General features: G+C 40.9%; 3 protein-coding genes and 1 non-coding gene across 5 annotated transcripts; all 4 read right to left on the reverse strand.

Moving 5' to 3' along the window:
- Positions 1-37,120: 37,120 nt before the first annotated feature.
- On the reverse strand, positions 37,121-37,263 carry LOC122903768. Its single transcript, XR_006384001.1, has one exon. It is a non-coding gene; the product is annotated as a U4 spliceosomal RNA (small nuclear RNA).
- Positions 37,264-60,898: 23,635 nt separating this feature from the next.
- Positions 60,899-83,921, reverse strand: LOC122902755 (cytochrome P450 27C1). Of its 2 annotated transcripts, XM_044242692.1 has the most exons (9): positions 83,640-83,921; positions 77,725-77,915; positions 76,130-76,329; positions 74,633-74,842; positions 72,735-72,898; positions 67,862-68,028; positions 66,590-66,668; positions 66,101-66,304; positions 60,899-62,220 (listed from the first exon to the last, which is right to left on the reverse strand). In XM_044242692.1, the coding sequence occupies exons 1-9, from the start codon at positions 83,919-83,921 to the stop codon at positions 62,104-62,106; spliced, it is 1,614 nt and encodes a 537-aa protein (XP_044098627.1). In that variant the 3' UTR covers positions 60,899-62,103. The 2 variants fall into 2 exon arrangements, with proteins under 2 accessions (XP_044098627.1, XP_044098626.1); XM_044242691.1 differs by lacking the exon at positions 83,640-83,921 and having other exon boundaries at positions 77,721-77,734.
- A 26,882-nt stretch (positions 83,922-110,803) lies between these two features.
- Positions 110,804-134,053, reverse strand: ERCC3 (ERCC excision repair 3, TFIIH core complex helicase subunit). The gene is made up of 15 exons (XM_044242694.1): positions 133,963-134,053; positions 133,395-133,600; positions 132,532-132,768; positions 130,774-130,823; positions 130,217-130,352; positions 129,797-129,961; positions 129,321-129,525; positions 127,733-128,047; positions 122,322-122,506; positions 120,564-120,766; positions 119,688-119,784; positions 118,286-118,403; positions 114,919-115,037; positions 112,838-112,990; positions 110,804-111,265 (listed from the first exon to the last, which is right to left on the reverse strand). Exons 1-15 carry the CDS (start codon positions 133,988-133,990, stop codon positions 111,134-111,136), a joined length of 2,349 nt encoding a protein of 782 aa, XP_044098629.1. The 5' UTR covers positions 133,991-134,053; the 3' UTR covers positions 110,804-111,133.
- Positions 134,054-141,708: 7,655 nt separating this feature from the next.
- On the reverse strand, positions 141,709-228,137 carry MAP3K2 (mitogen-activated protein kinase kinase kinase 2). The gene is made up of 17 exons (XM_044242695.1): positions 227,677-228,137; positions 181,696-181,764; positions 180,104-180,222; positions 179,416-179,456; positions 178,013-178,112; positions 172,010-172,123; positions 171,538-171,625; positions 167,681-167,811; positions 166,797-166,876; positions 165,218-165,285; positions 164,751-164,843; positions 163,601-163,807; positions 161,520-161,668; positions 161,011-161,142; positions 157,396-157,525; positions 151,598-151,775; positions 141,709-150,772 (listed from the first exon to the last, which is right to left on the reverse strand). The coding sequence occupies exons 2-17, from the start codon at positions 181,697-181,699 to the stop codon at positions 150,547-150,549; spliced, it is 1,860 nt and encodes a 619-aa protein (XP_044098630.1). The 5' UTR covers positions 181,700-181,764; positions 227,677-228,137; the 3' UTR covers positions 141,709-150,546.
- Between the last annotated feature and the right edge of the window lie 25,799 nt (positions 228,138-253,936).

Genomic DNA, 253,936 nt, shown 5'->3' on the forward strand with positions numbered 1-253,936 from the left:
TTCTGGGATCAAGCCACACATCGGGCTCCCTGCTCAGAGGGTAGCTTGCTTCTCCCTCTCCCACTCCCCCTGCATGTGTTCCCTCTCTCACTATGTCTCTGTCAAATAAATAAATTAAATCTTTAAAAATAAACAAAACCCAGACCCTGACATTGGTAGAACATATGTGAGAAGCTCTTTGTCATTTTGTCACATGTGTAGATTCATATAAACCACCACCATGGCCACACGTGTCGGTCTGTTCTGGGTTTCTCTATTTTTTTCCATTGATCTATGTGTCTCTCTCTTCACCAATACCAGATAGTCTTAATAACAGTAGCTATATAATAAGCCTTGAAAGCAGATAAAGTGGTTCTTCCCCCTTTATTCTTCTTTTTCAAAACTGTTTTAGCTATTACTAAATAATATATATAAAGAAATTTATACTATATTAGCTATTATATAATAACATATACAGAGAAATGTATACAAGGAACAAGGGACAGATTCCAGTAAAATTCTTTAAATTTATACTATAAATTTATACTATAATATACTAAATATATATATTTATACTATAATATATTAAAGAATTTTACTGGAATCTGTCCCTTGTTCCTTGTATATATAGTATATATAGTTTAAATATATATATATTATATATAGTATAAATATATATATTTATACTATAATATACTAAAGAATTTTACTGGAATCTGTCTCTTGTTCCTAGACAAGAAAGTAGATCCTTGGAATTTCCAAAGTAGTAAGAATGTCTGTTATTCATGAACCCTTTGGATCTTGTCTGAGTTTATGCTAAGAGATAAAATGACTCTTGGATAAAGGCTGATCACCGAAAAGACTAATCATGTGATTGCAGGCCTAGGGCCTTGGGCCAAATGATATCAGCCCAAACTCTGCTCTCAGGGAAAGCAAGGGAACCAGAGATTGAGCTCATTGACATGGCCAGTGATTCAATATATAATGATACACCAATAAAAACAATGGATACTGAAGCTTAATGGAGTTTCCTGAATGGTGAGCACATCGATGTGCCAAGAGAGCGATGTCTGTCCCCTGATTCCACAGGGAGATAGCACAGAGGCTCTGCATTCCCTCCCAGACCATGTCCTACTTTTCTTTTCATTTGACTGTCCCTAATTTGTATAATAAAATTATAATCTTAAGTATCATACTTTCCTGAGTTCTTTGTGTCATTCTAGTGAATCAATGAACCTAAGGAGGCTATGGGAACCCCCCAGTTTGCATCCAGTTGATCAGACATGCAAGTTTTTTGGGACCCCACTTGTGGCCAGCATCTGCAGTGAGAACAGTCTTGTTGGGGACCATGACCTTTAATTTGTGGAGTCCATCTCTGCATAGGTAGTCTCAGAATTGCATCGAACATCCACTGGTGTAGAATAGATGGAATTGAAATGGAATAGCAACTCTAGCTCCTTTGTCTTTTCACATAAATTTTAGGATAATCTTGCTTATATCTACAAAATTTCTTGCTGTGATTTTGATAGGAATTGCACTATATGTCGATCTGGGGAGAGCTGACATCTTTTTGGTGTTTTCCAACCCATGACCACTGCAATGTCTCTCCATTTACTTAGATCATCTTTGACTTCTTTCATCAGGATTGTCTATGTAGAAAATCATGTCGATTGCAAATAGGGATACTTTTATTTCTACCTTTCTCATCGGTATGCTTTTAACTTCCTTTTCTTGATTTATTGCCCTGGCTAGATCTTAGTACTATGTTGAACAGCAGTAGTGAGAGTGGGGAAAGCATCCAGTCTTTCATTATTAGGTATGATGTTGGTTGTAGGTTTTTTAAAGATATTCTTTATCAAAGTGAGAAAGTTCCCTCTATTCTTAGTTATCTGAGTTTTTATTATAAGTATTGAATTTTTCAAATGACTTTTCTGTATCAATGGAAATTAAATAATTTTTCTTCTTTAGACTGTTAATGTAATAGATACATTGACTGATTTTTTTAATATTGAGCCAAACTTGCATCACTGGAATAAATCCCACTTTGTCATGGTGTATATTTTCTTTTATATATTGATAAATTCCATTTGCTAATATTTTGTTAAGAATTTTTGCATCTACATTCATGTCATATATATGGTAACCTAAACATCTAACATTAGTATATTCAGAATGAATCATACAGAGATATATTTATTTGCAAGTTAAGCCAGTAAACACCAGCTTAAAAACATGAGCATATATTTTTTATGTAGAAAGAAGTCTGGAGAAAAGCAGTCTAGGGCAGATGCAACTATTCAAAGATGTTATCAAGGACATAGGATTCCTTCCATCTTCTTTTCTTTTCTTTTCTTCCATCTGCTGGCTAAGATACTCTAGTTAGTTTATGGGACATTTATGCTCACAGCAGCAATATGGCTACTGCACCTCCAATTTTAGCCAGGGAGAAATGGAGGAGCAAAGAGTAAAAGACTGAAGCCTCGTGCCCTCTAAGTGTGTCCCTGGTACAGAGATTCTTCAGCAGCCTCACCCCATGAATGACTTGCTTCATCCATTGGCTAGAACTGGGTCACATGTCATGCTTTGCAACAAGAGAGTTTGGGAACATGAGCATTAAAGCTGGCACCATGGGGCGTCTGGCGGCTCAGTTGGTTAAGCCTCTGCCTTCAGCTCAGGTCATGATCCCAGCATCCTGGAATCAAGTCCCATGTCAGGCTCTCTGCTCAGCGGGAGCCTGTTTCTCCCTCTCCTGCTCCCCCTACTTGTACTCTCTCTCTCTCTCTCTCTCTCTCTCTCTGTGTGTGTCAAATAAACAAATAAGATCTTTGGGGGGATAAAAAGGGGTGACACTGTGCTAGGGGCACCTGAGTGCTCAGTCAGTTAAGCATCCTACTCTTGATTTCAGCTCAGGTAATGATCTCAGGGTCATGAATTGAAGCCCCACCTCGGGCTCCGTGCTCACTATGGAGTCTGCTAGAGATTCTTTCTCTCTCTCCCTCTCCCTCTGCCTTTACTAAATAAATGAATAAATAAATAATTTGTCTTTTAAAAAACTAGCACTGTGCTGTCATCAATGTGCTGTTAAAAGGGAGCCAGGCAGGCAAAAACCAGTGTCGGCACCTGGATTATCTGCATGACCATCTCATAACTGAGTGCTGTCAGCCACACCAGGCTAGAAGCTCTGGAATCTGTTTCCATTTAGAATCATGCTGGCCCCAAGTAAATTACTGTGTCTAATGATAAATGGAAGAAAAAAAAGCCAGCAGATTTAACATGTCAATGTTGACATTAAGTTGAGAGAAGGCCAAACACTGTCATACTGCCCCATGAAAAGTTTGACAATAGTTGGAAGGGAGAAAGTGGTTGGAGAATTGGGTCTTCCCCCAGAACTACTTTCTATGGGCATGCTGCACGTGAGAATTAAAACAGCAGCAAGAGCTAGCATCCAGCTAGCCACTCTGGAGAGCATGACTTCTTTTTTATAAGGCAAGGTCCTTTATGATGTTTGATTTTTGTTGTTATTTTGATTTTTTTGCTTCTACAGGGTTTTTTTTCCCAAATTTCCCTAATGGAAAATTTCAAGCATAAAGAAATATAGAAAAACTAACACAACCACTCCAGATTTCAAGCTATAGTACAAAGCTATAGTAGTGCCAGTAATTATGGCACTGGCTCCAAAATAGGCACATAGATCAACAGAACAAGATAGAGAGCCTGAAAATAAATCCTCGCTTATATGGAGGCCAGAATACACAGTGAGGAAAAAGAAAGTCTCTTCAAAGAATGGTGCTAGGAAGGGCACCTGGGTGGCTCAGTGGGTTAAAGCCTCTGCCTTCGGCTCAGGTCATGATCTCAGGGTCCTGGGATCGAGTCCCGCATCGGGCTCTTTGCTCAGCAGGGAGCCTGCTTCCCCCTCTCTCTCTGCTTGCCTCTCTGCCTACTTGTGATCTCTGTCGGCCCAATAAATAAATAAAATCTTTAAAAAAAAAAAAAAAAGAATGGTGCTAGGAAAACTGGCCAGCTACATGTAAAAAAATGAAACTGGGCCATTTCCTTACACCACACACAAAAGTATACTAAGATTGGATTAAAGACCTAAATGTGAGGTCTGAAACCATAGAATTCCTAAAAGAAAACATAGGCAATAATCTCTTAGACAATCACCTCGGTAGCTTTTTTCCAGATCTGTCTCCTCACTTACTGCAGGCAAGGGAAACAAAAACAAAAATAAGCTGTTAGAATTACATTAAACTAAAAAACTTTTGCACAGTGGGATGCCTGGTGGCTCAGGCTCCGTTAACTGCCTCCCTTTGACTCAGGTCATGATCCCAGGGTCCTGGAATCCAGTCCCACATCAGACTCCCTGCTCAGCAAGGGAGCCTGCTTCTCCCCCTGCCGTGGCCTGTTGCTTCCCCTGCTTGTGCTCTCTCTCTCTGTGACAGATAAATAAATAAAATATTTTTTTCAAAAAGCTTTTGCACAGAAAAATGAAACCATTCACAGAATGAAAGGACAGCCTACTGAAAGCGAAAAATATTTGCAAGTGATATAGCCAATAAGGGGTTAATATCCGAAATATATAAAGAAATCCTACAACTCAACACCAAATAAATAAATAAATAATAAAACAAATCCACAAGTAATCCTATTTAAATTAGGAAAGGACCTGAATGGACATTTTTCTAAAGAAGACATCCAGATAGCCAATAGACACATGCAAAAATGTGCAACATCCTTCATCATCAGAGAAATACAAATCATAGCCACATTGGGATATAACTTCACACCTGTCAGAATGGCTAATATCAAAAAGACAAGAAATAACAAGTGTTGGTGAGAATGTGGAGAAGGAACCCCTGTGTAGTGTTGGTGGGAATGTAAATTGGCGCAGCTGTGGAAAACAGTATGAAGGTTCCTCAAAAAACTAAAAATAGTTAATTCTACTGCCAGGTACTTACCCTAAGGAAATGAAAACATAATTTGAAAAGATGGACTCCTATGTTTATTGCAGCAGTATTCTTAAAAGCCAAGATATGGAAGGAACCCAAGTGTCCATGATAGATGAATGGATAAAGATGTGGTATATACACAAGGGAATATTACTCAGGCATAACTAATATGGAATCTTACCATTCAAGACAACATGGATGGACCCTGAAATTATTATGCTAAGTGAAATAAGTCAGACAGAGAAAGCCAGGCATCATATGATTTCACTTACAGGTGGAGTCTAAAAAAATAAATCAAATACACACACACACACACACACACACACACAGTGTCATAAATACAGAGAACACCTGGTGGTTGCCAGAGGGAAGGAACAGAGGAATGGGCAAAATAGGCAAAGGGGATTAAGTAGTACAAACTTCCAGTTATAAAATAAATAAATCACAGGGATAAAAAATACAGCATAGAGAATATAGTCAATAATATTGTGATAACTTGTATGGCGCCAGATGGTGCAGTGAGCACTGCATAATGTATACAGTTGCCAAATCACTATGTTGTACACCAGAAACTAATACAAGGTATCTTAACTAAACTTCAGTTTTTTAAAAAACATGTTTTATTAGCATCAGTCTTACATTTATCAATAAATACTAGAATTTCTTTTGAAAAAAATAACACAACACTCATATACCCATCTCCTCAGTGCAACAGGTGTGAACACTTGGACACATTATATATGTAGTAAAACATTACATATACATGATGTTCATATAACATATATAATATATATAACTTACATATAGTATACATAATTTCTACATTATATATAATGTATACACAATTTACATATTATATATAATTTAAATAAATATATAATATATATATGACCTATTTGAAGTATAGCTGTGAGTATCATGACATTTCACTTATAGAGGCTTCTGTGTGCACCTCATAAATTAATGACCATTATCATGCCTAAGAAATTCAACAATAATATGTCTATAGCATCTTACATCTAATCCATATTAAATTTAATTTAATTCTACCAGTTTTACCAATTTAATTTTACTCTTACTGGGTTTTTTTCCTTTTCTCCCCCCTTTTTTTTTTTTTTGGAAACAGGAGTCAGTTAAGTTTCACATACTGCATTTATTCCTGGGACATTTTAGTCCATCTCAAACCGTCCTCCTTTGGGGGTTGAGGGTATGATATTACCTGTTTGAAGAAACCAGGTCAGTTGTCCTATAGACTGTTCCATATTCTGAACTATGTTTCCTCAAGGTTTGTTTGACTTGTTCCCTTGAACTTACTAGCAACGGGAAGTTCAGTCTAACCACTCGTCAGCAGGCTCACTTGACCCCTGAGGCTGTGTACCTCACACCATATCACAACAGGAAGTACATGATGTAGGCTCATGCCGTTATTAGTGATACTTCATTTGGTCACTTGGCTAAGGTGGTGACAGCCTACTCTTTCCATTGTGGAGCTCTGCTTTTGCTTTGCAATCAGCAGATGAACTGAGAAATGTTATGTAAGTATCCTGATCCTAACACACTTTCAACTAAATGGTTTTAACATCTACTGATGAGCTAAGTCAGTTATTTCACTGGGGATTGCAAAATAATTTTTCATTCTAACATTCCTTCTATACTTTCTGCTAAAAAGATAGTTTGAATACTTAATTCTTTCTCTTTATTTCTAGGTTAGGAATTGGTGCAATGACCATCTAAAGTAATAAGTGAAATGGAGTTTTCCTCTTCTTCTTTCTCTCTTTCTTTTTTTTTCTTTTTTTTAAGGGTTTTTTTTTGTTTATTTTATTTTATTTAAGATTTTATTCATTTATTTGACAGACAAAGATCACAAGTAGGCAGAGGCAGACAGAGAGAGAAAGGGAATATGGCTCCGTGCTGAGTAGAGAGCCAGACATGGGGCTCCATCCCAGGACCCTGGGATCATGACCCAAGCCAAGACAGAGGCTTAACCCACTGAGCCACCCAGGCACCCCTGTTTATTTATTTTAGAGAGAGAGTGAGAGCATAAGATAGGGGAGGGTCGGAGGGAGAAGGAGACTTCTCTCTGAGCAGGGAGCCTGTCATAGGGCTTGATCCCAGAACTCCAGGATCATGACCTTAGCTGAAGGCAGACATTTAATCAACTGAGCCTCCCAGATGCCCCTCTCTTTCTTTTTAAACATTACTATGGACTCATGGGTTTTTCCTTATTGAGTGTTTTCAGTCACTTCAGTCCTTTTATTTGATACTCGTTGTCCCAAATTTGATACTCAAATTGTCCCATCTACCTGGCCCCTTTTTCTTTTGCTATGCTCCTATTAGTCTTTTTTTTTTTTAAGATCTTAATCATTTATTTGAGAGAGAGAGAAAGGGAAATAGAGAGCATGAGCAGAGGGGGAGGGGAGCGAGAGAGGGAGCAGCAGACTCCCTGCCAAGCAGGGAGCTCAATGCGATGTGGGAGCTCAATCCCAGGACCTTGGGACCATGAAGTGAATGAAAGCAGATGCTTAAAGGACTGAGCCATCCAGGTGCCCATCTCCTTACTAGTCTTTAAAAGGGTATCAGTCAGGGTTCCGAGAGAAACCAAACCAATAATTTATAATACTGTTATAATTATTATAATTATTTATATATTATTTAAATATAGAAATGTATTTAATGTGTTAATATATAGTACTGTTTATTAATTTAATATGTAATTATATATTTATATATAAATGTATGCAAATATTTTGGTGTTACATATTTGTTACATAATCGTAATATAATTCACACAATTGGACAAACTTGAAATCTGTGGGATAGGCCAGTAGGCTAGAAACACAGGCAGGATTTTTATGTTATAGTCAGGCAGAATCTCTTCTGTTCCAGGAAACCTCCATTTTTGCTCGTAAGGCTTTCAACTGATGGGATGAGGCTTACTCACATTATCAAGGGTGAGCTCCCCTACCCACAGTCAATTGATTCTAGATGTTAACCACATCCAAAGAACACCTTCGCAACAGTGCTAGATTAGTGTTTGATCCAACAGCTGGGCACCATAACCTTGCCTAAGCTAATACATAAAATTCACCATTCTTGTGTAAGTATTGAAAGCTTACCTTATATTTTCTCTCTCCTTTCCTACAATGAGCCAATTCTCCAAAAGTTCTAATTTGTTGCAGTGGAAAATGGCAGTAAAAAGCAAAATCTGGGGGCGCCTGGGTGGCTCAGTGGGTTAAGCCTCTGCCTTCGGCTTGGGTCATGATCTCAGGGTCCTGGGATCAAGTCCCACATCAGGCTCTCTACTCAGCGGGGAACCTGCTTCCCTCTCTCTCTCTCTGCCTACTTGTGATCTCGGTCTGTCAAATAAACAAATAAAATCTTAAAAAACAAACAAACAAACAAAATCTGGATGGTCAGTTTGCCCATTGCCCATCGAGATATGATTGCTCTTTGGGCCTCTTTGTGGATGGAGCTAGAAAATTCACATTTAAGAAAATCATGCTTTCTTCATAATATTTCAAATTCAAATTTAATATTGTAAATATTACATATCTTCATCAACTTCTTTGATTTTGTATTTATATCTTTTTTCCCCTTAGGCTGAAAATCTTGGTTTTAATTAGCACATTTACTTATTCACTCTCTCCTATACCATGCATCAAATAAGTCCAAAATTACATTACTAATATTACCTGGAGGACTAAAACTCTTAAGTAAAAAGTTTAAGATTTTTCGGGGCGCCTGGGTGGCTCAGTGGGTTAAGCCGCTGCCTTCGGCTCAGGTCATGATCTCAGGGTCCTGGGATCGAGTCCCGCATCGGGCTCTCTGCTCGGCAGGGAGCCTGCTTCCTCCTCTCTCTCTCTCTGCCTGCCTCTCTGCCTACTTGTGATCTCTCTCTGTCAAATAAATAAATAAAAAATCTTAAAAAAAAAAAAAAAAGTTTAAGATTTTTTTTTTCAACTCTTTTGAAGTGTAGGCATGTTGAACAAAGAATAAAACAAAACAAAACAAAAAACAAAAGTAAAGCATTTTGTGTCTCCCAGTCATATAAGTTACTCATTTTCAGTAAAATATGAACACCCTTCGTGTTAAATTAATATTATTTTAAATCTTACTGGTTTTGTCATTGTGTTTATTTATGGTTTCTTTTTTTTTTTTTTAAGATTTCTCTTTATTTATTTATGAGAGACAGAGAGAACAAGCATGAACGGGAGAAGGGGCAGAGAAGAGGCAGGGGAGTAGCAGGTTCTCCGTTGAACAGGGGAGTCCTATGAGGGGCTCAATCCGAGGACCCTGAGATCATGACCTGAGCTGAAGGCAGATGCTGAACTGACTGAGCCACCCAGGTACCCCCTTTATATATGGTTTCTAAATTTGCTTTGGTTTTATAGCAGTATAAGATCCATATGCATAAGGAGTTTATGCTTAATTTTATATTTTATATATGTAAGAAACATAATCAAAACCATTTAGGTCATAGTTTCAAGTAAAGATCTCACAACAAAACCTGTTATAGGCTCTTCTTTCTTAAGCAACAAGAAAACATACAAAGTTAGTAAAAAAAAAAAAAAACAACAAAAACTTACAAATTCAGTTTTTGTATTTTTCTACAGTGAATGATTTCTTTATAATTGGCCTAGAGCATTGTCACAAACTAAAAAATAATAATTAAAGAAACAAAGCTATTTTAAAAATGTAATTTAAGCCCACCCTTGAGGTAAGGGAGAATTTCTTCCTTTAAGAGATGTCAAACATTGCTATAAGCCCAGACCTGGCTTTTAGAAAAGGTGGAAAGCACAGACAAGCTCAAGAAAGAGATTGCTCTTGGAGCTAATACTAAAGAAGTGCTTTCCTGGAAGGAAGAAGGAGGAGAAAGGAGTCCAAGATACCCTGACTCATTCTTTTATGATGGGGGCCCATGCGGCCCTCTTCCCCACCAGGCTAGATCAGCGTGGCTGGAGCCCTCTCTGAGGCCCAGGACAGCCTGCCGGGTTGATACTGTCACAGGTAGAAACCCATAGCTTTCTCACTTCTGCCTCAGTTGACCAAGCGTGGGGAATGCTTCAGACCAGCATTTCTGTTCCTGTTGTCTACAAATGCATCTATACCTATGTGCACATAATCATACATAGTATTGTTTTTAACTCTTTGCCTTCCAGCCTAGTCTTCCTTCCTCTCTGGACTCATACAGTGATTTCATGAAGCTAGACCATAATAAGCTGCAGGGGCTCTCAGGCACCATCTTGTCCAGTTAGGCTCTTTAAGGAGCCTCGAAGTCAAAATCGAGATGGCCACACCTTCTAGTGAGACAAACCTCTGGACCCATCCTGAATCCCACACTTGACTTGCTGTTTTATGTACTGTAGGCATTAACCTGATAAGCTCACAAAATGCCTCTATCCCACAATTCCATCAGAAAGCGGAGGGCAGGAGCACCACAAACTGGGGCAGAATGCAGTTGTCTAAACCAGTAGGATTTCTCCCCTGTCTCTTGCCACCTCTCTTAAAGTGCTTGGGAAAATTAAATACTTTCCAGCCTCCCCTGAAACCAAGTGGACATTTGACATTAGGTCTGGGAAATGAGGCTTAAGTGAAAATTCTCTGGGATTGGGAAAGTTTTCTGCTTTTCTTGATTGAAAGGAAATTGCAGGGCGTCTGGGTGGCTCAGTGGGTTAAAGCCTCTGCCTTCGGCTCAGGTCATGGTCCCAGAGTTCTGGGATGGAGCCCTGAATTGGGCTGTCTGCTCAGCAGGGAGCCTGCTTCCCTTCTTCTCTCTCTCTCTCTGCCTGCCTCTCTGCCTACTTGTGATTTCTATCTGTTAAACAAGTAAATAAAATCTTCTAAATAAATAAATAAATAAATAAAAGAAAATTGCAGCTCTTCTTCCTTCACGCTGCCTTTGAACACAATGAAATGTCTGGAGCACCAGCAGTTATTTTGTTATCACAAGACCACAAGCAAGAGATTTACACATAAGCTTATACTGATGCTGTGAGTTACAGAACCAATGCAAGCAGTTGCATGATTTGGAGAATCTTTTTATGTGACTAGGGCTCTACAGAGAGCATTTTCCATTTCTTGTAGCAAAAAGTATTCGTGTGTGTGTGTGTATGTGTTTGAATATTTTATGCAGAAAGCACAAGTTACAATGATACTTCTATGAATCACAATTCGATAAATATATTTAAATATTATCATTTTAATCAGAATATCTTTTTATGTCTTATTTTTATCTATTTACTTTTTAATTTTGAATTGTATTGAATACAATATTATACTAGTTTCAGGTGTGCAACATAGTGATTCAACATTTTATATACATTGTCAAGTGATTACCATGATAAATCTAGCTGCCATCTGTCACCATATGAAGTTGTTACATATTATCAACTACATCCTCTATGCTGTGCTTTGTATTCCCAAATCTAATTTATGTTATAATAGGAAGTTTGTGTCTTTTAATTCGCTTATCCTATTTTGCCCTTCCCCCAACCCCAGAAAGTATTCTTAACTGATATATACATATATACCACCTAGAAACAAGTTAATTCAACAGCCAAGTATTGAGCACTTACATGAACCTGAATCTAAGGATTCAGACATAAATAAGACATTGTCCCTCGTCTCAAGGAATTCCCAGCACCTGGATTATATTTGCATTCTTCACATCATTCTGTAAGATAAATATCATTGTCCCATTTGGCAGATTGGATAAATGGAGGCTCAGAGAGGTGAAGGAATTTGCTCAAGATCACCCAGTACTTAGAACTGACACCTGAGCCACATAGGGCAATCAGTCCAAGAACAGACAGCAACCAAAGACAGGAGCCAAATCAACCAGAAACTTTCTCAGACCTCCACCCCCCAGGTGTCTTCTTCTTTGAACTGGGAACCTGGAGAAGCTTCTTCAGTGCGGGGTAGATGGGTAGAAGGGTGCTGAGAGGAGGAGGGAGGTGGTGGGGAGAGGGGAAGAAAGGAAAGGGGAGGAGAAGGGAAGGAGGAGAGGGAAGCAGGAGCAGTGCCAAGGACCCAGGCATGCCCAGGCCCCAACTCTGACCACTGGCCCCAGTTAGAGGGATTTGGAGCTGGACCTACAGCAGTCACAGGAGAGGCAGAAGCTATAGTGACATCACAGGAAACAAGCAGAGCTCTGGGGTGCCCAACCCCAGAGCAGAGCTGCTGGGGATCCACAGTGAACCCCTCCTCAGTCTAAAAGAATGTGGGCAGATCACTGCTCCCTGAAACCAAAACCACTCATCTGGGATTGAAATAACAGAAACTAACTGAAATCAACTCAAGCAACCAGGAAGATGTTTGACATGGACACAGAGGGAAACCAAGGGAAACATGTCCCTTGCTATGAAGTATATGACAGCCCCTGCCTGCTTGTTGCAGCACCTCTTGCCCCACAACACTCACTGAGCAGATACGTGGAAGAGGAAAGGCCTCTGAGCATAAAGGTTCCCAGTACCCTAGGCTCTGACCCCCCATAAAAACAAGCTCTTCTATTCCCTGCACTTACCCCATGATCTTTGCTGACTTTTCGGGAAACCGGGATTTTAAATACGCTTAAAAAGCAAACAAGAAATAAAACCAAAACCTCTGTTCTGCTTTTTAAAAATTGCCTTTCCCCTTTTCATTTTCAGCAGAAGGAACCAAAAAAGATTAGGGGCGGATGCCAAGGGAAGGTGGAAGGAGAGAAGGGGAAGTCTGGGTACAGATTGGGAGGCCCGTCATCCTTGTCCATGTCCTTGGAGCTTGCTGGGCACCAGCCCCACTGAAGTCAGCACCACCAAGCCTGTGAGGGTCCTCACTGCCCATGTCTGCCTCTGTGCCAGGCCCAGAGCAGATACTCGCTATTTAAAAAAAAAAAAAAAAAAAAAAAAAACCAAAAAAAACCCAGTAACAACAGCCACCCATTTGAGCATGTGTTCTAAGTATGCACTGTGCAGAGCTTTTCATGCGTTGTTCACTTCAGCCCTCACACAACCCTGTAGGTCTTACCCCGTTTTACAGATGAGGAAACTGAGGTTCAAAGTGAGTGAATGATTCGCCCTGAATCTCTCAGCTAGCCAGTGCTAGAACATTTCCAAAGTCGGTGTTTTGGATCTCATGCCAGAAGGGGTCCCGGGGCTGATTCCAACCCGTACAAGTTTTGCTTGACTTGCATAACTGGAGCCTGCCCAAAGTTTTAAATTTGATTAGTCATTAACATTTAACATTGGGAGAGTTTACATAAAAGCTCACATTTCTGGATTTTCTAGAAAAATCAGGATATCAGGTCTCGTTGGGCCCATATCTCCTCTTGCCAATAGTTGACTGAGCTGATCCTTTTATATCAGACTCTTCTCCCTACTTTTCCCCCAGTCCTCACTGCTCTCTATTGCACCTCCAGCAAGTATCAAAAGCTAGTGACCATCCTCCTCCTGGTCTGCTCCACTCAGTCATGGTACCCACATGGTCCTGTACACAAGACAGTTTGGAAGCCTGCACTAAGTTGCACTGTTTTATGGATGGACGGATGGATGGGAAGGGCTCAGAGGATCTCAGCTGCCTGTCCAAGAAGTATCTATGGGCAATGACCCAGCATACTGTTAGCCAACCTACCAACTCCAGGGTATCTATCCCAACAAGCCAGGCTGGCTACTTATCCCCTTACCCCTGAAGCCCAAACCTTGAGTCCCTAATACCATGAGATGATTTGACCCTACTCTCAGAGAATCACTCTGTCAAATCCTGAAGCCAGCAGGCCCTGGAGCAGCCCTCACCTAGAAGAAGGGCAGGCATTCACATGATCATCCTCACTGTGCAGGCCTGAAAATGGTGCCTCAACATGGTTCTGTTGTGAGAAGGCTGTGAGGTGAGTGGGCAAGGTCTGGCCCCTACCCATACCCAGTATAACTTGGCCATAATAACAGATAGGAAGTCCAGGAATGGTGAGGCTGGTTAGACATGCCATGGAGCAGATGCCCCATTGGCCCCAGTGCTGGCAAGAGTTGAAAGGGGAGAAGCAGAGCTTCAGTGAATAGAGAGGGCTCAGGTTTGGGGAATGGGGAAAGATGTAGAGAAGCTGGAATGTGCAATGGAGAAGAAGAGGTATGAGGAAGCAAAGGCCTGAAAATGGCCATGAAAGAAGCTGAGAGTCTGCTGGCCCCATCTCCCCACCCCCAAGATGGAACGGGACAAAGGAAAGAGTGACCAAGTGAATTGTATGGTCTAGAGACCATTCACATCCATTATGAGAGGAAAAGGTTGGAAGTTTACACAAAGATTTGTGATACAGGCACGTCTTGGTTGTGGAACTGGAACTCCAGGTGGTGGGAGAGAGAAGGAATGGGGTGGGGAGGATGGACAGAGAGGTGCCTTGCAGGGGTGGGCACTACCCTGGCAGTATGGAGGGGTGAGGGAGGCAGAGGGCTGAGAGGAGAGCTCTCCTGTGGGGGTTGGGGGCATGATTAACTCCAAGGATGAGCTTGGAAGCACTCTTAGTCCAATATCCATGACAGTGTTGATGGTGTCAGAAAGCCTCAAGCCTGAGTCTCCCAAGTGCCAGGTCACCCAAGAGGTCTAATTTAGAGGGGAAGTTGGTCATGAGGCTCATGACAATTTTCCCTTCAGTCTTCGAAGTCACTGACACACTAATAGTCTCTTTGTGGGGAATCTGACTAAAGCTGCTCTCCATCTAGAAAGACAGGAGGCAGTTTAGGGAGGACTTGACCCTCCAATCAACGGCCAAAGCATGCTATTCTCTCAGAGCTCCTGCAGAACTAAGGTCTGGTGCCCAGTGTTGCTGCCCATGAGAGCTGGAAGAGATGGAGTGGCCTTGGGGAGCTGGTGGACATTCTGTGCAGAGGTGGGTGGTCTCAGTCAGGCAGGCTCAGAGGCCACCTGATATCATCCAGTTCCAAGGACTAGAGGAGGAAAATCTAAAACGTTTTATACCAAACTCTGACCCAGACAGCCTGAAACCATAAGGGCGTTTATCATCACCTATGACAAGATCCCTGGAAGTAACACAGACCCCAGGGCGTGCCGATCCAGCAGCCCAACCCTGTCATATGTGACCAGATTTGCCCCCATTTTTCTGCTCTGTGTTTCTTACTCTTGGCTTCTTCCTCAGGCTGCTCTTCTCACTGTGACACAAAGGAGAAGTGCCATCTTCTTTAGTAAAACACACGTAATGAAACTTACTAATAACAGCATTTAGTATATTCCCAGTGTTGTGCAATCACCAGCCCTGTCTAGTTCCAGAACATTTTCGTCACCCGGGAAGGAGCCCTCATAACCAGTGAGTGATAACTCACCATCCCATGCATTCATGTTGTAGCATGCATCAGTATTTCATTCCTTTTTACAACTGAATGATCTTCCAGAACTGCTAGATTTTCAGAAGCCTCACCCCCAAGACTTCTCAGGTCTCATTGAGCAGAATCGGGTCACATGCCCATTTCTGAGCCCATCACTGGCAAGGGCAATGGGGTTACCCTTCAGTAATGACTGTCTTCACTGCACATAGGATCACATGGGGACCTTCAAAAAACCATGAGCTTGGGAACCTACCCCAAGAAATATGTATTGAATTGGTGTGGAGCACTGGTAAGGGCATTGGGATTTTTTTTTTTTACAGATTTTATTTATTTATTCGACAAAAAGATCACAAGTAGGCAGAAAAGCAGGCAGAGAGAGAGGTAGAGAGGAGGAAGGAGGCTCCCTGCCGAGCAGACTCGATTCCAGGACCCTGAGATCGTGACCTGAGCCGAAGGCAGAGGCTTAACCCACTGAGCCACCCAGGTGCCTGGGATTTTTTTTTAATTGGTTGTTGCCATCATTAATGGTGGAGATGAAGAGATGATGAAAAAATGAGTAAGTCAGAAGGTGAAGAGAGCAGGTGATGGGACCCCAGGAGTGAGGAGATGTCAAAGAGAGGACAACCAACACACTTCCAGCAGCTGGACCTCCTGGGGGCCACCATGGTAGAAGAGGTCCCCACCCCTGCTTATGCATGAGTTTGGGGGCTGGGTTTCCCTGCTTTGTTGCATACCAGACCCCATCAGGACTGCTCAAGGAGGGCTCCTGGGGGTGGATGGTGAGGAGGAGCCCTGGTAACTGCATTCTGCAGCACCTCCCCACTCAGTGGTTCTGGGGGTACAAAAGGCTGGGAAGCACTGGCTTAGGCATTAACCCTTCTTTTGGAACATATCCTCCATTTCTTGGACTTTGCCCTGCACTCAGAGGCTCCTGATGAGTTCCAGCCAGGAAAGGCAGAGGCGTGGAGGAGGGCCGTTTCCACCGGAGAGCCAGTCCATTGCGACCCTGGCTGCTGTCCCATCAGAGATTACTTAACCTCCTCTCTCTCCCTGCGTTGCTTTCCCCGCCCTCTTGCTGCTGGCTGAAGGCTCCTCAATGCTGCCAGCTTGCATCCTGCCTAAACCCGCAGCTCTTCCAGGGTAAGAAGATTCGTCCCCTTGTTGCCTGCACCCTTTGACTCCCCATGTCAGCTGGGCGGGCCTCTTCCCAGCTGCTGCTCCCTGCACTCTAGAGAAGAGCCATTCAACCTGGGACATTAGGAGAGTAAAGATGGCTGTCCTGGAGCTTCATTTTAGAGGGCAGTCCAGAAGAAAATGCTTTTGTGGCATTTTCAACCTGATTGTCACTGGGACCTAAGAAAGCGCTTCATTCACTTCATATAACCTGACCAGCATGCTACATCCCCTTATTCACTTTAACCATTGCCAAAACAACGCTCCTGGTGAACCAGGTAGAAGGCTGTACTATCCACCATCGAGAACAGTTTGTCTCTTCCTTTCCAGTACCCTCACATTTTATTTCCTCTTTGGGTCACAGGAATGTGTACTACAAGAGGTACTAAAATGGAAGGGCAGTGTCTCTCCTTCCATCCCCTTATCACCCAGGTCCCCTCCCTGGGAAGTAGCCACTGTAGCTAGTTTTTTGTGGGCCCTTCAGAGATAGTTCATGTGGGTACAAACCCCTCCACGTGTTCGTCCCCTACTCCCCACAAAAAAGTGTCTTCCAGGTACTTATAGTCAGGTAACAAAATACTCCAAACTTGGCATAAAATAACAACCATTGTAGAAAGCCACAGATTCTGGGTGAGGAGTTTTGCAGGATTCTAGGGAATTGGTTTTCCTCTGCTCCAACCATATCTAGGATCTCACTGAAAAGCCCCCAGTGGCTGCAAGCTGGAATTGCTTGGAAGTTTCTTCCCTCACACGTCTGTCTGGTCCCTCTGTGCAGTCAGTATTCGAGTGTTGTTGAGGACGTGAAATTGGAGCCTTTGTGCACTGTTGGTGGGAATGTAAGACAATACCATAGCTGAAACGATGGTAGGGTGGTTTCCCCAAAACTTTGGAAAAATAGACTTGCCATATTTCATCCAGCATTTCCATGTCTGGATATATAGCCAAAAGAATGTAAAGATTGATTGATTGATTGAATCGAAAGGGGGGTAAGGCAGAGCAAGAGAGAGAATCTCAAGCACACTCCCTGCAGAGTGCAGAGTCAGGCTTCAGGGGCTTGACCACAAGACCACCAGTTCATAACCTGAGCTGAAATCAAGGGTAGGACACAACGGACTGACTGACCCAGGGGCCTCCATTTGCCTATTTTTTTAAGTCAGGTTGTTTTGTTTTTGTTAAGTTGTAAAAGTTAAATATATACATATTCTGGATGTTTTATGTGTATATATATTCTGGATGTTAACCCTTTATCAGATATATGATTTGTAAATATTTTCCCCTCTTCACCTTTTCACGCTGTTGATTGTGTCCTTTGATTCACAAAAGTTTTTTAAGGTTGATGTAATCCAATTCATCTGTTTTCACTTTCATTGACTGTGTTCTTCATGTCATATTAAGATATCATTGCCAAATCATTGTCAAAAGGCTTTTTCCCTATGCTTTCTTCTAAATTTTAGCTCTTACTTTTAGGTTTTTATTGATTTTGAGTTAATTTTGGTGTATAGTATAAGATAAGGGCCCAGCATCATTATTTTGCATGTGGATATCCAGTTTTACCAATACCTTTGTTTAAATGGTTATCTTTTTTCCTATTCAAGTCTTGGCACCATATATGCAAGGGTTTATTTCTAGGCTTTCTAGTCTATTCTATTGATCTGTATGTGTGTCTTTGTGTCAGTACCACATTGTTTTGATTACAGTAGTTTTATAGTAAGTTTTGAAATCAAGATATGTGAGTCTTCTAACTTTGTTCTTTTTCAAGATTGTTTTGGCTACTCAGGGTCCCCTAAGATTCCATACAAATTTTAGTTGTGGATTTTTCTATTTCTGCAAAAATCATAGTTAGGATGTTGATAGGAACTGCATTAAATCTGTAGATCACTTTGGGTAATAGTGATATCTTAATAAAATTAAGTTTTCCAGTCCAGGACCAAGGGATTTTAATTTATGTGTTCATTTATTTATCTGTGTTTTCTTTAATTCTTTCAGCAATTTTTTGTAGCTTTCAGGGCACAAGTATTTTTTTTATGCTATTGTAAATGGAATTGTTTTCTTAATTTCCTTTTTAGATTATTCATCAGCATATAGAAATGCAACTCGGTTTTGTGTGTTGACTTTGTATCCTGGAACTTTGCTGAATTTATTAGCTCCAACCAGGGCTTTTTATGGACTGTTTTAAGGTTTTCTACCCTAAAAGAATTAAAATAAAACTTACATCTCCAGTGTGTCTCTTCTACTCTTAATTTGCTACTACCACACTACCTCACGTCTGACGCCAGATACAGGTTTTCCACACACCACACAATCCTCCATGCAACACCAGCTGTGAGTCTGTCCCACAATTTAACCCATTATGACACCATCAACCTTAGCATTTCATCTCTTTTATTGCTGTTGTAAGTTAAGTAATTTCTTCCATTATAACTTTTGATTGTTGTTTATATATATGTAGTTTATTGTGTTCTGTATATTAATTTTACACACACCAAACTTATTGAATTCTCTATCATGTGTTAACATTTTCCAATAAATTATCTTGAGTTTCCCCAGTAATCAATAATGTTTACAGGTAAAAATAATATTACTTTTTCCCCATTTTTAGTGCTCTTATTTTATTTTCCAGTTCAATTATGTTAGCTGATAAATCCAGAACAATATTAAATAATATTACTGATATGGGGCAGCCTCTCTTCTTCCTAACTGTAGCAAGAACATTTCTAAGCTTCCCCTTCTTGGTGGCAATATGTACATATTTTATCATGTTAAGTAGGAATCCATCTATTCTTAGTTCGTTAAATTATTCTATTAACAACATTGGATTTTATCAAATACTCTTCCAGCATCAACAGGAAATATAGTCTTCTGAACTTTGAATTTATTAACACATTATATTTATTAAACAAACCCCATTTGGTTGTGGCTTCCATTTTTTTAAAGTATGCTTTCTTTTCTATATATTAATGTTAGGTAGTTAGGTGAATAAAAGTTCATAATTGTTATATCATTATGTATGAACTTTTTTATTCCTTGTAACATTCGTGTTGCCTTATATTCCATTTTTTTCTGATGTTAATATGATTAGACACTCTTCCTTTTTTGTCAGCATATATTCATCATATCTTCTACCCCTTCATTTTCAATGTCTCTGTCATTTCGTTTTAGCTAGCTCTCTTAGAAACACTCTGAAGCTACATCTTGAAGACTTCTTTTTCTCCTGATCTGCTATTTTTTTATAAGTCAATTTAACCTACTCACATTTATTAGAATTACTGATATACGCAGGCCTATTGTTGCCGTCTTATTTTATATTTGTGCTCATCATGTTTTCTATTTTTTCCCCACTTTTTTCCTTTTTGTCAATGGATTGGGTTTTCTTAATTTCTGATGTTCAAGTGCTTCCTTTTAAATTTTAACTCCATCATCTGGTCATTATTTTTTGTCCTTTTTGGCTTATATAAGTGTAGTGCCTCTCATGAGCAGCCACTACACACCTCAGAGAACTTTCTCCTCTCATACTCCTTTCCTCCTCCTCTCTCCCCACCTACAATGGTACATTTTAGGATTTCAATTCCAGATGGTGATGTTTTGTTTTTTTCAGTTAACACTTATTTAGACATCTACTATTCCTACTAATTTTTTTACTCATCACTGCTGCTTGAATCCTATAGCTTTCTCTTGGATTTATTTTCATTGTGTTGGAGTACATCCTCTTGCAGAAAAAACTGAAGGTAATTTATTTAATCATCCTTGGATGCCTGAAATTGTCTTTCTATATTTTGCCCTACATTTGAGAGATGGCTAGGCTGGCTCAAGTCATTTTTTTCTCTGAAGATATTCCAGTGTGCAGTGTTGTAGTTGAATCTGACATTTATCTGCTTCCCTTTATGAGTAATCTGTTTTCCTTTTCTCTATCCTTCATGTTCCAAATTTCACCATAGCATAACTATTCGTCATATTAAGATTTCTGTTCTGGGGACGCCTGGGTGGCGCAGTTGGTTGGACGACTGCCTTCGGCTCAGGGCGTGATCCTGGAGTCCCGGGATCGAGTCCCACATCAGGCTCCCAGCTCCATGGGGAGTCTGCTTCGCTCTCTGACCTTCTCCTCGCTCATGCTCTCTCTCACTGTCTCTCTCAAATAAATAAATAAAATCTTTAAAAAAAAAAAAAGATTTCTGTTCTGTTTGTCATGTGGTGGACCCTTTCAGGATGAGGACTTTTGTTTTTCATCAACTTGAGAAACTTCCTCCTGTACTTACTTCAGTCTTCCTCGCTTCTAGTCTCTATTTTTCTTTCTGGAACCTCTATCTGATGGATATTGAAACTTCTGGATCAACTTTTCATATATCCTAACTTGTATTTCATGCTTTCTCCCTTTTTTTTTTTTGCAGTATATTGTAAAAGAATTCCTCAATTTGATCACTTATATGCTATTGTTATCTATGTCTAACCTGTTCATAGCCCATTTACTGAGGATGCCTTTGAGAATTTTATTATCTTCTTATTTCTGAGATCTCAGACTTTCTCTAATAATTCTCTGAGGATATTTTTGCTCATTCTAAATGTTTAATCTGTCTGTTCTGCTAGTTCTGTTTCTTTGGGAACTAGTGTTTCTGTTTATTATACCCTGTGCCTGTGTCATTGTAGTGGTTTTTCTCAGTGGCCAGTGGTTCTAGGTTGTGCACTCACCTTGGATTTGAGATTCTTCGTTACCTAATCTATGGGTGATGTCTCCAGTCATCACACGGGACAGATGATAGAGTGTAAGAAACAAACTGATTAAAAAAAAAAAAAACTGATGTCTGTTCTTCCTAGATGTTGCCTTGCCTCCCCAGTTCGAGTGCCCACATTTGTATGATGGAGGCAAATATCCCTGATGCTGCTGTTTGGCTAAGGGGGAAAGATGGGGTGGGAGGAGTAAGTAGCTGGTTGGCTTGACTGTTCCTACCGCAACATCTGAGTGCATTACCCTGTCAGCTACCACCACCCCCCGCCCCATCCACTGTCTTCAAGCTTGAAGCACCATCAAAACCACTTCCACCTTCCATAGGTCTTTCCTGCACATATTTAAGACACTGCTTTCATTCCTCCAAATCCGGCATCTTTTTTTGCTTTCATCAATCCCTCACAATTTCAGTTCCACTGAGATTGCCCTTTCTTGTTTGCCAGAACATTATGGATTATATAAATTTCTTTTTTCTAATGCTTCTAAATATTTGGAATAGGAAAAAGTAGCTAGAGTTTAGTCTACCATTCTGAACTAATTTCTAAACAGAGTGTTTAAATGCTCAGAACAACCCTGAGCTAAGTGTTAATTATTACTCTCATTCTACAGATGAGAAAACGAGCTCAGAAAAAGATATATAATTTCAAGATTTCACAGCTGGTAAACAGCAGTATAGGAACTGGAACCCAAGTCCATTCAATACTAAGCCCAGAGCTGAACCAACTTCCCAAACTGCCAAACTGAACATAACAGAGACCAGTCTCATGATTATTTCATGGTGTGCACAAAAAATCCCACAATCTCCAAGTCTTCTGCCTCTGGATCGCATTTGAGGACCATTGCTGCATGCCATGTCTCTGAAACTCTCCCACCACATAGCCCCGAATTTTTAAATCTCTTATCATTCGTTCATTAATTCACTACTTAGTAAAGCCTGCATTACAAACATTTCTAGGACAAAATAGACATGGTCTTTACTCTCATGGGTTTTCCTGTCTACTAAGCAATCACTCATGTTACAAATGAAGATGCCAAAACTCATAAGGAAAAGGACTTGCTCAAAATAAGTCAGAGGCAGAGCTGGCATTAGAACACAGAATTTCCTTATTTCCAGACCGGTACCCCTTTTCCTCTGTCTTTTTTATTTTTTTTTTAATGTTCAATTAGCCAGCACATAGTACATCACTAGTTTTTGATATAGTGTTCAATGATTCATTAGTTGTGTATAACACCCAGTGCTCATCACCTCTGTCTTTTTATAAGCAATACACAGATACTTTGGAAGACAAGAAAATAGAAATGAACAATGAAGAAGGAAATAAAAATCACCCACAATCCCACTTTGCAAAGGTCTAAGACTAATATTTTGGCATTTATACTTCTAAATATCTTTCTTTCCATACTTTTTTTTAACCTAACAATATTTGTAAGGTCTTAGAACACTTGTTTTATCTTTCAGAAATAGAATCATACTATATATTTGTCCTTGAAAATATACTGTGAGGGGCACCTGGGTGGCTCAGTGGGTTAAAGCCTCTGCCATCGGCTCACATCATGATCCCAGGGTCCTGGGATCAAACCCCGAGCCCTGCATCGGGCTCTCTGCTCAGCAGGGATCCTGCTTCCCCCTCTCTCTCTGCCTGCCTCTCTGCCGTGATCTCTCTGTCAAATAAAAGAAAGAAAGAAAGAAAGGAAGAAAGAAAATATACTGTGAAAACATCCCATGTCAGTAAATATCACACTGCCAATCTTACTCATTGTACAATACTCCATTGTATGGATGTATTACACATTATGTAATCAATATGCTATTGTTGGAAATTAAGGCCAATTTCCAATTTTTTGTGATTATACATCAATCTTGCAAATAGTATTCTCAGATTTCATAATACTAATCTCCAAGACAAACAAACTGTGACTGATACTAGCTTTGCCATCTGTGTGAACTTGGGACAAATTTTAACCTCTTTGGTTGTCAGTTTCCTCACCTGCAAAATGAGATAAAAGACATATATTGTACATGGTATTTATCATTATTAAATGGGATAAGGTACATAAAAGGTATCGCTCTTGGTTCATTGTAGGTGTTAAATTAACAGCTGTTGTGTGATGGTGATGATTAGATTTGTCACTTTATCTCCTATGAGTCCTGCCTGGTGTAAATGGGAACCCGAGGTCCACTTCAAGCATTCTCCCAAAGGAATTAGCTTATTTAATCCTTATGCCCAAGGGATGTTAGAAATTGAGCCAGATCAAAGCTAAGGAGAATCCGCTGTCACTAGCTTTCCTCTGCTACGATCCCCTGGCCTGTCTCAACACTAAGGAGCAGCTGGACTGGTGGACTTCAGGGAGTCTGGGCACTGCAAGGAAGTGGGCAATCAGAGGCCTCCATTACAGAATGAGTAAGGCATGCCAGGACCAAGATCTTACAAGAGTTAGTTCAAGCCTTAAGCATACTCTCCAGAGAATTCTACACAGAACACACAGGAAGTCCTGTAGGCTGCCCTCAAAGAGCCCATATCCAAGATCAGGGTGGATGGGAGCCCACTCAATCAGGAGACATCCTTACCCTACAAGAAAAGGTCCTTTTCCTTTTTGTCTTTCATTAGTTTCACTTCCTGTTCCTCTTTGTGGGAAAAGCAGGATGGTGGGAGAGAATGTAAAGAGGGACATGAGGTAAGGAGGAGCCAAGGGAATGTAAGGAGTCTGCCCACCTGGGGGCAAAGGTGGGGGGCGGAGGCTCCTGAGACAGCCCAGAGCTCAGAAGATACCCACGGGCGCCCTCTCTCATTCCTCCTGTGAACTACATGTTGGAAACATGGTTCTAAATGACTTGCCACTTATCAAATGCCAGGATGCTGTCAAACTCATTTAATTTTATGAGATAAATATCATAATTATTCCTGTTTTGCTGGTGCTTTAACTGAACCTGTGCAAGAGAATCTGAAATAGTGTTGACCTCTAAGTTGTTAGGACATAAATACTTAAGTTGTTTGGACATAATTACTTAATAAATGGAACTATTACGTGCTTCCTTGGCCTAGGAGATGTGAAAAAATTTCTGAGACCCTGAAGACACCAAGAACCAGAAAGTTTGGGAAGCTGTGCTCTAGTATACATTCCTACAATTCATTTGCTGCCTCAAGTGGTATACAGGATTGTTTTTTTCAATACATAACACCAAATTGCCTTCCAGAAAGTTCTTATTTATAATTTAACCAACAGACTATGAAAGTTAAAGACAGTTTTAAAGTAACATTGATGTAGAGACTCTCAATATCTGATTTCTTCCCTCTAGGAGACTGTCTTGGATAAAGAGTCCAAAGACTTTCTTGGGCTTACAATTTATGCAACTTATGCCTTTTTATTTTTTTTAAGTGTGTGGAATTTGAGGACTTGTTAAAAAAACATTAGGAAGACTTGCACCAACATGACAGCGATTATTTATCTCTGGATGACAAATTTCCAATAATTATTACTTTCTTCTTTAGAACTTTCTGTATTATCTGATTTTTTACAATGATGGTATACAACTATTTTAATTGAAAAAATAACTTTAAAAAAATCTCTGAGTATTTTGGATTAAATTTGTACCTTAATTCCATTAATAAGAACTAAGGACATGGTACTAAAATATCTACTGCCTGTCATCCCCCTTTTGAGAAATGAAACTCCTGGACATAAAAATAGCCTTTGCTTTCAATTGGAAGGGAAAGAATTTTAAAAGAAAAGAAGAGAAAAAGCAGAAGGAAAACTGTCTGTTAGCAAGTTTAAATTCAGACAAATGTCTGAGGGGCTGAAAAATGGAGATAGTCCAGTCCCAGCTCCCCCATGTTCCCAAATCCTCCATGGGCAAGGAGGGAGCTGGTGATTTTGTGTGAGGTGCTGATTTTAGATGTGGCTGCAGATTAATTTTAGAAGGTCCTGACATTCAAACTGAGTCATCCTGGCCTGATTGGAACTAACCCGGCAAGCCCATTTCAAGCTTGGCTGTCTCCTCAAGTGTCCCAGACCTCTGGGGTTCTGCCAGCTCCTGCAATTGGGAGACCTTGTTTCCATCAGCAAGTGGCATGTCACCAAAAAGGAGGACCTAGATCATTAGCTGAAAGTAGCAGGAGCACCTCAAAACACATCAAGGGAGTCCTGGCAGCTCTACTCCCACAGGCAATTCAAAGACAGGTAGTATGATCACATCTGGAAAACTGACCCCAAGCTCTTCCAGTATACCAGCAATCCTAAATTACCTATTGTATACAAACATGGTGGAGCAATGATACCCAAACCCAAACATCCCTATTCACTAGGAAGCTTATTAAAAATACAGATGCCCAGGAAAAAAAAGAAAAAAACCACGATGATAGCTAGATAGATAGATAGATAGATGCATGCCAAGGACCAACCCCGCATTTATAGATTCTTTACATCTGGGAAGGAGTCCCTAAGTGTTTGTGAGGTCATCCAGGTCTGGGAACCACTGCTGTGGAAGACCCAGCACTGAGTGACACACAGTTCCAGCCCCGAAGACACTCATAGGAACCATCAGGGTAGCTGGCCATAGGGCTTGTTCTATGCTAACTGACCAGCCCAGGTTATGGATCGCACTCCTCACTGGGCTGGAGTCCCATATCAACACATTGGCTGGAAATAGGAGTAGAGTAGTTGCTCAGAGGAAACTGCAGTGGTTGTTATGGAAAAGGTGAATGAGTACTGTGTAGACAAAAAATAGTAAATATCATTCTTGGCCTGCTATACCAGGAGTTTATCAACCTGACCAGCGTCAACATCAAAGAATCCAGTCAGCATCATGTAACAGAGGTCTGTTGTCTTTCTGCCTCTCGTGCTCCCATTCCTCTAACAACAGCACTTCTTTCCTTGGGGATTTTTCCCTCCCCATATCAGTGTAGTCTGACCCACCTCCCAGCCATAGTTAATAAACTCACAGGTGAGCACCTGACTCAGACTGAGCTAATCCGAGCCCTTCCCAGGGATTTTCTGAACTAGGACTCAGAAGGACTCCTAGAGTCAGAAGGACTGCCCACTCCTCTCAGGTGGCAAATACATGAGAAGGCAATCCTGGAAGTTTCTAGGGCCATGCTCTAGAAGAAATACCGTGTGCCATAGAAGAGAATGAAGGCAATGCTAAAAGAGAGCAGAAGCCACAAAGGAGACAGTGTCATTGTAGCACTGCGTCCCTAGATCCATCAGCCCAGCTACTGCTCAAGTTTGGGTTGGATTTTTGTCACTTGCAACCAGAGAGTTATAACTAATATTCATGTCATATATTATTTTACCCAAATAAGGCATAACTAGGTTAAGAAATGTTGGGGCCAGCGTCCTCCCTCATATAGCCTAGCAGACCTAGTTTACAAGCAGCCCTGGCTTATTCTTATTCTTATTCATCAGCCAAATTCAGGTTTCACCATTCCAGAAATTTAATTAGAACGCTGTGGTAAAATCAGGATATGATTCCTGGAGGACAGGAATTTAAGGTTGTGTTCTGAAGAGAGAGACCACTCAGAGCAGTACTGCAGGCTGAGGATCTCTTTATCCCAGGAAAGCTTGTAAATATTCATGACTCCATGGGAAGATCTTCAGAGACACATATACTGTACTTTCACTATTCTTAGCAGCATGAGATGGTTCAGGAAGGGATCAGGATCCCTGTGGCTGCACGTCCTGGGGGAAAGATGAGCTGGTCCTTCAGCTGTGGTCCTTCATGTGCTTAGCTCATGAGCTTAGCAGAATGAACTTGACTCACATTGCAGCTGGGGATTAAAGCTTAGGGGCTCCAGGAGGCCTTTCTTGAGCATGCCTGAGTTGGATGTGTGTCCTATTGGCATACCTCTTAAAGCCTGAAAGATGGAGCTGATGCATCCTGACAACTTGGAAGGAACACTGCCCCATAGTCTATACAACATTAGCAAGTGAATCTTCATCACAGTAACTTTGCCTGAGATCCTGGACTCACCTCCACTTATCAGTGTAGTCTGGGTTACAACATGGGTTATAAGATTACTTGCCCACTTTTAATTGGGTTATTAGTCATTTTATTATTGAGTTGTAAGTGTTCTTTTTATATTGTAGATACAAGTTTCTTGTTAAATATATGACTTACAAATATTTCTTCTCATTCTGTGGGTTGGCTTTTACTTTTTTTTTTTTTTTTTAAGTTGTCTCTACACTCAACATGCGGCTCAAACTCACACAACCCTGAGATCAAGAGTCACATGCTCTACCAACTGAGCCAGCCAGGGGCCCCAGCTTTTACTTTCTCCATGGTGCTCTTTGAAGCACAGGAATGTTTAATTTTTATGAAGTTTAATTTATTTACTTTTTATTTTGTTTTCTGTGCTTTTGATGTCATATTTAAGAAACCATTTCCAAATCCAAAGTTATAAAAGTTATGCTTTCGCCTAAAATTTTTAAAGCTTTCACATTTACTTTAGGTCTTTACTCCACTTTGAGTTAACTTGTACATGTGGTATGAGGTAGAGGTCCAATTTCTTTCATTTGCACGTGAATATCCAGTTGTCTTAGCACATTTGTGGAAAGGACTGGTTTTTGCTCATTGAATTAGTTTGATCCTTTTGTATCAACTAATTAGTTGTTTTTGTTTGTTTTGTTTATATCAACTAATTAGTAATCAACTAATGTAAATGTGAGAGTTTATTTCCAGACTTTCGTCTATTCCATTGATCTATATGTCTTTCCTTATGCCCACACCACACTGTCTTAATACAGCTGTGTAGTAAGTTTTGAAATTGGGAAATGTGAGTTGTCTGACACTGTTTTTCCTTTAAAGATTATTTTGGCTATTCTGGGTCCCTTGGGCTTCCACATGAGTTTTAGGATCAGCTTGTTAATTTCCATGAAAAATCCAGCTCAAACTCTGGGAAGGACGGTGTTGAATTTGTAAATCTATTTGAGGAGTATTGTCTTCTGATCCATGAATATGGAATGTGTTTCCATTTAAGTTTTATGTAATTTCTTTCAATGATATTTTGTGGTTTTCCATGTGCAAGGCTTATACTCTTTTTGTTAAATTTATCCTAGAGTATTTTATTCCTCTTAATACTGTTTTCTTAATTTTGTTTTTGTATTTTTCACTCCAATGTATGGAAATACCCTTGGTTTGGTTTTGATTTTGGTTTTTGTATATTGTGCCAGTATTCTGCAGCCTTGGTGAACTCATACATCAGTTCCAACAATTTTTTTGTGGACTCCTTAGAATTTGCTTTTTATAAGATATGTCAGCTATAAACTGAGAAACTTTTATTTCTTCCTTTCCAATCTGGATTCCATTTATTTCTTTTTCTTGCCTAATTTCCCTGGCTAGAATCTGCATTACAATATTGAATAGAAATAGTGAAAGCAGACATCTGTGTCTTGTTCCTGATCCTGGGGAAAATGTATTCAATCTTTCACTATTAAGTATGATTTAGCTGTAGATTTAGGTTTGTTTGTTTTGTAACTGCCTTTACTAAGCTGAGGAAGCTCCCTTCTACTCCTAGTTTGTTAAATGCCTTATAATGAAAGGGGGTTGTATTTTATTAAATGGTTTTCCTGCTGTCTAATCTATTAACAGTTGATAAATAAACATGTGGTGGTTGTTTTCAGTGTATTGATATGATGTATTACATTAATTATTTTTTGGATGTTAAACCAATCTTGCATTCTGGGGACAAATCTCACTTGGTCTAAGTGTATAAATATTTTCATGTGTTGCTCAATTTGGTTTGCTAATATTTTGTTGAGGAATTTTGCATTTATAATCATAAGAAATATTGTCTGTAGTTTTCTTTTTTTGTGATGTCCATGTCTTATTTTAATATCCAAATAATACTAACTTTATTGGAGCACCAGGGTGGCTCAGTCAGTTAAGCATCTGACTCTTGATTTCAGCTCAGGTCATGATCTCAGGGTTAGGAGATCAAGCCCTGCATGGGGCTCCACATTGGCATGGAGTCTCCTTATGATTCTCTCTCTCCCTCTCCCTCTGTCCTCTCTCTGACCCGCTTCCCCTCTCTAAAAAAAAATATATATATATATATATATATATATATATATATATATATATATATAGACTTTACAAAGGTTTTGTTCCTTCCCATGCCATTTTTTGGAAGGGTTTGTAAAGAATTGATATTAATTCTTCTTTAAATGTTTGGTGGGATTAAACCATTAATGCGCCTGGGTTTTCTATGTATATGGTTTGGGGTTTTATTATGAATTCAGTCTCTTTTCTTGTTTTAAGTCTATTTAGATTTTCTATTTCTTTTTGAGTCAGTTTTGGTGGTTTGTATCTTTGCAAAAATTTATCCATTTCATCTGTTATCTAATTTATTAACATACAATTGTTCATAATATTCCTCTAACATCTTTTTTATTTCTGTCAGTAATAATATCCCCTATTTCTTTCATGATTTTAGTTATTTGAATTTTTTCTCTTTTTTCTTGACCAAAGTAGGAAGATTTGTCCATTTTGATGATCTTTCTAAAGGACTAACTTTTGGTTGTATTGATTTTTCTCTATTATTTTTCTGTTCCCTGCATCATTTATAGTCACTCTGTTCTTTGTTAATCACCGTCCTTTGCTCGCTTTAGGTTTGATTTGTTCTTTTTCTATTGTCTTAAAGTGGAAGATTAGGTTATTCGGTTTTAGGTCTTGTTTTTTTAACATCAGTCTTTACAGCTATAAATTTCCCCCTAAGTTCTGTTTTAGCTGCATCTTATAAGTTTGGTATGTTATATCTTCATTTATCTCAAAGTATTTTCTAATTTCATTTGTGATTTCTTCTTAGATCCATTGGGTATTTAGAAGTATATTGTTAATTTCTACATATTTGTGAGTTTCTCAAATTTCTTTCAGTTATTGATTTGCAATTGCATACCATTGTGGTGAGAGGATATATTTTGTATTATTTCAATCTTTAAAAATTTATTTCAGTTTGTTTTATGGCCCAGCATATGATCTATTCTTCAGAATGTTGCATGTGCAACTAAAAAGATTGTATATTTTACTGTTGTTGGGTGGGAAGTTCTTTAGATGTCTGTTAGTTCTACTTGGTTTATAATGATATTCAGGTCTTTTATTTGTTGATTTATGGCATTGTCCTATCTATTACTGAGCATGACATATGAAGTTTCCCAATTATTACTGTTGAATTGCCTATTCCTTCCTTCAATTATGTCTTGCTTCATGTATTTTGTGGCTTTGCTGTCAGCTGCTTATATGTTTACAATTGTTACACCTTACTGATGATTTGACTCTTTATCATTATAAAATCACCCTCCTTATCTCTAGTAATATTTTTAAAGTATATTTTGTCCAGTGACTAACCACTTCATCTTTCTTATCATTGCAGATGTTTTCATCACATATCTTTTTTCCCATTCTTTTACTTTTTTCTTTTTTTATAATTTTTTTAAAAAATTTTATAAACATATAATGTATTATTAGCCCCAGGGGTACAGGTCTGTGAATAGCCAGGTTTACACACTTCATAGCACTCACCATAGCACATACCTTCCCCAATGTCTATAAACCTACCACCCTCTTCCTCCCCCCTCCCCCCAGCAACCCTCAGTTGTTTTGTGAGATTGAGAGTCTCTTATGGTTTGTCTCCCTCCTGATCCCATTTTGTTTCATTTATTCTTTTCCTACCCCCCACCCCCCCCACGTTGCGTCTCCACTTCCTCACATCAGGGAGATCACATGATTGTTGTCTTTCTCTGACTGACTTACTTCGCTAAGCATAATACCCTCTAGTTCCATCCACATCGTCGCAAATGGCAAGATTTCATTTCTTTTGATGGCTACATTATATATATATATATATATATAAAATCACCCTCCTTATCTCTAGTAATATTTTTAAAGTATATCCAAATACATATATATATATATCCAAATCCATATATATATATATGTAATATATATATATATATTACATCTTCTTTATCCATTCATCTGTTGATGGACATCTAGGTTCTTTCCATAGTTTGGCTATTGTGGACATTGCTGCTATAAACATTCGGGTGCACGTGCCCCTTTGGATCACTACGTTTGTATCTTTAGGTCTTTCACTCTTTTCTTTAAAGATTTATTTATACATTTGAGAGAGAGAGAGAGCATGAATGAGAGGAAGGGCAAACAGAGAGTGAGAGAGAGAGAATCTCATGCAGACTTCACCCTGAGCACAGAGCCCTACACAGGGTTTGATCTCACAACCCTAAAGTAATGACCTGAGCCAATATCAAAAGTCAGATGCTTGAACAGTCACCCCATCCATTCTTTTACTTCTAATCAATTTGTATCTTTGGATCTTAAGTATGTCTCCTGTAGAAAGCATATAGTTGAATCTTGTGTTTTGTTTTGTTGATCCAGTGTGAAAATCTATGCTTTTCGATTGGATTGCTTAATTCATTTACATTTAATGTGATCACTAATATGATTGGAATTGTGTCTGCCCTTTTTTTTTTTTTGCTTTCTATATTTTTTGTATGTTTTTGTTCCTCTATTCCTCTGATACTACCTTCTTTTGTATTAAATAGATATTTCCTAATGTATCATTTCTATTTTCTTAGTATTTCTTTTACTATATACTTTTCAAGTTCTTTCTTAGTGGTTACTCAGGGGATTACAATTAGCATATTAATTTATATCAATCTAATTTGGATTAATACCAAGGTTAGTTTCAATAGTATATAAAACTTTGTTTCTATAAAGCTCCATTCTCTTCCCTCTGCTTTGTGGCTTTATTGTCATTTATTGTCACAAAATGTATAAAGATATAATTTGTATTTGTATTGTATATGACAATAATTTCCATTATCATACAAATTATATCTTTATACATTTTGTGATCATTGACACAGATTTCTAATTAGTGCTTTATTTTTTTTTTTAAGATTTTATTTATTTATTTGACAGACAGAGATCACAAGTAGGTAGAGAGGCAGGCAGAGAGAGAGAGAGGAGGAAGCAGGCTCCCTGCTGAGCAGAGAGCCCGATGTGGGGCTCGATCCCAGGACCCTGGGATCATGACCTGAGCCAAAGGCAGAGGCTTTAACCCACTGAGCCACCCAGGCACCACCACTAATTAGTGCTTTATGCAGTTGTCTTTTAGGTCAGATTAAATAAAGACATTTATAATCTTTTCATATGTACCTATTAGTTACCTTACCAGTGATTTTTATTTCTTCATACAGATTCAAGTTGCTGTCTGGTGTTTTTTTTTTTATTTCAGCCTAAAGGAACCCCATTAGCCTATCTTATAAGGCAGATCTCCTAGTGATGAATTCTTTCAGTGTTTGTTTATATGGAAATATCTAAATTTTTTCATCTTCAAAGGACAGCTTTGCTGGATATGAAATCTTTGACATTTTTTCTTTCACAACTTCAAATATATCATCACACAGTTTCCTGGCCTTCATTATTTCTAATGAGAAATCAGTTTGAATCTTATTGGGGATCACTTGTACATGATGAGTCACTTCTCTCTTACTGCTTTCAAGATTTTCTTTTTTGCCTTTGTCTTTTGACAGTTTAATTATGATGTTTATAGGTGTGGGTCTCTCTCTCTTTGAATTCACCATACTTGAAGTTTATTGACCACTTAGAAGTTTGTTGAGCACTCATCAACCTAGATCTATATTATTTATATATATTTCATGCAAAATATGAAATGATTTTTTTCACCAAAGTTTGGATCATTCACCCAATATATCTTCAAGTATTTTTTTCTGCCCCCTTTTCTCTCTCCTCTCCTGCTGAGATTCCCATTATGCATATGCTGGTATGTTTGATGGTGCCCACAGGACTCTGATAATCTGTTAATGTTTCTTCATTCTTTTTTCTTTCTGTTTCTCAGACTAAATAACCTCAATTGAGTTCTCTTCAAATTCATTGGCTTTTACTTCTGTCTGCTCAAATGTGTTGAGGACTTCTGGTGAAGTTTTTATTTGAGTTATTGCACTTTTCAACTGCAGAATTTATAATACATATACATGGCTGTGTCATATTAAAAGAAAAAAGAGAATGCTGATGGCACAATGAGTATAGAACACCAATAAAGTGGTGGAAATTAAGTATATGTTTCCTTTTAGTATAACATGTTTTCTAATACTTTGAACATATTTAAAATAACTAATTCAAAGTCTTTGACTAGTAAGTCCAACCTCTGGACTACTTTTCTTTTTCCTGTGACTAGGTCGTGCTTTCTTATTTCTTTTCATGTCTCACAATTTTTTGTTGAAAACTGAATATGTCAAATAATATGCGATGGCAATTCTGAAAAGCAGATTCTCCCTCTCCCCAGAGTTTGTTGTTTTTGCTGTTTGTTGTAGTTGGTTTTTTTGTTTTGTTTTAATGCCTTTTTTTTTTTTTTTAACTAATCCTTCATACAATGTATTCTTTGTCATATATGGACACTGAAGTTTCTGTTCAGTAAGTCTGGTGGTCTGGAGAGAAAGTTCCTTAAAGACTTGGAACCAATAAGTTCCCCAGACTTTGTTGAGGGGCTCTGTATGTATTCAGCATGCCTTCAATACTCCACTAGACAGTTTACAACTAAGCCAGGAAATTGTACAACTCAGTTCTTAAAGCTTTTACTTCCTGCTTGCAGAGTCTCAAGATCAGCCAGAGGTGAGAGCTTAAAGACTTTTCAAGTCTTTCTTGAGTGTGCATACAGCTTTTAATATGCTCACAGCCCTACACATAAGCATGGCTTTCTAGATTCCCAAGAATATTTTAGAGCTTTTCGGTATCCCATGGACATTGCACTCCCCATAATTCCTCTTAAACCTCTACTATTTGACCCAACTGTAATCAATTTGCCTATAATTGTTTTCTTTTAAGATTTATTTATTTATTTGAGACAGAGCAGGTGTGAGTGGGGGGAGGGGCAAGAGGAAATAGAAAGAAAGCATCCCAAGCAGACTTCCCACTGAAGCAGGGGTCAATCCCACAACCCATGAGATCATGACCTAAGCCAAATGAGTCTGGTGCTTAACCCACTGAGCCACCCAGATGCCCTGCCCTGTATTTTAAAAATGCTCCCTAGGAAAAGGCTTTTCACACTGTGTGTGCTTAGAGGTCAAATACAGACAGCCTAGTAAATGAGGTCTTCCAAGGAACCATCAGCATGTCAAATTATGACAGTTTTCTGATGATGGGGCTTTGGAAGTGTTCCAGGTCAGTTCTGCTCTATTAGATGGCTGCCAGCCTGATGATTTTCACTGCAAATGTGGGCTGTTATTTTTCAAGGCTATCCAGAGGGTGGGATTAGGGCATAATAAAATGCCACAAAGCTTACGATTCTTACCAAGATTCAGGCATTTGTCTTAAACAGATGTTCCCCAAATTTCTGCAAGCTTGTAGTTAATTCCCAGAGTTCTAAAAAAGCTGATTCTGATCATTTTTGCTGTATTTCTCATTGCTTTTATAGAAAGAAATGTCAGAGGTCTTTATTTCACCATTTTTGCCAACATCCACTTCATATTTTACATTCAACTCCACAGTATAGCTGAGTGTTTTTTTCCAAGTGTCTTAATATAACATTATCGGATTTTAAATTATTTAACATGGAATGAAATCAACTCTCTAGAAAGATACTCTGAGTAGTCTATTCTGGGACTTCACACCCACCAGCATACTGTTAAGAAGTATAATGCATTATAACGTTCTAATTATGCGTTGTCTGCTGTACCCAACTGTAACCTTCCTGTGTGCAGAACCAAGTAGCCTTCATTTCTGTCAACAATGCTTGGCACAATAACTTGAAATAAGGTGATTAGACAAGGAGCACCTGGGTGGCTCAGTTGGTTAAGCGTCCAACTCTTGATTTTGGCTGAGGTCATGATCTCAGTATTGTGAAATCCATCCCCACATAAGGCTTCATGCTTAGCATGAAGTCTGCTTAGAATTCTCTTTCTCCCTCTCCCTTTGCCCCTCCTCTTGTTTGCTCATGTGCTCTCTCTCTCTCAAATAAATAAATAAAATCGTTTTTTTAAAAAAAGAATATAAATAAAAATGAAAATAAATGTGGAGCCAAAACTAATAGTCCATGTTCTTATTTATCTGGCGATACCAACATTGGGCAGGATAGCCCAATAACCTCTGGGGGAAATGACCTGTTAACCCTAAAAGACTGAGTTCAATACTTACTTCAAGCTCCGACATAAACGTGGTCATTCCCAAACTGTATGTCCTCTGCCACAGGTTCCAAAATGTTTCCTGGTGGAAATTGCCATCTTGAAGTTTTAGGTTAGAAGCCTCTGACGCCACTAAAAGAGAGACATTTCTTTCAAAATGAATAAAATCAAGTAGTATATATGATGTTATATTTGCTATATGTAATTATAATATATAGTATATATAATATTATATATACATATAATATTCAACTACATATACATGTATATATATGCAATTCTTTTCCTAGTCATTTCAACTGCATGACTAAATAACCACAATCTCTTGGCTATTGTGCTGGACATTTGATATTTGGGGATACTCAGCCAGGAGAGCGATCTTCTTATCTGTCTGGTGGAAGCCAGGTTTGCCACCCACTGTGCGGCTGGAGGAGGCCAAGCCCTCTCCCTCCACACTCCCTAGTAGCCAGGAAAGGTTACACAACTCAGGCTCAGCTGACTGGATGCTTCTGCCAGGGTCACGGAGCCAGCGAGGCCATCTATTCCAGCAGAAGAGCTGAGGGTCCAGGGAGGGTGGCACCATCTCCAGATGGCTTCTGGGATGAAGCTTGGGTAGTGATCAGGCCATCCATTGTTCCTGACCACGTTGCCACTGCCTCCCTGTCTGCCTCCACAATCCTCAGTGCTCTCCAAACACTCAGTGCTCTCCAAACACTCAGTGCTCTCCCTGCTCTACTTCAGCAGCCAGTGCACTACATTCCCCTCTTGGACCTTTGGCCAGTCCCCATTTTTATTATTAACAGTCTTGTACATTTCCTTAACAATCAAGAATCAAGAATCCACTGCATAGGATTTGTGATCCTGAGTCTAGGCAGTAGCATTTCGAGTCTTAGAGAAGGTGGGCTCGTGACTAGTTTCTGTTTATGAACTCCAGAGCACACACATATCCTCTGGATCCCAAAAGCTTTTTGAGGACCCCCGATGCTGGAATAACCAGTCCCTGCATATGGGGATTCTTCCCAATCCTCCGTCGGAGCTCAAGTCTTAAAGTCAGCCTCATGGAGGCCTCACAGACGCAACTATACTCATGCGCACCTGACATTCTTTGTGCTACTAAGATACTAGGACCCTGGGGGACCCTCAGGGGAACCACACTGCTTTCTTGGATACATGAAGAAGCACCTCCCTCTGGGCTGGCCAGAGGATTCCCCAGAGGGGAAAAGGAGCTGATGATGGAAAAAATGAGCTCCTTCATAGTCCTGCCCCCACTGCCAACTGGGGTCTAGGTTGAGGGCAGATCAGCCCATCAAGGACTAGGAAGGGTGGTCCAGGAGTCGAGCCCCTCGAGGCCTTGCTAGGAACTTGGAGGTGTTCTCAGGAGCTTCTCCTGTGGGTGGAAGTCCAAAGCCCTTGGTCCCTGAAGGGGGAGGGAAGGAGCAGAGGCCGGGAGAGCCCTGGTGACTAAGATCCCAGGTAAAGGGTACTGCTTCTGCATGGCTAGCTTCTGGGTTTCCATATCGTGGCTCTTCTGTTTTGTTCTCAGCTTTTGCCTTAATGCAAAGTCCAAGCCACAGTCCCCCCACCCTGCGCCACCATGCCTTATTATGCAGATCACTAATGAAGACACTCACTGCCAAGAAATTGTGTAACAGCTTCTCCAGCCCCTACTGTGACTGATTCCAAACACACAAGGAGCTCTGCCAAGAAGACCTAGCACTGCAACACAAGCCTCCAGCCCTTGTGAGAGCTGGATTAACACAAGCATGTTGAGGCTGCAGGGCTGGCGTGAGGAGCCCTCGGGAAGATGGGGAACACGGTCACACTGACACATTCTAGAAATCGTAGGCAAAACCCCAAAATAGAACAGAAAAGAACCACAAGGCACTCAAACATATTTCATGAGTTAGGAAAAGTTTTCAATTAACAATAATGGCACCTCGGATAAATGTCTTTGGCTACGATACTGCCACTGCGCAAAGCTCATATTTCATGAATTAATGTGATTTTCTTTATAAGTTCAATACTGAAATACTTACCTGTTGTGTTGCTAAGGTGGTGGGGCTCTGGGGCCCCCGGTGGGAGGCCTGGAATGGGGCTGCCAGGGAACCCAGTTTAGCAAGGCCCAGACTCCTGACCACAGGCACTGGGGGATAATCAAGGTGTGTTGTTCTCCTATTAAGTTGGACTTAATTTGTAATGCAGCAATGGATAACTAAGACAGAGATCCTCTCTATTATGATCCTTATGCAAAAAAAAATTTCTTTTTAATTCTTTCCATTGTCAAATTGATATATACTCTTTAAGAACATTTTAGGAGGAAAGATAAATTAAAATCACCACATTCGTCACCATGCAATTGTCATCATATTAATCATTTGATTCTGTATCTTTTTATTTTTTTTTCCTACTTAGAAGGTATTTTGCCTAGTTATCAACGTCAGTATAAATTACTTACCACTTTGGGGTTATTAACATTCATCTTTATTAATTTTATTTTAAATGAATATATGAGGTATTCTGAATCGGAGACAGATTTCTCACTAATGATCTTACAGGAAATAACAACAAGCTGGTGGACCCTCCCTGTTCCAGCTGGGTGACACAAGGAAAGCCATATGGAAGATCTCCAGGGAGCAGATGACATCCTTTGGCTGATGGGTGGAGAGTGATGCATCATCTATAGGCCCTCTTTTCCTACGAGGAGGGAAAACACCCTTGCCCCTTAGAGATTGTATGGCAGGTAACCTGGAGTGTAAATATAGCTGACCTTTGCACAACACCAGCGTTAGGGGCACTAACTCAGACAGACAGTTAACAATCACCATATAATTTTTGACTCCCCCAGAATTTAACTACTAACAGCCTACTGTTGGTTGGAAGTATATTTTATATACTGTATTCTTAAAGGATATAGTAAATACACAGTAAATACTCCACGTACAGTATATTATAAATAAAGTAAGTTAGAGAAGAGAAAATGTTACTAAGAAAATCATAAGGAAGAGAAAATACATTTATAGAACTGTACTGCTTTTCTTGGAAGAAAATGCACACATTAATGGACTTATGCAGTTCACACCTATTTTGTTCAAGGGCCAGCTGTTTACCCCTCCAGGGCAGATAACCTGGAGTCAGTTGTCTCCAAGCCCAGGCCTCATTTCTGGCTGAAATGTAAACACATGCCCCCAGCCTAGAGAGGTAAGCCTCTCTAAAGTCTTCTCACTACCTTCACAATTATAAATTAACTTCTAAGGCTTGTCTTATAGAGAGACTGCTTGCCTACCCTCCAAATTCCTGTGTTAAAGTCCTAACTCACAGTGCCATATTTGGAGATTGGGCTGTTTAGGGCCAGATCAGCTTGCTCGGATATGGCCCCAGGATAGCATTAGCACCTGGATAAGGAGTCACCAGCGAGCTTCCTCACTCGCTCGGCCCTTGGAGGACACAACAAGATGGCAGCCATCTGCAAGGAGGAAGGGAACCCTGGCCAGAGACCAAATCAGCCACCACCTGGATCTCTGACTCCCAGCCTCCAGAACGGTGAGAAATACATTCCTATTGTTTAAACCACCCAGCCTGTGGTAGTCTGTTACAACAGCCTGAGCCCACTAAGACAACCAATTCCAAGTTTCAGCAAAATTTGTTCAGAAAGCCTACTGAAACACAAAAATGTTTTCTCTACATGCCACAACATTATAAAATAATGCTAGTTTTCTTACAAGCCCATTCTGCTATTGAGAAACTTGGTCCTCAAGATTTCATATACTTCTTTGGCATTGATCACAGAAAGACAAACATAATCAATGAAACTGTTAACCAAATTTTAACTACAGTTCTGGCTTACTGATCTGTATAGGTAAACTGCATAGAAACACACTTGTTTGTTTGTTTGTTTGTTTGTTTTGTTTTATTGCATGACCACATGTGGGGTACATATCTCTGGTTTCCACCTGGATCTCAAAATAGCTTCCCTAGTCTTCCTACTGAATAATCAATATTGAAGAATGAACAAACACACACACACAAAACCAGGGTCTCCTCCTGGCCACGCATTAGAACCTGGGAAGGTTTTAGACATGCAGCCCCCAGTTGCTCTCTGAAGGGCACAAGACACTTGCAAAAAAAGAAATTATAAGCATCACCACGAACAAAAACAGCCACAGAAATGCGCTCAGGAGGGAGGCTCAGAGATGCATGGTGGAGCCTGCAGGGCTCTAGGCTTGTGCTTGGACAGAGAGTGCCCAGGGCTAGAGAGCAGGGATGCTGCGCTGACATGGGATAAGGACACAGAATTAGAATCACTCCCACTTGGGTGACTTGCTAAGAGTCCCTTGGGAAGAAGTAAGGCCAAAGAGATGGTTCTTGGACTTTTGGGGAGAACTTTTTCAGAATGAGAAGAGCAGACAGACCCCAGTGGCTGACTAGAGGACAGAGCTGCATAAATAGCACCTTGCCCGGTGTGGCTCCAAAATCTGTGGCAGAGCCAAGACATCTGCCCTGGGGCCCCATCCACTCCTAGTATAAGATTCCATCTGCCTATGATTCCAATAGTACCCGGAGGAGCCAGCACCCCAGTCCCTCCAGGGCCTCTGGGAGCCCACCTCCCTCTTACCCCTCTCCACCCATTCTGCAGGAAGGCCCTGAAGTCACCTGACAATGTCCAAGACTGCATGATCCAAGGTCAAGATGCTCTGTCTTGATTGTGTTAAGCAGAAGCAAAGAAAGGAGAGAGATGCCTATGGGTTTCCACTCCTTATAGTTAGGTTGCCTTTCTGCTCTTGGCCTGACAGTCCTGGAGTTAGTTCTCTTGTTGCAGGATTTTTCAGTGTTTTAAATATTTTAAAAATACCAATGCCTGGGGTGCTTGGGTGGCTCGGTGGATTAAACCTCTGCCTTCAGCTCAGGTCATGATCTCAGGGTCCTGGGATCAAGCCCTGCAGCGGGCTCTCCGCTCAGCGGGGTGCCTGCTTACTCCTCTGTCTCTCTGCCTGCCTCTCTGCCTGTGGAGGCCAAGAAAATTAAGGCCATCCCACCTCAAGTTTAGCTGATGTGGGAAACAGAGGAAGAAGAAAAAGAAAATCATTAAAATTCCTCACCTATTGACAAGCCCTTGTAACAGACAGAGTGGCTCTCCCCTGGGGACTTAACTACCCTCACCTTGAGGTTTTGCTAAGGACAATCCTAGCCTGACCAACCCCCTACCCCGACAGGTCCAACCAGAATCCTGTAAGTCTACTTTAACAATTCCTTTAGGAAACTTTATCTCTAAACCTCCAAGATAGTGTCGAGAATCATTCCCAAGTATATGACCCACTGATATACATCTAAAGGATCTCACAAGAAGATTTTTATTATTGGTAATGAATAACCTTTTCCTCAGACAACAGCTAGCCCCTCAAGGTCCCGGAGACCTCGCTTCCAAAATTCCTTAGAGACTTACATCATCATCCATAATCCCCTTTGTCCTCACCCACCGCTGAGTCCACCCCTCCTCTGCCTTTAAAAACTCTTACTGTAATCTGGCTCGGGGTCCAAGTCCCTACTCTGCGGGGGTCCAAGTCCCTAATCTGCTGTGTGGGGTATACTTGGGCCCAAGCTTAAGCTTGTCAAATAAACCCTCGTGCGATTGCATCAGTGCTTGGCTCCTTGGTGGTCTCTCAGATGAGAAAACTCAGGCATAACACTGCCTACTTGTGATCTCTGTCAAATAAGTAAATAAAATCTTTAAAAATACATATATATCAATGCCTAGGCACTGTCCCAAACCAACCAGTCTCCAGGGAGACTATCTCAGGCTCTGGGCATGAATGACATGTACCCCCATAACAAGTACCTTTATCCAGACTCTATTCCCTAACCTTGCATCACAGAAATGCCAAACATTCAGCCAGCAAGCATTAGTGGAACTTCTGCTGGGTGCCCAGGCCACGGGGACTTGGAGCCAGGGTTAGAGAGATGGAGAGAGCATACCCATCGCTGGCATGAAGTTGATTCCATCTACAGGTGTTCAAAGTATAGTCCAGGCAGACTGGAAAGCCCATGAGGCCTTTATGAGAGTGCAAGAGGTCAAGATTATTTTATCAGCATTGGTGTTGATGATCACAAACACCGGTGGGTAAAGCCGCAGGGCCTTAGCATGACTCACCCAGTGGTTCCAAACTATAGTCATGTCCTTCTCCACCACTCACACTCACAAATTTTTAAAAGTGCCCATTCTCCTTAAGATTGTCCTTCATAAAGCAGTAAAATATATCGGTTGTATTAGATTCAGTTTGGCACAGAAAACTTGTGGCACAAACACAAGGGTGATGGTTGTCCTGAGGAAAGCACCTGTGGGTTTGTGTGCCTTGCAAGTCTATTCAGCCTCTTTTTTTGCAGAGAATACCATTTTTCCTTGAGAGAATGAAATCTCATTTTACTTGAAAGAATGACAAACAAACAATGGTTATTCAGAGTTGGGCATTTGACAGACATTTCTTGGAAAATGAACAAAGTAAGCCTGTCATTTCCAGGGAAACAATGACAGTATTTGTTGCCAATGATAAAATTTGAGCATTCAAGCAAAAATTAGAATTTTGCAAAACTGTAACTGTCATCCTATGCTTGTCAGCCTCCAAATATAGGAAGACTTTTCTGATGCGATCAGTGGCCGTGTTATCTATTTTGATTTTTTGATATTGCATGACGGTAAAAAAGGTCAACAGTGGGGAAGCACACTGTGTAGCTCCATGAATGCTCCCAAGGACTCGTGCTTGACGGTGCACGCCTGGGTAAAAGATCCTTTCACAGAGCCAGTTAGACCAGTGGGTTAAAAGCAAACAGAGGATAAATGGTTTCAGATTCCATGTAGAAATTAACCTTTAAGAAACCACTACGTGTCACGTTTTGGCGCAGTAGCAAGGAAGCAGATCTATAACTACCTGGAAAGTCTATGAAAGAAAATCCACCCCCGACTCCAGCGGCACATTTTTCTTGACACCTTCAACCAGAACAACGTACCACACCGTATTGCCTGCAGAGGCTGCTGGGAGAACCCAGCTGTTTCCCATTAAGCCAAATATTAAAGAGACTTGGCAAAACTATTTTTAAAAATGCCACTAAATTTATTTTTGAGACGTGTAGTTATTTTTCACAAAAATGTGTTTTTTATTGTTTATATGCAAAGGCTTTGTTTTTTTATGAATTAGTAAGTAAATATTTGAAACTTGCTCAGGTTCAAATGGGAAAAATACAGATGTAGTCCACACAAAAAAATTTCATTGGAGTCTTGAATCATTTTGAAGATTAAAAAGGAACCTAGGACCAAAAAGTGTGAGCCCTGCAGCTTTAATGCAAACTGAAACCCATGAGGCAAGAGGTGAAGCCCGCTGTGCCCTCCTGGGTGTCCTGACTTGCGACAGGCACTTGGTTCGTCAGCATCCTGGCTTAGGTGTTGGCATGGTGCCTACGGCAGCACCTCCATTCATGACTAGACACACTGGGGGCTCCAGGCCCCAGTGGGGAAAATCGTTTTAAAAGGGCTTAAAGTGGAAAAGTAGAAACAGCTCTGAAAAGCAGAAAGGGTCTAGGAAAGTGGAGTCTGTAGATGCCCACAGAGGTGGGTAGAATGTTCATTCCATTGTCCTGTTGTTGGAAGAGCCAAAGAAGGAGAGAATTATTTGTATTAACCTGACCCATTTTCTGATCAGGTTCTTCCTAGAAGGTTTGGGGGCTGGCGGTCACGTACACCTTCATAAGACTTACTGAGGAAAATCATAGCTTTCCGACCCTGAGACCAGCCGCACTGGCCACTGGCCGAGGGAGACTTTTGCTGCAGGGGCGCGCGCGGTAAAGGGGCGGATCGTCCCGCAGCCTTCAGCCTTGGAGGACGGGGGAGTCAAGGTACCAAGCGCCAGAGAATAAAAGCACTCGATGGAGGGATTCATATTTCTAAACGTTCTCTTTTCATTTCTAATATGCTAAATACTATAAATACAATCAAGAGGAGCTGCCGCTATTCGGGTCTTTTATAACTTTTAAGAGTTGAATGAGTTCCTGAGACCAAACAGCTGGAGGACCGCTCCTTTACAGCGGAGCCAGGCACCCCTAGGTCTCACTTTGGTGCCATGACCAGCTCGCTCATGAGCTTCTGGACGAGCATCCAAGGGGGAAGACTACCCTTCCCAGCAGTCAGTCCTCCACCGGCCCCGAAATTCCATCACGGCCAGGCTCACCAACACATGGATGCAGGAAAGCTTGCTCGTGAGCTCCCTGCTGGTCGGCCCATCCCACATGGAGGGCAAGAGTGAACTGCGGTGTGTTTCCAAAGAAGTTAGGGCCGATCTGCAAAGAAAAGGGGAGACACCAGCTGCTCTGTGTCCCCGGGGCTATTTCTTAGATAAAGGACCCAGGAAACAACCCTGCATCCAGAGCACATGGGGACTCTGCTCAAATGGCACATACCAAAAGACTCAGGCCTGTGTCCTTACAGGGCATCCCGCAGGAGAATACCAGGGTGGAGAGGAGACCAGCAAAGGCAGGCTGGGGCATCAAAGCAAAAGGACCAGGTACCCCAGGGCACTGAGAGTCTAGTGAGGCCCATGAGCTGGGCACACAGGCCCCTCGGTGCTGTGCACTCTGGAGCTGAGACACCTCCTAGGCCCCTCCCCACCTCTGAGGTGTGGGATCTTTGCCAAATGTCTATGCCCTATTAGTCTGAAATAATTCTTGACAGTTTTATAATACCTGGGTGTTGGGCTGAGAGTATCTATGTGTTCTTTTCTTTATTTTGAGAACAGTTTCAGTGTGTGTGTTTTCCTTCCCGGTATGGCAGGGCCAGAAGGAGCATGGTAGGCGTTCAGATGTCAAGACAGCTGAAAACCAAGCTTGGCCTCATAGTGTGAAGTCAAGCACTGCCCAAGATAGCTTGAGGGGTATGTACAGAAACTCAGAGATACTTCCAAAGGCCACTGAACATGCAAGCAGCAACCTAGAGAGGGTTCCTGACCTCCCAAAGTTCTGCCTGTCCTCCAACAAGGACCAGCTTTCTGTAATAGACAGTCTTCTTGGCAGGGCTTAGGGCAGTGGCCCCTAGAAGCTTCCACACAAGCTGGGGTCTATGTGTTCTAAATGGAAGTTTTCCTTCCGAACAAACAAACACGCAGCTCTTCCCTGCCCTTCATGTGCAGGCCAGCAAGAGCTGGGTCTGGAACAGTGGGCCCTCAGCCCAGCTCTGCAACCTGCCTTCTCCCCCATCCTCTCCACAGAGAAATGTGGTGACAAGCCACCTCTCCAGAGCTCCCACTCCCTTTAAGGAGAAGTAGTGCTTGGCATGCCATGACCCCAGTTCTCTGCTTTGGAAAAAGACGTTTCCTCAGTGCTCTGCCCCAGCCACCACTTCTCTGAGAATCACCCTTCCAGGTGCTTTTTCTGGAATCCTGGGACAGCTGAGCTGCTTCCTGCTTCCTGTGCCTCTGCATTCAGACCTCCTGAGCCCTGGCCTCTGGGCCTATTGGCAATGTGGTAAGCCAAGGCTGGGTGGCCGCCATATCGACCATGCACAGAGCTCCAGCTTTCAAGGCCCCAGCAGCTGTGTCTTTTATAAATCCACCTTTTGGTTTGGGTGGGGGGTGGTCAGGCATAAGTCTGTCCTCGGGAACTCCCAGTCTAATCCATAGCCAAGCCTAAAAGTTTCTCTCAAAGCACGTGAGGGAAGGCTGAATCTTTAAACTGGCTTCCTAATGTACTCATTCTTGGCAACCAGATCTCACTGGGGATTATTCAAGTTCTTAAGCCAAGTACATTTTCCCTTCTTAAAAAGTAATACCACCAAGAACAGCATCAGGGTCGTGTCAGAGAATGTCCTTGTCTTTGGGGGAGGCAGGTTAAAATGTTCAGAGTAGAAGTCCCATTTTGGCAACTGACTGTTGTGTGGTACACACACACACACACACACACACACACAATATAAGAAAGAGACCAGCCAGGCGTGGCCACATGTTACCAAGTAGTGAATCTTGATGAGACAGAAATGGGTGTTCACTGTACTCCTCTTTCAACTTTTTTTATAGCTTGAAATTTTTCAAAATTAAGTTTGCAGGAAAAATAAATAAATACTAAAAAAGTAATCCCACAGTTCCAGGGTCATCTCTGTTGACCTCCTGTCAGTAGAAGTGTAGCTCGAGGTCTATCCTCCAGCGTCTTCTTGGGCTCACCCACCTTCCGGAGTCTTCTGGAAACTTCTAGAGCTGCAATTTATGAGAAATCAAAATGCATGTCCTGAGACAGGGGACTCCAAGGCCCTCAGCCTCCAGCTTTTCAGATGCAGTAAGTCTATTGGTGGCTTCCTGGACGCTTGAAAGTGCTCTCCTGGCATGACTAGAGTGTCCCTGCTTCCAAGAACAAGGAGGGCCTAGGGAGGAGTTGAGCATGGATCACAGTTTAGCCATCCGTAGCCTCGGCCGGTTGGGCCAGCAGCTCCACCTAGTGGTGAGACCGGGCGAGCGCCTCCTTGAGGGCGGGGTTCCCTCCCCCCAGGCCTCCCTTCCCCAAGGGTCCTGCTGTGCAGCACACTGCAGACAAAGAACGTGGGCTTTGGAAGTAGCCTGCTTAGGTGCCCAATAAATATCTGTTGACTAGACCCTGGACTTACCGTCTGTATAATTTTTGAGCAAGCTATTTAATATCCCTGCACTTCTGTTTTCTTATCTGAAGAGTGGGGATTATATAAACGCATTCCAGGTGGCAGTGGTGAAGACTAAGAGAAAGATGGAAGCCCCGGAAAAGGCAGTCATTTTTCAGCCATGATTGTCCAAACGAAATACAGCCAGAGAAGCCCCCAGACAGTGAAGGAGAAAGCTTTGTGCAGCGTCCCTGGGGACAGAGGCAGGGGAGGTATGAGCCCGGTGTCTGTGCACCATCTGCAAAGGCTCAGGGTGAGGGGCCAAGACAGGCTCTGAGTGGGGGAGAGGAGCCTTCTCCCCAAGTCCACGCTTATCCTGGTAGAGCTCTGCACAAAGGGACAGCTAGAATGCAGGGTGGGGGCTCAAAGCTCAGGCAGCCAAGGGAGATGACGTTTGAGGCAGATGGGGCTCTCTGTGCAGGCCAGCAGCCCCCTGCGCCTGGAAGCATCCAGAGGGCAGGGAACCTAAACCGAGGTTGGAGAGAGCAGTAACCCCAAAGAATTGGAGACAGAGGAGAGGTGCAGACGCTCACGGCATCTCCAAGCACTGAAGTGTGGGGAGCCATGCACTAGAGCCAATTCCCACCCAGAGGCTGAGGATGTCTACAACAAGCAGTTCCATGTGTTTTTGTCAGTGACTTGCAGGAACACAGGGTTTGTGGTGGCCAAGATTGTGACCCACACAATGCCAGCCGAGCCATTAAACATTTCAGTTAACAAAACCAGGATATAAAAGTGATCCAATAAGCTAAACAGATTAAAACCAACAAAGATCAAGTCTGGCAGGGACAGAATAGTAAGGGGTGAGGGGCGGACCCCTGGTGAAGGGTGGTTCCTATGGGAAGACAGACTGGGCTACATCTTTCTCAGGCTCCCAGAGGGCTGACAGGAACAGGGTACGGAGGAGGCTAACCACATTCTGGCTGGATCAGTGGGTGTACCATACTCCAAACAAGGTAGGTATTGGCCATCCTGATCTTGGAGTTGGCCAAGCTTCCCCTGGGCCCCGGGCCCAGCTCTGAAAACCACGCTTTATGATGGACAGGCACGCATCATATGGAACATATATGAAGGAAGAAGAAAAGGGCCATGGTGGCAAAGGGGCTGAAAGCCACAGCATGTGTCATGGACAAGAAAAGACCTGGAGAGGAAAAGACTTCTCAGAGACAGAAGTGACAGCATCCACACATGTTGAAAAATAGGCAGAAGACATGAACAGACATTTCTCTGAAGAAAACATATAGATGGCTAATAGACACATGAAAAGATGTTCAACATCTCTCATCATCAGGGAAATGCAAATCAAAACCCCAATAAGATATCATACCTCACATCTGTCAAAATGGCTAAAATCAGAATTTCAAGAAATAAGCAATGTTGGCAAGGATGTGGAGAAAAAGGAATCTTCTTGCACTCTTGGTGGGAAGCAAGTTAGTGCAGCCACTGTGGAAAACAGTATGGAGATTTCTCAAAAAATTAAAAATAGAACTACTTATGACCCAATAATTACAACTACTGGGTATTTAACCCCAAAATATAAGAACACTAATTCAAAGGGATACACATGCCCCTGTGTTTATTGCAGCATTATCTATAATAACAAAACTACTGAAGCAGCCCAAGTGTCTGTCTACTGATAAGTGGATAAAGTGTATGAAGAAGATGTGGGATATATATATAGATATAGATATACATATACATATAGATATATATTACTCAGCCATAAAGAAGAATGAAATCTTGCTATTTGCAATAACATGGATGGAGCTAGAGAGAATAATGTTAAGCAAAATAAGTCAGTCAGAGAAAGATAAATATCATATGATTTCACTCATATGTGGAGTGAAAACAAACAAATGAGCAGAGGAAAAAAGAAAGTGAGAGACAAACCAAGAAACGGACTTGTTTTTTTCCCCAGGGCGTGTAGGGCAGAAGGAGAGGGAGAGAGAAAATCTTAAGCAGGCTTCACACCCAGCATGGAGCCCAACTCTGGGCTCAATCTCATGACCCTGAGATCATGACCTGAGACAGAATCAAAAGTCAGATGCTTACCAGACTGAGTCACCCAGGTGCCCCACAGCAGATTCTTAACTATAGAGAACACACTGGTGGTTAATAGAGGGAAGCTGGAGAGGGGGTATGTAGAGTAGGTAATGGGGATTAAGGAGTGCACTTGTCATGATTAAAAAAAAAAAAAACAAGTTCCCAGGAATGCTGGTGCTGCTGGTCTGTGGAACCCTACCTTGAGTAAACATGGCTCCGTTGTGGAGTGCTAAATAAATATTTAATGAATAACGTAAGAAATAAAGTAAAAAAAAAATGTGGAGAAACAGGAACTCTCGTACATTACTGATGGGAGTGCAAAATGGTTCAGCCATTCTGGAAACAGTTTGGTAGTTTCTTATAAAGTTAAAATTACAATTACCATATGACCCCGGAATCCCACTTTTAAGCATTCACCTAAGAGGAATTAAACTTCTGTTAACATACACACACTATATATAGAGACATTATATATACGTGGGTGTGGCAGGAATCCTAGAAAGGTGTTTCCCATCTCTCCTTTAGATGTTCTGTAAAAAAAGATTACATGGTCAAGTACATTTGGACATACCCCACTTTTAGAGATTCATGAAGCCTAATATGCTTACATATTAAGGTCCTGAGAAGTCCTGCAGTAAAGAAACCTGATTGTTCCCAAAATATATTTGATCGCCGATAATTCTGATACATTAACAAGCTTATACAGACAGTCCATGAAGTGAGATACCTTCATGGGAGCTAACACACTGGGAAGCCTTAGCCCATACAACAGACACTGGTCTTTGTCAGCTGGATACAAACTTATGATATCCTCACTAGAATTCTGGTCAAGCCGGGTCAGGAGCCAACTTACCATCTTCATCTGTATCACTGCTTCAGGTTTCTGAGAACAGAGAATAAGCTATTTATTAATCACCTGCTCCATGCCATGTAGAATCTCACTTAACCCTCCCAACCACTCTGTGTAGGTATTTTTATCTATGTGCCACTGAGGAAGAAACAGTAGCTCTGGAAGACTGGTAACTTGCCAGGAACAGTGGAGCATATACACACATGTACAATATATGAAATATAATATAAACACATTAAATATATTAGGATATGTAATATATTATATATTTATAATATATATGATACATACTATATATAATATATATCTTATAGATATATATAAAAAATAAACATGTAGTTGTGTTTCTAGTATGGCAGCCACTGACCACAGAAGTTTGAGCATTTGAATTGGGGCTAGTCTGCACTGATAGAAACATTACTAATGTGGTATTTCACAATTCTTTTCAACAAAAAATTTTTTTCAGTAAAAATTGTAAAATACGGGTGCCTCAGGTGGCTCAGTCAGTTAAGTGTCTACCTTCAGCTCAGATCATGATCTCAGGGACCTGGGATTAAGCCCCACGTCAGGATCCCTGCTCAGTTGAAAGACTGCTTCTCTCTCTGCCCCTCGCCACCCCCCCACCCACTGCTCTCCTTCAAAAAAATCAATCAATAAAATCTTTAAAAAATTGTAAAATACCAGATTAGTAATGTTGATATCAATGACATTATATTGTTAAAAAGACAATATTCGGAAATTAGCATGTTCATATTAATGTTCTTATCAATGACATGTTGAAAAGATAATATTTTGGGTATATTGGGTTAAATAAAACACATTATTAAAATTAATTTTGCCTGTATCTTTGTACTTTTTTAGCATGGTTGTAGAAAATTTTGAATTGCTCGTAAGTTTTACCAAAACATCTACTTAAACTTCTTTCATTTGTACTATTCCTTCAAATGTAAATGGTGCCAAACAAAAAAAATCCAAGATTGCACACGTGGTTCACATGTCCTTTCTCTCAAACAGCACCATTCTGGAGTTTTATACACCTCTTCTCCGTGTGACCTGCTGCATAGCAGGTAGTTCATAATATTTGCCATTTTTGAGACCAATGTTGATTGATGTCTTGATTTCTGAAAATACACTTGGTCAAGTCTCCTTGGCCCGGGCCTCAGAAGAGTGAACGGCAAGTAGGAAGGAGGCATCACAGACCGGGCTGTGTGCAGTGTGCCGCAGACTGGGAATACTCATTAAGAAATTTTTAAAAGGACATGTGTACACACTCACACACACACACACACACACACACACGCAGGATCAGCCTCCCCTGGGAGAAGAGTGTGATGTCATAGCCCTTTAAGAAGCCAAAATGAAAACCACCCCCACCTGATCCCTTATCTGACATTTCTTCCCTAAAGCAGCAAATACACCAATCAGGGAACTCTAGTGATGGGGAACCAGCCACTCCATAGCTGAAGCTGAAGACAAGGGCCAGGTGGTCACGGTTTATCCTCTATGACAGTCCTCCCCTCTCCCCCACCTCGCCCTCCTGATTGAACCAGTGATACCTGATCAGAGGCTTGCTGCCAACTTGAGACATTGCCTGGTGGGGAAAGATGAGTCTGGTCCATCCAGCGCTTGCTCTTAGAAACACAGGTGAAGAACCATGGAAAGGGGCAGTGGTTGAAGGGACAGGGGGCACTAACTGGGAGTGTATTATATGTAATCAAGAAATGGGCTGGCCTTTGCCTCCAGTCCCCAAGAGGCAGCCCCTAAACCCTTGGAATTTCCCAAGCATTATTCATGGCGGATCCCTTGGACCACACCTGATGGTTTATGCTAACAAGGTGGCTCAGGAAGGAGGCTGGTCACCTTGGAAAGACCAAGCACATGGTTACAGAATTGGGACTTTGAGCAATATGATATCAACCTCGCCTTGGGGCTAAAGGAGTAGGAGACGGAGTCACATGGGCCCCAGTTAAATCAGTCATGACTACATAATAAAATCCCAATAAAAACTGACACCAGTGCTCAGGTGAGCTTCCTCAGTTGGCAGAGCTCTGCATATGGTCACATTTCTGATTAGCATCCCTGTGTCCTAATAAAACTGTAGCGGGAGCACAGCACTTTCCTGGGTTCTGTGAGTCTTCTAGTAAATTACTAACACGAGGGGGTTGATGAGCGACCCCAAATCTGTAGCCAGCTAATCAGAAGTGAGGGTGGCCTGGGGACCTTCGAACTTGCGGCTGGTGTCTGAAGGAAGGGCAGTCTTGTGAAGGACAGTGCTCTTAACCTGTGAAGTCTGGCCCATCTCCGGGTGGCCGGATGAGACTCAGGGACAGAAGCCATGAAGAGCAACAGGGCCATGCGGGAAAGCCAAGGTGCTGTGTCCTCAGGAGCTGCAGGTCAGCCGAGGCTCTGGTAGGGACAGGACGTGCAGGGAGGGGAAGGGAGGAGAGAAGCAGACTCTGAGAGAGTCATGATAATACAAACCTTCTTCCCATGGCCAGGCAGCCACAGAGGAAGCTCCTAGGGGTCAACACTGTCACCAGAGGGGAGCCCACAGGGAGCCGGGGCACAGGGCAGTGCGGGGAGATGGGGTCACTTCACAAACTCTGTGGCGTCGGCAGGGAGCCCCGGACTCAAGCCCAGGCAGCCCACACTCCGTGCTGTGCACTTCAATGCTACCGGGCCTTCACCTCAGCCATTGTGCCCTTTTCCATCTGGGCCGTGACTTTGTAATGGCTCAGTCCCCAAGGACCAACCCTAATGGAACACACAGTTCCTGTCGTCAAAGCCAGCTTGCTAACCTGCGGCTCAGAACTCAGACTGAGTCCCACTCCCCGCAGCAGGCAGTGCTGAGTGGTTGCCCCGGGAGGCCTGCTTCCGGAAACCTCATGGGAGAAACCACGCCGTCACCCTTTCCTGAGTCCCAGCTATGTGCCAGGGGCTTCATGTACATGACCTAACAAATCCTCACCCAGCAAAATAGCCATGACATCCCTCACGTCTACGTGAAGGCCTCAAGATCCCTGAGTGCTTGCCAAGGTCAAGTGCCAGACAGACCTGAGGTCTAGACAGACCCTACCCGCCTTGTGTCTACATCAAAGCTCAGAGGTGTTTCCAGCGTCCAGCTACTCATCTCAGAAGCTTGAGGGCGGGGTTAGGATGGCAAGCATTTGGGGAAGCCTCCCCTGGCAGTGGTGTTCATGACAAGAGCAAGGAGACAGAACTCTGGGACCGAGCAGAGGTCTACCTGCCAAGATGGATCACATTCACGGCACTCTGTCCCCTGACCTCCTTTGAAGCAGGGCTCACCAAAAGTCATTTGTTCAGGGAGCCCCATGCTGCTTTTTCGGAAGAATCTATTTATGGAACTGTTTCCACACCCTGGAGGAGGGTGTTACTTATCTCTCTCTGTCTCTACCAAAAGCCAAAATGCGTTGTTTGTTTTCATTTTATAAAAACTTAGTTTTAAGAGAAATATGTTCTGGCCCTATTTTCTGTCATACAGAAGGCAATTTCACACATTCCTGGGGGTCCCTGAGAGCTGTCTTAACATCCTGTTCCAGGAGCAGCCCACTCGCTCTGGCCCCTCTGCGGGATCCAGGAGGGCCTCTGCAAAGAATGCAGTAATCCTGTTTTTCACTGAGACTGTAATTTAAAACCCATATGGGTGGTAATATTAACACAACCACCTACCACATGTCTGACATTTAAAAGCCCACGCTGGGCACCCAGGGAGCACTCATGGTTTTACCACGCCCACAAACGCAGACCTACCGTGGCAGCCAGCATTCACTCACAACAACAGGCTCGCTCTCTGGGGGGGGCCTTCCACTCCTGCTGCCCAGCCCATCCAACAGCCAAAGCAGGACCAGCTCCTCAGCAAACAGCCAAAGGACGAAACAAGACAACAAAGTCCTAGAGAAGGTTTGGGTTTTTTTGTTTGTTTGTTTGTTTGTTTATTATCCAAAAGCTAAATTTGAGCCCTTTAGAGAAAACAAAGCATTTGTCAGTGGCTAAAATCTGCCTCTTCTATAGGTCAGCCTGAGAGATGCGCATGATGGAACCCATCAAGACCGTTCTTATTCAAGGCCTCACTTCCTACATTTGGTGTTTGTTCCAAAATGTGCCCTGTATGGAGAACTGAGCCATGCTTCTTGCTCTTAAGGTCCAGGAGCATGAACAAGACACACCGGATTGAGAAGGAGGAGTACAAGGAAGGGAGTCCTCCTGTGGTGAAGGCTTCTGTCCTGAGCACAGAGTTAGAACTGAGCCCCCCACTCCCAAAACCAGGGGCCCTGAAGGGCTATGCTTTCAGAGATAAATAAAAATCCTCCCAGTGGCAAAATGACACAGAAGATTGTCCAGACTGTCTCATAATGTTCCCATCAGAATAACACAGCATGGGGCTGCGCTCACGCATTGTTCAGGAACCCCATGGCTGAGAAATAATAGCTGTGCCAAGCTGTTAATACCCTGGATGTGTCTTGCAAACACAAATGTAAAGCTCCTTTGGAGGAACACACCCTCATCTGGGCCGCATGTGCTCTACAGATGAGACACAATCAATGGGAAAGCATGATCCAAAGCCAAGAAGCAAGTGAGGAAACTAGCCATGGTGAGCAACGGTCAAAGGAAACAGGGAGCCACTGAACTGGGCTCCTAAGAACTCCAGATAGTAGGACAAGCTGGTCTGATTATAAAATAATTATCTTGGTATTTATTTAAGAATTACAGAAGGAATCAAAGCATGACAACGAGCAACATATTATTAAAATATGTTATGAGGGGACACCTGGGTGGCTTGGTCAGTAAACCTGCCTTCAGCTCAGGTCATGATCTCACAGCCCTGGGATCAAGCCTTCAGGCTCCCTGCTCAGCAGAGAGTCTGCTTCTTCCTCTCCTGCTGCACCCTCCTCCTGTTTGTGCTCTTTCTCTCTCGTGCAAATAAATCAATAAAATCTTTAAAAATAATGTTATCAGGCATGCAAGAAAATGAACTAAACAGTGTAACAGAATGGTTATTGAACTGGAATAGTCCATGGGTGTGTTCAGTAGCAGATATACAGCTGAAGGAACAATGGTAAGCTGAAAAAATAAGTCTGAAGAGATCCCCAAGAATGCCGCTCAGGAGAAACAGAGACGTAGAGACGTAAATCCTGAAAGAAAAGATAAGAGATGTGGGAGGCAGCATGAGAAAAGCCAACTTACATTTAATAGAAACTCCTGAAGGAGCGTACAGAGAGAATGGGGAAAAGAAAATTTTCTAAAAAAGTAATCACTGAGAATTTTCCAGATTTGATGAGGGACACAAACCTTCTAGTTCAGGGACTATAATGAGCTGAAGATCAATAAAAATAATGAAATTGGAGGACTCAAAGGCCAAGGCCAATGCCAGCTGGACAGAAGAGATAAACGGCCTACAAAGTAGGAAGAGACTGACCACAGACTCCTTAACAGCAATAACCAAAGCCTGATGACACCATGATAATGTCTCCACAGTGTCAAGAAAGAATAATCCCCAGTGCAGAGTTTCATATGCAGCTGAGTTCTCCAAGGAGGAGGGTGGCTCTAGATCTAACCACAAATACATAGGAATAGGAGAGGACAGAAGAACATGCTAAATGATACCAAAAGGATGAGATCAGCCACAGTCACATCGGGGCCAGGGGGGGCAGCGAATTTCACAGGACAAACGACTTGGTTACTTCAACATACAAACCATAAGGAAATTTAAGGAAGAAAGAAAAAGAGGAAGAGGAGAACCCTAAAAAGACAGAAGAGACAAATCACCCAATCTCAATGAATGGATCTTATTCGAATTGATTCAACATCATCTTCAGTAATGTTAAACATTATATTCATGAGACAATTGGAAGCTTGAACTCCGAGTAGATATGTCATAATAATAACAAATCATTGTGAACATTTTAGGTGTTATTATGGTATTATGGCTATCTGTTTTAAATAATCTTTATGTTTGAGAGATGTACATTGAACTATTAATGCATGTAATGATATGAAATGTAGTGTTTGCTCCAAAATAACTTAGTAAGTGGAGATACACATAAAACCAGACTGGCTGTGAGTTGATGATTGTTGAGGCTGTTACAAGGGGACTCATTACTCTATATGTGTGGCTGCTTGAAATTTTTCATAATAAAAATATAATAGTAATAGTGGTAACAAAATAAATCATTAGTTGAAAAAGCATCTTTCAAGTATATGGATAAGTACATTACACTATATTAATATAATGAAATATTATGGAGAGTTAAAATTAAAGGAACAGAGGGTGCCTGGGTGGCTCAGTGGGTTAAGCCGCTGCCTTCGGCTCAGGTCATGATCTCAGGGTCCTGGGATCGAGTCCCGCATTGGGCTCTCTGCTCAGCAGGGAGCCTGCTTCCTCCTCTCTCTCTCTCTGTCTGCCTCTCTGCCTATTTGTGATCTCTCTCTGTCAAATAAATAAATAAAATCTTTAAAAAAAAAAGAAGAGAAAAATTAAAGGAACAGAGACATGTAACAAGATGTGTACATAACATAATGTTGAGAGACTAAAACAGACTGTGGAGTATGACACTATTTATATAAAATTTGAAAACATAAAACAAGTGAGCATGAAACAAAGACCTCTCCAGACAAAACTGAGTTTACTACCAATAGATTTGTTTTGTTTTGTTTTATGTGGGGTTTTCTTGGATTTTTTCCAGTTTTTATTGAGATACAATTGAAAGACAACATTGTATGAGTTTAGATGTACAGAATAACAATTTGACTTATATATATAGTGAAATGATTTCCACAATACGTTAACATCCTCATCTCTTATACATACAAAAAAAAAAGAAAAAGAGATGTTTTCTCCTTGTGATGAGGACTCTTAGGATCTACTCTCTAACAATTTTTGAATATACCAGATGGCAGTGTTAACGGCAGTCATCATCCTGACTGACATCCTTACGTTATCACTAACGGATTTTTCTGGCTACAACTTCTAAATGATGTACTTCAGGAAGAAAGAAATTAAAACCAGAGGAAGATCTGAGATGCAAGGAATAAATAGATGGCAGAGAGGTAAATATGTGGGTAAATCTAAATGATTATTTATACTATAAAACTATAATTACAATAGTGGTAATATGGAGGGTAGAAAAGGTGAACCTCAAAGACATGGCAGGAGAGATACGTAAGACAGAGCAGAGGGGCAGGGGCGTCTGGATGACTTAGTTGGTTAAGCCTCCGCCTTTGGCCCAGATTGTGATCCCAGGGTCCTGAGATCGCCCCAGTCGGGCTCCCTGCTCAGTGGGGAGTCTGCTTCACCCTTTCCCTCTGCCTGCCACTCCCCCTGCTTGTGCACACATTCTATAAATAAAGAAACAAATAAATAAATAAAATCTTTAAAAATTTAAATTAAATTTTTAAAAATGACAGAGTAGGAAAAGAATGCATCATTGCCAAACCAGTGGGCTGGGGAAGGGGCAACTCAATTGAATCAGAAAGAAGTCAGGAAAGGAGAATCGAAGAAGACAGAGGGAGAGAAGATAAAAAGAAAACTCATAATAAAATGTAAGACAAATTCAAATGTATCAGCGGTCACAATAAATGTTAAGATGTAAATGGCAGAGATCACCAGATGAGATTTTTTTTCAATCCAGCTATGTTCTGTTTACAAGAGATACATCTGGGACATAAGAACACAGCAAGATTGAAAATAAAGAACTGGGGCAGGGGTGATAAAATGTGAATAGAAATGCCAGGCAAATAAAATAAAGCTGCAGGAGCTAAAGAAATGGCCGATGAAAACGGACTTTGAGGCATAAGCACCTGCAGGGGATCAATGATAATGACAACGGTAATGACAAATGGGATAGCTCCCCAGGACGATAAAGCAACACTTTACTTGGATGCACCTAATAACACAAACTAAGAATATATGAAGCAAAAACTGATAAATCCACAATTACAGGGGGGATTTTTAACACGGCACTTTCAATAATTGGCAGGCAAACGTTAGTAAGCAGACCGATGTTCCCGACAACACACCACCAAGCCTGGCCTAATAAGACACATGTTGAGCCCTGCACTCAACAGCACACATGCAACATTTTAAAAAAATTAACCCTGTGTGAGACCACAAAGCAAGTCTCAGCAAAGTCATGCAGATCACAATACAATCAAATTAGCAATTTAAATCAAAAGAAGGTCATAGCGGGGCAGCAGGCTAGCTCAGTCAGGAGAGCATGTGACTCTTGATCTCGGGGTTATGAGTTCAAGCCCCATGTTGGAGGTAGAGATGACTTAAAACAAAATCTTTAAGAAGAAAAAGGAGGTTTAAAATTAGCAGACATGACAACAGGTGGGGCTCTAATGGCCCCCTTTCCACCCTGAACGGAATCATATGGCCCATTCCAGGCAACAACTCTGACCCTTGTCTAAAAAAGTAAGAAAGCCCTAGTGCAGACTTCATGCCTACACTTTGTCCAGTGTGGGCCTGTCGTGTCCCTGGGGTCAACTGGGACCAGGCCCTCTGGCTTCCTGGAGGCCAGAAGGAGGAGCCTCCCAAGGCGTCCCCGCACAGCACTTATGGCCAAGGCAATGGGACTCTGTCTCTCCCAGCTGAGGCAGCATGTGGTGCGTACCCAGCCTGGCGTTAATTCCTCAGCCCAGGCTGAGTGAGCCACTCAGAGGGAGCCTGACCCTCTTTGCCTGCAGGCTGTGGGGCACAGGCACTGGTGTCAAGCTCACACCTGAAAGAGGCCCCGCACAAGCCTCAGCCCACAGGGAAGCAACTAGAATCACTAAAAGTGGGGACAACATAGTCGGACAGGGGTTTAGAGTCTGCCCAAGGGGAGAGCTTGGATGGGCCATGGGACCCAGACAGAAGTGGACCCTGGGTGCCCCATGGCTGGGGGACAGTCATAAGAAACCACTTGGAGGAAAGGCACTGCCTGTTTCTTGGAGGTACAGCTGGAGGTTTCTCATTTAGAAAAACTCCAAAGGAGGGAGAGTCAGCTTTGCATGTCTGCTCTGGCCAAAGAGCCTGAAGCCAGATCTCCTGCAGCCATCAGAAGCCACCCTTCCCCTTCCTGCCACGTCCTCTTCCTCTGCCAGCGCCAAACCCAGGGAGGGCGGAGGAGGGCAGAAAAGAGATACCAACCTGTCCCTCCCTCCATGGGCTTCCCTGAACTGCCCAGAGCTGAGGGGGCTGAGTGGCTTGTCTGGGAGAGAGGCTCAGGGAGGTTTTATTTATAGAACACTGGATATCTTCATCATTAAATAAGATGGCTAAGGGTAACTGGAGACCTTTCCAGCAGTGACCTTGGATCAGGATGACTGTTACAAGCCAAGCCTGTCAAACACCTGATGGAAGAGGAACCCGGGGCTGGGAGGGAGTCCCCTAAAGATCCTGCAGCCCAGGGCCTTGGCCTTCCTGGTGTCTGGCAGTCCTGCTGTCGTTCACCATAGAGGACAGTCAGCGTCCCCCCAAGTTGTCTGCACCGCTGGCCCTGCTACCTTGGAGGAGGAGCCTCGAGCTGATTCTCGCCACACTTGCGGCACCTCTGTCCGCTCTCAGACCTGCCATATGTGGACCCCTTGCTCTGGACTGGCACATTTTTAGAAATGGAGTTTGGGGGCACCTGGGTGGCTCAGCTGGTTAAACATCTGCCTTCAGCTCAGGGTACTGGGATCGAGCCCCATGTCAGGCTCCCTGATCAGTGGGGAGACTGCTTCTCCTGCTCCCTCTGCTACTCCCCCTTTTTGTGTTCTCTATCTCTCTCTCTCTCTCGGTGTCAAATAAATAAATAAAATCGAAAGAAAGAAAGAATTAGGAAGGAAGGAAAGGAGGAAGGAAGGAAGGAGGGAAGGAGGGAAGGAAGGAAGGAAGGGAGGGAGGGAGGGAGGGAGGGAGGAGAAAGAAAAGAGAATGGAGTTGGGAGTTTGAGAACCCTGAGGCAGGGAAGAGACTGCGCAGGGCCTGAGGCTCTGCCGTCCCACACCCAGGGCTCTGTCCTGGTTCCAGCTTGCCTGCAGTGCCCGCCTGGCTCCTCCCTTCCTCACTCCTGCTTTGGATCTGTTCTCAGCTCTGAAGGCTGGCTGAACACGTTGGCAGGTCCCCTGCATCCAGGTACCCCACATCCTCCGAGGATGTCCCATAGTCAAATTGATCATTGCTAACAATTACTGAAAGTAAAGGTGTAGCTCCCAAAAGAACCTAATTTATAGTCAGTTTGGCTGGTTAATGAATAGTAATGAAAAAGGAAATGAATAATGAGGTTATTAATCAATCCTGTCTTTGGCTTTTGAAGACACGTTTTATTATGGAAATGCACACACGCGTACACAAGGCGGAGAGAATGGCAGGAGTCCTCCCTGCACCCTCCACCCAGCTCCAGCAGTTCTCAGCACCGGGCCAGTCTCCTTCACCTCATCCTCCCCACACCCTCCAGCACCCACACATCCCCCACCCCCCACAGCAACGCTCTTTTAAGGCAAATCCAAAATGTTTAAAGCAAATCCAAGATGCCCTAGCAGCTTATCAGCAAACATGGCTCAATGGTATCTCTAAGAGCTGTCTCCAAGAGATAAGATCTCTCCCTTTTTAATTTAATAACTACCACTAGCACACACACACACAAAAGCCAAGAATTCCTTAATACCATTCAAATACAGTGTCCAAATTTCCCTAATTACCTCTTGAATGTCTCTTTACAAGTGGTTTATTTAAATCTGGATTCAAACCAAGTCCAGCATTACAGTCAATTCTTCTCCTTCTCCTTCCTCTTTTTCTTTTCCCTTGTCACTTACTTGCTGAAAAAAATTGAGTTATTTGTCATGTAGACTTCACTATATTCTGGATTCTACTGACGGCTTCTGCATAGAGTTGTTTTGCTTTTGTTTCTGTTTTGGTTTTGGGTTTTTGTTTTTGTTTTTTAAAGCTGTTGTGTATTTTGTAATTTTTCCATTTAGGGGCACCTGGGCGGCTCAGATGGTTAAGCTTCTGCCTTCAGCTCAGGTCATGATCCCAGGGTCCTGTGATGGAGCCCCGCATCGGGCTCCCTGCTCAGCTGGGTGTCTGATTCTTTGTCTCTCTCTGCCTCTCCCCCTGCTTGTGCTCTGTCTCTGTCTTTCTCAAATGAATAAACAATATCTATAAAAACAATAATATTTTTTCCATTTAAAGACCACTTTATTTTTTTTTTCATTTCAAAACCATTTTTTTTATGAGTATAGTTGACACAATATTACCTAGGATTGGACAATTTGACACATTATGTTACACTCAGCACACATGTAGCTACCCTCATTATGCCTTGCACTACAATACCACTGACTGTATTCCCTGTGCTGTGCCTTTCATTCCCACAACTTATTCATCCCAGAACTGGAAGCCTGTGCCTCCCAGGCCCCTTCACCCATTTTTCCCAACCCCCAATTCCCTTAGTCATCCATCACTTTTTTCTCTGTATTTATAGTTCTGGTTCTGCTTTTTGTTTAGTCATTTTTTTTGTTTGTTTTTAGATTCCACTTACGAGAGAGATCATACGGTATCTGTCTTGGAGTTTTTAACAAGTCCCTCTTTAACCTGTGTTTCCTACAAACTGGTAGTAGATCTACAGACCTATCCGATACAATTTCCATGTCTTCCGTAAGAACAACGTAGTTGGTGCCACATGCTTCCTGTTGCATCACATCAGGAGGCTCCTAAAGTCCGTCTGTCCCTCTGTCCAGTAAGACAGAACAGCAGGCTCGGGTGTTACCACCGTCTTCACCACAGACCCATCACCAGGCGGGGACACGCTGCCCAAGAGGGTTGCATTGTAGAGCAAGAGGTGGCTTCAAGTCGCTTCATTTGTCTCAGTACTTTTTAATTTCAGTTACAAACAGAAGAAAATTGTAGCGAGCTTATAAAAGTTTATAGATCTCAAAGTAATCCAACATCTTGTCAGTTATTATGACATAATTTCATATTTAACTATACATGTTTCCATAGCGCTCAGCCTAGAATTGTGCTGTCTTCACACAGAGATTTAACGTTGTTACGTACTTTAACAAAGACGAGATGTGAAATGGCTATTATTTCTATTTTATTTAAGGGTTATTTTGCGACATGACTAACTAAAGTGCAGGGGGAGCTGTGTGGTATGTATGAGTAGGAAAGTGATTTGGGGGAAGGAGTGTGTGAAAAGATTTGTGGGATTGAGAAGAAGCCATTTCAAGCATGACTATGCAGGGAGAATGTTACAAAATGGTGCTTTTTCTTATTAACGATCAGCAAGTAGCGTGAAAGGCAACAGAGCTTGGCATGAACGAACACTCCTGAGGCCCTAAGCATCCGGTTGGAGCCTTACATAAGCACCAACAGCTGGATCACATCTCCAGTTCAGATATTTAAAACAACACCATGAAGATCAAAATATTATTTTATCTATAGCATGTCCACTTACATACTTATTTTTCCTTAAAATAAAAATGTTCTAAAGTTATACAGTTCTCCACGCTGCTTGTCTAATTCATTTTTCTCAACTGAGGCAATAAAATTCCACAGTCAGATTTTCTTATACATCTTTTTAGTGTTTATACTTGGTCATAAAACCCAATTATTCTGGATTCCACCAGGAGTTCTATTTTTTATTGATTATTTCTTTCAAACAAAAGCTAATCTTCAACTTCTTCAGGAGCTCTTACTGGGAAAGGAAGCACCAGTTTGGAGAGAAAAATAAGAATATGGTCCTGTTAATTTTGAGCCCTTCTGCAGGATCTAAAACTGGTACTCAGGATAAAATGTTGATTCTGGTGCTTTCCTCTCATACTTACAGTATTATAGAGACACTCGTATGTTCCCTCTTCAAATTAGAAACAGTTGCATTGGCCTCCTGACATAGAGTCCCGGTGCAGTATAACAGGACATATGTTCAAGCACAGAATTTATAAGTAAACCAACACTTCCTTGCACAAATGCATAGGAGACTATAATTAAGTGAATATCAAGTACAACACAAGGGTAAGACCACGGAGGAGACACAAGGATTCAGTGCCCCTCCTTTTTAAACAGTCGTTTCTCCAAAGAAAAGGCTACACTGGTTTGCCAAAGTCCAATAATCCTTTCAAATTACTTTGCATAAAGATGTACAAGTCTCCCAGAACCTGGGGAGAGGGGGGCAATTTATCACGAAGACAGCCTGTAAAAGTGATGGTTTCTCTCCATTGCTGTCATCAGGGACACTGGAACACCGGTGTGTGTCAGGCAGCTGGCTGGGTTTAAAAATCCGGGCTCACTTTCTGTTAACAAAACGCACATGGATGGGCCCCCCTGGCATCAGCAGCCCATGGGTTTTTGCAGGAACAGCTTTAGTCCAAGAGGATGTTTTGATCTCAAAATGTTGAAGCAACTAAAAAGAGAAAGAGAGAGGGGGGATTCAAAATGGAGTCAGCAGAGGACTCATAGTGCTCTGAATGAGAGCCCCTCCTCTTCCTGTGGTGGCCACGGGCTGAGAACAGCACTAGGTCCTGCACAGGATCCCAGCCTGTCCACTGAGCAACTGGGAAGCTCACATGACAAAGATATGCAGACACAATGTTCAAATGACTTCCATTTTCTCAGCCATTTCAAAACTCCAACGCCTCTGCTTCCTCTTTAGGTCAAGGTAAAGAAGGAATCAAAGGAGGAAGGAGGGCAGAGGGACAAGGTGAAAGTTCCAGGTTTTCCACCGGCTGGGAGCCCAGGATGATAGAGGCCTGGGGGAGCCCACTGCTGTTGGCAAGTGAATCATCCAAACAGCCTTCAGTGATGTCCTCAATTTAAATATTCTCAATCTGTACCTTTGATTGCATTTCTCATTTCTGCTGCTCAAAAAGAGAACCAGCTCTACCATTCAGGGTCAGCCTGGAAGTACCTCAACAATGAGTTTTAGAGAGCACCAAAGTATCCATCAGCTTAAAGCAATAACATTCGCCACCTACCCGCCCTGGCCTGATGTTCAAGGTCATGTTGCCTTAGGGAACTCAAGGCAACCTGCTCTAAAGGCCTGTGTCAGAGCACACATGGGTTCCTGGAGGGGAGGAAGGGCCATGCTCACCAGCACACTAGCTACTGCCCTTACCCTGCTGCCCACTAGGTCCAGAATAAAGTCCAGCCCAACAAAGTGTCAGTTTGGGAGAACATAAAATGTCACATGGGATCCAGGCTGCCCACCCCTGCCCAGCCCCGATTCCCTCTCCAGCCTCATCTCCCAAGCAAAGAACCAGGACCCCTTGACAGGTTCTCAGGTGGGCTGGGGCCCCAGGGGAAGTCTGGCAGTGGGAAGGGGCAGGGCTGACTGGGAACATATGTTGGACCTTCTCCATTGTCACATTTCAAGAGCCAAGTTGAATGACTGTATTTAGGCAGCTCCAACATGTTATGGCATCGAGATAGCTTCAGCAAAACACCTAACCTCTGACCTTTGGTTTTGACTTCACAGAACTGCTTGCACATCCCATATAGCAAAAGAACTCATGTGTAGGTCTCCTCACGTTCAGGCCAACGTGCCACATGGCCTTCTTCCCTTTCTGAGTGGGCAACACTATGCTCACTAAAAGAAAATCCAAACTACACAGGAAATGTATAAGCAAAAAACAAAGCCCCTCTTGCAGCTCAGGTCGCAAGGAGCTAAAGTGTATCTTCTAAAAGTTCTCTGCATGAGACAAAGATCTTGCTCCCATTTGACAGTGCACCACTAAAGTCCTTTCCCTTCCTGAAGCCACAGGCATGTTCCCCGTCCTACTGGGGGAGACGCCACTTATCTTGTTAAGGAAAGCCCTTCTGTTACTGCTAAGAGATTTTCTTCACGAATGTGTGTGGCACGTTATCATTCTTTTGGGGGGAGGGGTCATTTAATTTTTCTCCTTCAATTAGCTACTGTGGCAAGTGATATCAACAGATGTCCCTAAGGTGGGCCATCCTTGCATTTCTGAATAAACCTGATGTGCTGGGGATGCATCTCTGTTGCCTACACAGCAGGGTTCCATTTGCCAAGTTTTAAACCGTCTAGGTCTGGAATATTTGGGAGGGGCAAATCTTCTTACCGCTGACTCCATGCATTTGGTATCTGAGGTCTGTTCTCTTTCGAGTCAATTTGGGCAACTTACGTTTTCTAGTACATTGTACATTTTATCTAAGTCTTCAAACCTATTAGCAAAAAAAGTCATTTGTGGTATTTTCTTGATTTAAAAAAACCAGCGACTGCATTTTTAGCTGTATCTCTTTTCTCATTCTTAGCATGGCTTATTTGTGCCTCCTCTCTCTCTTTTTTTTTTTTACCCCCTTGACAATTACAGATAATGATGCTCCCTTTCTCTATTTGCACAAGTAGAAATGAGGACTCTAAGGAAAACTCCAGCAGGTACAGTTGTATGTTAATAGCACCAAGAAACAGAACTCCATCGCAGCCACCAAACACCCTGTTCCTGACCCTCTTCCAAGGAAGCGCCAGGCAGGGATAGAAACCCCATGGCCGACTCAGTAGAAAGCCTCTTCCTGTCCTGGATGTGGCTGTAGAATCTATTGGCAGCACTTTATAGCGTGAGAAATTCCCAAAACCCAAGGGCAGACACTCAGAGTGCATGGCCAACAGTAGCTTCCACTTCTCCAGCACAGACTGTGTCCTCACACACGCAAGAAGTAGGTATTTGGCTCATTTCATGAATAAGGAAATAGGCTCCTCATGGCTGAGAAACCTGCCCAGAGTGTCAGAACCAGCAAACAGCAGAGCTGGGATTTGAGTCCACTTGCCCCAGAACTCCCATCTCCACCATACTGAGCTGCTTCTCACCCCAGATGCAGCAAGATGGGTCAATGTCCACAGGGCCGACTGTCCCCAGGAATGGCTGCACTGGTGACAACCCCACTGAGCCTGGCCAGCAGTCACTGCATCCCAACCGAGTTGGGGATGACTGTTTGACACAGCGGTCACCGGGCTTTCTCCACCTGAGCCGCCCAGCTCAAGAGGTGCTCTACTCCCACACCTCCGGCTGCCCACTCCCCAGCTGAGCAGAAGCCTCTCAGATTCTCCAGCTCTCAGAGCTGTCCCCAAGTGCTGACCATCCAGAATCCCTCTCCACCCTCCCAGGCTGGCCTGGCTTCCATAGCACCTTGCACTCACTCATGCCATCTTTCAAGGTCCTAACCTCTCAGTGTTCTGCTCTAAGCTCTGTGAGGCTGCAGGAAAGCACCTCCATGACATGGTAGAAATGTAGAAAGAAGTCAAGACACCTGGATCATGCCCTGTACCTGCCACTCTGTGACCGGGGCAAGTGGCTCCAACTCTCTGAGCCTCAGTTGCCTCCTCAATAAAATGGGGAGCCTGGGTCATGAGGTAATCTCTACATTCTTCCAATGCAATGTCAATGGCAGTAGCCCCCAAACCTTGGGCCAAGGTCTTCCATGGCTAAGACATGTTAACAGTAGTCTTCCTAAATTTGCAGGGAAACCTAACAAGTAGAATTTTCTCTACTAAAGTCCCTTCTTCTTCTGCCTGCTCTTCCCCTTGTTTATGCTGTCAAATAAATAAAGTCCTTAACAAAAAAAATTTTTTAAGTCTTTCATTTTATAAAATTTCCTTCAAACACAATTTAGCTCATGCTATGGCACAAACTCAAAACAGTAGAAGCAGAAAAGCATCTATTTTAACAGTAAGAGATTAAATGTAAGGTATTCTCCAACAAAAACCAAGCCTTCCTGCTGTTTCACAACCTAAACAAGTATGAGAACCACTGCACTGTGTAAGTGGCTGGTTCACACGTCTCTCAGAGTGTGCCCAGTGACCACCAGCATCAGAACCCTCCACTGAAGCCCCACCCCGGATCCACCAAATTACTATCTCTGTGGAGGCCCAGGAACCTGCATTTTAAGGAGCCTCCTAATGCCTTTGCTGCTCTGAAACCTTTTAACAAGCGTATCACCTTCCCATTCACTTCTGTCGAGAGCTCCTCAAGAGCTGAGTTCTTGGGTCCCTGTAGACCCAGCACAACATGGCCACTTCCCAGTCCTTCAGGCCTCCAAGGTCCCAAACTGCTGCTCCATGGTTCCAAGGAGAAAAGAGGCTCAGTGGGTGGTCAGGGGACCCAAGGGGGTGGCATTTTAAAATGTAAAAAGGATTTAACATGAAGCTCGTACTTTTGAGTTTTCCAAATGTTCCAAATGCATCTCCTTTCCTACTCAAGTCTTGGTCTGATGGAGCCCAGGAAACAAGGCCAAGGCAGAAGGCTGATGTCTGGCCCCCACCCGCCTACCTGGATCACGAGGAGATGGATCTCCAGCTCTGCGATTCTCCGCCCGATGCAGCTCCGAACCCCATACCCAAAGGGGATGGACCCAAAGTTGTCAACTCGGTCCAGCCTTCCCTTCCGCAGCCAGCGCTCGGGCTGGAACTCCTTGGCCCGAGGGAAGTTCTCATCTGCATAAGACGTGGCATAGTGGCAGAGGGCCAGCTGGGTCTGAAGGCACCATTTGCAACAGAAAAGGAATGAAGAATAGGATCACACAAAAGCAGGGCAGAGGCAAGAACCCTGTTGGCCGGTCCCTCCCGAGATGCTTCTGGCTAGGAGGAGACACATAAGGGTCCTTGCTTCCAAAGCCCCATCTTCGTCATAAAATACGTGCAGAAGGAAAGGAACCTAGTGATATTGCTAGGGTGCAAGGACTTCCTAAACATACCAGCAGACTTCCTGCTCAGCCACATGGCAGAGCCCAAGTCCCCACACCCTGGCAACCATACTCACGCCTTTGGGAATCAGGTACCCGCCAATGACCAGGTCTTCCTGGGTCACTCGGCCATTACCCGGCAACACTGGAAACAGCCTGGTAAAGAACCAACAGGAGCAGGATTGGGTAGTCACTTTTTAAGTATTTTACTTCACTTTCAAAAATCTGGACATCTTGTCATTTTCATTTTTCTAAAACGTAACACAAGGTCCAGTTTCACCTAAAAAAATCTTGTGAGGACCTGCGTGGTTCCTTAGCTTTGGCCGGCGAGTACCCTGAGGAAAGGGAAAGCAGGTCCCCTGGTCAAAAATGTTCACGAAACACAAAGCAGAGCTTTGAACGTGCTATTGTGTTCCCAGGAGGAATAATCCCGAGTCTGGGAAACTTACGTGCACATGGGACTCCCTTCCTCAAGGAACAGGCCACAGGGCTCAGGGACCCAGGAAACACATGTTGAGAAAAGCTCTACTTCAGCGTTTGGATTGTCTCTGAGAGGCAATCTGGAGAAAACTCTGAACAAAATTGCAATTGACAAATACCAGTAAACACACAGCTAGCTTTTTCCCCCAAGCTTAAACAACATGCTATGGGTTGAGGAGGTACAACTTGAAATACCATGATCAAGTCAAGTTTAAAAGAATCACTGTAGGGCATACCATGAATCCATCTCAGCTCTTCTGCATGGCGGTCCTCCACAGAGGAACGCGGGGTTCAGAATCCCTGAACCTCCAAGGAGGAAGAAATTTCACTGGCCGCCTGATCCTACCTCCCACCCAAACCCACTCAAGGCCACCCACGTCCCTCACGTCCAGCCTTTTCTGAGTGTCGGTAAAGCCTTGTCATGGAGTGAGTGAGTCCACTTGGTGTAGCCAGTTCGACTAGCATATCCACACAAGAACAGTAAGCAGGTTTGGTAATCAGCCAAACAGCCCCAAATATTTTCCTGATCAATCCCTATTGCTCTGCTTTACATTCAGAGGAACGGGAACCACGGAGTACTGCTCCAGGAGCACGCTGGGGAACTTGGTGAAACAAATGACTAAAGCAGGCACGATGTCGTGGGGTGATGGTTCCAAAGAGCTTTATGAAGTACAATGAACAGTTCAGACCATAAAACAGAGCAGTCTTTCTGTTATTCTGACAAGAGCAGAGAGGAAACAAAGATCGTTAAAACTCTCTCCTTTGGCCACTGCAGGTTGTTGGTGCATTTGGACCCAATTAAATGATGATGATAAAGCATCAGAGACTCACAAGACAGTTTTTGACATGAATTTTGGGGATCCTTTTACCTCAGTGTTTCTTTCAGCAGAGCTCTGACCAGTGGGACTTTAGGGACGTCGGCTGCCGTTGGGACGTGCCTATCGCCCAGATTCTTAAGGATCTCCTGGTACACCGTCTGCTGCACTTCTGGGTGCCTCGCCAGGAGATACACTGCCCAGGATAACGTGAAGGATGTCTAATAAAGAAACCAGCAGACACAGGCATATGGGTAAAACCAAGGATTTAAGCAACAGGCAACATCGGCCAGGAAGTCAAGTGAGCATAAGCACATGTGCAAAGTCATGTTCATTCATAGGCCTTACCAAAGCAAAAGCTGATTTTCCCTAAATCATGCTAGAAAAAAAAAATTTTTTTTTTTTTGGAAAGTAACATCAACTGTGTGATTCAGATGCTTTTTCAATGAAGGGCTGCAGAAGACATTATTTTGGAACTTTTTTGGATCACGTAAGAACGGTCCCCTTCAATGGCATCTGAGAGGACCTAAGGATGCTGGTCAAGCCTGGAAGTTGTGCCTGGAATTTTCTGTGACCTTCTTTGCAAATGTCATCTGGTTTTTGCTAGCAAGGGCCAGGGCCTGCTGGTCAGCCTGGGAACTGTTCAGTCTGGCAATGCCAGGGCCACAGTGACTGGGTGGAACTTGCTCATAGGGGGCAGGGGGTAATTTGTTCACTGTTTCCATGACCTTCTCAAGTAAAGCAACCTATAAAGATTTAATAGATCATTTATTCAAAACAGTACCATTTTTTTAAATACCATGTCTCAGACTGAAGAATCACATTTCTGGTCATTGAAAATAATTCTGTCTTATTCTCCGAGGTTCCAAGACTTTCACTACATTTTCCCTATTATCTATGTGACTATATTTCACTCCCATAAACAAGTGAAGTCCACAATATAAATGCCTTTACTTTTACCTAAAAAAAAATCTAAAGTCAGTAGGCCATACTGATATCATTTCCCTGTGATAGATATCATATGTTTTTAGAGGGCAAGCTCACCTATAATATATATAATGTGCAAGTTCTTCCTTATAAATGATAAGGAAAAAATTTAGAAATTTCTATTACAGTCATGTTTCTGTGGAAAAACCAAATGTGGTATATGCATCCAATGGAATACTATAGGCATACCTTGGAGATAATCTGGGTTGGGTTCCAGACTACCACAATAAAACGAGTATCACAATAAAGTGAGTCAAATGAACTGTTTGCTTTCCTAGTGCAAATAAAAGCCATGCTTATACTTTACTGTAATCTCTTAAGTATGCAATAGCATTATGTCTAAAACAAAAACTTACCCACCTTAATTTAAAAATACTTTATTGGTAAAAACTGCAAACAATCACCTGAGCTTTCAGCAAGTCCTAATCACCCACTGAGCACAGACCAGTGATTCTACTATTATATATTATCATGTATAATATATATTTATATTATATATAACAATATCTAATACAAATTATGTATATAATATTGTGTTGTGTATTGTTATAATGAATATAATAAAAATGAAAATGAAATATCATGAGAATTAGCAAAATATGACTTGGAGACAAAAAATGAGCAGATGCTGTTGGAAAAATGGAGACAACAGTCTTGCTACAATGCAGGGTGGCCACAAACATTTAATTTGCAAAAAAAAAAAAAATCTATCTGTGAAGTGCAATAAAACGATGAATAAACTACTTTCATATGCAACTATCAGGGGCACCTGGGTGGCTGAGTGGGTTAGAGCCTCTGCCTTCGGCTCAGGTCATGATCCCAGGGTCCTGGGATAGAGCCCCGCCTCAGGCTCTCTGCTCAGCAGGGAGCCTGCTTCCTCCCCTCTCTCTCTGCCTACTTGTGATCTGTCAAATAAATAAATAAAATCTTAAAAAAAGTATTAAAAAAAAAAGGTAGATATATGCAACTATCAGTGAATCCTGAAATCATTCGCTGACTGCAAAATACACACTGTATGATTCTATTTCTAAAAATTTCTAGAAAAGTGAGATCTGATGTTGAGCATCAGAAAGCAGATCAGTGGTTACCTGGGGCAGGCGGGTCAGGAGAGATGGAATGAAATGGGAGTAAGGAAATTTCAGGATCTTGATTAGGGTGGTGGTTTCATAAATGATCACATTTGTGTTTATCCTGTATCTGCCAACAAGTTCTAATAAATTGTACAGTTTAAAAGCGTGCCATTTCTTTTGCATAAGTTATACTGCAATAAAATTTTTTTAAGAAATATTTTAGAAAATGAATATGAATTATAAGAACGTGTCTCCTGATGTTCCTTTCAGGAGCCTCTGGTAGGAATGGTCCTTTCTGTGCTCCACCTCCTGTGATGCTCTTAATTACCACCAGGGAGCAGGAGGGACAACACACCCAAATCCTCTCAGAGGCAAGGCCAACCATTCACTCCGCTCATCCCCTCCCCATTCAAGCAAACCCACACCACTCTTCACATTTACATGGCTGATTAGAATTTTCATTGATCACATTGACTTCATTGGTTAGTTTTATACATGTCTTGTTTTATTGTTGTAGAAGATCCATAAAAATAAGGAATTTATACTAAGTTTTTTGCTTTTACAAGTTTTTGTGACATTATAATAAAAACAATGTCAACCCTGGGGTGGGGCCTAAACATGGAGCCTTACTGCTGCAGGGAATCCCTGAATTCCCTCAGACCGGAATGTTTTATCTATGATTTATCTGCTGTAGTAATGCACCATGGGAAAGGATCTGGCTCAGGACACTACACTGCCTACTGCTATAATTCTGAAGGAGGGTTCTGGGTACACTGCAATGATTCCAAGCTAAGCATGTGCACCTTGGATGAAGTCTGCAAGGCCCAAGCTTATATCTTGTTTTTAGATTTCATCAAAATCCAACTGCTGGTAACTATTCACTAACCTCTATAGATCAGCTAATTTAACATCTTAGCTCAGGGTTATCCACTGGAAGATCATTTTTTCCTTTTTTAAGGGGGTTTCCCTACCATTCCCAACCATTAAGGTTGAAATCTTAATGAAAGATAATATCCTGTGGAATGCTGTTCTCGGCTACTGGTCATCTATTAAGTATAAGCTTACAAAGGACCTCTATCAGCAAATTTTACTTAAATTTCAGAGAACAATCATTGGGGCAGCTGATCATGAAGTGCAATGAGAATTTATCTCTGAACAGACAAATCATGTATGCCAAAAATACAGCTTCAGTATTAAATGGCTAAAGTTTAAAATCGTTCATTTAAATACCTATGCAAGTTGTTACCTCAACTGTTAATGTAATTATACCTCATTAAAAATTTATGTGGTCAAGAAAACAAAAACAAAAACAAAAACAAAAAGACCTCCTTTAAAGAGGAGGTCTGTGCCTTATTCAAGTTCAAGAAGCACTCCTGTAAAGGAAAAGCTTAGTTGTTTAGTTTTTTGTTTTTTTTTTCTTTTCAGCGTACCAGTATTCATTGTTTTTGCACCACACCCAGTGCTCCATGCAATCCGTGCCCTCCCCTATACCTACCACCTGGTTCCCCAAACCTCCCACCCCCCACCCCCGCCCCTTCAAAACCCTCAGGTTGTTTTTCAGGATCCATAGTCTCTCAGGGTTCACCTCCCCTTCCAATTTCCCTCAACTCCCTTCTCCTCTCCATCTCCCCATGTCCTAGTTGTTTAGTTTTGAAGGGCTTTGGAAATAGTGAAGCATCAGGCAAATCTTAATTATTTCACTCAACTAACTTTTCCTCCACCAAATACTAAAAGCCTAGCCCTGCTTTTTCCTGTTTCACTACTTCTTTTTTAGCAAATTTTAAAATTTCTCTGTATATATACCCACATGTATATCATTTTTCATACATGAATGAATGTATCCCATTACACATATGTTTTGGAGGGAAACTTGGCTCCCGTTTCCCCAGGAAGGTAACCCATGTTAACAACCCAGTGTGCTCCCTCCATACTTTCCTCCACACTCTTAAAATCATGTACAGATATGGACATGCACACAGATAAGCAGGGGCCAGGCCATTGTTTGTTTTACCAATAGGAGCACAACATACACAGTTTTCAGCGTCTTCATTTCTCACTTAACAACATGGGATGCAATTCCCACCCAATCTCTTGGCTGTGCTTTGTTCATTCTGATAGTCACCCTTCCTTGGTCATAGTAGATTACTCATCTGCCACTATACATCTATTCATCAAAATCTTATTTAAGACCTATAGACACACATATTCATAAGTCAAACTGTTAATTAAACTTTTCCTTATGCTCTCCTTAGCACATTTGGGTTTAAAAGGGATGGTGGCTTTATAAAATGAATTGGGGGGGTGCCTGGGTGGCTCAGTGGGTTAAAGCCTCTGCCTTTGGCTTGGGTCACGGTCCCAGGGTCCTGGGATCGAGCCCCACATCAGGCTCTCTGTTCAGCGGGGAGCCTGCTTCCTCCTCTCGCTCTGCTTGCTTCTCTGCCTACTTGTGATCTCTGTCTATCAAATAAATAAATAAAATCTAAAAAAAAAAAAAAAAAAGAATTGGGGAGTTCTCCGTGACCTGTAATACTTTAAATGATAAATAATAATGTTTCTAATGTCTGTGGCCTCTTCATTTTTTGTATTATGAAGCAATAACCAAGATTTGTCAATCGGGAATGATTTTTAAGCTTTAAAACATATTGTTACTTTGTGTGCATGATAACTTACATTTTTTGCAGAATTATGGTTTTTAAGTTTTAAAATACATGTATATTATTTAAAAGTTGGAGTTTTCTCCTGGAAACTTGCAGCAGTGAAGCAGAAGTTGTTAGCACCAACACGTTATGCACGTATGAGATTACTCAGGAAGGTTCCTGGCTTTAGCTGTGCTTTGCTTATCGAGAAGAGACAAAGGTCAAGACACTCACCGTGTCCACGCCAGCCAGCAGCATCTCCGTCATGTTGGCGTAGATCTCCTCCAGCGTCAGCTCCTGACTGAGGAAGAGGCATGTGAGCAGCCCCCCTCTCACGCTCTCCCCGCTGTCCATGTGGGACTGTATGTCCTTCAGCTTGTTGTCAACATGGATTTGGCCTGTTTGAAAACAGTTATTTCTTTTGAAAGAAGTTTTGTTGAGAACAACCTCTTCATCTTCCCAGTAACTTAATCTGTGGCAGATTCCAAAGCTAAACGAAACCCAGGTCGATTTGCTGTCAACCTAGGAAGCTCATCCACATGCTTGTTTGTATAAATGAATGAAGAGTTAAAAACAGGGGGTGCCTGCACAGCTCAGTCAGTTACCTTCTGCTCGGGTCACGATCCCAGAGTCCTGGGATAGGGTCCGGAGTCAGGCTCCCTGCTCAGCAGGGAGTCTGCTTGTTCCTCTCCCCCACCTCATGCTCATTCTCTCTCTCTCAAATAAATAAAACCTTTTAAAAAAAAATTAAAGACAAGCTAAATATCTCTTCCTCTCTGAAAATAATGCAGAAGATACTTGCAAATGTTTGCTTTACTCACCAAAGAACCAAGAAAGCTTTGGAGTAATAAGACTACAGATCCTTTCTTTTTTTTTCTTTTCTTTTTTTTTTTTTTTCTACCATGTTTCCAGAAGGGAGAATGGAGTGAGAGTAAAGGCTATGTTACCCTAAAAAGATAGTGCCACATTCAATCCATCAGAACTTACATATTCAAATGAATGTTGGTCTTCAAAAGACACTATAGGACACTTCTTTCAACGTTAGTGTTGTTCTAAAAACATCGTTCTAACAAACATTTTGCAAATCTTTTCTTTTTGGAAATCCTTGGTTAGCTATGTAGAAAAACTAATCTTGCTTTGCTGGGTTTGAACAAAGTGTATTTTCCTTGTTTGCTTCACCAGGTAAGAAACAGAGGAATTTGTCTCTTTCCAAAAAGATGCAAGTGAGAAGGTTCGAGTGAAAGTGCACAGGCCTACACCTGAATGTTCATAGCAGCAATGTCCACAATAGCCAAACTATGGAAAGAACAGATGAATGGATGAAGAAGATGTAGTATATATATATACACTGGAATACTCTGCAGCCATCAAAAGAAACAAAATCTTGCCATTTGCAACGATGTAGATGGAACTAGAGGGTATCCTGCTGAGCGAAGTAAGTCAACCAGAGAAAGACCATTATCATATGATCTCCCTGATAAGAGGAAATTGAGAGGTGGTGAGGGGGTTGTGGGGGTTAGGGAAAGAAAAAATGAAACGATGGGATTGGGAGGGAGACAAACTATAATAGACTCTTAATCTCAGGAAACAAACTGAGGGTTCCTGGGTTCCATGGATGGAGAGAGATGGGGTGGCTGGGTTATGGACATTGGGGAGGGTATGGGCTATGGTGAGTGCTGTGAAATGTGTAAGCCCGATGATTCACAGACTGTACCCCTGGGGCAAATAATACATTATATGTTAGCAAAAATAATTTTTTTAAAAAAGGAAAAAAGAAAGAAAGTACACGGGCCCAAAACGCTGTCTGCACTTCAAGCCCTGACAGAATCATTGGACCAAAGACATCATCTCCCTTAGACGACATTGACTCGCATATATCACCGCTAGCATGTTTGTCACAATGAAAAGAATTCAAAAATGGGAAATCGGTCGTGTTGCTGATAGTAGCAACCCACATGCGTCTTGTCATCTGAGAGGTTGAACCAGATAACAGGTCTAAGTAACAGCACACAACCACACCAGGCCACCCTCCACAGCGTCACCCCTCCAGCGGCAGAAGCCTCAGATACGCCGCAAGCCGCACAGTTGGGTCAACCCGTGAGACAACAGGGGCCCCTCGATTCTTCTCTTACTGAATCTGAAGAGTCCGTCCCAGGACCTGCAGAACTCCTGCCAGGGTTTCGGGATGAACGGGCGGAGCCACCTGGGGATGGCGCCCGCGTACATGGAGGTCTTGAACATGCCGAACATGAGCCCCAGGGCCTCGATGTAGTCCACGGTGGCCTGCGGGATGCTGTCCTCCAGGCATCCCAGGCGGCTCTCATAAAGAATGGTGGCCACTCCTGCACAGAAAAGTGAGTTGGAAGACCCTCTCCTTTTTTGTTACGCACAGTATCAACAGGCAACATCTAGCCATAAAAGTTGCAAAAGCAATCAAGGGGCCTTCCTCCAGTGAGGTTCTGCTGTATCACCAGAAGTTTTCTCTTCCAGGTCCTGAGCTCCAGGGCTGGAGTATTCAGGGCTGATAGGAAGCAGGTTGGCGGGTCATTCCTTTTGTCTGGCAGGGTTCAGCCGTAGAGCAGCCCCCACCGCCTCCTCCCCTGGGTTTGTTCAAGACCCAGGATGCAAAGGCCCCAACCTTTTGGCCACTTGCAACGCTAGGGAATTGAAAGGTGGCTCCTCTGGGCCAGGAAGGGGGGAGCCCCAGGCCCAGAGAGTCACAGGAGCAGAGGAAACAGTCTCAATGAATCAGGAAAAAGCAAGATTTTCCACTGTGTTTACAACTCTCTGTTGACTTTGTTACTCTGCTCAGGGAGCATTAACAGAACTTTAAAAAGTTAACTTAAAAATTAAATTTGAACTAAGGTAAACTCACTTTTAAAAAAGGAGAATGCTAATAGAGTACAAAAGTACAAAACAAGAAGTTTGGTTCTCTACTGTTACGTTTTTGTTTTATTTTGTTTAAGTGAAAATTCGAGAAATCTGGGTGATTCAGAGTGTTAAGCATCTGCCTTCAGCTCAGGTCATGATTCCAGGGTCCTGGGATAGAGTCCTGCATCCTGTCTCCTTGCTCAGCAGGGAGCCTGCTTCTCCCTCTGCCTGCCCCTCCCCCTGCTTGTGCTTTCTCTCTCCCTCTGAGCAAAAAAAGAAAAAAGAGTATTCACATGTATCCTTTAAAGAAACTGGTGACCTCCCCAGGTCAGGAGAGAGAGGGCAGGGACTTTTCAATAACTACATTTGGGGTTTGATTTTTTATTTTAGGACATGGATGGGAATACCCTACCCATCCCACATGAATTTTAAAAGCTAGAATGACTGCAGTATACGCCCTCTAAACTCCTACTATTTTCTACAAACTGTGCTAAAGCAAAATATGCAGGAATTAGGAGCATGATTCTTGGGTTAAAAAGACCTGGATTCGAAATTAAGCTTCTGCCACTAAAAATGAGGACGGGTTTTCAATTTCCCCACTTGTAAACCAGCAGTAACAGTACCCCTGGCTAAGTCAGCACCATGAGGGATATGGGTGTGTACGTGCGGGGATCAGCCCAGAGCCTGCCAGGGACATAGGGCATGCCCAGTGGATGAGAACTACCATTTCTGCCATCTACCCTCTGACTTCGCCTCACCTTCCATTGAATATTTGAAGAAAAGGTCATTGACATTGGTCACCGTTTCTCCATCTTCTGCCTGGCTCTTGAGGACGTAGATTCTTTTAATTAAATCAGCAATAACTTGGTTGATTTCGCTTGAAAAAATGGCCACATCTCTTGGTTTCAGAATTCTTTGTCTCAATACACGTCTCATCTTGAGCCACTGTTCACCCTCCCTAGAAGAGTAAAGTGAGTTTCAAATCATCTTACTTCCACTGACATCCTGGAAAAGAACTCAGGGAACCTCTGAGAGTTTTCCCAGCAATAAAAATCCTACAAGATCTGCCGATCCGAATAGAATTAAGATACTGCACAAGAGGAGGGGAGAACTTCAGCCTTGCAGTCTGTTCCCCTCGAAGCAAACTTGGAAGGGGAAAAATCCCACTGGGAATCATCTTTATGAAAGTGAGATGAGGGGTACCTGGGTGGCTCAGTGGGTTAAAGCCTCTGCCTTCGCCTCAGCTCATGATCCCAGGGTCCTGGGATCAAGCCCTACATCAGGCTCTTTGTTTAGCAGGGAACCTGCTTCCCCATCTCTCTCTCTCTGCCTGCCTCTCTGCCTACTTGTGATCTCTGTCTGTCAAATATATAAATAAAATCTTAAAAAAAAAATCTAAAAGATAAATAAATAAATAATTAAAAAAAGAAAGTGAGATGGTTTCCTTTGAAAAAAAACCCTGCAGAAATATTATAATAATGAGACACGAGGCTGTTGGGATTAGCAAAAGAGAAAAAGGTTTATGTGTATGAACTCCTGAACCCTGAACTGAGCTCCTGGGAGGAGAGTGGATAGTGGATGCCTCAATGCGTGGCACAGAGAGTGAGAGCTTTTGCAGCATTTGGCCACTCCCCTCTGGGGCTGGATCAATGGGGAGAAGGTGTTTGGTTATTTCCCTCAGAGCCCAAGTTGAGGGGCTCTGGCGATACCCAGTCCCAGCTTTTATTTACCTCATTTGAGAAACCTATGGTTGTACTTCTCTTCAATTCATGTATAGGGCATATATATGAAAAAGAATCACAAATGGAATTTCTAAACCAAAGGGATTTGGACCACGGGATCCACAGGTGCGCTGTGTTCTCCTTCCTGCATGGAATCGTGCTGATTAGCTCTTAGGGGCACAGAGGTGTTGGTAAGCCTTGTTTACAAACAATAATCATAGCCTGTTGCGAGATGGGAACAGCATCACAGAGCGATCCACACAGGAAGGCTCTTAGCCCCTCTTCGGTGTCTCCTAAAGCAGCTGCTCCTTCCCCCTCTGCCCACAGATCTGCTCTGCGAACCTCCCTCCCTTCGTTGTCACAGAGACGACACTGACAGCCTGGGAGCACTGCTTGAGAAACAGTTCTTCCCTTCTCCCAGGCTAGTGCAACCCGACCTTGTCCCTGCCATCAAACCTCTTCCTAGAGGAGAAGGGACGGGCCCTCTGGCACCAGTATTTAGGAGATCACGCAAAGAGGCCATTTTGCCACTATGCCACTGGGAGGTGTGCAATTTATTAAAGACTGGTTTTCAAAGCCAAGTATCCAAGCAGGGGCCTCCCAACCACGGCCCACCGGGGCCACATACTCACGCGGAGATGAGCCCGGTGGATCTCCCTCGCAAGTGTCGGTACTCCTGCCAGGACTCCATGTTGGCTCTCTGGGGCGCAGCCCCCTCTGCCCGGAGCACCTGAGCCACCATGTCTCGGTCTGCAATAGATACTACAAACTGAGGACCAAAGTGAGACTTGAAGATTTTTCCATATTCCCGTGTGTGCTTCTGCTGCAATACCATGGAGAAACCAAAAAAGGAAAAAATACAGATATGATATACCTTTGATATAAACATTTCTGGGTGTTAGGGGAGTAGAAAATTGGGGCAGAGGAAAGCTCTACATTATACAAAGCTGAATCAGAGTTGTAAATGTACATATTCCTAAGATAAATGTACTTTCACGTCATTAACCAGATTCACATAAGTTTTCTTATTCTTTAGAGCATGATTTTAACAATACTTAGCTATGTGGAGCAACAAGAGAGAAATGTCATTATGGATGGAGATGAACTGCAGAGCCTTCAATGGCCTGAGCCAAAAAGACTGTGCTAGCCTGTCCCAGACACTCAGCAACTCTGTCACCCTGTTCTGCAGAGAGAGAGCCCTCTGCAGGCAATCTCTAATGAACCTATAAAAATGGCCCCCATCAAGAAAATGAAAGAAAGGGCATCTAGATTAGAAAGAGAGAACTAAAGCTACATTTAATCACAAATGACATCATCTCCCATACAGAAAATTCTAAGGAGTCCACTAAAAAACTATCAGAACTAATAAACAAGTTCAGCAACCTTGCAGGATATAAGATCAATATACAAAAGTCAGTTGCATTGAACAATCCAAAAAGAAAATTAAGAAAACAATTCCATTTACAACAGCATCAAAAACAATAAAATGCTTAGATAACAAAAGAAGTACAAAACTTATACTTTGAAAGCCATTGAAAGAAATTAAAGAAGACCTAAATAAATGGAAAGCTTTCCCATGTTCCTGGATTGGAAGACTTAATATTATTAAGATGGGAATACTCCCCATATTGACCCAAAGTTTCAACACAATCTCTATCAGAATTTCTTTTGACTTCTTTGTAGAAAATTGACAAGCTTAAAATTCATATGGAAATGCAAGGGACCAATATAAAAACAACCCTGAAAAAAAGAGCAAAGTTGAAGGCTTCCCATTTCCCTATTTCAAAACTTGCTACAAAAGCAACATTAATCAAGACAGCATAGTACTGGCATGAGGATGAACATCTAAACCACTGGAGTAGAATTGAGAATTCAGAAATAAACCCACACATCTCTGGTCAACTGATTTTTCACAAGGGTGCCAGTGCCAAGACAATTAATTTGGGGAAGAATAGTCTCTTCAACAAATGGGGGTGCAGGGACAAGTGGATATCTAAGGCAAAGAATGAATTTATACCCTTCTTTCATACCAGATATAAGAAATATAGGAGATATGTGAGAAATTTCCTCAAAAGCGTTCAAGTCCTAAATGTAAGAGCCAAAACTATAAAATTCTTATAAGAAAAGATAGGGGTGAATCTTCATGACCTTGAATTTGGCAATGGCATCTTAAGATATAAAACCAGAACCATGAACAACAAAAGAAAAAGTAAATAATTGGGGGTGCCTGGGTGGCTCAGTGGGTTAAGCCTCTGCCTTTGGTTCGGGTCATGATCTCAGGGTCCTGGGATCGAGACCCACCCCACGTTGGGCTCTCTGGGCAGCAGGGAGCCTGCTTCCTCCTCTCTCTCTGCCTGCCTCTCTGTCTACTTGTGACCTCTGTCAAATAAATAAATAAAATCTTTAAAAAAAAGTAGATAATTGGACTTCATCATGATTTAAAACTTTGGGTTTCAAAGGACACTATAAAGAAAGTAAAAGATAATCCCCAGAATTGAGAAAATATTGGCAAAGCACATATCTGATAAGGGACTTGTATGTAAAACATATAAAGAACTATTACAACTCAATAAAACAATGAACCAATTAAAGAATGGGCAATTATTTGAATGGACATTTCTCCAAAGAAGATATACAAATGGATAATAAGCAGATGAAAAGAAGCTCAACATTATTAGTCATCAGGGAAATGCAAATCCTAATCACAATGAAATGCCACTTCACACCTACTACAGTGGTTATAATCAAAAGAATAAAAAAAAAAAAAAAAAAAGAATAGGTAGGAACAAGCCCTAGCAAGGATGTGGAGAAATCACAACCTCTTATACTTGTTGGTTGGAATGTACATAGTGCAGCCACTTTGAGAAATAGTCTGGCAGTTCCTCAAAGTTTCAACTAGAGTTGCTATCTGACCCTGCAATTCCATTCCTAGATCTATATCCAAAGAAATGAAAACATATATCTATACAAAAATAAACTTATACTGAATGTTCACAGCTGCATTTTTCACAATTAGCAAAAAGGTAGAAATGATCCATGTTCTGTCAACTGATGAATGGACAAGGAAAATGTAGTATGCCCCTACACTGGATTATTATTTCTCCATAAAAAGAAATGATGTACTGGTACACACCACAACATAGATGAACCTTGAAAACGTGATGCTAAGTGAAAGAAGCCAGACACAAAAGACCACATGTTATGATTCCAGTTATATGAAATGTCCAGAATAGGCCAGTCTACAAAGACAGAAAGTAAGTTAATGGTTGCTTATGGCTGGAGGAATAGAGAGTTGGAAACAATATGGGGTTTCTTTTTAAGGTTATGAACATGTTCTAAGATTGACTGTGGTGACTGTTGTATGGTATATGAATTATATCTCAATAGCACTAGTACCAAAATACAAAGAGAAATCACAATAAATGTAAATGGGTTAAATAAATAAATAAAAGAGACAGACAGAGAGAAAGAGAGAGAGAGTGCCTCTTGCCTTAGGTCAGCATGGCAGAGCCAGGGCTGAGCATATGGAGAAAATGACTAAGTCTCTCTTTCACATCTGCCAACATTTCTTATCACCCTCTTCTTAACCTCAAAAATAGCAGACCAGAGGGGCTGTTGTCTCTCCGTTCTTCTACTCTTCAGATAGAAGATACTCACTTCCTTATCAACCTGGGTGAAGTCCTCCCACCCAGATATGAAGAAACTCAGACTCCGTTGAAAGGTGTTCCGCTGTGTCTCTGAATGGGAACCATGGATGAGATGACTGTACTACTGGGAAATGGGATTGAAACTACTGGGAAACGGGTCACTCCCCAAACAAATTCAGCTATTGAACGGGTACCCTCAGCCCAAGGAAGCAATTGACCAGGCACAAGAAAGAATAAGATGGATGACCCAGATACTGTACAGCACTTTTTTGCTAGCAGACCACAAAACCATACAGTCAGTCTCAGTACTTAGAATTTGTCTGGATATTAGAAGCACAGACACTGGAGTTTGAATCTTAGCTCAATGTGCATTAGCTAGGCAACTTTACACACTGTACTTCAGTTTCCTCACCTGAGAAATGGACAAATAATAGAACTTGCCTCATGTGTAGGACTTTGAAAAGAGTTCTAGAAGTGTTCATTATTAGTATTTACATGTTATGATTATAGCTTACAAAGCCCTTCCACAGCCCTAATCTCATTTGACCTCACCATAACTTGTGAGATGGATGAGGACTGTCAGGACCCATAAATGATGGGTCAAGACTCCACAGGTGCCTGTGGAGGGCTAACATTTGAACACAGGGCCCTCTTGCTCCGTCACATCTGAAACCAGTCTTTGGCAACACAGGTGGGGATGTCTGCTCTGCCACTGTGTGACCTCGGGCAAGTCACTCAACCAACACCTGGGTCTTTTCCACCTGTGCGGGAAAGACTTGAACCATACAGATGACCCATGAGCTAACACTGTGTTATCACAAATGGAATAAAGTATACTGGAGGTAATGGTAGCAGAGTAACTGTCTTCCACCTACAAGTGCCACAGGAGCAAGCTGAAGAACAGGGCAGATGGGCTTGCTAAAACCTTATTCAGTCTAGCGCAATCTGAGCACTCCTGCAGTGGGGTAACCCAAGGCCATCAAGCACTCCCTGGGGTCCTCAGAGGGGTTTCAGGAGGATTCCAGCTCTTGCAAATGAGTGCCATTTGGAGAATAAAGGAAAAGAGCAGCCCAGAAGGACAACAGAGCTGGAAACAGTTGGGGCTTGTCTACCCTGTTTCAGGAAAGCTCAGGTGAGTTGTTCCATGACTGTCCTCTGGCAGGTGGTGCTACCACTCAGGACTGATCACGGTGATAGGCGCGGTCTGAGCCTTGGGCAGGAGGGCTGCCTGTAGGGTGATAGCCGGGAGCAGGCCAGATGCAGAGAAAACATCCCTCTGAACTGAGATACTTTGTAGTTGTGGAGAGGTGGTTCCCTAGGTGGCTCCTGCTAGAGAGGCAGGTTTTAAACGTGGTCAGCTTCTCAAAGAAACCTGTGCTGAGGAACCAACTGTGGGCTTTTACTGTGAGGACAAAACCAGATGGACCAGAGGCAGGTGAGAAAAAGAAAAGAAAAAAAGAAAAAGAAAAGAAAAGAAACAAAAAAATCCAGCTGCAATGCCTTGCCCACAATCAATAGCAAAACATGTTTTATCCCATTTGAAAACTACCATCCTGATAGCTTATGTTCAAATTCCACAGGGAAAAGAGAGAAAATCATTTCTGACTCCTAGAAGCATGTCAGGCAGAACACTGTGTAGGGCTGGTGTGGGGGATGGAGAGGAGGGGCTGGAATTTCAATCAAAATTAAACTTGCTCCTGAGTTCTACTGTTGTTTTCTCCCAATGAAGTTTCTGCTTCTCCAGCCCAGTCAGGGCCTCTGCACCACCATGTATGCTTCTCGGTTGAGGGAACGAATGAATGACCATGACAGCAGGCCGGGTGGGTGGTCACAGATTTCCCCCGGAGAACTGCTTTGAAGGATGACAGAAGGAAGTGGGACTGTGGGGAGTGGGGGTGGGGGGAGGGTGGCCATAAGGCCCAGGTCCCAGAAATAAGTGTGCGCTGGGGTGGGAGCCCTGAGAAAATGAAGAAGTCCCGCGTGGAAGCAGCTGCCAGAGCGAACGAGAGAAAGGTGGAGGGTCGCCTTGCAATGAAGGGCGCAATGTGCGATGAGGGAAGAAAGGCAAAACTCAGGGTCAAGATAAGAAACTGTAGACTGAGCCGGTCCCAAAACTCCCACAGGTTGTTGGAACGACTGGGTTCTTCCTAGGTCCCTGCCTCTGTCCTGGCTTGCAGCCAAGATTCATTTACATTCGTGTGGCGACCCCATCACTTAGAGGCTAACCAACCTGTGGCCTCCGGACCTCGGCTCTTTGGGGGAGGGGGAGCGTGTTTGTTTTCCATTTACAAAACACAAGCAAAAGGAACCAGAAACGGACTCAACAAGACTTCGACCGCGTAGACGCGGTGCTCTGAGAGCTCAGAGTTGCTCGCAGCCCTCCGGGGCCGGGACCCGACACCCCCGCGGGAAAAGGAGCTCTTCTGGGTCCCCCTCGGGGCCATCCCGAGGCGGGACGGCGACTCCCTCAGCTGGGCTCCACACGTCCCAACCCCGCGCGAGGTCTCCTACCCGGGGACTGCTCCCCGGCACCCCTCCTCACGCTCACTCCCCAGAGCCCTCTCCCCGGCGCGCCCAGCCGGGAGACCCCGCCCTGGCGCCCTTCTTTGAAGCCACTTTTCTTGCCCCACCCCCGCCCGGCGTCCCCCTCCCCCGCAGCATCCGCTGCCGGGTGCCTCCTCCTTGGGGTCCCTCCCGGGCGACCCTCCTTGACGTCCCCTTGCCGGCAGGGCCTGGCACCACGCCCCCGGCGTCCCCCGCCCGGTGCCCCCTCCCTGGAGTCCCTTCGGTCACCCTCCGCGGTGCCTCCTCCCAGACGCCCTCCGGCGCGCGCGAGCTCTCCGAGCTCAGAGGAACAGTGCCCTGGCCCGCTCCCCTCTCGGCCCCGCGCGCGCCGCTACCTGGATCTCGTGGATGCGGCTGAAGCCGTCCTTCCAGAAGAACTCCACCAGGTTGGCGGGCGTGCGGGGCCCCGGCATGGCGGCGAGGCTGCGGGGTCCCTCGGCCTGGCCCCCGGCCCGCGGCGCTCCCCGCCGTCCCGCTCCTTTGTCCTCGGCCCGCGCCCCCGCCGGCAGCCGGGCGCCCTCGGGCCGGGACGGCCGCGGGGCCCCGGCGCCCAGGAACCCGCCCCGCCCGGGCGCCGGGCTCACACGGGCTTTCAGGATTCGCGCCAGCAGAGCCATTGCAGCCGTTTGGGTGGGTTGGTTGTTCGAAGCAATTTTTTTGTTTGGGGAGCTGTTGTCCTTGGGGGTTGCTCTTTGCTCCGCTTCAACGTGTTCGAGCAGCGCTTCTTCGAACTCATACCGCCTGGGCATCAGTTTACACAGACCATTATTAAAGGCTCCCTCCCCTAAGGCTGGAAAAAAGGGGTGGTCTGTGATTAGACTGCAAGGGAATGAGGCGGTTAGCTTTCCTTCACATCACATTAATTCGCCACTTAAGCGTTCTTCGAAACCACAAAATTTACATTCAACCCCACTTCTGACCATGGCCCCCCAAAAAAGAAAAAAAAAAAGTAAGGAAGAAAAAGAAAAATCTACTGGGTTTTTTTAAAAGTACTTTCTTCCTTAAAAATTACTATGGAGAGTACACCCGAAAAATCTAATTCGTTTTTTATGTATATATATTTTAGAAACAGCTCTTCATGATTTCAAGCTATACAGTTATAATTCAACATACAAATGTTGATCATTTGTGCACGTAGTTCGTGACATTGTAAAATGGCCACACTATTATTTTACCACAAGTTTCCATAAGGATAATTGTAAAGTCTCCATTTGGCTTTTCTAAGTCTCCTGGATTTTATCCCAGCTCACCACTGCAAGTAGTGAGGAAGTGTGGTGCTTGAGCATTGGCTTGAGCATTTGGCAAGTTTCCCGTTTCTGGCAGGGATTGGTCCAGTTACGCAATGCTTAAGAAAAAGGAACACACCTCCGCGGGAAGGTGAGGAAGAGACGGGAGTTTGCCAGCTTGGGTTCAGAGCTCAGTGCCTTGCTGTAGAGAGGAAGTGGGCCACTGAGGGAGGGACTTGGCATGGGAAGGGCAAGAAGTGTGTCATCTGGTTTCAGGAAGGGAGCCCAGACTCTGAATGAACAGTTCAACAACTTACTCTAAAAACTGAGAACATTACTTAAAGATTTCATATGGTTTGTACTCGTGCAGCTGAAGGAGAAAGCACACACACACAGACACACAAACCACAAACACCAAGTACTGTTACTAAGCAAAAATTGATCTACTTTTTGATTAGTAGTTTATGCCTTTACAGCTCCGTTAAATCTACACAATTATAATAATACAATTATAATAATTGTAAGTAACTAAGTGAAGCAAAGATGGCCACAGTTACTCAATTTCTAGAACTCTTATTTAGAAAGCACTGTAGCTGCAAGGGGTTCAAAGAGTAAGCCATTGAACCTGGCTCTGAAGTCTCATAACCTAAAAGAGGAATACAACAGTTACACAAATCCAAGCAGGTTTACCATCAGTGTCATAAAGCTGGTACAGAGTATGACTGGAATTTGTGGGAAGGAGCAATCACACCTAGTTGAAGGGCTGGTGCGGAAGAAAGACCTCCCAAGAGAAGTAGCATTTTCGGCAAGGTTTGAAGCCTGGGCTCAATTTCAGTAATCAGAAGTGGGGCAGCAACTGTGCAAGGGGAGTATGAAGAATGGCACAATGACTTTGTTCAGAGAGACTTGAAGTGTTTCTGAGGGTTACTGGTCCTCCAAACGAAGATCTCATCAAAGGGACCTTGCATATAAAAGACAATTCAGTCCATTCCAGACAAGAAACTATTGAATAATACAGATTTATATATAAGTGATTTGGGACGCCTAGGTGGCTCAGTCGGTTAAGCATCTGCCTTGGACTCAGGTCATGGTCCCAGGGTCCTGGGATAGACCAGGAGTTGTGCTCCCTGCTTAGCGGGGAGCCTGCTTCTGTCCCTGCCCCCCCCTCCACTCATGCTGGCTCTCTCCCTCTCAAATAAAATCTCTTTTAAAAAATAAAGTCATTTAAAATGTGGCTACATCTTTATTAGGGCTAACTAAGAAAAGCCTGTGGTTGAAGACAGGAAAGTAGAGGAGAATAAAGGAATATAGAGAGGGCGCCTGGGTGGCTCAGTGGGTTAAGGCCTCTGCCTTCAGCTAAGGTCATGATCTCGGGTCCTGGAATCGAGCTCTCTGCTTGGCGGGGATCTTGCTTCCCTTCCTCTCTCTCTCTGCCTGCCTCCCTGCCTAGTTGTGATATCTCTATCAAGTAAATAAATAAATTCTTAAGAAAAATTAAAAATAATAATAATAAAAAGAATGTAGAGAAAGATAAGGAGGAAGAAAGATTTAATCACACACAGAAACTGATGAGATCTTGCACTCCTGTGTCTCAGGATGTCATCTCTGGTGATGTCTAAAGCTCATTCCATAACTGTGGATGCAGGTAAAGTTATCAGTTCTTCATATTTGCCTCAAGCCCTAATGAAACTAAGCTGAAGGCTATTTTAGAATCTCAGTATGGTGGTATAAATTATCAATCTGAAATTCTGCAGTAGAACAGTATATCATTTACTTTTTTTTTCCTGTTTTCTTATTACTCTTTTGTGGCTAATTTTTACTATTAGTGGAAAACATGTATGAACCCAGGAATAGAATAAATCATTCTGACTGGAAGAATTTCTTTCATTCATAAATAAATAAATAAATAAATATTACTAAGTAACTGTTACTTTGGTTTTGGTGTAGTTTTTTTCAATGAATATTACTTTTATAATAAAATATAGTTTATTTGAAATAAATGATTCTCATAGTTACAGGGAAGTTTAATGGGAGAAAATAAAGGATGGAATGTTATAAGAATCTGAAACATGAGTAAAAAATGACTGAAAAAAACATTTTCCAAGTAGGAAAATACTGTTCATGTGTTTGTTCCTTTCTCCCCCAGTGAGCAAGAGAAACAAAAATGAGACTCTGATTTCAAGTAGACAGGACAGCACTATCTGTCCCCATCTGACCTGAAACCAGGAGACTTGGCATAGCTGTTTTCCCTCAATAAAACCAGCTTATTGGCAGTACATAGGGAAACAATGAGGTGCCCTTACCCAAAAGCAAAATAACGGGGGAAATAAAGTTGCCCTTTAGAAGTTGGACCAATAACCTCTACACACATTAACTAGCCATCTGTGGGTGTAAAATCAAGATATAGTCTTTAAAAGCTCCCAGAACTCAAATCAAGGTCACCTCAGATGAATCTCTAGGATGCAAAACTGGAATGTGGGGGCTGATAGGTAACCAAAGCTTCATGAAGTATATTCATGGAATAGAACAGGGATGATCAATCTCAGAAAAGAGAACTAGTGTACAGGACGTTCTAGGAAGCAAGGCTTTCCATTCCAAAACCCAGACTTGCCAGTCACGTTGGGGCAGGAATTGTTTCCCAAGCTTCCCATGATCTGGGGGAATATCCGTCCCCCATGCTGGCTTCCTGTGCTCTGATTCCTTCTCTGACGGGTTTCATTTTCCATCTGAAAAATTAATGAAACCTCAAAAAAAAATTAATGGTATGATCTTTCTACTTCCTCATACCCATCAATTAAAAGACAAAAGAGAAGGGAAAGGAAACGAAGATATCCTGGAAGACAGAACTGGTAGATCTCAAATCTTCTTTCTGCGAGTAAGCTGGGGTTCTTTAAGCCACCCCTGACACGTAGCCCCAACAATCCCTCAGCTGAGGCAAAGAGAATAATTCCCCTCTTCCTCACAGGTATGTGGGAATTCTCCAGGGGGCTTGGTTAGCCAGCAAAGCTTTAGAGGCAGTTGTCTAGCTGCCAAAATAGCTTTAACTTCCCAGAATGAAAACCTGTTGATTGCACTAACTAGCTTTATGAAATACAGGTTTGCCCGTTCACAAACATGTATCAAGCAGCAGGCTCTATCCTAGGCACCCTTCCACCCATTCCATTCTCACTCCTACCCTACACAGGCACACTGTCTTCATTTTCTTTGAGGAAACAGGCTTCAGAGACTTGCTCCAAAGAGCTGAGTCTTGAATCCCAATCTGCTTCTACATTTGTTTTCCCTATACCTGCTTTAGTGGAAGTGAAGAGGATGCAGGCCGGTTCTCCTCGCATCAGCAGGAGGCAGGCTTCATGGCACTTGCCATTTCTTAGACACTAGTGATGTGAGAGATTCACAAGGAATGACTGTAGTGAATTCAGAAAGAAAGGCAGAGGCAGAAGGCTCCCCCATAGTCTCCAGAAGATCCATAGGAGATGAGAGTTGTATGCTCACTCTCCCTTTCTTGGATAGCCACCCCCTCCTCATTTCCCATATGCTCTGTATGGTCCAAGTGGCTTGGATAGGGCCAGCTGCCCTGGGCCCCTTGCTCCAGGCTGGTCAGAGTCCTCAAGGGACTCTGCTAGAGCATCAGCCAGGTGCCCTCTTGTTTGGGGACTGCAATCTGGAAGGCCCTGTGAGCCATCCGTCCCATCATACACAGATAGCACCTGACTGAGGGCCTTGCACCCAACAGACAGCATTGACACCCTCCTTGGAGACAGCGGATCCAACTGTGCCCAGAAGAGATCTACCGTCCTCTCCCTGATTTCTCAGATGGGTGAGTCACACATTCTTTCATGTTCCTTTGCGAAGTGGCTTTTACTCGGTGAATGAATCACCGCTTGAGGTGAGGCCTTCGTCTTGTAGATTCAGAGAGTCCTCCTTACTAGAATGTTAGAGCCCCATTTATGAGAATACCTTCCCAAAGGAATGGGCACTTCCAATTAAATGATTACTTCACAATAAGAGGGAGAACTCTCTAAGTACCAAACATTTCCACTGACCTTACCAGCCTATTTTGTCCCTGTGGACACTGAAAACTAAACTCTCAGAACTTTGCCTGGTGAGCAGGGCCTAGTCCTCCTGTCTGTCATAGATCCCTTTTAACCCTTGATTGGGCATGTGTATGTAACAGTTTCCCAGCCTGAGTCTATAACTATAAATGTCCTAAGGACTGGGATTGTGGCTGCATACCCCCAAGCCTAACACAGAGCTGGCCCACAGTGACACAAATGTCAAAACCAATTTCTGTTTCAGTTAGCAAAATTAAGAATCCAGTCCCTACTACTGAGATAAAAACCACAAAGCAACTTCTTGCTTAAGTGGAAACTTTCCCTATAATGGCAAAACATGACTTTGACATTAGACAAATGAACTTCCAGTAGCTCTATGAATTCCTGAGCCCACTGTCCACTGAGGGAGACTTATTATAGAACAGTTGGCTTTGGCACTTCCCTCTACAGTCCTCTGGGACACCAGGCAGTTGCCCCAGTCCCCAGGAGCTCTGTGGACCGTTGCCTCCACTCCACCCTCCATGGGTGCTGAAACCCCGCACCAGCCATGGGGCACAGGACACAGGGACTTCATATAAATTCCCTTGTAACAAATGGGAAAAGAGGTGTGTATGGATTAAGTCTCTTGCAAGTTCATGTCATGATGCCTTCTAAATTGCCTAAAATAGCTCTTCCAGGCTTGTTTTTCATTTTATTTTGAGAGCACCAACTTTTTTTTTAATTTTTTATTTTTTATAAACATATATTTTTATCGCCAGGGGTACAGGTCTGTGAATCGCCAGGTTTACACACTTCACAGCACTCACCAAAGCACATACCCTCCCCAATGTCCATAACCCCACCCCCTTCTCTCAACCCCCCTCCCCCCAAAAACCCTCAGTTTGTTTTGTAAGATTAAGAGTCACTTATGCTTTGTCTCCCTCCCAGTCCCATCTTGTTTCATTTATTCTTCTCCTACCCACTTAAGCCCCCATGTTGCATCTCCACTTCCTCATATCAGGGAGATCATATGGTAGTTGTCTTTCTCTGCTTGACTTATTTCGCTAAGCATGATACGCTCTAGTTCCATCCATGTTGTCGCAAATGGCAAGATTTCATTTCTTTTGACGGCTGCATAGTATTCCATTGTGTATATATACCACATCTTCTTTATCCATTCATCTGTTGATGGACATCTAGGTTCCTTCCATAGTTTGGCTATTGTGGACATTGCTGCTATAAACATTCGGGTGCACGTGCCCCTTTGGATCACTACGTTTGTATCTTTAGGGTAAATACCCAGTAGAGAGCACCAACTTTTCATTTAGCTTGAGAAGTGTTTAGGAAGGAGTTTCACATTAGGAATTTTTTTAAGTGAGCTCTATGCCTAACATGGGATTTGAACTCAGGACCCTGAAGCAAGAGTCACGTGCTCCACCAGTGGAGCCAGGCACCCCTTTAGGATTCTTATCTTGGATATTTCCCTTAAATCCTGATACTTACACTCCCTATTTGAAATTACAATAATACTACTAACTGGGTTCAACATTTGCCTGGGATAGTGCTCATGTCACATAGCTTTGCGAACATATTTGGTAGCATTCATTTGCATGCTTTAAAGTCTTGCCCAAAAATTTTAATTTCTTTTTTAAAGTATTTGAATTAATAAATGAATGAAGATAATAATAAAAATAATACTAATATCTGAACACACCTTATTTTCAGTTGACCCTCTCCACGACTCTTGGTCTAGACGGCTCAGTGACGGGTCAGTGACGGGTCATCGGAGATGAGTCAAGTGGCGCACCCACAGACACTGCTGGCCAGTGGCCAGGAGAATTCTGGTTTTCCCAATTTGGAGGCCAACTTCTCTCTGCCTACCTGCCTGGTCTCTTCCTACACACGCTCTGATAGCCGCCACAGTTAGGTCCGAAAATATCACACTGCTGTATTCCATCATCAACAGAATTTGATGAGACTGAAGTTCACTTGTGGTGATCCCCAGTTGTTGAGTTCCTGTGTGTGGAAGCCAGCAGGCAAGGAGCTGTGGGGGGTGCCAAGACAAGCTGACAAAAATGGGAGCCTCTCTGCCTGGGCACCGACTCCAGTGTCCTTCGTCCACTGAGGCACAATTTCAAGTGGACACTCTTTGGGATACAGTCTGATAAGCACACAGTTTATAACTATCACTGCAGCCGAGATACTGATCTCATCACCTCAAAGAAATGCCCTCATGTTCTTCGACAGTCAACCAGTTAGGTTGGGGGTAGACCCCTCCAGTTCTGCCTTTTCCAAAATATCGTATAAATGGAGTTGTACAGAAGACCGCTGGCTGAGTCAGCCTTCTTTCACTTCGCACAATGCCTTTAAGATTCACCCACATTGTTCCATTACCAGTCGTCTGTTCCTTTTCGTTGCTAGGTCATCTTCCAGTAGAGCTCTGTTAGTCATTCTGATCACTTGAAGACTTGTGGGTTGTTTCTAGACTCGGGGATTATGAACCAACTCACTCTGAACATTTATGAACAGGTTTTTTTGTGAATAAATACATAGGAATGAGTATGTGGGATTCACGATGCTTTTTTATGCCCTCGAAGGTCTTCCTCCCTTTTTAGGACTGATTATATCATCTTTTTGTTTCTTCATATTAGGCAAATGATTAGTCAGCATAGAACTCACAGTAGATTACATGGTTTTCCAGCAAAGGGAGTTACACCTGGAAAGTCCCAGGACAGGGTGTGCTACTTCTAGCAGAGCTTTTCCTCCTTCCCTGCCTTCCCGCATTGTCCCTCAGCCCACGACTGATATCTGGTTTCCTCTACCTTGGAATCACTTTCTCCATTACAAGAACCAGCTCAAGTTCCATTCCCCAGGAATTCCACTGGCCACCTCACAGCACAAAACCTTCCCTCTTTCCATGCCACTTTGTATCTGTTTTCTACCACAGCATCCTGCCTGTGATGACTTTAGATTGGCTGCTGACTTCTACTATAAACAGTCTCTGAAATCTCCGTGGGGTTGATCTCCATTTTACAGATATGGAAACTGAGGTACAGGGAAACTATGTGACTAAGAATAAGGTAAAATTTCTGGTCACACAACACCATACACCTGAAGGTCCCCATCAACACTTCATTGTCCCCTCTTCTTCAAAAGAGAAACTACTTGCCCGCATCACACAACTGGGAATGAGCAATTGGCATTATGTGTTGGGGGGGCAGGCTGGGTTCCCAGTGCTATGCTGCACAACACTGTACTGCATGCAGCAGGTCTTAGAATGGAGGGCCCTGGCCCTGTGCACCCAGGCAGCACAGTCAGTCAGCTTTCCAGCTAACTCCTGACCTGTGCTCTCTGGCCTTCCAAGCCAGAGAGTGAACAAAGGCTAAGTGATGTTCTAGGCATGGGCAGGGGGTGCCCCGTGGTGACTGCTAGGTGTAGGAGGCAGCCTCCTGTCACCCCTGGCCTTCCCTTTCTCATGTGCCCATGGACAGGGCTTCCAGAGGAACAAAGGGGTAGCCTGGGAACCTCAGCATGTTGGGAGGGTGATGAAGGCTCCTAGGACAGGATACCCACTGGAAACAGGAAGGTTGACTCTCAGCTCAGTGAGGCCGTGGGTCTGTCACTGCATTATTGCTATTTTACTTCTAATCCTTTTTAAAGATCCACAGTTCTCCCTAGACTAAGAATCAGTATTTTGCCACAAAATCACCTTAACTTCATGGAGGCCTGAGGCCATTGTCAGGCCAGTGAGAAGAGTGCACGGGTTTCCACTGTCCATGCAAGTCTTCTCAGCGTTAAAGCAGGCTCTGAAACACGAGGAGCGCAGGCACTGACATAGACCCTGATGAAAGCGGGCCGCCAGCAAGGCGTTCTGTGCAAGACAGACCTACTCAGAACCAAATTGTCCTCCTTTCACCAGTGGAAGGAATAATGTTAACAATTGTAATTTATTGAGCATTTACTACATGCCAGGCATTACCCAGAGATCCTCATCCAGCCTCTCAATTCTCGTAAAAATCTCCATTTTATACATGAAAAAAAAAAAAACCAATTTACAGAAGTTCAATAAGCCCATGGCCACCCAGCAGTAAACAATGCAATCAAGATTCAAACCAGGCCTTGGGCTCTATGCCCACAAATTTAGCCAAGCACTGTACCCTCTCAGCTAAGCCTCCATATCACAGCATCAGAGGGCAAAGCAGCAGCAGCAAAGGGTCTCCAGAAAATGCCCTAGCAAGTATGAAGCAATATTGTATGGAAAAACAGCACTGTAGACATCTAATGTCCCACATTGACCCAGATCTAAGTTTGTTTTTTTTCTTAAGATTTCATTTATTTATTTGACAGAGATCACAAGTAAGCAGAGATGCAGGCAGAGAGAGAGGAGGAAGCAGGCTCCCCGCTGAGCAGAGGACCCTGAGATCATGACCTGAGCTGAAGGCAGAGGCTTAACCCACTGAGCCACCCAGGCCCCTGACCCAGATCTAAGTTTTGACCAAGCCTGTGTCTTATTACTTGACCTTGGGGAATTCACCCAAACCTCTTACCTCTGTGTCAGATAGGTCTATCTCATTTATTAGATGAGAACAAAGGATGGCCTGGAGAAATAGCTGAATTCTAAACTGAGATCTTAATATATCTCAGAAAACCTTCTTTAAGATGAGAAATTTGTCAGGGAGAAGTAGAGTTTATTATTAGTGAAGATCCACTATGGAAATCTTTTAAGGGAAAACAAAAATTCCAGATAAGAAACTGGAAGAAGAACAAGCAAAAAGTAAAATGTCATTTTTTTGCACCCAGCACATTGTTTTTCAGCAGGCGTTCTTACCTGGGACTCTCCAGCCTCAGGAGACAAGAAAGAGACAGTGGACAGAACCCATCTCAAATGGCACTGATGTTGCCAGTGCCACTGACAAAAAAAAGTAGAGAGACAGGCCAGACACAAAACTTGCCTCTGTCTTGGGTTAGGAGGGCCTGGGGGGACATAGGCAAATTATGTGAATGGATGATTCCCAAAGTCACCTGTAGGGTGAAGAAAATCCACTCTTAGCCACTGAGCTCTCACTGTCTCCCTTCTCTTCAAAACTTACTACATAATCAAGGTGATACTGTATTGGCATAATGATAGACACTTCATCAATGAGATAGAATTGCCCATACAACTATGGACAATTTATTTTCAACAAGTGTCCCAATACAATTAAGTGGGGAAAGAAGACTTTTCAATAGATGGTACTGGGACAACTGAATATTCACATGCAAAAGAATAGTGTTTGACTCCTACTCATGCCATCTGCAAAAAGCAACTCAAATATAGGCCAAAGATTTAAACATAACAGAGCCCAAACTATAAAACCCTTAAAAGGAAACATAGGTGTGGGGCGCCTGGGTGGCTCAGTGAGTTAAAGCCTCTGCCATTGGCTCAGGTCATGATCCCAGGGTCCTGGGATCGAGCCCCACATGGGGCTCCTCGCTCAGCAGTGAGCCTGCTTCCCTCCAACCCCTGCCTGCCTCTCTGCCTACTTGTGATCTCTGTCAAATAAATAAATAAAGTCTTAAAAAAAAAAAAGAAAGGAAACATAGGTGTAATGTTTATGACCTTTGATTAGGCAATGGTCTCTTAGGTAAGACAGCTAAAGCACAAACAACAAAAGAAAAATAAGGGAAAAATGCCTGGATCAGTGGTAGAGCATGTAACTCTTGATCTTGGGGTGGTGAGTTCAAGCCCCACACTGGGTATAGAGCTTACTTTAAAAAAAAAAAGTAAGTTGCAGTTCATCAAAATTTAAAATCATTGTGCTCCAGAGAAAGTAAAGAAAAGTAAAATGGCAACCCAGATTTCCAGTTTCTGGTCTGACACATAAGGCACCTGGAACTCATCACTCTTGCACTAACAACAAGAAACTGAAAACTACGTTTCTTAGATCCAAGAGAGAACTGTGGTCACAGGGCAGGCTGCCACTCCATACACTGGTGAGACCAACACCTGAGTACGGAGAATCGCCACATACCAAAGACGAAGCCCAAGCACAGAAGCTCTGCAGAAAGCAGCACCAGCGCAGAGAAACTGAAACTGTAATGGATGAATTGCTGGAGGCTTAGTGTGGGCAAGTTTGAAACTAAAACACCAGGTGTCCACTCTTAGGGAAGACCTCAAACTTTTGTGAGTTTTACCTCCAAGAGCCCTATCAGGAAGATCAGAGGAAAATCCCACCATACTTCCAGAACTGGGAGGAGTGTTGGGGGAAGTCATTGAGATGTGACCACGAATCAACCTAAAGTGGAACTGGGCGCTTGAAGACTCCCACCCATCCCCTGTCCTTTGGAATGTGTGTTCCACTTGCTTTCTGTGTTCCCAGAAGCTGCCCCAGGAAGGATACAGCCCAGAGAAAGAAATGCAATGTTGAGACTATCTGGATGGTATGCACAACTGCACCCAGTTGAGGCATCTGTAAAAACTTTAAGATTCTGGCAGAGCAAGTGCAGAAATCTACTCATTTTGTGGCTGCCCAAGACAAGCCCTGTAAGTAGGTTTTCTTGCATATGAAACCTGCCACCTACCAATCTGCAGAGCTCTGCCTCTCACTTTGCTCCTTCCCTGCCCCCCATGTATTGGGGGCTGGTTTCAGATTTCACCCAGGAAGCTCCCAAAGAAGTTGTAAATTAACAAAGGGAAATACATTAGAACACTCAGTTTTTAATAAGACCAGCTTTCAAAAAAAAAAAAAAAATCTATTTTACCAGAGCCTACACAGCTGAGGTTTTACTGGAGCCTAGCCAACCTGAGGGAAACGGAATACTCAACTGCAGCCCACTCTATCCTTCCTGTCTCACCTGAGGGGACAGTGGATCCGAGAAGCACTTGAAACAGTCACAGCACAGGCTCACTGAAAGACCGAGACCTAATCATGAGTTGAGAGAATGTTCCCCTTCCCACACATCTTACAAGGACATCAGTAGGGCTCCTGTGTGATAAAAGGAGGCAAAACCAAAAAAAAAAAAAAAAAAAAAAAAAAAAACCAAACCAGGGGAAGTTTAGCCTCTGACACAGCCACAACAAACATTGAACAAAGTCTAACTCTTAGGTAAATATAAAGCCTCACACTAATGGCCTACTTAACTCAGTTCCTTTTATCCACTACATCATGTCAGGCTTTCAACAGAAAATCACAAGGAAATCCAAAAAGACAAAAAACACTTTGAAGAGACAGAGCAAACATCAGACCAGACTCAGGTATGGCAGAGATGTGGGAATTATCAGACTATGAATTTAAAATAACTATGATTAATATGCAAAGGGATGTAATGGAAAAAAGAAGACAACATGAAAGAATAGATGAGCAATGTAAGCAGAGAGATGGAGATTCTAAAAAAGAATTGGAAGTTGGGGCAACTGGGTAGCTCAGTCATTAAGCATCTGTCTTCGGCTCAGGTCATATCCCAGGGTTCTGGGATGGAGCCCTGCATTGGGCTCCCTGCTCAGCAGGAAGCCTGCTTCTTGCTCTCCCACTCCCCCTGTTTGTGTTCTCTCTCTCACTGTGTCTCTGTGAAATAAAAAAGTAAAATATTTTTTAAAAAAAAGTAAAATTGGAAGTTAATGCTAGAAATAAAAAACACTGTAAAGAATTGAAGAATATCAGGCTTATCAACAGACTGATCACAGCCCAGGAAAGAATCAGTGAGCTTGAAGAAATGTCAATAGACACTTCTAAAACTGAAATACAAAGAGAAATACAGGTGATGAAAAGAATAGAATATCTAAGAACGGTGGAACAATTTTAAAAGGTGTAATATACACATAATGGAAATATAAGAAAAAAATAAAGGAAAGAAGAAATATTTGAAGTAATAATGACTGAGAATTTTCCAAAATTAGTGACAGCTAATTCCCATTAGTGACCAAACTACTGATCTGAAAACATCCAGCTCAGATAGCATCAAGGCTCAGAAAACATCACACAAAAATGGAAAAAAAAAAAAATACCTAGACATATCTTATTCAAACTGTTAAAAATCAAAGACAAAGAGAGAATCTTAAAGGAGATACAGGGAAAAAGCACTTTACCTATATAAGAGAAAGATTAAGTATTATACTGGACCTCTCTTCAGAAACCATGGAAGCAAAAGGAGAGTAGTGTGAAAAATTTAAAGCATTGAAAAGAAAAGAAAAGAAAAGCCACCAACCTAGAATTCTGTACTAGAATAATTATTCCTTTTTTTTTGATGATTTTATTTATTTGCATTCAAACGCTCTACATTGAGCTATACCCCTGAAGATTTTATTTATTTATTTGACAGACAGAGATCACAAGTAGGCAGAGAGGCAGGCAGAGAGAGAGGAGGAAGCAGGCTCGCCACTGAGCAGAGAGCCTGATGTGGGGCTCAATCCAAAGAACCCAGGATCATGACCTGAGCTGAAGCAGAGGCTTTAACCCACTGAGCCACCCAAGCACCCTAGAAGAATTATTCTTAAGAAGTGAAAGAGAGGGGTGCCTACCATATCATATTAGCATGGATTTCACATATGATGTTGAACAGAAGTTGTGACAAAATCGTCCTCTTAATGTTTGGTAGAATTAATTGTATTAATTTCTGCTCTAATTTCTTCAAAGTAATCTCTACACCCAACTTGGGACCATATGGTAAGAAAAGGAAATAAAGGTATACAGATTAGGAAGGAAGAAATAAAACTATTTTTATTTGCAGATGACATGATTATCCATGTGGAAAATCCCAAAGGATCAACAAACTAACTCCTAGAATGAATAAGCAATGACAAGGTTGAAAGATGCAAGATTAAAGATACAAAATACTGGAGTGCCTGGGTGGCTCAGTGGGTTAAAGTATCTGCCATCCACTCAGGTCATGATCCCAGGATCTTGGTATCAAGCCCCACCTCGGGCTCCCTGCTCAGTGGGGAGTCCTCTTCTCCCTCTTCCTCTGCCTACAGCTCCCCCTGCTTGTGTGCTCTCTCTCTCTGTGTCAAATAAATAAATAAAAATCTTTAAAAGAAAAGATACAAGATTAATATATGTCAGTTGTATTCCTAAATACTAACAACGAACAGTTGGAAATTGAAATTAAAAACCCAATACCATTTACATTAGCAAATGAAATATTAAGTATACATCTAGTAAAATATGTACAAGATCTGTATGAAGAATACTAAAAAATGCTGATGAAAGAAATCAAAGATCTAAATAAATGGAGTGATATTACATGGATAGGAAAACACAATATTGTCAATATCCCAGTTCTTCCCAATATCATCTATAGATTCAGTTCCAATCAAAATCCTAGGACATTATTTTGTGGCTATTGACAAACTGATTCTAAAGTGTATATGGAGATGCAAAAGACCCAGAATAGCCAATATAACAGAAAAGAACAAAGTTGGAGGACTGACACTACCCAACTTCAAGACCTACATAAAGCTACAATAATAAAGACAATGTGATATTGGTGAAAGAATAAAAAAGTATTTTGATGAAACAGAATAGAGAGCCCAGAGATAGATCCTCACAATATCCACTGACCTTTGACAAAAGGAGCAAAGGGAATATGATGGAGAAAGTCTTTCAACAAATAGTGCTAGAACATAAGAATAAGAAATTATTAATAACAATTTTTAAAAAGGCCCCTCCATCTGGAAATTAAATAACCTTCTATCAAATTCCTTGAGCATGGTATCTGCGTGGCTCAGTAGGCTAAAATCTGCCTTCAGCTCAGCTCCTGATGGGATTGAGCCCTGTGTCGGGCCCCCTGCTCAGCAGAAAGTCTGGTTCTCCCTTTCCCTCTGCCTGTTGCTCTGCCTACTTGTGTTCTCTCTCTCTTTCCGTGAAATAAAATCTTAAAAAAAAAACCAAAAAACTCCTTGAGCAAACAGGAAAATGCAAGCCAAAATTATGAATTTCTAAGAAAAATAATAATGAAAACTAATAGTATAATATATCAAATTCATTTAAAGTAGTGATCAGAAGAAACTTGAACAGATGAAAGAACTTCAGTTCTCAGCTCAAAGAGAAATTAATACTGCAAAGAATCAAGAATCAAGAAACAATAGATTTCCCCCAGGTTTCTTGAGGGGAAAAATGAACAAAACAGACAAACTGCTACTTATATTTACTCAAGAAAAAAAGGGAGAAAGTATAAATATGCAAAATAGGAAATATTAAGTGGGGAAATAACCATTGAAACAAGATATTTTTAAAATCCTAAAGGATATTTTCTCAGGCCTCTATAAAAATACTGAAAACCTATATGAAGTGGATAACTTCTTATGAAAATACAGTTTGTCAAAACTGATCCCATTAGAGATGTAGACAGTTCAAACAGACTAATTTCCTAGAAGTAGAAAAAATTATCAAGGAACTTCCACATTAAAAAAGAACCAAGTCTTCAAGTTTTCACAGGATTATTCTACCAAATCTTTAAAGACTAGAGAGTCACAGTGCTTTACACATTTTTCAGAACATTGAAAATGAAGGAAAATTTCTTAACTCTTTTTTAAACTCTTTATATAAAAGAGGAATACTACCAAAACCTGATTAAGACAGTAAAAAAGGGATTATAAATATCATTTATGAATATTGATGAAAACATTCTAAATAAAATACTAGTGAATAGAATCCAACATGACATTATAAAAATGATACGACATAACCAAGTGGGATTTATTCCAGGAATACAAGGTTGATTAAATATTAATAAATGAATACAATGTATTTATAGATTTAAGAAGAAGAATTAAATTTATTTCCACAAATGCTGAAAAAGCTTTTGACAAAATTTATCACCCAAAACTCACTAAAAACACCCAAGAAAATAGAAACTGGTGGATACTTTCTTAATATGTAAATAGACACATGTGCATGGCAAACACACACACACAAACTTTTGTGCTACAACCAGCATCTCATTTAATGGGGAAACACTAGGAACTTTCCACTAAGATCAGGAACAAGGCAAGTTTGCCCACCATCTCCACTGCTATTCAACATTACACTGGCAACACTAGCCAGTAAAGACAAGAGACTCAATTATAGACATGAAATTTGTTAAAGAAAAGTAGAACTATCTCTACTTTGTAGATAATAGGAATGTATCTAGAAACCTCCAGGGTATTAGCAATAAAACTACCACTTCAAAAATTAGCAGGCTATCAAATTAGCATATAGAAATCTTCAGCCAGTGGGGCACCTGACTGGCTCATTCCTTAAGTGTCTGTCTTTGTGCTCTGGTCATGATCTCAAGGTCCTGGGATCAAGCCCTGCATCCAGCTCCCTGCTCAGTAGAGAGCTTGCTTCTCCCTCTCCCTCTGTCTGTGCTCCCCCTGCTTATATGCTTGCTCTCTGTCTCTCTCTCTCTCTCTGTCAGATAAATAAATAAAAATCTTAAAAAAAAAAAATCAATAGCTTCCAACCTATACAAACAATAAGCAGTAAGAACATATAGTACAGAAAATCCCACTTATATGACAAGAAAATAAATGACTTAGGAGTAAGCATAATAAATATTTAAAAACTACATGAGGAAATTTTTAAAAATATAAAAGTAGACTTGAACAAATGGAGAAACATTTATTGTTCTTGAGTATAATATATAATATATATAGTATATAATATATTTATATATAGTATATATAATAATATATATAAAGATGTGATATATAGATAGATAGATAGATAGATCTCTATAAATATGAATACATTGCAGCCCTCAAAAAAAAAAAAAAATAACGGGCGCCTGGGTGGCTCAGTGGGTTAAGCCGCTGCCTTCGGCTCAGGTCATGATCTCGGGGTCCTGGGATCGAGTCCCACATCGGGCTCTCTGCTCAGCAGGGAGCCTGCTTCCTCCCCTCTCTCTCTCTGCCTGCCTCTCTGCCTACTTGTGATCTCTCTCTGTCAAATAAATAAATAAAATCTTTTTAAAAAAATAACAACAACAATGAAATCTTGCCATTTGCAACAACATGAATGGAACTAGAGAGTATTACGCTAAGCAAAACAAGTCAGAGAAGAACAATTATCATATGATGTCTCTGATATGAGGAATTTGAGAAGCAGGGCAGGGGGGTCATGGGGGGTAGGGAGGGAAAAAATGAAACAAGATGGGATCGGGAGGGAGACAAACCATAAAAGACTCAATCTCAGGAAACAAACTGAGGTTTGCTGGGATGGACATTGGGTAGGATATGTGCTATGGTGAGTGTTGTGGACTGTATAAAATTGATGATTCACAGACCTGTATCCCTGAAGCAAATAATACATTATATATTAATTAAATAAAATTTTAAAAAGAATAAACTCCAATTTTAGTATGTGCTGCCGAAGCGAGCACAATAAAGTTTTAAAAAAGAATAAACTCCAAATGATCAGGATCTAAATATAAACTGAATCCATATAAGTATTAGGAGAAAACTAGATGAATAGCCTGCATATAAAAAAAAAGTCTTTCTAACTGATTCGAAATCCAGATTCACTAAATGCACTAAATGATTGATATATTTTATTAAAGCAAAAACTGTGGTTTTGCATGGTAAATATCACCATAAACAAAGTCATAAGACCATAAACACCCTGCGAGAAAATATTTGCAACATATATTACAGAGCAAGGACCAATATGCCAATGTATAAGTAACTTAAAATTGAGGGGAAAGAAGGAGGGGGGAAAAAAATAAGGAAAAACTGGCAGAAGATGGGAACTGGTAATTTAAAATTTTTATGTGGGGACACCTGGGTAGCTCAGTGGGTTGGGCCTCTGCCTTTGGCTCAGGTCATGATCTCAGGGTCCTGGGATCAAGCCCCACATCGGGCTCTCTGCTCAGTGGGAAGCCTGCTTCCCACTCTCTCTCTGCCTGCCTCTTTGCCTACTTGAGATCTCTCTCTCTCTCTCTCTCTCTCTGTCAAATAAAAAATAAATAAATAAAAAATAAAATTTTTATTGGAAAATTTATACGTGAAAAGATTTTCAACCACACTCATAAGAGAAAAACAAATTAAAGCTTCATTAAAATTCCATATCTCACCTACCACCGTGGCGAAATTTTAAAATTATAATACATCCTGATGATAAGGCAGTGGATAAACAAGCATCTCATACATTGCTGGAGGGAATGTGAATTCATACATCCATCATAAAGGGGAATTTGGGAGTACCCAACAAAATTACTTTGCCTTTACCTTTTGAATTAGCCAACCCATTTCTAAGAATTTTTCCTGAAGATATGCTTCCAACAATAAGAAAATATATTGCCCAATGTTTATTATTGAAGCATTACTTGCAGTTTCAGAATATTTTCAGTAATATAAATGCCAAATAAGAGACAGTTGTCTTCATCTGCTCTGGCTATTATAATGAAATACCATAGACAGTGGCTCAGTTCTGAAAGAAGAGAGGGCCAAGCAGACCCGAAGTCCGGGGTGGACCTACTGTCAGTTGTTAAAAGAAGAAGAAGAAGAAGATGATGATGACGACACAGGACGATTTCCATGAATTGATGATTGTCCAGAGTTTATTAAGTTAAAAAAAGAAAAAATTCAGGGGTGCCTGGCTGGCTCAGTCAATAAATCATATGATTCTTTTTTTTTTTTTTTTTTTTTTTTTTTTTTTAGAGCATATGATTGTTGATCTCAGGGTTGTGACTTCAAGCCTCACATTGGGTGTAGAGTTACTTAAATAAAAATTTTTAAAAGCAAAATGCAAAGGATGATCTACAGTATACTACTATTGTGTAATAAAGAAGAAATAATAAGAAAGAAGGGGAAAAAAGAAAATATACATGTATTTATTCATTTGAGAAGGAAGCACATGCTAGATAAACTTTAAGTTTAGATGGATGGCTAGTGGGTGTGTCAGGAAATGGATGGAAAAGACAAAGGAAATTAAGGGGGCAGGGGAGTGAGAAAGACACTTCTCAGAATGTAATTTTTTACAAAACCCAGACTTTTGGAATTATGTTAATGTTTCACATATCAAAAAAAGAAAATAAATAAAATCTACAAAGAGGGGGAAAATTTAATACAAAATAAAACTTAACCGCACTAAAAAAAAAAACTCCAAATGAGCCAAACGGCATATCCAATGAATAACATAACCACACTGAAGGGAGATTAGGGAAAGAACCCAAATTATGCTTGAACACAGTATTAAGATGTATACTCTCAGGTCAAAGCCTTCAAATATTCCTGAACAGACAACGAATAATAATAATAATAATAATAATAATAATAGGGTTCTCTTCTACAGAGGTAAAAATTAACATCTCTGAAACTAACTTATGTACATTCTAGGACTGAGAAAATAGGAAAATAAATTATGTAAGATGGGAATCAGTTTTCTCACAGTCAGAGAAGGGAGTTGTAAATATGAAAGCTAAAATAAACTCTGTGTGTTGAACTGGAATTATATAGGTATCAATGTGAATTCATAAGGAAATAAGTAGGTAGGTGGAAGGAAGGAAGGAAGGAAGGAAAGAAAAAAAGAATAGGAGGAGGAGGGGAAGAGGGGTGGAGGAAAGAGGGAGGAAGGAAAGGGGAGAGATAGATATTAGACACCACTGAAATGGATATAGATGTATAAGGGTGTATATACACTCATATAATGCTATTTTATCATGAATCAGGTTCTCCATGATGAGTTTAGTTTTAACTAGGTTGTCTGTTCCATTCCATTGGTGTATTTTTCCATTCCTGCGCCTACAGCATTCTTCTTGCAAATTATCTTTAATATTTTGTTTCTTTATTTTTTGACATTTTACAATTAGTTTGTAAACTTCCATGGAAGTCCTGGTTAAGAACAAGTTTTTAGTTTTGTTGTTTTTCTGCATTGTTTCTCATCTCACTGATTTTCTGTCTTTTTTCTTGAAGATTTTATTTATGTATTTGACTGAGAGAGACACAGCGAGAGAGGGAACACAAGGAAGGGGAGTAGGAGGGGGAGAAGCAGGCCTCCTGCTGAGCAGGGAGCCCAATGTGGGATCGATCCCAGGACCCGGGGATCATGACCTGAGCCAAAGGTAGATGCCTAACGACCAAGCCACCCAGGTAGCCCTCTGCTTTGAAAAAAAAAAAAAAAAATTCTTTTGCTTCCTTTGTGTTTTGTTTGCTCTTTCTTTTCCAGTTTCTTAAAATGGAAGCTGAGTTCATTGATTTAAGATCTTTCTTCATTTCTAGTATAGTTCAATGCTATACATTTCCCTCTAAGAACTGGATTGGCTGTATGTCCCAATTTTTGATATCCTGGGTTCAGTTATGTCATGGTCAGCCAGGTATAGCTACAAGAGAAGACACAGGAGAGGTTTATTATACTCACAGGTCATAGAAACGCAAGGCATGGTACACCATGCCACACAGGACCCCCTGGGGAAGCCTCAGGGTGGTCACCAGACAGATAGCAGGAGTTGGGGGGTGGGCTGGGGCTAGAATCTTTACTAGAGTTTCTGTGAAACAGGTAAGGCAAGGCAGGATAAACACTTCAGGGCTGGCTAATTTGAATAATCTCAGTGGGCTCTAAATTAGAGAGATGGTCCCTAGTTGTCCACATCTGGGTCTGGTATGATTAATATTACCTCTTCAGGTGTCTGGGCCAGATAGAGGAGGGATGGCTCTGGGTTTGTTAGTCAGCAGATCAAAGACATGCTCCTGGCTGGACCCTTTGCTGTCCCCAGAACTGGCTCGCCCCAGGAGGACCAGTCAATTCCCAGCCAGAAAGGTTAAGATACCAAACATTGATATATACAGAAATACAAAAATATAAACAACATGGTTTTCATTTTCACTCAGTTCAAAAATACTAAACTCCCTTTTGAGGTTTTTAATTTATAATCGCACTATTGGTTTTCAAATATTTGGGGGGGTTCCCAGAGATCTTTCTTTTATTGATTTTTAATTTAATTCCAATGTGATCACAGAACATAGTCAGTTATGACTTGGATCCTTTTGAGTTTATTGAGAACTGCTGTATGGCCCAGATGAAATCTGTCTTAGCAAATGATCTGTCTTAACTTGAGAACAATATATATTCTGCTGTTAGTGGGTGATATTCTGGAAGTGTCAATTAGGTCAAGTTGGTGAATAGTGTTGTTTTCTGTGTCTCAACTGATTTTTGGTCTACTTACTCTAGCAATTATTGAAAGAAAGGTATTAAAATCTCTGAATATAAATGTAAACTTGTCCTATTCCTTTTTTTTTATTTTTTTTTTAAGATTTTATTTATTTATTTGTGTGACAGAGAGATCACAAGTAGGCAGAGAGGTAGGCAGAGAGAGAGGAAGGGAAGCAGGCTCCATGCTGAGCAGAGAACCTGATGCGGGGCTCGATCCCAGGACCCTGGGATCACAACCTGGGCCGAAGGCAGAGGCTTCAACCCACTGAGCCACCCAGGCGCCCCTGTCCTATTCCTTCTTGCAGGACTACCAACTTTTGCTTCATGTATTTTTGAACTGTTACTGAGGACAAAAATATTTAGAGTTATTCCCTCTTTATGAATTGAATTATTTATCATTATAAAATGATGCTTTTTATCTGGGTAATAGTCTATGCTCTGAAGTCTACTTCACCCAGTATTAGTATAGCTACCCCAGCTTGCTTTTGCTTAGTGTTAAGGCAGTATATGTTTTTCCATTCTTTTACTTCAAACCTATTTGCATCCTAATATTTCATCTTGTAGGCAGCATAATTTGGTTCTCATTCTCAGAATCGGACACTCACTGCCTTTTAATTGAGGCTGTTCAGACCATTTCCTATTTATTCTCGATTATTTGCATCTGCCTCTTATTTCCCTTGTTCACCTTTCTTAGGGTTCAGTATTTTTCATGAATCATTGTAGCTCCTATGTTGGCTTATCAGCCATAATTCTTTGCTGTGCTATTTTAGTGGCTACTTCAGAGGTTGCTTTAACTTATCACAGACTACTTCCAAGTAATATTGTGCTGCTTTATATATAATACAAGAACTTTACAATAGTGTACTTCCATTTCCATCCCCTTGGCTTCTGTGCTATTGTTATATATTTTATTTTTTATAAACTCCACATTATTGTTGCTTTAAAGTTATTTTTATTGCAATGAAATATATGTAACATAAAATTTGCCATTTTAACCACTTTTTTTTTTTTTTAAAGATTTTACTTATTTATTTGGGAGCGAGAATGAGTGGTGGGGAAGGGCAGAGGAGAGGGAGAAGTAGACTTCCTGCTGAGCAGGGAGCCCAATGCCGGGCTCTATATCAGGACCCTGAGATCAAGACCTGACCTGAAGGTAGATGCTTAACCAACTGAACCACCCAGGTGCCCCTTGAACCACTTTTAAGTGCATAGTTCAGTGGCATTAATTATAGTCACATTGTTGCACAACAATGACCACTATCTATCTCTCCAGAACTCTGCAATAAATTCTTTAGAGATGTAAAGAATAAGAAAATCTTTCCTATTCACTAATGTTTGCAGTGCTCTTCCTTCTTTTGCACAGACACAGATTTCCAACTAATATTATTTTCCTTTCTTTGGAAGAACTTCCTTAAACACAACTTGTAGTGTAGGTTTGCTAGTGATGAATTCCTTCTGCAGTCATCTTTATCTGTGTTCCCCGTAAATAATAACATATCCTCTTTCTGGCTTCTTTCTAAGATTTTTTTTATTACTGGTTTTAAGCAATTTGATTTTGATGTATTCTGGGTGTTGTTTCCTTTTGTATCCTGGGTGCTTGGAGTTCATTTTGTTTCTTGTTACTAGGGGCTTACATTTTGTATCAAGTTTAGAAAAACTTTAGCCATTATATATATATTCAAGAACCCTTTTTTCTGTCTTCTCTTCTCCCTCTTCTGTTGCCAGGATTCTGAATAGATGTACCTGAAGTTGCCTCATGGCTCACAGATGCTCTGCTCATTCGTTTCAGTCTTTTTCCTGTTTCATTTCGGGCACTTAAGTTGGTGTATTTTCAAGTTCACAAATCATTCCTTCACAATATCTGATCTCCAATAATCACACGGTTTCAGCTATCAGTTGCTGTTGGGAGAGGCTGAGAATTTTTTTTTCTTTAAAGATTTTATTTATTTATTTGACAGAGATCACAAGAAGGCAGAGAGGCACGCAGAGAGAGAGGAGGAAGCAGGCTCCCCGCTGAGCAAAGAGCCCGATATGGGGCTCGATCCCAGGACCCCGGGATCATGACCTGAGCCGAAGGCAGAGGCTTTAACCCACTGAGCCACCCAGGCGCCCCAGCTGAGAATTTTTTAAACCATCAAGAAATGGCTCCTCTTTAAAACAGTTCTGTCCTCGTTTGCATCTTACTACTTAAGGAGCAAGAGCAAATCAGGGGGCACCTTGAACGCTGTTTGCAAATGTTGCAAACCTAGATCACAAAGTTCATTAAAACGTTCTGCTCTCCACAGAACCACAGACAATAGCCAGTAAGTTTTTTGCCACTGTATAAGAGATCCCTGTTGTTTCCAATACCATGTCCCTCACTTTTTTTTTTTTTTTGGAAGATTTTATTTATTTGTCAGAGAGAGTGAGCACAGGCAGAGTGGCAGGCAGAGGCAGAGGGAGAAGCAGGCTCCCCGCCGAGTGAGGAGCCCAATGTGGGACTCGATCCCAGGACGCTGGAATTGTGACCTGAGCCAAAGGCAGCCGCTTAACCAACTGAACAACCCAGGCGTCCCCCTCACTTTCTTTTGAGCACTCACTGGTATAGTCCAGATTTTTACTAATAGTCTGTTGAAGGCAATTTAGGTGTGCTCTAACATGTACCTCCAAAGCCCAGCAGCCTCTGCCCACTTAGTTTCAAAGCTACATCCACCGCTCCTGGGTATCTGCTACAGCAGCTTCTCACCCTCTGTACCACCCTTGGTAACCGTTCCACTGCCATGTTGCCCTGTTAACTATACGCAGCCAGGTCCACTATCCATCCCCAGAACCTAGCAATTAATTCTGCTTAAAAAAAAGACATAAATAATAGGAAAGTTTTTAAATTTAAAATTCAGTGGCTTAAAATGACATTTACTATCTCATAGTTTCTGTGCCTCAGGAATCCAGGAGTCTAGGGCCTCACCGGGATCCTCTGCCTCAGGGTTTTTCACAGGCTGTAATGAGGGCTAGGTTAGGGGTACAGCCATCTTAAGGCTCAACTGGGGATGATCCGTTTCCAAGCTTGCTCATGGGGCCGTTGGCAGGATTCAGTCCCTCCTGGGCTGTCAAGCTAGCCGCCCCCCCCCACGCCCACTCCGTTCCTTGTTGTGTGGGACTCTCCACAGGGCAGTGTGCTTGATCAAAGCAAGCAAAGGAGAAGTGTCAGAGAGATTACAGAAACAAGACAGAAGTCAAAGTCTTTTGTAACCCGATCCTGGAAGGGATAGCCATCTCTTCTGATAGATTTTATCCGTTAGAAGCAAGTCTGTACTTCTAGCTCACCTTTAAGGGGGATTATACTAGAACCTGAATGCCAGAGGTAGGATAATTGGGAGCCATTTCAGAAGCTGCCTAAGATACCCATAAAGTAGATTTTTCATTTTAGACATTGTAGTTTTAATCTCTAGAAGTCTGACATGGGTTTTCTTATCTTCTGTGTCAACATGTTAAATTTTTCTGGCTTTGTAAGCATCTGGAACACGGTTACAACTTTTTTTTTTTTTTTTTTTTTTTTTTTTACGGTTACAACTTTTAATAGCCTGTGTACTAATTGTATCAACTGGGTTATTTCTGGATCCATTTTATTTCCCTTTTCTTTATGTGTTGTTTTACTGGCTCTTTATTTGCCTGGTAATTTCATTCTTTCTTTCTTTCTTTTTTTTTTTTAAGAGAGAGCAAGCATACATGAGCAGGCAGAGAGGGGAGGGGAAAGGGAGGGGCAGAGAGAGGGAAAGATTCTTTTTTTTTTTTTTTTTTTTAAGATTTTATTTATTTACTTGAGAGGGAGAGACAGTGAGAGAGAGCATGAGCGAGGAGAAGGTCAGAGAGCGAAGCAGACTCCCCATGGAACTGGGAGCCTGATGTGGGACTCGATCCAGGGACTCCAGGATCACGCCCTGAGCCGAAGGCAGTCGTCCAACCAACTGAGCCACCCAGGCGTCCTGAGGGAAAGATTCTTAAGTAGACTCCACACCCAGCACGAAGCAGCACAGAGCCTGATACAGTCTACATCTCACCACCCTGAGACCATGACCTGAGCTGAAATCAAGAGTTGGATGCTTCATCGATTGAGCCAACAGGCTCCCCAACTGCCTGGTGATTTCTGATTGGATATCAGGCATCAGGAATTTTACCTTATTGGTCACGGGATATTTTCTTATTGCAGCAGTTAGCTTTGTACTGGGACACAGTAAGTTACGTGCGAACAGTTTGGTCCTTTTGGGTCTGACTTTTAAACTTTGTTAGAACTGAGGCAGCCTTACTTTAGTTCTCACTTCACACACTGCTGACACAGAGCCTTGCTGCACGTTCTACTAGATGCCCTGTGAATGATGAGGTTTCTCGCTCTGGCTGACAGGAACAGAACCAACCAGGCCCCGCATAAGCTCCCCCAATCCTTTCACGTGGATTTTTTTTTAAGATTTTATTTATTTATTTGACAAAGAGATCACAAGTATGCAGAGAGGCAGGCGGAGAGGCAGGCAGAGAGAGAGGATGAAGAAGGCTTCCTGCTGAGCAGAGAGCCTGATACAGGGCTCGATCCCAGGACCCCGGGATCATGACCTGAGCCGAAGGCAGAGACTTTCACCCACTGAGCCACCCAGGTGCCCCTCACGTGGCTTCTTATATGCCCGTGCTGACCAGTGCTTGGTGTGAGACTCAGGGGACCATAAGGAAATCTCTGTAGTTCTTCGTGTAACTCTCCTCTTTGGTACTTTACCCTACTGATGCTGTTTGCCATGGGTGTGAGGGCTGGCTCAGGGCCAAAGCAGGAGGAAGGGATAGTGGGGTGGATGGTTACCAGTAGCGGTTTCACTCAATAAGCAGACAGGGGTCATAGTGCTCCTTTTAAGTCCACAAACTTTACATTTTTAAGAAGTGTTTAAAGATTTTTCTTTAATTTTTCTTAAGTCCATAAACAGTCCATTTTCTAGATCACAGGGCTTGGGTAAAAGTCCACATTATCAGTAGACAGATTACAGAACAAGAAAACAGTGAGAACCAAGGGCAGAAATGTGAAGATACAAGAAGTATTTGGTATTGAGTATCTCAAGCAGAAAGGTGTAACAGGAGATAAGAATCTGGAAATAATACTGGTTGTGATCAAGTCTTAGACATTTGGGTACCAGCCCATCAGGGTGAGTAATGAGCAGCCCTACAGGCCTTAGTGCATACATGCCTGAGCGCAGGCCTCAGATCTGGCTGCTCCGGGCCATTTCTGGGGTTTGCACAGAGCAGCTAGCTGCTGGCCAGACTATGATTGTTTGGCCCCAAAAGTCAGCTCAGAGAAGTGGAATTCGGGTAAAGTGGCTCTTGCTGCAAAGCACTCCTGATCAAATAGGTACTGTCTTCCCATGCCTGGTCTGCAGCTGCTTCACAGAACAGCCGTCGAGGTGTGTCTGATGACAGGAAACAGAATGCTGCTGCTGCTGCGGAGCCCCAGGGGGGTGGTGGGAAGGTGGGCAGGGACTCCAAATTTAGAGGCCTTATTTACTTAGCACAGGCTTTCAACACTCCCCAGGTGCAAGTAACATGGCCTATTAGGATAAGCCGCCTCCTCAAAATAACAAGATATTCTTTGTGACCTATATATGCCTGTGTGTCTCTCTTTTATGAAACATTCCTGCCTTTTCTTTCCCTCTTTTCTTTCATGCCCAGAACAAGAGAGAAAAAGACATTTCTCAGAATAAAGGAACTAGCTATTAAAGACCCAAGAACATCACACTGCTATTCGAAAAGGAACCCAGCCTCCCAACAATATCAAAAATGAATCTGGGGAAGAAGTAAGAGGTCAGTCTCTCGGAGAAGCCCAATTGTAGGACCTGTGTGCACGGTAGCTTCCTAGGCGTGGATGGCTTTCAGGTGACCGAGAGGACTTGCACACAGAGGTGCCTAGCATGGAAGGCACAGAGGCTAGACAGTGAACAGGCAGCTCTAGCTCTTCCCTCTCTCTGAGCCTTGGCCCTGTCCATGCCTCAACACCAAGAAGCAAGTCTTCTTTATCTTGGAGTGTGTCTCCCCAGTAGAGCTCCTCAGAGATGGGCCCCATCTTATTACTCAGTCCCTGCTACAAAAACGGCCTGTGACAAGGCAGAACACCTGTAATCGAGAGTGGTCAAATTCTCCACTTCTGTTTATTCAGAATATTAAGATAAATACATCTTAAATATTACAAATACTTATATACAGGAATGGCCACTGCCCATGATTGAAAAGAGGTCTGGGGGGAAAAAAAACCCAAAAACAGAGTTACCCAACTTTCTTTAAGCCCTGGATGACCCATGAAGACAGAACCAAGGTCTTGATCCATTTTCCTCAACACAGTTAACAAACATTGCCTCTAGATCAGTTTGGCCAATGCTAGAGCAAAGAATAAGAATGTGGAAAATCCCTATCTGATGTTGGTGCCAAGGACCCAGCCCTCATCCATGTGACCCTACATATGTCATTTCCTGAAGCGCTTGAAAAGCGGGTGCACGTGTTTCGTGGAAGCCTTGCTCCGAGCCGAATGGTACTCCATGTACACGGTGTCGTCAGCCCCAGACATGGAGCTCATGGTGCCAAAGCGCCGAGATACCTGCAGGGGAACCCAGCCCACGGTTAGCTTCCAAGGAAAAGACACTCCTTTTATAACATTTATAATCCTAATAAGTTCTGTAATGTTTTAAGTTTAATAAATACTAATTTTTTAAGAACAACATTTACTGACCCCTTATTGTGTCTCAGGCATTGTATACATATTTACATGTGTTAATTCATCCAATCCTCACAATTATTGTAATCCCCATCTTACAGATGAGGAAACTGAGGCACTAATAGATGAAGTAACTTGTCCAAGATCACACAGCTCTTTAAGAGATGCGACTTGAACCCAGGCAGCTGGCTTTAGATTCCCTATTCTTAAGCATAATGCTACTCTGCCTCTCTTAATGCCAATTTATAAAAAGAATTTTTCAACGCGGGCATCAGTCCCCCAACACCTTAAGGCTCTACCATTAGGCTCTGAATCATGTGGAAATCCAGAAAGCCCTGGGCATGAATCTTGGCTCTATCTCTTGCTGGATGACTTTGGACAAACACTGAATGTCTGAGCCTCAGTGAACTCATCTCTAAGATGGAGACAGCCTCACCCATCTTGATATAAGTGGTGTGAACAGATATCACACAGGCAATGGTCTGATCCAGAGCCTGGCATACTACTTGTACCAGATTACAAGCCAAGTATGCTGACAGGCACCGATCAATTCCTTCAACAGCCTGACATTAGGTGACTCACTGGTTGGTAAGAATGGCTTTAGCACACAGAGGCAAGAAATTTCCCTAAAGCATCCATCCACGGAAAGTGCCCAGAGCAGGATCCAGCCCCCACATTTGGGAGAATGGCCTCTGGCTGGAAGAAGAGCAGCACTTCCCTGGGGAACGCTGATTTTCTTTCTTTGTCCCAACCATTGCTCACCTTTTGGCTCTAATATCTATTTAATTTGTTTCCAAAGAACTGACTAAACTGTACTTTTCTCTTGGAAGGGCTAATCAGAACTGCGCATAATGTACTTTCATTAATTATACCACATTATATTGGCCTGGCACATGGTAGGCGTTCAGTAAGTATTTGCAGAATAAATGGATAATTCACTATCTTCAGAGAACTCTAAATGTTTGAAGATAAGCAGTCAAACTACAATGTGAGCTCATCCTCAGACCCACCTTACAGGCTGGAAGGCTCAGCTCTACAACTGGGAGCTAGAGCTGAAGTGACCTGCCCAAGGCCCCAGATGGCGGGCCCAGGCTGCAACACCTCCTCCCACAGCCACCCTGGTGTAAGCCTGGGGCCACCTGTGATATTCTGGGTTGCAACCTCAAGGAATTAACAAAACTTAGACCAGACTGTGAGGGGAACAGAGCAGGAGGCCAGCTATAGGCACCGTGGACTTGGTCATGTTAAACAATATGTAAGGAAGGAAGGATTTCCACCAAAACGCTAATGGGGGCTGTTTCTGTTACTCTCTTCTCTGCAGCTTCCTGGGTTTTCCAAGTTTTTACAAAGGTCACACAGGTGCACGTGCACGCACACACAACTAAGTACATGTGTGTACATAAGACTCCTGTCCTTCGGGAGTACTGACACCTGCAACCTCACCCATTCACTCACCTGGCTGGATCTGGAGCCAAATTCTCCTGCCACCACCTCTTCCTCAGCATCCAGGTCAGTGGCTGCCAGGACTTTCTGTAAGAGCTGCTGCTGCTCTTCTCTCGTGGAAAATGCCAGCTCCTCGTCCTCCATGCCAGCAAGCTTTGTGATCACCTGTAGAGCCGAAAGCCACAGGCCCCATGTCCCCTTTTGTTTTCCCTCTGTTAGGCCCAGCTGAGAGGTGACTAACAACGGAGAGCTCCTCCCTGGCACTCCAGAGACCAGCTTCGGAGCCATCTGAGACAATGAGCTTAACTACTAACTGTAGGGCAGGAGAGGTGAAGGAAATTCCAGAGAAAACTACTCTTCAAACAGCAGATACATGATCACTTACAACAGATCAACAGGAGCCTCAGCAACTCTAAAATGTCCCTTCTGGCAGTTTTCCATCTTGCACCAGATAAAGGAAGGGACCAAAGACTGACAGGCACAGCCTGCTGCCCTTGGCAGGGTCTTCCACCTCCTGGGCTTGGCAGCCAGGGCTTCCAGTGGGAGGGAACACTTAGAAATGGGAGCCTGTTGAGGTGGATTTACAAGAATTTTTCTAAAAGAGCAAGAGAACAGCATGGTGATTTGTTACCTTTCTTGGGGGTTACTTACTACACTGCCTACATATCCCTGAAGAAAGCCTGGACGGATTGGTGTAGAGGAATTATTCTCCCCCCTTAAGTTCTTCTCGTCATTTTAGTTAAAAGAAAAGTCCCAGAAGTAGGGATGTGGCTGAGCCCTTCAAGTTGCCACAGACCTGGAGTACAGATACCTGCCATGTCTGCCCTAGCCCAGTCACTCCTCTGGGAACTGCAGGGTCCTGATTCTAGGAACTCTAACCTGGCGGCTCTCGGTAGGCAGTGTTGAAGGCAAGGAAGGCAAGGGCAGCCCAAACCAACACAGACAATCACATGCCCAAGGTGCCTTTCTGTCCCGCTCACCTTTCAAACAACCCAGAACACTCCCGGATTTGGTGCTTGTGTCATCCTTAACTCTCAAGGGATAAGGAGATATGAATGCTGCCACCATCGCATACTTTTTATAGGTACATAAAAAGGCATCATGCAAATCCTTTAAAATATGGCCAAATATCCTATCCTCCAGCTCAGCAGGAGAGGTCTGAAACTGTCACTGCTTCTGGCTAAGAAAGGAGGGGCTAGTCAGCCCTGACCTCTTGTCTATGGCTAATAATGGGAACTTACCAACACATATAAAAACACATAATCAAAAGCATCTGAAAAGGCAGCCTGTAGTCTTTTGTAAACCAAGAACCCGGGAACCTGCATGTTCTAGGGGCGTCCTTTAGTTACCTGCCTCCAGCACCCCCATTCACTCCCACAAATAAAAATCTTTAGGGACACTAAGTCCTGACATAAACAGGAAGGAGAGCAAACACCTCAGCTGATGGAGGTCAGCCAAAGCTTCAGCATCTCCGAAGCTGTATAACCACCCATTCGTCGCATGCGGACAGCTCCAGCGTGAGGCCCACTGAGGCCCTAGCTCACCAGCTGACTAAAGGAAGGGCTCTCCAAGGTACCTGGAGGGGAACCCCATCGCAGCCTTCCTCATACTACAAGTCAGGTCTGTGAACAACAGGAAATCCTAAAGCTTTGGCTGACAACCATTGCCAGTACAGGAAAGTAACCCCAAGGGGCCCATGGTGGCACAGTGATGGCCATAGCTCCGAGGCATCTCAAGTCCTGCGAGGCTAGCACTTTTTCCCACTGACAACTAACATTCTTTTTGTAAGACAACTATAAATGTTAACAAGTACACAATCCAAGCCCCTTGCTTCAGAGGCGCCATTCTTTGACCATTCACTGTGGGAAGCTGGGTGCAGGAAGGGATCCTGAACAATATTTTCCCTCAAAGTCCCTGGCAATTCATGCCGAGATAAAGGGAACCTGAGGCAGGGCTTCCAATGCCCTAATGTTCTGTGTCTGTCTGAGCTTTGTCCCACACTGGTGCCAATAGCAGTTCCTACTTCTCCTAGAGGCGTGGGTACTAAAAAGAGCCTTAGTTCTATTCTGCCCAGAGATCAATTGAATACATACCTTAAAGCTATAACCCTGATCTACCAAAAACCTCTGCCTCTTAGTTGAATAAGCCATTTCCTGTGTGTCCTGGGACACCAATGAGTAGAAGAAGGCATTGTACTCCTCGGCAACCATCCCTTAAGAGAAGAAAGGAGAAAGGACAACATTAGCTGTTACAGTGCCACGAACCGAGGGTCCAGGGCTCAAAAGTAAGTACAGCCGGCCTCTGAACAACATGAGAGTTAGGGGCACCACATGTAACTTCTGACTCCCCCAAAACTTAACTACTCAGAGCCTACTGCTGACTGGCCTGCTTACCAATAACATAAACAGTTGATTGACTTGTATGTGTTACATACTATTTTTAGTATAAAATAAGCTAGAGAAAACATTATTAAGAAAACTGTAAAGAAAAGAAAATACACTTACTGCACTACAGTTATCAAAAAAATCCCTCACAGTCCAAACCCATGTTATTCAAGGGCCAACTGTAATGTAGTGGGAAAGCTTTGCAGGCAGGGGGCAAACAGCCCTGACTTTGTTTGGGCACTTCATCAAAATTAAAAACATTTGTAAAAAAAAAAAAAAAAAAAATTAAAAACATTTGTGCTTAAAGGACACCACCGTGAAAGTAAAAAGACAACCCACAGAATGGGAGAAGATATTTACAAAGCATGTACCTGATAAGGGATTTGTATTTGGACTACATATAAATCACATTACAAATCAACAATGAAAAAACAAATGACCTAATTATAAAAAGGGCAAAGGATCTGAACAGACAGACATTTCTCTAAAGAAAATCTACAAATGGCCAATAAGCCCATGAAAAGTGCCCAACATCATCAGTCATCATTTGGGAAATGCAAACCAAAATCACAGTGAGGTACCCCCAGCCCTCTCTCGGATGGCCCAAAACAAAAGAGATAATTACACCAATTGTCAAGGATGTAGAGAAACTGGATTCCTCATACACTGCTGATAGAGTGTAAAATGGTACAGCTGTTTTGGAAGATAGTCTGGCAGATAATTAAAATGTTAAACAGAGAGCTACCACAGCTGACCCAATAATCTACTCTTGGATATATACCCAACAGAACTAAAAACATATATTCACACAAAATTTGCATATGAATTTCACAGCAGCAGTATTCCTAAGAACTGAAAAGTAGAAACAACACAAGTGTCCATCAAAAGAACAAACAAGATGTGTGGTATGTCTGCTCAATGGAGGATCATTCAGCAATAAAAAGAGGGAAGTACTGGGGCACCTGGGTGGTTCAGCCAGTTAAGCAGCTGCCTTCAGCTCAGGTCAATCCCGGGGTCCCAGTATTGGGTTCCCTGCTCAAAGGAGAGTCTGCATCTTCCTCTCCCTCTGACCCCTCTCCCCATTTGTGTGTGCATGCTCTCTCTCTCTCTCATATAAATAAAAAAAATCTTAAAAACTACATGCTACTATAGAGGACCCTTTTGAAAACATCACGGTAGTGAAAGAAGTCAGTCGCAGAGGACTCAGACTGCATGATTTTGCATGTATGCCATGTCTATAATGGGCACGTTTATCAAGGTAAAAACAGAGTCATGATTGCCTGCAGTCAGGGCTAGGAGACAAGGAGAAATGCGTGACTGGCAGTGGGAAAGGGCTTCTTTTCTGCAGTGATGAGAATATTCTAAACACAACCTATGGTGATGGTTACACATTTTGCAATTATATTAAAAACCACTGGGGGCACCTGGGTGGCTCAGTTGGTTAAGGGTTCAATTTGGCTCAGGTCATGATCTCAGTCGGCATCTTGAGATGGAGCCCCAAGTCAGGCTCCACACTGGGTGTAGAACCTCCTTACAATTCCTCCCTCTCCCTCTGCCCCTCCCCACCCGACTGCACACTCATGCTCTCTTGAAAAGAAAGAAAGAAAGAAAGGGAAAGAAAGTAAAGGGAAGGGAACAGAAAAGGAAAGTGAAGGGAAAAACCACTGAATTGTACCCTTCCAATGGATCAACTGTATGGTATGTGAACTCTATCTCAATAAAGTTATTAAGAAAAAAAAATGGCTCAAAGAGAAAACCTAGGACAGAATTATCACAGAAACTAGGACAGAGAATATTGTACCCTATAAAAGCTGATGCCTCTGGACAATCTGCAGATTTTTGCTTCACAGTTCAACTGTCAGCATGTTCTGTATCTATGTACTGCCTCTGAATTCAACTGTTTCTTAGTCTTACAAGAGCTCAGAGATGCAAAGAAAGCAGCCAAATATCTTTTCTCAACTAGTATTTAAAAAAAAAAAATTCTACTCAAATTCAAAGTGGTTTTCAGGTTAGATTTGTTTCTTTTTTGGGAGATGGTGAGTAAGGCATAAGTTAGGAATTATGTTCACATATGCTAGGCAGATTATATTCCTTTCAGCTTATAAAAGCTGCAATTTACCCAACAGCTTCCTATATTCTGTTACATAAGGCTCACTCCTCACAAATGCCGGGTAAGATAGGATGTCACTCCCACTCTGGATGGAAAAGCAAGGCTCAGAGGGGCAAACTACCTGCCCAAGGTTACAAGGTTGGCCTGGTGCCCACATGCATGTTCTTTCTACTAACGTGCCCTGCCTCCATATTAAATACAGTTAGCCCCTCTTACACATATTCTAATACAGTACAATTCCAACATACACCCACTAACCTTGTTTCCACTAACACCCTAGCAGTCCGGCTGTCTCCTAGAAAAGGAAAGCAAGGCCTGAGGACAAGGCCTGTGTCCCTGTCTTAGAGCCTACCTAAGGAGAGTCGTGGCCATCTCTAAGCAGCATCTTCAGTGCCTGCCATGCCCACTGTTAGGGTCTGGGTCCTTCTACCACAATAATCAGGCACAGACTCCAACCTCCAGAGTCCTCAAGTGCTGAACATGCACCAGGCCTGCTGCAAGCTGCCGCCCAGGGTGGGGCTCTTCCCAGGTGGTGCGTAAGGAAGCCATCCGTAGGTGCCCAAGCCTTCCCCTTACTCCTGACTCAAGGTCCAGGGTACAGCTCCAGCTCCTAGACCGCACTGGTGGCCCAGCTCTGCTTTCTCCCTCTATGTCTACACCATTACACACTTTGCTCCTGGCTCCTCTTACTATCTACCAAAGCAAGCACCCAGCTGAGAGGATATCCATGTGAACCAAGCAGCTGCCAGGGAAAATATCCACATAGCAACCCCAAGGCACAAGAAATAATAAGAACCAAGCAGATGTTGGTCCTTACTCTGGGATCCCTCCCTGCAGAATCTACTAGGCCCAGGGGCACAACCTTGCCACCATGAACACATAGGCAGCTTAGCCCTAGCCTCTTCCTAACCAAAGTGGTTCAAAAGGAAAGACTTCCTGGAGCAGAAGAGGTAGGACCACCTTTACCTTTTTTGGCTCGGAGCACTCGCCCCAACCTCTGGGCCTCCTGCCGCCGGGAGCCACCATGAGATGAGATCTGAATGAGAACATTTGCTTCTGGCAGATCAAACGATGTGTCACCCACCTACAGAAATGAAACAGCTGTAAGTCTGGGAAGGTTTTTTATTTGGGACAAAGATAAAAAAAAAATCAATTGGCCCTGAATTTAAACTTTCCAGTAATTAAGAAAGATAATCACCATCCTCTTCTCTCAGTACCAGAGTCCTGCAGATGCAGGCGGTCCTCTAGGACCTAGTGTGAATTCTCCTGAGAGCTTTCCTAAAGAAGCTGTCAAGACCCACAGACCCCATGAGCTGTCTCAGCAACACTGCCAGTATGGGCCACTGGGGCCCAGAGATAAGAAGGCCCTATCAACATTATCTATAAATGACCCCTCTCCTTTTTTGCTACAGAAATATGTCTGCACAAAGCCATCCATACTCTCCGGGGCACCTCGGTGGCTCAGTGGGTTAAAGCCTCTGTCTTCGACTCAGGTCATGATCTCAGGGTCCTGGGATCGAACCCCGCATCGGGCACTCTACTCAACAGGGAGCCTGCTTCCCCCTCTCTGCCTGCCGCTCTGCCTACTTGTGATCTCTGTCTGTCAAATAAATAAATAAAATCTTTAGGGGGGAAAAAAAACCCCATGCACGCTCTCAGCTGGAGGTCAATGAAACCACTGGCATGTGCAGGACACATGACCTGGTAGGGGTCACTGTCCACACAGGGATGGGTCTGGCTCCAGGTAACGGCCTCCACTTGAGGGTTCCTACCACCAAGATTCCCAAGGACACATCACAGTTTGGCATTACTGACCCAGCCATGATCACCTTATTAGTAAATCTCATTTATTTTGAGCTTTGGTTCTATTCTAATCTGAATGACCACTCTCCACTGTTGGGCCACAGCTTCTAAGTGCATCACCTAGCTGGGCCTTCATGAGTTTCTATCATGCTTATATTCATCACCCACCATCAGGACACACGAGGAGCCAGGAGAAAGGCTCCCTACAGGCCACAGCAATCTCTAGCTCCACAAAGAGAACCTCATCTAAATGCCTACTTTGGCCAGAACAGGTAATGAAAGTTTCCCCCCTTAGATAAATAAAATATAATTTTAAATCCCCATATCCCCAAAAGAAGCAGGAAAAATCTCAGTCCAGCAAAGAGACTTTACAGATTATCCACAGTATATTGAGGCCTGCATCAGCTCCTTCTCCTACCCATCTGGAAGCATTCCTCTGTCCCCAGACACAGAAACATGGGAATGAAAACTGACCCGTAATGTCCCTTCAATAAACATGAATTCAATGTCTAGAAATCCCCCAGTGTCCCCCTAGCCTGGGGGACACCCAGCATACCATACAGACCTTGGATATGAAGATGGTATTGATTTTGGGGTTGTGCTTGAAATTCTGGAGTATCTGCATCCTCTCTCCTTGGGATGTAGGACCATAGATATAGGGTCTAGAGAAGAATGAAGCCGTATTAGGAAGGCCACAGTATCACCCCCTCAATTATCCTGAAAGCACATCAGGGGAAAGGAAGCCTCTGCAAGGTCTCTCTCCTCCAAGAATATCAAGAGGAGGCCCATAAAAATGAGTGGCCACAGACCCTCAGCCAACATTCTGGTCATCATTCTCTTTAGGATTCCCTCCCTTACTTTTCCCTTTTTTCTTTGTTTATGCTTTCTCCTGAGTCAGCATCCCTCGATCTAAGTTTCATATCTACACAAGTAGTGCTAACACAGAATCCAGGGGGACTGTGGCCAGTGAAGACACTGCTGGTGATTCCTGAGAAGCTCTTTCTAGATGCAGGGCCATAGCTGGGATGCTGGCCGAGTCAGCTTGGCCTTCCTGGCCCCTGACCCATATAATCTGACCTCGGCTCTACCAGGGTGCTCACTTGGCCTGCCACTCCAGATGCCAAATTCTGCCCACCTTTGGAGCCCAGCTCAAAGATGGTGTCCCACCAAAGCAGTACAAATCTAGTCCCTAATCCCTGGGCTGAGGGTGACCGGGCTCCCTTTCTATATGTTCTGACCTCTGAGTATGACCACTAAGTCTGACTGTCTTACCTGGTTCCTAGGACTGGGGCCACAGAACCAGACCTTTAGATCCTAAGAATTTCCTGAGAGCTTCAAGAGAGAAAGAGGAAACAAACAAACAACAAAAACGGAGCACTTCTGTTCTCTGGCTTGAGAAAAATAAGCTGCCTGGCAACAACTCCAACTTTTCAATTCTTACTTGTTCAGCCTAATGGCATATTCCTTCAGGGCAAACACATTGTCAGCAAAGACAATAATCTTGTCATTCCTCCTTTCATGAAACTTGATCAGAAACTGGCAAGCTCTGAATTTGTTGGGGTTCATGGTGTACAGCAAGATTCGTTTCTTGGTTTTGATTGCCACATACTCCCGGTAAAATTCAGGAGACATTGGGCACCAAACCTGTGGCACAGTAAGAACCAAGGGTCAGTTTCCACGTTGAAACATCACATGACTAGAAACTTTTGAAGACCATTCATTTAGCAGCACTAGCTTTAAAATAAATTAAAAAAAGGATACCTGGGTGGCTCTAGTCGGTTAAGCATTAGACTCTTTATTTCGGCTCAGGTTGTGAGATCAAGCCTCACATCAGGCTCTAAGCTGGGCTTGGAGTCTGCTTAAGATTCCCTCTCCCTCCCTTTCCCTCTGCCCCTCCCCACTTCCTTCCTTCCTTCCTTCCTCCCTCCCTCCCTCCCTCTCTCATCCATCCATCCATCCATCTATATATATGTAAACATACACACACAAATCAAATACCTAATGGTGAACCAGGACACTCTCATATTTATCTCTTAACACATAGATTTTTAAATGCATTGATATCCAGGGAATTACTTTTACAACAGCCCAAGCAAGGGAAATCAGGTTCTTAACTAGGGGTCCAAGTAATCCCTCCTGTTTAGACCACCCCTTCACACACAAGTCTATGCACAGCACTGCTATGGAGAAACGCACTCATACTTCCCAACTCTGTCTATTGAGTCAACCTAGCAGGACTCCATCTCACGTGACATGAGCTGAAGGCAGACGCTTAACTAATTGAGCCACCCAAGCATCCCTAAAGACTCATTTTTAAGGCAAAGCTAAACAAAAAGATGAGAAAAATTTACACAGGAAATAAAATAATAAAGGGAAGCGAAAGAGTGACAAACCCAAGTTCCATAAGCAGGGGGAGGAGAGAAGCAACTGGAGAGGAACAGGGGGGCTCACACATATCAGCAATGCTCTGCGTCGTAAAATGGGTGCCGATTATGAAGATGAAACTACAGGGTAGGGAAGTTTTCAGCAGAGCAAGTCCACCTGCACAGGTTCTTCACACTTACCACTACCTAAGGGGACCCCTTCTGCCCTTTCAGGACAGAGGCCACCCTACCCTAGCCAGTGAGTGACAGTCACTTCAGGGTGCTGTTGTTCCTGTGAGAAGACTTACCCTCTGAACATTTACTTCAGGCATTTTACCTGTGCAGGTATTCACTACAGAATAAGATTGGGACAGTGAATTTCCCAGTGTGTTCAGAAATAAATGATCTAAGTCACAGGTGCCTTCTAGGGGCATCAAAACCAAGAGGCTTAGACACTAGGGTGGGTCTGGACAGTTGCCCATACAGGACCACCCAAGAATCCCTCAAGGGGGAGGGTGGGTGGGAACAGCCTGAGGTGCTCACTCCCAGAGAAGAGGAGGACCATGGACTCCAGAGTCAAACCAGTCTGAATTACCACCCCAACTTGAGCACTTACTGATTGTGTGCCCCTGGAATGTGATTCTGCTTCCCGAGTCTGCAGAGTGGGAAGAACACTGCCCACCACACAGTGGGGATAAGGCAAGAGGATGAGGTGGCAGCACTTTTCCACAAGTCCTGACCTGTGTATCTGCCCATGGGGAGCGGACCTGATCCCTTTTCCCTGAACCCTGGGGGAGTCCCTCCCTTGGAGACAGTCCTGGGAAGGAGCCAGCTACCTCAGCGCACTGCACTTTGGCGATGTAGCCGTTGTTCTGCAGCTCCATCCAGTTGGCTTCATAGAGTTTGGGCCCAATCAGAAAATTTAAATCGACGATTTTGTCATCTTCCCGGACAAGGGTTGCAGTCAAACCCAGCTTGCAGTGGGCCTGCACGATGGTCAGCACCCGTCGGAACATCTTGGCTAGGAAGACAATCCGTGCATTCACACTGTCACTTTTTTAAATGCTCAAGGACCACACCCAGCCTTGCAACTTCACACTGGCTTGGGACACTACGAGGGCTAACCCCCAGGTTTCTGAATCACAGGAATCTGGCTCTAGACAAGACTGACTAGTCAAGAATGCTTAATCATCACTTTCAGACCTGTTCAAAAGAAGGAAGAAAAAGAGAACATAAGGGAGAAATGGCTTTAGGAAAGCTCCAAGTTAGGGAACCCCAGGATCCTTCCTTGAAGCAGTTAAGCTACCAGCAGGAGCACAAATGGCAATTTGAAACATGACCTACAACACTTAAAACACCACTGAGATCTAAAGGATGCAAGGAATTTGTTCATCCTAAAACTTGTACCCAGATTACAGGAAGATGGCTGGGGAAATGGGGGATCAGAGGAATAATAGGAGCTGGATCTGCTTGGCTTCCCACCATCTTCCCAGAGACCAAGGAGAAAACAGGGAGACATGAAACCCCAGGCATCCTGACCTGCCTTGGAAACCCCCTTCGTACTTTTCCAATTAGATTAATCTCAACCAGCAATCCTGTCTTTCTCTCTTTGGAATGTTATAATTCTTCACACAAAAGTGGGTATGAGACATTAATTTCAAAAAACCCGACCGTGGGTTTCCATGAGCTCATCCTTTAAAAATCCTTATAAATGGGGTAGTCATTACTAGCTAGATATTTCCTCTTATTTAAGGCAAGAATCAGAAAAAGTAGAGCCAGTGATTCAAAATCATTACCAATATAACACAGTAAGTTCGTATTTGGGAAATGAGTTTGTCACCCAAGGAAACCATTCTGCCTCTCCCTCTAGTGTGGTTACAAAGGAAGGAAAGCCTGCTTGACTATTTACTCTACCCACTGTTCCCACCCTTTTTGTGTGTTTTGTCTGTGACTCTACTCCAAACTCCCCCAAATCCTTCCACATTATATAATCTAGGAGGGAATTGTTTATTCATGCTGAATAAAATAGAAGAAAAAGATTGACGACTATCAAAAATTAATTAATTAATTAATTAATTGAAATCCTAATACTCTGAAAGAAGGTTAAAATACCTAAGTCATGCTTATCTTCTAATGCAATTAAAGGTAAGGTTAGTGATGCCACAGAAACAGATGTTAACTATTTGAGGAAAGAGGGTTCAGACTGCACCAGAACACAAGCCAAAAATGTCCTAATAGCAAAACAGTAGACGACTGCCTAACCCCCAAGTACCAGGTCTTCCAAGCCTAACATGGTTTGCACATACACTTGGAAGATGAAGACCAGAAGCGCAGTTATGTCTGAGGACTGTGCTGGTCCAGAAAAGGGTAGCCTAGGACCCCAGACCAGGTTTCTCATGTCAGAAGGGCATGGCAGCCAAGGCAATGGAGACACCGACCTAATGCTAGAGCCAGGGAAGCAGCACCAGACAGCCCAGAGATTCTATCAGCCCAAGGGAAGCACGAGTCTTGACCCTGCCTGGACACTCTGCAGCCAGAAAGAAGGCTTTCCTGTGGAATCTGCTCTGCAAACAGGTCATGTCCCACTACCACATTCTCTAACAGCCATATGGCTATCAGGAAGAAGAACTCACATATGATATAGTGCATGGCTTGACAAATCTTTACATCACCCAGGTCAAGATAAGTCTCTCCTCTGACCCCTCCTGTCAATACCAGCACTCTCCCTCAATGCAACCATGATCCAACTTCAGTCACCCAAACCTTGTATAAACAGAATCACAATACACACTTTGTGGGTATGACTTATTTCACTGTATGTTATGTCACAGTTGTTATTTGACATTATTTGTGTAATATTTTTGTCCCTCCCACTTCATCTCCAGTCCAAGCACAGTGCCTGACACTTAGTGGGTTCTTAATAATTACTTGCTAAAATAATGAAATTGGCATGGTGTCTTGCATGCAGTAAGCACTTAATATATGTAAATCCTGCAGTTGTAAATTTCATATTAATACAGTGACCCAAGAGGACTCTTTTTGGAAATGTATAAAACAACACAGCAAACTGACTTTTTTTTTTTTTTTTAAGATTTTATTTATTTGTCAGAGAGAGTGAGCACAGACAGACAGAGTGGCAGGCAGAGGCAGAGGGAGAAGCAGGCTCCCTGCTAAGCAAAGAGCCTGATGCGGTACTTGATCCCAGGACGCTGGGATCATGACCTGAGCCGAAGGCAGCTGCTTAACCCACTGAGCCACCAGGCATCTCAGCAAACTACCTTTTGAGATAGATCTCAAAGATTTATCTTTCTACCTAATGCAATGTGATAGATGTTTAATAATCACAAAACTTACTGTGATTTACTAGAATTCCCTTATTTAACATTGGCTCTCTGGCCCAGCGAGTGTGGCCAAGCCAAGGGGCTCACAAGCTTGAAGTCAGAATTCTTTACAGCTATTGGTTTTACTCCCCCACCCGGCCAGAGACAAACTGACCCAGTGAACCAGGGAAGAAAGAGACACACATAGACACCCACGGCAAGAGTGAAATTCTGTGGGGGTACACTTCTGTATCCTCATCACCAGACAATCAATCCCAAGCCTGATAGCCACCCTCTGGGACCTGAGACACAGGCTGAAGAGGAACATAAACATAAACTAAATACACACTCAAGCAGAAAGCTTCAAATTTTCCCAAGCTTCAAACACAGCCTCCAGCTAAACCGCTACGTGGCAATTTCAAATTCATCTGTAGGATGTGATTCTCTAGGTCACCAAATTCCAATCCAATCAGACCCAATGTCCCCAGTTCCCAAACTTTTTTAGTTTTTTAATTAGCACACAGTAAAACTGGTAAGTGGGTGGGTGGGATTGCTTCTATAAATTTTAACACATGTACGGATTTGTGTGACCACCACTATAATCAGGATATGGACCAACACATTACCCCAACATTCCCTTGTGCTCTCCCTTTACTGTCACACCCTCCTCAACCCCTGGCACCCACTGATCTACTCTCCATCACTATCCTTTAGGCTTTCTAAAGGCACCATACACTATATAACCTCCTGAGATGGGTTGATTTCTCTCAGCACATACCTCTGGAGATTTATCTAAGCTGTTGCACGCAGCAACCATGTGTCCTGTTTCATGGCTGAGGTAGCGTTCCAAGGGAGGGATAGACCCGTTTGTCTGTCTGGTCACCCACTGCTGGGCATTCTCCAAAACTCCAGGTTTTGGAGACTCTGACTAGAGCCGCTATAAACATTCAGGAGCAGGTTTTTGTGTGAATCTAAGTTTTCACTCTCTAGGATGTATGCCCAGGGGTGGGCCTGCTGAGTCATATGCCAATTTTCTAAGAAACTGCCCAACTTTCCCACGGTGACTACATTCTGAGATTCCTCTGGTGATACATGCCAGCTGCTCTGGTCTCTCATCGGTATTCATTATTGTCAGTATTTTTTCACTGTAGCCACTGTTATGTGTGTGAAGTGGCATCTCATCTCATGGTATTAATCTGCATTTCCCTCAGGGCTAATGATGTGGAACATCTCTTCCAATGCTTCCTGGCATCTGCACACTCTGTCTAGTGAAATGTCTATTCTTCTCCCTTGTCCATTTTCTAACATCTTTGCTGCTGTCAGAATGTCTAACTGGCAATCAAATGATTATGTCTAAAGCCTAACTCCCACTCAGCACTCTTCAAACCTGTTCCTTCTATGGCTTTCAACATCTCAATTAATGGCCACTCCTTCCTTCCAATTACTCAAGCCCAAAACCTTACTATTGTCCTTGATTTCTCTTCCTCTCAGATCCCACATCCAGCCTGTCAGCTTCACCCTCACAACACATCCAGAAGTAGATTACCTTTATTCTTACTCTTGTGGAGACCCATCTAGCTGCTTCTACTAGACCATACCTCTTTAAGTCTATTCTCAGTAGAGCAGCCAGGAAAGTATTTTTATAGACATAAATGAGATCATGTCATCCTCTGCTCAAATCCCTCAAATGGCTTCCCACCATAGTACAAGCCAAAGACCCTAGAGTGACCTATGTGGTCCTATGGCATTTGGCCCACACTCCATCCTGTCTGCCTCTCTCTAACCTTAGCTTGGACTCTTCTAGTCTATATCCCTCCCACCACATGGTCACCTTGCCATGGTGGACCATGGGTTGGACCATGCCAAGTACTTTGCCACCTCAGGACTAATGCCCTGTTCCTTCCACCCAAAAGACCTCTGATCCCTACCCAGCTTGCTGTGAACACCTCTAGTTATGTTCAGACATCCAAGAGCACCGGAGAGGCTCTCACTGCACTGAAAAGAATGGATGCTAGGGCCACTTTGGCCATATTTTGAATATTCTATGTGAAAATGCCTCTGATTTCATTTATTCAGAGAAATCTCTAATTTATACTTCTTAACTTATCAGAGCTTTCCCCCTTCACTTGTTTCATCAAAAATGATTTGTTTTGATTACTACTCAGCAATAAAAGGGAAGACACTATCAATACATGTAATAGGGATAAATCATCATGCAAAGAAAGAGCAGGTACACATAAGAAAATACGTACTATATGATTCTGTTAATAGGGTATTTCCAGAAAAGGCAAATCCACAGAGACAGGAAGCACCTCAATGGTCCTTGGGGCTGGGGGTGAAAGCACTGACCAAATGAGTATGAGAGAGAGGTTCTAAATCTGGATCACGGTGACAGCTGCACAAGTCCACAAATTAACTAAGAATAGAATTGTATGCTTATAAAGGGTGGATTTTATCAGTGGATCAGTATCAATATAGCTATTCTTTAAAAAAAAAAAAAGATTGGATGCAACACTTGGAGAAGTAAAGCTTCTATAATATATTAAGAATCAATACTTCAGGCTTCAAATAAAACAAACACCACTACAGCAAGGACTTCAGTGCTCCTGGTGCAGTTTTCATGGCACCACAAACTGGTGGGTTTAGGGTAAACTGAGCTGCAACAGTAAGATGGAGGAAAGAGGGAAATACCATTTTCTGAATGATTACTCTGGGCCCATGATTGAGGAAGCCATGAAGGGATACACCCATCCACCTCCCACCCTCACGCCCGTCCCCATAAGCTTATGATTTATTTTAAAACTCGAAGCAGCAAAGCTTTCTAGCAAGACAGTTCTACTACACAGCAGTCCTCCCCTCAACCCAACAAGTAGAAATCAATTTCTGTCCCTGCAATGAGCAGGCAGCTCAGCTCTCAGTCTCCTTACCTGGTATGGTATGGACTTCATCCAGGATCATGAGGCCCCATTCCTGAGTTTTGAGCCACTCCATGACTCGCTCAGCCTCCCAGGACCTTTTGGTGGTATGGCCCAGCATGGAGTAGGTGCTAATGGCAATGGAGCAGCCTATGGGCTTGTCCTTGGCGTCGGAGGTGAAGCGGCAGATCTGGCTGTCGTCAATGGTGGACCACATCTTGAATTGGGCTTTCCACTGCTCCACAGACACAGCGGAGTTGCCCAGCACCAGACAGCGCTTTCTCACAGTGCATGCAGCTGTCACGCCAACCAGGGACTTCCCAGCACCTATGAGAAACCAAAAGCCAGGTAGCAATGGATACAGACAGACAGAATGACCCATCAACACATGAATCTGGGCGAATTAGCTGTAATAATCCTCACAGCTGATATTCTGGGGCACTTACTGCTCCAGAGCCTGTTTTCTTTCTTATAAAAAGGAGATATGCCCAGCTCATGCCGAACATGAGAATTAAAAGAGACAAGCCCTAGGCCCTACTCTAACATTTTCCATGAATTCAGTTCAAATGTTGAAATCTCAAAACAAACCAGAGGTGAGTGACACTCTTATTGTTGCCATTTTGAACATGAGAAAGGAAAGCTGAGGATAATGTGCCCGAGCCATGGGGAGGTGGCGCTGCTGGGGCACATGGACTGCACATTTGAGGGCTCTGTAAAAGGCAGCTGTGACCACAGGGCATGCTGGGCTGAAAGCTCAGGAATACAGGAAAGGCGGACATTACTGACACAGACCGAAGTGAAATTCCAGGGCTTCCAAGTTTACTATCACCCACCATTTGAAGATCAAGATAAAAATCAAGCTCTTCCTTTAAACAGAAATTCTTTTCTTACCAGGTATGTGCATCAAAATCTCCCAGGCTGATTTAAAAAAAAAAAAAAAAGAAGAAGAAGAACCTAAAGGCACCGGCCTCTCCCCTGGAAATTCTAACCTCCTTAAGTCTGAAGAAGGGCCCCCAGGTGAATCTGTTGTGACCTCTGGCCAAGAACACTGGTCAGGACCTGACATGACTTAGGACAAATGATATCAGACAGGTAACAAGGGGACTATACTGCCCCTTCTTAGACATGTCCACTGTAATAAGCCATCCAGGAACAAGCAAGCGAAGTTTCTGTGCTAGGAGGTCTCTATATACACACGACTCACAAGACTGATTACAAGGAACAAGACCCTAACCCCAGTGTTTAAAATAGCACCTTCTCTACCTCACTAACTGCTGATCCTTCCCTCTTCTCCAGTGTCCAAGGTCTGACACTTGGCTTAATTGATTTGTTTATCCTCCGTCTCTCTCTATCACCAAAACAAGCTCCATGAGATCAGAAGTGCTATTCTATCCACCAATATATGTCCACTGCTGAGGTCAGCACTCTGCATACCACAGGCACTCAAACTTTTGTTAAGTAATGAATCAGGGAGCCATCTGACCTTCACTGCTTCCTGTCCAGGTGTGATTTAGAGAAAGGCACACACAGGAGAGTGAAGGGAAGCTGGCAGACCAAGACAGAAGAGCCTGACCACCTTCTTCAAGCAGGTGCCACTCACCACAAGGAAGCACAATGACCCCAGAACGGGCACGTCCATTCCCAAACATCTTCCGCAGGCTCTTCTCCTGATAAGGTCTAAGAACAGCTGTGGGTTTCAGGTCAATGTTGATATCAGGGTTAACAGAATCATTCCGGAAGTCATATTCTGCCAACAAAGGGTACTCCAGATGGATGCAACGTTTCTGGAGTTCCTCAATCATTTCCTGGGGAGTGAGCATGAAAGAGGTTTTATAATCTTAAATCCAAACCAAGCTGATAAACTGTACATAATCCAAGGGGCCATTTCCTACATCTCTCTAGGACTGCCACACCAGCCTGAGGAAAGGACACTCAGGACTAAGTCAATTAGGAGGCTACAACCCACAGATGTCAAAAAGGAGAAAGCAATACAGGAAGAGATCGGGACCTGGTCTCCCACATACTGCAGAGACCATGCAGGGCTGGGCCAGCTTAGGCAAGGATACATTCACTAACCTGCTTAACTTCAAAAGACACTGTCTGGGTCTCTTCTTCTTCTTCCTCATCCTTGTCCATTTGTTCATAAAAATCAAACAGGTCCGTGGGGATGTCGGATTTACTCTGTGGATCTGTCACCCGGGAAGTGGAAGGTCCACCACTGCCTTCAGCAGTCTTGGCAATCTGTAAGAGCAAGGCGGGTCTACGGCCATACCACCCTGAACGCGTCAGATCTCGTCTGTAAGAGTAAGGCGGGATCCAGACCTCTGTATGACAATAAGCCCTCCTGCTACCAGGCAAGAGCCAAAGTTGCAAAGGGAACCGTAGCTGTAAGAAGACTGTAGGGTCCCAAGGTTGCAAACGCTACACTAACCATCCCTGAGAGAGCTGACATCCCAAATGCTCCCACCCCAGAGGGTGACCCAGGAGACTACGTACGGCAGACTTGCTGGTGAAGGTCTCTGTGATGAGCTCTGTAGCCTCCCCCTCAGAGTTCCGTAGACGGCATTCCCGGATCACTGGATCCTGGAGAAGATGCTGGATGACATCAGGGTGGGAACTTTCAACAAAATACCTGCAAGAGGCGATAAAGGAGGTGACTAGTGACCAGTACACCATTTCCAGAACGTTCTGTTGCTTATTTGATCAGATGGTCTGGAAATAGTGGCTTTGTGCCTTTCTCCGCTCTTACTCTCCCACAGCCTTGGCCAAATCTGAGCTATGAGCTACTGGCCAAGATATAGCAAATAAGAAGCAAAACCCTGCTTTAAAGTCAAATAAGGAGGGGTCTGGTTCCAGCTCCACTGCCAGGGGGAACACAGTAGCCAGTGAATAAATTTCCAGTTTTGGTCACTTCACTTTGCTTATTCCTTTTATCCCCTTACTCAGGAGAGTAGGTGCTAGTGAAGACAGACGGTTCACAGACATGTGCTCCGTGCCCCCTTCTATGACCAGAGTGAATGTGCCACGGGTGGGCCTCTCAAAGAATCCTTTACCTGTTGTGCTTCAGGACCAGCTTGACTTTTCCATAGCTGACAGTACACAACTGCAAGGAGTGACATCAAACAGGCACAATTAGCAACACGAAGCTCATTCAGGACACATTCACTAATGGGCATGTCTTACTACTTTACCAAGTGAAGAATTCATTTTACTTTAGGAAAGTCCAATGTGCAATACTAAAGATGTTAGTCCTACCTAAACTGAGCTTTTTCTTATTAACCTCTACTTTTGAGAGTAAAACCTTGCTCTTGCCTGGCTCTTTCTGATACACATCCCTTGATTTATAAAACGCTATACAAAATCTTTTATTTTCTTTTCCCCTTTCTTCTCCATTCCCACAGGCCCCACCCTAACCCAACGGTTCATCCAGCCACACCAGCATTATTACAGCAGCCAGCACAAAGCTGGCAGAGTGAGGGTTCAGTAATGGCTGCATAAATTAAATGCAAAGCCTCCCAACCTCCTCACCAATGTTCCTATTTCCCCAACTAGAATGTAAGCTTTTTGACGGAAGAGAATATAGCTAAAATCTTCCAGGTTCCCAACAATCTTCAGAATGGAACGCCGGAGAGGTTGTGTGGTGGCCATGGAAATTTGACACTCGGGCTGTGACCTGCCCCTGCTGCTGCCCTTCTGGATCTACCACAGTGTTGTACCAACACCTACATTCCTGCAGGCAGCTCCCAACCAAGACTGAGCAGAGACAGTGCACTGATACAGGATTCATTCCAGCAAGGTGCAAGCCCGTCTCCCTACACACCTTTCCACATCAGGAGAAGTGAAAACTCTCACCAGAGCCCCTGTCGGCTTCTCTGAGATTGGATGCTTTACTGTACTGGATGCCTGTGGCACTCACCTGCCACTCCAGATTTGGGGGTCTAAATCCAACTCCCTTTAGAACAGCCAAGGACAACAAACGTCACTGTCCATCTCTACTGAATGGCATTCATCTATCTCTTAGGACAAACCCAAGCATGTTCAACTGCTCTTCATATGGAACCCTAGCCACTTCAACACTTGGAAGTTCTTTTTGACGTTCCCAAACAGAATTTGTTGACCACTGGTCCCATGCAGTATTCAGCCCTAGAAAGTGTACCAGTTATACTAGTCTACTCAGCTGCATTACAGAACACCACAGACTGGGTGATTTACCAACAGAAACTTTCCAGAAGTCAACAATCAAGTTGCCAGTGATTAGCTTCTAGTTAAGGCTTCCTGGCTACCTTTTCAGGTATGTGCTTGTTTGACCTTTTCCTTATGCACATACAAAGAGAAAGAGAGCACATAAACTTTCTGGTTGACTCTTCTTAAAAGGATGCTAATCCTATTGGATCAGGGCCCCACTTCTGTGACCTCATGCAACCTTAATTACTTCCTTATTCCAAATACAATCCACATTAGGAGTTATGACTTCAGCATATGAGTTTTGAAGGAGTTTTGAAGTTTTCAGCCGAAAACACCATTCACTTTAGGCTTCATTCCCAAATAACCCTGGCCAAAAGGGCTGAATTAGTATCCCCAGTGTATTAGTATCCATTGTATCAGAAAAGTTCATGGAGAGTGTGACCTCAGCATGACCACCACACTGGATCCAGAAGAGTAGAAGCTGGGGTAATCAGTTATGCGTGCTCCCCACATGAGATCTGAATGGCATTTTCATGACTGCCACAGGCTCACAATGTGTAGCATCTGTCCCCACTATTATTACATTAGAAAGGAAGGCAAAAAAGCCAGCCTTAGCCTCCACTTGCCTTAATAAATTGAATAATTCCATCAGGGACTCCCGTCTTGCTGAGCTTCCTGAGGTACTCGGTGATGTCACTAGTTTGTAACCCAACACTGACAGCTGCATACAGGGAGTAGGCAGTTAGTTTGTACTCATGCACGTGGGTTGGTCGGCACACTGGCTCTGCAATGGCCACCAGGAAGTCTTGAGCATATTTGTAAACTGGAGAGAAGGCTTCTAAGAAGATGTGGCCATCAGGAGCCTAAGAAACACCAAATGGACACAACAGACAAAGAAATTAATGAGTTGCAGAGAGTATCAGACTCCTTTCCAGATCATTATCCAGAAAAGAGAAGCTGCCTACAAAGTGATCTTTAACACCCGGGATGTTTTTGTAAAGACCTACTTTAATCAGATACAAGGAATGAAAAGACTAGAACAGGTTTTCAAAGTCAGTAGCTGCTTCCCAGTGTTCACAGGGAAAGCCCACCTCATTGGCTATCCTCAAAGTACCTTTGGCCAGGTTCTAAATGAATGTAGAGTATTAATTACTTCAAGTTAAGCAAAAGAGCTGCCTAGCATGTATATAATTTCCATTATTTTTTTTAAATGGGGAACTAACATATTACACAGTACATGGCATTTATTTGGTAATAAAAAAGTATTTCGACGCATGCGGTAGAAATAGAGGGAAGGTGAGTCAGAGGAGGGCTGGAGATGAAGGGAGCCCAAGTCTAGCCAGCACATGTGTGCCACACCTGCGCATTCCTATATGCTCCAACATTATGTATGAAAGCTCTCTCCCGGCCAGCTCTGGAGAGTAGTACTCTGCATTTCTATTTTGGGTTTACAAACTCTTGGTCCTGCCCTAGGTGAGGGTATGCTTACCACCCAGAGAGGCCTCGAGGTGTGGTCGTCCTTCAGCGGCATCTGCAGTCTGTAGTCCTTGGCTCCATATTCATCCACCTTGGTGCCAGACTCATCCACCTGCTTCCCGGCCGCCGAGGGGACCGCTTCCTGAGAGTCGTTCCCAGGGACGTCGTCTTCATCTTCTTCCTCATCCTCGTAGTGCCGCTTCTTGGATTTCTTCTTATCTGCAGGTACGGACACAGAAGTGAGCCCAGCAGGAGGAAGCGAGGGCTCTCTCCGCACTGCCTAGAGGCATTTCGAGGAAGCCTGGCAGCTGCCGTGTTTCACAAACGCCACACACTCCTACCCAAAGAGCCACCTGCGTGCCGCTGGCGTCCTCTCCCTCAAATGCCTCCCACCCGGCCCACGACACAAGGCGCCCAAAGGTCAAGGATTTCCCCTGCCCCAGCGGCCTGTCGCGACAGCATGTACAGTCCACGAGACACTGTGGGGTCGGCAGCCGCTGCGAAGCACAGAGCAGCTACGACACAAGACAATGTGGACAGCGAACGCAAGCAGGCCCCAGGGCGCCGGCGCCACGTCTCACCGCGATCCCCCCGGTCTCTTTTGCCCATGGCAACGACAGCACCTAACAGCCGGTGCCTCCGGGTCCCTGCGGCGGATGTTCTCAGGGGAGCTTCCCCTTCACACCGGAAGCTCCTTAGGCAAACGCACAGGAAGTCCCGCCTCTGAGCTGCGGGTCGCGGGGTGGTCGGGAAAATTTTGCGACTGCGTTTTCTCTGTTGGGTTCTTCTGCCGCAGGCGCTTTCCCCCTTCCATTCCTTCCTGTAGTTAGTCAGTGAAATATTTATTGGGCATGTTTATGAGAGTCCAGGCACTGTTTTTAGCCGCCGGGGTAGGATAGTGAACAAAGTAAGGCCCTGGCGGCTGGAACGTAAATTCTGAAAGAGATGTGGGCGTAAAGAGTTAATGGCGTTAAGAGCTCCGAGAAGAAATAAACCAGGGCTCAGAGTGACCTCAGAACGCCTGCCTCTCTCTGGGGTAACTTCGTGGTGGACATTGGGGAGCATATGTGTTGCAATGAGCACTGGGAATTATATAAGACCGATGAAACATTATATGTTAATTAATTGAATTTAAATTTTTTTAAAAAGATTTTATTTATTTATTTGACCGACCAAGGTCACAAGTAGATGTAGAGGCAGGCAGAGAGAGAGAGAGAGAGAGAGAAGCAGACTCCCTGCTGAGAGAGAGCCCCATGCGGGACTCCATCCCAGGACCCTGAGATAACGACCTGAGTCGAAGGCACCGGCTTAACCCACTGAGCCACCCAGGCGACCCGACTTTAATTTTTAAAAAATAAAAAAATCGGGAGAGTTTACAGGAAAAAAAAAAAAGAATGCCTCTCTCAGCCGGTGTTATTGGAGCAAAAGTTCTGAAAAAGTGAAGCAGTGTCCTATGTAAATCCCAAAGGAGAAGCAGTGTGAGCCTAAGACTCGACTACACAGATTTGGTCTCTAACAGGAAGCTGAGAGGGGAGCCATGTGGCTGCAAGAAGTGGGGAAGAAGACCCGGTACCTACTACTATACATGTAGATTAATGGTTCTCAAAGTGGGGTCCCCTGCCTGCATCAACATCAGACGGAAACGTTCAAACTGATTAGAGAGGCACAAATGCGAAGTATGAGGCCCCACCGCAGACCTGAATCAAAACTTAGGGACACAACAGTCTTGTCCTCTGCAAGATGCTGATGGTCAGGTTTGAGAACCACTGATGTAGAGCCTTGTAAGCTATTGCAAACACTTTGAATTTTATTATGAAATAGAAAACTGCTGGAGATATTTGAGCAGAGAAATGACAATCTGATTCAATATTAAAATGTCACTCTACACTAGCTGCTGTGTTAAAGATAGCCTTTAAAAGGTCAAGGGCAGCCATTGCAGCACTCCAGTTGAGAAATGCTGGCTTTATCAGTGTGGTGGGGTAAAGGTGATGAACAGTGGTTCCAGTCTGAATATTTCAAAGGTAGAGTGGGAGTTGCTGACTGAGTGGTTATGGAAAGAGAGAGAGAGGAATAACTCCAAGATTTTTGGCTTCTGCAACTGTAAAAATGATGTACCTTAAAGAAGGTACAGGTTTCAAGGGTGGGTTCTATACACACTGAATGTGAGAGGCTATCTTAGTCCACTTGAGTGCAATAATAACATGCCACATGTTATTATGTGTGACTTAACCAACAGAAATTTATCTTCCTACAGCTCTGGAGTTTGGAAGTTGAAGATCAAGTCCTGCTCTCTTCCTGGCTTACAGATTACCACCTTCTTGCTTTCTTGCTGTGTCCTCATTGTGGAGTTGAGAGAAGGGCAAGAACTGTGTCTCTTCCTTTTCACCTAAGGACACCAGCCCTTCCAGAATAGGGTCCCACCCTTATGACTCCATTTAAATTTTATCACTTCCTTACAGGTTCTGTCTCCAAATACAGTTTACAATTTCGGTTAGGGCTTCAAACATATGGGTTTTGGGGGAAACATAGCAGTGTGCTAATAGACAATTAAATAAAATGTTAAGAAGGCAGTTGGATGTAAGCCTGAATTACAGGGACCTAGAAATGTAAGTTTGGGAATTGTCAACCTATGTATGGTACTGAAGCTATATAAGTGTTGGAGGGTACCTAGGGAATGAATGTAGGTAAAGATAAGCTTGGGATATGTTTTACAGTGAGGAGGCTCGAAGGTGGAGAATTGGGGCAACACCAGTCAAGGAGCAGTCAGAGAGGTAGGGAAATAAGGAGACCTAGAAGTACTGCTTTCATATGATGGCATTTCAAGGTAGAGGAAGTGATACCCTGTGTTAAACACTGCTGATCAGTTGAACAGCTGAAATTCAGCCACAGAATTTGCAATGCAGAGATCAGTTCTCAGCTAAATGGCTTTCTGTAAATTGAAGGGTTTTTGGTCCCTGTTCTAAATGAATTTCACGCAAGAAGTGCAGGAACCATAGCTTTAAAACTCGATTTTCCATGGGGCACCTGGGTGGCTCAGTGGGTTAAGCCTCTGCCTTCAGCTCAGATCATGATCTCAGGGGCCTGGGATCGAGCCCGGCATCAGGCTCTTTGCTCAGCAGGGAGCCTGCTTCCCCTTCTCTCTCTGCCTACTTGTGATCTTCTCTGTCAAATAAATAAATAAAATCTTAAAATAAAAAAAAAACTCGATTTTCCACTTTTCTATCTTCCATCTGATTAAATGCTACATGCTATGTAAAAGTCTTGGAAAACGGAAAAGCACTGTGAAGGCTATTTAAATCATACATATACCACCCTTAGGTATTTACATTTTGGTCTATTTTCTTCCAGGCTTTTTCTTCTGTAAGTAGCTGTTTTTACACCAAGATGTTACTTGGACATATGATTTTATAATCCCCCTAACTTAAGCTTTTTTCACCCTTTGTTAGAATGAGTATTTAATGACTTTAATTTTTCATGGTATCACAGTATCATGATTTATTTAGCCAAACCCAAATTTGGGGGGACACTGGCATAGTTTACAATTTGTCCTATTATAGAAGTAGTTCTGTGATGACTAACATCGTGTATAAATCTTTAAATGTATCTTGAATTATTTTCCCAAGTCAAGTTCTGAGAAATAAAAATACTAGGTTAAACATATGGCCTTTTTTAAAGTTCTTACTGCCAAACCTGCTTAATTTTAGTGAAGGAGGTGATGAAGGAAAATGACTAATATAATGTTTTCATAATTAAGAAAATATTTTTTGAACTAATATTTGATAAGAATACTCAATGGGGAGAGTGTAATCTCTTCAATAAATGGTGTTAGAGAAACTGGATAATCACATGCAGAAGAATGAAATTGGACCCCTTACACTATTCACAAAAATCAACTGTAAGTGGATTAAAGACTTAAATGTAAGATCTGAGACCATATACAACTCCTAAAAGAAAACATAGTGGAAAAACTCCTTGACATTGCTCTTGGCAACACTTTTCGGATGTGATACCAAAAGCACATGCAACAAAGGCATAAATAAATACATGGGACTACAATAAACTAAAAAGTTTCTCCATAGCAAAAGAAACAATCACAAAATGAAAAGGCAATCTATGAAATGGGAGGAAATATTTCAAACTACATATCTGATAAATGGTTAATATCCCAAAGTAGATTTTAAAAATTTGATAGCATTAACAACTCTATAGCATAAAAATAAACAATCCAATTAAAAAATGGGCAGAAGACCTCAATATTTTTCAAAGAAGACATACAAATGGTCAACTAACACTTAAAAAGATGCTCAAAATCACTAAGCATCAAGGAAATGCAAATTAAAACCCTGATGAGCTATCACCCCACACCTGTTAGAATGGGTATAAGATATACCAGATTTTGGCATAGATGTGGAGAAAAGGGAACCTTGGTGCACTGTTGGTGAGAACATGAATTGATGGAGACACTGTGGAAAACAGTATGGAGGTTCCTCAAAAAAATAAAAATAGAACTACCATATGACCCAGCTATCTCATTTCTGGGTATCATTCTAAGGAAATGAAAACAGGATCTCAAATATCTGCATTCCCATGTTTATTGCAGCATTATTCACTATAGCCAAGATATGAAAACAACCTAAGTGTTTGTCAATGTATGAATAGATAAAGAAGATGTGGTGCATATATATACACAATGAAATAGGCATGAGAAAGAGTAAAATCCTGACATTTGCAACAAAATGGATGGACTGAGGACATTGTGCTAAGGGAAGTCAGATGAAGAAAGACAAATATTATATCACAAGTGAAATCTAAAAAATATCTGGACTCATAGAAATAGGGTAGTGGGGGTTACCAGGGACTGAGGGGGGTGGAGGAAATAGGGAGTTGCTGGCCAAGGAATAATATTTCCAGTTAGAAAATAAATAAGTTCTAGGGAGCTAATCTATAGGATAGTGATTATAGGTGATAATACTGTATTATAGGCTTGAAAGTTTCTAAAAGAGTCGATCTTACTGTTTTCACCAAAATAAAGAAATGGAAGTCATATGATATAATGGATAATGCTATGGTGGTAATCATATTGCAATATATAAGTGTATCAGGTCAACAGATTGTGTATCTCAAGCTCACACAATGTTATATGTTCATTATATCTCAATAAAGCTGGCAGGGAGATATTTTGATATAGGCAAAAACACCACATTTATCATAAAAGTTTAAATATTACATATAAGCAAAAATAATAACCACTCATAACTCCACCACTTGAGTGACATATATATTCTCCCAATATTTTTTCTATTTTTAAGCAAAAAGTGGGATTATACTACACATCTCATGTAACTTGCTTTCTTTTAGTCATTAATACATGGTGAAGAGTTCCATTGTATGGACATATTAGTTTATTTGCTCAATCCCTGTGATGATTCATTTTTGTGTCAACCTAGCTAGATTATGGTGTCCAGTTTTTTTTTTTTGTCAAACAACAGCTTAGATGCTCCTATTTAGTTTTTAGATATAATTAACATTTACAAGCAGTAGACTTTAAGTAAAGCAAAATATCTTCAATAATGTGGGTGGGCTGTATACATTCAGCTGAAGACCCCAAGAGCAAAGACGGGTTTCCCAAGGGAAAAGGAATTCTGCAACACAGAAGTTTTGCCTCTCTGGAGAACTCTAATACTGATTTTGGTAAAGGGAAGTGGGGTGCTGCCCATACCTAAATATGGGACCTAGAGGGTGTTATGCTAAGTAAATTAAGTCAGACAGAAAAAGACAAACCCCTTATGATTTTACTTATATGCAGAATCTAAAAAACAAAACAAATAAACCAACAAAAACAGAAACAAACCCACAAATACAGAAAACTAGTGATTGGCAGAGCAGAGGGTGGGGGGGGCAACATAGGTGAAGGGGATTAAGATGTACAAATTTCCAGCTATAAAATAAGTAAGTCCCAAGCATGCAAAGTCAATAGGGAATATAGTCAATAACATTGTAATAATTCTGTATGTTGACAGATGGTAACTACATTTATCATGGTAAACACTTCATAATGTATAGAATTGTTGAATCACTATGTTGCACACATGAAACACATTATTTTCTGTCAGCTACTTTTCGATTTTAAATATTTTTAAATAAAAATGTGGGAGTGGGGCCTCCTGGGTGGCTCAGTAAGTTGGGCCTCTGCCATCAGCTCAGGTCATGATCGCAGGGCCCTTGGATCGAGTCCCGAGTCGGGCTCCCTTCTCAGTGGGGAGCCTGATTCCTCCTCTCTCTCTCTCTCTCTCTCTACCTGCCTCTCTGCCTACTTGTGATCTCTCTGTGTCAAATAAATAAAAATAAAATCTTTTTAAAATGTGGGAGTGGCTTTAGAATTGGGTAATGGGTAGAGGATGGGGGAATTTTGAGATGCAGGATAAGAAAAAGCCTAGATTTGATAGAAACACAAACATTCAAAGTGATTCTGGTGGGGTTCAGAGGGTAATGAGGAAGATGAATTGGAAACTACTAGAAAAGGTGATCCTTGTTATAAAGTGGCAGAGAAGTTGGCTGCATTGTGTTCTTTTGGGTAGAAGGTAGAACTTGAAAGCAATGAAGTTGGATATTTAGCAAAGGTAGGAGGTGTGACCTGATAATAGTAAAATGTGAGAGGAAAAAGATAAGTTGAAAAAGGAATTATGAAGCAAAAAGGAACTAGAATTTGAAGATTTGGAAAAGCCTCAGCTTATCAGCATCACAAATAATGAGAAAGGATGCTCTGGAGAAAACAACAAAGGCTGTGGCTGGACAACAGTTTGCTGAAGATATTAGGTTTGTGATCCATGGACCCAGTAAATTATCTCAGCAGAAATGCTGATGGTTTGCAAGGAGACAGAAATGAAATGAAAGGCTGGCTGTGACTTGTGATTCTGTAGGCAGGAAAAGAACTCATACAACTATTTGGCTGTGGACATGTTGTCCTTCAAGAAGAGGGAAGAATGATTTGAGGGCAGCCCTAAGACCCCCCAGAGGGGACAAGCCCTGGACACAAGTGACTAAGTCTTTGGGCCACTCCTTGGTTGTGAGGGGCAATGTGACCATGCCAGCAGGCTCCTCAGAACACAACATGGAGATCGTGAAGATTATTCTCAAGTCTTAAAATCTAGTGGAACTTGCCCTGCTATGTTTTATACTTGCTTGGGACCCATGCCCCCTTTTTCCTTCTGACCTCTCCCTTCTGGAATGGAAATGTTCATTCTCTGTCTATCCCACCACTGTGTTCTGGAAGCAGATCACTAGTCTGGTTTCAGAGGTTCCCAGAGGGAAAGGAATCTTGCTCCAGCATGAAACTCACCCTGGGTCTTCCCCGTAACAGATACAGATTACTTAAATGAGTTGGTAAGGTGTAGATGAAATACTGGCTTCAAAGGTGATGCTAGAATGATGGAAGACTTTGGGGGATGTTGGGATTGGCTGGATGTATTTTCCATGTGGGAAGGATATAAATTTTCAGGGGCCACAGGGTGAGACTGTAATGGGTTTCCCCCAAAAAGGTATTTTGAGGTCCTAATTTCCAGTACCTCAGAATGTGACCTTGATGGAAATAGGGTCTTTACAAGTTAAAATAAGGGCATTAGGGTAGGCCCTAATCCATTGACTGGTGTCTTTATAAAAAAGGGAAACACACACATAGGGACACCACCACATGGAGATACTACTGATGCTGCCATAAGCCAAGGAATACTTGGGGCTACCAGAAGCTAGAAGAGGCAAGGAAGGATTCCCTTACAGGTTTCAGAAGGAACCTAGTCCTACTAACACCCCGATGCCAGACTTCTAGCCCCCAGAGCAGAGACAGTATATTTGTTATAAGCCGGCCACTTTGTAATACTTTGTTATAATAGCATTTATTGTTGGGACATACAGAGCCTCAATTTGGGGCTTTTATAGATAAACCTTAGCACATCTGCAATCATTTCCACAGGATTAATTCTTAGAGGAGATACAAGATTTTGAGGTTTTTGACTTGCACCACTAAAATGCCATCTATATGAAGGAATTAATTTAATCGATAATACTGTGGGAGCATCCATTGCTTATACTCTTATAGTAGGCTTTGTTTCTGTTTTTAATCACTGTTCATTTCTGATCTGGATAACTGAAGTGTCCATTAAAAGATATGCCAGAGCATGTTGGGTAGGATTATTACAGACATACCCTAGGAAGATTCGGTTGCAGTTTCCCAGGTCAGTCTGTGCTTGGTCTCCTAGAAAGTGATCAACTCAGGCAAAGGAGGGAACAGGAGAACACACTGTGTCCAAGAACAGATTTTAACAAATCAATCACAGTGGAAATAAATATCAGCTTTATTAACACTCAAAGTGCCATTCATTTATATTCATTCCAAAGTCCAGAAGGTTACTCAGAGTAAGCCTTTGCACCACAATCTTTCAAAAAAGATGAACTAACATGTAAGAAAAAGCAATTTTCATTGTGCTAATTATTGCAGGCCTTCATGCACGATAAATCTAAACAAAGATGTGAACCAACAATATACAAATTTTCATATAAACAAAGTCATTGATCACTAACAAAATATAAACATGGTTTCTTTCACATTAGATTTAAAAAAAAAAAAGCTATTTACCAGCAAGAAAAAATAAGTACAAAAAATTATAAAACTCAGAAATTTTATACATTTTTACAAGCACAATTTTGAATGAACAACACAAAGTCAAAATGTGCATGAAATGTGGCACATACCACACTGTATCTGGCTTCTGGTAGGTTTTTCTAATCATACCGGCTCCTTGTAACATAATACACTTAGTGACATTCAACTTCAACAGTGGACTTTATTCCTAATATAAATAATTTTTATGTAGTACCGCATATTAAAAACAAGGTTTTCCTTTAGTACAATAACATTGTCATATTGGAAATTTAATTTCCAATTCTTTCTCTGCCAGTACTTAAAATACACAGTACAGTCTAAAGACACAACAATGTATGTTCAAATATTCCTAAACCAATTTATAGTCAATTACAGAGGATCACAATATGTCAATGTACTGTTTTATAATGCAGTTTGACTTTGCCCAGAAAGAGAAAAACTAAAAGTTGAAATCTTTAGAGTCGGATATAGGAAACGTTCAAAAACAACAGGACAGGCCAACAGCAACTGGAGATATAAAAAAATCTTGACATCTCTTCAAGACAATTTAGTTTCTCACATTTTTTCATAGCTTTGAGAATTCAAAGGCCATTTTAACGGGCAGTGTGTTTTTGCTACTGCTTTAAAACCCATTTTTCCTCTTAATTCGCATTTCACAGAATTCTCAAAAGAGAATTCAATGCCTTTCCTTGCAAGAATATTTTAGTTGATATCTAAGTAAATTTGCATCCAATTCTGGAGATACAAATACATTTCAAATGGTTAAAAACAAAATTAAAAAAATATTTTTGATCAGCCAGCTGAAAATATATTCATATAGTAAATAATCTCTCAGAAAGCTTTTATATATATTTAATTATTCTAACTAAACAGTACCCTTATAAAACAAGTTCATAAAAATGTAGAAATGAAATGAAAATAAGAAATTATTGGGATATATACATGTGCCTACAGACAAAGACATCTCCACACACACATCCCCTGATACCCAGAGTTACAAGCATACTTTCAACTTAGTCATGGATTTTAGAATACATATAAAATCAGAAAGTGATGCTGAACTCCTGAGTTCTTCAACAAAGATAGAACCATAGATAAGTATACTTTGTAAAAGCAAGAAGGTCCATTTAAGTCAGTAATAGCAATGCAGTTACTGATGGCTACATCTTGAAAGAAGTTAAAATATAAAGACACAGACAGTAGTTCAATGCACACATTCATGATACTCATACACCCATCAACAATTATTGGTCAGAGTAGTAAATCAGTGTACAAATTAAACATTTCCAAAAATGTGCAAAAGTCAACTTTGATATGAAAAAAACCTTTGTACATAATTATAAACTGCCCAGCATTCAACTGAGATTAAAAACGTTTACAGAGAGAAACTAATAGATTAAATATAGACAATTTAATGGCTACATTAAAAAATGTACATTAGGTCAAACGGTAAATTTACAAATTGATAATCATAGTTTGCAACAATTAAAAGTTTATTTTCAAATTTATCCAAGTTTACTTTTATTTACAATGATATTTGAATAAAAAGAACCATGTGAAATGTAAGAGATGTCAGACATTAAAAGTATTTTTGGTATTAACTCTTATAATATTTCAGAATGCAGGGTAGCAGATTTTAAAACCAATAGAAAAAATGTAAACTTTTTATTTACTAATTAAGATTGTATTACAAACAATCGTTTGTTTTTAAAGAAGTATTCTTATCCATAGACACTGTACTTGCACTTGAACAGGGTGTACTGCAAGGGTTTGGCCTACTTTCCTTTGCCCATAAGCCTTCCCAACTCAAATGTTTCCACTAGTCATTCTTCTTTTTCCAGGTGGAAAAAAGTCTTTGGAAAAATGAGAGTATGTCAAATCCATTTGGGAGCCCAAGTAGCTAACAGAGTTTAAAATGTGACCTACCTCTCCCCTCCAAGTAATGCTTAAGCTAAAATCACCACTAGTTACATGTTGGGTTTAATTATAAAAATATGTAAATAAATGAACACAAAAGTGCTTTTTAAGTATAGTCACAAACTTTACCGTTCTCAACTGGCATGAGGGGGACTCAGAAATCCTTATCTGGGAACAAATTCTGCATGTATACTAGACAGCAGGCTCTTCCTTACGTTCCAAAATGTCTATGGCACAGAGCAGACATCAGCCCAAAACCTACTTTTCTTCACAGCTTTCCTAAAATGCCTCTCAAGTCAAACGCAAGTTCATAAATGTTAAGACACTAGGAAGAAACTATGCCACCAACCTGAGGCATCATATATCAACATATATGTATATGCATCTATGGTCAAATGACAGTAAAATTGGCACATGTACAAGCTCAAATTTGTAATGTTTATGTAGTTCTGTATGTCTAAATGCAAACACTGAGCACCTGTCTTTTTACTTGAAGGATAGGTTGAGATACAAATTCTACAAGTACCTGCTTTAACGTGTTTTTACTGTTAGCTTACAGATGGGCAGAAGTAACAGTGATAATCATTTTGGCTATGTGTGCAGGGAATATAAAAGCTTTGGTTTAAAGTGATTCTGATAATACAGATTGTAAATACAAACAAGGAGTCATCAGGCATAGGGAAGAACAGTACTCACTGACTCAATGCCTTTGCTGTTATTAACAAAAATATCATATTACAATGAAAATGCATAATTATGAAAAATATGAAGAATTACATGAGGCTGTATACAGGCAACAAATAAAAATTCATTCTCTTTAACTATGACTCCACCCTCAACTTTCTGAAACTGAACCATGTCTGCTCTATCACTGAGAAGATTCTCTAGACTCCCCTAAAAGCTCATCATCATCTACAGCTCTGAAAGGTGAGTATGGAGAGATGGCTGGCCCTGACACTTCCCATACCTATTATGGCATCCTGTCCAGACTGTGGCATAAGTCAAAGCAAAGCTAAAGACAACTATGAAGTAGGAACAGTGGCTTCACAGCACGCCTTCCCTAGCCAACCAAAAAGAGGTATAAGACAATTTCCTTTTGAACACTTGGTAAGCTAAGGAAGCTTGTTTTCATAATGTCTGGAAGAATTTCTATTTCAAAGAGCTCATGAAGAACTATGCAAAATCAATTATTTTCTATTTCAGAATTATATATAAGCTCACTATTATACACACATACAAATTCAATTTTAATCTACTTTTACCAACCAAGAGCTTGGCAATTTACAATAAATACCTTTATTAAACAATCACTTGTACTAGCTACTTGTGGAAAATGTGCTGGCGTTCCTATCTGAAGACGATTACACTCATCCATCATCAGTAGGTCATACACATTTCAGTTGTTCTTCTAGTAACAAAGACTAATCTAATTGGACACTCATACTTTTCCTTCCTTCCCACCCCTGCCCCAACTCACTCTCTCTCCCTCTCTCACACTCACACGCATGTGCGCGCGCGCGCGCACACACACACACACACACACACTCTCACTTTCTCTTTTCACAGAAAAGTAAGCTAGAGCTTTAGTCAAAATGTTAGTTAAAAGTAAAGATCAGAACTGCTATCCCTGGATTCCTTGCACATTGCCCTAAGTTTCATTGCCTTAACATTGTAAACCATTTAAATGACCTCTTTAGGGCAAAATTAACCATTCTAGCTCTGCTATGAAAATCATAACTGAACCATGATATACAAAGAATTTGGACAGTGCCAATGTGATTGAAAGTCAAGTCACCAAACTGGAAAACAATTCTCCACGTCTCTTAGAATTAGAATACCTCTTTCTATCCTTATTGTAGGCATTCACGTCTAGTGGAGACTGCAGTGTGTCTATCACAGACTAATGCTAATGTTTCTCTTTGAACATATATATGTAAAATATGGAGAATATATATATGTAAAATAAAAAGAGGTAGAAAAGGGTAGGAGGAGGAAGCAGGCATTAAGAAAGGTTTATGGGCCAACACACAGTCTAAGGCCAAATGAACTCTTGAAGCCTACTGATTTTGGAAAAACCTTCCTGTGGTGGGTAACTTGAAATATTATTGATATAAAATAAAATTAAGGCATACAGAGAAAAAGGCACTACCAAAAATGAACAATTGCTTTTCATTAACACCTAATCAATCTTAAAATTCAAATAAATATGAGCATTACATTTGTAAAAAGACCAAACTTAATATAACAATAAGGGCTCAAGAAATTGTCCTGATCCTAGCATATGTAACACTGTTGACAGAATACAACTTCTATCAAATGTTTTGGACATTTAACAATTTAGACTTTAAAAACTGTTTTCCCTTTAAAAGAAAAAGCAGGGAAAAACCCTATGTTTTGGGATATATGCCCCTCACCACTAGAATTGAGTAGGGGGATGGACTTTTTTATATAGAGGAAGTCCTGAGACAGAGGCCACCTGACCTATGTGGTCCCTCCAATTTGGGGATACTTTTTCCCTGTTAATGGCATTTTAGTTTACAACAGCCAATGATTGCCCAAAATTGCTTTCCTCTCACTTCATAAAAAACAGTGATGTTTAAAAACATCACTGCTGAGCTTTCAGAGTTAGGGTATACCATAAAATAAGTGTATTTGTTTGCCTAATTTCCTCCTAGACCATGACCTACTTAAGGATAAGTTAATCTAGTACCTGACATAATAAGCCACAATTATTGAATAAGCAAGTAAAAAAGATTCACTCTCTTTAAAAGAAATTGATAGATTTCTATACTCAACTGACACCAAGTATTCTGTATCAAGTTACTGGTCTCTAGACCTCAAAACCAGTGGCACAGAGCTCTGCTGTGGTTCAAAGAGTCTGCATCTTGGCTTTTGCACCCAAGCTTGGTCATCCCTATAAACTATCCAGATTTTATTTTTCTTAGTGACTTCACATATCTTACAACACCATCTCAGAAGTACTACAGACCAGACCTGATATATATAAGAGCTCTAGTAGCAGAAAACTCTTGTAAAAAAAAAAAAAAAATCCACCTTTTTACTGTACTTTCTATTGGAAATAAGATAAAGGCTCTCTCAACTGAAAGCCAATTCAACTTACTCGGAAATAAGTTTTAACTTTTCTTTTACATTTCAGACTGTGCATTAACATTTCAATCTCTTATATAAATTATGTAAGGTTGACTGCCTTTGAGAACTTTCTAAGGCAATCATCTTTAATCATTTTCAAGTTAGAAACATGTTTTGTAAAAGAGAAAAATTGAAAAATTTTCAAGATAGGCATACTGAAAACTTCAAAGTCTGTATACTTTTAAGTACATTTTAAAGAATTACCAACCATCAAAATTTCCATTAGTCATTATGTTATTTTTCAACCCTTTTATTCAATACAGTTTGTTTGCAATGTAAAAGATCTTATATTTGGTCCAAGCCTAACTCATGCCATTTTGAATCTCTCAAGGCCTAAGTAGAAAGATATTTCCTGAAAAGCACATATAAGACTGCTAGTGAATCTTCTCCAGCACCAAAAAGTCTGCCACTATCAAAGCAGAATGCATTTTAAAGGCACAAAGTCAGCAGTCTGGCCATTTTCCAGCCTCAGCAAAGAAACATTACAGTATAGAAGAATCAGTTGTGCATTTAAAAAACAAAATATATTTAGAGTCATATTTAAAAGTTCAAATTTCATTTGTTGATCCATACCATTATTAGAAAGAAAAAAACTGGAGTGTCCTATTTAACTGCCCCTAATGGGTTTCCTTTCAAATTTTTTTCTAAAATTTACCTTTAGTCTTTCATACCTCATCCCACCTTAAGCTTTTTTGTTCTAGTAGTTTTTATATATATTAACTTTTATTGTCATTTTTGGTACCTTTATAACTTGTTTGAAATAAATTCACATCACATTTTATATAATAATTCTGTAAACTATTAGTCTATTTTTAAGTCTTTACATAAAGAACAATACTTTTCCATATTTTTCTTATAAAACAAAGGTCTTCTGCAGCAGTGTTAAAGTAGTAGTTTCTTTTCAGGTGATTTTATCTTCCATAGCATTTAGAGAAGAAAAAAGCAAACAATTTTGCCTTGGGCTTCACAGCCCCCCAAGATTTCTCTCTAAAGAGCATTTCTTTCATATTCTGCACTGCTAGTTACCCTGGCAAACCAAAAATGAGCTTCAAGGAAATCAAAACCACACAAGACGAAGGAATGAAGGAAAAGCCCACTGGTCCAGATACCACAATCTTGCTCAAGCAGAAGAGATGCCTTCACTCATAAAAGCTAAAGAAATTATAATAGATCCACATCCTTAGGGACTACATTTATAGCACAAGATTTGGCAGTTGATTTTCAAGGGGAAGAGGCCACTAATTCATATTCTTCCTTGCAAGCTGCTTCCTTTAATTATAAATGTATGGGAGAAGCCTTGACAACTGTATTTGTGCTTTGACTTTTTCTCAGACTAGCTAGTAGAATTTCAAATATTCCTAGAGAAAATGCCAGATAGGACCTTGATCCAGGAAACCAAGATCTACCCAACTTCATAAACAAAGTATTTTAAAACAGCCCCTAGAAGAGCATATCTTTTAGCAGAAAATAAAATACTCGAGTCCCTTATGAATCCCACGAAATGCTTCACATTTAGGGCCTCCAGAAAGACTACTATTTCCTAACCTTTAAAAATAAAGTACTTAGCACTTGCTTTAATATGCTGAAACAAACTGCAAGTAGCTAAATTACTGCTATTACTCATATTTTTCAGTAGCACAAGTCCATTAGAGATAGTGGGAGTTTCCCAGATGCTTCTTTCCACTGGATGTCCTTGCTCTTGGTGGATATGTTATACTAGTAATACCTGGCAGTTTTAAACATTCTTATAAAGTAGTTAATACTTTGTTTTGATATGCTTTTCTTTTCCCACAATTACGAACTGACTTTTGAGGAAAGAATATATACAGATGGCTGGGTTTAATAGGTTCCATGTTTAAATTCATTTTGTTTCTACAATGGAAGTTACTGATCTGGTTTTAATACACAGCTGGTAAAGGAAAGGACTATTTGATGTTTGTTGAAATTGTTCACCCTTGACTTGAAGTAGTGGTATCGGCTCTTGTAAAACCCTTTTTCTGCATTGCATCTCTTTCTGAAATATACTTTTTGCAAGGAACCTACTCTGTAAATGGCTATTTTCAGTTTATAACTGGGGCTGGTCTTTACATCAGGTTCTCAACTTCAGCGCTTTTTGACATTTTGGTCAGGATAATTCTTTGTTAGCAGATGGGGATGCTGTATTTGTATAGTGTAGTTTTTTTTGGCAGCATCCCTGGCCTCAGACTACCCAATGCCACTATGATCCTTCTCGTTGTGACATGAAAAACTCTCCAGGCACTGCCGAATGCAAGGCAAAATTATTCCCACCCGACATTTGAGAACCACTGTTTTACACGGTAGCTTATTTTGTGAGGTGCTTTAGTATTCTGTGATCCCAAGAACAAGGATTTTTATCTCATGAGACTAGCTTTAACATGTGGATGCCCCAAGTTAAATTCTTAGTTCCCAAAGAATGTTATCTATGGGGAATCTGAAGCTAGAAATAGGAAGATACATGATTTGGTTATTTCTCTTTTCCCTTAATCTTGGGACCTTCTCCCTCCAGTAAAGACCATAGTTTAAAATACACTAAACATTTAGTTCTTCTTTTCATAATTTCTATTAACTGTTAAATGTGGATTCTTCTGCCCACACACTGAATCACACCAATCTCTTTTTTTGCCTTTTAATTTGGATTTGCTCACTGACTTCTCATATCTGCTTTACTCTAATATAGTACCTTTCTCTTTTTCTTTTCTTTAATTTTTTTTTTTTTAAAGCTGAAAGCTATCCCTCAAGGTATACAGATTCCAGTAACATGGATCTATTATAGTGTATTTGCTTATTATACTGGTTAGGATTAACAAATAAACATACCTCTTAGAGATTCATATTTTCTATCAAGACTCCTACTGAGCAAAAAGCCTGGTAGACAGAGGTTAGGATCTAAAGAATACAGATATAAGAAGGAACCTATATTCTTTGAGTACCTACCCTAAACTCAAGTTTAGGGCTCAACCCCATAAATGAGGATCTATTTTAAATACTAATCACTAAAAACTACAAATCATACATCATTTTCTTCTCCTTGTTTTCCATGTCTCCCCATCACCACCAATCTGTCAGTGACATGGGGAAAGACTCTCTAATCCTTAGGTATTCTAAATGATTTGTTTGTACTAAAAAGAGCAACTATGTACTAAAGTGCTTTATCTCTCTGAACCACATCAGTACATTATAAAAAAATTAAAAAAAAAAAGGAGTTTCAAGTTCTTGTAAGGGAAAAAAAAGATTAAATATAAAAAATTTAGGTTACTATTATTATTAAACAATTTAAACCAAGAATCAAGAGAAATACTTTCCCTCTTGTCTTTTTTCTCCCCATCTCTCTTTTTTTATAAAAAAGAAAAGTGCAGTCAGAGAGAAGGTGAATGAATTGATGGGAGCTGGGTAGAGGCACAGGAGAGGTTACTGGCTGCTAGTGATAATGCACGAACATGTGCCTTAACAGTTCATCAGCTGAAGGTCTCAGTTTGGCCTCTATAAAGATCCGTTTGAGGAAATCTCGAGTATAGTCTGAGACATGAGGTGGCAGCTTTGGGTTGGTTGGCTGAGTGGCAATTTTAAAGATGGCAGCCATAGCTTCAAATTCTGCCCAAGGAGGCTTTTCAGTTAGCATCTCCACCACAGTACAGCCCACACTCCTAGGGAGGGAAAAATTACACAGATAGTATCATCATGAAGGAAAGTCACTTAACTACAACATGAGAAACACAACTAACATCCATTTACATTTAAATACAACTTCAAGTTTAAAGTTTCATTAAAAGGTTGTAATTATATAAAACTATAATTTAAACATAAAATCAATGGGAGACTAACTCAAATGGTTAGGCAAAGAACATTATTCATTTTATAATTTTTGCCTTATATAATTTTCTAAATTGACATTAAACATAATTTTTTGTGTTTATCTTATTACAAAGAACACAAACACTAGAAATTCTTTCAGCCATTAGGTGCCTAAAATGAATATCTATTAAACACAATTCTGGGTGGGAAGTAGGAAACAGCCACTTTATTTTTTAACTTAAAATTATTAATTAAAGATTAACTGAATTACATGATACTAACAAAAAAGATTAGTAACTCTTAAAGTTCCTCAGGGATAGAAAACAAAGAGTTTTCTAATGCCGAAATCTGCTTTAGATGAAACCCTCCCCGAAGAAAGGAAGACCGGCTCAAGAACTCCATTTACTTAGCTAATTATTAAGCCAAAGAGAGAAAAAAATTAAAACAAAACTATTCCTGGCATCCTATTTCAAAAGTACCAAAGATCATTTAAATCTGGCTCAGTAACTTCCATTTTGGGTGAAATTATGTAAGAAGGCAGGTGGTTCTGGTTTTTGTTTTTTTAATTAACATATAATGTGTTATTTGTTTCAGGGGTACAGGTCTGTGATTCATCCGTCTTACCCAATTCACAGCACTCACCATAGCACATAGGCAAACCTAACATCAAAACCTACCAGATGTCTGCTTTTCTGCCATAGCCTTCTCCACTAATTACTTCGGGGCTCATCCAGTATGGTGTGCCTGTGACAGACTTCATCCCTGTCCCTGAAAGACAGATGGTTTGAAGCCGTTTGCTGGCCCCAAAATCTCCTAGTTTGACGTTCCCTGTTGAATCTCGCAGAATATTTGCACCTAAAAATATGAAAACATCCTCAATTCATTACTTTTTTTGGCTGTTTGCAATTAAAAAAAAATGGCAAATAATTACTTAGTAGACTCATCAGTCTGTCTCCAAAATTAGGCTGCTTTTTGTCTTCCCAACAGTACCTGGTATAATGCCAGTCATACAACCAGGGCTCATTAAGAATTTACTGCACATGAGGGGAGCCTGCTCAGTGGGACCTTGCTTCTCCCTCTTCTCCTCCCTCTGCTTGTGTGCTCTCTCTCTCTCACAAATAAATAAATAAATAATATGTTTAAAAAATAAAAAAAAGAATTTACTGCACAAACTAAATTTTTAGAGTCCGCTGTGATGCTTTAGCACCTAAGAAGGCTCATAAGTGATAAGGGCTGAGGCCAGTAGAAGGTAAGGATGACGAAGAAGAAAAAGGAGAAAAGGGCTAAGAATGTGAAGCTCAGAGGAGGATACAGAAAGCAACAGAGGCTTTCAGCCCCAGTTTCTCTGTGACAAAGCCCATTCTGCAGCTCATTTCCCTGAGAAGCTAGCTTCTCCTCAGGAACTTCCTATGGGACCTTCATAATCAACAACTTCTAGCACCTTTCCCTCTACTGTAATTTTTTATATCTTTTTTTAATAAACATATAATTTATTATTAGCCCCAGGGGCCCTCTACTGTAATTTAATGTTAGTTATCTTACATTCCAGTTTTTCTTAGTATTGGATTTTGTTTTATACTAGTTTTGTTTCTCAATGCCTCTATATTTAATCTCTCTTCTAAGTAAGCTTTGAGCTTTCTGTTTTAAAATTTTGTTTAGTTTTACGAAATTTTATTTTTATTTACTTTTATTTACTATAAATATTTTATCTATTTACTACAAATGGACCTTGATCACAGGGTGTGAGATAAAGTTTGCTGAACTCCCCACAGTGATTTACCCTTCCCCTCTTTCCATACAGCACTCTTTGGAAGAAGTTCACTATGCAGAGCCCACAATCAAGGTGTGAGGATTTATGCTCCAGACTGAGTAGCTACATAAATTATTTGTAATTACTCTGTATGGTATATTTGTCTCCTTTCTTGCATTTATTCATTCAACCTTTCATTTATATCAGTATGACCACATAGATATTTTATACTCTGAGTCATAATCAAATATGACTTTATTTTTTGGCTCAAGTTATTCCAGCTTTGGCCATTGGGAGCTCTTTGAATTGGCTTCTGTGTCTCTCTGCCATACCCTGAATCACTGCATTCTTATTTGGTTTGGGTTTTTTGTTGTTTTTAAGCATTTTCTTACTTTTTGGTGCTTAAGGATGCTCTGGCTTCAACCTGTATATTTCCTCCACCCGTCCTAGAATCTGTCATTCCTCCAAGAAGCCCTGATTCCTTTTAGTGGCGAATGGTACCAGATGCTGGATTCATTTACTTTTTATTCTTGTTTCTCCCTTCTATCATTTTTTGAACTCAATCTTCTAGGATTATAAAGCTGGTTTCCATCTTACATAAATTATTTTTATTCTTATTTTAAGTTTTATATAAGCTTAACCATGTTTTTTTTTTTTTAAAAACTCCTTATTTGTCCCTTTATCCTTTTTTTTTAATGGCCTCTAAAACACAGAGTGAATAGTAGAGAAAAATCTGCATTACAAAACAGAGAGAATACAGACTGTTCATCCCCACCATGGACTTCTGTACTTGTCTTTCTGTTCTCCCAGAAAATTCCCCAGCCTAGTTAACAGGCTAGTTAACATGGCTCCCCAAAGCCTCTCTCCCAGAGAGAATGCTGGATCCATTCTCTGCATGCCATAAGCCTATGCATGCCATGGTACCAGACCCTCAACAAAAGTACTGCCTATTTAGTATCTCCTATCATCCAAAACTTACAGAAAGATTCTGTCAAAAAAAGCCACTGCCTATAAAGTATTTAGCCAAAGGAAGGGCAACAAACAAACCAGTTTTTTCAGTCTGTGAGCTGGGAAAGAGCAGTCCTGAGCAGGTCACAGACTGGGAGAGCCATGAAATAATCAGCAGTAGTAAACCAATGCCTACTCATATGAAGGGCTGAAAAGAAAATGTGCAGCCACGCTCCCAAAATAACTTACTAATTTTTTAAAGCTCATTTTAACTACATTAAAAGTAAGCTTTTAAGGAGACTTTTCAAACATACAAAAGCAGACAAGATAGTATATGTACCCATAATCCAGCCCCAACAACCATCAGGGCAATCTTCCCTCACCACACATACTGCTAGCCACTCCCAGCTCCCTCTCATTATCAGAAGCAAATTCAACACATTACGATCAACAAATAGTTTACTGTAGGTCTTTAAAATATAAACTTATCACACCTAAAAGAATGGAAAATAACTTCTTAATATTATTAAGCATATACTATTTTTAACATTTAAAAAAAATCAGAATCTAAATAAAGTCCATACACTGAGACTCAATGAATTACCTTTTAAGTCTTTCCTAATCTAACGTTCCCTCTAATGTCTTTTTTCTTCATAATTTATGATGAATCTAAGTTATTTCCTACAGCTTTCTTATGGTCTAGATCTTGCTGACTCCATCCTAAGGAGTCATTTAACATGTTCCTCTGTCCTATATATGTTCTAAAACTCAGTAGCTGAATCTACACGCTTGATCAGATTCAGGTCCAATTTCTTTGGCAAAAATGTTTACGTAGATGTTATTATTCTACAAATAAGAAGTACATAATGCTGGACTATCTCAGTTTTAGTGATGTCAACAATTGTTCATATTTAGTATTTATATCTAGTAATTCCTTAGTGGTTGCCAAATGGCACTACTCTATTATTCCTTTTTCATTTGTTAGCCAATATACTTCTATAAAGGTAAGTTTCCTTTCACCTAGGATTTAGTCCTCTGTAGTACAGTCTGTAACACAAAAGCAGAGTAAAGGAACCTTATTATGGAATAACAAATTGGTTCTCTAGCAACAATAATCAATAGTTTTTATCTTAAGTTTCATTATGAATTCATGGGTTTATTTATTTTAAAGATTTTATGTATTTATTTATTTGACAGAGAGACACCGCAAGAGAGGAAACATAAGCAGGGGGAGTGGGAGAGGGAGAAGCAAGCTTCCTGCCCAGCAGGGAGCCTGATGGAGCACTTGATTCCAAGACCAGGCGCCCCTGCGGGTTTAAACTTTAAAAGAAACCAACTATCTTTCCCTTTCCCTCACCATATAAAAATTGTGCAATGAGGAGCACCTGGGTGGCTCAGTGGGTTAAAGCGTCTGCCTTCAGCTCAGGTCATGATCCCAGGGTCCTCGGATGGAGCCCCGCATCAGGCTCACTGCTCAGCAGAGAGCCTGTTTCCCCCTTCTCTCTGTCTGCCTGCCTCTCTGCCTACTTGTGATTTCTGTCAAATAAATTATTTTTAAAAATCTAAAAAAAAAAAAAAATTGTGCAATGAGAAAAATAAATCAAAACTAAAAATAAATAAAAATTGCACATTATGGGGCACCTGGGTGGCTCAGTGGGTTAAAGCCTCTGCCTTCAGCTCAGGTAATGACCCCAGGTTCTGGGATAGAGCCCTGCATCACATCGAGCCCCACATCACATCAGGTTCTCTGCTCAGCAGGGAGCCTGCTTCCTCCTCTCTCTGTCTGCCTCTCTGCCTACTTGTGATCTGTCAAATAAATTTTTTTAAAAATTACTAAAAAAAAGTTGCACATTATAAAAAATTTGGGAAATACAGAAAAAGTAAAAAGCACACAAATGAAAACAATCATCACTCATCCTGCTATTTGGAAATAATCACTTAATTATATGGAAATTCTTTTCCTAGGTCATACTTTAATTTTGCAAGCTTGGGATCATATTGCGTATCCAGTTTTATATCTAGTTTTTCTCTTATAAATCTGCTTGCTTCCAGCCTCATTTACCAGAATAGTTTTATCACTCTTTCTGGCAAGGTTAGATGAGGATTCCCTGAGGGGTTGCTGTCCTCAGTTCCTGTACCTTTTCTCATTATGAAAGCAAGAGAAACTGGCTTGAATAGAGCTTATTCCTAATAGAATAATTCACTCAAACCATTTCCCTTTGTGGTTCTTTAAGCTATCACTTGACTTGTAAGGTCTATGCTGGGCAGAACTTGAGGTGAAAGGTTCCTATTTCTTTTAGAACACGAGCCATGTCCTCATTCTCTCAGACTCGCTAGCAAGCTCCATCCCATACAAGCAATTGTCTCAGGCATTCTGCAGCAGATTTTACTTTGTCACCAGAAACTGGGTAGAAATGTCTCTTTGGCCTGAATATGACCATATTTATGATGTGACACTACTAACAACCTACTGCTGACTGGAAACCTTACTGATAACATACCTTTAACATGTATTTTGTATATTGTATGTATTATCTACTATATTCTTATAGTAAAGTAAGTTAGAGAGAAGAAAATGTTAAAGTCATAAAGAAAATACATTTATGGTACTGCAGTTCATATATATGAAAAAAAAATCCACAAATAGGAGGACCCACATAGTTTAAACCTGTGTTGTTCAAGGGTCAACTGCATGTGTGTGCGTATTTATACTTACTGACTGATTAAATAAAGTGATCTTTATTTTTTTTTAAGATTTTATTAACTTATTTGACAGAGATCACAAGTAGGCAGAGAAGCAGGCAGAGAGAGAGGAGGAAGCAGGCTCCCTGCTGAGCAGAGAGCCCGATTTGGGGCTCGATCCCAGGACCCTGGATCATGACTTGAGCCGAAGGCAGAGGCTTTAACCCACTGAGCCACCCAGGTGCCCCATAAAGTGATCTTTAAATGTGAGTCACAACCCAATATTTACAGAATCAGACCTCTGGGTATGCTCTGTGGTACAAAGTTTTAAGCACTCTCAAATTTGAAACACCTCCACCAATTGCTTTTTTCTCACATCATGCACTTCCTTACATAGCTGCTCCCTGAAAACTGTTGAGTTTTTAGAGTCTTAAAAAGTGAGTTTAACTGAGCTCGAGTTCATCAAAGCTCAAGTCTTGGCCTCTCTCCTTCCCTCTTCTTATTCTCTCCCTAAGTAATGACGTCCATTCCCATGGCTTTAAAAATATGATCTCAACATAAAGTACGTCATCAGCATAGCTAACTTTCGAGTGTTCTCTAAATACAATGTTTTAAGCATATTATATACATTAAATCATTTAATTCATACAAAAACCCGGAGTTAGACACTATTATTATCTTCCTTAAAAATGAGGAACTGAGGCATAGAGAGATTATGTGTCTTGTCCAAGGTTATACAATGATAGATCAAGTCCAAATCTGCATCAGGCCAGCTGATGTCAGAGCCCCTACTCTTAACCACTATATTCTAATGTCTATGTCCTATGTAGGAAAACATATTCTCATTTTCATGATCATCTGAACTTTACTGATGCTATGAACCCCCCACAGATGATCTACCCACTTGTGGAGATGTGAACATCAGGACAAGTAGGAATATTGACTGTGTCAGTGAGAAAGCAGAATTGCTTCCTAAGATGTTTTAAAGGCAGACGTAGTAATCTAAATGCTAAATTTCTCACTCATATCACTTGTTTCATTCAGAGTCACCAAAAAAACTGTGTAAGTAAAATTTAAAAATACCTCATTACTTACCTTTGATATCTCTATGAACAATCATATTACTGTGCAAATAATGTACGCCCTCCAGAATCTGACGGGTATATTTCCTAGTCACATTCTCAGTAAGAGCTCCATATGCTTTTAATTGGTCCTTAATTGAACCCTAAGATAAAAGAAAACAAAAGAAAACTATAGTCTGGTTTGAAATAAAAACTACTATTAAATCTTTATTTTTTAAAGGATCCGCAGTTTGTGAGTGGGAGGCTTTAGCTGGAGAGTACAGAATTCTCAGTAAGGACATTATATGCCACCTAATTCAACATAAACTCTACTATATTCCCTGACTAGAACTGTGGAAGAATATGGTCATAGTTGAAAGAAGCCTTTTAAACTATTTTTTTGATTGATGACCTTGTTTCCATGATTATGTTGGTTCTAACTCTTGTTCCTTGCAATCATGTTTTTTAAAATCTTGCTTTTTTTGCCCCGAATGTATTTTTGTTTTTCCTGCTTGCTCTTCTCCATATTCCCTACTTGAATCTTATTTATTTTGCTTGCTATCTGCTACTTTACTTCTTAAGAGAAAGAATGGATATGATTAAATAGTCAAAACACATATGAGATTTTTAAAGTTTTTCTTTTATACTCAACATTCTAGTTTAAAACGTGTGAAAATGTATTAAAGAAGAATTTCAAATTTTCTTACATGTTTTTAAGGCAGGATGAGGTGCCATCTCTGAGAATGCTGAATCACTCTGAGGTGAGACACTGGCACTTGAATTTTGAAAAACCTTCCCTACTCTAGATTCCAATGTGAGAATCTGATGACTAATCACCATTTTAAAAGATGGGAATAAAATGCTTCCTGAAGGACAGAATCTTTTCTTTTAAACAGAGAATATATCCAAATGTTTCTGCCTTTCCTTGAGTTCTAGCCCGCAGTGTACTATATTATATGAAAGTAGATCCCTAGACTTTATAGGTTTAACCATTTGCTGTTTCCAATATTCATGAGCAATCCCTGAAGGGACGGGACAGCAAGATGCAATTCTGCTGACTCACACCTGCAAACACATATGTGGAAAGCCTTAGGCAGCCAAGCACCTGTAAGTCAATGTGGCTTGTTTGTTCAGTCTATTTACTGTGTCTTTACTTGTAGTAATACACAAAATAACACGCCTAGAACTGAGCTGTCCAAAAAATAAGCCCCTAAATACTTGTAGGCTGCAAAATGAGTGACAGACTTAAGGCTTTTCTGGGCCTTGGGCAGTTGGGCCAGTGGCTTCTAGCTGCTAACAGCTCCACTGGCGCTATTTACTCCCATGTACCAAAAAGAGAGTTCTCTTCTTCAGTGTGACAAGCAGAATGCGTTGCAAGTACTGTGCCAGCAAAAAAATCTGTGTCCGAGAAATCAACTGATAGTCCAGGGACAGAAAATAAAGTTATGGTTCTGTTCTGAAAGTAGTTCTAGATAAACTAAGGAAGAGAATGCTACATTTGGGAAAACTGAAAAACAGAACAACAATCTGGGCAAAGCATGAAATCTAGGGCACAAAGAGATCCATCATACTAAATTTAATGAGAGAAAATATGTAGCATCATTCACAAACTTGGAAATTCAGTAAGGCTAAGATCATGTACGTCTGGCCCATATATGAAACTTGGCATATGTATAATTCATTTTAAGATTGTTGATGAACTATTATTTCAGTAAAATTATTTCAGTGACAACCTATACTTTGAAGAGATAGTTGCTCTTATAAAACCAAGCAGAGCTAATGAGAAACATGATCTAATAACTCTTCCTGAATAGTCCTGTCTTAGTTTTAAGATTGCTAAATCTATAAGATTACTCATCTCCATTTGTGATGTAAATCAGTTCTAGCCAATTAACCATTTAATCTTATCTTCAACAATCTGGGTCCCTATTCACACCTATTCAGAATTATCCTTTTGTTTCTAACTTAAATATATATTGGTCAAAAGTCTTCAAAATTTCTATGGCATTTAATACATCCCACCCATCGGTTTTCCAAAGGAATTTAAAAAAACAAATTTACTTTGTCAACAGGATCTTTGAAATAAACAATTAATTATTCATGATGGTAAGAAAGAAAATTAACTGCTGATCTTGTGAAACAGGATGATTATGACCACCACTACCAGATACTGATCCACAGTTTTTACTGACCCCATAAGCTTAAACTGCAACCTGATAAAGGAAACATATAATTCTCTTTTTTTTTTTTTAAGATTTTATTTATTTATTTGACACAGAGAGAAAGGTCACAACTAGGCAGAGAGGCAGGCAGAGAGGGAAGAAGCAGGCTCCCAGCTGAGCACAGAACCTGAGGTGGGGCTCCATCCCAGGACCCTGAGATCATGACCTGAGCCAAAAGCAGAGGCTTAACCCACTGAGCCATCCAGGTGCCCCGAAACATATAATTCTAATAAACAATCCACTTAAAGACCCATAAATCAAATCTTTTCCTAATATATACAACCTATTAAATTATATGAGTACATGTATTTTTAAAGGGGTAAGTATAACACCATCTTGAAAATCAATTTTTAAAATGTACCCTACAAATACTAAAAATAACATAGAAGGAATGACAGTTGACAAGTCACATTTTGCAACTCCTACTGAAACTACTGACTTGGGCAATGATTACCAATCTGTATTAAAAAACCTTAGATAAATGGTTGAAATGGAACTGGATACTCTTTTTTAAAAAGATTTATTCATTTGAGTGACAGAGGGAGACAGATGGGGGTGAGAGAGAAAGAGAGAGAAATCATGAGCACACAAGTGGGGGAGGGGAGAGGGAGAGAATCTTCAAGCAGACTGACTGCCCACTGAGAGTGTAGCTGGATGTGGGGCACAAGGCTCAATCTCAACCCCATGAGATCATGACCTGAGCTGAAACCATGAGTTGGACACTTAACTGAGCCACCAAGGAACCCCAGGAACTAGATATTCTTATGTGCCATTACTAATAGCTCAGATTACTTTCTGGTCTTCAGAAAAATACAAAACTTTACACTGGAGAAATCCAGGTGTCAATCATCCTAATACATCATTCATTCTTCGCATCACTAATAGTGAACCACCAGAAATTGTATGTCTCCTAATCTAATTTAGATATTAGATCTAACTTGGAGTTAATAGGAAATAAGAGGATAAAGGAACAAATTAAACACCACCATGAGGATGCAATCAGAGAAATCTATGAGATGAGATTGTCAATAGAACTAGCCCAGTCTCTGTCAAATATACGTCATGTAAAAATGTTCTAGATTAAAAAAGAAGTAAGGGACATAACAGTTAAAGGTAACGAGTGATCCTGGACTGGATCCTGGTTTCATTAAAACAGCTACTATGGTTATTTTAAGAGCATTTAGAGAAATCTGAGGATGTACTGCTGTGGTATACATAACCTATTTTAGTACACCTCAGCATTTTTTTAAATGAGTTTAAAAGTACAAAGATAAATGAAGATACTGAACAAAATTAATTACCCAGCTGTAATTCAAAACTTCCAAAATGTCCTTACAGTTTTACATTTTATAATCAAAGTTGTTTTTCTTTCCTCATCTAAGACTTTAAAGAGAAGATGTCTATTTTCAAATGATGTACTAACTTACCCCTGGCATATATTCCATAAATATGGAAAGTGTTTTTTCCTGGGGATCCCTCAAACAGCCATAATACTGAACAATTCGCTCATGCAGCAAATTTTTCAACAACTGAATTTCACACTCAAGTGCATTTACTTCCTGAAAGACAGAACTCACTGTTAAGTCTTTAAAGCACTGCTAGTAAAAGCAAAACATTTGAACTTCATGGACCATCAAGGTGATCTCATTCTGAAATTTTTACTTCCCAAGGAATAAACATTTTAAAGTCTCTAAACAGTAACTTTTGTAACAGTCCTTGATGGTATATTAAAGCAAAAATAAATCAGATTAGGAATATGAGCACTTAATGAGAAAAACAATTCACAGTACAAAGTAGATAAATATATCTAATTACAGACTGATTTATTTTGCAAATAATCTGTACGAAGAAAAATAAAAAATTCTACTGTGTTATTTTTATTTAGTAAAAATGTTTCTTGTAAATGTGACAAAGCAGCTTGTGCAGTGATTCTTACCTTGCTGGTCTCAGGGCTATCAGGGTCAAACTGAACTTGTTTAACTGCCAATTCTCTCCCTGTATCAACATCATAACAGAGGTAGACCCTGCCAAAGGCTCCCTGGCCAAGCAGTTTGCCCAATCTCCAGTTGGTTGGAGCACGAGGCGCTAAAAAAGAACATCATCTTAAAATGAAACAGCCAGACGACACACAAATGGTTAAGGACTAAATGAATAACTGCATTACTGATATCCTTAATTGAATAAGCTTAGACATAATAAGGGAAAATCATGATCATTCTAATTCACAATGATCATCACTTTGAAAATTTTTTGCCTTAGTCAATTTTCTGAGAGTTTGAAGCGCCAACAAGTTCATAGATCCCCATGTCTTATTTTTTCCAATGAGATTATATTCCTCCCACAATTAAAAATGTAATAGCAGGGGCGCCTGGGTGGCTCAGTGGGTTGAAGCCTCTGCCTTCGGCTCAGGTCATGATCCCAGGGTCCTGGGATCCAGGCCCACATCGGGCTCTCTGCTCCGCGGGGAGCCTGCTTCCTCCTCTCTTTCTCTGCCTGCCTCTCTGCCTACTTGTGATCTCTGTCAAATAAATATATAAAATCTTTAAAAAAAAATGTAATAGCATCTTTCACTCAATTCAGAATACCACTGATTGTCAGATGCACTATTTCTAATCTTTACTGCAGCAATATTTGTAGTTATTTTTCCATCTGCTTACAATGCAGAAAGCTGGAAAGACTATCACTCTCATTCTAACAAGAGAAAATCTTGAAAGCAGCCAGACAGGAGAATAAAGAAAAATACATACACACATAAATATACGTACATAAATTATAAATAAATACAGAAGAATAAAGATAAGAATTAAAGCAGACCTTTCCTCAAAAAGCATACAAGCCAGAAGAAAATGGAGAAATAGCTTTAAAGTGCTATACCCAGAAAAAAAAAATCTTTCAGGAATAAAGGAGAAAAAGACCTTTTTCAAACAAATGAAAGCTAAAAGAATTCATTACCAGCAGAGAAAAGGTTAAAGGCAATTCACAAATCACAAGAAAGGTTAAAGGCAATTCTTTTAAGAATTTGATACCTGGTAAAATCCCGGATCTACATAATCTATTATCTATAAACTCCTGGGTCTACAGAAATAAAGTGATGTTCTTTACATCACATCTTTACATCACATCTTTACAGAAATAATGTTCTTAATTTTTTTTAACTTAAAAGATTTTATTTATATATTTGACAGACAGAAATCACAAGCAGACAGAGAGGCAGACAGAGAGAGAGGAGAAAGCAGGTTTCCTGCTGAGCAGAGAGCCCGATACGGGGCTATATTCCAGGACCCTGAGATCATGACCTGAGCTGAAGGCAGAGGCTTTAACCCACTGAGCCACCCAGGCGCCCCTCTTCTCTTATTTTTAATTATTTCAAAAAATAGCTGTCTAAAGCAAGGTCACAAATGTAAAAGTCAAATATGACAAGACTAGCACAAAAGGGATGAATGTGAAGTATGCAAATACTGCTGCAATAAGTACCTTTGAGCACTAATCTTGGTATGCACTACTTACATGATAAAGTCCAAATACTCCATGATCTGGCCTTAATTACCATCCTAGTCCTTTTCCTATTGTTTCAAGTAAGATATTCTCCACTTTAGCCAAAAATGAACTATTCCCCATTCTCAGAACATGGCATGTCTTCCTGCAGATATTACCTCCTGAACTGGTGAATCCTACTCACATTTAAGATCTAGATTAAATACTGTACTATAATCATTTCTCTACACACCATTCTCCCCACTAGATTACATCTTAATGGTCATATTTAAATAAATGACAAGTTGGTAACAATTTTACTAACAAAAGAGAAAATCAGCTAAAGTAATTAGCAGTAAAGTAAAAAGCAGTAATACTGTGCTTTTATACCTGATATTCCAACCAACTTTAGAAACATGCTTTTTATCTTTTTTGAGAAGTGTGCCTCACCCTGAGGACTGATTTGCTATTTATTCCTTTTAATACTATAAAGTTCTGCGGAGGTTCTACTTAACATTCACTGTGCCAATTTCTATTACTTACAGCGGCTGGGTGGGCTGATGTCCATTACAGTCAAAGTAGGATTGTCTATGTCACTTCCCCTTCTTCTTATTCGACTATCATCATACTCTGGGGTAAAGATACTGCTTCCACTGCTAGTACTTAAAGAGTGATCAGTAGGACTGAAACTCACAGGAGACCGGAAGCTGGTCCCCTGGGTCCTTCTAGCTCTTGGAAAAGTTTTACGACCTACAAAATCAAAATATAATTATCTTACAATTTTACTCATGTTCTAACTGAATATATTTAAAATTTGTACAATAATGTACAAATGTCTGTCTTGTGACTAGACTTGACAAGGCTAAGAAATAGAACTAGCAATGCTTATTTGATTACATGTTTTAAACTTAAGAACAGTATTTAAAAAAAAAAAGAAAAAGAGTAGTATTTTTCTTTTCAAGGTCAAGGAAAATATCCTTAACACTGAATCATGAAGTCAAAAATGAAAATACAAGGTATAAGGAAGAGAAAAGGTAAGCAAGAAAAAAAAAAGCAGAAATGAAAAGTGGGGAAAAACAGGAATCTCTTTTGTTAAAACATACACATGCATTCATAAAATCATTGCGCTCCCTTACTTCTGTACAAAAAGAAGAAAAAAATCTACTTTATTCTTATTTCCAATTGTAAGAAAATTAGAAAATTTATAGGTAGCATTTTTTTTCCTTAAAAGTATAAAGCAAGTATGAATTTCATCATCAAGCAGTAATTTTCTAGTTAATATCATTTTTTTCCAATTTATTTATTTTCAGAAAAACAGTATTCATTATTTTTTCACCACACCCAGTGCTCCATGCAAGCCGTGCCCTCTATAATACCCACCACCTGGTACCCCAACCTCCCACCCCCCCACCACTTCAAACCCCTCAGACTGTTAATATCATTTTTAATTATACCTTTTCTTTTAAGGGAAGGTAAGTATTATGAGATAAGGTGGCATAAACCTAAGATGTTATTATAGTTTTAGTTACCTAATTCCTTTAAAAAACTGTTTTCAACAGAAAACTAAATGATTTAGGAACAAATTTATTTTTATGGTTTATGGTATTTTTATGGTTTATGGTATTTTAAAATTTCAATTTTATTTTTGAGTCTTTAAGATCCTGTTCTTGTGGTCTAATTTCCAGAAACTTACCATCATTATAATCTTGATGGTGATATGAAACATGATACCTTCTTGGGTATGTTCCTCCTTTTCCAAATTTCTCAAAGATAGGGTTATCATAGTCTATTGAAACATAAGAAAAGTTATATGTTAATTTTAAAAGTCCAATATCTCTAATATTTTTTAAAGATTTTATTTATTTATTTGACAGACAGAGATCACAAGTAGGCAGAGAGAGAGAGGAAGGGAAGCACGCTCCCCCCCCCAAGCAGAAAGAGAGCCCAATTCGGGGCTCAATCCCAGGACCCTGGGATCATGACCCAAGCCAAAGGCAGAGGCTTCACCACTTAGCCACCCAGGTGCCCCCAGTATCTCTGATTTTAAATAAAAAACACATTTACACATTTTTAATTTTTTTTTAATTCCCCTCTTCCTCCCAGCCAAAGCATTGTTTAATGACATAAATATTTAAACACACAGAATATGGATAGTCTAACCTGAAAATTCCTGATGATTATCTGGGTAGCTCTGTGCCCTAGGCATTCGTGATTTTGGATAGCTCTCTCTAAAAATAAAAAATGTCACATTAAATGAACAGAAAGTATGTAAATAAGACATTTAAAACATCAGTATCTGTATGTATGTGTGGAAATTATACCTATAAACATACACATAAGAATAAAGGAGCTCAGTTTGAAATGTTAACTGAAAAAAAGAGACTTCTTTTTTAACACTTAATTTGGTGCATGGAGGCAAAAGCCTGGCTTTTAAAATTAACCTATAGGATATAGCAGTAAAAATGTAAGTTTTGGAATTATGGTTGCTGGCAAACACCTGTGTTTCAAAACTAGTTCTACCACTTAACTAGCAGTTGCAGCCTTGGAATACCTATCAACTTACTAAGACTTACCATATCTATAAAAACAAGATAATAATTTCCAACTCATCAAGTGGGTATGTATGATGCATGGTGCTAAGGACAGTGTCTTTAAAATATTAAGTGCTCAATATACAGCTTTCACATTATTTTCCTGACTTTCTTAAATGTTTCAGTTTCTATCTTTTTTTTTTTTTTAAGATTATTTATTTATTTATTTGACAGACAGAGATTACAAGTAGGCGGAGAGGCAGGCAGAGAGAGAAAGGAGGAAGTAGGCTCCCTGCTGAGCAGAGAGCCCGATGCGGGGCTCGATTCCAGGACCCTGGGATCACGACCTGAGCCGAAGGCAGAGGCTTTAACCCACTGAGCCACCCAGGTGCCCCTCAATATCTATCTTGAGGCAGACAGGGGCACAGACAAAGGTTTCATGTGCACAGGTGAAAGAAAATTAAATGTGTATTCCCATAAAATATTAGTTATATTTTCAGAATTTGCTCCAAAAAGAAATCCCAGAGGAGAGCAAATAAGTAAAGATTTTTATGGACTCTGTGTGCTACATGTAAACACTGTTTATTGATACCAGGAGAGGAGGAACACCTGTAACAAAAAATTCATAGCTGCAACTTTACCCAGGTTATAACTCCGAACAGCTATTTCACAAAAGTACTTAAGTTTTAAATGACAGCCTGGGCCACAACTACCAAGAAAGTAAGCTACTAATTTGGTGCCAGAATGAACATAATTATGAACAGGTGAAACAACTCAAGAAACCTCCAAAACTCAAGGTATTTTTTTTTTAAATTTATTTGAGAGAGAGTGTGCACGTGTGCACATGCACACATGGAAAAGGTGGGGATGGGTAACAGATGACCTGAGCCAAATCAAGAATTGGAAGCTCAACCAACTGCACCACCCAGGCATCCCACCAACGGATTTTTAAAAGTAAACTCCATAAATTCTAAGTTTGCATTTAGCTTCAAACATAGAATTATGGTAAGCAGAAATACTCATTATAATCAAGTTTTCATTTTACCTAATAAAGATACTGAGCCCCAGAAGGTTAAGGGGTTTGTCCAAACTGTGAAAAAACTCATTTGCCCTAAGTACAGACAAGTATCAATTACATTCCTCTGACATACTATATATACACGTTTACCCGTATACAGTAAAAAAATAAAAACTACAATCAATATTACCCATCCAAAGGACTATCAAGTGATGGACAACTTCCTGAGCCAGAATTTTCAGGACTGCTTAAAGACAATGGGTCCAGCATCTAAAAAAATAAAGAGTTCCTCCATGATTCAATGTGATATAACCAGAAGTTACCAGTTTCTTTTAAACAGCTTTATTGTGATATAATTCATATAACATAAAATTCACCCATTTAAAGTGCACAATTTAGTGGTTTTTAGTATATTGCGAGCTGTGCAACTCTCTACCAGTATCTGAAACAACTTTCAGTACCCAAAAGACCCCATATCCAATAGCAGTCACCTCCCCCTGAGTTACTAATTTTTTAATGTTTTAAAAAAGTGATCCCTTATAGGTAGGTAACTTCAAAATTTCCTAAGAGAAAAATATTTTCTCTATAGACTATTAGCTAAATAATTAAAAGCTAAAAGATTTCACGTAACTTTGCTCACTGAACACTGAACAGCCCCACTCAAACTGAGAATAATGACAGCATGACTACTACATAATACTTAAAAATGTTTTACAAAGTTGACAAACCTAAGCTTCACAAAGTTAAATATCTGCAGTTTACTGTATCTTTCAAATGTCAAAAATCTGAATGTTAACCCCACAATTACAAACAAATGCATTCATTTATTTATAGATGAGTAGAGTAAGAAAACCAGCCTTATTCTACCTTTTTTTATACATGAATGCACACAGGCTCATGTAACTTAGTTGGCATTTTCCTATGTGTTTTACTATTTTGTTCACTTAAGAGGGAAGATATGGGATGGGAGAAAAGATCACACACTCACACACATACAAAATACCACCCAAATCACACAAATCCTGACAACATCCCTTTAAGTGAAATGAAAAATGTCATCCAACTTTTGCTTACTTGGTCCATACTCTCTGGAATGAACTCTCCTTCACTGTTGATACTGGTGAAAGACCCATTCCGGGCAACCTGGTGTAATTCATCTGGAATGTATCCTGGGGGTGGGGAGCTTCTATCTCTACTAGTGGGACCTCAAAGGAAAAAAATTATACAGTTTTATAAATATCAACTGGGAACTAATTTTTGTTTCAATTAAATATGCACACAAGATTTCTGGACTGCAGTACCAATAATTTTAGCCACTAAAATTCAGTTTTTATTAAAACTTATCCAAACATTTCTATAAATCTGCAAATGTATTTATACCTTTTAAAATTTCCACCCTACTATAATAATTAACCTCACTGTAATATTTATTTATACTTATTAGGTGGTATATTCCTCTAACTGCTGACAATTGCATTATGGGGCTGATATTATAATAAAGATTTTTAGATGCCACTGCTTCTGAACTTCCAAGGGTCATTTGTACCTAGATATAGGTTACCCTTTAACGGGATTTATGGAAAGCATCATAATGTAGTAGGAAAAATGTGGGCTTTAGACCTGTTTAAATCTCAGTTCTAGTTATTCACCAACTGTATGTCTTTGGTAAAGTTGCCCAATCCCCACCAACCCATTTCCTCAGCTGTCAACACAAGACTAAAGACACAAGATCTCTTACAGAACAAACTGGTGGCTGCCAAAGGGAAGGTGGGTGTGGGGATAGGTGAAACAGGTGAGGGGAATTAAGAGTACGCTCATCTTGATGAGCACTGAGAAATGTACAGAACTGTTGAATCACTAAATTGTACACCTGAAACTAACATAACACTGTATGTTAATCATACTTTAATTTAAAAAATAGATTAAAAAATATATAAAGCCAGCAATTAGGTTAAACAAACAAAAAAGACTAAATCCTCCTTTACAAGGGTATTATGGTGGTAAAATCACTCATACTGAACATATGCTCTGCATATTTGGCCCATGATGCTCTTCCTGTTCCCTTTCCTTAATCTTTAGAAACCTAAAGTGTATAAACAACTAATGAATCACTAAACACTACATCAAAAACTAAAGATGTATTGTATGTTGGTTAGCTGAACAGAATAAAAAAAATTTTTTTTTAAAGATTTTATTTATGGGACGCCTGGGTGGCGCAGTTGGTTAAACGACTGCCTCCGGCTCAGGGCGTGATCCTGGAGTCCCGGGATCGAGTCCCACATCAGGCTCCCAGCTCCATGGGGAGTCTGCTTCTCCCTCTGACCTTCTCCTCGCTCATGCTCTCTCTCACTGTCTCTCTCTCTCAAATAAATAAAATAAAATCTTAAAAAAAAAAAAAAAAAAAAAAAGATTTTATTTATTTATTTGACAGAGAGAGATCACAAGTAGGCAGAGAGGCAGGCAGAGAGAGAGAGGAGAAAGCAGGCTCCCTGCCGAGCAGAGAGCCCGATGCGGGACTCGATCCCAGGACCCTGAGATCATGACCTGAGCCGAAGGCAGCGGCTTAACCCACTGAGCCACCCAGGCGCCCCAGAATAAAAAAAAATTTTTTTTAAAAACCCACAGAAACCTAAAGTGAGATTACTCTTAAATTCCTTAGGCCCTGTTAGAGTATTTTCAAATTGGAATTCTGACTTTTATTCTGGGATACTTTAAAATTGAGTTTTATGATAAGCCATATTCCTGGCATTTAAATTTCTTCACAGTTCTGAAAATGAGAAAATCTAATGTAGTTCATCTAATAAATCATATCATTTCTTATGAGACAATAATCCACTTTATTTTTACCTGATTTTATAGAAATAACACTATGTTTATTAACAACTCTCCCCTTTTCTCTGAATATTTTGAAATTAAACTACTAAAGATACAGGAAAGTTATATGAGCATTTAAGTTTTGGTCAGATTTAAAGCAAAAAGGCTTTGCCTTATAAAAAGTGGTCTCTGTAAGTATATGTCAGCATTTGTTAGTGAGGAGGAGACAGGGAGAAGGAGAACACAATGATTAAGGAATGTGCACAGAAAACATAACTTTGTACTTGATTCTGAAATTAGGAACTCAACTCTGAGCCAGAGGTTTACTTAAACCTTGTAACACCTATGATCACACTGTCCCTAGTATTTTTATTCCTTCCATATACCCTTGGTTATAAAAGAAGATCAATATACTCATTACTAAAAGGAGACAGGGAAGAAAAACTGTGAAGAAAGTTTCTTCATCTCCTTACTTGATAACCCATCTTTCTTTTCATTTATTTATTTTATTTTTACCCAAGTCTAGTTGATATGCAATGTTAAAACAGCTTTAAGGTATACAACATAGTGATCTGACAATTTTAATGCTCGCCACTGGTTAAGTGTAGTTGGCATCTATCACCATATGTTATTACAATAGTATTGACTCTATTTCCTACATTGTGCTTTTCACCTCCGTGACTTATTTTAGGAAGTTTGTACCTCTTAATCCCCTTCACCTATTTTGCCCAACTCCCCATTCCCCTGACAAATGCTCATTTGTTCTCTGTGTCTAATAGTCTGGTTTTTCGCTTGTTAATTCATTTGTTTTGTTTTTTAGATTCAACATATAAGTGAAATCAAATGGTATATGTGTTTCTCTGACTTCTTTCACTTAGCATAATACCCGCTAGGTCCATCTGTGTTGCCACAAATGGGATGGTCTCATTTTTTTATGACCCAGTAATATAGCATTGTATATATATATACACACCACATCTTTATTCATTTATCAATGGACACTTAGGTTGTATCCATATCTTGGCTTATCTATAACGCTAAAATAAATACAGGGATGCATATATATTTTCAAATTAGCTTTTCTTCCAATTTCATCGCATTTCATTTTCTTTACCAAAAGACACAAGAAAAGATGCTCAACATCACTCATCATCAGGGAAATGCAAATCAAGCCACAATGAGATATCACTTCACACCTATCAGAAAGGAGCAGAAGATGAATAACAGATTTTGGAGGGTCCCACACACCAATTTAATCTTTTCTTTTGTTATTAACAATCCTCTTCTGTTACTAGTCTTGGATTCCCAACCACATCTCTTATTCTGCCCCCTCTTCTGCTTTCTCCCTCTTACCTGTTTCACCTCCTCTTCTAATTTTCCCTTTCAAATCCATCCCTCACATTTGTTTTCATGCTGTCTTAAATGATCACTCACTGCCCTATCTGTTAAAAAACATTTACACCAGTGGTTTTTGAGCAATGTAATACTTTTTAACATAAAAAATGCAGATAATTAAGATTTTATACTAACTGAAGAAGATCCACAGAACTAGGGAGTTTAGAGCTCCTCTGCCTTGACCACACCTCTCTACTAGACCTCCTTCAAAACTGACAATACAGAAAATCCATTGTTTCTTTGTATACTACATGCTTAATCTTAACAATCTATTATTAATGATGAATACTGAATACTAATAAAGCAATAATCTGGAAAATCTCAGCAATTCATTCTGATAGGACTGCAATGACTAAAACTTAGAAAGGCTTATGAACTTGGTCCATCCATTAATTTCAGTATATTGGAATTACTTCTTTTAATTTCTTCCCTCCAGTTTATTTGTGTAATTAAAACCTCTTTGAGGTTTTACTTGGATTTTTAAATATTAAAATACCCTATGTACATAAAGAAAACAAATATTTAAGTTGGAGACTAGTAATCTTGTAACACTTCATATAACTTTTCAAGGAACATCAGAAACTAGAACACAGTTGAGAAAAATTAGAGTACAGAGGCAAGCTGCTATTTATCATGGTTATGTTTAGGTGTTACGTACATTAAAGGATGGAGAAGAAACTGAGAAACTGCCCATTTTATGGTTCAGACACTAGCATTCTTACCTATCATAGAAAGTCGCTTTTTCCTCTCTGCTCCAAATACTGTGTTATCTAAATCTTCTAGTGATGGCAATGGTTCTAAATTAGTAGCCTACAAAGGAAAAAGGATGATTAATGCTATTCTTCCCCTCTGGGGCTTCAAACAGAATCCTTTCCCCTACCAAATACAACCCAGATATTCTGTATTATTTATAGGTCTTACCAAATCTATTCTCTGAAATTTTAATTCCAGCATAATTCTTCCTAAATTTTTAGTATTTCCATTAGTTCCAGATGTGACGTATATTATACATATTTATAATTCTGCCTACATAGTTTTGAGGAGCAAGGATAAGCTATAGCAATTCAGTATGTAAGTTTACATTTCATTATACTTAAAAAGAATCAATGATTATAGAATGTAACTATGTTTCATATACTGACTTTCACTGGCATTAATGCTATAATCCTTACTGAAAGAAATATCAATTCATACCTGTGCACTTCCGTTTATTACAAGTAATATCTTGAGGCTCTTCATATGAATACTACGATCCAGCAGTTCCACAGCTTTGTCCAAGTCATCTTGGGTAGTTAATGGAATTACCAACTAAACAAAAAGGAACATAATTTATCATACAACCATCCCACCAGGTCAAGTCTTTTCAGGAGCATCTCTGTTACCATGGAATTACAAATTTCAAAATATCCTGGCTCTGTGAATTGTCAGTGTAATTAAATTCTGAATGAATAAAGGCATTTAGATTATTTCACTCTTCCCATCCTAAATCCCACTAAAATCATAGACTGAATAAGGACAAAAAAACCTTTTTTTGCTTTATTAATTAAATTCTTCTAGAAAACACATTTAAAGATTAATTTTTTATGATATTCCCATAAGGCTGCATTCCAAAACAGCATTAAAGAACACACAGGAAAAACTATATAAAATAAAAGAACTATCTTTCATCTGCACTGATTAAACTCACATTTTTCCCTACAGCAACTATGAATTTGCATTCTCAACTACAGTACTTATCAACATCACAAATACAATGAATCTATAGGGATGCCATGGAGGGGGCCACTAGCAATGTATCTGCAATCTACAGTCCACTTGGGGCTCTCATATCTGACCCTGGTGACTTGACCATTAAACTCTAAACAGATAAGCTAAATGGGTCAGCCATCCAAAGTAAACCCTAAATATGGGTATGTGCTTTCACTAGTTCTCTAATGGGTCAGATGTTATAAAGGACAAAAGCAAGGTGCCTAGGTGGCTCAGTGGGTTAAGCACCAGACTCCTGATTTCAGCTCAGGTAATGATCTCAGGGTCCTGGGATCAAGTCCCATGTCAGGTTCCACACTCAGCAGGGAATCTGCTTGGGGATTCTCTTTCCCTCTCCCCATTTTGCCCCCCTCCCCCCGCTCACATGCACGCATATTCACTCTCTCTCTAAAATAAATAAATCTTTAAAATAAATAAAGGACAAAAGCACCTGAGAAGTCTATGAAAAAACATGCTTATACAACTTAAGAATTAAAACTTTTTTTAAAAAATGTAAACTTAGTTCCTAAAGACAACTATCAATAATCTTCAACTGCATATTCCATCTCGTTGAAGGATGGACAGAATAAAAATGAACATATGCCATACCTGCTACCCAGCTCTATTTAAGTACGGTATAGAAGCGTTTCACAAATGTAAAGGCCTAGTTAGTTTGGGGCCTTAACAGTATAAATTCCTTTAGCACAAGGACACTAATAAGTAACACAGAACATGGCAAAGAGCAAACACTTGGTGAATACTGTTCTGTTTAATGGATGTCATAAGGTAAAAGCTTCATCTGTAACCAAACCTATTAGCTGACACGGTATGCATTCTCTGCTGATTTCTTTATGGAAAATAACTCTTGTTTTAATAAAGGCTGTCAAACACAAATAATGTGAATTCTGGACTAATGTGAATTCTATTATGCAATCCACTTAAATTTACTTAATGTGTACATAAAATTATATTCCCAATTTCTTTTTTTAGCTACTTTAGTCATTTTGTACTATTCCAATTTACCCACTAACCAGGCCTTTTTTTCCTCTTTGGGAATTTTTCTCAAATAGAAATAATAATAAAAATATAATAAATAATTAATAATAGAAAAATAATAATAACTGTCTGGTATCACAGAATAAACATAAAAGGAAAAAGAATATCCTTTCATTTTCCTATCAATTATGAACCATAATAGTATACCCTGTTCCCATCTTTAGTATTCTTTTTAATTATATTTTAAGCACTAGAAAACATTTTAAAGCAATGAAGATTTTTTTTTCCCAGTTTTTCATTTAAGGGGAAAACCTGACTATTTACTTGAACTACATATTCATTAATAATTGGATTGTTTACTTTTCCAAGATATTTACTTTCGGAGTTAAAGACACTAGTTTAAATCACAGTAATATAAACGATGCTGTTCTTCTTCAGTTTGTTAATGTGATATCTTGGCAATCTGGAGGAGTATGTGGATTGGTTGCTTGGACTACCACCTATGGTTCTGATGTGATCCCTTAGACGTTCTAAGGTCACCTATTATCAATTTTACAATGAGAACTAAGAGTTAAGAACAAGTCCCAGCTTCTCTAAATTACATTAAATAAGTCACACATTTTCCTGCTTAGTGAATTTATTCCAACCCCATTCTTGAAATCTATTTCCCTCTACCTTAACATTGATATATTGTCAGTTAATACAAATCCTTTCTGGAAACTAAAAATTGAGTCCCAAAAGCCACTAAATAGAAGAACCTAAATTTGAAAGAAGTGATTTGTTTATGTGATTTTACATAGTGAAACATGGTAATAGCCCATAAAGAGGTTTCCCTCAACTCTAACCATCTAAAATGGGAATGATCGGGGCGCCTGGGTGGCTCAGTGGGTTAAGCCACTGCCTTCGGCTTGGGTCATGATCTCAGGGTCCTGGAATCGAGTCCCGCATCGGGCTCTCTGCTCAGCAGGGAGCCTGTTCCCTCTCTCTCTCTCTGCCTGCCTCTCTCCGTCTACTTGTGATTTCTCTCTGTCAAATAAATAAATAAAATCTTTAAAAAATAAAATAAAATAAAATGGGAATGATCTTAGAAAATCCAATTACCTTGCCCTAACACCACACACACACTCACACTCACTCTCTTTCTTTCTCTCTCTCCCTCGACACTACTAAATAAAGAGAAGCCCAACTAACAAATCCAACAAATCCCAGCTTACATTTTCACACTGTTTCAATTCTGGCAAGCTATAAGTTTACAGAATAATAGTTCTTTTAGAACACAGGGATTTATGCTATACTAGAAAAAAACAGCTACAGAACTGGGATAACAAGCAGTATAAATGAGCTTTTTGCTTGTTCACAGGTCCACAAAACCAAGACTTTATAAGTCCCTCAGCGTTGAAGGACATACATGGAGTTTGTCATGGTTAACTTACAGAAGTCAGTCTCACAGAATCTCTTAATCGAAAGAAATTTTTAAACGTAATCTTACCCTAATGTCTCTTCTAATACATTTTTGCCAAGAGGCCACTCATACAGAATGGCAGAACCACTGACCAGAAATCCTTCAGAAAGCATGAGAAAAAAAAAACTGAAAATGGAGAAATTTTCCAATTTTTTAGAAAATAGAAGAAGGTTCCTCAAACTACAGATTAGTTAGCTTGATGTCAATCCTCAAGAAAACTCAAGAAAAAATTATTTGAAACAAACTGGAAGGAAAAAAAAGAAACAACAATTCTAGGACTAGAACAGATACAATATGAACAAATTATGTCAAACTAATCACATTTTTCTTTTCTTTTTTTTTTTTAAAGATTTTATTTATTCACTTGACAGAGAGAGATTACAAGTAGGCAGAGAGGCAGGCAGAGAGAGAGAGAGGAGGAAGCAGACTCCCTGCCGAGCAGAGAGCCCGATGCGGGACTCGATCCAGGACCCCGAGATCATGACCTGAGCCGAAGGCAGCGGCTTAACCCACTGAGCCACCCAGGCGCCCCTAATCACATTTTTCTTGATAAACCTACTAGACTGGTAGATCAATACAATATTGTAGTCTTAATATATCTTGACATTTTAGAGTTTCCCATGATATAATTTTAGACCAAACAAAAAGAAAGATATAATCTGGTTTCCCTAAAATCATACCATGAAATAAAGAAATCAAATTCAAGCCTGGTTACACAGGAAAAGATTCTAGGAAACACTGATAGGGGAATGGGGAAGTCAGGGAAGGAGGCCCATATAGGGTGTGTTATCCAGCAAGTTACCACTGTGGTTAAGTGGAACCCATCCATCCCCACCCCTCACCCCATTCTTGAGTGTCATTCTCCCATCACCTCCCCAACACCCCAACATGTACTTTTGTGTAGACCCTACAGCTATACCTCTGAATAGCCTTCAGTCTCAGGGGCTGGCAGTTGGAAATAAGGCCAGCACACAGAAATAGTAAGTGCCAACATAGGGCCAGGCAACAAGAGGTGTTCATGGCTAACTGAAAACACAAAAAGTATTTGAAAATTGAAATTTTAAGGTATTACTATAGTATGATACTCATCACTTTGTTCAAAGATATTGTTTGTTTGAATATAGATTTTTACTTTATCAAAATATTTTCTGCTTTCATCTGTAAGTGGTTTCTTTAGAAAACAAATTAGCATACTTTTGCTTTAAATAATAACTCATTTGAGTTATTATTAGGGGCACCTGGGTGGCTAATATTAGAGGCACCTGGGTGGCTCAGTAGGTTAAAACCTCTGCCTTCATCTCAGGTCATGATCCCAGGGTCCTGGGATCGAGCCCCACATTGGGCTCTCTGCTCGGCAGGGAGCTTGCTTCCCTTCCTCTCTCTCTGCCTCCCTCTCTGCCTAATTGTGATCTCTGTCTGTCAAATAAATAAATACAAATCTTTAAAAATAAAAAAAAGCTAATATTAGAAAATATTTTATTTGCACAATTCTTGAACATTTGCAAAGCACTTTCACATGTTTTCTCAAGTTAATTTTTACTAAGCTCTCTACCATTACTCCATTTCCATTGGCACTTTTTCTATTCCTAAAACATAGTAGTCTTTTCTATCTTGGGATCTCTGTTGGCAATTTTCTCAGCTGCTCTTTCTACCAGGAATGTTCTTCCCCTCAAACTATTTTGCAAGTTTGGCATTTCATACCTCAAGTCTCAGTAATTAAATATTACCACCTCAGTTCTTAGTACTATCTAAACAGAACACCTACTTGCCTTGCCTTTATTCTTTTTCACATTCACAGTATTTTATGATGGCCTTCAAAGAATCTCATGTATTTGAATAACTCATTATTTGTCTGCTTCTACCACTTCTACCATAGAGTCTATAAACTCTATGAAGAGCTGCAATTCATAAATCATAGTATTATGCCTGTCAAATTCAACAAGTATTTTCTGAGGAAAACAACAAATTAACCGATCAACCAAATTGGGTCCCTGAAAATTTTAAGATTCAAGATCTTGAGATCTCATAGGATCTGAAAGAAACCTCAGAGATTACCTAATCCAATCTGAGTTTCACAGAAAGTACAAAAGTGGATTTTCCAGAACACAGAGCTCCTCAATGCCAGAGCAAGCCCTGAAGATCACATGTATTGACTCACAAACATAAACATAATGATCTAATCATGTCCTAACTAACACAAAAATAATCCTTTTAAAGTTTTAACTTATCTGACTACTAAAGCTCTATTGTCTCTATAGCCAAGTGTAGAGTATGAGAAAAAGACAGTTCACCAAAAAGTACACACAGTGATAATAAAACATAGATAAGCAGTAAACTTTTTTTTTTTAAGATTTTAATTATTTATTGAGATAGAAACTTGGGGAGGAGCAGAGAGAGTGAGAGAATTTCTAGCAGACTCCCCTCCAAACAGAGAGCCAGACTTGGGGCTTGATCTCACAATCCTGAAATCACAACCTGAGCCAAAATCAAGAGTTGGGCACTTACCTAACTGAGCCACCCAGATGCCCCAGCAGCAAACTTCTAAATAATACATATGTTTCCTGCTTCAATATATCCTCATTCAATTATTTGCACAGTAGCATCTTTAAATGCCTTACACAATGTTAAAAAAAAATTCAATTAGTTAAAATGTACAAATTTACTTTAATATTTTATTTCTCTAACATACCATAATTTTATCAGTCCCTAAATAAATATTCCTAACACAGTCTCTTAGGGGCACCTGGGTGGCTCAGTGGGTTAAAGCCTCTGCCTTCAGCTCAGGTCATGATCCCAGGGTCCTGGGATCAAGCCCCACATCAGGCTCACTGCTCGGTGGGGAGCCTGCTTCCTCCTCTCTCTTCTCTCTGCCTACTTGTGATCTCTGTCAAATAAATACATAAAAAATCTTAAAAAAAAAAAAAAAAGTCTCTTAAATGAACATACTACTTCCCAAAATAAGAGCAACTGAAAGTTAAACTGTACAAGTTTACCTCATTATTGGTATAATGGAGATCCATAGATTGTCCAAAGGCAATTTTAGCCTTAGATCTCAGATCTTCCAGTTTAACTGGTCTGGGGAATTGAAGGATTCTATACAGACAGAATTTTAAGACAATTAATTTTCTTAGGCATAGTTAAGTATAACATATTTAAAACAGTTATCGCTTTGGTAGAGAAATACAAAATAAAGTCTGAAACTGCTTTATGAATATTAAAAAAGCAATTGTAAAATGTTCAATGAAGAAAGTGATTAAAATTAAACTATGTGACTTCTACATAATGGAATGCAATGAAATGGTTAAAAAGAATGAAGTTTATCCTTAGGGATTTAAATTTTGATTTCTGTATCCTTATCAACTCAACATTTTTGATCACCTATATATCATGTAAGTATATACCCCAAATAAGTATTTAAAAATTTTAAATTCTAATATTTCCTTCCTATGAGGTAAAGGACTGGCCTGTACTGCCCATGGGAGGCATGCAGCTAAGCTCAGAGATTTCTATACCAGACTGTAAACTCTGTAAGGGGGAAGGACCATGTCTGTTTCAGTCTTTATTCCTTCACGGACCAGTACTTACAAAACTTAATAAACAGTGTTCAGTAAATGGAAAAAAACTGAGGAAATATCCATAAAAGAACAATAAATAGGGGAAAACAGGATGGAATATCTGGTATAACCCATTTTTGTAGACAATTCTGTGTAAAGCACATTTACATCTTCAGGTTATAGGACTTATGAGCCTTTTTAAAGTCCTTAAAATGGATAGCTCTTTCATTAAATGAATTTAATGAGACACTAATAACAGAAATGAAATCCCATCTTCTTTAACTCCTACTAAACTTCGTTAGCAATTTTGTTGTCAATTACCACCACCACCCACCACCACTACACTAAGATAGAGATACCCAGTAGAAGGCTAGGCTTATACCTTTGCTGATTAATTTATAGCCATCATTCCAACTCTCTTTCTCAAAGTTACTAATTAAATACATATCATATGATTGAGGTCTCTCAAACAAAATTATGAATGTTAACTCCATGTACATAAATTCTATGTATCTGAAGGAATTATACAATTACAATGAGGAGAAATATATTTAATTTCCTCCAAGTAAAAATAAAAGGAACGGTAATATTTAAAGGCTGCATTATGCAATGACCTTTTTTATTTCTTAAAATAAAAACATTAATCATTTCTAATGTTTAACCTAAATTCTGAGAGATTCTATTTGAACTCTAAGTGCATGTCATACATTACCAAGGACTATTCCACTCTCAATTTGTAAGCCATGAATCTGCACTAAAGTCCAGAAAAAAAACCCTCATGGCTTTAATTATGACTCATTTGATTAAATCAATAAACTTAGATGTAATGTTTCCTTCCTTACCTTTTTTCCCCTCTATGTTCAAATTTGACTCGAACATCATTCTGTAATGAAACGATAAATCATTTCGGAGATCAGATAATATTTCTAGAATTTCTAGGTCATTTTTTTTTCTTAGTCACCCCTTTCCTGCCCCCCACCTTTGTCACTCATTTAAAATAGAGGAGGGGGAAAGGATGTTTCATTTTCAGTGTGAACTCCAATTAACTGATTGTGTCCACAAAAGAGCCGACCTGAGAACTGTGCTGTTGAATCTGGGCTGAAAGCAAAGAACACCACAATCTCTTGGTGTTAGCACCAAGGGTATGAGACACTTGCTAGTCTGTCAAAGGGAAATATAGAATACTATATTCCCACTTTTTGTGTTGAACATCCCAAACAAATTTTATTTATAAAAATCAAAATAATGCTCATTTATAAATACAATACACAATTTTAAAATAAAAACAATTTGCTTATCTTAAATGCTTTAAGAATGGATGAAATATCATCATTAGAGAGCAATTACCACATTAAATGAAACTCTAGTATACCCATTTGGGAAAAAAAAATGTATAACAAACAACAAAATATTTGACTTAAAAGTGTAAACGAGAAGACACTTTAATAAACCCTCTCTAAGACCAGGATATTCATGACAAATAACTCATTTAACAACAATATGTATTTATTAAAATATTAAAACAAATACCTGCTTTTTTGGTGATGAAGCTTTTGTTTTTCTGGTTTCCTGTAAAGATAATGCTGGTCGACTGGCTTTATGAAGAACAGCCAAATCTTGCATGATTGAGTTCAAAGCTTGCTGATCATCTGAGTATTTTAAAAATAATATATACACAGAATTGTAATTTCAATATTTATTTATAAAAGATATCAAACACAAAATTGATCATGAAATTTAATGCAAAATGCATTAATTTAACACAAAAAATGCATCAAGGACATTTTGAATGCCTACACTGATATTTTGGTGAAATAAAATTTTAATTATTTAAAAACTGAAGACAAATAACATTAAAACTGCCCTAGACTCAAGTACTAGTTTCACACTAGGTGTGACATTTACAGGCAAAATAAAGCCATTCTGATTCTTCTAACAATGTAACATCTGAATATAGTGTCAAGACAGTCCCATCATAACAAATTACTTTTTATGACTCCTAAATAAAACATCAGTAGAGGGGCGCCTGGGTGGCTCAGTGGGTTGAAGCCTCTGCCTTCGGCTCAGGTCATGATCCCAGGGTCCTGGGATCGAGCCTCACATCAGGCTCTCTGCTCAGCAGGGAGCCTGCTTCCTCCCCTCTCTGCCTGCCTCTCTGCCTACTTGTGATCTCTGTCAAATAAATAAATAAAATCTTTTTTTTAAAAAAATTCAGTAGAACACCTAAAATCTTAATTAAAGCAAGTTGGGTGGGGGGAAAATAAAGACTTTCATCATTATTTGGCATTTATGTTCAAAGTACAAATTCCTTTTAGAGTTTTTCATCAGTACTTCAAGGGAGAAACAAAAAGCTTTATCTGTGGATAATGACCTAATGGTATTTGGAAGTGCTTTTCTGAATTTCCTCACCATGAAGTTCAACAAGACTACAAACATTTAACAGACTATTTAATGATCTCAGCCATTAACAAGTTAAATGGTAATAATGTAAGAAAAATGTATTCCTTAGAAAAAATGTGGTGAATCCTTAAGTGGTGAACCCCTAAAACTGAGTGAAAGGATCATGAACCATAAACTTTAAATTTCTTCCAAATATATAAATTTCTTAATCATGAATCTCCAAGTAATAACAATTATATGCACTCTGGAAAAGTTCATGCCTGGCTTAAATCTCTTATCACATTTATATATGCTAAGTTCCTTGTTTAAAAAAAATGAGTACATTTTTTCTATTATAGATGTAAAAAAGTAAAGAGGACCATTTGAATAAAAGTAATTTCTTAGTGAGATGACATACAAATGAAGGGCAATTTAAAAGTCAGGTTTCTTCAACTAGTATTCTCTCTGGACATCAGAATCTAAGTAAGTCCCAATCTATTTTAGCAGTTTATTTTGAATGTCCCTATTAGGATATCCTGCATGACATGGTCATTCCAAATCTGTAAGTTAACTCAAAAAGTGTTTTAATCAAAACTCTATTAAGTAAATAAATATAAAACATTATACAAGTCTACAGCATAAAACTTCTTTATAAAAGTGTTCTTCATGCACACAGAGAAAAATTTTTCTTCCCCATTTTATCCCTTAATTACAGACAAAAGTTGCTTTTGGTTTGAACTCACCCATCACGGCAACCAGCTCAACAATTTGAAAATTAAGAAAATGGTTCTTCCATCAGCATTCTTTACTTCCTGAGGAGGAAAAAAGATGAACACATTAGTAATAAAAAGAAATAGAAGAGGCAGCCACACACAAAAAAATCAGAATAAGGTGTGCTTGGGTGGCTCAGTGGGTTAAAGCCTCTGCCTTCAGCTCTGGTCATGATCCCAGGGCCGTGGGATTGAGCCCCACATGGGGCTCTCTGCTTGCCAGGGAGCCTGCTTCCCTTCCCTTCTCTCTGCCTGCCTCTCTGCCTACTTGTGATCTCTGTCTGTCAAATAAGTAGATAAAAATCTTTTTTTAAAAAAGTCAGAATAAATAACACTAATGAGAAAAATACAATATTAATACTTTATATATTTTACTGGGGAAAGGTGCTTTATTTTTGCAAGATAATTATTGAGAATGAACTAATAAGGATCATTATCATAGTCCATATTAAATTTAACTCAGTATTTTTCAGGCTCCTGTCTAAGCTAGAAAAAACAACAGAATTTTTCAAAGTCAAAAATCTTTATTTCTTCCCCTTGCCCAAAGTCGAAAATCTTTTCTTTTTTATTAAAAGGTTTTATTTATTTATTTGGGAGAGAGAGAGAGCAGGGGAGGAGATGAGGAAGAGGTGGAAAGAATCTCAGGCAGACTCTGCGCTGAGTGCAAAGCCCAATTTGAGACTTGCTCTCATAACCCATGAGATGACAACCTGGGCCAAAACCAAGAGTTGGACGCTCAACTAAACCACTCAGGCATCCCAGCAAGGTCAAAAATCTTAGTAATAACCCCATAAATTCCTACAGGGCAGATATAAAATGAGTAGAAAAGGCCATTACCTTTAAAGACAAAAAAGGAGAACATTAAAAATACAGTAAATATCTACAAAAATTCTCTTCCAAGAAAGAAGAAAATGTCAGAATCAACTTTTTCAGAACTCTGGAACTACCCAAAAGGCTTGTAGCAATCTGAGCAGCATTTAACAATCTTAGTAAAAAGAGAGCCTCTGACCGTCCCTATTTGTATCTCCCACCCTTACCCCTGGCTCCAAAATAGCAATGTAAACCAACAGTCTACAGTCATTGTGAAAATAAGCAGCCTGACTACCACTGGAGAGGGTAGAATGGAATTGGAACTTCTTCAAAATCTGATTCCAAAAAAAAAATGCCATATAACCTATCCAGTGGTTGTTCAATAGACCCAACTTGAAAGGCAGAATTTATTTAACTTGACTAAAGTTCTTCCAGTACAAAGAGCTTGGAGTGTTTGATGAAATGTAAAAAGAATTGCTGCATATCTAAACGGTCTGAGAGAGGGGAGAACTGTTGGGGCAAACAATAGGTTTTAGCCAAGTTGAGGAATGAGATTTCAGAAAGGAGCTCTGAATAGCTCTAACAGATTCCTGGGACTCAAAGTCACATATATGCCCAGAACTGTTGCAAAATAAAGAAAGGCCAAAAACGGCCCTAGGCTTCCACCTAACAACTAAACTAACTTCAATGACCATATACAACACAAAATACAAACTTTAAACAATTAGTGCCCAAAAGTCACTAAAAAGTAAGAACAATTAAACAAAACATACTGGAGTTGGAGAAGAATCTGATTTCCAGAGGTAGCATACTGTTTTTTTTTCTTCAGAAAAAATTATGAGATATATAAATATAATATGACCCATACACTGGAGTGGGGGAGGGATGAGCAGAAACTGACTGTAAGGGGAGCCCAAATGTTGAACTACCTAGACAGAGATTAAATCAGCTATTTTATGGGGGCCTGGGTGGCTCAGTGGGTTAAGCCTCTGCCTTCCGCTCAGGTCATGGTCTCAGGGTTCTGGGATTGAGCCCTGCATTGGGCTCTCTGCTCAGCAGGGAGCCTGCTTCCCCTTCTCTGCCTACCTGTGATCTTTCTCTCTGTGTCAAATAAATAAATAAAATCTTTAAAAATGTTTTAAAAATTTTAACACAGAGAGAGAGAGGAGAAGGGAGCTGAGGGAAATTGGAGGGGGAGACAAACCATGAGAGACTGTGGACTCTGAGGAACTGAGGGTTTTGGAGGGGAGGGGAGTGGGAGGTTGGGTGAACCTGGTGGTGGGTATTATGGAGGGCACATATTGCATGGAGCATTGGGTGTGGTGCATAAACAATGAATTCTGGAACACTGAAAAGAAATTTAAAAAATAAATAAAATTTTTTAAAAATCTTAATAAAATAAATAAATCAACTATTTTAAATATGTTCAAAGAACGAAGGAATGTATGAGAATGATAATTCATCACAAAGAATATCAATAAAAACCCAAAAACTTTAAAAAGAAACCAGACAGAAATTTCAGTTGGAAAACATAATATCTGAAACCATTACGCACACCAACTTATGCATAATGGGAGTCCCAAAAGAAGAGAAAAAGAAAGGCGCAGAAAGAATATTTAAAAAAATAATAGTGAAAAACTTTCTAAATATGGTAAAAAACAACTTACACATCCAAGAAGTCCAACAAACTATAAGAAGGATAAAAATCAAAGTGATCTACACCTAGATACATCACACTCAAACTGTTAAAAGATAAGGAATCTAAAAGCAGCAATAAAGTAGGAACTCATCATTTACCAGGGATGCTTAACTGATTTTTGTTGATAACATAAGAAGGCAGAGAGCATTGGGTAACATTCAGAGTACTGAAAGGAAAAAAAAAACTACCAATCAAAAATTCTATATCCAACAAAACCATCCTGCAAAACAGAAAAAAAATTAAGACATTCCTACACAAACAAACACAGAGAATTCATTACAACTAGACCTGCACTATAAGAAATACAAAAAGAGTTCATCAGGCTAAAATATAAAGGACACTGGATGGCAAATCCAATCCACATGCAGAAAGTAATGGTAATTAATTACATATCTAAAGATAAAAAAAGACTGCAAAGGGGCTCCTGGGTGGCTCAGTGGGTTAAAGCCTCTGCCTTCGGCTCAGGTCATGATCCCAGGGTCCTGGTATCGAGCCCGCATCGGGCTCTCTGCTCAGCCGGGAATCTGCTGTCTCCTCTCTCTCTCTCTCTCTCTCTCTGCCTGCCTCTCTGCCTACTTGTAATCTCTGTCAAATAAATAAATAAAATCTTTTAAAAAAAATGCAAAAATGTTTTTTGTTTCTTTTCATTTCTTCTATATGTGAATGTAATAGGTACAAAAATGGTCCACCCCAAAGATGTCCATATCCCATTTCCTAGAACCTTTGCAAATATATTACCTTACATGGCAAAAGGATCTTTGAAGATATGATACATTAACAAATTTAAGATGAGAGAATTATCCTGGATTACTGGGGTCAGACCTAACATAATCACAAGGATCCTTATAAATAAAGGAGTAAGTAGGAAAGTGAATGTCAGAGTGATGCTGCATAGTAAAGGCTTGACCTGTCACTGTTGGCTTTGAAGATGGACCAGGATAGCCATGAGCTAAAGAATACAGGCAACTGCTAGAAAGTGAGAAAGGCAAGAAAAATGGATTTTTCCCCTTTAGCCTCCAAAAGGAGTCTGGCAGAGTCTGGCAATGCTGACACCTTGATTTTTAGCCCAGTGAGACTCATTTCAGACTTCTGACTTCCAAAACTTTAAGACAATAAACTTAGGTTGTTTTAAGCCACCAAATTTGTGGTAATCTGTTACAGGAGTATGGAGCGAGTACTTAAGACCACACCCAGTTTCTATGACTTGCCAGAGAACTCAGCTGACTCAGCAATACAGTTCACACTAACAAGCTGTAATTTATTATGCCAAAAAGATACAGGGCAAAATCAGCAAAGGGAAAAGGCACATGGGACAAAGTCCAGGGAAGGTTAGGGCTAGCTCTTAAGGATCTTTTTTTAATAGTCACATCGGACACAATTCCTCTTGCCCTCCACCCAGCCATGAGTTATGACAACACATGTAAAACATCACCAATCAGGAAAGATTAGAGACTCAGCACCAAGGGTCTTATTAGGAGCTGATCAATAGGTATCCTCTGCCTAGCACATACCAAAATTCCTAACTCCCAGAAGAAAAGCAGGTGTTCAGCATAAACTATATTGTTTGTATAAGGAGCTTAGGCACGGTGAATCATTATTATCATTTAGGCAGTTGTGGACCCTAGTAAATTCTCAGATGCTAACCAAGGGTGGACCTCTTAGAGCAGTTCATTCTAAGGATACACAGTGAGGCCCACTATGTTAATTCTCTTCTACACAAGCAACAATAAGATATACACAGGTTTTTTTTAAAACTGCATAGAGCAATAATATAAAGTGTTTTGTTGTGCACATAATATGTAATAATACAATTTGTATAACGACAGCAAAAAGAATGGAATTACATTAAAAAGTGTATGTATACCACTATAATTAAGTTGGTATCAACCCAAACTACACTGTTTTAAGTTATTAATTTTAATCCCAAGTCAATTCTAGAAAAAAGTTGCAAAAGGAACAGAAGAAATAAATTAGCATACAAGAAAATATCTAACACAAAAGAAAGCAATAACAGAAAAATGATAAAGACCTAACACACATAAAACACAAATATAAAGTAGATGTAATTCTACCCATGTATAATTACATAAGTGGAATGAACAAACCACTTAAAGAATAGAGATTAGCACAACAGACTAAAAAGCACTGATCCAACCATACGCTGTCTACAACAGACACACACTTCAGATTCAAAGGCAAAACAGAATGAAAGTAAAAGGATGAAAAAAGATACCATGCAAGCAGGAGCCTTCAATCAAGGACCTTAAATCAGTAATCTAAACACCTACCTTAAGACCCTGGAAAAAGAAGAGCACTGTAAACCCAAAGTAAGCAGAAGGAAGGAAACAATCAAGATTAGAGTGGAAATAAACTAGGAAATAAAAACACAATATAAATTTTTAAAATCAATGAGACAAAGCATTGGTTTTCTACAAAGAGAAAATTAACCAACTTTTAGCTACATTAAACAAGGAAAAAAGAGAAAAGATACAAATAACTAAGCTCAGGAATTAAAGACAGCATTACTACCAACCTACAGAAATAAAAATAAAAAAATACTATGAACTATATTTCCAATGAATTAGATCACCTGGATGAAATAGACAAATTATTAGAAACTAACAAAATTAACCCACGAAGAAATTTAGAAATCAGAATTCAATATAAAAACTAATGAGACTGATTTAGAAATGAAAAACTTTCTGCAAATAGAAGTCAAAACCAGATGCCTTAAAACATTTAAGGAAAAATTACTACTAGTTATTAAACGAGAGAGAAAGAGTAGTGAAACCAAGTATTACTCTGATAACTAAACCAGACAAAAACATTACAAGAAAACTAGATACTCAAGTGAATATAAATATAAAAATAAAAGTCCTCAACAAAACCTAGAAAAACCTAATCTGGAACATGAAAATAAAAAAGAGATTATACACTATGAATATGTGGGATATATCCCACAAGAGCAAAGCAGGTTCAGCATACAAATATCAATGTAACAAATAATATTAATAGAATATAGGACAAAAACCAAATGATCATCTCAACAAAGAAAATGCATCTGCCAAAATCCAACTGCCTTAAATACTCATAAGATTAAGAACAGAAGGGAATTTTCCTCAAGTTGATTAATAACACCTATGAAAAAGCCACAGCTAACATCATACTTAATGGTCAAAGACTAGAGGCATGCCCCCGAGATTAGAAACAAGACAAGGATGGCCAGTCTTGCCACTCCTTTTTAATACTGAACTGCAGGTTCTATTCAGAAGCTGAGGCAAGACAATGAAATAAATGGAATCCAGACTCGATAAGAAGTGAAAGCATTCCTATTTGCAGGTGATGATGTTGTATAAAAAAAATTATAATAAATTCACAAAAACATTATTGGAGCTAATGAACAAGTTCCACACAGTTGCAGATGGAAAAGATTTTTAAAAAATCAGTAGTATTTTTACATACTAGTAATGACTTTATGAAAATGAAATTAAAAATAATTTCCATTTGAATATTACTCAGCCATTAAAAAGGATGAAATTTTGCCATATGCAACAATGTGGATGCAGCTAGAGAGTATAATGCTAACTGAAATAACTCAGAGAAAGACAAATACCACATGATTTCACTCATATGTGGAATTTAAGAAACAAGACAAAGGAACAAAGGAAAAAAAGAAAGACAAACCAAAAAACAGATTCTTAACTATAGAGAACAAACAGATGGTTACCAGAGGAAAGGTTGTGGGTGGGCCCGAGGGATGAGTGAAATAGGTGAAGAGGATTATCCTGACGGCCACTGAGTAATATACAGAACTGCTAAATCACTACATTGTACACCTGAAACCAATTTAACACTGTATGTTAACTATGATAAAAGTGAAATAAGAATTTTTTAAAAATCACATAAAAAGTAAGTCCTACTTACCAAAAAGAATAAATTACTTAGGAATATGCTTTTAGAAACACAAGTCTTATATACACTGTTTATAAAACATTATTGAATAAAATTGAAGATCTAAATGTACAAAAAGGCATCCCACACTCATGGATGGAAGACAATATTTTTAAGATGGGAATATTTCCAAAGTGATCTACAGATTCAATGTAATCTCTATCAAAATTCCATTGGCTTTTTTTGGCAGAAATGGGAAAGCTGATTCTTAAATTCACATGGAACTGCCAGAGGCCCTGAAGAGCCAAAACAATATTGAAAAGGTTGGAAGATTCACATATCCGGATTTCAAAGTTTATTAAAAAGCTACAAAATCGGGGCGCCTGGGTGGCTCAGTGGGTTAAAGCCTCTGCCTTCGGCTCAGGTCATGATCCCCGGTCCTGGGATCAAGCTCCACATCGGGCTCTCTGCTCCGCAGGGAGCCTGCTTCCTCCCCTCTCTCTCTCTGCCTCCCTCTCTGCCTACTTGTGATTTCTCTCTCTCTGTCAAATAAATAAAATCTTTAAAAAAAAAAAAAAGCTACAAAATCAAAACAGTGGGAGTACTGACATAAGGATAGAGATTGACGGCATAGAACTGAGTCCTAAATAAACCCGAACATCTATGGTCAAATAATTTTTGACACAGTTGTCCAGACAACAGTGCATGAACAGTCTTCAGTAATGTCACTGACCTGGATATTCACATATGAAAGCATGAAAATGGACTCCTACCTCATATAATATGCAAAAAAAAATTTTTGAATGGATCAAAGACATAAATGTAAAAACTAAATCCATAAAACTCTTAGAAGGGAATAGAGGTATAAATCTTCATGACCTTGGATTATGCAATAGTTTCTTAAATGTGACACCAAAAGCAGAAGCAACAAATGAATAAACTGGTTTTCATCAATGATAAACATTTTTGTGCATCAAAGGACACTATATCAACACAGTAAAAAGACTATCCACAGACTGAAAGAAAATATTTGCAAATCATATAGTTGATAAGGGACTAGTATACCGAGGTATATACCCAAGAATACTAAAAACATATAACCACATAAAAACATGTATGCTAATATTCAAGCATTAAAGAGTCCAAAAGCAGAAACTCAAAAGTCCATTAACTGATGGATGAATAAACAAGTAATATATATCCATACAACAGAGTATTAAGTCATTAAAAGGAAAGAAGGACTGATACCTATTCCAACATTGATGAATCCTAAAACATTATGCTAAGTTAAATAAGCCAGATACAAAATGTCACATATATATGACTGCATTTATATGAAATATCCAGAATAGGCAAATCTACAGACACAGAAAGATTAATGGTTTCCCAGGATGGGGTTATAGGAAATAGGAAATGACTGTAAGTCATAATATGTTCTGGAATTAGTAGTAATGGTTATACAACTTTGTGAATATTTTAAAAAATATGGAGTTATATGTATACTTTTTAAAAAGTGTACTTCATGGTATATGAATTATATCCTGGAAGAACAGAACAGAGGAAAGGGAGAGAGGGAGGCAGAAAGGGAGAGGAAGAAAACAGATAACAGAAGTGGGAGATTCTGTTAATAACTAGAGATCATTTGCCCATCTAGAAGAGTAACAGGTACTCAGCTCCAGTCAACATATGTCTACAAGAATTCATGCTCAATTATCATCAAATATGCTGATTTTTTCAAAAAGCTCCAAATTTTAAAGTGAGATATCCTCATTTTCAAGTATTAGCAGCTAATTCAAATTTTTTTTAAAAATTGTGTGTATTTTTGTGTTTTATGCTGCCACTTTGCAACCACTGACATTATTTTAGTAATTCTCTACTGGGGGTGGCATACAAACAGAGTTTGAAAAAAATTAAACATTACAACTGCTTTAATTTCTTCTTAGTTTTAGTATTATTTTGAAATGCAAATAACAGTAAAGAATTGTCAAAGAAAATTTTAAATATATATTAACACATGGAATATAACAAAAAACATAAAAATGCCCTTTATGTCACCTTGGCAATACTATACTCAAGGGCAATTACTATGCTACCTCAGTTTTTACGGTATTTTAATTAAGGCAAGTAGATGGCTAAATTTTAAATAGCTGAGAAACAAAGATCTAGGCTAAACCCCCTATTTAATAAATAAGAAATCTGAGGATCAAAAAGGTAATATAATTTACCCAAAGTCATAAAGCTGCACAAAGTTAGGACCTGAATGCTCATTTCTTATTTCTCACTCAAACTTTCTACATGGGGCACCTGGGTGGCTCAGTCTATCAAGCCTCTGCCTTCGACTCAGGTCATGATCTCAGGGTCCCGGGATCGAGCCCTATGTCAGGCTCTCTGCTCGGTGGGGAGCCTGCTTCCACCACCATCATCACCCCCCCCCCCGCCTGCCCCTCTGCCTGTTTGTGATCTCTGTCAAATAAATAAGTAAAATCTTTTAAAATAAACTTTCTATAACATTGTGTATGTAACTCAAATTCACCTTTCAAAAACGCTAGCATGGGAAATTCTCCTACCCCATATATGTACATAGAGAATGTCACAGAATGGTTGAGGAGGGTTTATTCAGTACATTGTCTTTCTACAAATTCAAATTCTCAAATGAATTTTTTAGTTTTTAACTTAAAATGTTTAAATCAAATCTTGAGTAACCTCAAAAATAAAGTATTATGAATACAAAATTTTTTCCAAAACATCCCTTTCAGGAAAAAAAATTAAAATTCCCCAAATCACAACAGTTAAGTCAAAGAGGCATAAATCTACTAGAAATCAGCTCAAGGCTGCACTTTTAAACAACTATGATACTTTGACCAATATTCTGAGGCTAAAACTGGCAAAACCATGAAAATAACGAAATTAAGTACACAGCAAGTTAATAGAAAAAAACTAAACAAAGGTGAATTACATCTGTACCTGAAAGTTCTTATCCACAACTTATTTTTGTTTGTAATTTTGACATATATTACGATAGATTAGTTTTGTCTGTTCATAAATTTCATATTAATTAATTCACATAAGACATACTCTTTTGTATTTATTTTCACTCCATATCTGTTATGGCTCTGAGATTCTTCCCCATTACCCATATGAGTATTTTGTTCATTTTCATTGCTGTGTAATATTCCACTATTTGACTATATCTCAATTAATTTTACCCATTCTATTACTGATGGACATAAATACTGCTTTCAGCTTTTGACTATTACAAATACTACAGACCTCCTTGAACATATCTTTTGGTGAACACAAACACATATTTCTGTTGGATATACACCCAGAAGAAATTGCTAGGTCACTAAGACATATATAGTTAACTTTAACAGATATGGCCAAGTGCTTTTTCAAAGTTGCTGTTAATCTATATACTCCCACCAGCAATGTAAAAGAGCTCCGGTTTTTCCCAGTCCTCACTGATCCTATTAGTCATTCAGGTGATTATGTAGTATCTCACTACCATTTTAATTTACAATCACCTGATAATTAATGATATTGAATACCATTTCAAAATGGCATAAAGAATTGAAAAAGCATGATCCTATTATATGTTGTCTATAAGATCAAATGACACAATAGGTTGAAAGTGAAAGGACAGAAAAAGGGGACGCCTGGGTGGCTCAGTTGGTTAAGCAGCTGCCTTCGGCTCAGGTCATGATCCCAGCATCCTGGGATCGAGTCCCACATCGGGCTCCTTAACTCGGCAGGGAGCCTGCTTCTCCCTCTGCCTCTAGCCTGCCACTCTGTCTGCCTGTGCTTACTCTCTCTCTCCCTCTAACAAATAAATAAAATCTTTAAAAAAAAAAAAAAAAAAAAAGAAAGAAAGAAAGAAAGGACAGAAAAAGGTATCCCATGCAAACAGTAACCAGGAGAGCTGGAGTGGCTACACTAATATCAGACAAAATAAACTATAAGTCAAAACTGTTACAAGACACAAAGAAGGGCATTAAATACTGATAAAATGGTCAATTCATGAAGAAAACATAACAATTATAAACATATATGCATCAAACAGCAGAACTCCAAAATATATGAAGTATGTACAGAATTAAAGAGAAATATGTACCTACACATTAACAATTGAAAGCTCAATATTCCACTTTCAATAATAAGAGCAACCACACAGATCAACAAGGAAACAGAGGACACGAACAACACTACAGACCAACTGGACCTAACACACCTATGCAGAACACTCCATTCAAAAACAGCAGAATATATATTCTTCTCAAGTCCACAGGGAACATTTTTCTGGATAAACCATATGTTAGACCACAAAAAAAGTCAATAACTTAGTAAGATTGAAATCAAAGTACCTTTTCCAATCACAGTGGAATGAAACTACAAATAGCAAAAGGAAAACTGGAAAATTCACAAAGATGTGGAAATTGTACAGCAAATTCTTTTTTTTTTTTTAAGATTTTATTTATTTGTCAGAGAGAGAGAGAGGGCGAGAGAGCAAGCACAGGCAGACAGAATGGCAGGCAGAGGCAGAGGAAGAAGCAGGCTCCCCGCCGAGCAAGGAGCCCCATGTGGGACTCGATCCCAGGACGCTGGGATCATGACCCGAGCCGAAAGCAGCTGCTTAACCAACTGAGCCACCCAGGCGTCCCTGTACGGCAAATTCTTAACCAATGTTTCAAAGAGGAAATAACAGGGAAATTAGAAAATATCTTGAAAAAGATGAAAATGAAAACACCATACCAAAACTTATAGGATGCAGCAAAAGCAATACTAAAAGAGAAACTTACAGCTATAAATACTGAAGTAAAAAAAAAAAAAAATTCAAAACCTAACTAGTTTTGTTGACTGATTCTTTGGCTGTGCAAATTTTTTATCTTGATGAAGTCCCAACAGTTCATTTTTGCTTTTGTTTCCCTTGTCTTTGGAGACAAGTCCAACAAGAAGTTGCTATGGCTGAGGTCAAAGAGGTTGCTGCCTGTGTTCTCCAGGATTTTGATGGATTCCTGTCTCACATTTAGGTCTTTCACCCATTTTGAGTTTATCTGTGTATATGGTGTACAGAAATGGTCCAGTTCCATTCTTCTACACTGGCTCTCCAATTTTCCCAACACTATTTGTTGTAGAGACTGTCTTTTTTCCATTGGATATTCTTCCCTGATTTGTCAAAGCTTAGTTTGCCCACAGAGCTGAAAGTCCATTTCTGGGTTTTTTATTCTGTTCCACTATCTATGTGTCTGTTTTTGTGCCCGTACCACACTGTCTTGATGATTACAGCTTTGTAATAGCGCTTTAAGTCCAGAATTGTGATGTCACCAGCTTTGGTTTTCTTTTTCAACATTCCCCTGGCTACTGGGGTCTTTTGTGATTCCACACAAATTTTAGGATTATTTGTTCCAGCTCTGTGAAAAATGTTGATGGTATTTTAATAGGGGTTGCACTGAATGTATAGATTGCTCTGGGTAGCATAGACATTTTAACAATATTTAACATTTAACAATATTCTTCCAATCCATGAGCATGGAATGTTTTTCCATTTCTTTGTATATTCCTCAATTTCTTCCATAAGTATTCTGTAGTTTTTAGAATATGGATCCTTCACCTCTTTGATCAGGTTTATTCCTAGGTATCTTATGATTTCTGGTGCAACTGTAAATGGCATCGATTCCTTAATTTTTCTTTCTTCTGTCTCATCATTAGTATATAGAAATGCAACTGATTTCTGTGCATTAACTTTATAATCCTGCCAACGTTGCTGAACTCCTGTATGAATTCTCCCAGATGTCCAGTGACAGATGAATGGATAAAGAAGATATAGTATACACAACACACACACACACACACACACACAGAGGAGCATTACTCAGCCATCAAAAGGCTGAAATCTTACCATTTACATCAACGTAGATGGAACTGGAGGGTATGATGCCAAGCAAAGTAAGTCAACCAGAGAAAGACAATTATATGGTTTCACTCTTATGTGAAATATAAGAAATAGCAGAGAGGATCATAGTTCCCCTGAATGGGAAGAAATCAGAGAGGGAAACAACCCATGAGAGACTCGTAGCTACAGAAAACTGAGGGTTGCTGAAGGAGAGGTGGATGAGCGGATGGAGTAACTGGGTGACAGGCATTAAGCAGGATGCATGATGTGATGAGCACTGGGTGTTACATGCAATTGACTAATTACTGAACTCTACATGTGAAACTAATGATGTGCTATATGTTGGCTAGTTGAATTAAAAAAAACCCTAACTGTACATCTTAATTAGTAAAATAAAAACAAACTAAATGTAAACCTTATCCTTATAGAAGCAAAGAAATAATAAAGATTAGACAAGAGATAAAACTAGAGAAAAGAAAAATAAAGAAAAATCAATAAAACCAAGAGTTAGCTCTTTAAAAGATAAACCTTTAGCTAAGACCAAGAAAAATACAAAAGATTCAAATAAACTAAAATCAGAAATGAAAAAGGGAACATAATGGAAATAAAAAACATGTGGGAGCAGTATGAACTGTACATGAAAAACTGTATAACCTAGATGAAATGGACAAATTTCTAAAAACATAAAATCTACCAAGGCTGAATAATGAATAGAAAATCTGAACAGACCTATGATCAATAAAGCTATTAAACCAGTAATCATAAAGCCCCCAACAAGAAAAGCCAAGGACCAGATGATTCCACTAATGCATTTTATCAAACACTGACAGACTGTTTCTTCTGAAACAATTCTTCCAAATTCTGAAACATTCTTCCAAAAAACTGAAGAGTAAGGAGCACTTCCTTACTCACTGGATGAGGCCAACATTACCCTAATACCAAAGCGAAACAGACATTACAAGAAAACTACAGACCAATTACTCCTTATGAATACTGTAAAAAATTCCTCAACAAAATACTAGCAGACCAAATTCAGCAGCATATTAAGAGGATTATATACCATAACCAGTGGGATTGATTACTGAAAGGCAAGGACAGTTCAACATACAAAAAATCTATTTTATATGTCACTAACATAATACAGGGGAGAAAACATAAGATATCCTCATGTCATACAGAAAAAGCATCTGACAAAATTCAACATCTTTTCACGATAAAAAACACTCAAGAAAGAAGCGGTAAGAGGAAACTTCCTAAATTTAATAAAGATCATATATGTAAGAAAAGCCCACACCTAATATCAAATCCAGTAAACAAAATGAAAAACACTAGAAACGGTAAATACAAGGGTAAGTTTAAAGGTTGTATTTTTTTTTTGTTTTAAAATTTTATTTATTTGTCAGGGAAAGAGAGAGAGAGTGAACACAAGCAGGGGAAGTAGCAACCAGAGGGAGAAGCAGGATCCCCACTGAGAAGGGAGCCTGATGCCGGATTCAATCTCAGGATCCTGGAATCGTGACATGCACCAAAGGCAGACACTTCAACGACTGAGCCACCCAGGCATCCCTAAAATGTTTTTTAATTCTCTTAAGCTCCTTAAGAAACATGATTGTAGGGGCGCCTGGGTGGGTCAGTGGATTAAGCTGCTGCCTTCGGCTCAGGTCATGATCTCAGGGTCCTGAGACTGAGCCCCACATGGGGCTCTCTGCTCAGCAGGGAGCCTGCTTCCTCCTCTCTCTCTGCCTGACTCTCTGCCTACTTGTGATCTCTCTTTCTCTGTCAAATAAATAAATAAAATCTTTAAAAAAAAAAATCAGTAGAACACCTAAAATTTTAGTGATTCCCAGAGTTGGAAGAAGACGGGCAGGGAGAGAGATGTGTAAGAACCACCATCAAAATGGATACAAGTTATTATGTACTTGTCCAAATCCAGAGAATGTATAATACTAGGAGCAATCCCTAATATAAACTATGAACTTGAGTGATTATGAGGTATCAATCTAGGTTCATCAATTTTAACAAATGTACCAAACTGGTGGAAGATGTTGATAATGGAAGAGACTATGCATAAGAGGGTCAGGGACAGAAAGAATGTGTGAAATCTCTGTGGTTTCCCTTTAATTTGGCTGTGGAACTAAAACTGCTCTAACAAAAGGTCTTAACTAAAAAACAAAGGAAAAAATAAATCAGAGCATGTTAATTCTCTCTCTGCTCAGAACTTTTCAGTAGTTTCTCATCAAATCTTTAATAAACTCAACAGTCCTTGCCAGAGGTTATATGCCAATATATAATCTTGTCTTTCCAATCTGTACCACCTCTACCCTGGTTTTATGGAGATGTAACTGACTCCCTACTTCTTGTCATTATGTTCTACTACAATAAAAGTTACATTAAATGACACTACTGGATGATTCCTCTCAAAAAAGAAGGCTTGGGGCGCCTGGGTGGCTCAGTGGGTTAAGCCTCTGCCTTCGGCTCAGGTCATGATCCCAGGGTCCTGGGATCAAACCCCACATCAGGCTCTCTGCTCAGCGAGGAGCCTGCTTCCCCCTCTCTCTCTGCCTACTTTTGATCTCTCTCTGTCAAATAAATAAATAAAATCTTAAAAAAAAAAAAAGATACATTTAAATAAATTTAGAAAAAAAAAAAAAAAAGAAGAAGAAGAAGGCTAGGGTGCCTATGTGGCTCAGTTGGTTAACTATCTGCCTTAGGCTCAGGTCATGATCCCAGGATCCTGGGATGGAGTCCTGCATCAGGTTTCCTGCTCAGTGGGGAGTCTGCTGCTCCTTTGCTCCTCCCCTCTGCTCACGCTCTCTTGCTCTCAAAATAAGAAAATAAAAACCTTGGGTGCCTGGGTGGCTCAGTGGGTTAAGCCTCTGCCTTCGGCTCAGGTCATGATCTCAAGGTCCAGGGATTGAGTCCCATATCGGGCTCTCTGCTCAGCAAGGAGCCTGCTTCCCCCTCTCTCTCTGCCTGCTTCTCTGCCTACTTGTGATCTCTGTCAAATAAATAAATAAAATCTTAAAGAAAAAAAAAAAAAGGCTGGTAGGCTGGTAGCTAAAAACATAAATATCCAGCAATACACTCTGATTCTCCATCTCCTATCCCCCATTCCCCATATCTCACCTGTCTTCTTTAGAATCCCTTCCTCCATGTTAAATATCTGGATGTTAAATATCAGTGTTATTTGAGGTTCCATTCTCACACTACTGCTCTTTTCATTCTATTGGCTCTACTGGAGCAACATCATCTTTTCCTTTGATTACAACAACCACTACCTATAAGCTAATAAATAACCCTCAAATCTTTATCTCCAATCTATAGCTCACCTTCACATTTCAAATTACAGAAAATAATCTGAAATTTCAATCCAGGGCCGTATGCTAAGGATGGCAAGCAATAAGCTAAAAAGGGCTTTGATTACTTCCCCCAGTCCCCAGGCTGATCATATCAAAAAATTAATTTGGTAACCCTTTGTATTTATTACACAAAGCCAAATATATTCCCTGATATACTGAGATATTGAGAAGAGGCGGCTCTGGGCAATCACTCCCTGATTTTACCATTTACATAAGGAATTCCCTCATAAAACTGTCAGACCATCACATTGAAAAACCTTATAATTCACAGGGTACTGGACAAAGTATTTTAAAGGGTTTGGCCTCAACAACGGAAAAATTTTGTGATGAACTAACTAATTGTTGCTCTGGTTCCACCTAACAAGCTTAAAAGTTAAAAACAAGGGCTGTCCGGGTGGCTCAGTGGCTTAAGCCTCTGCCTTCAGCTCAGGTCATGATCCCAGGGTTCTGGGATCGAGCCCCACATTGGGGTCTCTGCTTGGCAGAGAGTCTGCTTCCCTTGCTCTCTCTGCCTGCCTCTCTACCTACTTCTGATCTCTCTGTCATATAAATAAATAAATAAATAAATAAATAACAAAAAAATAAAATAAAATAAACCCACAAAAGGACCTGTTTCTAAGTAACTTACCTAAATCCCAGAACAAAGAATATTTATAAGAACACAAAACTGCAGGGCCCATGAAGGTAAAATTCATAATTTGCAATATCAAATCGAAAAGTATCAAGTATGGAAAGGAGAAAAACATGATTCAACCAATCAAAACAAACAGATCCAGAAATAACAGAGATGATAAAGTCATTAAAATAATTGTCATAGCTACATACCACATGTTTAAAGAGAGAAAAGATGTTAAGTACACACAAGGAGCGGCGCCTGGGTGGCTCGGTGGGTTAGGGCCTCTGCCTTCAACTCAGGTCATGATCCCAGGGTCCTGGGATCAAGGCCCACATTGGGCTCTCTGCTCGGCAGGGAGCTTGCTTCCCTTCCTCTCTCTCTGCCTGCCTCTCTGACTACTTGTGATCTCTGTCAAATAAATATAATCTTAAAAAAAAAAAAAAAGTACACACAAGGAAGATAATCTACTTATTTATGTATTTAAGATTTATTTACTTAGAAAGAGCATGAGTGGGGGGAGGTGCAACCAGAGAGGGAGAGAATATCAAGCAGACCCTCCACTGAGCATGGAGCACACAGTGAGGCTCTGTCCCAGGACACGGAGATCACATCTGAGCCCAAATCAAGAGCTGGACACTTAAATGACTGAGCCACCCAGGCACCCCAAGAAGATTATTTTTTAATGGAACTTTTATAGATGAGAAGTATGTTTAAGATCAAAAAATACAGTGAATAAGTGCTCGCTTTTGGCAGCACATATACAAAAAATACAGTGAATAGGATTAACAACAGTATATCAAACAGTGGGGAAAAAATTACTGAAGACATAACCAGAAGATTATTTTAAAAAATGAAAAAGTAAAGAGTGGGGGAAAAATGGAGAACATCAATGAATGCTTAAAAAGAAAAAAAATGGGGGCGCCTGGGTGGCTCAGTGGGTTAAAGCCTCTGCCTTCAGCTCAGATCATGATCCCAGGGTCCTAGGATCAAACCCCACATCAGGCTCTCTGCTCAGCAGGGAGCCTGCTTCCTCCTCTCTCTCAGCCTGCCTTTCCACCTACTTGTGATCTTTGTCAAACAAATAAATTTTTAAAAAATTAGAAAAAAAAATGGAAGCAAAAAAAAAAAAAAAATGGAAGCAGCCTAAGAAACATGTAACCAGTATCTTTAAATGAGAGCAGGGCAAGATGCAAAGTATATCTGAAGAAATACCAAAACCATTCCAAAACTGATGGACACTTTAAACTTATAGATCCGAAAATCTCAACAAACTCCAAACAAGAAATCTGAAGAAGACTATACCAAAGCAAATCACAATCAAATTACTTAAAAGACACATTATATACATGGAAACTATGATGACAGCAGACTTCTGTAATCCAGAAGAGAGGGGTACAACATCTTTAAAATACAGATCATCCTCATCTTACAATGGGATTATGTTCCTATAAATACATTGTAAGTTGAAAACACTGTAAGTCAAAAATGCATTTAATATACCTAACCTACCAAACAACGTAACCTGGTGTAGCCTCCCTCATATATGCTCAGAATACTTACATTAATTAGCTTACAGTTTGATAAAATCATCTAACACAAAGCCTATTTTATAAAAATAGTGTTGTATATCTCAGGTAATTCATTAAATAATGTACTGAAAGTGAAAACCAGAATGGCTGTATATACACAATGGTTTTGAGTGTACTGGTTGCTTACTCTCACAGTTGTGTGGCTGACCAGGAGTTGTGGCTGGCTGACTAGTATCAAGAGAGTATTTACTGTACCACATATCACTAGCCTGGAAGAACATGAAAATTCAAATACCAAAGGACAGTTTCTTCTGAATGTATATCATTTTCAAACTACTCATAAAATAAAAATATCATAGAACTTTAGGGGACCATCTGCCCTGGAAAAAAAAAAATCAACCTAGAATTCTAGACACTTTTGGGTCAAGAACACACTTTTCAAAAATAAAGGGGAAAAAAAAAAAAGGCTTTTGCAGACTAAAAAAAAAAAAAAATGACGGAACTCACCACAAGATCTGCTCCATAAGGCAAAAAAAGTTAAAGGGAGTCAGGGAGACTCTTTCTAAAGTAAATAAATCTTAAATACATAAATAAGAGCATATACATAATAAAGGACTTATATCTAGAATATATAAAGAACTCTTATAATTCACTAAGAAAAAAAGACCCACTTTTTTAAGTCTCCAAGGGAGAAGGATAATGCCATCAAATATAAGTCAGGCACAACACAAAGAAATAAAGACCACAGGAAATGGTTAACTATGTAGATATACATAAAGAAATGTTTTTCTGGGGCTCAGTCAGTTAAGATCTGCCTTCGGCTCAGGTGAAGAGCCTGCTTCTCCCTCTCGCTCTGCCTGCCACTCTGCCTACTTGTGCTCTCTCTCTGTCAAACAAATCAATAATTAAAATCTTTAAAAAAAAAGTTTTTCCTTGAAGGTTCCTCAAAAAATTAAGAGAGAGCTAGCTACCCTACGACCCAGCAATTACACTACTGGGTATTTACCCCAAATATACAGATGTAGTGAAAAGAAGGGTCATATGCACCCCAATGTGCATAGCTGCAAAGTTCACAATAACTGTGGAAAGAGCCAAGATGCCCTTCAACAGAGAAGATGTGGTCCATATATACAATGGAATATTACTCAGCCATCAGAAAGGATGAATACCCAACTTTTGCATCAACAGGGATGGGACTGGAGGAGATTATGCTAAGTGAAATAAGACAAGCAGAGAAAGTCAATTATCATGTAGTTTCACTTACTTGTGGAACATAAGGAATAGCATGGAGGACATTACAAAAAGGAAGGTAAAACCGAAGGGGGGTAAATTGGAGGGGAAGATGAACCATGAGAGACTATGGACTCTGAGAAACAAGCTGAGGGTTTTAGAGGGGAGAAATGTGAGGGGATGGGTTGGCCCAATGATGGGTATTAAGGAGGGCACATACTCCATGGAGCACTGGGTGTTGTATGTAAATAGCGAATCTTGGAACACTACATCAAAAACTAATGACGTACTATATGGTGACTAACATAACATGATAAAAAAAAAAAAATGGGCACCTGGGAGGCTCAGTCAATTAAGTGGCTGCCTTCAGCTCAGGTCATGATCCCAGGTACTGGGATCGAGATCCACAGGGGGCTCCCCGCTTGGCAGAGAGCCTACTTCTCCCTTTCCCTCTGCCTGCTGCTCTACCTACTTGTACTCTCTCCCTCTCGAATAAATAAAATCTATGGGGGGAAAAAAATGTTTCTCCTATCTTAAAAGTCTCTTTAAAAAGGTAAATGTGGGGTGCCTGGATGGCTCAGTTGGTTGAGTGTCCAACTCTTGATTTCAGCTCAGGTCATGGTCTCCAGGTCATGGAATCAAGCCCCACATCGGGCTCTGTGCTCAGCGTGGAGACTGCTTGTCCTTCTCCCTCTGCTCCTCCCCTTATCCCTGGATCCCTCTCTCATTTTCTCTCTCCAATAAGTAAATAAAATCTTTAAAAAATAAAATAAAAGATGTAAAAAAAAAAATGGGACACCAATATACCTATCATAGATGCAAAAATATATAACTAAGTTTTAGCAAACTGGATCCATGCACATTTGAAATAATAACATATCAAGACAAACAGTATTCCAGGAATGCAGAGTTGGTTTACACCAGAAAATAAATCAATGTAATTCACTATATTAGCAAACTAAGGAAAGAAAAACCATCATCTCAACAGACACACACACAAAAATGCATTTGACAAAACTGAACACCCATTCCTGATTTAAAAAAAAAAAAAAAAAAAGATTCCTCCTAGCAATGAATAAAAAGAACCTTCCTCAACCTGATAAAGGCATCTAAAAAAACAGCCAACATCTGTTTCACTGATGGAAGACTGAATGCTTTCCTCAAGATCAAAAACAAGGCAAATGAAAAAGGGGTCTAAATGACTCAATGAGAAAAGAATAGGCTTTTCAACAAATGGTACTGGGAGAACTAGATAGCCACTTAGAAAAGAATGAAGTTAAACCCTTGCCTTGACGTGTACAAAAATTAACTCAAAATGGATCAAAGACATAAATGTAGTGAGAGCTACACCTGGATAATTCTCAGAAAAAAAATAACAATAAATCTATGACCTTGAGCTAAGTAATCGTTTCTTAGACATGACACCAAAAGTACAAGCAACAAATGAAAAAATAATACATAAGATTTCATCAGAAGACTTTAAAAAAAAAAAACAAAAAGTAAAGACTTTTGTGTTCCAATGGATACCATCAAGTAAATGAAAAGATGCACAGCAAAGGAAACCAACAAAATGAAAAGACAACCTACCAAAAGAGAAAAATATTTACAAATCATGTATTGATAAAGGACTAAGGAACTCATAAATGTGGATGAATATTGTTCCAAAGAAGAAATACAGATGGCCAACAGACACGGGGAAAGATCCTCAACATTACTAATCAGCAGGAAAATGCAAATCAAAACCACAATGAGATATCAACTCACACCTATTAGAACAGCTATCATCAAACAGACAAAAAATAACAAGTGTTGGCAAGGATGTGGAGAAAAGGGAACCCTGGTGTACTTTTGATGGGAATGTAAACATGTAAACTGGTATAGCCACTATGGGAAACAATATATAAGTTCTTCAAAAAAATGTAAAAACAGAAATACCATATGATCCAAGAATTCTACTTCTGGGGATTTACCTCAAGAAAATAAAAACACTAACTTGAAAAGATATATACATCCCTGTGTCTATTACAGCATTATTTACTTGTAATAGCCAAGATACGGAAGCAACCTAAGCGTCCCTTGATAGCTGAATGGGTAAAGAAGATCTCTCTCACACACACACACACACAGGAATATTACTCAGTCATTTAAAAGAATCAAAACTTGCCATTTGCAACAACACAGATAGACCTTGAGGGCATTATCTTGAGGTCAGAGAAAGACAAATACGTATGATCTCACCTATATGTGGAATCTCCAAAATCCAAAGGAAGAAAAAACGAAAAAACCAAGCTCACAGGTATAGAAAACAGACTGGTGGATGCTGGAGGCTAGAAAGTTAAAAGGTGAGTGAAATGAGTAAGAGTGGCCAAAAAATACAAAATTTTAGTTATAAAATAAACCCTGGGGATATAATGTACAGCATGGCAACCATATTTACTAATACTGCATTCTACATTTGAAAGTTGCTGAGACTAGATCTTAAAAGTGCCTATCACCAGAAAAAAAAATTGTGTTGATGGAAGTTAACTAAATTTATTGTCATTTCACAATATATACAAATATCAAAACTTTAAGTTGTACACCTGAAATATAATGTTTTATGTCTATTATATCTCAATAAAAAACAAGAAAGAAACAAAGAAAAAGAAAATAGAGATGTTTAATACTTATAGTGTGTACCCAGGGTCCTGAAGCTATCAGTAAGGAAGCTGAAATCAAACCCCATTTGTTTTGACTCTATATCCTTATTCTTTATCACAATGCTATACCATCTCTTACAGAGGTATTTTTAAAATGCTTATCTAACATATTGATAAAATTTTTACTTTTACAGTAGAGTATTTGATTAAAATACTTGAAATAAATTAAAATGTATTTGATTAAAACTAGCTTAATATTCTAAATAAACTTCTCTTACTGAAAATGTAGATTAGGAAAGAACTCTCCTCCAAAACACCCAAAATAAACAGGTTTTTGTTTGTTTGTTTGTTTAGTGAAAAGAAAATCCACAGAAAGGGGAAAAAATTTGCAAAGAGCATATACATAATAAAGGACTTATATCTAGAATATATAAAGAACTCTTATAATTCACTAAGAAAAAAAGACCCACTTTTTTAAAGCTCAAAGGATCCCAAAGAAGTTACAGATATGGCCAATAAATATATGAAAATATGCTCTACATCACCAGCTATCAGGGCAGAGCAAATCAAAACACAATCAGATGCCACTTCACATACCCCAGGATGGTTATAATAAAAAACAATAACAAATGTTGACAAGGATGAGCAAAAACTGGAACATTCACACACTTCTGGCAGAAATTTAAATTGGTGCAGTTACTTTGGAAAATAGCCCAACAGTTCCTAAAAAGGTTAAACATAGGGTTCAGCAAATACTACCTCAGAGAACTGAAAACATATGTCCATACAAGAATTTGTAAGAAAATGTTCCAACCCAAATGTCCCTCAACTGATGAATGAATAAACATGTGTTACATCCACAAAATGGAGTATTATTCAGCCATAAAAAGAAATGGAAGTACTTATACATCAGACAACACAGATGAACCCTGAAAACATTATGCTAAGTCAAAAAAAAACAATCACGAAAGACCACAAATCATACAATTTCACTTATAATGAAATGCCCAGAATATGCATAGCTATAGAGCCAGAAAGTAGTTGCCCAGGGCTAGGAAGATGAGAGAACTGGGGTTAACAGTGAAAGAGTACAAAGTATTTTTCTGTTATGATGAAAATGTTCTAAAATTGATTGCAATTCTGGTTGCACAGCTCTGTAAATATTACTAAAAAAACAATGAATTGGGCGCCTAGGTGGCTCAGTGGGTTAAAGCCTCTCTGCCTTTGGCTCCGGACATGATCCCAGGGTCCTGGGATCCAGTCCTGCATTGGGCTCTCTGCTCAGCAGGGAGCCTGCTTCCCCCTCTCTCACTCTGCCTACTGTGATCTCTGTCTGTCAAATAAATAAAATCTTAAAAAAAAAAAAGAAACAATGAACTTCATACACTTCAAGTGAGTGAACTGTATATATGAATTATAGCTCAATGACAAGGTGCTAGAGAGCTATTCAATGGGGAAGAAAAATCTTTGCAATAAATGGTGGCAGAACAACTGGATAACTCGGCCCTTTCACATATATAAAAACTAATTCAGAAAAGATCATACATCGGAATATAAGAACTAAAACTACAAAACCACTAGAAAAAAATTTTGCAACCTTGAGTTTGGCAAGGATTTCTTTTTATATATATATATTTTTTATTTATTTGACAGAGAGAGTGACAAAGAGAGAGAACAGGCAGTGGCAGTGGCAGGCAGGCAGAGAGGGAAAAGCAGGGTCCCCACTTAGCACAGAGCCCATTGTAGGGCTTGATCCCAGGACTCTGGGATCATGACCTAAGCTAAAGGCAGACGCTTAACCAACTAAGCCACCCAGATGCCCCAAGATTTCATTTTCTTTGAAGAGCAACAATATAAGTTTTAAAAGAAAAAATGCATTGAACTTTATCAAAATCAGAAACTTTTGTTCTTCAAAAGACGCTATGAAGAAAATGAAAATGCAAGCCCCAGAAAGAGAATGTATGTATAAAACTGTATCCAACAAAGGACTTGTAAGTAGAATATTAAAATACTATTAAAACCCAGTAAAAAATACAAACAACCAAATGAAGAAAAGGGTAGGAAATTCAGCCATATAGTTCACCAAAAAAGACAGAGATGGCAAATAAACACATGAAAGATGCTCAACATCATTAGTCATTATGGAAATGCAAATCAAAACCACAATGAGATTCAAAAAAACTGGGCATCTGAGGTGCTGGAAAAGTATACAACTATCATGCTCACAATACCGCTTTTGAGAATGTCAAATGGTAAAGTCACTTTAAAAAACAGTTTGACAGGTTTAATTTAGATTTTATTTCTTTAAATTGAGAGAGAGACCATGCGAACCAGCAGAACCAGCAGGGTGGGAGGAGCAGAGGAAGAGGGAGAAGCAGGCTCCACAGTAAGGAGGGAGCCTGACTCGGGGCTCCATCCCAGGACCCTGGGACCATGACCAGAGCCAAAGGCAGACGCTTAAGCAACTGAGCCACCCAGGCGCCCAGTCTGGCAATTTCTTATGAAAGTGAACATACTCTTACCATACAACCCAGTGAGCATGCTTCCTGGTATTTTCCCAAAGGAGATGAAAACTAGGTTCACACAAAAACCTGCACACGGACATTTACAGCAACTTGATTCATAGCCAAAACTTTCAAGCAATAAGATGTTCCCCAATAGGTGAATGGAGAAACCAACTATGGGATGTCCAAAAGATGGAATATTTAGTGATTTTAAAAAAAGAAGAGCTATCAAGTCACAAAAAGACATAGAGGAACCTCAAAGGCGTACTGCTAAGTGAAAGAAGCTAATGTGAAAAGGCTACTATATGACTGATTCCAAGAATATTACATTCTGGAAAAGGCAAAACTACAGAGACAATAAAAGGGTCAGTGGCTACCAGAGTTCAGGAGACAGGAGGCAGGGATGAATAGGTGAACCACAGATTTACAGGGCAGTGAAACCGTTCACATTACAGCATGATATTGTAATAATGGTAGGTATGTGTCATGATACATTTGTGAAGACCCACACAGTATTCAACACAGGGAATGAGCCCTAATGTAAACTATACTTTAGTTAATAATAATTTTATCAATATAGGCTCACTGATTATAACAAATGTCACACTAATGCAACATGTTAATAAATAGGAGAACTAGGAGGGGGTGAGAGAGTATATGGGAACCCTGTACTTTTTTTTTTTTTAAAGATTTTATTTATTTATTTGACAGAGAGAGATCACAAGTAGGCAGAGAGGCAGGCAGAGAGAGAGAGGGGGAAGCAGGCTCCCTGCTGAGCAGAGAGCCCGATGCGGGACTCGATCCCAGGACCCTGAGATCATGACCTGAGCCGAAGGCAGCAGCTTAACCCACTGAGCCACCCAGGCGCCCCGGGAACCCTGTACTTTACCCTCAATTTTACTGTAAACCTAAACTGCTCCAAAAAAAAAAAAGTAAAATTCCCACCTTTCCATCTTTGGAAAGAAGGCAGGGAGAAAACCCATGGTGAGATTCAAAGAAATAGGCACTCTAAAGTGCTGATGAGGATGCTGTGCAACTAAAATGTTCACATTGGTGTAAGAATGTCAAATGGTACAACCACTTCAGAAAAGAGTTTGGCAATTTGCTACAATCCATCCATTCAAGAAATGGTATTTACTCAAAAGAAAAACTGAAAGCATATGTCTACACAATACTAGTACACAAATGTTCGCAGTAACTTTATGTGTAATCCTGATTTTTCTCCTTTTTAAATTTTTTTAAAAGATTTTATTTATTTGAAAGAGAGAGCATACATATACAAGTAGAGGGAGGGGCAGAGGGAAAGGAACAAGTAGATTCCCTGATGAGTGGAGAGCCTTTCATGGGGCTCAATCCCAGGACCCTGAGACATGACCTCAGCTGAAGTCAAACGTTTAAATGACTTACTCACCTAGGCACCCCTGATTTTTCTTTTTAAAGTATTATACAAAAACTGAATATATCTGTTATCTCTAACATTACTTCACACACATTTTATCTCTCTGTGGGTCATGCTCCCTATAAAAATAAGAACAGAAGAGATCAATGGAACAGAATAGAAAACCCAGAAGTGGACCCACAACCCTATCGTCACTAATCTTCAACAAAGCAGGAAAGAATACCCAACGGAAAAAGTCTTTTCAACAAATGGTGTTGGGAAAACTGGATGGCAACACACAAAAGAATGAAACTGGACCGCATGCTTATGTCCTACACAAAAATACTATACACAAAAATACTATACACAAAAATAAATTCAAAATGGGTGAAAGACCTAAATGTGAGACAGGAAACAATCAAAATCCTAGAGAGCACAGGCAATAACCTCTTTGCCATCAGCCGTAGCAACTTCTGACTAGGTATGTCTCCTGAGTCAAGGGAAACAAAAGCAAAAATAAACTATTGAGACTACATCAACATAAAAAGCACAGTGAAGGAAGCAACAAAACTAAAAGGCCAACTATGGAATGGGAGAAAATATTTGCGAATGACATGTCTGATAAAGGGTTAGCATTCAAAATCTATAAAGAATGGATCTAAGTCAACACCCAAAAAGCAAATAATCCAATTTAAAAATGAGCAGAAGAATATTTTTCTTTTTTTTTTTAATTTTACCTATTTATTTGACAGAGAGAGAGATCACAAGTAGGCAGAGTGGCAGGCAGAGAGAGGAGGGAAGCAGACTCCCTGCTGAGCAGAGAGTCTGATGTGGGGCTCGATCCCAGGACCCTGAGATCATGAACTGAGCTGAAGGCAGAGGCTTAACCATTGCGCCACCCAGGCACCCCAAGAACATTCTGCCAAAGACATACAGGTGGCTAAGAGACACATGAAGATACATAGTATCACTCATCATCCAGGAAATACAAATCAAAACTACAAGGAGGTATCGCCTCACACCTATGGCTAAAATTAACACAGGAAACAAGAGGTACTGGCAAGGATGCGGAGAAAGGGGAACCCTCTTACACTGCTGGTGGGAATGCAAACTGATGCAGCCACCCTAGGAAACATTACAGAGGTTCCTCAAAAAAATTAAAAATACAAATGCCTTAGGATCCAGCAACAGCACTACTAGGTATTTACCCAAAGGATACAAAAATACAGATTAGAAGGGGTATATGCAACCCAATGTTTAAAACAGCATTATCAACAATAGCCAAATTATAGAAAGACCCCAAATATCCACTCGCCAATGAATAAAGATGTGATATTATATATATTTATATATATATATATAAAATACACACACACAATGGAATATTACTCAGCCATAAAAAGAACTTGCCATATGAAATCATGTGGATGGAGCTAGAGAGTATTACACTAAGCAAACTACGAGAAAGACAAATACCATATGATTTCACTCCTGTGGAATTTAAGAAACAAAACAGATGAACACAGAAAAAAAGGAGAGAGAGGCAAACCATAAAAAAGACTCTTAACTACAGAAAACAAACTAAGAGATGCTGGAGGGAAGGTAGACAGGAGGATGGGTTAAATGTTTGATGGGAATTATGGACACTTTTTTTTAAAGATTTCATTTATTTATTTGCAGGCTGAGAGAGACCAGAGTGGGGGGGTAGAGGAAGAAGCAGGTTCCACCCTGAGCAGAGAGCCCTACGTGGGGGGCTGGATCCCAGGACCCCAGGACCCTGGGATCATGACCTGAGCCCAAGGCAGACGCTTAACTGACTGAACCATCCAGGTGCCCTAAGGACGCTTGTTCTGATTAGCACTGGGTGTTGTATGTAAGTGATCAATCATTTAAACTCTACTCCTGAAACGAAGACTACACTATATGTTAACTAACTATAATATAAATAAAAACAAAACTATAAAAAGGAAAGAAGGGGGGGGAACAGCAAGCACAGTGGTTAAGACCTCAAACTGCGGAGCCCAAATTCCCTGGGTTTGGAATCTGCATCTGCCACTCACTAGCTGCGTGACATTAGGCAAATGACTCATACTCTCTTACTTTCTTCATCTATAATACAAAGACTTTTATTGGTATATTGGGTATAATACCACCACTGGATTGCCATAGGAATTAAACAAGTTAATGTTTATATAGTGCTTAGAGGGGCCTGGCATAAGGTAATAATTACATAAACATTTGTTAAAAATAATTTGATATACTTAAATTTTTTTCTCTTACTTCCTAAACCGTACTGAGAATACCTGGAAGTTTATTTTAAATGCATACAAATCTTAATTTCTTTCCTGCATTAGATTATCTTGAAGAGGGTAACTCTTAAATCAATACTCTAATGAATTCAAGCTTTTCTCAAATCACTACAGGCTGATGTAGATAAGGTAATTTGCATTCTGGCTGTCATTCCCTGATATTTCTATCAGGAACTAGAAAGAAAAGACTGATAACTGATTTTCCAAAAACATTACTCAATGGTTCACTGACAAAATAATAATAATAATAATAATGGCTCTTGGTGCCCATTTCCTTAAATGTAAAATGGGGAAAGTAACTGTACCCACTTCATATGATTACTCTAAGTTTTGAATCAAGTTTTTGTAAAGCACTTACCAGAAAAATACCAGAGCTCAGTAAACACCCAAAAAATAATAAAACAAAAAGTTCAACACTGGAACCCAGACAATCTTGTTCAGAAGGCACTCACTCTTACATGCTACCTTATATTGTCTCTAATTTGTTCATTTGTTCAACCAACATTTAATACATGCCTACTGCGTATGCTCCCTTCACTGATCACCTGAATTATGAAAATGATGAAATGTCTTTTTAAAATTCTAAAATTTTTCCAAAGCTTAGAAAGGCAAATACTTTAACAATGGTACAATAAAATCACGACCAGGGTTATGGTCAAAATAGGATTGTATCAAACATTCTCATTCTGCTAATAAGAGCTAAATACTTTGTTGCTTATCATATAAATCAAAACTCCCAAATAGGGAGGCCTGGGTGGCTCAGTGGGTTAAGCCGCTGCCTTCGGCTCAGGTCATGATCCCAGGGTCCTAGGATCGAGTCCCATATTGAGCTCTCTGCTCAATAGAGAGCCTGCTTCTCTCTCTGCCTCTGCCGGCTTGTGCTTTCTCTCTCCCCCTCTCTCTCTCTGACAAATAAATAAATAAATAAAAATATTTAAAAAAAAAAAAAAACTCCCAAATAATATCAAACATAGTACCTCTCAAACTCCCACATAAAACCCCAAGGCTAGATATTTAAATCAAATTAATTCCCATAATCCCTTTTGTTTCATGCTTTGTAAAAAGGCTGTATATGGGCACCTGGCTGTGTCTTCATTACAATAAGCTCCTTGAGGACAAGAAACATTACACACATATCTTCATATCTCCCACAGGACCTAAAAGCACTTTGTTTATGGCAAGCCCACTAGCAAGACCTTAAATAAACGAACCTCAAATCTTACTCTACTTAAAACTACAACATGACACAGCACACAACTTAGTCAATCCAAATACCTGCCTTTCCCAAATGACTTGACAGATCCCACCTCCTGGTGCCTGGCTTCTGCCTGTTCCCTGAACGCCCATCTCTCCCTCCTCTTTAGGAGTTCCTACTAATATGCATCTCAGAACAATTTATTCAGAAGACCTTCTCTAGTTAACTTAACTGCCACTATGAGCATTTGTACCCCCATTTTCCTCCATTTCTGGGCATGGTCTCCTATGTATCCAATTTTGAGATTTCTTAAAATTTTTTGCCAAATGTGGCTTTTGTCATATTTTCAGTTGGGCTAAGCTGACACCAAGGTAGGCTTCATTACTAGGAACACAGTGTTACTGCTATCATTAATTAAATATAACTTCAGTATTTGGATATTTATATACTACTACTTGTGTTTTTGTATTCAATTTTTTTATTTTATTATTTATAACATTCTCATGATACTTTGTACATATTGCCTGTAATGTACTCATCTGCATATAGGTAGGGTAAACCATACATCCCAGTTTGCTAAGGAAAGTCCCAGTTTACTTGTTGCCCCAGGATATTTTTTTTTAATATTTTATTTATTTATTTGACAGAGAGAGCATGAGCAGAGGGAGAAGCAGGCTGCCTGCTGAGCAAGGGAACCTGATGCAGGGCTCAATCCCAGGACCCCAGGACCATGACCCCAGCCCAACGCAGACACCTAATGACTGAGCCACCCAGGCGCCCCACCCCAGGATAATTAACACAGTCCCCTTTCACTCTCAAAAGTCGCACAGTATGGATAACAAATTGTATAGTCACCCTATAGTGTCTGCCTTACTTTCACCGAAATGAAGCTCCATAATTATAGAAATAATGACCAGTTTATATATATATTCAGTGCTAAAACAGAGAAGGTAGGCAAACATTTTAGAAATTGTATGTGTAAACAACTAAAACTGTATTATTGCTTAAAGGTGGAGCACCTGGGTGGCTCCCTAAGCCTCTACCTTTGGCTCAGGTCATGATCTCAGGGTCCTGGAATCGAGCCCCACATCAGGCTCCCTGCTCAGTGAGAAGCCTGCTTCTCCCTTTCCCACACCAGCTGCTTGTGTTCCCTTTCTTGCTGTCTGTCAAACAAATAAATAAAATATTTTTTACAAAAATTGCTTAAAGGTTTATTATACTCATCCCTTTGACATTCCTAAGATTTTCAATAAATATTCAGTGAATTATTTTTTTAAGATTTTATTTATTCATCTGAGAGAGAATAGGAGAGGGAGAGCATGAGAAGGGGAAAGTCAGAAGGAGAAGTAGACTCCCCGCTGGACAAGGTGCCCGATGCAGCACTTGATCCCCAGAATCCAGGATCATGACCTGAGCTGAAAGGAATCGCCCAACCAATTAAGCCACCCAGGTGCCCCAGTGAATTATTTTTTTAAAGATTTATTTAGGGGCACCTGGCTGGTTCAGTCAGCTGGACAACCTACTCTGGTTTCAGTTCAGGTTGTGATTTTGTGAGGTGCAGAATCAAGCCCTGGGTCAAGCTGCACACTTAGCCAGAATACGCTAGGGATTGTCTCTCCTCTCTCTCTGCACCACCCTCGCTCTCATGCTCATATTCACTCTCTCAAATAAATAAGTAAATCTTTTTTTAAAAAGTATTTACTTATTTGAGAGAGAGTATGCATGCAGGAAAGAGGCAAAGGGAGAAGCAGAGGAAAAGACTCCCAAGCCAACTCACCACCAAGCCTAGAGCCCATTACCAGGCTCAATTCCCTGACCCTAAGATCATGACCTCAGCCAAAACCATGACCTGGACACCCAACCAACTGAGCCACCCAGGCACCCCACTACTCAATGAATTTTTAAATTAAAACAGTAAGAAAAAGAAAACCAACACAAATATTTCCATTCAAAAGTCAAGTATATACTAATGACACAATAAAATACATTATCATTAATAAAACCTCCATACAGCCTTCTATGTCTGATTATAGGAGAGAAACTAAATGGAATGGTATCTTCAAAATGCTGAGGGAAAAGTAACTGCCAATTCTGATTTTCATGCACAACTAAAATATCATTCAAGAACAAGAGCTAAAGATTTCTAACAAACAGGGGCGCCTGGGTGGCTCAGTGGGTCAAGCCTCTGCCTTCAGCTCAGGTCATGATCCCAGGGTCCTGGGATTGAGCCCCATATCGGGCTCTCTGCTCAGCAGGGAGCCTGCTTCCTCCTCTCTCTATCTGCCTGCCTCTCTGCCTACTTGTAATCTCTGTCAAATAAATAAATAAAGTCTTTAAAAAAAAATGAGCAGGTATGTTAATAAGATTTCTAACAAACAATTATAATTTACCACCAAAAGATCCTTAATTAAGAATATACTTCAAGAAAAAAGAAAGGGATTCCAAGAGAACAAATGCTAGCAAAAACAAACCAAAAAAAACTAAAAACCTGGCAAATGTGGTAAACCTAAACAAATATTAATTGTATGAAACAAGATTAAAATGCTTAGTTCGAGGAACTGAAGAGGACTAGGTAGAATTACTGGGCGCCTGGGTAACTCAGTTAAGAGTCCAGACTCTTGGTTTTGGCTCAGGTCATGATCTCAGGGTCCTGAGCTCAAGACCCACTACGAGCTCTGTGTTAAGATTCTCTCAACCCCCCAGGGGTACCTGGGTGGCTCAGTGGGTTAGAGCCTCTGCCTTCGGCTCAGATCATGATCCCAGGGTTCTGGGATCAAGTCCCGCATTGGGCTCTCTGCTCAGTGGGAAGCCTATTTCCCTTCCTCTCTCTCTGCCTGCCTCTCTGCCTACTTGTGATCTCTGTCTGTCAATTAAATTAAAAAAAAAAAAGGTTCTCTCTCCCCCTCCCTGCCCACCACAACCACCCCATCCTGCCCGTGTTGTCTTTCTTAAAAAAAAAAAAAAAGGAACACGGTAGAATTATAACAGGGAAATAGGAAATACAACTAAGAGACTGATTAAAGTTATTCACCCATCATAGTAGTCTTTTTTTGGAAATTTGCCCCTTGACCATCCCTTCCTCCAATCACCCACTGAATTACTAAGTGTCAGCAAACTAGCACAGTGTGGTCCCACAGCCCTCACTGAACTGATGGCCTAGAAGTAAGGAACTGACTCAAGCAGAAGCAGAGACAATCTCTAGAAATTACTAACAGACTACCAAAAGCAAACAGTAGGAATCAACAGGTACTGAGTTGTGCTAATGAAGGGCTACATGTCTTATTGATGCTTTTTATATCTTCTGAAATGCTTCCTCCCTTTTTTCTAAACCATCCAAACCATCTTTTAGACTTAGTTTAAGCCTTCCCTATCGCCCTCACCTGGTCATCCTTCCCTCTATAAATGATAGAAGTGGAAAATAATTATCCTCTCTGCACTGACAGTATGCTAGGCATTTCTTTTTTTTTTTTTTTAAGTATGTTAGGCATTTCACATACATTACCACTTAACCTAAATACACTAGCATGACAGCACTTGCTATCACTCCACTCACCACGACAAAGAACCATCCTCCTTAAAGGATATTATTTCCTATTATAGCTTCGTAACTCGTCTAAGTGTGTACACGTGTCCCTGCAGCCAGACTACATACAATATGCTGAAATACAGGAACCATGTCTTCTACTTTATTCTTCTCACCATCCATCTCTCTTCCCTGTACTTCTCCCCTCCCCTTTCAAAATACACTCTTCCCTTCTCACTACTAATTACTACTTTAATAAAAGCTACTGTTATAGTAGCTTGCACTGTGCCTATACTCTGCTAAATGTTTTCAAACATTTTACTTAATCCTCAGAACACCCCCATAAGGTAGATATTATCTCCCCACTTCAGAGAGATGGAAAAAGGCTTGGAGAATTTAAAGAACTTACTCTCTTATAGCAGCATGAACCTAGATCTATAAAATATCACAGCCCACACTATAGTTCCCCACCCACCCCACAATCACCTGCTGTGGCAGTCTGTATTATGCCAACCTGGTTAAGTTTAAACTACATTTCCCAGAATCCTCTTCCCATATGGCTCCAGGTTAGAGTTGGCCAGAGGAGGAAATTACTCTGAAGATCAGGGTTAGATAAACAGGTACAGAGTTGCCAGCAGATTTTACCATATGTTTGCTCTCCCCTGATCTGCATACAGCTCTTCCTGATTGCACCTTGTGACCAAACAGCACCCACGGGTCCACCACCAAAAACCTGACTGGAAACCACAGAAGAGGTAGCTATGCAGAGGCAACAGCTTTCCACAGACTTTTCACCAGCTCTACTATATGGTTCTACTCTATCACCTGGCATACCAGACTCCTCAGATTTATCTACACTCTCACTTACCCACTGTACACTGCTTAAGAAAGCTGATGACTGGGGGCACCTGGGTGGCTCAGTGGGTTAAAGCCTCTGCTTTCGGCTCAGGTCATGATCCCAGGGTCCCCCTCTCTCCCTGCCTGCCTCTCTGCCTACTTGTGATCTCTGTCTGTCAAATAAATAATAAACAAAATCTTTAAAAAAAAGAAAGCTGATGACTGATTTTGATCTGCCAATTCCCCCTTAAAAACTCTGCTTTCTGGGGCGCCTGGGTGGCTCAGTGGGTTAAGCCGCTGCCTTCGGCTCAGGTCATGATCTCAGGATCCTGGGATCGAGTCCCGCATCGGGCTCTCTGCTCAGCAGGGAGCCTGTTCCTTCTCTCTCTCTCTGCCTGCCTCTCCGTCTACTTGTGATTTCTGTCAAATAAATAAATAAAATCTTTAAAAAAAAAAAAAAAAAACTCTGCTTTCTGAGTTTCTCCCACAACTGTGTAAGGTTTTACTCCTTTCACAAATCTCTTATTCCCTAATACTAGTTCTCCTTCCCTGACTGAACCCTAACTAATGCAACCACTTGAACCGCCTCCCATTTAGAGATTTTTTTTTAAAGATTTATTTATTTATTTATTTGACAGAGAGATCACAAGTAGACAGAGAGGCAGGCAGAGAGAGAGAGAGAGAGAGAAGCAGGCTCCCTGCTGAGCAGAGAGCCCGATGCGGGACTCGATCCCAGGACCCCGAGATCATGACCTGAGCCAAAGGCAGCGGCTTAACCCACTGAGCCACCCAGGCGCCCCCATTTAGATATTTTTAAGTAATATCTATACCCAACGTGGGGCTCGAACTCACAACCCTAAGATCATGAATCACATGCTTGATGTAATGAGCACTATGTATTATGTAAGACTGATGAATCACCTTTGAAACTAATAATACTACTATGTTAATTGACTGAATTTAAATTAAGAGTCACATGTTCTACCAACTGAGCCAGTCAGCTGCCCCAAGCCTCCTCCCAATTCAATGACCAAGAAATCTCTGCCAACTTTCCTTCTGAAATCTTCCTGCATAACCAAATCTAGGTCACTTGGTCTTTTCACAGCTTCTAATCAAGCCTTATTTTTTTTTAAGATTTTATTTATTTGATAGATACACAGGAAGAGAGAGAACATGAGCAGGGAGAGAGGAGGTGGGAGAAGCAGGCTTCCAACCAAGCAAGGAGCCCAAAGCGGGGCTCAATCCCAGGACCCTGGGATCATGACCCAAGCAGAAGGCAGATGCCTAAAGACTGAGCTGCCCAGGCACTAAGCCTTCTTTTATAGTTCTACACTGCCCATCCTTGCTTCCAAACAAGCTAAGTGTCCCTTATTCTAAAGAAATCATGAGGCACATGGGTGGCTCAGTTAGTTAAGTGTCTGCCTTCAGCTCAGGTCATGATCCCAGGGTCCTGGGATTGAGCCCTGAGTCAAGACTCCCTCTTCAGCAGGGAGCCTGCTTCTCCCTTTCCCTCTGCACCCCCACCCCCATGCTCAAGAGCTCATGCTCTCTCACTCACTCTCAAATACTTTAAAAAAAGAAAAAGAAACCATATCTCCCTACGTGATCCTCCCATTTACAAAAAAAGCAAGATTTAAATGACAAAAAACACTAGAGTGGGTATCAGATTAACATATTAGTATCAATTTATTAACTAGGAACAAAATAAGCTAAGAACACTTAGGTACGTCTATGCTCTGGTCAGAGATGTGAAGATGGAGAAACAAAGAACAAGGATATGGAAGGATTCTGAGAAGAAAAATATTTGTTGATGTGTGGTTTGTCCCAAATGTATTTTCCACTGGGAAGGAGGGAAGCTGCTGCTTCTTCTTTTTTTTTTTTTTAATCATTTTGGGCTTATCCCAATATATCCATAAATTATTTAAAAATTTCTAGTGGGCATTAAAGACTGAATGTACAATTTTTCCAATACTTTTCTGCCCCCTTTCCAAAAAGATCTTCCCTCCCTTTTCAGCTACAGTATTTCCAAAGTCCTGGTTTCCTATTCATAACATGAAAATAATTCAGTTCTTTGTTATTTTCTAGGGATCAATGTTTACTACGCTGGATTTTATCACTAAACTGCCACAGATGATTCTGATTTCTATCACATTAGTTCTGAAGAGATTCATTCACTCTTTCAACAAGCATTTTACTGAAAACCTACTACACGTCAAGTCCAACGCAAGGTATCCAGCTATAACATAACTTTAAGAGATCTCATTCTGACAAATTAGTCACACTTAAAGAGAGCTCCTTATGCTCCAGGTGCTGCCCTATAACAAATCGTCCCTGGACAATTGTCATCTTAAAAACCGCCTCAAGCAAAAGAACTTCAATCTCTTGATTCCCTATTTTCTATTATGTTATGGGTTTCACAGGCTAGTCAGGTCCTTAAGAAATCACCTAGGGCAACTTTTTCAAATTCAGAAATGTTGAAGCCCTCTGTCACAGTCTATTTCTAATTAATGTCAGATTTGACACTGAACTTGGGCTTTTCTACTCACCATCAGTGTTCAACAAACAGTATGGAATATAGTTTGTGGTACTCCCTTCAGGAAAACTCTAGCAAGAAATCCCTCTGGCGGGGCGCCTGGGTGGCTCAGTGGGTTAAGCCGCTACCTTCGGCTCAGGTCATGATCTCAGGGTCCTGGAATTGAGTACCACATTAGGCTCTCTGCCTGCTTCCTCCTCTCTCTCTGCCTGGCTCTGCCTACTTGTGATCTCTGACTGTCAAATAAATAAATAAAATCTTTAAAAAAAAAAATTTTTAGAAAAAAAAAAAAGAAATCCCTCTGGCACTTCCCTGAGTAAAACTCTCAACAGTAAGGCAGTATGCAACAATCCATGACTACAGGCAAACTCTGTAATACTAATTAATAATACGCATTACATGGTCTCAGAAAGCATAACTAATCTACCCTTTCCCAAATCATGAGACAAGATTATATAAACAGGGACAAGGTGGGTTTAGGGCTGAAGTTGTTAGAATGCAGCCATGTATTGCTTACAGACTAGATGGTTAACATCATACCACCTCTCAACGCAGATTTTTATCAACACTAAGGCTGGGCTACCTTCTACATCTTTTGTTTCCTTCTTTTGTTTCCTTTTGTTTCCTTCTAAGCATCTCAGGAATTTTATATATAGTTTGATGTACCCTTCTTAATATATAAGATATATCATATCTTACATCAAAGGATCAAAGGATCTTATATCATATCTTATATATCATGATATAAGATACAGCCATGAAACTTCTGGCCAATACATGTGAGTGGAAGTGGTGAATGTTTCTCCCAGGTAAAAGTTTTAAAAGCCAGAGTATGCTTTTCATATGTTCTATTTTTCTTCTGTCCTGGTATGAGATTGCAATTTATAATAAAAAAAAAAATATGTATCTGGTCTTTGTCCCCATTTCTGGCAAAGAGCTCAGAAAAACCAAGTCTTTTTTTTTTGAAGTAAGGTCGACTTGCAATGTTACCTTAATTTCAGATGACTAATACATTGATTCAACAAGTTGTACTTTATGATATACTCATCATAGGTGTAGCTAGAATAATGTATTTGTCTTTTGTTGTTCATAACAAACACCTTTAAGCCACACCTCAGTTTATATCAATGAGATGACTTTTGAAAAGCACCTAGTGATGGAAGCTGGTTGCCAAGAGGAACCATGTGATTAGAGGACTGGAACTTTGAGCTCCTTGCCGTGGCTTTGAGGGAGGGAAAGGCGGCAGAAGATTAAGGTCAACTACAAATGCCTAGGTAAGAAGCCTCTGTTAAAAAACAAAGAGAATGGGGTTTGGAGAAGTTCTGGGTTGGCAGACACTCAGAGATGTTGGAAGAGTGGCACTAGAAGAAAAGATGGAAGCTCCATGGCCTCCTTCTTTCCCCAAACATTGCCCTATACATCTCTTCCATCTGCTTGCTTCTGGGTTATACCCTTTTATAATAAACCAGTAATCTAGTATTTTCCAGAATTCTGTGAGTTGCTCTTGCAAATTTACTGAACCCAAAAAATCCCAAAGATGGAAACCTCTGATTTACAGCCCAATGGTCTGAAGCACAGGCAACTACCTAGCCTTGCCACTGGGTCTGAAGGGAGGGCAGTCTTAACCTGTAGAATCTGACAGTATCTTTGGCTGGTATTACAGAATTGTTAAAGGTGTGGAAACCCCTCCCACATACACATTTCTGGTTACAAGAGGTTCGAAGTATTGAGTGTTAAGAGGTTCAGAACAAGCCCCCTCCAAATATACCACTTTGGCATGTGGATTAGTTCAAACTGAAGTCAATCAAGGCCCAAAAGATTCAGGAAGAGCTTTTTACCTCCCCTTAACTGCCTAAAAAAATTTAGACAGAGGGTCCAGTCTATCTAAACTATCACCAGAGATAACTGCAAAGAATATGGGGAGCCATGGTAATTGCAAGGGAACTAGCAGGACCTGGAGATCAAATTCCTCCCCTCTGGCCCACTGTCTGCACAAAGCATGGCAAACATGTTTACCAAACATATGCTCTTACCATCTTCCCATAAACTGTGGTCTTCCTCCCCCACTTTGAAGTATCAGACCCCTACCCCTTCTCCTCTGCTCAGGACAGTATAAGCCTCAACTGCCTGACTACCTGTAGATTTCATATTCTTATGTGGCTCGCGTACTCAATTCAGTTCATCAGTCTTATGGCAATTTACCAAAGAACCTAGAAGGATTAAAAAAACAAAAAACAAAAAAAACACAAATTTCCTTCCCAGTAAGCACAATATAAAGGAAAAATACACTGTAGTGTATTTTATAAATACACTACAGTGTATTTTTCCTTTACCTATGGCAACCATATATGTTCCAGATAGTAGCTGCTAGCAAGTGAGGCCCCAAAATAAGGATTCAAAGTGGGATTCAAAGTAAGGATTACACTACGGAGCAGAAGCAATCCAACTGACCCTTAGTGAACACACACCATGAGCAAAAAATAAATCTTTGGGGATGCCTGGGTGGCTCAGTGGGTTAAGCCTCCACCTTCGGCTCGGGTCATGATCTCAGGGTCCTGGGATCGACCCCAGAATCAGGCTCTCTGCTTAGCAGAAAGCTTGCTTCCCCCTCTCTGCCTGCCTCTCTGCCTACTTGTGATCTGTCAAATAATAAATAAAATCTTTAAAATAAAAAAATTAAAAAAAATAAATCTTTGTTTTAAGCCCCTGATTTTGAGGGTTATTATTCACAGCCTATTCAAAATGATAATCTAAAACTTAATTTAAAAACTAGACTGAAAATTCTTCATGTTCATTCTATTTCTCAATTCTCTGACCAAGTGCATTAAACTCTTTCAAATTACTTCTCCTAGATACCAGAAATATTAACATACTCCCTATACCATTTGCTTAAAATGGACCGGTTCATACTCATTCCACTGAAAATTGCACTTAATACAAAGAAATCATTCAGATTTACCCAAATATTTATCAGAAATCTCTGATTTAACAATTATAAAGAATGAGAGGTTAAGTATAGTATCTGTAGTTGAGTGTATTTTCCAAAAATTATGTTGGCCCTACCCCCAGAAAATTGCAGTGAAGCTACTTCCAAGGAGAATGCTTCATGTAAACAATGTGGAGGCTGAGAAAGGCTAAGGAACTTGCTCTAACTAGAAGAGCAAAGCAAAATCCCCAACTATGAACAAGATTCTTAACACCTCTAAGCCTCAATTTCTTTGCCTGTAAAAATCAGAATATGATCTACCATGGCTACTGTAAAATTAATGTGTGTAAGGCTTCTGGCATGTAACAGACATTCAAATGTTACTTCTTCCTCTCAAGATACAGTCTGAAATTTGTAGAAAATTGTGTGATATCCTCAATGCCAGAGACATGCCTTTATGAAACATAAAAGCTAAAGCAAAAACCAGGCTGAGAACCAAAACAAGGATGTGAGTGGGGGGAAAAATGGGAAAAACCAAGGATTATCAAGATAATAGAAATTCAACTACAGAAATACTCATTAGATGAAAAATATTTTTTAGTACACATTGGAGGGCAAAAGAGCAGAACTGTGAATGTGGTTATGCAACCACACTGTGTCAAACACAAGCAGCTCTCCTAGAATGCTAAGTAAAATAATAGATATGAAAATACTGAGAAATTATGACAAACGTGAAGGATGGAGAATGGAAACCTGAAAACTATACACATTGCCAAAGAACCATAATACAAAGAAAAAACAAAGACACAGATTGCGGGGGGTGGGGAGTGGGAAGAACTGAGATAATTTTTGAGATACAATGACTATGAGCTTTCAATCTACATTCTTATTCACTTAAATATCTGTACAATACATACACCCATGAACTCAGAAATAGAAGGCAATGAATCAACATTTTCTTATCCAACCTCCTTAACAAACCAACTTGGCAAATTAACCAACACTCTCTATAATGTCTTCCGATAAAATATTGGAACATTCAATATTAATTAAGCTTATTTTTTATCAAACCAGTACATTTCTGCACTCATCAACATACCAAGAATCAAATATGTTTATGTATTTGTTATAATTATACAATTTAGATATTATATAAACCAATGAAATTGTGACTGTGAAGACAGTTTTTGTTTCCATGAAAATGAAGTTGAGTGTTTAGAAAAACTCAAAGGCTAGTTTCAAAAAAACTATTGTTAAAGTGAGAATAGGTGAATAAACTGTAAAAGACGAAAAGGAATAATCATACAATTCTAGATGGATCACATAACTCAGACTTCATTACATATCCATGGTTTTTTTAAAATAAAACATTTAAAGTAAAAATGTGTCATTTTTAATTCCCCTTATATTTTTAAAAAATTAAACTAACCATCACCATTCCTAATCACATAAAAAAAAATGGTTTCTACATACATTAAAACAGACATAACCTAAGTGAACTATGGGAGATTTTTTTGAACACTTTTTATATGCAAGGCCCTATACTAAACATATTATCTCATTTAAACCTCATGACAAACCTATAAGTACCATTATCTCTATTTTACACATAAATGAGGCATAGAAAGGATAAACAGCAGAGTTCACATTCAGATCTGACTCCCAAGTACAAACTCTTTACTGATTACTAATTTTTTCTTATGTTTTCTATATTTAATTTTTTTCAATAAACATTATAATCACCATCAGTCATCTGTAGAGTTTACTAATGTTAACTCATTTCAAGTACTGTCTCCTCTTCAAGGTCTTCTAAAATGCTCTCCCATCCTGGTACATAGCAGGCACTCCATGAATGGTAATGGCAGTACTCTGGCGAGCAAATCTAATTTTCTGGTTGCCCTAATAAAGCAGAGAGGCAACAAGGTGCGATTGTTAAGAGCACAGATTGTGGAGCTAGGCTGCCTGCATTCAAGCTCCACCTCCACCAAGCACAAGAAGTGTGAACATGGGCCAGTTACTTACTATCTCTGTGCTTCAATTCCCTAATCTGTAATAGGAGTATAATAACAGTAACTAATTCACTGGGTTGTTAGTGGGGAATAAGTGACTATTTTAAATCAGTGCCTAGAATGTAGAAAATGCTTATATTTGCTAAATAAACAATACCACAAAGGAGAACAAAGAAAACAACCAACAAATTAAGAAGAAACCTTTTGTAAATGATCAGTGATTAGGTAGGCACCACCTTCCAAGAATCTTAGGACACTATGAAAAGAGGTCCCTTCTGCCTGTCAATTCTGTATTTATTCAATAAACATTTGGCTCCAGTCATCTAGGTGCACCAAAATCAACAAAACACTGCCTCTGTCCTAGAGCTAACTTCCTAGTAGAGGACAAGGAAATAATTATAGAACAATGTGGTGAGTACCAAGGTAGAGGCAGGTGCAGTGTGCCTGAGGAGCATTCACAGGTAGTGGTGATGAGGGGACCTAATTTGGTAATTACCAAAGAATGCTGATAAAATCATATCTTAACCTATTTTTTAATTAGTAATTATTGATTAAAGTCCACACAAATCACTAACTGTACAAATGGGAAAAATTACCTTTTTAAAAAACTCCCAAAGTTTATAAACCACATAATGCTTATAAAATTAATGAATCTCAAACAAAACACTCTTCAGCACTTAGAAGAAAGGCAGTGTGCAAGTCAGAGAAAAGATTCCAAAGATTCTACCTTATCCTGGCAATTGGGAAGACAAAGCGTAACCAAAAAATTAAACAACAATCTAAGAGTTAAGTAACAATAAACTGACAATACAAAATACAAAGCCAATCCATGATTAGTATCATAAAAAATACAGTCAACCAATATTCCCAATAAATCCCAGGGATGTACAAGGCAAAAAACAAAAAAACTATACAGACGCATTTCTTATAAACCTAAGTACGTGTACAGATAGAAAGCTATACCTCACACAACACTCGAGAATAAGGGGAAAGATTCTTCATTTCTATATATACAGTTCAAAAAGGTGTGAAAAAACTTCATGTAAACTGTTTAATGAATTAAATCATATTTTTAAAAGAGCTTATTTATTTTAGAGAGAGAGATGAGAGCACTTGTGCCTGCAAGCACCCATCAGCTGTGGGGGAGGGGAAAGGAAGAGGCAGAGGGGGAGAGATGAGACTCCCAAGCAGACAACCAGAAAGGAAATCAAGAGTTGGGACATCTAACCAACTGAGCCACACAGGTGCCCCTAAATCATATTTTTAATAAGAGAATGTGTAGGGCGCCTGGGTGGCTCAGTGGGTTAAGCCGCTGCCTTCGGCTCAGGTCATGATCTCAGGGTCCTGGGATCGAGGCCCGCATCGGGCTCTCTGCTCAGCAGGGAGCCTGCTTCCTCCTCTCTCTCTGCCTGCCTCTCTGCCTGCTTGTGATCTCTCTCTGTCAAATAAATAAATAAAATCTTTAAAAAAAAATAAGAGAATGTGTAACTTAAGTAAATCCTATTATGAAACTTCTCTAAAGCAGTAACGAAAACCAATAACCTATTAAATGTCAGTTAATTAGTTGGGAAATAAATTCAATTTTATATTACATATATTTGATTTATTTCTACCTGGCTTAATTAAAATGAGGTTCACCTCTAAATGTAGCCAACATACTTGTTATCAGAAATCACAGTATTCATAAAATATATAACTCACAGGAATGTAATATACAGCATAGATAATATAACCAATAAAATTATAATATAATAACTTTGTAAAGTGACAAATGGTATCTATAGTTATTGTGGACATCATTCTGTATTGTAAAAAATATTAAATAACTATGATATATACCTAAAGCTAATAGGATACTGTGTATCAATTATATTTCAATAAAAATCAACTCATAAATGTTTACTAACTTGGTCATTACAAAATGAGAACACTGAGTGAAGTCAAAAAATTTTTAATTCTTAAACTTCATAGTGGTGGAATTACCATTACAATTCAGATATTCTCACCCTCAGTCCAGTGCTCCTTGCATTATACCAGAAAATTCAGAGTTTTCTCAAAATGTTTTTAGTAAATCCATTCCTCCTTTACTATATTTCTAGTTATTTTTGTCTGTCAACAAATATGGGCTAATGAAAACTTAAACACACTCCCTCAGTGAGAGTCCAGGAAAAGAGAGGCATTGAGTTTTCCCCATTTTTCAGAAGCCAGGTTTGGTTTTTTAAATTCATAACAGGCGATACCTGGAATTCACAACTAAAAATGTCAATTTATAAATTTTAATTAATGATTAAAAAATTTTAAAACCCTCAAAATCAGAATCTGATTAATATAGTTGTATAGGATATTTTATAATTCCTGTGGTTTTTGTTTCTATATATATATACCAACAAAAGAATAACACTGAAATTCAAAAGTTAGCCTAAAAGTCAGCAATATATGCTACAACTATTCAGTGACAGATTATTGGAGAACAGCTAGCACTACAGTGCTAATTTATCATGCCACAGATTGCTAACTGCAGTGGGGAAAATAAACCTTACCTTAACCCCCATAACCAAGTGATCAAACTCAGCATCACAAATAATGGGACACAGCTTAGTTTCAAATGGTTGACCTGATGGGAAGCAATATGAACTACACAGTATCACTTAAGGGTTATTCTTGCCCAAAATATTTAATTTGAAATTAATCAAGCCTTTAAAGCTAGCTTACAGTTAACTAATTCAGGGGAACAGAGGAACAAACTAAATGACACTATTGGGGGGGTGGTACGGAATCAGACAAATAGAAAATGTTACTCATTTTATAAGACCACTGGTTTGATCTCAAAAAAAAGAAAAGAAAAAGCAACTTCATTTTAAAAGGCAGAGGTGAAACTGTTCTAGATTCAAAGAGATCAAAGAGACTTAACCACCAAATGCAGTGAATAAATCTTGTATCTTGGTCTGGTGTGACTGGGTGTGAAAAAACCATAAATGACCAAACAGTATACATAGAGAGATTTAAATATGAGATTTAAATATGAATGTTAGGTTACATTAAGGAATTATCAATTAAGAAACTATCAACTAATTACTGATCAGAAAATATGAACTAAAAAAATTAACAATAATGGTATTTTGACTAAGTTAGGAAATGTCCACCTTTGGAAATGTATGCTGACATATTTAGGGATAAAGTGTCATAATGTTCACAGCTTAGTTTCAAATGGTTGAACCAAAAATAATACACACATATTTACAGATAAAGCAAATACAAGATGTCAATACTGAATCTAGAGGATCATGATACGGATGTTCACTCTATTAGCAGTATGTTTGAAATTATGTATGCTTGAAATTATTTCATATTAAAAAGAAAAGTTGGGGGAGGGTACTGAGGAGCTCAGAGAACTCCAACTCTACAAAGGAAAAAAAGATGAACCCAAAACCAAAGCTGTCAGGACCTTAACGTGGCTTCATTTTAACACAGCATCTATTAAGCACAGTTTACGGCTCTGGTAGCAGCAAGGTGAACTAAAAATGAAAGAACCATTACTAGACTCAGTCCCTAATGTAATCTAATTTTTAAAAATAAGCCTTTAACAGTTACTTTTCTCAAAAGAGACACATGGAAATCACGCCAAGATAACCATTCTATAATGGAATCACACTCAATATAAATCAACAGGACTCAAAATAGTTCACATTTTAACCAAACAAATCAATCTATGAACTAACCACTTGTCAACACTATAATTTGACCTTTTCTCCACAGACAACACAAAAATATTCAACTACAAATTTTCTTAAACCTGGTAATACACTGCAGAAAATCAGAGTACTGTAATAGGATACATTCCTTAAACATTTCTAACTATACATTAAGCCTCCGCTATTCAAAGGATCTATTAATATTTTCTTCTATAAAAAGAAATATCCTTATTCCTAACTATAATCAAAGAAATAATACGAGCCAATGTTAAAACGACAATTTTTGGTTTATAAGCACCACACACCAATGAAAGGGAAAAAAAAATCACACCATTACAAGATAACTTTCTATGATATTCTACACACTAATTTTGACAACTCAGAAATATTGCATAAGACTGCACCAATAGTACTAAGTATGTTCAGCCATTGCCACACAAGTCAGCAACAAGTTTTGCAATAAGGAAATCTCAAGCTAATAACCTAACTGCGAGTTCCCTGTATTTGTCAAGAACAAACTGCACAAGTAAAGTTAACTTTTCAGGAAATATGCATTTTACCAATTATATTTCTTTTCTGTTTCATCCTTTTTTAATTTTATTACATTTCTTCTTTTAATAAAAGTTAATTTCTTTTTTCTGTTAATTTTTTTTTTTACTGCAAACGGGTAAAGGTGCCCAGCGCCACCCTTTAAAAGTAATTTTTTAAAAGAAAAAAAAAAGCCATTTGGCTAAGCCACAGCAAAACACACTGAACAGCCTAAGTACAAGAAAATTACATCTACCTACGTTTAGAATTTACTCCCAGGAAGAAACTCTCCAACTATTCTCATTTTCCTCACATAATTTTTTTCAAGACTCAAAAATACAGTCCTACAGAAAATACATACATGGGAAACAGGGCTTCCCGAATTACCAGGTGCATGACCTTGGGCAATTCCCTAATCTCTCCGAGACTCAATTTTTCATCTGTAAAATGGGAAGACACGTACCGACCTCATTGTGCTGAAAAGACGAAGTCAGACAAAGCAAGACAACTGCCGGCCCAACGGTAAATCCTAAAGCTTGAAGAATCACCCTCCCCCCTTCCCAATCAGTAGATTATCACAATGTGACAGTGCAAAGACAAGCACTTTTTCGCTTACTGCATATACCACTTCTTCTCCCGGGGGCAGCTGCAATCTTCCTTCTAAAATCCATGCAAAGTACGTGTCTGACAGCTACACAGCCCAGCAGTCTACTGCGCTCAGACTTGAGGCTCAGGACAAGATGCGGGGACCCCCGAAATCTCTCCACCCAGAGGACAACCACCTAGCGAAATCCCCGCCTGGGGAGCTGCGCACAGGCCCGCCGCGGCCCCCGCCCCACACAAACACAGGCACGTACCGGCCGTTCCGCGGGGACGTAGGGAGCCGCAGGCCCGAGGAGGGGCAGCCGCTGCCTCCGAGCCCGCCCCTCCGCCCCCGCGCGGCCTGTCACCGCGCCCCCCTGTCGGGGGAGGCCGCGGGCCCCCGGGGGCCGGAGGGGCGCGCGAGGAGTCTGGCGCGGGCCGGATCCCTCCTTCACATGGAGCCCGCGCCGGGCGGGGTGGATTGCGCGTGGACGGTCGCGGCCGACCGGGGCCTCTCGGCTCCCCTCGGTACTTCTAGACGCCGCGGCCCCGAGGCCCGCGCGAAGCTGAGCAGGAAAGGAGGAAGCCGTGGGCCGGGCGCCGCCAGAGGCCGGAGAAGGGGCAGGAGCGGCGACTCCGCGGTTGGAGGTGCCGGGCCTGCCGGTCGTCGTCCTCGCCCTCGTAGCCGCCGCACGCCGCACGACCCCTGAACACCGCACCCAGCGGCCGCACCACTTTCGTCAGGCGCCGCCGCTGAGGGCAGCGGGCCGCCACTACACACGGACCCGTGACGTCGGGCGTAGCGCGGCGCACGTCACGGCCGGCTCGCCTGTGCGCGCGCAGCCCTCCGCCCGCCGGGAGCGGAACCCGCCACGGGCGCGCGCGCCCAGGCTGCAACGCCGCACGCAGGCCCAGAGGACCGTGCCCGCGCCTGCGCAGTGGCCGGCTGCGCCCACACACGCTTTGCTTCCCCCAGCGTTGGGCAGTGCGGGGATTCCTAGCCCCGCTCAGCCCCGGCGCGAGCCCCGCCCCTATCTCGCAGCCGCGGCTCGGGTCCCAGTGCGCCCGGCACACGCACGCGCGCCTATATCCCCCACCTTCTGCGGGAGTCCTCGGCGCCCGAGACTTCCAAGCAAACCCAGGGGAGCGTCTCCTGCTTGGGCTTTGAGCCCGGCGCGGAGCAGCAGAGCAATAAAAGACTGGGAGCGACTCTGAGTCCGTAGCATGTTGTTTGCAGGCCCCAAGCCATCTGCCTGTTGATTTTCGTACTTCATTGCAGAATTTTTTTCTTTTTTCTTTTAAGTTTTTTTTAATTTATTTGACAGAGAGTGAGATCACAAGTAGGCAGAGAGGCAGGCAGAGAGAGAGGAGGAAGCAGGCTCCCTGCTGAGCAGAGAGTCCGATGCGGGGCTCGATCCCAGGAGTCTGGGATCATGACCCGAGCCTATTGCAGAGGCTTAACCCACTGAGCCACCCAGGCACCCCCAGAATTTTTTACTGAAGGACTTTAGAAATTATTGTCAGCTTGTCAACAGTAAACCACGCCCCCCCAACACACACCGGGGTTCGGCCTTCTAAGTTTTACAGCTGTTCTCTGTTTAGTTCCTATCACCATTCGAGGTCGGTCCAGCAAGTACTACTTTCCCAGTTTAACACATGTGGAAAAAGCTCAGAGATGAGTTGACACCCCACCCCTCGAGCTAGTAGCATAATCTGAAACCTGAATCTCTTTTCACTAATTCCTTCCTTCACTCTCCATCGCCCTCAGGATAAAACACAATTCAATCGTGTTGGCGTTGGAGGTCCACCGCGAAGTGACCTGTTTTGTTTTTAGCCCACGCTACTCTGACCCAGGAAACATCTTTTCCGCCCCATCTATTCTTTCCTCAAGTATCCCCCTTACAACTTCCTGTGCCATTTTTTCCCTCGCTCAGCGTCTACTTGGTTTCTCGGTACATTATGGATCTCACCCCTTCCTGCGTATTCCATATGATCTCCCTGATATGAGGAAGTGGTGATGCTACATGGGGGCTTAAGTGGGTAGGAGAAGAATCAATAAAGTCAAGATTTTTAAGTGTTTTGATTCTAACATTCTAAGCCTGGTATGCCACAGAAAGGAGTTCTTAGTATTTTTGAGGGCAAGATTTAAATCCTGTATTGTTTTCCACAGTTCTGGCCGGACTGCATAGCAGACACTCAAAAATACCTGTTTACTAAGTAATGTAGAGATGAATTTTTCCTCATACTTCTGCTTACTTCTTCCCTCACCAACTTACCTAGAGACTTCATTCACATCTGGTTCCTCAGAAAAGCCCTACATGAATATTAACATTTTTTTCCTCCATTCTCTTTTTACATTGGTAACTTTTTCTCTTGCTAAGACATTATATCTCCTGCATCTTTGGCGATTTTAGTAAATATGATTACAAATTTGTGATCTTAGGATTTTTTTTTTTTAAACTTCATTTAACCAGTTTTTTTTTGTTATTTTTTGTTTTTTGTTTTTTGTTTTTTTTTGCTTTCCTGCTCTGTGCCAGAGATTGCAATGATGAAGTGATAGGTTCCAACATTTCTCAGGAACTCTGGAATCTTGTGAGGAGGGAAGACTGCTAAGTGGATTATTATAATAATGAATTGCCCCGTAGCAGGGCTGTGTGTGTGTGTGAGGTGCCCCAGCAGCAGAGAAGTCACAGGTGCGCTGAGCAGTGAGGGAAGACTTCAGAGGAGAGGCATGGTATGTGAGTTTTCTATTGCTGCATAACCAATGGCAATAGACTTAGTGGCTTAAAACAACGCCTATTTAGTAGTTCATAGCTCCCTAGGTCAGAGTTTGCATGGCATCATGGCTGTGTTCTCTGTTCGGTATCATCAGGACATCAGCTGGGTTGGTTCTTATCCGGGCGTTCTGGGGAAGATCTGCTTCCATCCTCATTCTTGTTGTTGGCAGAATTCATTTCCTTGTGGTTGTAGAGTTGAGGTCCCTATTTCTTTGCTGGCAATCAGCCAGGGCCTGCAGTCAACTTCTAGAGCGCCCCCCCCCCGCATTCCTTGCCATGTGACCCTGCCCTTTGTTCTCAAAGCCAACAACAGAGAATTTCTTGAAAATCAAATTTCCCTCCCATGCTGAATCTCTGCCTGACTTCCTCTTTTGTTGCCAGAGAAAACTCTCTGCTTTTTAAAAGTTCATATGATTAAATCAGCCCCTCCCAGATAACCCGTTCTTAAATCAGTTGTGCTGGGGTGCCTGGGTGGTGCAGTCAGTTGGGCATCCAACCATTGGTTTTAGCTCAGTCATGAGACTGACAGCTGTGTGAGGCTCCATGCAGAATGCAGAGTCTACTTGGGGCTCTCTCTTCCTCAGCCCGTCACCCCCTCTCTAAAATAAATAAATCTTTTTTTTTTAAATCAACTATGTCATACCACATAATCTAATCATAAAAGTATAGTTCATTATATTCACAGTACCAAGGGCTATGCAGGCCATCTTTACCAGTGGGATCTTCAGGGACATATGAGAGTCCTGCCCGTCACACATGGTGAGCTGAAACTTAAATTCAGGAAGTTATTTGCTGGGAGGAATAAGGATGGAAGAATGGGCATTCCAGGCAGAAGAACTCAAGTGTACACAAGCTTGGAAGTGTAAGAGAATAACCCTGTCCTGGGAAGGGTAGGAGTCGCTGGCCTTGGGATCTTGGGAGAAATGTAGCCAGGGGGTAAATCCAGAGAAGAGAGCAACCAGATGAGGAAGGAAGGGTGTTTAAGCAGGCTAAAGATCTTGAGTAAGGAGATAAAGATCTAAACCACAGCGGTAGCTGAGGAAGTGATCTGAGGACTATCCGTTGGGATGCATTCAGCTTCAAGGATCAAAACACCTAGCCCAAAACAGCTTGAAGAGCGAAGATTCTTTTCTTATATAGCGAAAACCCAATAGAGGGGCCCAAGTTGGTTAGGCCATGAATTGTCATCTCTGCTGTCAGAAGGTGACTTCCTCACCTCCAAATAGCTTGGCATCCTACACAGGAAAGGGGAAGGATTCATATATTCATTCTCACTCTCTGTTTCTCTCTTTCTCATAATCTTTTAATTTTTTAGAACAGATTTATATTTACAGAGAAATTGAGCAGATGGTACGGAGAGTCCCCATATACCCCACATCCAGTTTCAATTATTAATATCTGAAACATTTGTCAAATTAGGGAACCAATATTAATAAATTGTAATTAAGTGAAATCCACACTTCATTCAGATTTCTATAGTTTTTACCTAATGTCCTTTTTCTGTGTCTGAATGGCATCTAGTATCCCACTTTATATTCTGTCCTCCTGTTGACTTAGGCGCCTCTTGACTATGACGTCCCTTGTTTTTGATGACCTTAACAGTTCTGAGAAGCACTGGTCAGGTATTTTGTAAACTTTTCCTCCACTGTGGTGTGTCTTATGTTTTTCTCATGCTTAACCTAGGGTTATGAATTTGAGGGTGACTATCACAGAGGTAGCATGCCTTTCTTATCACAACCTATCAGGGGTCACATCATCAGCATGACTTACGGCTGTTGAGGTTGACCTTGGTTGCCAGTTTGAATCGTCACTTGTCAGATTTCTCACACTCTTTTCTCCCCCCACTTTCCATATTGTGCTCTTTGAAAGGAAGTCACAGGGGCGCCTGGGTGGCTCAGTGGGTTAAGCCGCTGCCTTCGGCTCGGGTCATGATCTCAGGGTCCTGGGATCGAGTCCCGCATAGGGCTCTCTGCTCAGCAGGGAGCCTGCTTCCTTCTCTCTCTCTCTCTCTGCCTGCCTCTCCATCTACTTGTGATTTCTCTCTGTCAAATAAATACATAAAATCTTTAAAAAAAAAAAAAACAAACAAAAAAAAAAAAAAAAGAAAGGAAGTCACAGTGCTCCCACCTAAGGAGTCGGGAGTTGTGTTTCACTTCCTAAGGGTGCAGAGTATCTATATAAATTCCTTGGAATTCTCCATAGAAAATGTGTATCTTCTCTCAGTTATTATTATGCAATCTTTTATTTAATTAATATGGACTTATAGATATTTATTTTATACTTTGGGTTGTAATCCAATATAATATATTTACTTTGTTGCTCAAATTGTTCCAGATTTGGCCATTTGGAGTTCTTTACATTGGTTCCTGTGACCCTTTGACATTCCCCCACCATTGTGGGATTTTCTTTGTTTTTTCCTACTTTTTGAGTACTTCCTTACTTTCTGGCATTACCAAATGTGCCAGACTCATCTTGAATATTTCTACCACAGTCCTAGAATCAGCCATTCTCCACGGAATCCTATTTTCTCTTATTAGAGAATAACACTGGAAACCAAAATCTGTGATGTAATGAGCACTGGGTAATATATAAGCCTGGTGAATCACTAACTTCTACCTCTGAAACTAATAATACATTATATGTTAATTGAATTTAAATAAAACCAAAACAAAACAAAACAAAAATCTGAGGCTAAGTGTGCTTGTGATTCTCTTCACTAAGAGAAATCTCACATCTGCCATCCAGCAGACTGCCCCTTTTGTTCTTGCTAAAAATCTGCTAATGGTGCCCCCGAGTTCATTCTGCCTTTTCCATAAAAATCAAATTTTGGCTGAGCAATAGACCTTCTATAATAAACAGCCTCCCTTGTACCTAAATGTGGTCCTGTGACTAGGTACTAGTAAAAGGGAAATCAATGAAGTGTTCATCCAAGAACCTTCTTGAGAGACCCTTCCCCAAGAGACAACTGCTTTGGCTTCTCTGTCTTCATCCCTTTCTCCATTCTGGAATACCTTCTAGGCTGTCTTGGAGAATGAGGACAAGGGGCCACACAGAAGTGGTAGAAACACAACCCCCATCCCAGTCTGTACCACAGGGCTCTGTACTTTCACATAAGGAGGGAATAAGTGTCTGTCACTTGTAGCTGAACTTCCTCCTGAGAGCATTTCATTGACTGGCGCTGGGCCAGCTCCTTTCCTGTGTCTGCAAAGGAGTCAGCACTACCATGATGGGTTCAGCCCACATGAGGTGTGCCCCAGGGCTGAGCACACTGCCAGGCCACATCTGACCACAAGCCCAAGCTAGAGGTTACAAGAGCTGAGGGATAGATGACTGTTGCCTGGCAGCCAATCGTGTCTCCCTGGGAAGCACATGGAGGGCCGTGACTTGGGGAGCTAGAACAGGACACTGTAGGTATACCATGTGCTGTATAAATGATCCATGGCGAGTCTATTATTTATTTTTATTTATTTTTTATAATTGTCATCATCATCCCCAAGGCAGTTGGGGTGGACACTCACTTTGCTGTGTCAAAAAGCAAAACATTAGTAAGGTAAAGCTCCTGACAAAAATCCACAGTACTTCCGGAAGCCAAGAAAAATCATTTCTGGGATTTCTGCTGTTTGGGATCGCCCAAGCAACTTTCTGAGTGTGGAAAGAGGCCATATGACAAGATTTCCCCCAGAGGTTTGTCTTGAATTTTCCGTGATTTTGGTTATCTCTAATTCTTTCCTTTATCAGTTGCTATTACCTATATCTCTTTAAAATTGTGTATTGTGTATTTTCCATTATGTTACACATATTGATGGAAAATGTGGGACACACAAGGAAGAAAACCCTCTCATTCCATCTATAGCTATTCCCATTCAGTCTTTTCTCCCTGCAAAGATCTTTGTTGTGATGGTATATTTTGCTTTTATACATTTTTAGGTAGTTTTAGGCAGATGCAATCCTATAATGCAATTTTATATCCTACTTTTTTTCATTTATGCAACCTAAGTCATTTTACTTTCTTTCTGCTATAATTACAAATTTGATAGCTGGTATGTATACTTTAATTTTAACTTTTATTCTAATTTCTTTTTAATGAAAGATGTTCATATAATGAATAGAGAGCTAAGGACAGCTTCTTGGCTGCCAGGGAACATAATAGAGATTTTTTTTTTGCCCTTGGTATTTACAACAAAATGACAGACCACGTGAGACACCGATGCTAAGTGAAATTTGAGAAGTGAAACTCATCCAAGAGATGACTGTCCCTTTCACATTCCTTTAGCCCTCATCATGGTGTTAGATAGGACATGATACAGTGGAAAAGGAAATAATGGACTGTTACTGGGGGAGAACTTTCTGTTTTGGAAAAGGTCCTAGAGATGTTTAAATCACATGGGTTATCTGAGCTAACACATTCTAAGACTTTATAGTAAATTAGGGCTTTTGAGAAGTTGGCTGTTTGCTTGGGGCCTCCCGGTGGCCTCCACCGCTGCAGCACCCCCTAATGGCCCATTGTTGCCTCCAATATCTGTGTCTCAACAGCAGAATGAGGAATGTTTCTTCCCTTTCTCTTGTTCATATTGTCTGGTTCTCTTCCTGTTCCTCTTATTTCCTTCTCTCTCTGCTTCTTCCCCACTCTCTTCACCATGTTTTATTGGTGTTTCTCACAAACATCCCAAGAGAACGTCATGGGAATGATTATCTTCATTTGCACATTCTCATTTCATATGTATATTCCTATTCATATTCTCTTTTGCATAGGAAAATGTGGCAGAGAAAAGCAGGGTTGCTGTTACCAGGCTGCTGGGCCACCTAATGGAACAGCCCTGAAAGGAGTCCAGCATCCAGCCCTCCCCAGCGCCTGGTGTCTCTGGGTTCCTCCCTAATGCCAGGTCCCAGAGCCCCTCCCTGATTGCCTAATACCACAGGGTACCACGCCCTGTCTTGCCTTCAGCTGCCCCTCCCAGCACCTGGGGCTCTGCCCCCCAGGTTCAGACTGGTCCCTGGTGAAACCACTGGCTTCCTTCCCTCCAGGGACCCCCAAACTCCCTTTCAGAGCCAGGTATGCCATCAGCCATCATGGGTGTTGATACCAACAGACACCAGTGAAGAATTAGTCATCTCCATCCTTCTGGCTCAAGACGCCCCTCAACCCAGCATGGTGCAGCTCCTTTCACAGCTGGTTCCTGCAAATCTGCTCAAAGGGATGACATTCTTCATCTGAAGGTCTGGTTCTTCATCAGAGGCCAGCCTGTCTGGAGCTGCACTGGAGAAGGCTCAGTGTCCTGAGAGACAGCAGTGCCACTGACCCTTGGCCCCTCCAGACTGCTGTGGTTGCTCAGACCTGTCTCAGAGAGTGGGGTTCCCTGTGCCCTCAAACACTGGCTGCCCTACTCTGGCCAAGCCTGGTGGCTCTAGCCAGGCTCAGCCACGAACACTGGAGTTGGCCGGAACTGGTGCCTGACCCTCTTGGTCTGGCTCACTGAACAGAAGACAGGATTGTGTTGGACACCAGTGGGGCAAGGCATGTGAAAGCCACTGGATACAGAAAGCCTTGCCCCCACTGCTGCCTGTGAGAGGCCCAGCGCCACACCTGCCCCAGTAGACTGTAGAGCCAGCAGCCCCTTGGGAATGGAGGGTGCCCAAACACACCAGAAGGCAGTTACTTTCAGGGAGACCGACTCTGAGATGGTGGCCCCATATTATGAGTTCTCACCTCTAATTTTGGGGTTCATTCTGATCAGACTCTCATGAGCCAGCTTCTCCATCAGCCTTGAGCATAGCAGAGGGGCCATGCCCAGAGAACTTGGGCAGTTTTCTGTCACCACTAGAAACACAGTGTATCTTCCAGAGCCCCAAAGACCATTCTTCCCCTGCCACTCCCTGGCCCTCCACCACCATCCTTAAGAACCAGCATGTCTGACGCCTGGGTGGTTCAGTTGGTTGGGCAACTGCCTTCTGCTTGGTCATAATCCTGGAGTCCTGGGATCTGGTCCCGCATCAGGCTCCCCGCTCAGTGGGGAGTCTGCTTCTCCCCCTGACCCTCTCTACTCTTATTCTCTCTCTCTCTCTCAAGTGAATAAATAAAATACTTTAAAAAAAGAAAAAGAAAAAGAACCAGACTATCATGTCCTCTGCCCTGAAAGTTATTCATGCCAAAGAAAGAAAAACTAAAAGATGTTACCTGCCCCCTCAACCCTTGAGGTTGTTGCCTCAAACTTCAATAAATTTGTGGAGGGATTTCTTTTCTTTTCTTTTCTTTTAAAGATATTATTTATTTATTTGACAGAGGGACAGCAAGAAAGGGAACATAGTAAGAAAGCAGGGGGAGTGGGAGAGGGAGAAACAGGCTTCCCACCAACCAGGGACCCCAATGCAGGGCTTGATCCCAGGACCCTGGGATTATGACCTGGGCCGAAACCAGACACGTGAAGACTGAGCCACCCAGGCACCCCTGTGGAGGGATTTCTTTTTTTTTTTTTTTTTGTGGAGGGATTTCTGAGCAAAGAAACTTGACTGCCTGGTTGGCTTGGCCAGGGTTCTGCCGTGCAATGGACCTGCCACCTACTGTAGATTCCCTTAGAACCTGGTGCCCGATTTTTGCCAAGCCCTCACTTACAAATGTAGTCTCACGGCACTGCCTCTTACATAACCCTGCTGCTTTTAAACTTGTAGCCTGAGGAGGCCTAGAAGTGGGATATCCCAGCCACAGTGAGTCTATCTATTTTTTCTTTTTAAGATTTTATGTATTTATTTGACAGAGAGAAATCACAAGTAGATGGAGAGGCAGGCAGAGAGAGAGAGAGGGAAGCAGGCTCCCTGCTGAGCAGAGAGCCCGATGCGGGACTCGATCCCAGGACCCTGAGATCATGACCTGAGCCGAAGGCAGCGGCTTAACCCACTGAGCCACCCAGGCGCCCACAGTGAGTCTATCTAGTGTTTCAGTCTAGGTTTCTGAATGCCAGTCTTTACCAAAAGGGACTGGGGCTGCTGCAGAAGTACAAAAGACTGGGGCATTGTACATGTGTGGAAAGGACACCAGAGTCAGCGTCAAGGGGTTAATTAGGGCCAAATCTGGAACATGTGGAACACGAAAGTGATGATAATAAAGGGTTATCTCCCACATAATCATTCATGAGGCACAGTGTTCTAAACTTAAATGAGGAAGAAGGGAAAGCCCTCCCTTTCAGAAAAATACCAACAACCAACAGTTGTGAAAGCGAGGACAGACTCAAGACATTCACAATGGATATTCAGACAACTGGTTACAAGCCTGGTGAGGAGCACAATGCTTCCGCTCAAAGTCTCTCCCCTCAAGTAATTATTTAGAGAAAACAGCCCTTTCAGAGTGGAGAAGGCTGGCAAACACTTTCAGAAAACAAAACAGCTCACAGTCCTGCCATCCAGGCTTATAGAAGTCACCTGCTGAAATGCCTCCAAAGAGTGACCTATGCCCCCATGCACTCAGCAGCTTGTGCTGAGCGTCAGGCGGCTTCTGCCAGCTTAGAGCCAGAATATAGCTGAATCCAGCCCAGGTATGCACTATTACAGGAATTACTGGCCAAAGAATTACTTTCGACTAAAAAAAAAATACCTATTTCCTCTGGGTGACCACCTGCCACTGAGGTGAGGCTTGGCTGTGAATTTCTGCCAAGGTATGTCTGTCTGCTCGGGCAAGTTTCTTAACCTCTCTGAACTTCAGTCTTTCATCTTTTGAATGAGCCAGCAGTTCCACCTAGAGAGACGAAAACACATCTATAGAAATGCTTGTACATATACATTTGGTGCTACTTTTTTCATAATAGCCCCCAAATGGAAACAGCCCAGATATTCATTAGCTGGACTAATGAAGGACCTAAACAATGATAACATTTCAAAAGCATTATGGTAAGTAAAAGAAGACTTTCACCAAAGGACTATATATGGCATTATTCCATTTCACGTTGGTGGTATGGTGGTTAGCATAGCTGCCTTCCATTTCAATGAAAGACTAGGAAAGGTAAAACTCTAGTGTCAGTGTGGTTGCCAGGGGCCGAGTGAAGAGGACAGGCTGCAGAGGGGTGATGGAATTGTTCTAGGTCATGAACACCACGATGCTGACTACAACATTGTATCCATGTGTCAAACTATCTCATTATACAGGTAAAAATGGTACATTTTATTATGTGTAAATTAAGCCTAATAAAACTGATGAAAAAATAATTCCGACGCTATAGTATCGTTGTGAGGGTTAATAGGATGATCTATATGCAGTGCCAAGTTCATTGCCTGATCACAAAAGGAGTCCTGAAATAATAACTGTTACCATGTACACTGTCTTGGGCACAAGCAGGACAAGTGCATAGGCAAGAGGCTCTCCCAGAGGAGATATTCTGCAGCTAAACTGGTAATGCAAGGTGGAATGAGAAACGCACAGGTTCAAGAGGAGATGGCACGAGACCCACACAGGAGGCTGTCACCACCACTGGGGCACCCAGAGCAGCAGAAGGCCCTCCTCCTGCCCCGAGGAAATGGGCACACACCCCCGCATCTGAGGTGCCTCCTTCTGCCATGCTCCTGCCTCAACATCAGGAAGTCCTGTTCAGCTACCGCCGCCCTTACCATCCCGTCTGTGGCCACCACCCACACCTTCTGCACCTCTCTCCCACCCCGCCCTGCACAGCCTTGCCCATTTGTCACCCAGGCAGAACTCCACATCCACCCTGAGGAATCTGCCTCTGCAGTCTGCCTTCACTCTGATCTGGAAGCTCTTCCCTTGAGGAGCAAACCTACTGCCCCAAGAGAAGCTGCAGGGAAGGCAGCCAGGGCAGAGGGCAAAAGCAAGGGGAAGACAGCAGTGCAAGAAATAGGCCTCACTGTTACAGCTAGAGACTGGGTTGTATTTATATATGTTATGTCTTGTTGCTTGGCAACCAAGTCTCAGCCCAAGTGCTGGCTGGGGAGGAGGGGGTCTCTTTGTTGGAGCTGCTCAGGGTGACTCATCGCTATATACTCTGCCCCCACCCCAGGATTAGGTTAATAGTCACACATCATTTTAGGCTGGGTGCAGGCTGCAGGGCTTTGCTTGCTGTGGAATCCCAGCATGGAGAAAGGAACACAGGCTGAATACAGTCAGACCACCGCTGGGCTCATAGATCCACCAGCTGGGTAGCCTTGGGCGAGTCACTTAACCTCTCTGACCTTGGCCTCCTCATCTTTAAAAGATTATGAGAGTGACTCTCCATTTGGGTTTACAACAGACCTTAAACACACGAACTCATCCACACTTACCCTGTCTCCCGCATCGGGCAAGGAGGAAATTATACGTAAGCCAGGGCAAAGTTAACCAACTTTCCTAAAGTCACCTAATTTGTATATGGAAGAGGAACTTTGGAAACCAGGTCTCTGCAGGACAGTGCACTGTATGTCTTTTCACTGTTAACACCCCACCTTGTGTTCCATCCAAGGGACTCAGGGACTGAGTTCTGGGGTGCGGGCTGGTGTGATTCTCTAGGGCAGTCCCTTAGGTTAGAGGGTCTGAGAACTCTCTCTGATGTCAGCGCCATGTCTTTAGAAAAGTGTGCATGGTCTCTGCACTTGGATGGGGCAGGGGCTACAAAGCTGCCTTCATGCCTCAGCAGGCCTGCTCTTGCTGTCAGCTGTTCCCTGCAAACTCTAGATCCCTTTTTCTCTACCTGGGTCACCTCCTAGGGTGGCCTCCATGAGCTGCAGTGTCAGATTTTGGCCAACAGCTTCCTGTGACTACAGGAATCATTGTAATGGATGCAAACCTGGCCAGGTCACTCCCCTTCTCAGAGCATGTCACAGGCCCCCATTGCCCATGGGATGAAGTTTAAACTCCATGGGGTGGCAGGCAGAGAAGCCCTCACCATGGAGCCTCTGTGTCTCCAACCCCTTCTTGTCCTTCCCATCACTTCACTCTCAGGGCCCCAAATGCTCAGTCTGCCCCACTCCTACCCTGTACATCTCTTACCTCAAGGTCCTCTCTGGGGGCTTGTCTGTGGGCTTCCCAAGGACACTGAGAGCACCCTGAGGGCAAGACACACTTTCATCCTACAGGCCTGCCTCTGGGTAGTACCTTCTCAGAGCTTTTGCTGAGTAAGTTGTGAAGGGACAGATAAATGACAAAACATTTACTTTATTTCAAAGAGCCTATGGCCTCCAACATGAGGCATTTGGGGCTATTGAATAAGGCCAGAAAGTCCTGGTTCAAGACCCTTAGCCCAATTTCATCTGACTCTTCACACTTTCAAAACATCTACTCTCATTATCCAGACCTATTTCCCTCCCAGTAGCTATACAAATGTAGCATTATTTGAAAGGTCATAAGTAAAAAGGTCCTCTTGAAAAGCCATAGCATTTGGGGCACTCAGTTCCCTTCTTAGGACCTCAGTTTCCCTGTTTGCACAATAAGAGTTTGGCCTGGAGGGGCGTTTTTCAAACTGCAAGTTTGGATCCATTCATTAGTATGTTGTGGAATCAAACTAGCTGAAAATAACCTGCCTGGAATAGAAAACAGCTTGTGGATACTGGTTTAAGTTAAATTTATGTGTCTATATGTTAGAACATGTTATAAGATGTACTTCTTGTGGTGGGTGACAAGCAGCGGAGTCTGAAAGCCGCACTCCCTCTCAGCCCCAAGGATTTCAGCATTTGAAACTACAAAGTGGCTGGCCCCCATGCAAAGACCCGCTGTGCTGGGTGAACCCCACTACACGGTCCATCAGTGCCCCTTTCATTGTTCTTTGGTTTCAAAAAAGGAAACAATGAACACAGACACTGTTAAAGACAAAAATGAAAAGTGAGGGGCGCCTGGGTGGCTCAGTGGGTTAAGCCGCTGCCTTCGGCTCAGGTCATGATCTCGGGGTCCTGGGATCAAGTCCCGCATCGGGCTCTCTGCTCAGCAGGGAGCCTGCTTCCCTCTCTCTCTCTGCCTGCCTCTCCTACTACTTGTGATTTCTCTCTGTCAAATAAATAAATAAAATCTTTAAAAAAAAAAAAATGAAAAGTGATCCCCTCCCTCCCAACTCCAGGTGCTGGGTGCATACCCCAGGAGCATATCCCTGCTGACGCCCTAGTGTTCCTTGATTTTTTGTTTTGTTTTGTTTTTTAATTTTTTCGAGATGTATTTATTTATTTTATTTTTTAAAAAAGATTTTATTTATTTATTTGACACGGAGAGAGAGATCACAAGTAGGCAGAGAGAGAGGGAGAAGCAGGCTCCCTGCTGAGCAGAGAGGCCGATGTGGGGCTCGATCCCCTGAGATCATGACCTGTGCTGAAGGCAGAGGCTTAACCCACTGAGCCACTCAGGCACCCCTAAGATGTATTTATTTATTTTAGAGAGGGGAGAGGGTCGATGGCGAGGGAGAGAGAGAATCTCCAGCAGACTCCCTGGTGAGTATGGAGCCTGACACGGGGTTTGATCACAGGACACTGAGATCATGACCTGAGCCAAAAATCAAGAGTTGGATGTTCACCAACTGAGTCACCCAGGCACCTCTCCTTGTTTTTTTGTTTTTTTATTTTTTATAACGATTTCATTTATTTACTTGACAGAGAGAAATCCCAAGTAGGCAGAGAGGCAGGCAGAGAGAGAGGGGGAAGCAGGTTCCCTGCTGAGCAGAGAGCCCGACTCCAGAGCTCCATCCCAGGACCCTGAGATCATGACCTGAGCCGATGGCAGAGGCTTAACCCACTGAGCCACTCAGGCACCCTCTCCTTGTTCTTTTAAATTGAAGTACAGTTCATGCACAATGGGACTTTAGTTTCAGATGTACAAAATAGTGATTCTGTAAGTCTGTGTATGCTCACAAGCATAGCTCCCATCTGTCACCATACAATGCATGACAGTGCCATTGGTGATATTCACTATGCTGTACCTTTTGTTCCCATGACTTACTCATTCCAGAGCTGAAAATCTCTATCTCCCACCCCCTTCACCCATTTTGCCCACCCCACCCCACAACAACCACCAGTTTGTTTCCTGTATTTATGGGTCTATTTCTGCTTTTTCTTTGTTTGTTTATTCCACACAGGAGTAAAATCATATGGTATTTCTTTCTCTAATGTACTTCACTTAGCATAATACCCTCCAGATCCATCCACATTGTCACCAATGGCAAGATTTCATTCTTTTTATGGCTGACCAATATTCCATTGTATATATGTAATATATTTTCTTTATCCATTCATCTATCAACGGGCAGTTGGGTTGCTTCTGTATCTTGTCCATTGTCAATAATGCTAAAATAAAGATAGGGATGCATGTATCTTTTTTAATTAGTGTTTTTGTTTCTTGGGGTAAATATCCAGTAGTGGGTATTTGGATCTTATGGTACTGGATCTTATGGTAATCCTGTTTTTAATTGTTTTAGGAAAATCCATACTGTTTTCTACAATGACTACACCAGTTTACATTCCTACCACCACTAGGGTCCCCTTTCCTCTACATCCTCACCAACATTTGTTATTTCTCGTGTTTTTGAGTCTTGTGTTTTGAATTTTTGAGCCATTCTGGTATGAGGTGATAGCTTATTGTGGTTTTGATTTGCATTTCCCTAATGATCAGTGATGTGGAGCACCATTTCATGTGTCTGTTGATCACCTGTATTTTTGTTTGGAGAAATGTCTGTTCAAGTCCTCTGTACATTTTAAAATCAGATTATTTGGGTTTTTATGTTTTGTTTTGTTTTTTCCGGTGTTGAGTTCTGTAAGTTCTTCATATACTTTGAATATTAATCCTTTATTGGATAGATTATTTGCAATATCTTCTCCCATTCAGTAGGCTGCCTTTTCTTGTTTTATTGATGGTTTCTTTCTGAATCCTTCCTTTTATTTGTATGGAGGCCATGCTTCCCACAGGTACTCCCAGCCAAGGATTGAACAGTCACACCGCCCTCACTGCCTTGGCTCACGCTGCTCTGCCCACGCTCTCTCCACTGTTTGTGTCCCCACCTCACACCAGCCCCCTCAGCCCTGCACAGCTTGCTCTTTTCCTTCCCAAGCTGTTCCGAAGGCCAGTCCAGTTTTGCATTTTCATTTAACCAGATTAAATCTGATTTGTACCTAGATCCTAATTCCTAAATACCATTCTCCAATAAAACAAGCCAGGGCATCTAGAGAAATGACTGATTCCAGGGCTGGGGAAGGGAAAATACCAGAGAAGCCTGGGTCATCTTGTGCCACACAGTAAGGAAGTGCTCCAGGAATGATGGAGGCATGTCAAGGAGCACAGAAGCCAACTTAGGGGAGCTCCCAATTGCCAAATCTGTTACAATTTGAGCAAAAAAGAAGAGTCTAAGAGACCATCCATAAAGATGTAAAAATAATGGATTAAGTAAATAAATGGGGGAAAGAGTTCCTTTTTACAGTAGATTTCCCAGTAATGTAGAAAGAATAGTGGAAATAGAAAAATCACTATTTGGTAAAACCCACAGCAATAACTGTTGCAAACAAGGATCATCAAGGGATTCTACAATTAGTGGGAAAAAGTATGAGAGAACAGGATATTTATATAGTCATAAAGCATCTCCCCACAGAATGTTTATTAATGACAAAGGAAAACAGATGGCTTTACAGTGGAGAAACCTCCAAGAGACCATTTTTACCAGGTAATCAAAATTACTATGAGCAGTTTAGACACATCAGAACCACCTGATAGGGCATCTGGAGAAGGGCACATCACTTCTGTGGTATTCTTGCCAAAAATGCGTAACTTCAATAGAGGAAGGAGAAAACAGGGAGCTCTATTCCTACAAGATAACTGGCCCAAGTGTTGCAGTGGCACAGAGAGACTGAGGAACTATCCCAGGTGCAAGCTAAAGGGGACAGGACAACTGAATGCCATGTGGGATTCCGAATGGGAACCTGGACCAGGAAAAGGATGCTGGTGGGACGTTTGGCAAAATCCAAATAAGGCTAGTAGATGAGTGAACAGTGTTATATCTTTGTTAATCCCCTGGCTTTGGTCCTTTTGTGGCAAACATTAGGGAAAATCTGAGCAGAAGGTGCTATACTGGCAACTTTTTTGTAAGTCTAAAAAGACTGCATGTTGGTCGACAGTCTACAGGATGGCAACCAACTTCCCTTAAAAAAAAAAAATTATTTGACAGAGAGAGCAAGCAGAAGCAGGGGACTGGCAGACAGAGAGAGAAGAAGGATCCTTGCTGAGCAGGGAGCCCTGGGAGGTTGGGGGGCTTGATCCCAAGACCCCGATATCCTGACCTGAGTGGAAAGCAGACACTTAACTGACTGAGCCACCTAGGCACCCCTGGAGTGGCAACTAACTTTCAAAAGGAATTCTGACTTATCAGTTGTTAGAAACGCCCACCTCGGGGAATGTTAAGCATTCTGAGGCTTCATTCACTCAGAGGGAGAAATGCTGGGGTGGAGGAGAGGTGGGGGGGGGGGTTGAAGAGGTCTGTGGGGAGGGAGCAGGGAGAAAGGAGTGGGAGGAAGGTAGAATGCATGAACTTATTGCAGGGGCAGGATGGTTTTGTGTTCCAGATACCTTTCTATTGGCTCAAAATGTTTTAAAGTAAAAAATATGAATAGGTATGTGACAGAATTCACAGAATTCAAACAGCATTTAAGTAGAGTGAGGAGTAAATCCTCTTCCTAGCCCCAATCCCTTTTGTCCTCCCCACCCCAGGGGAGTGGTTACCAAGATTCAATGCACCCTGCAGGGTAGAAACAAACAGGTATGCAGATTTATTGCTCTGGCAGGTTGAGGGCTCTGTCTTAGGTCAAGGGTGAAAGGGAGAGTCATGAAGACTGAGAGCCAGGAAGCCTCTGCTAACCGGTGAAGCAGGCCCTTTTCTGCTGTTGTGCTTTGTACTGAAAAAGAGTAAAGACAGATATGTCTGGACACCATCAAGCATGTTTTTCATATTGCTGGTTGCAACCCATTAGCAGTTCATACAACCAATTTCATGTTTCATGATCATCATTTCCAAAAAACAGAAAAGGAATAGATACTGGCAAGAGGGCATCACCTGTAATAGGGGTAAATAGTTTTGTGAAACTTTGCTGCAATGTAAAATGTATTTCTTACTGGGGGTTGAGGTTTAAAAAAAAACAACAACAAAGTTTCAAAAGCACTGCCTTAAGCAACATCAGGCCAGAACCTGGATCACCAGGCTGGTTTGCCTTGGGGTGCAGGTGATGGGGCTTGTCACATTCCCGGGAGCAGCAAAGGCAATAAATGTGCAGGCCTGACTTCCTTGAAACCATGTGGAAGGACTAGATGGTTAATGGGTAACCAGGAGCAACAACCACATAGCTGGGAGTGAGTATTTGGTCCCTGGGGCCCCCAGCACACCACCGGAGGTGGGGAGGGGGAGGCTCCCAGAGATGGTGTGGGACAAACCTGGGTCCCCAGGCTGCAGTGAGTAGCTCCCTACCCCAGAGCAGAGGAAGTTCAGCCACAACAGAGAGTGGCCTGGGGTGCAAGTAAGGAGGGCTCTACTGCCTACTGACAAAACCTTGGGTACGGGTTAGCAGAGCTGGAATGGCTCCCCAGGGTGGGAACCCCCCCATCAGGCCTGAGGCCCGGCATCCCCTCCCCCTCCACAGGCCTTACACTCCAAAAAGAATTGCCTCCTTAACAGCCAGGGACTTGAGCAGCCCCTGGAATGTGGGCAGCAAACATGGAAAGGTACAGGTAGTAAACACTTTAGGCTTTGGGGGCCGTACAGTCTCGCATAATTGCTCAACTCTGCTGTTCTGCAAAGCAGTAATGGACACATATTACAGATGAGCATTAGTGTTCCAAAAAACTCCTCCTGGACGCTGAAATTTGAATTGTAAATAATTTTCATTTGTTACAAAATGTTCGTCTCTTTGTATTTTTCAAGTTACAAAATTTGAAAGCTATTCTCAGCTCCTCAGCTGAACAAAAACAGAAGACAAGCCAAATTTGCCCTGCAGGCCGAAGGTTTGGAACCCTTACTTTGGACCTTGCCCTTCCTCCCTCCTTCTCCCCATCTCCCTCCCTCCTGCCTCCCCCGCCTCCTCCTCCGCCTGTCCCTTACTCCTCCTTCCCTCCTCCCTTTTCCCTTCCCTTTTCTCTTCCCCTATTTTCTCCACTTTTTCTTCCAAAGCCCATTCTCCCCTCCCTCCCTTCCTCCACCCCCGTCTAGCTCACCCCTCCTCCTCCTCCTCCTCCCTCCCCGCCCTCAGCCCCCGCCCCAGTCTCGCGTCCCTGAGCCCGGCCCAGACGCGGCGGGCCGGCGCAGTCAGGGGGCGCTGACTCACAGGCTGACTCAGCGGGAGGAAAGCTGCCAGCAGACACCCGCGGGGGGCGGCGGGGCGCCCGGAGTGCTGGCGACGGAGTCGGAGGCCCTGCTTGGGACGGGAGCGCACGGCCAGCCCGCAGGAGCAGCCCTTCCGGCTTCCGACCTCCGTGGAGCGGGACAGAGGATCGCCTGGAGGACGCGGGGCACTCAGGGGCGCGAGGGGCGGCCAGAGGGAGACCCAACTGTGCAGGTCCGTTTGGGCCGCTCACCTGCCGGGGAGGCCCCGGTGCCGCGCTCCGCCTCGCTCTTCGCACGCCCTCTCTTTGAACTCCAAGCACCACCACCGCCACCCCCGGCCCCGTCCTCCTTCGCCTCCACGCGCCAGCCGAGGCCCACCTCCTCCAGGAAGCCTTCTCAGAAGACCTCCTCCGGACTGGGTTACCTGGGGGAGGCTACGTGCTGGCACCTTCGGTATTGCTCTCTGCCGGCCTGTTTTGGGAATGGCTTCATCACCCGACTGTGGGCCCCTTGAGAACAGCGGCCAGGTCTTCGTGGGCTAAGCATCCCTTGGCTTAAACAGAGCCCAGGCAGCGGAGGAGGAGGTGGGACAAATATTCGCGTGACCAACTTTAGAGATCCAGCCTGGGACACAGCCATGGCAGACTCCCAAAACCCATAATAATATGTTAAAAATTATACACATACCTGTGTATATGTTGATTTAACCTAGAAATATGAAAATCGTATGTCAGAATTATATCATTAAATATGAAAAATAGGTGTTTATTGTAAATTTTATATTCTGTATTATTTACTTTTGTGTTACATAAATGCTATTATTTAAACAGAACATTAGGATTAGTAATGAACATGACAAATAATTATTAGGACTACTTTGTGAGAAAGAAATATAAAAATAGGTAATGTTTTGTTCTCTGGTACTGCAATTTATTTTAACTCATTGGATACTTAAAATTTGTATTAACATACATACATGTAAAAGGCTACATATGGTATGATTCCATGACATTCAGCAAAAAAGCAGTATGGAGACAGTAAAATATATATATATATATATATATATATATATATATATATATATATAGGGGAGGCAGGAATAAATGAAGCACAGATGATTTTAGGGCAGTGGAACTCCTCTGTATGATACGGTAAAGATGGATGGTGTCCATCGTGTGTCCATACCCACAGAATGTACCACATCAGGGGCAAACCCAAATGTAAACTACGGGCTTTGGCTAATTATGATGTGTTAATGTAGGTTCATCAGTTTTAACAAATGTACACTCTGTTGGGGATGTTGATGGGGAGTCTGTACATGTGGGGGGTACAGTGGTTGGGGTATATGGGAAATCTCTGTACACTCCCCTCAATTTTTTGTGAACCTAAAACTGCTCTACAAAAATAAAGTCTTTAAAAAAAAGATACATACATGTAAGACTTTCTAAGAGAATGTAAATACAATAGGACTAATTAAACATAGTACCAATATTTAATTTAAAAAAATGACATTTCTGTCATTGATGCAGAGGAGATTTTTACCTCTCTGTTTCCTTGCCTGTAGCCTTTAGGAAACCTTCTTTGATGTAGTGAAGAAACTGAATATGGCCAAACATAAAATTCTTTGACTTGCAGTCCTGCTCTTATTAAGCCCACATTACACTAATTCCTGCAGTCAGTCCAATGCAATGGCATCAAGCTAATGATTCTCTCAACAAAATCATTTGAGCATGGAATACTTAGGATCTTACTAACAACAGCAGGTTTTTAGACTTGTAGGGATTAGCTTCCTGCTCTCCAAAAAGACCCATCCTCTTTGTAGCTATAGGCTGGTTTTGGTAGAACAGCTTTTTGTTAGCTCCTTTCCATCAATAAATTCAACATCTAAACTTTCATCCTTTGTAAACATTTTGAAGCACACTGGGTGTCATAAAGCGCACGCTCGCTCTCTCTCTCTATCGTACTTATGTGTATCTCAGAGAAAATGGCTTTAAAGCATAGAGGTATTTAAACTTGTGATATTAAATTTGAATCACAGATAAGTTCCAGTCTTAGTAAAGAAGTGAGAAAGTCCTGTTTAAATCGGTTGCCCCTCTTCTGGTGACATTTTGTTTTATGTCACCAGACAATTTTTATTACATGGGGTTTTGTTATTTCCTACACAGAACGATGAACAACTCAGGTGCCATCAGATCATCCTTTTTCAGGATCCTTCTGATCTCTTCAAAGATCATCAGTTTTGGAAGAACCATTCATAGATGTCCATTCGAATGCAATCCTTGTCTCCCTTCTCATTCTCAATATTATTTTCAAATTATCCTACACTTTGAGAATATGATTTGATGAAAGCCTAACTTTTTACCATCTCTTCTACGGCTGGCAATGACGACAGCCTCTTGGAGGCACATGTCTAAAGGAGACTGTCTCCTATTTCTAGAACATCAAATAGCTCATTGGGGTCTCTTGCACGTTTTGAGGAAACTGAGAAATGACCAAACCGGTCATTGGGAAGGCCTCAGTCTCAAAGGAAGCAAACCAAACCCCTTGGGCCATGGGTATATAAGGTGTTCAGGACACTTAGCAGGTAAGATCTTTTCGTTTTCTTTGGTAAGCGTTCATAGACTGATCAGAATTTGCAAAAATTTACACTTGCACTGTCAAGTGCAAGTGCAGACAGATGAGCCATGGCTCCTTTGTATTTGTATATCATTGGTACTTTAGAAATTTTTTCTGAAGTTTCATTAAAATCCTCACAGAGGGACACCTGGGTGGCTCAGTGGGTTAAGCCTCTGCCTTCGGCTCAGGTCATGATCTTAGGGTCCTGGGATCGAGCCCTGCATTGGGATCTCTGCTCAGCGGGGAACCTGCTTCCCCTCTCTCTCTCTCTGCCTGCCTCTCTGCCTAGTTGTGATCTCTGTCTGTCAAATAAATAAATAAAATCTAAAAATAAATAAATAAAATCCTCACAGAAATCAAAAAGACCATTTGGAGCTCCACTTTTCATTTTTTTTTTATATATTTTATTTATTTATTTGACAGAGAGAGATCACAGGTAAGCAGAGAGGCTGGCAGAGAGAGAGAGAGAGAGAGAGAAGCAGGCTCCCTGCTGAGCATAGAGCCCAATGTGGGACTCAATCCCAGGACCCTGAGATCATGACCTGAGCCAAAGGCAGCGGCTTAACCCACTGAGCCACCCAGGAGCCCTGGAGCTCCACTTTTCAAATCAAAGTGCTTGAGAGGCAGGAGAACATTTCTTCATTGCCATGATTGGACTCAACTCTTGGCAACCTGTAGAAAGCATGATTGTTGGTAGGATCTGACAGAGCCAGCTCTACACACTATAAAGGGCCAACACATCTGTTATCCAAATTTCACCTTCGGTCCACCTACAAGATATTTCAGGTATGGCCTATGATTGAGGACATGTAACTTTCTCAGTGTCAGAACAATCAAAGGAGCATTACATTCATCCATCCAGTAGGCCCACGCTAATTCAGCGACCACTATCTTCAACTGAGAACTGGTGTCAAAAAAACCCCCAAAAAACAAAAAACATTTTCATTAAGTTAGAAGTACTTGCCTGTTTCCTTGGGTACCTGTGGGAATCAGTTTCTTCATGTGCTTTTACATTTCTTTGCCCCCCTGCCCCCAGCCTCTCCCACTCCATGCCAAATCCCCAATTCTCTGCAGATGGTCCAGGATCCCCTTTTTGACGATTTATCGCTCTAACACCATTGTATGTGTTATCCAGCTGCCACCGAAATAACACAGTCGTTTAGCTTTCTAAATGACCATAGCGTCTGGTGCATGCTGGCATTGGTATTGTAATCATGCTAACGTTCATCATCTGAACTTTAAAAAAAACATGGTCGCAATATTTATCATGTTAAAAATTAAACTAGTACTGTCTAGATACAAAGCACAATGGTGAATCCACACGCAAAGTGGATGTTCCGTCCTCCAGAGGACAGCACACTTAAGTCATCAAGTGGTGTAATAATGGTTGATGAGTGATCACAAACTGTCCATCACGACTGTCATCGTCAGCAACAGGGCCTAGGGAAAGTCCTGGGTCTATTTGGTACTAAAACCAGTGTTGCTTTCAGCCCCTCTTTTGGGGCTCACCTTTGTGTTTTGTACCTTTCCCCTAAAAACTGGGAGTTTTCTCATCCCAGGGTAGAGTTTACTAGACATGCTTTAAGGGCTAAAATCAGAATAGTCCCAGACAAACTTGGAGGGTCAGTTACCCCAGCACATGCTTGTGGAATCAAGAAATAAGTTGAAGACAAATACTGTATGATCTCACTTGCATGTAGAACCAAAAAATCTATGAGTTCATTATAGATTCGATTAGTAGGGACGCCTGGGTCATCTGCCTTCGGCTCAGGTCATGATCCCAGGGGGATCAAGTCCCGCATCAGGCTCCTTGCTCAGTGTGGAGCCTGGTTCTCCCTCTACCTGCTCCCCTAGCTTGTACTCTCTCTCTGACAAATAAATAAATAAAATCCTTAAAAAACAAACAAAAAGGGCGCCTGGGTGGCTCAGTGGGTTAAGCCGCTGCCTTCGGCTCAGGTCATGATCTCAGGGTCCTGGGATCAAGTCCCGCATTGGGCTCTCTGCTCAGCAGGGAGCCTGCTTCCTCCTCTCTCTCTCTGCCTGCCTCTCTGCCTACTTGTGATTTCTCTCTGTCAAATAAATAAATAAAATCTTTAAAAAAACAAAAAACAACAACAACAAAAAAATCAGTGGTTACCAGAGGGGGGGGCGTGAGGGAAGGAGGTCAAAGGGTACAAACCTCCAGTTAGAGATAAGTTCTGGGGATGTAAGATGCAGCATGGTAACTGTAGCTTATCATTCTGTATTGTATTTATGAAAGTCATGCAGACAGTATATTGAAAAAATTCTCACCTCAAGAAAAAAAATGTAACTATGTGAGGTGATGGATATCAACTATACTTTTTGTGGTAATCACTTTGCAATATATACATATATTAAAGCATACTGTATGCCTTTATCTAATATAATGTTATATGTTAGTTTTATCTCAATAAAACTGAAAAAGTAAGTCTCAGAATAAAACTATCAGTTGTATTTCTATATATTAGCAACACATAATTGTAATTAAAATATGTAAAATGCCATTTACAATAGCATTTTTAAAAAACATAAAATAAGTAGGGATAAATTTAACAAAATATGTTCAAGATCTATATACTAAGAACTACCAAACATTGGGGAGACAAGTTAACAAAGACCTAAATGGGAATTCCAGGCTAATAGATCAGAAGACCCACCAGTAAGATGTCTCTTCTCTCCAGATTGTTCCATAGAATCGACTCAGTTCCATTCAAAATCCCAGCAAGATTTTTTTGTTTTGTTTTAAAGAAATTGACAAGCTGAATCTAAAATGTGTATAAAAATGCAAAGGATCTGGGCACCTGGGTGGCTCAGTCATTAAGCATCTGCCTTCAGCTAAGGTCATGATCCCGGAGTCCTTGGGATTCAGACAGTATTGGGTTCACTGCTCACCAGGGAATCTGATTCTCTCTTTCCCTATGCCCTACACCCCACTCTTGTGCTCTCTCTCTCTTCCAAATAAATAAAAGCTTTTTAAAAAAACCCTCAATTTTAGGGGCGCCTGGGTAGCTCAGTTGGTTAAGCGTCTGCCTTCAGGTCGAGTCATGGTCTCGGGTTCATGGGATTGGGTCCCACACTGGGGTCCCTTCAGGGAGCCTGCTTCTCCGTCTGCTGCTCCCCCTACTTGTGTGCACTCTCTCTCTCTCTCAAATAAATAAATAAAATCTTTTTTTTTTTAAAAAAAACCCTCAATTTAAAAAAATAGACCAAATATTGAAACAGACACATCACCAAAGAGGGTATATGAATGGCAAATAAGTACATGAAATGATGCCTAACATCATTAAAGATTGGGGAAATGAAATGAGATCCTACCACGCACCTATTAAGACAACCAAAAATAACAAAATGAAACAAAAAAACTAACCATGCAAGTGCTGGTGCGGATGAAGAATGACTGGACCACTCATATTTTGCTTGTGGGAATGCAAAATGGTACAGCCACTTTTTTTTTTTTTTTTTAAAGATTTATTTTATTTATTTATTTGACAGACAGAGATCAGAAGTTGGCGAGAGGCAGGCAGAGAGAGAGGAGGAAGCAGGCTTCCCACAGAGCAGAGAGCCCGACGCGGGGCTTGATCCCAGGACCCTGGGATCATGACCCGAGCCGAAGGCAGCGGCCCAATCCACTGAGCCACCCAGGCGCCCCTGGTACAGCCACTTTACATAACAGTTTGTTTTTGTTTTTTAATAAAAGTAAATGTACTGGCCACATGACTCAGCAGTCCCATTCCTGGAGACTTGCCCAAGAGAAATGAAAACATATCCACACAAAGACCTGTATGTCAATGTTCCAGAAGCTTTATTTAATAATAGCCAAGCAGTGGTGAATGGGTAACCAATTGTGGTACATCCATATAATGGAAACTACTCAGCTATAGAAACTACTGATACGTACATTCACATGAAGGAATCTCAGAAACTCTGGTGAGTGATAGAAGCCAATTCTAAAAGGCTCCATGCTGTAGGATTCCATTTATATGCCATTCTAGAAAAAGCAACAGAAACCACATCAGTGGTTGCAAGGGTGGTGCACCGGGGAACTTTTGAGGGTGACAGAAATGTCCCATAGTCATAATCGTGGTGGTAGTTACACTACTACATACATTTGTTAAAACAAACAGAACTGAACATTTAAAAAGCCAATTTTATTGTATGTACATTATTCCTCAAACCTGGTTTGAGAAAAAAAAAAAAGTCATTGTGTCAATGTGCTGTTGACCTTGGCTGCATCTACCCACCTGCACTTCTTACCGGGTACGGTATGGTACGGTGGGCGGCTCCCCAGGGCCTTTGGTTTCTCTCTTCCCTGGCCTCCAGGGAAGCAGCTCCAGGCCTTCCCCAGCAGAGAGAATGGATAAGACCCTGGGGAGCCAGCCTGGGGTGAGCACCAGCCACAGTCCTGTGAGCCCTCCATCTCACCGCTCTGATAAGGAGAGGTAGCCCAGGATCTATGAGATACTATTTGGGATTCGAGAGTGGGGGCCAGTGCTGGGTAAAAGCACACCCCAACCCCGGGGGGAGAGCAGGAGCCTTGGACGCTGAGTCTGAGCCTGTAGCTATACAGACAGCAGCTGGTCCCTCTCCCGTCCTGGTCTACCTCTCCCAGGCCCTCACAGGCATTCACAAAGGGGGAGGGGTACCCATACTCCCTCCTCTCCCTGGGGGCCTCTGATCAAAACAAAGCTTCAGGTGGCACCTCACTTTCTCTCTAGGATACTTGGGAAGCTGAGAGAGGACATTGCTGCTGGCTGATTACCTAAGTCTCTGTCCACCTTATAGAAAATATTTAATTGAATCCTCATAACATCAGCCTGGAGTGCATACAGTTATTGGTCTCATTTTACAGGTGTGGAAAATGGAGGCTGAGGGAA

The sequence above is a fragment of the Neovison vison genome, chromosome 3 (genome assembly GCF_020171115.1).
Source record: "Neovison vison isolate M4711 chromosome 3, ASM_NN_V1, whole genome shotgun sequence".
In the NCBI taxonomy this organism is placed as follows: Eukaryota; Metazoa; Chordata; class Mammalia; order Carnivora; family Mustelidae; genus Neogale; species Neogale vison.

Excerpts from the sequence above, each read along its gene's own strand:
- LOC122902755 (XM_044242692.1), bottom strand. The coding sequence starts at position 83,921 with ATGGCTCTGCTGGCGCGAATCCTGAAAGCCCGTGTGAGCCCGGCGCCC. Across the intron at positions 77,916-83,639 it reads GCCGCATCCACGAGATCCAG|CAGAAGCACACACGGGAATA; the intron begins GTAGCGGCGCGC and ends ATGGTATTGCAG. Across the intron at positions 76,330-77,724 it reads TCCACCGGGCTCATCTCCGC|GGAGGGTGAACAGTGGCTCA; the intron begins GTGAGTATGTGG and ends TTACTCTTCTAG.
- ERCC3 (XM_044242694.1), bottom strand. The coding sequence starts at position 133,990 with ATGGGCAAAAGAGACCGGGGGGATCGCG. Across the intron at positions 130,353-130,773 it reads CTGGTCCTGAAGCACAACAG|GTATTTTGTTGAAAGTTCCC; the intron begins GTAAAGGATTCT and ends CGCCTCTTGCAG. Across the intron at positions 115,038-118,285 it reads AGTGCTCCGAGCCAAAAAAG|GGATGGTTGCCGAGGAGTAC; the intron begins GTAAAGGTGGTC and ends TCTTCTCTTAAG.
- MAP3K2 (XM_044242695.1), bottom strand. Across the intron at positions 167,812-171,537 it reads AAAGCGACTTTCTATGATAG|GTCCCACTAGTAGAGATAGA; the intron begins GTAAGAATGCTA and ends TTTTCCTTTGAG. Across the intron at positions 161,669-163,600 it reads CATCAGCCCACCCAGCCGCT|CGCCTCGTGCTCCAACCAAC; the intron begins GTAAGTAATAGA and ends GTTCTTTTTTAG.